Here is a 274,644-nt window from a genome sequence, read left to right as displayed (position 1 = left end):
TATTTTTCAGTCACTTCAGTCATATCTGACTCTTCATGACTCCATTTGGGGTTTTCTTGGCAGGGAGAATGGAATAATTGGTCATTTTCTTCTCCAGCTCATTTTACAGATGAGGAAACTGAGGCAGACAGGGTGAAGTGACTTACTTGGTATCATGCAGCTAGTGTCTGAAGTCAGATTTGAATTTAGAAAGATGTCTTCCCAACTCCAGGCCCAGCACTATGACACCTAGCTGCCTTAGTAGGTGCTCAATAAATGCTTACTTATGCAAATATTATATACAGGTCACTTTAAATTTGAGCCCATTCTCTTCAGGGACTGATGTGTATGTGGAGACATTGCCTCCATATGGGGAGTCATTTATGTACTTTGGGTCTTCCTATATCTTTTCAGTAAGTATCTTTATGTTAATGCTAATTTATGTTAATCGGTCAATTGATATTGAGGTAAAAGCAAATGGTCCAACTGATCCTATCTGGTGTTGGTGATGGATGTGGATATAACAACCACTCTAAGGGCCCAGAGCAGTGATGTCTGAAGAACCCCACGGCCCATTGAGGACACCCCTAGAACCTTGAGAGGAGATAAAACACATTCTATATATGCCATACTATGATTGATGAGAAATAGCCCCAAATTGAGAAAGGATCTTAGAGCAGACAACTTCTCTGGTCTTTCCCTAAGCTTTAGCTTCAAGACCATGATTTCCATGTCAAAGGAACCTTTAAGTTACAGGGAAAAATGACTTTCCAGACGGCATCATATGCTGGATTTCCAGAGCCATCAGCCCTGTCAGCAGATGTACCTGCACTAATGGGCCAAGGAAGGATTTTCAAAATGGTTGTTAGGGATGAGGGATGAGAGCATAGCCAGCTTTGGATTCTCGTTTTAATCAATTGAGAAGAGGTTGAGAAGTATCCGTGAGTGCAGCCCAGTAGGCCTTGGGGTAAAATGCACAAGTCCATTAGGTCTTCCTTAAACCCTTTCTAGCTTTCTCTGTTTTGTCTCTGAATTCAACCGTTCTCTTTAAGTCAACTCTACTGGAGGGGACTCCATTCCTGCTCGGGGTGTTGGATGATTGCTTTGATAGCTCTCATTTAGGAATAAAAGTATTACTAAATATTATCATGATTAGTGAGATATTCTCTTTCCTAGGAAACTCAAATTTATATAGAACTCCTAGCAAAAGGAAAATCTTTGAGACCCAAAGGTTTCAAGTACTGTTCCCTGGGTCTGTGAAATGAAAAGGTTGGATACTAGGTAATCTTTGGAGGGGGCTGGACTGGGTGATCCTGTGCTCCAATCTCTGACATTCTGTATTCTAAGCTATACGCCATCTTAGATTCGAAATGCTGGGTTAAAAGTTCTTTCTGGCTCTGACATTCTGTGCTCTTTGTTCCAAGACCTTCATAAGCTCTGACATTCTATGTTCCCTTTTAGCTGTGTCTAGACTGTGTTCAATATATTTTCTGATCTCTTTTGTCATTGTTTGTCCTTCATTCTGGAAGAGGACCATGACATTAGGGAGGTGATGCTATAACATGCCTGTGAATTGGATTTAAGTGAGAGAGGGCTATGCAAAGTCACCTCTTCATGTGCCTCATGGTATCCCCAGAGCCATCTGGGTCCAGTAACCACTGGAGTTGGCCCCAGATGCAGAGGGAGACTTTGGTCTTTCAAATTTTTTTTAACAAGTTTCAGCTTGACTGAGGCAACACCCATTCAGTGTTTAAGGTTAGGTAAGAACTAAGGCAGAAAATGGTTTCTTTCACTTAGTCAAAAATCAACCAGTCAATCAATCTGGGAATAATGTGAAGTGAACATCTATCTTTTGTGGACTATCATTCAAGATCTCTGTTGCTGAGATGTTGCTTTGAGAAAAAACCATCCAGGATTTGGAGTCAGAACCCTGGGTTTAGTTCACGGCCCTGAACGTACCTTCCAGGACCAGTACTCTAATCACTGCAACCAATAGCTGCCCCTGTTGGGTAGGAGGAAGCTACTAAATTTTAGCTGTGATGTGTTGTAGTCTTTACTTTTTTCTAGTTAGTAATCTGCATGAATGACTAAATCCAGAATCCTTAAAGAAAGGATCCAGAATCCTTTAAGTTCTAGTATCAATGACTTATTCCTGAAGTGCCATCCCAAAGCCACCTATTTTTAGACGCAGCGACCCAGCCATTTGCTTGATTCTATGGGCAGCTAGGTGGCTCAGTGGACAGAGTCCTGGGCCTGGAGTCAGATAGACTCATTTTGTGGGTTCCAATCTGACCTCAGATACTAGCTGTGTGACCTTGAGCAAGTCACTTAACTGACCTTGTTTGCCTCAGTTTCGTCATCTGTAAAATGAACTGGAAAGGGAAATGGCAAGCCACTCAAGGATCTTTGCCAATAAAACCCCAAATGGGGTCATAAAAAGTCAGATATGACTGAACAACAAACACAGTCAGACACGACAACAATTCTGTCAACAAATTGTTGGGTGAGTTGACTTGGATGTTAACCCATGGAGGATTTTTCTGATTTCACTGTTGGATCTTATCTATTTTGTGGGCTCCATAAATAAGCGAACCAATAGTGATTGTATTCCAGAAGTCCAGGGGCATTGTGAAAGCACGTGTCTTAGCTATTTATCATGAGATCTGGAAGCATCCACAAATCTTCCTCCTATTCTTTTTTTGATAAGGAACTCTTGATCATTCTATGACTAGCTTGGGGATGGCGGACCTTTTGTTCCATTAATATTGTGTGGATTTTTATTTGGATTCTATTTAATTCCATTGTCATCCATTTTACAGTTTCAAAACACCATGTTATGACTGGTGTCGCAAAGGTGTTAATTGCTCTGAATGCGTTCTTAGTCTCATCCTTGAAACTGTTCTATGTATTTATAATGAAGAGCTGGGTATGTTCCTTTCCTTCAGGGCACCAGGAAGGCCCTGCCATCCATCCCCCACCGCCCCGGCCTCACCAGCCCTTTGGACACAAGGCGACTCGGCATTTCCTCTGACGGCTGCATGCAGTTAATTTCTACAAACCCTTCTATTCTCTAGTGCGGCAGAGAGTGTCACTGTGACCTCCAGTCGTGTTAAACTAATAGGATTCCAGGCCTGTCCCTTTCATCGCTTAATTAGTTATTATGTCCCCCAGCCAAGGCCAGGTGGTCAAATATGCCAAGTGCTGCAACACAAGTTCTCTTAATGTTAAAAGAGACAAGGGTGCTGCTGCTGAGTCACTCATTGTTCGAAATCAGAGTGCAGCAAATATACGTCTACACCCAATAAAATTTTGTTCGAGCCTCTGGGAGGACCTCAGCACTTTATTTCATCAGGCTCAAGGCTGATCGTGGCTCCGTGAGATGAGAGAAAAGCTACTGATTGCTCTGGGGTCACAGCTACTGCCCCGTTCTCTCGGCTAAGGGATATTTTTTAGCTTGAATTTTCTGTCCACGGGGTAGAAAAAAAGACCTGTTTTAGAGGTAGCTTAGCAAGAGTGCCAGTGTCGAAATTAAAAAAGAGCTCGTCAATCTGGAATTATGCCCAAAAAGTTATCAAACTGTGCATACCCTTTGACCCAGCAGTGCTACTACTTGGCTTATACCCCAAGGAGATACTAAAGAAGGGAAAGGGACCTGTATGTGCCAAAATGTTTGTGGCAGCCTTCTTTGTAGTGGCTAGAAACTGGAAAATGAATGGATGCCCATCAATTGGAGAATGATTGGGTAAATTGTGGTATATGAATGTTATGGAATATTATTGTTCTGTAAGAAATGACCAGCAGGATGAATACAGAGAGGCTTGGAGAGACTTACATGAATTGATGCTGAGTGAAATGAGCAGATCATTATATACTTCAACAACGATACTGTATGAAGATGTATTCTGATGGAAGTAGATTTCTTTGACAAAGAGACCTAACTCAGTTTCAATTGATCAATGATGGACAGAAGCAGCTACACCCAAAGAAAAAACACTGGGAAATGAATGTAAACTATTTGCATTTTTGTTTTTCTTCCTGGGTTATTTTTACCTTCTGAATCCAATTTTCCCTGAGCAACAAGAAAACTGTTTGGTTCTGCACACATATATTGTATCTAGGATATACTGTGACATATTTAACATATATAGGACTGCTTGCCATCTAGGGGAGGGGGTGGAGGGTGGGAGGGAAAAATCAGAACAGAAGTGAGTGCAAGGGATAATGTTGTAAAAAAATTACCCTGGATGGGTTCTGTCAATAAAAAAATTATTATAAATTTTTTAAAAAAGAGCTCATTTGCCTTGTGACCATGGGTGTGTCACTTTATTTTTTTTTTGCTTGAAAACCCTCCAGGTTTCTTGAATCTTCTTGAAATCCCAAAAGCTGAGTAATCTAGACCTTGCCCATCTTCCAGCCTAGCATCATTTGAGATAATATTTATAAGCAGTGAGCACAGTGCCTGATATAGTTTAATAAATGCTTATTTTTTCTCTCCCTTCTCCTTTTTTCTTATGATGAAGATGTGAAAAGACTTGCTCAATATCACATAGCTAGCCTAATTCTGAAACTAGATTTGAAATTAGGTCTATCCATTGGGTTACCCAGATAATAGAGCTTTTCTTTCTGAGGCTATTTACCTTGCTTGTATGGATCTTAAGTAAGTGCCTTGAGGACAGAATTTTGGGGGGATTTTTTTTGCCTTTGTATCTCCAGACCAGAACTGGCCCTTAATAAATATTTATTGATTGATTGACTTCTGGTTTGTATTCCTGGGCACTTTGCATTAATTACAGTAGGATATCCCAATGAAATTATTGGTTGCATCTGGTCTTATCACTCTTGTCTTTGTCCTAAGCTGTCTTAGAGAGTGAGTGCTGGGAGGGTGGGATGGTGTCCTGGTCATCTGTGTGCCAGTCCCCCAGATGCCAAACCCCCAGGTGGACTCCAAAGCTAGGAGAGCCTCACTGGGTGTTCCAAGCTCCAAGGAAGGGCAGAGGACCACTGAGGAGGGCCTGTCAATGGGCATCTTCCTGACAGAAAATTTTGACCCCTTCTTGCCCACTTATCTCATTACTGTCACAGAAGGAAGCAGGATTAAGTGGCTAATTACGGGCAGTGATAGTTGTGGATGCTGTTGAGTCATCAACTTTGAAGCTTAGGAAGAAAGCAGTTGGACAAGTTAGTATTCAGTTAATATTTAGGAATTTTGGCCATATATGGCAGTTGGACCACCAAGTGATTTAGAGCCAGGTACTTTCTCTCTTTAGGTCTGTTTCCTGATGTGAAAGAAGAAGGTTATAATAGATAATTCCCGAGTTCTCTTCCAACTGATGTTCCATGTTCTAAGGGCTCGGTATGTCCTGACATTCCATGATCTAAGACCTTTCCCAGCTCTGACATTCCCTATCCTAAAGCCCCTCCCAGCTCTGACATCCCCTGTTCTAAGGTCCCTCCCACCCTTCTCATCCCTTAGGCTAGGTTCTTCAGGTCCATCCAGTTGTAACTGAGGGTCATGTGGTGACTTTGTCTCAGAGCACCAGTCATCACCAGCCCCGGTCCACTTACTGCCATTTTCTTTCCAGTATGCTTCCCAGATTTTTAGAAGACAGAGTATATCTTGAGGAATTCTTTCCTCAGAATAGCAGTCACCCTGTCCAGGGTCTTGGTTCTAGAATTGGATCTGTTATCTGGGAGAGATACACTTCTACCTCCTGACTCGTTTCCAAATTTTCTCTGAGAATTAGCTAACAATTAATGAATCCATTTATTTAATGAGGTAGAAAGTAGCCAATGATAACAATAATTAGCTCTTAAATAGTGATTTTCTAAACCAACTTGTTTTGCCAGTATATTCATTAAGCCTCTTGTCACTCCGAGACTAAAAGAAAATGATTCTATTATCCCATTTTGTAGAGGGGTAAGCTGATGCAGAAAAAAGTAGCTTGGATTTTACAAGGCAGAGGAAGTGATCATATCAGTATCTCAATTAAGAGTGGAGGTGTGTGGGGGGGAACTATTGGTGTGGAACATTATATATGGAATCCAAATCAATTGGTTTCATTGATTTTATTTAGCTGCTATTTTTTCTCTTTTTTCTCTTTTCCTTTTTTTTTAAAGGGATAGTTTTCTGGGTATGAAACTAGAGAATGATATTTCTGATATGAAAACAAAATCCAACTATAAAAATTAAAAGGGTCTCAATTTAGCCAGTGAAGGAGTCACATTGGAGCAGCAAAGTAGGGATCAATTCTCTGTTGTTTATGCTAATTTTTGCCTAACAATGAACACAAAATCCTATAACTTAATGTTATAGCATTCCTGTTCTAAGCTCCCTCCCAGCTCTGACATCCCCTGTTCTAGGGCCCTTCCCAGTCTTGATACCCAGTGTTGTAAGGCAGTGTTCTTGGTTCATGAATGTGGTTCACAAATCTATAGCTCAGAAGCCAGTTATTCTAACCCTTTAGGTTTAGTCACATAAAATGTGACTCTATTGAGAAGATCAATAAGTTACTTTTCTCTGTTTCAAGTGATACCTCAAATGAGGCTGGAATATGCCTTGATCAATTAATCAATCAATGAAATATTTTAGATAAAGCTGAGATAAGCTATTCATTTGCCCAGAGGGATGATTGTAGAGTGACTGTATTAAGACTGGCTGAAGAAATCTGAACATGCTATCGAGAGCAAGTGACCAGATTAAGTGTTGGAAGGTAGGGGAGACAAGAAATTGCTTGGGATGGGGCCAGGGGAGAGGAAAGGTTTCCACCTTTCTTTCCCCTTGACTGGGAGAAGACCCTGAGAATTATGAAAAGGCAGGGGGATTCTGAACTTCCAATTTCTGTTCTTCATGTTGGTAGCATTGTCCCTGGCTTAGCAGATGCTGGTGGCAGTGCCAGCCTTGGGAGCCAAGGACAAACTGGATGCAGTTTCTAGGAAAAAAACAAAGGAAAAAACACAATGATCCTATACCTAAGGGAAATGTTCTTAGGATTCCAGCAAAAGTACTTCCAGGTCGCTATATGTCCTTTTTAATCTGAAACCCACTTCTGTGATGCTGTAAGATTTTTGAAGAGTTTCCTTTGTCAATAAATTTCAATAAGTGATTATTGGCTTGTCACTCAACTGAAACTGTGCCTTCCTTTCAGAGTCACAAATAATCCCTTTCTAGGACTACTGAAATAGCACCTAATTTTGTCTCCCTGTCTCAAAGCTTTCCCTGCCATCTCCCAAATTACCTCCACACAGAATTTCCTTACTCCAAGTCGAATACTCCATTTGTAGCTCTTTATGATATCGTAATATATATATATACAAGTGCTTTGCAAACCTTCAATATGTTATGTATTACATATATTTATATTTTATAAATACTATATTATATATCAAAATACATTGTATATCACATTATATGTCATAATATCTGTTATTATATATCACATACACATAGCCATTGATATATATCTAGATATGGACTATATATGAACACACTGATGGTAAATTCTTCAATTGGAAAAGGCTGCAAGGCAAAACTAAAGTGGAGGGAGTGTCGTTGCTGGATTTTTTGATTTGCTGATGATTATGCACTCAATGCAGTCTCTGACACTGAGATGCAGCAAATTAGGGATCAATTCTCTGTTGTTTGTGCTAATTTTTGCCTAACAACACAGAAAATTCAGGTATTCTATCAACTGCCACCACAACATCCATATGTGGAACCATATGTGGAACATGTGTATAATGTTAATTATAACATTAAGTTATAGGATTTTGTGTTCATTGTTAGGCAAAAATTAGCATAAACAACAGAGAATTGATCCCTACTTTGCTGCTCCAATGTGACTCCTTCATTGGCTAAATTGAGACCCTTTTAATTTTTATAGTTGGATTTTGTTTTCATATCAGAAATATCATTCGGTTAATTCATGAGTTCTCTAGTTCAGTATAATTGATTTAATCCTACAAAAGGGTGTCAACTTGTAGAACTATACTAAGTATTAAGTACATGTAAACTAGAGAATCATTAGATTAATTCCAATGAATTAACACCTTGTTGTAGGATTAAATCAACCACAGAGTTCCTGCCCTTTACAACTTTGTACATTGTACGTTCCACTTTGCATCACTTCATTTAAATCTGTTCAAGTTTTCCTGAGAGTATCTTGCTCATCACTTCTTATAGCACAATAGTATTCTATCATAATAACACACCACAATTTGTTTAGACATTCCCCAGTTAATGGGCATCCCCATAACCTCCAATTCTTTGCCACCAGAGAAGAGCTGCTACATTTTGGTATGTAGATGTCCTTTTTCTTTTTCTTTTGGTCTCTTTTAGGATACAGACTTAATAGCAATATTTCTAGGTCAAAGGGTATACATCATTTTATAGCCCATTGAATATAGTTCCAAATTGCTCTACACAATAGTTGCATCACTCACCTTGTCTAGATTGTGATAGGCTCCCACTTGATTTCCATGCTTTGGTTTTTCTCCCCTCCAATCTTTCTTTCATACTGTTACCAATGTAATTTTTTTTAACACAGAGATGACTATGTGACTTCACCACTCAATCCAGTGACTTTCAATTGCTTTTTGGGATCAATACGAATTCTTCTGTTTAGTTTTGAAAGTCCTATATCATCAAGCCTCATCTTCCTGAGTTCAAATCTGGCTTCAGATACTTACTATGGGACCTTGGGCAAATCAATTCACCCTGTTTCCCTTAGTCTCCTCATCTGTAAAATGATCTGAGGAAGGAAATGATCAACTGTTTCAGTATCTCTGGCAAGAAAACCCCAAATAGGGTCACATAGAGTTGGATATGACTATAAAATGATTTAACAATACAACCCACCACAATTTACCTTTCCAGGCTCAATGGACAATGCTCCCCCTACTTTGTAATCTAGCTAAATTGTCCTTTTGTTTCTCTTACACAATCAGTCCTCCAGCTTTTGCCTCTCTCTTTGTATTGGCTGTTTTTCATGCCTATTATGTACTACTCTTTTATTTCTGCCTCTCTTTCTTTAAGATGAAGCTCAGGTACTATTAGTTTCCTCCACTCCACTAGAATATGCTGGAACCAATTCATACTGGCTCAAAAGAAATGGTTGTTAAAATTTTAGTATGAGCATTTTTATTTTGGAGATCAGCAAAAACTGTAAACCAAGACTTGATTTATTATTGTTTCATTGATTGTTTAGACTGAAGAAAGTGCTGAAGAAAATATTAAAAATGCAGATTAAATTAAAAAGTGTATTCTGCATACATTGACCATCCCATCCTAGAGCTGGTTGTTAAACTACATATCTTTAACAGATGATTTTCAGATGAAGAAGTTGAAACCATCTCTAGTCATATGAAAAGGTGCTCAAAATCACTATTGATCAGAAAACTGCAAATTAAGATAATTCTGAGGTATGACTACATACCTCTCAAATTGGCTGACAGGAAAAGATAATGATGAATGTTGGAGGGGATGTGGAAAAACTGGGATACATTGTTGGTGGAGTTGTGAACTGATCCAACCATTCTCAAGAGCAATTTGGAACTATGCTCAGAGGGCTATCAAACTGTGCATAAACTTTGATCCATCAGTGTTTCTACTGGGCCTGTATCCCAAAAAAGATAATAAAAAAGGGAAAAGGACCCAAATGTGTAAAAATGTTTGTGGCATCCCTTTTTGTAGTGACAAGGGATTGGAAACTGAGTAGATGTCCATCAGTTGGGGAGTGACTGAATGAATTATGGTATATGAATGTAATGGAATATTATTGTTCTGTAAGAAACGGTCAGCAGGATGATTTCAGAAAAGCCTGGAGAGACTGACAGGAACTGATGCTAAATGAAATGAACAGAACCAAGAGAACATCATACATGGCAACAACAAGATTATACTATGATCAATTCTGATGGACGTGGCTCTTCTCAACAATGAGATGATTGAGGCCAGTTCTAATGATTTTGTGAAGAGAACCATCTCCACCCAGAGACTGTGGGGACTGAGTGTAGATCACAACATGGCATTTTTATTTCTTTTGTTGTTGTTTGCTTGAATTTTATTTCTTCCTTTTTGATCAGATTTTTCTTGTGCAGCAAGATAATTGTATACATATATATGTCTAAATAAACTAACATAGCTCTCTCTCTCTCTCCCAGACACCTTTGTATTAAATATTTCCTATATGCTTGTATCTGTGACTCTGGGCAAAGCATTTAATCTCTTTGTGATCGAGACAGTTTTCTAACACTAAATGTTACAGAGAGTTCTGTACTCAAGAGACCACAGGTCTAGTCTCTCTGTCTCCATATCTTTATCCTCCTTTTCTCTCTTGCTCTGTTTTTTCCCTCTTTGTTTCTGTCTTTTTCCAGTCTAGTGGAAAATGGTCTAAATTCCCAGCTCAGCTCATGTGACACACAGAGCAATAGCTGATCTGGCATCTGGCTCATCCCTTCTCCAAAGGAGATGATGATTTTTCCCTTGTGTAGAATGGGGGAGGATGTTGTCTTTCGAAAAGAGTAAAAAATGGACTTTTGAGTCTGTGAGTAGATGAGATCTGACTGTAGAGTCTCTATTGCTCTAATCACATGACCTCATTTTTCCAGAGAGCTGTCCTTAACCTTCTCCCTTAATTCTCGCGTCAGCTCTCTCCCTGGCACCCAGAGCCCAGGAGAACTCGAGGGGGGATTTTCTTTCTCTCTTGCCTTGTGGCTGCCATTCAGGGGATCTGGAGAAATGGATTCCTGCATATGTACTATGTCGTATCCAGAGCTGAGTTCTCCATTTACAAGCACATAGTTCCCAGTAGCAAGGGGGTGGGGAGAAGTCTAAGAAAAAGAAAGGAAATAAAATAGCAAACTTGTTATGGGCAGCCAGTCTGAAAAATCTGTTGAAACTTTCCTTTAATCTACTCAATCTTTCAGTCTAGCCAATAAAGCAGATAATTGTTGGTACTATGGGCCAGGTTCTGTGCTAGGTACTGGGAGAGGAAAAGATGTATTCCCCCATCTGTTCGCTCTGTCTTGTAGTCTATTTAATCATTAGTATACATGTCACAATTCCCAATGGATTGCTTTATTTTTGTCTCAATGTTCAGTATCTGGCATTCAACAGACACTTAATAAGTGATTGATTAATTAATTAAATTAATTAATGCTGATTAGTTAGCATTATTGCTGCCCTCATTATTATTATATAAAAATGCAATCCCCTTGTTTTGTATGGTCTTTATAGAACCAGCACCACATAGTACAGTCGCCCATAGTAGATTTTTAATGAAGTCTTTTTGAATGGCATGCATTATATGGTGGTTATTATTATTGTTACATTCGAATACAAGTCTCTTGAGGGCAGGGACTGTCTTGTCTTGCTTTTGGTATCTCCTGTCTCTAGGATATCTCTTTATATTTAAAGAAACTAGGAGACACCATGGTGCACAAAGCAAAAGCATTAGGCTAGGAATCATCAGATCTGGCTTCAGAAACTTACTAGGCTGTGTGACCTTGGGCAAGTCACTTAACCCTATTTATCTCTGTTTCTTCATCTGTAAAATGAATTAGAGAAGGAAATGACAAACAATTCCAATATTTCTGCCAAGAAAATTCCAAATGATGTCATAAAGTGGACATGACTGAAAATGGTTGAACCACAACATTTAATAAGTGTAATTGAATGATCAGAGTTATTCTTTATATTCCTTTGCATCTAAGCTTACCATCTCCAGTTCACGTTCCTGTTTTCTAGATTTAACTTCAAGAGCCTTCAGGGTTAACAGAAAATTAAATCCACGCTTAAAGAGACAAGATTCCTTTTAGAATTTCTTCCTAAGGAAATGTCCAAGAACGTCTCATGGGCTTTGAGACGAGTTTCCAAAGAATACAATCTGAGCACTGGCAGACTACTTGTAAGAGTTACAATGAGAAAAGATTTGAACTCAGGTCTTCCTGAATACAAGTGAAAGCTCTAATGGAGATCTCACTAATAAGGTTTTCTAAACTCAGTCATGCGAGAAAATAAACCTCATAACTTGTTTGTTACAACTTATAACATGAATGCTAAATGAATAAATTAAACCAAATTGAAATGATATTAACAAAACCCTGACACTAACCGATAGAAACATTCATCAATTTTGGCAATGATGATGATGATAATGATGATGGTGGTGGTAGTGATGTTGGAGATAATTAATCAAAAAACACTGATTAATCTCTTGCTCTGTCGCAGGCCCTATGTTGACACACGCAGCGGAAATAGAGAGGCAATGGAGTGTAGTATTTAAAGGATCAGTCTTGGGGTAAAAAAAGACTTGGGTTCAAGATTTATTCCCAATCCATCCTAGTTGTATGACTCTGGGCAAGTCCTTTCATTTCTCTGGGTCTTAAATCTGAGGAAAGGATCATGGGAATCCACTGAGGGAATTGCACTAGAAATGAATTCAGAATTAAATATTTTCAGCGTTGGGATGGTTCTCAGTGGCCATTTTGTCTACCGTGTGCCTAAACAAGAATTCCTGTGCATTATACCTAGGCTGGGCTTGTAGGCTTCTGGTCTCCTTAATTTAACTGGAGAGGCCATTGAGTCCATCCACCTCATTTTACAGATAGAGAAGTGAGCCAGCCCCTTTTACTGTTGGACAGCTCCCACTAAAAGTATTCTATTCCTCCAACCCCATCTAATGCTTGAATCTGCCTTTTTGAACCTTCCCATTTCTACTCTCTGGGGCTAAGAAGAATAAAACTAAGCCTTCCTTCATGTGACTCTAAAGTGACATCAAAGAGCTTCTACCTCCAAAATCCTGTGACAGAGATAGTGCAGATGTCTTGTTGTTTGTGGTTGTTCATCTCTCATTCTCAAAGAGAACCAATGACATCAGGAGGATGATGTCTTCATTCTCTCTACAGAATTGGTAAATGCATCTTGGAGAGGCCCAGGGGCTCTTCAAATCACCAGTGACTAAACACAGGCAAGCAAAGCCTTGAATTTGCCAGTTTGTCATTTTGCCCTTGGTGCAATATTCTTCTAACTGGAAAACAGTGAGAACAATTATCTTTAGAAATGGAAAATAAAAATACTGGGACTACTTGGGCTCCTGGATATGATCTCATCCCACTCCCTCATTTCACAGGGGAAGAAACTAAGATCTAGGAAGAGGATGACCTTTATCCATAGGCCCAGAGATAAGTTGTAGGCACAAGACTCCTGGCCCAAAGCCTAGGGCACTTTACATGACCCCACAGAGCCTTTTCCTGTCGGGGCCATTGAAGCAGAACATCCTTCTCAGGCACTCATCCAAAGAGGAACCTAGAAGTGCCAATTATTAATTATCCCTGATTAGTCACAGCTCTGTAAAGCTACCAGCTACCACTTTATCATCCCAAGGTGACACTTAAAAGGACCCCTGATTATCAGGTTTGATTCCAATGACTCCCCAGGAGTCATTTCTATGGTCAATTCTCCCTTTGGTTTTTAGAAAACCCATCACAATTGGGTTCCCTCCTGCCCTTCTGATTTTTCTTTTATCGCACTGATCTCGCATGCTCTGGAATCCAGAGACACTTGCCTTTTGGCTATTCCTCAAATATGACAGCCCTTAAACCTCCAGGCATTTATACTAGGGTTTTCCATGTCTGGAATGTTCTCCCTCATCACCTCTCCTTCCTGACTTCCCTCAAACCTCAACTAGCATCCTACATTCTACAAGAAGTATTGCTTAGTTCTTCTCAGTCTTGTTGCCTTCCCTTCACTCATTGTCTTCAGTTTGTTCAGTCTATAGCTTGCTGCTAAATAGTTGTTTGTATGTCATTGCCTCCATTAGACTGCAAGCCCCTGAAAAATAGGGTCTTCTCTGGGTAGGACTACAGTAGGCTAGCCAGGTTCTCAGAAATCCAGGCAATTGGAACTTAGGCCATTAATATCCCCTTCTTTGATAAGGAAAATTAGAAGGAGCTCCCTCACACTGGTTCCCCAAATTTGATCTAGAAACAACCCAAGTAACCATCTATCTAGTCTAGCTGATGTTAGATAATATACTATCCTTATTGTGTTGTATACAATAACTGTCATCATATCCTATCCCCCAAAAGACTCTTCCAACTTCTGCTCATTGACTTCCATGTGGGGGAGCTCACCATCTCCTAAGGCAGTCTCTTCCCATGTGTAATAGCTTTCAGCATTCTGAAGCCTTTCTTAACATCCTGCTTCAACTGGACTCTTGGTCTGTCTTTTCTGGTTTTGCCAAATTGAACAAGTCTTCTATATGACAAGCCTTCAGATACTTGAACACAGCTGTCACATTGTTTTCTCCCCCAAGTCTTCTCTCTAGTAGGTTAATATGACCCAGTTCCTTCAATGCTTCCTCATATGATTCAGATTTAAGGTCCTCCTGCATCTTAGTCTTTATTTTCTAGATATTTGCCAGTTTATCAGGATCTTTCATAAATACTGTCATCCAGAGCTGAGCACAATACTCCAGATGTCATCTGACTAGAGCGAAGAATAAGGATATTTTCACCCCCTTATTCATATTCCTCTTAATGCAGTCCATCAGCTCCTTTGGTTATTCCATATCATAAAGAGTTTGAAGTTCACGTAGACTCCCAGATCTTTTATAGAGAAATTTCTGTGTAACTATGCCTCCCTTCTCTTGTGCTTGTGAAAATGATTTTTTTCAATTCAAGAATGATTTGTTTTTATAATTCCTGAGTGTTATCTTATTAGATACAGCCTGTTGTGATCTTTTTGGATCCCATCTGGTCATCCATTGGGTTGCCCATCCTTCTCAGATGTATGCCACTATAAATTTGGTAATAATGTTGTTTTTATGCTTTAATATGGTCATTGAGGGACAGCTAGGTGGCTCAGTGGATAGACCCCTGGGATTGATGTTAGAAAGGCTCATCTTCCTGAGTTCAAATCTGACCTCAGATACTTACTAGCTGGGTGACCCTGAGCAGGTCACTTAACCCAGTTTGTCTCAGTTTCCTCATTTGAAAAATGAGTTGGAAAAGGAAATGGCAAACCATTTCAATATCTGCCAAGAAAACCCTAAATGAGATCACAAAGAGTCAGACATGACTGAAATGACTGAACAACATGAGTCATCAAGAAAAATGTTAAAAGATGCAGGGCCAAACCCAGATCTCTGGGGCACACCACTGGAGATCTCCTTCCAATTTGTCGTTGAATCTTTGATAGTATTTGTTGAGACTAGCCTTTTAACCAATACCGGTTAAATTATACCATTATCTAGCCCACATATCAGGGAATACTTTCTCTCAGTACAATAAACAAATTGATCAAAATCAACTCAACAGGTATTTGTTAAATCCTCACAATGTGCCAGAATGATGCAATGATACCTGTTCAAATCCAAGGCAAACCAGCCAACATCACAGTAATATAAGCCTGTGCTCCAAACACTTATGCCAAAGAAAGAAAAATGATCAATTCTATGAAGACTTATAACATCTTCTAGAAATAACATCAAAAAAAAGATATCCCATTGATCATAGAGGATTGGAATGCTAAAGGAGGAAATCAAAAGATAACTAGAATAACAGGCTAGTTGGGCCTTGGAGTACAAAATGAAGCAAGGAAGAGCTAATAGACTTTGTTAAGATAATTCACTAGTTGTAGTAAACACTTTTTTCCAACAACTCCAAAAATGACTCAACCCATGGACTTACCAGATCGATAAAATAGACTGTATGTTGCAGTCAAAATTAGAGAAACTCTTTTCATACAGTTAAAACAAGACATGGAGCTATCTGTGGCTTTCTGATGGCAAAATTCAGACTTAAATTGAAGAAAGAAGGGGAAATCATCAAACCATATAGGTATGACCTAATAATATCCCTTATGAATATGAAGTGAAAGTCAAGAATAGGCTTAAGGGATTAGATCTGGTACATAGAGTGCCTGAAGAAGTATGGACAAGGATTTGTAATAACATGCAGGAGGAAGCAATAAGAAGCATTCCAAAGGAACAAAAAAGCAAAAAAGCAAAATGACTGTCTGATGAGATTTTACAAATATCTACAGAAAGAAGGAAAGTAAAAGGTAAAGGAAAAAGAGAATGATACACCCAGATGAAAGGATAATTTTAGAAAACACCAAGGAGAGATACCGTAAAGATCAATGCAAAATTTTTACTTCTTTTGTTTCTGGTTTCTTACATTTTATTTTCTTTCCCATTTTTTCCTTTATGATCTGATTTTTCTTGTGCAGCAAGATAATTGTACAAATGCGTATGTCTATATTGGATTTACATATATTTTAACCATGTTTAACATATATTGGATTACCTGCCATCTAGGAGAGAGGGTATAGGAGAGGGGGGAAAATTGGAACATAAGGTTTTGCAAGAGTCAGTGGTGAAGAATTATCTTTGCATATGTTTTGAAAATAAAAAGCTTCAATTTAAAAAAAAAGCAAAAAAAGAGCAATGCAAAGAAATGAAGGAAAATAACAGAATGGGAAAGACAAAAGATCTCTTCAAGAAAATTAGAGACATCAAAGGCACGATTCATGTGAAAAATGGGCATGATAAAAGACATCTATAAAGAATTATACAAGCAAGATCTTTAATACTATTGATAGCCACAACCATAATTGTGTGGTTACTCATATAGGGCCTGAGATCCTGGTTAATGAAGTCAAGAGGGCCTCAGGAAGTATTGCTAATGATAAAGCTGGTGGAGATAATGGAATTCCAGCTGAGCTATTTAAATTAGTAAAAGATGATGCTGTTAAAGTGCTGCACTCAATGTACCAGCAAATTTGGACAGCTTGACAGTGGCCACTAGATTGGAAAAGATCAGTTTATGTCCCCATTCAAGAGAAGGGCAATGCCAAAGAAGGTTCAGCTTACTGAACAATTGTTCTCATTTCATACACCAGCAAGGTTATGCTTAATATCCCATAAGCTAGACTTCAACAACATGTGACCTAATAATTACTAGAAGAGTAGGCTGGTTTTTGAGGAGGTAAAGGAACTAAAAATCAAATTACCGATATTTCCTGAATTATAGAAAAAGCAAAGGACTTCCAGAAAAAAAAATCTATTTCTGTTTCACTGATTACATGAAAACCTTGACTATGTAGGTCATAACAAAACTGGCAAATTTTCAAAGAGATGGGAGGATCAGGTCATCTTACTTGTCTCCTGAAGAACCTGTATGTGGGCCAAGAAACAACAGTTGGAATAGAGTATGGAACAATTGATTGGTTCAAGATTGGAAAAAGAGAACAGCAAGACAGTATACTGTAACCTGATTTATTTAACTCAGATGCAGAGTACATCCTGCAAAATGCCAACCCAGATGATTCAAAGGCTAGAATTAAAGTTACCAAGAGAAATATCAAGAATCTCAGCTATGTAGTCAATACTGCTCTGATGGTAGAAAATTAATTATGAAGCCTCCTGATAAGGGTGAAATAAAAGTACAAAAACTGGTTTGAAGGTTAACTTAAAAAACCCTAACATCTTAGCATCTGGTCCAATCACTTACTGGAAAATTACAGGAAAAGAAATGGAAACAATGTCATCTTTTATATTCTTGGGCTCAAAAATCCCTGTTGATGGTAACTGCAGTCATGAAATTAAAAGATACTTGCTTCTTGGAAGAAAAGCTATGGCAAATCTGGACAGCACATTAAAAAGTAAAGACACAAAATTACCACCAAATGTGTATACAGTCAAAGCTATGGTTTTTCAAGTAGCAATGTATGGTCATGAAAGTTGGACTATAAGGAAAGCTGAAAGCTGCCTAACTGAAACATTTGAATTATGGTACTAAAGAAAATTTTTGAGAGTCCCTTGGACAATGAGAAAATAAAATCAATCAATATTTAAAGAAATCAATTCAGACTATTCACTAGAAGATTAAATACTGAAACCTAAATACTTTGGCCTTATAGTGAGAAGTTGGAAATCATTGAAAAAGACCCTGATGTTATGAAAGATTGAAGACAAAAGGAGAAGGGGACAACAGAGGATGAGATAAATAGACAGTGTCATGGGCATAATGATTGTGAACTTGGAGAGGCTTCAAGAGATAGTGCAGGATAGAAGAGCCTGGTGTGCTATGGTCCAAAGGTTCACGAGGAGTTGAACATTGTCAACAACAATGACAACAATAAGTACCAGGCACTGTCCTAGATGCCAAGGAGACAAAAATCCAGACCCATTCCTTCCTCAAAAAGTTTATTCTGCTGAATTATTCTTGCAAATTGGTCTTTAACAGTAAATATAAAAATGAGAGGCACAAACCTGGAAATGAGAATGACAACAAATTAGTATTCCATATCTATCACCCCAAATTCAGAAACTAGGGAGAAGCACACGAGGCAAAGTATCTGCCAGGAATAAAGAAAGTACAGGGCTTTCTGCTTTTGCCTCATAAGGACAAGAAAGGAAGAGAGGAAAATAGAAAAACCTCTTGCTCCCAGATCCACAATGAAGAGAGAAGGAAACTGAGGGGGAAGGAGAGACACACAGAGAAGCAGAGAGATAGAAAGGAAAGGGAAAGAGAGAGCAAAAAAAGGGAGAGATAGAGACAAAGAAGCAGAAAAGGAGAAACAGAAAGATAGAAAAAGACAGAAACACATTTCCACCTTGTATTGATATAGGGTGCTAGGTGTTGGTCAATGCCTACTTTCTGCCATAGTATTTTCCAATTTTTCCATCAATTTTTGTAAAACAGTGAGTTATTATTCCAGAAGCTGGGGTCTTCAAGTTTATTAAATACTAGATTACTATAGTCATTGACTATTGTCTCTTGTGAACCTAATCTATGGCACTGATTACCTACTCTATTTATTACCCAATACCAAATGGCTTTGGTTACCGCTGCTTTATAACATAATTTTAAGTCTGTTATCACTAAGCCACCTTCGTTTGCATTTTCCATTAATTCCATTGAAATTTTTGACCTTTTGATCTTCCAGATGAACTTTGTTATAATTTTTTCTAGCTCTGTAAAGTAGTTTCTTGGCAGTTTGATTGGTATGGCGCTGAATAAATAGGTTAATTTAGGTGGAATTTTCTTTTTTATTATATTAGTTCAGCCTACCCATGAGCATTTGATATTCTTCTAATTGTTTAGATCTGACTTTATTTGTGTAGAATGTGTTTTGTAATTATGTTCATATAGTTCCTGAATGTCTTGGCAGGTAGACTCCCAAATATTTTGTATCAAATGCAATTATTTTAAGTGGAATTTCTCTTTGTATCTCTTGCTGCTGGACTTTAGTGGTGACACATAGAAATACTGATAATTTATGTGGATTTATTTTGTATTCTGTAACTTTGTTAAAGTTGTTAATTGTTTCTAGAAGTTTTTTAGCTGATTCTCTAGGATTCTCTAAATATACCATCATATCATCTGCAAAGAGTGATAATTTCCTCATTACCTACTCTAATTCCTTTAATTTCTTTTTCTTCTCATATTGCTAAAGCTAATATTTTTAATACAATATTTAATAATGGTGAAAATTGGCAACCTTGTTTCACCTCTGATCTTTTTGGGAATAGCTGTAATTTATCCCCATTGCATATGATGCTTACTGATGGTTTTAGATAGATCATTTTAAGGAAAACTCCATTTATTCCTATGTTCTTCAGTTTTTTCAAAAGGAATGGGTGCTGGATTTTGTCGGATGCTTTTTCTGCTTCTATTGAGATAATCATATGATTTCTGTTAATTTGGTTACTGACATAGTCAATTATGCTAATAGTTTTCCTAATATTGAATCAGTTCTGTGTTCCTGGTATAAATCCTATTTGGTCATGGGTGATAATTTGCTGTAATCTCTTTGATAATATTTTATTTAAGATTTTTGCATCAATATTCGTTAGGAAAATTGGTCTACGATTATCTTTCTCTGTTTTGACCTTGGCTGGTTTAGGTATCAGCACCATATTTGTGTCATAAAAGAAATTTGATAGGACTTCTTCTTTCACTATTTTTCCAAGTAGTTCATATAGTATTGGAATTAATTGTTCTTTTAATGTTTGGTAGAATTCACTTGTAAATCCATCTAGGCCAGTGACATTTTTACTCATTGTGTAAAGATTGGTGAGTCTTTAAATCTCTCTCAACCTCATTTTCCTCTTACATAAAATGAGGAAAGGGGAAAACATCTACCTCACAGGACTGTTCTGACAATCCCTGGTGATCACATACATTTGCTTGGCAAACCTTAAGGCAAGTCAAGCATTATTACTACTTTTGGTTGTCAGGTCACATATTAGGATCCATGTGGTCTTAGCTGCACATTGAGGGGTTGAGGGAAAAAGCCCACTCATTTTGGAATTCTTATTTTTTTGTTTGCTGAAGCAATTGGGGTTAAGTGACTTGCCCAGGGTCACCTACCCAGGAAAGGTTAAGTGTCTGAGGCCAGAACTCAGGTCCTCCTGAATTCAAGGTTGGTGCTCTATCCACTACACCAACTAACTACCCTTTGTTCTGAAATTCTTAAACAAGACACTTCTACTTTCTGGCCCTCAGTTTGTCCTGCTATAAAATTAGGATAGGCTTGTGGCCACCAAAATCCTTCCTTTCCTATTTAGATTGAGGTTTAGTCTAGATCTGCTGTAGTCTAGATCTATATTCCTACGTCCTTTGAAGTAAGATCTTATTTTTGACATTCTAAGACTTTCCAGAATCTAAGTCCAACAGAGATACCAACCTCTCATTCCCCTTGTAAGAAACAAGTAAGCTTTGAATCAAGGAGATTACACCCCATTAACAAATGGAGGGATGACTATTCATTCTACTCTATATGGATTGTCAGCCATCAAGAAAGTCAATCACTTTGTCAACAAGCAGTTGTTAGGTCCTTACTATGTTCTAGTCACTGTACTAAGGACTAGGAATACAAAGAAAAGCAAAGATCAGGGTCTCTTTCTTTAAGGAACTCACAGTCTAATGGGGAGGGAACAACATTTCAACTACTCCAGATAAACAAGATAAATTAGGGGTAGTCTCATGAGGAAGGAGGAAAAAAACAAAGATAGAGATGACTGGGAAAGCTTCTTGTAGCAGGTGGGATTTGAGCTGAGACTCGAAGGAAACCAGGGAATCTGTAAGGAAGAGGGGAGGAGGATGAACATTCCAGGCATGAGGGACAGCGAATGCAAATACCTGGAGTCAGGAAATGAAGTATAATATGCCAGCAACTGCAAGATCTGTCAGTGGGTCACTGAAAGCAGTAAGGCATAAAATGTAAGAAAGATTTGTAAAAGCCAAGTAGGATTTTGTAATTAATTTTGGAGAGACAAGGAAGCTGCTGGAGCTTATTGAATAGGGGGTAGGGTGGGGCTGACATGGTCTGTCTTGAGCTTTAGGAAAATCACTCTGGTGGCTGAATGGAAGACGAGCTGGAGTGGAGAGAGACTTGAAGCAGGGAGATCAACCAGCAGCTATTTTGACAGTCCAGGTGGGAGGTGATGAGGGTCTTCACCATGGAGAGAAGGACATGGGTTTGAGACAAGTTATAAGGTTAAATCAGCAGGTCTTGACCAGAGATTAGATGGGAGGGGTGAAAGAGAATGTTGATTCTAGGATGACACCCAGGTCGTGAGCTTGGGTGACTGAGATAATGCTGGTACCTTGAACAACGACAGGGAAGTCAAGAAGAAGGGCAAGAAATGAGTTCAGTTTGGGACAAGCCAAGTCTAACATAGCTACAGCCTATGTTCTAGTTCAAGGTGTCTACTAAGCAATTGGAGACCTAAGACTGGATATCACAATTCTGGGGAGTAGCTGCTATTATTATCTTCATTTTACAGTTGAAGAAACTGAGGCTGACTTGCCCAGATTCACATAGCTGGTAAGTCTGAGGCTGGATTGGGTCTCTGTTCTGTGCGCCATGGCACCCCCTAGCTGTCATAGTCATTACCTTTAATGGGAGTCCTGCCCAGACTGATTGGTCAGTCTCCTGATAGTACAAAACCCTTTGCCAGGCCCATTGAAGGGAAGAGAATAAACTGAAAATCTGGTCTCTGGCCCCTGTCTTATCAGGAACCTGAGACTAGCATACAGGAAACCATTACAGTGCTATACCAGACAGTATATAATTAAGTGCTAAATTGGGTGGTGCTGGATGTAAAGGAACGCAGATGCTGACGGTCCCCATTTCCACAAGCTTTCTTTTGTCCTTGGAACAAATATCCCTTGGGATATTTATAGCATTTCAGTGTCAAAAAGGTCTTTTAGGGAACTAGGGGAGAGGAGAAGACTTAGCCAAGATCACATGGTTCTTTCAAGATGCTGCCTTCTTCCTTTCTCCCAAGAGGACCCAGGAATCAGAAACCATCTTCAAAAAGCTATATGACTATGGCCCCCTCACCGGACCATAGTCTCCTCCTCTTTATGATCAGGAGATTGGACAATCTCCTAAAAGACCTTTTGACACTGAAATGCTATAAATGTCCCAAGGGATATTTGTTCCAAGGACAAAAGAAAGCTCATTTTACTCTGTTTGCCTCAGTTTCCTCTTCTGTAAAATAACCTGGAAAAGGCAATGGCAAATCACCCCAGGATCTCTGCCAAGAAAAACACCAAATAGAGTCATGAAGAATCAGACATGATTAAATGACTGAGCAAGGACAACTTGAAACATGAATCTCTTGAACCAAATCTCTAAAAATTGGTCATCGAACCTTTAAGATTTCCAAGCTGGGTACTCACTACCTCTTGAGGCAGCTTGATCCATTGTCAGACAGATTGTTGGAGCAATGTTGCCTTATACTGAGCTGAAATCAGTCCCTCTAGAACTTCCATCCACTGGTTCTGCCCTCAAGGATCACACAGAATAAGTCAGCTCCTTCTCTCACGTGAAAATCCTCAAGATATTTTCAGACATTAGTGATGTCCCTTATACTCTCTATCTCTAGGATTTCTGGGACTAAGGATCGCTGGTGACTAGCTCCTGGTGCGTCAGACAATCAACAGGCAATTTTTAATTATAGACTATGTGCCAGGCATTGTGCCAAGTGATAGGGATCAAAAGAAAAGTAACAAGATAGTTCCTGCCTTCCAGTCTAAATGGGGGGTTAATGTACCAACAGCTTTCTGGTTTCCTTTAAGGTGTACCTTCTGCAGGAAGCCTTCCCCCTTGTGCTCTCCCTCTGTCAATTATTTTTCTATTTGTCCCGGCTATAGCTGGTTTTGTGTATGTCTGTTTGCGCGTTATCTCTTCTATTGGATTGTAAGCTTCCTGAAGGCAAGAACGATCTCTTGCCTCTTTTTCTATCTCCATGTTTAGCATGATGACTGACACATAATGGGCACTTAATAAATATAGATGAGATATAGACAGGATAAATTAGACATAATTAACAGAGCAAAGGTACTAGCATTGAGGAGGATTTGAAAATCTTCTTGGAGAAAATGAGGATTTAGCTTGGACTTGAAGGAAGCCAAGGAAGCTAGGAGTCCTGCCCAGATGAGGAAAGAGAATATTGCAGACATTGGAAAGAACCAATGAAAATGTGTGGAGTCCAGACAGGAAGTATGCTGTGGATCAACTGAATTATTCAAGACCCTGGCTTAACTAGCTAGTGTATTTCTCTTTTCTTCCAGTTAGTGCCTACCGGGCTGCTCCCCCATTGTGACATGGGTAACATAAGACCGGTTGTGGTTCCATCTCTATGCAGGGCTCCCACTGCCACTGTGTCCTCTTAGGTTGTCTGGGAAAGCAAGGTTTCTGAGAAATCACCAGCCATTCTTCCAGTCCTGGAAACCTGGGGCCTACTTCTCCCTTCTTCCTAATGGTTTTGAAAATTACTCCAGGACATACAAAAATCATTTTGGAGTAATCTGTTCCATTCCATAATGAGTATTTTTTTCAATTAGCTGTCAGTGGCTGAAATAGAGCCTTGCTATGTGCCTTGGATAAATCACCACCTTTGTTTGAAATTGGATTTAAGGGTGGTAGTGGTAGGGGAGAATAAATATTTTATCATTTTCTCCTTCCTCGATGCAGTGCTGGTTAGAGGCCATTTACATTTTCTCTCTTGCCTTCTGGGCAGATTGCAGACTGTAAATTTTAGGGAAAATAGTAAAAGTGATAAATAAACATGTTCCTTTTGTAGCGATGGATATTATTCCCATTCAGATTTACAACTCTCATCTCCCATCCATTTGACTGCTTTTCAGGAAAGGGCCAATGTTGGCCTCCATGTTCCATTGTTTGAATCTCTCTCCATCTTCCCCCATCCCCACCCCGCCTCACTCATTTAAATATCAACATGAACTGGGTGCACAATTTGTCTCCAAAAAGGAATGAGTCCTGACAATTTGTTCTTCTTAGGGGATGGTTATTTATAGCTGCAAAAGCTATGATGCTGAAGCTGTGTGTATATGGAGGTGGGGAAAGGAAGAGGATTCTATCTCTTTTTTTTTTTCTAAACCTTAATATATTTTGTTTTCCCTATGATGATGAAAGATGCCAGACTAGAGACATGAGGTTGTTCATTCTCTTCCTCCCTCCCTCCCTCTCTCCCTACCCTCTGTCTCCCTCCCTTTCTCTTTTTTCTTTCTTTCTCTCTCTTTTTTCTTTCCTTCTCTCTCTCTTTCTTTCTTTCCTTCCTTCCTTCTTTCCTTCTTTCCTTTTTTCCTTCTTTCTTTCCTTCCTTCCTTCTTCCTTCCTTCCTTCCTTCCTTCCTTCCTTCCTTCCTTCCTCCCTTTCTTTCTTTCTTTCTTTCTTTCTTTCTGAATTCAAATTCTGCCTCAAACACTTAGTAGTTCTATCATCCTGGACAAGTCATTAGACCTCTGCCTCAGTTTCCTCAAATGTAAAGTAAGGATCTATTATAATATCACCAATATCAATGCTGACATTGTTGTGAGGATTAAGTGAGGTAACATCTGTAAATTCTTAGCACAATGCCTGACCCATATTAGGCACTTAATAAATGCTTATTTCTTTCCTTCTTTCCCTGGAGGAAATCTTAGTAGGTGGAATATATATGGAGAGACATTGAAGCTTATTGGTCAAAATACAGCATTAAAATGGATTTTTCTGCTAAGAGACACATATCAAAAGTTATTGTATCCTTGTTTTTTAAATTTTCTTTTTTGACTCAAATCCCAAAGCCAGAGAAGATCTTGGGAATGTGGTAGCTACAAGATATCAGCTTGCCTTCCTCAGGGACATCTGTTAAATCACAGACTAAAGAGTCTAAAAGTGATTTGGGGATGTAAGGGTCCCTGAGACTCCCTAAGGGCATCTATGAGGTCAAAACAATTTTTCATAACAATATAAGACATTTTAATTTCTAATAAGCTATAGGTAGATGTAACCCACAGAGACAAAAACTCTTTGGGGAATTCTCAAATTTTAGCTCATAAGGGTATCTTGAGTCAAAATACATTGAGAAACACTGCATGTAGCCCTGCATGTAACACAGTGTGTAAACACTATGTAACTCAGATGGCTATTAGATGGCCCCAAGAGATGAGCAGAAAAGCTGATAACAAGGAGCACTTCCTAGCAGAGACTACAAGCCTAGAAGCACTACTAGATAAGCAGGCACCAGCAAAGCAATATATCCAATTGTGATGCTATAGTCATTGAGAAGAAGGTCCAGAGTGAAAAGCTTTAAAAAATTATTAGAAAACATTGGTCTGTAGAATCAAAAGCTTCAGTTGTCCTTTCATGTGTGTACTCTGATCATGTTTTCTCTGTATGAGAGTTATTGTGTAATTCCTATGGATGCCCAATAGTGTATATATTTATAGGAGAGGATACCCTAAGTTTGTAAGGTGGACAGAGAATGTGTTAGTGTGATTTTAATAACACATTATTTATTAAATGCCTTTGCTTTGAACCAATTGTGTCCTCTGGCTAGAAGAAAAAGTAAACACACCAACAGGACTCATACATGTCCTTAGAGCATGAGCCAGGTGAATCCACATTTGGTTTTGGAATGGATGTGAATCCACAGATTACCTTCAGCTTAGGGTAGCTATTTTTCTAGCTCCACAGATGAGATGAGAGCACAAAGAAGTCAGAATTGGAAAGCAATTTAGTAGTTCACTTTGTAGTTCAATACCTTCATTTCAGAGTAGGAAACTGAGGCACAGAATCATTTGTTCAAGGTGAGGTGGTGTCAAAATCAGGTTCCCACTTTACCATCTACTGTCATAGTAGTTCTTAAGAAGTTATAGCATTATATCTAATAAGTCTTCAGTAGGATTTCTCTCCTCCAAAAAAAGTTTAAACATTATATTTCTGTCCCTAAAACTCTTTGTCCAATAGTATGAGGTTGTTAAACAACCATTTAAGAATAATAGGAGATATTTATAGGTGTGATCTTGTGTGAATCTAGGTATTTGTTTCTTTAGTGCCTGACACCATATCTGATTTAAAAGTTTAATAAAATGTAGTGATTGATTGAGTCTCACAACAATCCTATGAGGAAGGTACTATAGAGTCTTCTTACCTATATTCTCTATATGAAGAAACTGTAGCTTGGGGAGATCTTGTCCCTTGCTCACATAGCTAGCCAGGGCAGTGGATAGTGCACTGGTCTTGGAAGTAGAAAGACTCATCTATATGAATTCAGATCCAGACATTTACTAACTGTGTGATCCTGGACAAGTCATTTGACCGTTTGCCTCCATTTCACTATCTGTAAAATGAATTGGAGAAGGAAATGGAAAACTACTCCAGTTTCTTTGCCAAGATAAACCCAGATGCAGTCACAGAACCAGACATAACTGATATGACTGAACAATAATAGTAAATACCGGAGACAGGAATCAAAAACAGATTCCATCTCTTACTAAGTCCAGTGTTGTCTCCTTCCTTTCTTTTTCTACATTTAAACAAGGAATGGAAACCACTTTTTTAAAAAAGGAACAACCTAATGAAACATTTGTTTAAAGCAAAAACTTACCCTAAATTGATCTGTTTTTACAAATTGTGGCTTTCATTGGTTAGATTTTCTTAATGGTTAAAACCTCTGTGGTTTGTTCTCCTTAAAACACCCTTTAAGGGGATGTCTCTGTGTTTTTATGGGTACAGAGTTGGGTTTTTTCCCCCTTGAATATTCCTCCAAATATGTTGAAAGTTAATAAATTAAATGGAAAAGAAGGGCCCCATCTGTACCAAAATATTCATAGCAGTGCTATTTGTAGTAGTAAAAGGCTGGGAACAGCTCATGCACACAATGACTGAGCAACAGCTGAGCAAATGGTGGGTTATAAAGGTCACGGATGATTATCTTGCTCTAAAGAATGACAAAATGGGGAATTAAGAGAAACGGGGAACACTCATATGAACTGACGCAGAGTGAAGACAGCAGACCCGAAGGACAACACATTCGACAAATACAATAATATACATAAAGGCAGCCGTGGAAGACAATAGAATTGAGACCAAACACAGTGACGCCACATGACCGAGGTTAAAATATGTGTTCTTTCTCTGTTAAGAATTGGTCAAGTAGGGGGCGGCTAGATGGCACAGTGGCTGGAGCTCCAATTCTAAAGTCAGGAGGATCTGAGTTCAAATCTAACCTCAGACACTTCACACTTTCTAGTTGTGTGACCCTGGGCAAGTCACTTAACCCCAATTGTCTCAGAAAAAAAAAGAATTGGTCAAGTATAAGCATGAAAAGTTCCATATGTACTTTGGTTATATTGGAGAATTGAATTTTTTTCTTAAACAAGAAACACTTTTGGGGAAGTGATTGCTCTGAGATAACATGTAAATTACTTCACAAGCTTTCTTTAAATAAATTCTGTAATATAAAAAAAACTATAAATATGAACCATCATTATTATTGGGCAGTTAGGTGGTGCAGTGAATAGAGTGCCAGGTCTGGAATCAGGAAAACCTGAGTTTAAATCTGGCCTCAGACACTTACTAGCAAGTGGACAAGTCCCTTAATCCTTTTTGTCTCAATTTCCTCATCTATAAAATGGGAACATAAGGGAAAAGGAAGTGACAAACCATTTCAGTATCTTTGTCAAGAAAACACCAAATAAAGTCATGAAGAGTCAAACAACTAACAACAACTTATTATGAATAATCATTTGTCCAAAACATCATGTCAATACAATAGTTTGGGAAGGAACCCTCTTTCAGTCTGGACTAATACTTTCTCTGCAACTCATAGTCACCTTCCCAGAGCATTGACAGATTGAATGACTCACCCAAGATCACACAACCAATGTGTGTCAGAACCAAGTCTTCCTGCTTTCAAGGTTGGCTCTCTAGATCTGATAACAGACTGTCTCTATCAATAATAAAGAGAAGAAAAATTAAAGTTGGCTGTCTGCAGAGAAGTTTCCCTTTCAGACAGTTTCAAAAATTGTATTTCATGATATTTGGTAACACTGTATGAGGGAAAGAGCCAAGTCAGAAGAGAACCCTGAATGCTAATTCAACCTCTCTGTCCTTTTGGATAGAATACTGCTGCTCTTTGGATCCCTAGATTAACTTTTAAAATAACAAGTTTGGATTAAATTGTACTGTGCACAGAGTACTGTACACTCTTCCTGAATTCAGTCTGAGGTCTGACTCTGATATGTGTCGACTCCTAGGCAAGTCACTCAATCCTTTTTGTCTCAGTTTCCTTATCCATAAAAAGAACTACAAAAGGAAATGGCAAACCACTTCAGTATCTTTGCTAAAATAATCCCAGATGAGGTCTCAAAGAGTTCGATAAACTGAAACCCAACAACATGAAATTAATCAACTAGCATTGATTAGCCCTAGTCATCGATTCTAAGACTGTTCTTTCAGACTATGAGATACCTTTGCCCTCAGGTTGAAGGAAGGAATCAGAAGTGAATTTGATGCAAATTTATAGTCCTTTCTTCATTCAACAAGCATTTTTTAAGTGCCTACTGTTCTAGGCACTTAAGACTCAAAGAGAAAAGTGATATTTCTATCCTTAAAATTAGGAGTACCTTCTATTGAGGGCTCTTATATAATATCCAAGTTCTTTTTACCATTATAGTCTTTACCATTATTGCAATAATGAACATTTATATGGTGTTTTTAATTTTTAAATCCCTTTAGATGAAATGCCTAGTACAGTTTCCTGCATATGCTTAGATGCTTTCCGATTGATTGATTGATTAATGCATTTAACCCTCACCACAACCTTATGAGGGAAGGAAGAAGAATAATGATAATAATTACTGATGTTTATTTATGTTTATCTGCTTTGTAAAATGCTTTATATAATTACCTCATTTTATTCTAACAATAGGTCTTTCAGGAATTACTCTTTGTATTTTATAGATGAGGAAACTGAGTCATAGAGGTGAAATCATTTGTCCATTGGCCCACAGATAGCAAGGCTCAGAATTCCTAACTATAATTAGGATTGTCATTAATTTCTCTTGTTTCCTGTTATGATGCTATTATAGACAGGGACTGTGTCTGTTTTTTGGAATTTCAGGGAGCCTTGAAGATCCTTCAAATCTGAAATCTCATCCTTATGGCTTCATTTCTTTGACTTAGAACTTTGCAATGGTCAAATTCAAATCTTCTCCAGATTCCCAAGTTGTTTTCATTGGGAGATAAGTTGATCAAATCCTTCTAGAGAGCAGATTTTGGCAGTGAGTGGGAAAGGAGAATTAGAGGGAAGAGTGGTGACGGGAGGAGAAAAGACAAGAGTGGAGTGAATGAGAGAAAAGAAAATAGGGAAGGGATTTGTTTGTGAATCTCTTTTAGAGTTTTCTGTTAGCCCAGTTCCATCACAGATTAACTTGACTGGTTTCAGGGTATTATGTTAAGTTACATCTTACAGAAATCCAGTAAGGTAAGAAGAATAATGTAATATGCACCTGTTTAATTCCCCTATTCCGGGTTTTTATTGAGATCATAAGGTTTTAGAGCTTAGAGACAATGGTGTCCATTGCCTTTATTTAACTGATGAGGAAACAAATGCTCATAGAAGGGAAATGACTTGTCCAGGGACACATAGATCATTAAGTCATGGAGCTAGAAATCTAACTGAGGGCTTCTGACTCAGGCAGAAAGGCAGAAAGGAACCCTGGAGAGAGGAGGCGAAAGGAGAGAGAGGCTTCTTTCCTTGAGCACTCAGGCACCTTGGAGACTGAAGGCAACAATAGCTAAAGAGCTGAGCTCCTAGTAGGAGCAGATTCGGTTGCTAAGGAAACCAGTTCCTTGGTTACCAGCCCAGGTTGCATTTGTCTCACTTATGTCTGGTTCCTGCTGAGCTGTCCTCACTCCCCCAGAAAGAAAATGAGGAGACAGTGGGGGGAAGGGGGAGAGAGAGAGAGAGAGAGAGAGAAGAAGAAGAAGAAGAAGAAGAAGAAGAAGAAGAAGAAGAAGAAGAAGAAGAAGAAGAAGGGAGGGAGGGAGAAGAGGAAAGGTGACAGTGAGGGAGATAGGGAAGAAGGGAGGAAAAGAGAGAGAGAGAGAGAGAGAGAGAAGGAAAAGGAGGAGGAGGAGAAAGGAAGAGAAGAAGGAGAAGAAGAAGAAGAAGAAGAAGAAGAGAGGAAGAGGAGGAGGAGGAGGAGGAGGAGCAAGGGGAGGAAGAGGAGAAGAATGAAGAGGAGGAGAAAGAGGAGGAAGAGGAGGAGGAGGAAAAGAAGAAGAAGAAGAAGAAGAAGAAGAAGAAGAAGAAGAAGAAGAAGAGAGGAAGAGAGGGAGGGAGGGAGGGAAGGAGAAGAGGAAAGGTGACAGGGAGAAAGGAGAAAAGGAGGAAGAGAGAGACATTGAGAGATTAAGAGAGTACTAGTGATAGGGAATTGGAGAGAAAAAGAAATGCTAAAAAGAAGAAAAGTGAGGGAAAGACAGAGTTAGGAAAAAAGACAGGGAAGTGGGGAAAATATGTAAAATGAGAGAAGGAGGCAGAGAGACAGAAACAGAGACAGAGAAACAAACACACAGAGAGACAGAGACAGACAGACACACAGAGAAAGCAAAGATAAGGTGGAAAGAGAAAGACAGAAAAATGGAGAATGAATGAGAAAGGGACCAAAACCTCTTAGACTTAGACATTTAGAAAGAAGCACAGTCCTAGAGGATGAAATCCCCGATAAGGCTATTATAATGTCTTATACTTCATGTTCACTGAGACCAGACACCCATGAGTAATTTTCATCTGTATTGAGCACAAAGTCACGCCACCACCCAGATCCTGGCAGCCTCTCCCCACAGCACACATGGGCTCATTCTACTTCTTTTGGGCTCCAGGCTATGCTCAACACTGAGCCTTGTTTGTTTAATGAAATTAAACTAGTCTTCACCCTTCAACCTGCCCAAATAGATGTAAGGATTGGTGGGGCCGTGACATCTAATATACTTAGAGCTAGAAGCAATTTTACAAGTCATCTAGTCATTTTTAAAAACTTTACAAATGCAAAAAAACTGAGTCTTAAAGAGACTAGTTGACTTGCTCAGTGTTACATAACAAATTAATGTCAAGAGCCATGAATCTAACCTAGGTCAGAAAACAGAATAAAGCGTCCCCTCCACACCCACCAATTCATCGAATTTGACAACACCTTGGATCCTTGAGGGAAGGGACATTCTGGGTCTTTTAATCTGCTTAAGTCAGATAATTAATTAAGCTTTGTTTAAATAATATATGATCAATCCAATACTCCACAGAGAACATTTATTAAGGATCTTCTATATATTAGGCACTGTCTTAAATCCTCTGGATGTGAAGACAGTTTTTAAAATCCCCTGCTTAGCTTACATTCTGTTGAAGCAATACAGTTAGTCCCAGAGAAGAAAAAAAATAATTATATCCTGAAGGCATCGGAAAATGTGTATTGGTTTGGGGAAAAGGAAATTCAATCAATTTTTTATGGTCAAGAGTGATTATTGTATATTTTAGGTAAAAGCACTAGTGTCATCTGTGCCAATGAATCCAGTGATGGTAGGTTTGATGTGCCTGCAGGCGTTTTGGATTTCACAAGATTTCTCTTTCACAGTAGAAATTTTGATTGGCCAAAATTTTCCCTAGACTGTTATGGCCAGAGCTGACGTTGGGAATCTGATATGGGATCAATAAATGGTTCATTTTATCAACAGAAGAGAGGATGTGGATTTATGCAATAAGAAAGAGCATTGGACCAAGAGCTAGAAAGACCTGACTTCAAGTACCAATTTAGCCATTGCTTCCTAGGGCCTCAGTTTCTTTCACTGCAAAATGGGTGCTAGCTCTGGAGCTAAATCTAGTTAGAGCTAGAATCCTGTGGGCAAGTCACTTATTCCTATGAGCCTCAGTTCTTTCATCAATAAAATGGAAAAAAAGGACTGACACCACCTATCGCATAAGGTTCTTAGGAGGATTGATTGAGACAATGTGCATGATTGTGGCTTGTAAACTATAAAATTCTTTATAAATGTCATGTCTTCTTTTTGCTGGCTGGAACTTTTATCTGTTACATATCGACTCCATGATCCACCTTCCCAAGCAAGATTTGGTCCCTACGCATCCTGGAAGGCTTCCGTAATGACAAGCACTGGCTGCCAATAGTCCAAGGATTAAGTTGAGGGCAAGACTTTGTGTGTCTGTGTGCGTGCATGTCTGTGTGTTTGGGTGCATGCGTGTCTGTGAGAGACAGACAGACATAGAAAAGAAGAAGAAGAAGAAGAAGGAAAAGAAGAAGCAGCAGCAGAAGAAGGAGGAAAAGTAAAAGGAAAAGAAGCAGCAGAAGAAAAAGGAAAAGAAGCAGCAGCAGCAGCAGCAGCAGCAGAAGAAGAAGAAGAAGAAGAAGAAGAAGAAGAAGAAGAAGAAGAAGAAGAAGAAGAAGAAGAAGGAAAAGAAGCAGCAGCAGAAGAAGGAAAAGAAGCAGCAGCAGCAGAAGAAGAAGACGATGACAAAGAAGAAGAAGAAAGAAAGAAGGAAAAGAAGAAGAAGAAGAAGAAGAAGAAAGAAGGAGAAGAAGATGAAGAAGAAGAAGAAAAAGAAAAAGAAGAAGAAAGGAGTATAAAAAAGAGAAGAGAGCAGAGAGGAGAGAAAAAGGGAGAGAGGGATTAAAAAGAAGAAAAGAAAGAGGAGAGAAAAGGAGAAGAAAAAGAGAAGAGAGGAGAGAGGGAAGAGGAAATAGAGAAAGAGAGAGAGAGAAGACAGAGACAGCAAGTCAAAGATTCTCCATATTGGTGAGCCAACTAATGAAGTTATTTTCTTAGTTCCTGCCTTTTCTTTTCCTATCTGTTGAGCTGACTTTCTTCTTCTTAGGGAAGGGGGCCTGCTGGCATGTCCATGGGAGAGGTTATCTTTTATTTATAGAATCAGAGTATGTTGAGGATGAAAGGAACCTTTAGGAAGACCTAATTTAACCACCCATTTTATAAATGAGGAAATTGAGGCTGAGAGGAGGAAGTGTCTTGCCCCTGCCTCATCCTGAATTAAACAGGTAATGGAGCATAGTGGGTAGAATACTGGCCTTAGCTCCAGGAAGATTTTTCTGTGAAAATTTCTCACTAAGTAACCTTGATCCAAGCACTTAACCTCTTGGATCTTCAGTCTCCTTTTCTATGAAATCAGGAGATTGAATCAGATGATCTCTAAGGCCATTTTAGTCACTCTAAACCTATGATCCTATGGCATTTCTAATAATGCCTCTGAAATGAAAAATTTACCATGATTCTGAGAGGCATTTAGGTAAGGCAAGTATTGGTGGGGATTTTTCAAGGATTGAGTGTCGAGGGTTAATCAAGGAAGGCTTCCTGGACAGAATGGACTTCTGCTTAGAGGCAGCATGATACAGCAGAAAGAACACTAGCTCATCAGTCTGAGATCTGGGTTCAAACAATCACTTTTCAGTTTATTATCTCTTTTGCCTTGCCCAAGTCCCTTGACCTCATTTGTTTCTGTTTCCAACAAAGGAGTTGGATCAGAGGGCCTCTGAATCTTGAGAGCTATTGTTCTTCCCTGTGTCCCAATGAACGTAGTCTTGCAGGCAGCAGGTTCTTTTCCTTAGCATCCTTCCAACACCAAGGACGATTGTGTGGTCTATAATTCTGCTGATTCCCCATTTCATGAGTTTAATGAAAGTACTTGGAATCAAGTATAAGTTTCACAGGCTTCTAAGGCAAAGACCGGACAGGGACATAAATAGCGATGAAAACCAATGGCTGATTTAGACATTGGACCTTGATGAAAGCAGGCCACCTCATTCCAGGCTCTGCCTATCAACTCCTTCTTTGCATCCAAACTCCCAGCCCACAAATGCCCATTGGCTGCAAGATCCCCTCCAAGAGCTCTGCATATATGGAATAATAATCAAACATTGAAGCTGGTCAGGTCTCTAAAGATCAACAGATCTTTCTTCCTCCTGATTTATAAAAAATGGGAACGGACCAATTTGAATGACCCACTACCATGGCATGATGTTAATATCAGCTGTCTGAGTCAGTCTTCATTCCTGCTTCTCTGTGAAAGTACTGTGAAGTATTTCCATAGAAAACGGGTAATGGAGCACAATGGGTAGAATACTGGCCTTAGCTCCAGGAAGATCTTTCTCTTTGAAGAACTCCTTTTTACCTAATAATGGCCTTGGAAACTCCATGATTAGTTTTATTCCTTTAGCTTAAAGTTTTGATGTCTGTTCTGGGACAGGGAGGACTTTAGTTATCATTGAATCACAGATTCTCACGTGTAGGAAGGCTCAGAGGCTGTTATTCATACATGGATAGAAAACTTCTCTGGAAAATGGTTAGCCAACTCAGTCTTGAAGATGTCTGTCGAGAGGGAGACCAAAGAATCTGAGAATGTTAGTCAGATGGTACTTTGGAGAACTAAAACTCCCTAAAAGGCTATTCTGCTACATTTCTGAAAGGGGTTAGTTAGTCTTTGCTTCAGGACCATCAGTGAGGGAAAGCCATTACCTTCAGAGATCGTCCAGTTTGCCTTCTTGATTTTTTTCCCCTTTCATTAGACCTACATTTAAAAAATATTGTATTCCACTCCCAATACATGTGAAAATAATTTTTAACATTAAAAGATTTTGAGTTCCAAATTCTCTCTCTCCTTACACCCTCCTTCTCTATCCTCCATTTTCTTTTAGATCATAAGCAATAAAATATAGGCTATACATGTACAGTCATGTCAAACATTTCCATGTTAATTATTTTGTACATAAGACTCACTGAACCTACATTTGATTCCTTTTAGAATTTAGCCATTACTCCTGAGCTAGTCTGGGGCTAGTCAGGAAGAGGTGAATTCCTCTTCCATGTGACAGCCTTTTGAATTTTTAAAGAATTCTCTTCCTCACCCAATCATATCCAATCAGTTGCAACTTCTTTATACACTATTTCTCATCTGTATCACCTTACTCAAATAGCTACCCTTTCCAGTTCAGAACCTAATGTAAAGCACATCTCTGAGTCTTGCTTTCATCTGTAAAATGAATTGGAATAGATTAGCTCAACAATCCCTTCCAACTTTAAAAGACCATGTGAGTCTTTCCATGTAACTGGGAGAAAAATAATATATTATTTCAAAGTACTATGAGCCAATATTTGGTCAACTTTCTCATCCCTCTCTTCTCCAATTCCCTGATACTCACTAAATCCCTATGAGTATAGGTCCCATATATCATAGAAACCTGAGTGACCATAAAGTTTAAAGATGGAAAAAAATTTATAGATATCTTAAATCATTTACTCTGCTTATTTTATTACATAAATTAGAAAATTGAAGCCAAGTGGAGGAAAGTGACTTGGCCAGGATCACATCTGCTTATTCTTCAGTGAAACTGTCTCTTCTTTCTAGCACCTCCATATTCCTTCCATTCCCATCCCCACACCCTTTACTTTTTTCTACCAGAAGCAAAGTTCAAGGGAAAGAAATTTCCCCCCTCTTGACCTGTTCTCCCTACAGTCAAGCCCCAAATCAAAAGCACTTGTTGCAGGCTTTCAGAACCATGGCCAGCACTCCCAGAAAATGTCCTTGGGGCATTTATACAGCCAGTACCTGTTTTGTACCAAGCATTGTGCTAAATGCTTTACAATATTATTTCATGTGATTCTCACAACTCTATGAGGTAGGGGCTATTATTATCACCATCTGACAGTTGAAGAAACAGAGGCAAACAGGTCAAGTGACTTGTTTTGGATCACAGTAAGAATCAAAGGCCAAATGTGAACTCTTTTTCCTGATTATAAAGCTGGTACAGTTCTATCTGCACTACCTACTTGCCTCTAGAATGGAGATTTGAAGGATCTAGAAAAGCTTCTCTCATCCAGCCATAAATATATAAATATGTTTCTCTGGTCTACTGATGACCTGATGAGAACTCTGAGTTGCCCAAACTAAACGTTCGATGGCCTAAAGAAACATTGAGCTAGCTTCCCTATCCTTGGGTCCAAAGATCACTCACCATAAAGAGGCAAGCATGTTGAATTGTGTCTCTAACAATGGAGAGCCATCTATATCCTTGATCATTAAAGTGTCAAATCACCTAAAACCCTTGTAAGCCAAGGAAACCTGGTATGGGATGACCTGTTAGGGTTAGGGTTTAGTATGGGGACCAAGGTCGAAGCACAATTTGTAGCAAAGTAAGAGCTCAGAATATAAGTAGAGTCAGGCCTTAATCTAGGATCAGGATCTGGGTGTAGTATGTGTTTACATTTAGATTTATTCTATGGCTGAGGCTAGGAGTTGGTCTCTAGTTGGTATTAGGGGATCAGTAACCAAAAAAAAAGTTAATTTGCTAAACACCAGCCAATTCCAGGTGGGGGGAAGTCCTAGATTTTTCTCTCTCTTTTATAGTATGCACTATTGTATATTTTATACTGTAAAATATAGGGTATCATCTCAATTCTGATGGACATGGCTCTTGTCAACAATGAGATGATTCAGGCCAGTCTTGTGATGGAGAGCCATCTACACTCAGAGAGAGGACTGTGGGAACTAAGTATGGATCACAACATACCATTTTCATTCTTTTTGTTGTTTCATTGCATTTTGTTTTCTTTCTCATTTTTTCCCCTTTTTGATCTGATTTTCCTTATGCAGCAAGATAATTGTGGAAATATGTATAGAAGAATTGCACATTTAACATATATTGGATCACTTCAATCTAGGAAAGTGGGTGGGGCAAGGGAGGGAAAAACTGGTATACATTTTGAAAATAAAAAGCTTTTAGATGACACAGTGGATAGAGCACTAGACCTAGAGCACAGGTCCTCAGGAGGACCTGAGTTCATATGTGGCCTCAGACACTTAATACTAACCGAATGACCCTGGGGAAGTCACTTAACCCCAATTGCTTCAAAAAAGCTTTAATTAAAAAATATAGGATATCATCCTAAGATTATATTTCCTGTTCCCCTACAGCCAACTGCAAACTATATTCTACTTTAGGAGCAGAGGAAGGGCTGGATTCCTCAATCCCAGAGAAAGCTTCAAGACAAGGAAGGTCCTGGATGCTCTCCTGCCTACTCTCTGTCCTTAGTATCACCCTGACCTTAAATAGAAAGATGTGAAGCTTTCATAAGCTTTTGGCTTCCTGACCACCCTGAAAAGAGTGACCCCTTTTACTTGCAAGAGTAAGGAATCCTGTGACCTAATAGAATCATTGGAGATCAGAGCATCTGAGATCAAGTCTTGGCTTGGTCATTTGCTAGATTTGGCTTATTAACTTTCCCATTTGGGACCTTTGTTTCCCCATCTCTAAAATGTATTCGATTACATCACAGCCTCTAAAGATCCTTCCAGTTCAGATATTCTATGGTTTTTCCTCTGAATTCAGCAGCCCGGGGCTGCCTGGCTCGCAGCTCCCTCAGTAATGCCCTCAAAGGGCCTTGTTTTGAAAGCCACCCCCTCTGACCTCCTTCCTAGCATGCTTTCCTCCCTCCTCCTGTACCAGACTCAGGGTGGCTGCAGAAGGACTCCTCCTATGGGCTCTGGCTGAGTTTTCTTCAGAAATGGAACTGCTTTTCAAAGGTCATGGTGAAACACTCTCATCTTTGAAAAGCTGTTTGAGAGCCCGCTATTGTGGGCAGCCACCCATCCACTTGGGAGTCGTCGCCACCGGCTCTGGTAGCCTCCAAACAACCCCTCCCGTCCCCGACTCTATTCTAAATATCAACCCACTGGAAACAGGGCCTCCTTCTCCAAGCCCACACCCATGCACACAGAGGGGAGAGTCACTCGCTCAATCACTTGAAGTGACACAAATACCCAGACACCAAAGGCTAGAATCCATCAGAAACACACACTGTACTGACCTTCATCCATCTCTACTCTTAGATGCACAAATATTAAAGATAATTATATTCAGAATGGAAAATCCCATTGCACTTAGCAGCAAAGAGATCCTGGATTCCAATCTCGCCTCCAACTCTTATGAGCTATGTGACTCTTAGACATTTCACCTCAATTTCACCATTTATATAATGGGTGGAATATTATTCTATTACACAGGGTTCTGGAGGGTTCAGATGAGATCATGTAAGTTATAGTGCTTTGCAAATCATAATATATCTTATTTTTCAACTGTGATTTCCTCAATAAAAGGAACTCCCAGTAGGGATGTCTTCATCTACCAAAGCAACTCAGCAACAATTAAAGTAATTTCATATTATTATTATTACTCGGAAGACTTAGATTTGAGTTCTGATGTGAACTTAGACAGTCACGTGGGATAGTGGTATGTATTTTGGTCATGGAGCCTGGAGATCTGAGTTCGAATCCTAGCTTTGTGATTTTTCTCAGAGCCTCAGTTTAGTCAGTCTCTAAAAGGGGACAATGGCTCTTGAATGACTCACCTTGCAGAGTTGTAAAGAAAACCCTTTAGAAACCTAAAGACTGATAGAAATATGAACTATCGCTCCCCACCACTTCCCCTTTTCTGGGCTCCTCAGAGCATCTGGGGATACTTCATCTGTAAAATGAGGACCATCACTCTTGCACTCCTGGACTCGCTGGGATATGAGCAGGAAAATATCTGCCAATTGTACTAATACTAAGAATAAATATTTTTATTATCCTTGGAAGTCTGCACCCGACTCACACAGCTTCATTTGAGCCTTGTGTCCGTCTTCTGAAGTAGGATCTCTAGATACAATCTTCCCCATTTTAGAGTTAATGAAGTTGGAAGAGACCCCAGAAGCCATCTAATCCAATTTTCTCATTTTACAGATGAAGAAACTGAGGCTCAGACTGAGGAAAGGACTCGCCTAAGGTCTCAGAGGTACAGAATTTGAGCCCAGGTCATCATTCTCTAGAGTTAGTGTCATGATGAAAGAAAAGTTAAGTGAGTTTATCATAGACCCACCTCTAAAAGTCCAGATTTCCAAGTTCCTTGATCCCTTCTCAGAGAGATCTCCCACCCTTCAAAGTGTTTGTTAAAACACTTGTGCATGTGCAATCACACACAAGGCAAACACGCAGAGAACACATCAAGCACGAGGTATCACGCAGGCCACAGCCACATCAGAGAAAATCAGCAAAATGCTCATTTATTGATGGCATTAACCTGAGGAGTGTTCAGACAGAGGTGGGTGGCTGGGCCAAGCTCTTGGGCAAAAGCAGCTCTTGGGCATCCATCTTGTGGGTACGCCGCCCTCCAGAGAGCTTGCATCAAACAGAGTGAGGGCACTCCAACTCCCGCTCCCACCTTGGTTTGCTAAAGAAAGACTAAAAATCAGTCCAGGGAACTGCATACAAAATACATTCAGAGACCCCAAGGCCCCTGGGCTCAGGGGATCCCTTGGTGTACAGATGTCCACACCCAGAGGAGCAGAAGGGATTTGAGGGATTAAGTCAAGTCAAGGAGTGTGGGTGAAGGAGAATCAAGGGATTAAAGACATCCCCTCTTTTTGTGTGATTGAGCAGGTTTCTCATACACCTCTTAAAAAAATAAATTTCTTTGTTGGTCTTCGGCCACCTCGCAGGCAGGCTTCTCTCCTGGGAGTGAGCAGCAGATGGAGGGAGAGGGAACATTCCGGGTGATCGGGGAAGCTGCTGTGGACACCGGATGGCTTTTGTGTCCACATCACAAGAATCTGGAGGAAGGCTGCAGGTGGTGCTGAGGACCTCAGTGGATGAGAAGTTGGGGAGGCTCTGGGCTGGGGGATGGGTTGCACCTTCCCATGCTGAGCCAAAGAAAGCCGTCTCTGTGGATGGATGTTCCAGTGACTCAGGCCCCTGAAATCCTTTGGTTTGGTGCCTCCAGGATGAAAAAAAAAGCAGTTTTTGTCTGGAGATACCTCCCTTCCTCCTCTCCCACCCCCATCTGGTCCTTTAAAAGTCTCTCCAAGAAAAGCAGGCTTGCCTGAGGGCTGGAGGCCAGTCTGTTTCTGTTCATCGGGGAGGTAGATGGCAAGCCAGGTGGGGAGGACTGGGAGATCCCAGGGATCTAGGTGAGGCTTAAGGGTTCCTGTTCTAGCTCGATAGAACACCATGCATCCTAACCCCGTCCCCATATTAAATCTTTCAAGTCTCAGTTTCTTTATCTACAGAGTAAAGATAATAAAACCTCAGCACCCCCCTCAAAAGGGAAAGCATTTTAAATCACCAAAGCGGTGGGGCTTAAGTGTTCTGGACCCAGGATTTCATGGAGCTGGGGAGTTCCCTTCCGTCAATTTGTTGGTATCTTAAAGCCTTAGAATTATCTGTGACGTCCTGGGAGAATCAGGTGACTTCTACAGGGTCATCCTGTTGCTATGTGGCAGAGGCAGGTCTTGACCCCAACACCTGCTCTCTATCTGCCTTCCTAGAAATATGACTGATGGTGGTGATTTCCCCAGTTGTCTCAGCAGTGTACACCCTCTCTGGACCTGGGCCTGGAGAAGGAGACGCCAAAAACAGATTTCTCTGCAGTTGGCTCCCATGAAGATCTTTGTCTGGCCATCCACATGTGCCCTTTCTCTCACCCTCTGGTGGCCATCTAGGTTGTTTCCAGTGTGGTCATCATTTCCCCATTGAAGCCAATGTCTGTGCAGTGCTAAGGCAGGGGGTGAAGAGTTAAATCCCACCACTCATTGGTTCTTGAAGACCACAGAAGCTACCAGCCTCCCCTAGACCCCATCCAGGAAGCCTGGGACCCTAAGAGGAGGAAGGATCTCTCTGGGACTTCCCATCTCACATTTTAAGAACAGAAACCGACAAGTAAAGATAGGATGTTCCTAAAGAACAAGCCCAGATTCACAAAAAGCCACCTAGGGTTGATGACTTTCCTTTTTGGGCTGTCTTTCCACCAAAGGCTTAGAAGCTAAGTGGTTTGGCCAACTAGTAATGGTCAAAAGTGGGATTTGAACCCAGATATTCCTGATGTCAAATCCAGCCCTCTCTCTATATGTTACTCTTTCTATTTTGGCTTAGAGATTTTAATAATAATAGCTGACATTTAGATTTGCTTATTAATGTTTGTACAGCCTCTACATTGGTGGTCTCGTGTGATTTTCATAACAATCCCGTGAAGGTAGGTGCTGCAGGTATTATTCTTCCTATTTTACAGATTTGGAAACTGAGGCTCAGAAAGATTGTGACTTGTCCAGGATCATAGAGCTAATAGGTGTCGGAGGAGAGTTCCAACTTGAGTCTTTCCTGACTCCAAACTCAGTCCTGTCTCTCTTATACCTTCCAATTCTCAGATTGGGCATAAGGGAAGAGCACCAGGTGAACAAGCTGAGGAGTGATGGGGCAGGGTCTGTTTATCACCACCATCCCTTTCCTCCACTTCAGTGGCCAGATAACCACTTCTTTTCCTGTCTCAGTCCCTAAGAGAATAAAGAGCTTTTCACTCCAAGGTAGAAACTGTAGCAGTCAGGGGTTGAAAACAATCACAAAGAGCAAGGAAATGTTCAATAAAAAGGATGTGAATTGTTTCTACTTCCAGTGGTTGTGAAGGAGAAGGGGGAGTGAAAAAGGAAAAAAAAAGGACAAGGAGAAAGAGGGAGAGGGAGAGACAGAGACAGAGACAGAGAGAGAGAGACAGAAAGACAGAGACAGAGACAGAGACAGAGAGAGACAGAGAGATGGAGAGGGAAAGAGACAGAGACAGAGAGAGACAGACAGAGAAACAGAAAGACAGAGAGAGACAAGAAGAGACAGACACACAGAGAGAAACAGGAAAAGACACACATACAGAGACACACAGAAAGACAGAGACAGAAAGAGTGAGAGGGAGAGAGAGAGAAAAAGAGGAAGAAAGAAGAAAGGAGGGAGAATAGAAAGAGTGACAGACAAATAGAGACAGAAAGAAGAGATAGAGAGAAAAAGAGGAGGAAGAAGAACAGGAAAAAGGATGAAGAGGAGGAAGAGAAGAAAGAAAGATAAAAATGTGTGTGTGTGTATTTGTGTCTGAACAACCTATTGGATTGGTAGAAATGGCTAAACAACCTCTTAGGGATGAATTCGTTTCCATGCAGGGAGCTTCCAAAATGGGTCATCCCAAAAGCCAAGACTGGAATTGAGCCTACACGCCTGGCTAGCCCCGAGGGGATGGAGCTGGGAGCCCTGGCCCTCCTCCTTCCCTCCCTTGCTCTCCTGTCTCCCCACATCATCTCGGGTAGTAGTCATCCGGGACTCCCGTGAGGTTTCTCAGCCTGAGGGCTCTGTCCACCATCTTGATGTAAGAGTTGATGGTGTTCTGCATTTCGGGGGTGTAAGGGTCATACTCCAGCTTTCTCAATCCTGAGCGCTTAAAGTTTCCATCCTTCTGGCCCTCCACACACAGGAGCCTGTCTTCGAAGACATCCACGTCCAGGAGGCTGACCATCCTCTCCAGTTGGGTGAATAGGTCCTGCTTGAGGTCCTCAAAGTGCACCACCAACACCTTCTTGCCATACTTCAGCCAGTCCAATGTGTGAGTGGCCCACCACGGTGCGTAATTCTTCACAAACTCTGGCCACTCTGTGAAAGAGAAAAATGAGAGGGAGTAAGCCCTCAGAAGATGTATTGAGTAATACAGTACCGGATTTGGAGTCAGAAGACCTGGATTCAAATCCTGCCTCCAAGGGCATGTGGTTTTGGGTGTCAAATCAATCTTCCTGTGCCTCAGTTTCCTTTTCTGTAAAATGAAAAGGTTGAATTCAATGATCTCTAAATCCATGATCTGACTAATAAATAGCTAACCCAGTTAGCTATTTATGGAACCAGTTTAAGGGGAAAAGGTTATAAAGAAGGTACTCCTACCTGTGGATTTTATGATGAGGAGGAAAAGAGAATATCTGGGTTCAGGTCCCAGATTTGCTTTGTGACCTTGGTCAGGTCCCTTTTGGGGAGGGGGCTTGACTAGATGTCTCCTCCTAGCTTGAACAATCCATGACATGGAACTGTTAGAGGTCTTGCAGAAGACCATAAAGTGGGAACATTATTTGAAATTCTGAGCCCCCAACCACAGATGCTAAATGGCAGAAGAAACATATTTTTTGGTAAAGAGCTTACTTCTTCCCCCTTCAATGCCTTTCTTGTCATTCTACCCCACCTCCATGATCCTCTGGCTGCTTGGGAAGGATTTCTTCCCAAAACAAGAACATTTTTTTAAATCACAGAAACAGATTATTATAATCTATCTGCCTAATTGGGCCCATACTGTTATAATGGGTTAAGACCAGATGTATCTGAATGATTAAAAAAGATCTAGCACTTACATAGCTTTAAAATTTTTCCAAGTACTTTCTTGCTCTTTATTTCTGTGAAGCCTCATAGATTCCATGGGAAGGTTCACAAGACAGGTGTTCCAACAGTTTTGGGGCAGTTTTAAATTTTAAGTTGTTGTTGTGGGTTTTTAAATCACTTAAATCTTTTGGGACACCCATTTTACAGATGGAAAAGCAGAGATTTAGAGAACTGTAGAAATTTGTTCAATGTCACACTCCAGAGATCCAATCTCCACCTCAGAGACTCTCTTTTTTCTGACCTTCTTTAATACTGATGGTGTTGGAGAGAGAAGGCTAGATTTGTAGTTATACATAAATTATTATCGTTAGTAGTTCTTTTAGTCATGGCTGGCTCTTTATGACCTCATTTGGGGTTTTCTCGACAGAAATACTGGAATGCAATAGTCTTGTGATGAAGAGAGCCATCTATACCCAAAGAGAGGATTATGGAGACTGAGTGTGGTTCATAACATAGCATTCTCACTCTTTTTGTTGTTCGTTTGCATTTTGTTTTCTTATTCATTTTCTTTTCTTTTTGATCTGATCTTTCTTGTTCAGCAAGAGAATTGTACGAATATGTTTACATATATTGGATTTAACATATTTTAACATATATAACATATATTGGGTTGCTTGCCATCTGGGGAGGGGATGGTGGGAAGGAGGGGAAAATTTGGAACACAAAGCTATGCAAGGGTCAATGTTGAAAAATTATCCATGCATATGTTTTGAAAATAAAAAGCTTTAATAATAATAATAATAATAATAATAATAAAGGAAATACTGGAATGGTTTGCCACTTCCTTCTCTAACTTATTTTGTGGATAAGGAAACTAAAGCAAGCAGGGTTAGGTGACCTGTTCAGGGTCACATAGATTTTAACTCATATCCCTCTGATTCCAAGGCAAAAGCATTATTCACTGAGCCACCTAGCTGCCTCCACTTTGCATTAAGTATGTACCTAATTAAAGTTTGTTAACTTGAACTTGAAGGGGGTAGAACCAGAATTCAAATCCAGATCTGTTGGCTACTGATATGGCTCTCTTTCCCAGAGGCAGCAGGGTAGAACACTGGATAAGACTCTGAGCCTTAGAGTCCAGAAATTTGAATTTAGACTCAGTTACTTATTATACTGTGTGACTCTAGGCAAGTCACTTCTGTTTTCTCATCTGAAAATGAGGGGCTGGGGTTTGGACTTGATAGCCACTAAGATCCCTCCCTGCTGTATTATGCTATGCTATGACCTTTCTTGGGTACCTCACCCCTTTGAGTTCCTGAGCCATTTGAATGGCAAGTGCTTTGGGCTGGATCGTGTTAGGAGGAGAGAGGAGAAGCCCTTGCAGTTCTCCCTATTTTCTCCATAACGTGTCTTAGCACGTGTGCTCTGCAATAAACATTGCTAACGGGCACCGATTCTGCCCAAAATATGGGCACGTGCCTATGGCTCCCGAGACACACAAGCTCTGGGTCTCTGCTGCTCTGGCTCATTCTCCTGCAGGAACCCATGCCTGATTAATAGCCCAACTGCACTTAATTCCCCAAAGAATCATTAAACACAGTATCTGTTTCATTACACAGATCCAGGACAATTCACCTTGTGTAATCATATCACATAAAACTTTGCTTTGGATCTGCTCCAAGGAGATCATAAAATTAATGTCATGGAACAAAATCCAGATTTTACAGGGGCCTTCAGCCTGGACTGGGGAGATGCACAGCTGGAACTGGGGGTACGGAATGGTGGCGAGAGGCAGAGCTGCGTCTCCAACAGCTGTATGCACCAGCCTGCGCCAAGCCCAGCACTGTCGGACCGTCCCAGATTAGTCCTTTTCCTTCTCGATGAAACTCAGAGAAGGCTGAACCGTGGAAGCAAGAAGCCCAAAGGACCGTTGAATGGAAGGGAGAGGTGGTTATGGACAGAGCTAGTGGGGGAGTCTGGGGACACGAGTTCAAAACTCAATCCCACTGCTTACTGTACATGTGATCTTAGACAAGTCAGGTACAATAGAAAGAGTCTGGGCTCTGAAGTTGGGGTTCAAATTACACGTCTACTTGTATCATTTTGGGCCAGAATTTTTATTTTCCACCTCTGGATCTCAGCTTCTTCATGTATAAAATGAAGGGGGTTAGAAAGGATGGCCACTGGGATCCCTTTGTAGCTCTGTCATAATCCTCTAGCCTCAGTTTTTTCATCTGTAAAACAGGAAGATTGGACTAGGTGATCTGTTGTAGTTTTAAATGCATTAGCTCTCTCTGGCTTCAGCTTCCTTTTCTATCAAATGAGGAAAGCAGATGACCTATACAGAACCACACAGGATCTAAATCGACAATCTCTCTCTGGCTCAGTTTCTTCATCTCTTAAATAAGGAGTATTGGATTTGGTGAACTCTGTGGTCCTTTGTAGCTCTGAATCTACCCACAGGTCACCTAGCATAACCCCTTCAATTAATAGGGGACAACATAGACCTAGAAGATGTAATTCGATCAGGAGAAAAGGAATTGGACACTAGGTCCTTGAATGCCAGACCTAAAGCTCTTTCCTTACCAGACCTCTTTCTTCTACTTTTTTGGGAGAAGGTTAAAAACAATCACAACTTGCCCCTCTGTGTAGGGGAGGAGAACAGGAGAGAAAAATGGAGACAGGACATAGCCATAGGAAGTCAGGTTTGAATGACCTCCAATATCATTTAGTCCTAGGATCGAAAGCTAGAAGAGACTTCATTGAATTGTCAGCTTGGGAATGAAAGGTTCCTTATCTTTTAAGTCCTTCTCTTCCACAGTCTCTGAGCCATCCAAATCCCTAAAATGCTGCAAACAGAAGGAACCTTAGAGGTCATCTCCCACCTCCGTGCATTTGTATAGAGTCATATTCTCTGCTTCTTAAAACTCTTGGTTTCCTTCAAAACTAAAGCCAACTGTCATCTCCTAAATGAGATTTTCCAATCCTACTGGCTGCTAATGGCTCAACCCTTAAACATTTGTTAGTGTTTCTGTTTTTTATAGATTTCATATGGATATGATGTTTCCTCTGAGAGACCATAAGCTCCTTGAGCAAGGACTGCTTTTGTCTTCACACCCCTTGTGCCACTGAGTGACTGGCACATAGTAGGCCCTCAATAAATTCTTGTGATTAATTGATGGATTTTATCTATTCCAATATTTTCATTTTAGGGGGATGAAAGATAAGCAACAAACAGCAAATGTCAGAACCCAGACTTTCTGAGTCAAGTTTTTTCCTCCCATGTTCTGCAGCCCCAAAGTCTGGAGGTATTTAGGGAATTGAGACTTTGGCCCAAGAGTGGTGAGGGAGCACCTCATTGGTAATGATCTGGGGTAGGGGGAGACCATGAGCTTCCAGATGGGTCAGGTGACCTAAGAAAGCTAAAGAAACTTTCTTGGTCTAGGGTGTTTGTAACTTTGAAGTAGGTTCTGTAGGTAGAGATGAGAATAGAAATGTCCTTCTCTCCCCTGTTGGCAAAGACTTCAAAAAGAAGAAGGAACAATGGAGAGAAAGGGGGCATTGATGAACATACCCAGTCCAATGGTACTGGGTAGAGCCCTGGGCTGAAGGGCAGCTCTGTTATTAACTCTTACATCCCTGGCAGATGAGCAGCTAGAAGTTAGACCCAGAAAATGGTCCAACCCAAGATGGGCTGGGAGGAAAACTGGGCCCAACTTGGTTCAGGGAAGTTTAGAGCTTTTCTTTTGGCACGAGGCATCTTTGGACAGTCAAAAGTTATATTGAGGTTTGGGAGGAAGCCTGGCTTGGTCCTTCTTGGGAATGAGCTCCCCAAATAGAGGGGGTGCTTGGTGATGTTAGTTTAACAGTAAATTCTGATTACAAAAATTTAAGTGTGGAACAAAACAAAAAAGTGACTGGGGCAACCCTAAAGTTGTCCATTTCCATGGTCTGTCTGCTCTCTGAGGCATCAGCTGGTTCTTCCATTCTATATCTTGTTTCTTCTAGCTCAATATTTCCATGTTTTATATCTTAACACTCTGTGAATTAAGTATGGTGTAATATGGTTGGTCTGGCCCCAGCTAAAAACATTATGATCTATAGTCCCTTCCATACGCCTTAATGTTCTAAGACCCCTTCTACTTCTGAAATTCCTTGTTTTAAGGCTTCTACTCATCTCTGATATTCTGTGTTCTAATTTCCTCTCAAGTTCTGACATTGTCTGTTCTAAGATCCCTCCCAGCTCTGATAGCCCCTGTTCTAAAGTCCCTCCCAGCCCTGACATTCCCTGTTCTAAGACCCTTTCTAGCTCTGGAGTTCCTTGTTATAAGTTCCCTCTGTGCCCTACCACCCTCTGTTCTAAGACCCCTCCAGCCCTGACATTCTCTTTTCTTTGATTCTGTCCCAGCTTGAACATTTTGATTATTTTCAGGTCTCCCAGTTCTAACTATATATGTTCTATGCTCTCTGGGAGGACTTCTTAAGGCTTCATTATCAGGCTCTTGTTCTGGCTTCAATCACTAAAATTTAAAAGCCTCCCCCCTTCCACCCTCCGCTTGGGAGAAGAAGCGAACCCAATCGCCATCTTCCCTCTCTTTGTGCTCCCCTTCCCTGCTGGGGTGAGAATCGGGCAGGGAGCTGTCTGGGGTTATAGGACTCAGCAAACCGTCCCTTTAAAGACACAAGGAATGGAGGGAGCAGATGTTCAATGAAGCTAGAGATTTTTAACTCTTTCAAATGGCATCAATTTCATGGGAGCAATTTGTAAATTGCTATAATTAACAGCAGCCCGCAATATGCTTTGGAGCAGCCCCGCCGAGAAGGGGGTGACTTCGGAGCAGCTGGGAGCCGCTGGGGGAGGGTCTGCGAAAGGCTCCATCACCCACGGGGGCTCGAGGAGTTCGAGTGTCAGAAGCTGTGATCTGGCTCAGGGGAGAAAATCTGATAGGAAGATTTTCGAGGGAGGCTGTAAAAACGAGATTGCCTCGAAAAGACAGGATACACCCAAAAGGCTGTTAGTGAGTTTTTCATAGAAAGGACACTCTACCCCATTCTCTATTACTCTGTGCACTCCAGGGATATTGCAAGAACTACCCACTATCCCCAGAGTTCCCGCCCCCCCCCATACCCAACCTACTGAGCTAATTTTAGACCTGTGGGAAGGGGGATGGTCTGATCCTGGTAAGGTTGAGGTGCTCATGGTCCTTACCTTTGCCTTTCCAATGGGCCTGTGAGGCAAAACCAATATGGCCCCCGTACTTGCGGTTGAACTCCGCCATGAGAGCCTTGTAGGGATTTCTGATGAGCAAGATGGCCGCATCGAAGGCTTCAATCTCCTTCTGGCCACTCTCGTGCGTTTTGATGCAAATAGTTCTCCCACTCCGCCAGTGGTCCCTCTCACCCCTAAAACCTGTTCCCCCGGAAAAAAACAAAGAGGATCATTAATAGAGGGTCTAGAAAAGACTCCATCACCCACAGGAGGCTTGAGGAGCTTGCGTGTCAGAAGATGAGGTTTGGTTTAGGGGAGAAAATCTAATAGGAAGATTTTTGAGGGAGATTATAAAAATGAGATTGCTTTTAGGAGATAGAATACATCCAAGAGGGTATTATCAATGAGGGAAGTCCCCTTTAATGGATCCCAAGAGTATCCTCAACTGTCTTACATCCTCAGGAAGGAGGGGAATCTCTTCTCAACATTAAAGTTATAAAATGCTTTTCTACTCTTTATCCCACCCTCCTAAAAGGGAAGTCTGCTCATGTGACTCTCTAGTTTAACAATCTTCAATGGCTCCCTGGGATAAAATGTAAATCCCTGATGCCTTCTTTTTCCATTCTTGTCTCATATTATTCTCCTTCTCAGCCAGCCTGGCCTACTGGATGTACTCTTAAAAATATTCCATTGGGGCAGCTAGATGGTGCAATGGATAGAGCACTAGCCCTGAAGTTAGGAGGACCTGAGTTCAAATCTGACATCAAACACTCAACTCTTCCTAGCTATGTGACTCTGGGCAAGTCACTTAACCCCAATTGCCTCAGCAAAAAAAAAAAAATATTCCATCCTCCACTTCTCTGTCTTTATTCAAGCTGTACTTTTTTTCTGGCAAATTCCTTCTCCTCTCCTGTGCTTTTAACCTTCTTTCAGCTCATATTCTACCTTCTAGAGGAAACCAGATCCCCTCAGTTGTTGAGATGCTTTCTTGCTTCCTCAAATTTTCATCTATATAACAAACAATTTGCAGGTTGTTTTCTCTGATAGAATGTAACCTCCCTGAGGACAAGAATAATTTTGATTGTATCTTTGTATCTTTTGTATCTTTGTATCTTTATGCCGTGCATAAAGGAAGCCTTTGAGAAGGACTGGACAGAATTAGAACCATCACTTAATCAAATATTTATAAACAAATACATGGGAGCACTTATTTTATAGATAACTATTTCTAAGAATATTTACGAATGAAACAAATGTTAGTAAAACTCCTTTTCCATCCCAGGCAGATAGTGGAGGATAGAAGGGCCTAGTGATACGTGGGGTTACAAAGAGTTGGACACTGAGTGAACAACAAAAAGTACTAGGCATCATACTGGGCTTCAAGCATACAATGACAAAAGGACAGAGACTTTCTCTGCCCTTAAGGAACTAACATTTTGTTGCCGCATATATTTCCATATGTAAAAATTAAATACAAATTTCAAGATCATTTTTATTTTATTTTTTTGAGAGCAGAGACATTTACTAGCAGCTGGAAAGATTTGGAAAGGTTTCATGTAAGAGATGGTGCTGAAGCTCAGTCTTGAAGGAAAGGAATGATGCTAAGAGGTGGAGGGGAACAGGGAAGGCATTCCAGGCATGGGGGTGGCAGGGGCAAAGGCATGGAGATGGGAAATGGGGTATCCTGTGTGAAGTGGGTAATGGCAAATGGGGTTTTTGAGTTTTATGGTTGAGGTTTCATGACATGTACATGGTCATTGTACATGTACATTGGTGAGGACATAGCAAAGACTTGCACCTTTGGCTCCCTCTGGCTCCAGGAATGAGATAGTTTCCACACTGCCATAGGTGGCCTCGTGGTTCATGAATTTTGGTCTGTCACCGTTCTTAAGCTGGACCCCTTAAGGATGCCAACACTGAAGTCACCAATGTCCCCAGACCCACCGAGCTCCAGCCTGGGCTCACGATGGAGGCATGAAATGGTCTGGCTTAGCTTGGGGGCATGAGGGGAAGACATCATCTTCATCTAGTTTGCTTCTGTGGTGGATTCTATCATTAAAGGCCAGGGAAGTAGCCTGACACAGGGGGAAGGGCCAGACCTGCTGTCACTTTACCTTTGGGTCTCAGTTTCCTAATCTGCAAAATGAGTAAGTTACTTATAATGTTCCTCATTGTTCTGACATCTTTTGTTCTAAGACTCCTCCAGCCTTGCTATCCCCTATTCTAAGCCCCCTTCCAGTTCTGACATCCCCTGTTCTAAAGCCCTTCCCAACTCTGATATTCCTTGTTCCTAAGCCCTCTCCCAGCTCTGACATCCCCTGTTCTAAGTCCCCTCCCACCCTGACATTTCCTGTTCTAAGCCTCCTTCCAGCTCTGACATCCCCTGTTTTAAGGCCCCTCTGCTGATATTCCCTGTACTAAGCCCCTTCCCAGTTCTGACATTCCCTCTTCTAAAGCCCCTCCCAGCTCTGACATTCCTTTTTTTAAGAACCCTCCCAAGCCTGACATCCCCTGTTCTAAAGCCTTTGTCAGCCCTGATATCATCCCCTGTTCTAAGCCCCTTCCCAGCTCTGACATCCCCTGTTCTAAGGCCCCTCCCAGCTCTGACATTTTCAGATTCTGTGTTACATACACAGACAGCTCCATGAATGGACATTTCCTCCCTGTGCTTTGTGTGCCAAGATATACTGCTTATCCTCAGGGTTACATGGTCTGGCAAGCAGGGAGGGAGACAAACAATCGTCCCTGTCCATTTCTCTTCTGGTCCTGCTGGGGTCGGGATTGACATCTCATCACTAACCCCCTTGGGCCGGCAGTGCTGGGAGAAAAAAGAGAGGAGGACAGAATCCCCTGCCTCCCACAGACTGAGCCCCAGTAAAACTGGATGTCGGGGAGCCAGTTCTTTCGCATCAAGCCTGTGGGCTCTGCTCGGTTTCCTTCCTGCATAAAAGGGAAACCAACTAAAGCTTTGTATTTCTGGTTATTAACATGCCTGAGGAGGAAGACAGAGGTGATAACTTTTTTTAAGGCAAGGGGAAAGTGGGACGTGGGAGGGGGCTCTGTATTACCCAGCCTGGGGGTCCTAACTCTGCCCCTTCAAAGCTGGGTGACTTTGGCAAGTTACAGGAGTAAACAGCCAGGAACACCTTAGACACCAGGCAAAACGTCCAGTTCAAAATCCTTCTCTTACATCTTCAATCAATGCCACAGACATTTATTAAACACCTCCTGCATCTAGGGGGTGCCATAGTGCATAGAGCACAGGTCATAGAATAAGAAGACTTTGTCTTTCTGAGTTCAATCCCAGCCTCAGACATGTATTAGCTGGGCAAGTCACTTCACCCTGTCTGCCTTAGTTTCCTCATCTGTAAAATGAACTGAAGAAGGAAATGATAAACCACTCCAGAATCTTTACCAAGAAGACCCCAAATGGGCTCACAAAGAGTCAGACATGACTGAAAATGGCTGAACAACATGACCAGAGAATCCCAGTTTTGGAAGGAAGCTCATCTACCCCGACTCATACATGAATAGAATCCTCTTTAGCCTGGATCTGGATCTGAGAAGGGCTCATTCCATATTCCTTTGCCAGAAGCGTCTTAGGTGATGGGGAGCTCACTACTTCCCAAGGATCTCTATGATAGTTTTTATTTCCCTCTTTGTGAGGACCTCCCCCCATTGCTCCTGGCCTTTCCCTCTGGGGACAAACAGGACAAGCTTTGCCCCTCCTCCAAGTGGCAGCCCCGGATGTACTCAAAGACCCAGCTCTCACATTCTCCCTGCATTTTTTCTTCTCTATATTCTCATCCCTCCATCCCCTCTCACGTGCCATGTGCTTGAGGTGCCCCCCCAGCCATGCTGGCTGTCCTTCCCTCCATAGTTTATCCTTGTTCTTCCTGAAATATGCTGCCTGGAAAGGATTCAGTATCCCAGTTGCCCCATGGGATTAGGGGCATTGCTTTGAGCCAGGGGCCCAGTGCAACAATCCTGACAATGGGGCCAGGCTTGATAAGCAGAAGGCCTTGGATCAGATTTTCTGCCTCTCTGCCTAGGGCTTTGATGCTGTTTGTAATTCTGGCTGCAGCAGTGGGGCTGGCTTTGACATCACTGTTTCCTTGCCACTGCTGTCCCTCCAGGAGTTTTGGAGGCAGAAAAATGGTGTTTGTTCCTAGCATGATATTAATGTAGTAAATTACTCTTGTGTGTCAGTTAGGGTGAAAGAAAGCCAGCTCCCAGGCTCTTCCAGATCATGGCAGGAGGAATTCTGTTATTCACCCAGCAGCCTGCAAGAGGTCCTTCCCATCTCTCCTTGGGAACCTGCCCAGTGGGCATCTTGTTCTGCTGAGACCTTGGTCGTGATAGAACTAATATCTTAGCTTGGGATTCAGTGTCATATTCATAAGTGAGGGAGAAAAAGAGAGAGAGGAAAGAGAAGAAGGGAAGACAGAATGAGAAAGGGGTAGAAAAGAAAGAAGTGAGCGAGGAAATGAAAGAGGGGAAGGAAGAAAGAAGGAATGGTGAAGGGCAGAAGAGGGGAGAAGGTGAGAAGAGAGACAAAGGAAGAGTAAGGTGAGAAAAAGGAAAGAACAAACAAGAAAAATGTCAAGGAAGGGAAGGTAGAGAGATTAGAAAGAGGGAAGATGAAGAGGGGACTGAGGAAAGAGAAAATAGATTGAAAGTGATACAGAGGGAATAGAGCCTCTCTCCCCTCCCCTTCCTTCCTTTTCCCTTTCCCTCCTCTCCTCTCCTCTTTCCTCTTTTTTTCCTTCCCTTCCCCTCTTCTCTTCTCCTCTCTCCTCTTCTTTCCTCTCTCTGGGAAGACCCCCAAAAGACTTCCTTTCCTCCAATATCCTTTCTTTTCCTCTCCACTGCCCTTCTCCCTCTCCCCTTTACCTTCTTTTCTTTCTTATTTCCTTCCCTCTATACTTTCTTCTCTCCTCTGTCTTTCACCTGTCTTCTTTCTAGCTCTTCTCTCTCTGTCTTACTTTTTCTGTTTCTCTTTCTCTCAGAAAGATGGAGAGAATAGAGATAAAGGGGGGGGGAGAGTAGAAGGGGGAGATGGCAAGTACAGACTCTTATCTCCATTAAGTGGATATGTGTATTACTAAACAATAAAAAATTGTGGGACCTGCTTCTACTCTCTGACCTTTCATTAACTTTCTATGTAACTCTTGACCAAGTGATTTCTCCATTCTTGACCATGATTTCTTCATCTTCATAACAAAAGAGTGAAACTAGGTTACTTCCACGAGAATTCTTCCTCTATAACACAATGTCAGCCCCAGCAAATTGGTTCTTTAGGCCTCTTCCTAGCCTATCAATCACCCCCCAAACCAGGCTCCCCTGCTTTCCACCTCTGGCTGAATAATACCCAAATCCATTCCACCATTCCCCAAAGAACATGATTGCCAGGGGTCATATACGACTTCCCTCCTTCTTCCTGTAGTTTCCTAAACCAAAGCACCTTTCCCTGGCCATCATTCCCCTCTCTGGACTGCTTTCCTCAATTAGGACCCAAACTCTTGGCACTCATGGGAACTAGCTCAGTTTTCTTTGTTTATGTTCATAGAGTTTCTGGGTTTGTTTTGGCAGGTATATGCTTAGCTATTTTATACTGTCTAGTTATTTTAAATGGTTTAAAACAATATTGAATGATATTGCTGACACAGGATCGTTTCTCTGCTTTTCACTTTTCATTAAATCTATTTTCACTTTAACTTTGTCTGAGATCATGATTACTATCCCTGCTCTTTTGCATAATAAATTCTGCTCTTACCCTTTATTGTATTTTTAGGTATATCTCTCATTTTTGTAATGTTTCCTGAAAACATAGAGTCGAATTCAAAATTGCAATCTGCTGTCGATGTCTTTTATGGGCAAATTTGTCTCAATTTTCTTTGAATCCCCGATGCTTAAGACAGTACCGAGCACATAGTAAGAACTTAATAGTTTTTTTGTTCATTAACTCATCATTGATTCAGAAGTTCCTTTCAGGTCTAGCCTTCCATACTTACCATTGTAGAAGGCAGAAGGAGGAGGGATAAGCATTTAGTTAACACCACATATCTAGGTGCATGCGTGCATGTGTGTGTGTGTGTGTGTGTGTGTGTGTGTGTGTGTATACACACACAATGTGTATACACATTCAGTATATATATATATATACATGTAAGCATATCTACATGTATGTATGCATATGTACATTCTCTCTTTCTCTCTCTCTCTCTCTCTCTCTCTCTCTCTCTCTCTCTCTCTTTCTTTCTCTCTCTCTCTACCATGCTAAGTACTTTACAAATATTATCTTATTTGATCCTTGAAAAAGATCCCCTAGGAATGGGGTCAACAAGGTTCTGAAGAGAGAAGGATGAGGAGAGAGGGAATATGTCTCATCCATTCCCTGGCACGTCCTGACAAGACCACAGGTTCCAGAATGAAAAGGGAACAATAAACATGACAGTGGAACAAGATGTCCCCAAAGCAAGAGGGGACAGGTGGCGGCCTGAGCTTTCTGGGCATTGGCCCTGCCTCCCAAGTTTGGCACACCCTGTGCAGTACCAGTTGTCTGGTGTCTAGCCCTGGCTCAAGCTAGTTTCCAGCAAGGTTCTGTCTACAGTGAGCTTGCCTTAGCAAAGGTTCAGAGATAGATTTGGAAGGGATCTCCTTCGCCTTATTTTATACATGAGGAAACTGAGGTCCAGACAATTAAAATTGCTTGTCCAAGCTTGTCCAAGCAATAGGCAATGGCGGAATTTGGATCCAAGCATTTTATGGGGAAGAGGGAGTAGGTTTGTTCTGTTTGACCCTAGGAAAGCAGGAAAAATGGAATTTTGACTCTCCATCAGGAGACATTAACAATCAGTGACCCTCTCTACAGCGTGGTTTGCATTATGGAGCAGCAAATTGACTATCACAGGAAGTAACTAGGCAAAAGCAGAATGTCAGAATCTCCTAGAGAGAATTCATACAAAGGCTTAACTTAGCTCCAGAGTTTGAGGATTTGGATTTGAATCCACTTCAGATGCTCCTTCGAACACCCTGCCTGTGATGACCGCGTTAGCATCCAGGATACCTCAGAATCAGCCAGAGTCAGAATAAGCAAAAGTCCTTAGTCTTTATTCTTGGTCTTTAGAGGTAGAAGTGAAGGGGAAAGAAGCAGGATCTCTGCAATCTCCTTCTTCCTCCTCTACCTCCAAAGTGACTCTGGCTAGTCTTACTCTACCCCCTAATCCCTCTTACAATCCTCTATATACACCAATTATCAAGCCAGCACAGGATAGTGGGAAGGGCCATTTTCCAAGCATATGCCCATAGAGTATTGTCCAATCGGTAGTTAGCCTCAAGTGCTCTGCTGTCCTGACCTCAGTGCATCCACTCAAGAGTTTCAGCCCTTTACACCTGCCCCTCACTTTTGCCTCTTGGCTTCCTTCAAGACTCATCTCAAACCCCACCTTCTCCAGGAGACCTATGCCAATGCCTCCAGCAAATACAGCTTCCCTTCTGAGATGATGTCCCATCCCCTCCAGAATAGTCTCGTACAGATGCACATACCTAATCTATATCAGATTGCTTACCATATTAGGGAGCGGGAGGGGAAAAATAGAATTGAAAACTCAAAACTTAAAAAAACCCAACTAATATTAAAAACTATTTTATATTTAATTGGGGGAAATAAAATAATTAAAATTATATAAAGATTAAAAAGAAATAAGACAAAAAATCCTATTTTTGTTCTTAAAAAGTCTTCTACATACAGATGTCTCATGTCACCTCCCCAGTTAGGATATAAGCTCCTTGAAAACAGCTACTAGTTTTTTTAACTTTTCTTTGAATGCCTATATAATTTTTAAGAGATGTTTAGTCTGTTCTCTAAGTCTCAAAATCACAAATCAATTGAGATCATAGACCAGCACTGAAAGGATCCTCAAAGACCATCTCATTCCACCTCCTCATCACTGGCTGAAGGGACGTGGCACTTCAAAATTAACATGACCAAAACAAAACTTATTACCTTCTTCTCCAAACGCACCCTGGACAGCTAGGTGGCACCACAGTGAATAAAGCATTGACTCTTAAGTCAGGTAGACCTGAGTTCAAATTTGACTTGGAAGCACTTACTAGCTGTGTGACCCTGAACAAGTGACTTCACCCTATTTACCTCAGTTTCCTCATCTGTAAAATGAGCTGGAGAAAGAAACAGCAAATCACTCTAGTATCTTTGCCAAGAAAACTCCAAATGGGATCATGAAGAATCAGCCACGACTACAAAAATGACTGAATACAGCAATAAACCCACCCATCTTCTGAAAATCCCTAGTTCTTGAGGGCACCACCATCCTCTCAGTCTCCTGGGCTCCCAACCTCAGTAACATCCTTGAGTTCCTAACTCACACTCACCCTCATTTAGGCAATTTGTTCTTAAACAAGTGACTATTTCTTCCTTTAGAATCTCTATGTCTCCTTCTCACTCACACAACCACTCCCCTAATTTACACACTCTTCCTAAGTTAATGCAGCCTTCCACTGGGCCTCCTTGCCTCAAGCCTCTTTCCACTACCACCCATATTCAGCTGATATGATGGTTTTCCCTCCTTGTCAAAATTCTATACCAGACAGAGGGGCAAAAATTGATTTCTCCTGTCAGTCCGTTCTCTGCCAAACCCGTGTCACAAAGTGCTTGCTGCTGGTAGGGGATTCATGGAATAGAGGGGGTTGACATCTGGGCCCAAGAGCGAATCCTACATCAGAGGCCATAAATCCCGGTTGAGGATATAGGATACTCAGGTCCAGACACTGGAAGGAGGGATGGTTCTACAATCAGGGGCTCCTATTTTCCTTACTGCAAGTAGGGCTCAAGGAGAAAAAGCAAAAACGTCATCGGAGTGATACCCTGACAAACCAATTTTCATTGTCCTCTGTCTACTCAAACTTTGTGTAAACATGTGATTTTGTGAGCGTTATTTTTAGTAATATAAAATCCCTACCCAGGCTTTCTAATTGTACTCATTAGAGACAGCATAGTAGAGTGTGGGCAAATCACTTAACCCGAGTTTTAGTTTCTTTTCTTTCCATATTATTCATGTTGTGAAAAAAGAATCAGAACAAAAAGGAGAAAACATGAGAAAGAGAAGACAAAAAAACAAATTGAAAAAAGTGAAAATAGTATGTTTCAGTCTGTATTCAGAGCTCATAATTCTTTCTCTGGATGTGTGCATTTTCCATCACAAATCCTTTGGGATTGTCTTGGATCTCTGTTTTGCTGAGAATAGCTAAGTTGTTCACAGTTGATCATCACACAATGTAGCTGTTACTGTGTACAGTGTTCTCCTGGTTCTGCTCATTTCACTTTGCATCATTTCATGTAAATCCTCCCCGGTTTTTCTGAAATCCATCAGCTCTTCACTTCTTATAGAACAATAGTATCCCATTACATTCACGTTTTAGTTTCTTCATCTATAAAATGGAGGTGATGATAATAACACTTACCTCACCAGGTTGTTCTAAGGATCCAATGAGATAATATGCAGAACATGTTTTGTAAACATGAAATTTCAACTGGGAACCTTGCCATTCTTGCTCCTTAGCACAAACCAAGCACTGGGTTTACAGTCAACAAAAGAATCACTGGGGACGAGGAAGATGCACCAAGTCTGCCCTCAGAGAACATGGAATCTAAGAGTAATAATGATTTGTCACATCTCCATACACTCTACAGCACTATGTGTTTGAAGGTATTGTTGATGTTATTATCATTATTACATTGACAACTCTTCTCCATTTTCTGCTATTGTGTAGAAAGCCATTTGCTACTCTTAAAGCACCAAAGAAATAAGAATTGGGAATGTTTTTAGAGTTTTTATTGCAATCTGATGAGAATAAAAATAATGATGACTCCACCACTGACCTCCTGGATCCACTAACAATTAATATTGATATGGTTAAAATTTGCAAAGCACTGTTAAATTTATTATTTTATCTGAGCCTCATGGATCCTGTGAGGTAACTAAAGATAGGAAATGGATCTCTAATTTCCTTGTTATAAAGAACTTCCAAGTGAGGAAACTCCCATTACTGAGGCAGATTACAGTCTTCTCAGTGACTTTTTGAGTCTCACAGAGTAGCCTAAAATGCTAAGCCCAATTACCAGACCAAATCTCATGGCCATTATGTGTCAGGGGCAGGACTTGAACGCTGTTCTTCAGGAGAACTTTCTATTCACTGCTGCCTCTCCTAAGGTAGTGACTATGGGTGTGAAGACCGAGTTAGCACTCTGGATGCCTTAGAATCAGCTGGAGTCAGGATAAGCAAAAGTCCTTGATCTTTATTCTTGGTCTTTAGGGGTGGAAGTGAATTGAATGGATGCAGAATCTCCACGACCTCTCTTCGTCTCCTGCCCAAAAGTGATTCTAGCTAGTCTTACTCCAACCCCTAGTCTCTCCTACAATTCTCTGTATACACTAATTATTGAGCCAGCACAGAATAGTGGGAAGGGCCATTTTCCAAGCATATACTAACAGAGTATTGTCCAATCGGTAATTAGCCCTAAGTGCTTGGTGGTCTGACCTCAGTGCATCAACTCAAGAGTTTCAGCCCTTTACATATGGGCATTGTTATCACCAGTTCTAGTTTTCTCCCTCCCCTTTCCTCAACCTGTGATTTTATTGTAGAGAACCCCCAGTGAGGAAATTCCCTCTGCCAACCAATTGCCCTGCAGCTAACTTATAGTCTTGGAGGGTTGTCTGTGGTACCAAGAATAAAGTGATTTTCCCAGAGCCAAACAGCCAGTGTGTGGTTCAATACCATGTTGCTTATTCCCATCAATTTATAGATGAGAAGATCAAAGTTCAGAGAAGTGAGTGGGTATTTCTGTAGTCTCACAGCTCATAAATGGAGTAGAGTTACAGATCCCGCTCCTCCAGCACTCTAGCCACTAAAGGCAGTCTGCTTCTATCTGTGCTGAGAAAATATGATAATAGATGGAAAGTAGATTGTGACTCTAAGAGTAAGCAACTTGAAGAATAGCTAATGGCTTTCCATGTGATATTGGGAGGTGGAAGGGAGGAAGTTGCAGTTGTAATGATGATGATAACATCAACAACAACTGCAAACACATAGTGCTGTAGAGTGTATGGAGATATGAAAAATCATTATTCTTAAGATTTCATGCCCCCTGGGGGCAGACGTGGTGCATCTTCCTCATCCCCAGTGGTTCCTTTGTTGACTGTAAACAGCCAGTGCTTGGTCTGTGCTAAGGACCAAGAGTGGCAAGGTTCCTGTAGAGGGCTGGAACTCTGGAGAAGTGTCCTTGAAACAAGGACACTTACAACAAGGTGTTAACTCAGTGTAATCGATGAGATGATGGTTCTCTAGTTCATATACACTTAGTACTTAGCATGTGATGTCATGGTTCTGTAGTTCACACATACTCAGTATGCTGTAATGATGTAATTGTAATAGGGTATTTAAAGGCTGAGAGAACTAGGTACAGAGTCAGTCAGTCAGACAACAGACTGTGAAGGAGACAATAAAGACTCTAGACTCTATTCCTGACCATTCTCGTGAGGTCTATCCTGCTGAGACCAAGGCCTGTCTGGAAGACCTCCAGAAACCTAGCTCGGACATTACAGGTTTCCAGTTGAAATTTCATGCCTTCCAAGCAATATCTCAAACTTTTCCTTGACCTTATCCCCACCTCCATCAACGTGGTCTTCTTCTTACCTCGACCCTCCTTTTCATATTTTGTCTCCCTTCCCTACTATTCTCAAACTTCCCAAAAGCTTTTCTCAATGGCCACTCTCACCTTTGTTGTAGAGGGAGCCATCAAAATAGTAGCTACCCGTGTAGAAACCAGTGGCAAGTTCAATGAGGTGCCGGGCCCATGTATTGCCTGCACCTGGGAAACTGGCCAGGGCGATGAGCTCTTTGGACTGTCCCGGGAGGAACCGCCTGTCCATGCAGCGATTATCTGCAAACAGAGCAAAGGCAAAGACTTGGGTTAGTGTTGAGGGGGTAGTATACGTGTGGAGGGAGTTGATACTGAAGACCTGGGTGGCGAGATTGGGAGGTTACCGAACACTGGATCTTTGAAAGCAGATGGTCCATTCTTTGGAGAGAAGGGGAGAGGACATTAAATGAGGAGTTAAGAGAGTTGGGTTATTCTAGTCCTGGAATGGCAGCAGATTAAAAATGTCACATTGGACAAGACACTTCACCTCATTGAGATTGTTGCCTAGGCTACCAAAGGAAGAGGTTGGCATAGGTGATCTTTAAGTTCCGTTATGATTCGGAGATACTTCTATGTTCTAAAATTACTCCCAGCTCTGATATTCACTGTTCTATGTCCCTCCCAACCCCAACATCCCCTGTTCTGAGATCCCTTCCAGCTCTGACATCCCCTGTTCTAAAGCTCCTCTCCCTTCTGACATTCTACCTTATAAGGTCTATGAAGATACTTGGGTGGATCCACTATCAGAAAAGGGGAAAGAAAGAAAAAGACTTTGTAAGCGGCCCCAAGGGGACCCATGGGAAGGTTAAGAAAAGGCAGCCAAGAAGAGAAAACAAAGATATGCTTCCTCCTCCACAGCTGTCGGTGACAGGTAAGCCAAACCCTTGCCAAGCCTGGCTGGCTCCTCTGTATAAAAGGAGGGAGGAGAGAGAGCTTCAGGCTGGGACAGGCTGTACAGCATGGCACACCTGGGGTCATGAGGAATAGGAAGGCAAGAGGAAGGCCGTCGGACATCTGGTAAACACAGGCATGGGCTGGCCGTGACCCAGTGTCTTACTGTGTGAGTCTGTGAACCAATAAAAATCTGGTTCTTGTCCGGCTTTTGCCATCAATTAGCTATGAGACCTTGGGCAAATGATTGTAATCTTTCTGTACTTCATCTCCTCATCTGTAAAATGGGTATCATTCATCCCACTCGGCCCACCTTATGCATCCAATGAAAGTAAAAGTCCCCTGGCAAAGATGGGCCTGGAAATATAATCAGGTTACAGGCTAATAAACTTTCATTGGAGGCTTTGTGTCTATGTAATCAGACCGTATACAAGGCTCTGACTAGATGACTTCAGAAATCCCTTCTATGTTCTCTTGGGATAATATTCTTATTGCGATTTCATGGTGTGTGCAATGTCTGATTTGGAAGTAGAGCTCCTTTTCTAACGCAGATGGGAATTTGTGGGGCAGTTTATAGTCTAAGAGAGCTGTTCGCTGAGAGGTTAAATGAATTGTGGGTAAGTGTGAACCGTCCTCTGACCTGCCGCTACATCATCAGCTTCTGGAACTTTTCCAGACTCTCTAAAATTGAGCCCTTTTCAATGTGTCATTTCAATGTGAGCTCCGTGGAAAATAGGGACTCTTCTCCTATTATTGTTGAGCCTTTCTTCATTCATGGCTGACGTTTTATGACCCCATTTGGGTTTTTTTGGCAGAGATACTGGAGTAGTTTGCCTTTTCCTTCTCCAGTTCATTATACAAATAAGGAAATGGAGGCAAGCAGGGTTAGGAGATCTGCCCAGGGAGACATAAGTAGGAAGTGTCTGAGGCTGAATTTGAACTCAGACCTTTCTCACTCCAAGTCTAATACTCAGTGCATCATCCAGCTGGATATAGTGAGAGCTTAATAAATGCTTCTTTATTCATTCATTCTTAGTCGTCTAGCTGGTTTGTCTGGGATAGGATTCCAGGGGAAGGAACTCCAGTGGCTGTCGAGCCACCTCATTTTGATAATGAAGAAACTGAGAACTAGAGAGTTGAAAGACTTGGTGAATTAAGAATCAGATGAATCAGAACCCAGATCCTCTGACCCAGATACAGTGACCTTTCTATTTCCTGTGTGTGTGAAGTAAGCTTTAAGGTGGATCTCTATCCGCTGTACCACACAGTCCCTTTTCATTATTTAATGTTGTTATTGTCATTCTATCCCCAAATATTTGCAGATATCTGGGGCAGAACTGAGATGCAAACAGAGAAACTGAGGCACAGTGACAAGACAAGTTCTCTAGCAATGAGATCTGTCCCAAAGTAGAATGGTTTGCCTTGGGAGGTAGTGAGTTCCCTGTCATAGAATATAATTCAGTTTCACAAGCAAAACTACTGTGTAGCAGGCACCTGAAATAAAGAAACAAAAAAAGGAAACAGTCTCTGCCCTCAAGGAGTTTATATTCTACTGGGAGTGAAGTGTGTGGATAAAGAACGAGGTAAGTGTGGGATAAGTAAATACAAATTATTAGGAAGTATATACAATGTAATTTGGTGCCTGGGAAAGAGACAGAGGGAACAGGCATTATTAAGCTTATACAATTAAATTCGCCAAGCTCTGTGCTAAGTAAGTCCTCTACAAATATGATCTTGGGGCAGTCAGGTGGTGCAGTGGATAGAGCACCAGCCCTGAAGTCAGGAGGACCTGAGTTCAAATCTGATCTCAGACACTTAACACTTCCTAGCTATGTGAACCTGGGCAAATCACTTAACCCCAATTGTCTCAGCAAAAAGTTAAATAAATATAAATATGGTCTCATTTGACCCATGAGGCCAGGGTGATGTGGGCAAGCTTGCTTAGCCCAGGCTCCATGATACTTGTTGCATGCTGGCCTAGGAAGAAAGGAGGGGCCCCGACTTTTGAGAGAGAGAAGCCAGACCTACCTTGTACTTGGGTCTGGTACACGATGAAATAATTGGCCGTCCCACAGCTCTCGTACTCTTCGCCGCCGCATTTCTGGGCACAGAGCTGCTCGTCTTCCTGATCATGAAGGCGGAAGCGAGTATTGGGGAAGCCACAGTGGCAGGCCTTTCCTCCCAGAGCTGCCAGGGGGTACTCCTGGGGGAGGGAAGAGCATCCGTGAAGGCTGGCTTGACTCTTGGACACAGCAGCATAGTCAGTGGTGGTTAGCCTCAGGTCAGCAGGACACGGCGATGGTCAACCTTGGTTCTTCCTGGTCTTCCCATAACCAAGCAGAACCTGGATTCCAAACTTCCCCCCCTCCCCAGATACTTTTGGCTATTTTAACTTTTCTGGATCTCAACTTCCTCATCTATGGAATGGTCACCAGTACTCATAGTAGTCCTCGCCATGAGGCTAGTGTGGGTCTCCATGAGATAATGTACCAGGAGTAGTTTGCAAATCCTAATGTAAATGCCATTATTATTACTGTCATCATTTTTATTTTTATTATTATTACTGTCATCTTGTTTGAGGGAGTATAAGCTGCTCCCTTGTCTAGCTTTAATAGCTTAAAACTGAACTAAAATTTTGAGGACATCACCTAATGTTTTGGGGATTTGGGGAGACATAGAAGGATATAACTTTTCTGTGGCTGAATAAAAGTATTAGAATCTAAGTTCATTTTTATAGGCTCATCCCTTATTATTGTAATTTTACATTATGTATAATTTAATTTAACAGTTATTAAAATAACAAATAGTAGTAGTAATAGGAATTAATAGGAATTGGAATAGTAACAATGAGGCAGCCTCATTTCCTCCCTTCCTTCGTTCTCTTCCTCCCTCCTTGCTTCTTTCTTTTTTTCTCTTTCCTCCCTATCTTCCTCTCTCCCTTCCTTCCTTCTCTTTCTCGTCCCTCCCTTCCTTCTTTCCTTCCTTCCCTTTCTCCCCTCTCTTCCTTCCTTCCCTCCCTTCCTTCCTTCCTTTCCTTTCTTTCCTCCCTTCCTTCCTTCCTTCCTTCCTTCCTTCCTTCCTTCCTTCCTTCCTTCCTTCCTTCCTTCCTTCCTTTCTCCCTTTTTCTTTTCTTCTTCCCTCTCTCCTTTCCCTCTTCATTCTTTCCCACATATTCATATACACATACATACATCTGCTACTCCATTCTTCTTCCCAACAGCAGCCGAATAATGTGTGAATTTGTCACTGGGAGGCGGGTCGCTAAAAGCCTGGGGACTGCATCTTCCGTGACCTCATTTGGTATTTTAAAGCATAGAGTTATGAGGGAACATTCTGGGACTGACAGGCAATTTTGCAGCCAGGCCTCAGTGGTGGCAGGTTAATCAGGGGTCCCACTTTATTTACACCTTGATCAGTCAGCCTCCAGAGGGAGCAGCCACACTACCTGGAATTGGGTGCCCAGTCACGGCTCAGATTTAATTGCTGAGGACAGGCAGGCAGGGTGACATCTCTGGATGCTTGTGGCTGTTCTTTTATGGGGAGAGCCCAGTCTCAGAGGAAGCAGAGCTTAATGGATAGTGACGGACTCAGAGCCGGGAGAATGAACCTGACTTTGACACTTACTAGTTGGGTGAACTTGGGCAAGGAGTTGTACATCTGAACCTCAGTTTCCCCATCTGTAAAGTGGAGATAGTGATGATTTTAGTAGCTATCTCCTGCAGTTATTGTGAGTTCAAACAATCTAATGGGTACAAAGCAACCAGCAAATATTAAAGTATAATATCAGCTTTTTATTTTTTGTTTTTAATTTGGAAAGCATGTTGTAGTGATGAACTTTACAGCAGGGAGACAGGTTCGAATCTCACCTTGGACCTTTGTTAACTGTGTGACTATATATCACTTAACCTCAGAGATAATAATTATCTGTAGATTCAAGAGCAAAGGATCGTCATGAGAGTCAAATGAGATCACATATATAAAGTGTTCTGAAAGCCTTAGAGCACTAGAGAAAGACTTGTCAAGATCAATTCATCTTGAAGCTTCTTTCTAGCTCTAAGGTCTATGATCCTTTGACCCCAATGCTCTAAGGGCTCCATGCATTTTTCCAAGCTTTGCCCTATGCCTGGAATGCCCTCCCTCCCTTTCTGTGTCAATTGAATTCCTACTCATCCTTTAAAGTCCAGCTGAAGAGCAATGACTTTCCCCCTCAGCCCTCGCAGAGCACCATATTTTATAGCTCTCTTCAAAGAACTTCTCATGGAATAATCTATTCTAGCCACATGCAGTGGTGTCTCATTCCTCTACCACATTATAATTTCTAAGGCAGGGATCATGTCTTTTTTCCTAAACTGTCTATCTCCCCTAGGGCCCAGCACAATGTTCTACACATAGTTAGTGCCTAAAAAATGTTCATTATATTTTGCTGCATTTCTTTGCCCAGGCAGGTGGGAATCATTGTCTTGCCTATACTGGCTGCTGCTAATGGGCTGATGGATTCTCAATCTCATGGCCAAAAGGCTGGAGAGAGCTTCATGGGAGTGGGAGGGGAGGGTGGGGAAGAAAGCACTTTAGATTTAGGGGAGGTGGGGGAATCTGAGTTCACTTATTAACCATGCCACAAAGTCACTTTGTGACCATGGGCAAGTCACTTCAGCTCTGAGATAATGGGCATTATAATACTGTGGCCCACCTCATGGGAGAGTTTCGATGAGATGATAACACCTGGGCACCATCTTTTCTCCCCTCATACCTTGAATATTCTACATTTCACCTGCTGAGGTTAGATGGTTGGGACCACTGGGATGGTGTGTGGCCATTAAGGGCTACCTGGTAGACTGGAGAGACTCCTATCCCAAGAGTCAGGAGGCCTAGGTCCAAACATGGTTCTGCTGCTGTTGGAGCCTTAGAAAAGTGATTTCTCTTTTTTGGGACTTACTTTTCTGTATTAAATCTGTATCAAATAAATTCTGTATTAAATCTCTATTAATATGAGTATGGTGGACACATAATGTGGTCCAAATGGAAGGTCATTCACTCTCTGATCTTGGTTCTAAGACTTTCCCATGTCTAATACTTTCTGTTCTAAGATTCCTCCCGGCTCTGCTATCCCCTGTTCTAAAACCTCTCCCAGTTCTGATCTCCCCTGTTCTAGGGCTCCTCCTAGCCCTGACAGCCTTTTGAACTGTGAAATTTTAAATAATAACTTTCTTCTGGCTCTGATGTTGTAAGTCTACATAATATCCAACATGACCCTCCTCTCCCCACCTCTGTCCTTTCTCCTCCAGTATTTCTTTGTTTTCTGGGGAGGAGAAATACACAAAGAATGTACATTTTCTTTATTCTAGGGAAGGTGAGCTTCCAGGCCCAAGGAAATAAATAGCTACTTTGAGGAATTATGGGATGGCTGGCTTTGGGACCTAAAGATCTGGATTTGAATCCTGCCTTTGATACTTCCTGCCTGGGGGATGTTGGGCAAGTGATCACTTCTTGAAGCTTTAAGTCTCCATAATAAAAGGGAACAGGACCATAGTGCTTCTATATTCCCTTCCAACTTCAGATCTATAAGCCGAGGATCCTCATTATATGTCTTTCAGCAAAAGACTTCTTCTCTCTGGACCTTAGTTTTCTTCTCTGTAAAATGTGAGTTGGACAATGAATTCTCATGCTCTCCCGCTCCATGCTTAGACCTTCTGCTAACCTCCACTTATATAGCCTGTCCTGTGATGTCCTGTAATCTCCAATTAGAGACTGGAGAAATTTTGCAAGACCAGATCCTGCCCCCCAGAAGCTCACGGTCTAGTAGGAAAACCAGGGGCATAAATCCCAGATCTTTCTCTGTAACTTCTAGGACTAAATTTCCACTTTGTAGGCACTACTTCCTTACTCCTGTGGCTTCCCCTAAGAGAATTCAAGCTTCCCAAGGGCCGGGACTACCTTTAGTTTTGTTCCAGGATAGTATTTGGAGCTTTAATCACTGAATGGGTGTTGCCTCAGTCACACTGAGACCTGCTAAAAATCTTGGCTCAAAAGATTTCCCTTTGCCTTACGAGTCATATGCAGTCATTTTAATCTATATCTTGCCACTGAACCCAGATGGCAAAGAAAGTGAGATTGGTGACTTTGTACAGTCCTCTCTCACTTAAATCCAATTTACATGCGTTTACATGCGTATCACCTCCCTGATGTCCTGGTCTTCTTTGAGAACAAAGGAAAACAACAGCACATTTGATATACACTAAGTGCTTAATGAATGATTTTTCATTCATTCATTAAATCATTCTACAGTCATCCATCTATTCACGTGCAAGGAGGTCAAATTAGCCAATATTTAAATAAATCATTTCAGTCTATTTCCTGAAAGGTAAAAAACTGAAGCTGAAGCTTAAATACTTAAGCATATAATAAGAAGATGGGATTCATGGGAAAAGACCCTGATGTTGGGAAAGATTGAAGGCAAAAGGAAAAGGGGATGGCACTGGATAAGATGAATAGATAGTGTCATGGAAAACAATGAACATGAACTTGGACAAACTTTGAGAGATAGTGGAGGACAGAAGAGCCTGGCATCCTGTGGGGGAATGACTGATTAACTGAATGACTGAATAATAAAAATACATTGAAGAGTATCCGTTGTTGCACTTGCCCTCTCCCGCCACCACCATGGACAGCTCCCAGAGGAACACCCCCCCCCCCCCCCCCCCCCCCCCCCCCCCCCCCCCATCCTCCTCCCCATTAGTTCCCTCCTGGCTATGACTACCCACTCACTTTCTCTGTGCACAGGTCAACGCATTTGTCCACCGACATGTTCAGCATCGTTGCCGTCACAGGTAAAGCCAAGGAGAGGTTGTCAGGTCTGTGGAAGCAGCCCCGGAATATGGCACTGCCATCTGCAGGACCAGAGAGAGAAGAATTAACCCCCTACGGGTCTGAAAGAAAGGGTGAATTAGTCAAAAAGCTTCTACAAAACTTGGTACAGAGACGATGACCACCTTGCTCAAGATTACATGGCAAATTTTTAGCAAATGTTGAAATGAAACTGTGGTTTCCATCCTGAAGGTCCAGTTCTGTTATTTTACTATAGAAGCATTGAACGCTAGAGCCAGAAGTTGGACTATTCCCGTGCCTTCTCATCCCATCAGCCAATAAACCTTCATTAACCACCTCCTATGTGTCAGGCACAGGTCGGGGAATTGAAGCCCAGAGAAAGATAATAGCTTATTTAAGACGTCAGCAAGTCAGTTGCCGGGGCAAGGACCGAGGTGTCCTGATTCTAATAATAATCTCAGTTGATATTTCCATGATTTTTTAGGCTCACACGTGTATTCCTCTCCATAGCCCTGTGAGAAAGGAAGTACAAACAGCCTTCTCTCCATCTCCCCCCAGAGAGGAGCCAGAGCTTGTCCCAGGTAGAAAGTAGAAGAGTAAGATTGGATCTCTAACTGTTGGGGCTGCAGAGACCAGAGGCCCATTATTAGGGTTGGATTTCAGAGAGGGCAGTGATGCTGTAAGACTTGAGGGGGGGGGAGCTGAGGGGATTTGATGAGCACCTGGCTGTTCTGATTCTTTATGCTCCCCTCAGAAGGAGCCTCCCCCCGCCTCCCCAGCAGCTGCAGCTCCCCATTCATGGAGACAATGCCCACCATTGTCAGTGTCGGGAGCTCAGCTGCCCAGAGGGAAGCACAAGGCACGTGGGTGGAACCCAGGGCCCCTTCTCTCAGGGACTGAGCTCTGGGCTCAGGCTTGCCTGTGCTTGGGGATGGGGGCAGGGAGCAAAACAGAGATCTGGCTCAAGAAAGACATCCAAGCCTAGCTCCTGATTTGTGACTCTGGGCAAGTCATCCTTCTCTGGGAAGGTTTCCTCAAATGTAAACAGGGACTTAGATTGGACAGTTTCTATGGTTTCTCCCAATTCTGACATTCCCTGTTCTAATGCTTTTCTCAGCTCACATTCCCTGTTCTAAGGTCCTTCCTAGTCCTGACATTCCCTATTCTAGGGCCCCTTCCAGCTCTGATATTCCCTTTCTGATGCCCCTCCCAGCCCTGGCATTCCCTGTTCTATGCCCCTCCCAGTTCTTACATTCTCTGTTCTAAATCCCCTATTCCTAACATTCTCTGTTCTAGAGCCCCTCCCACCTTTGAAATTCCCTGTTCTAAGGCCCCCTCCCAGCCCTAAACACCCCTTGTTCTAAGGCCCCTCCCAGCTCTGACATTCCCTGTTCTAGAGCTCCTCCCAGCTCTGACATTCCCTGTTCTAAGGCCCCTCTCAGTTTAGTCTAGAGCAGCCCCTGGCACATAAAACCTATCTATATTCAACCATTTACAGAGTTGTCTCTCAGAAGAGGATTAGACTTGGGCAGACCAAGGAGCAATGGATAGAAATGGCAGAGACAAATAGAGATTTGTTGGGGGTGGGGTAGGATGGGTGGAAACCAGCTACTTAAGACCCCAAGTGGAGCAGGATCCTCTGGAGCAGTAAGTGTTCTGCCCCATGAGGATCATAATCCCATAAATCTCTGGAGGTGCAGGTCTTAGTCTGAGAGGGCCAATAAAATATTGGCTGCAATGGAGCTGTGAAGAGTTGGCTTTCCATTCCAGCTTTGCCATGTACCCATTGGGGAGGTCTTTGGGGCCAGTTCCCTCCTCCCTCTGAACCTCCATTTCTTCATCTATGAAATGTGGGGGTTGGACCTCTAGACTATGATCCTATGAGCCAGCCTTCTAATTTTACAGAAAAGAAAGCCACTCGGTCAATAAACACTATTAAGTGCCTACTAGGCTTAGGGACACCAATGCAAAAAAGGAAACATGGAAGCGAAGTGACTTGCCAGTCAGCCAGGTAAAAAGGGTCAGGTTATAGTTGAAGCCTGGATAAGCGAGATGTCAGGTAGCTTGATTATGCTGCCATGAGAATTCTTTCTCCATTTAGTCAGTGGCCACGGAGGTTCTTTCCTACCCTGTGATTTCTAGGTTCTCTGATTGCCAGCTCCCATGCTGCTTTTTCCCAGAAACCTTCACATTGGCCTCCCAAGATGGGGAGGGTAGGAGCGGGGTGGGGGGAGTGACCGGAGGAGACACAGCCCCAGTGACCTGGATTCCATAAATGTCAACACAGCATTTGTTGCCTGGCTTGGACGGCTCTTGAACATCCTTGGCCCCAGCGATGTGGGAGCTAGAGGGGACCAGAGCCGCTGCTCTTTGATTTAAGGTACCTGCTGGATTGGAGAATGGGAACAGCTGAGATCCACCTGGTGGGACCTGAAAAACCCTATCATGTCATTGTTCTGGGGATTCAAAATGACTGCTCCCATGTCACCGAGCCCCAGCATCGAGGTGAGAAGGGGAAGAGTTCTCTTTAGTAGGAAGACAGCAGCCAGCCCTCTGGGTAATTAGGCTGGGCTCTGCCGTGTTAAAGAATACAGTGGGGAATGAAGCAGGCCATGGAACTGTGGTTTATTAAAGGCTACCTATAATCAGAGACGAATTGAATTAGCCCAACCATCCGGAGATAATGTGAACCCTCTATTTTTAGTGACTAGCAAGGAAACCTTCAGCCTGGTAGAATTTTCAACTGCTTGCAAGGTAGCTAGCTCCAAAATCCTCCCCAGGAACAAGGCAGGGGACTGGAAACTGGGGGATTTCACTGTACAAGAAAGCCAGTCACTCAGTCAGTCAGTTAGTATGTGCCAGATATTGTGCCCAATAGGATATAAAGAAAAGCAAAAAGTGTCTCTGATCTCAAAGCATTCACAGTCTAAGGGGGGAGAGAAGATATAAACAATCATGTACAAGGTGTATACAATGGAAATGGATGGTAATCTTAGAGGGAAAACTCATGGGAAGGGAGAAGAAGGGATTTGGAGGAGAGAAAAGGAGATAAAGGACAGAAAAGGCTTTCTGAAGGGGGATTATCTCAAAGGAAGCCAGAAGGCAGAGGTGAGGCTAGAGGGCATTCCAGGCATGGGGAAGTAGATCTTTGAGTCCATCCATATCAAGCATCATGATAAGAGAACCATGATCATGAAACAATGAAGGGATGGCAGCATGAATAAGAGGAAAGAACATTGCACTTAGTGTCAGGAAAACCTGAGTTTGAAGCTCCACCATCTGTGACCATGGATAAAAATCTTGCACTCTCTTGGTCCTGATTTCTTTCTCTATAAAATGAAGGAGTTAAATTCAATATCCTCCAAAGTCCCTTTCATATTTCATATCATATCATAAAGATAAGATACTTTACTGCTCCGTGCCTCAGTTTTCCAATTTGTAAAAGACCTGAAGTATTTACCTTGTAGGAGATTATGGGAAGTCCATGTGAGATAATGTGGATTATTTTAGAAATGTCAGTAACTACTATTAATAAAATAGAATGGAAGATTGTGGAATAGTTGAGAGGACTCTGAACATGGAGTTCAGATCTGCACACAGACACTATCTTTATGACCCTTCGTAAGTCATTTAAATATTGTCTGCCTCAGTTTCCTCATATGAGAAATAAGGATAATAATAGTATCTATCTTCCAGGCTGGCTGGAGGATCAAATGACATAATATTCATGAAGTGCTTTGCAAATCCACAAATACTATATAAAGTCTCACTGTTTAGTTGACAGAAGGCTAACTTTGGGGTCCACCAGGGAGACAAGTCCTGCTGCTAATACACAGCAGCTGTGGAATCCTCCAGGTCACTTTCTAAGACTCGTAAGAGAAATGTGGCTGAGTTGCACAAAGTTCCACACTGGCAGCTCATTACCTAGCATTCAACACAAGCATTTATTAAGTCACTATAGTGTGTGCCAGACACAGTGCAGTCATTGGAAAACCAGACAAATATAAAACAATCTCTGCCCTCAAGAAGCATATATTCGCTGGAGGAAAAAACAAATTAAATCACAGAGACTGATTTCTGATGAGAGTATAGGTTGGACAAAACTCAAAGATTCCAACAAATAAAGAAAAACAAAAACAAAAACAAAAACAAAAAAATAAATAAAAAACAAAAACAAATAAAAAACCAAAAACTTAAATGATAACTTTTCAAGACTCTAAGTTATAATTGGATGAGTTGCCAACTTCAGTGATGGAGGGAAAGTTCCTCACATCAATAAGTCCCCAGGCCCATATCTCTCTGTCTGACTTGCCCTCTCTTTCTTTCATCTCACTTTTTTTTATCCCTCCGTATGTCCATCCTTCCATCTGCCAGTCTTTCTATCTATCCACCATCTGTCCTTCCATTTGTCTGTCTACTTATTTACACACACAAACACACCCCTAGTGTAATAGAGAGCTAGTCTCAAAGTCATCTCAAGACTCGAAGGGTCTTATTGCTAAGACGTTCAATCTTATGTGACCCTGTTAACTCTCTTAAGACTAACAAAGCATATGGTATTCTCCATTGATCAAGAGAGCTTGGGAATTCCCTCTACCAATGAACTCATGGATCCGGACATCACCCTTTCCCTCCTGGCCAAAAGATTCAATTGAATTGAATTGAAGCAGTCTTTCAGTGAAGAAATCAAAACAATTTATAGTCATATAAAAATGCTTTAAATGATTATGGATTAGTGAAATGCAAATTAAAACAGCCTTGAGATACCATTTTACATCTATCAGATTGACTAAAATGATAGAAGGAGAAAATGACAGATGTTGGAGGGGATGTGGAAAAATTGGGACACACTGCTTCACAGTTGGAATTATGAACCAATGCAACCATAGTGGAGAGCAATAGGAAATATGCCCAAAGAGTTATTAAACTACTTTTACTCTTTGGTAAAAAGGCTTTAGCCCAGCAATACTACTATATCTCCAAAGATGATTAGGCAAATAGGGAAATAATCTATGTTCTAAAATGTTTATAGCAACTCTCTTTGAGGGGGTCAAAGAACTGGAAATTGCAGGGACGCCCAACAATTGGGGAATGGCTGAACAAGTTATGATATGTGATTGGGGTGAAATACATTTCTTGCTATAAGGCAGGTTGATTTTAGAAAAACTTGGAAATATTTGCATAAATAACGAAGAGCAAAATGAACAAAACAAATACAGTTGTAACCAGTGCAGTAGCTGCAAGTTTGTTTGAAAAATAATTGTAAATGACCAAGTTATACTAAATATTAATAAATATCCAAATTAATTATAAGAAGTATATGTGCCTCAGCAGAAAAAAAGAGATATATGAAGAAAGATGCTATCTTACATATATTGAATTTAACATGTACTTTAACATATTTAACATGTATTGGTCTACCTGCCATCTAGGAGAGGGGATGAGGGGAAGGAGGGGAAAAGTTTGAACAGAAGGTTTTGCAAGGGTCAACGCTGAAAAATTACCCATGCATATATCTTATAAATAAGAAGCTAAAATAAAAAAAAAGAAAGATTCTATCTTCATCCCAAGAAAGCACTAATGAATTGAAGTATCTAGAGAATAATTTTACACACACACACACACATGCACACAAAATTTGTGTCTAATGGTAACCCACTCTACAGTGAGATGGGGTGAAGAAAGAAAAAAAAAGAAATGTACATGATAATTGTGTTGTATATTTGGAGGGAATAGGAAGTTGTACATAGTAGATTTGCAGTTTTATGGGCAATCATCTTTTTTTTATTATACTATGTTATAGAAATTCTTGTTTTAGTCCATAAATTAAAAATAAAATTGAAAAAAAATATTCAGTTGAACACAAGATGATTAAGTGAAGTGCCCTCTTTGAGGGAGGCAGCATGAATACACAGTTGGGCTTGGAATCAAGAGCCTCTAGACACTACAACTGCTTCTCTTCATAGACTGGATTTGCCATGTGACTCTAGACAACTCTCTTCACCCTCAGTGCCCCAATAACACTCTAAGGCTCTAAGTTATAAGTTAGAAACCCATTTTCTTTGCTAGAGGGAGCTTCCTTGCTGAGGGTTCCTAGTACCCGTTAAATTATAGATCTGGTCAGAAACAACAAGCCCTCAGATGACTTTGTTGCTTATTATATCTGGGAGTTTTGGGGGGTGGGTAGAGAAGACAGGAAGGGAGAACATCTTTGTGCTCCTCCCAATACTAAATATTAGATTTAGAGAATGCAGGCAGGAGAGCAGCAGAGTAGAAAGGTCATTGTATGGAGTGGAGAAAAGGACACTGGACCAAGCCTTAGGGACACCTAAGATCAGTGGACACAGCTTGGATGAAGATCCAGCCAAAAAAAAACTGGAAAAGGAAGGTCAGATAGTAGCAGAAGAACCAGAAAAGTGTCACAAAAACCTAGAGAGAAGAAAATATCAAGAGGAGGAGGATTATCTCTCCCAATCTACAGTTGGTGAAGGCTTTTTAAAAACCAAGCTGAGCATCTCCTGCAGGAGAGAGGAAATTGGGATATGGTAAAGATGTCTGTCTCCCTGCTGGAACTAGCCCTTCTCCCTTCACAAGGGCTTCCAAGTATCAGGAGTCTTGACAGTGATACACAGGAGCAGAGAAGGTGTCCTTTATACTCTTCCCTCCACTGCAGTGATTTTTCTACTCATTTTAGAAATAGCCAAGTCATTCTTTGAGGAAAAGAAGGCTCTCGAAAATGTTATGATTTTAAGGGATTAGGCAAGAAATTTCATTTGGCTGTCAAACACAGATGAAAAGACTTTTAACATTTCTGCCAAGCTTCCTAGCTACCAAGAGACTGAAGTTCTCACAAAATCAGCTTTCCTCAAAGCAAATGTCTATAGCTACGTACATGTATATGCTTATATAATATTTCTCATACTAAATAGCTACAATTATGTGCATGGATATATATGTGTTTGTGTACAAAGCTGACATTTCTCCTCCGAAATCCCTACAACTGTGCACATGGGTATGTGTTTGTGTACAAATCAACATTTCTCCTTCCAAATCCCTGCAACTGTGCACATGTGGGTCAATGGCTTGAATTCAGCGGTGTGACCTTCAGGGAAGACATTTGAACTTTTTGAGTCTCATTTTCATTTTCTATAAAATGAGAATTGACTGACCTTTAAGGTTCTTTTTATTGCTGAATTCATGACTTTCTACGTGTTTGTGAACCAATCAACGTTTCTCCTCCCAAATCCCTACAACTGTGCACATGGGTAAATATGTGTTTATGTACAAAGTCAACATTTCTCATACTGCACTATGTGCATGAATATGTATGTGTTTGTGTATAAAATCAACATTTCTCCTATCTAATATGTACAACTATTCATGTGTTTATGTGTAACCTATGGCAGCTAAAAGCCACACACTCTGGCTTATGTCAAGGTTTACTGACTAATATCAGTATTAACCAAGGAGTCTGGCTAACAACGTAAACACACAGTCAGCCCCATTTGGCTCATTCATAATGCTGCTATTTCTGCTTTCCATGCAGAACATCCTAGGTTTAAAAGCAATATCCTGGACAGAGTGATTCTCATCCAGATGTTTCCATAGTAAAAGTGTTTAGCTCAGGCATCTCTAACTCTGAATATGTGATAACCTCTGAATTTCAGTCGGAAGGGAGGTGAGAGAACTATAATTCTAATTTCATTGTTTTTATTAAAAGTGAAGCTCAGATACAGGAGGTGACTTGCCCATGATCACACAGCCAGGAAAACTGCCTGCCACCTTATTTCCTCCCCTGGCTGCTTCTAGGATGAGGACAGTTCAGGGTCACGGATTGTTAGCCATGTACTCTCAAGGTTGAGGCTGGACTGTCCAGGAGACTGGCTGCTCCCTCTCTTGATGTGACTGAATCCAAATGGGACAAATCATCCCCTGTTCTCCCTTGGCTACCACAATTCCTATCGGTGGACCTGCTGATGAGACTCTGAGGGATTAAAGACAGAAATTCTCTCTATAGGACCCCTGACAAATGGTTATCTTTTCCTTGCTTGAAGACGTCCAGAGATGGAGCACTTCCTCACCTCTGAGATAGCTCATTCTACTTTTGGCCCTCTCTGATTATTAGGAAGATTTCTCTCCATCAAGTTGAAACCCGTCTTCCTGCATCCTTCCTGCACAATCCTATTTCTATCCTCTGGAGCTCAAGGTCACACAGTGAGGAAGTAGTGGTGCTGAGACTGAAAGCCCAGTTGGACAACTGGTTTCTCCTCATCTGAGCCTCTCTTTTTCTTGTTAAGGGTTCTGTTTTTGGTCCTGGACTTTGAGGTTAAATTCAGTTCACACTTCAGCCTTTTCATCTTTCCTACCCTGGGTGGCTGTTCTTTTTTGAAGGTCTCAGCAAGGACCTCCCAGAAGAATGGGACAAACACTTGCCTGGGTTTGCCTTTTAGTACAAAGGAACAGCTACTATTTTAGGACCAAAGCATCCCTAACTCCTCTGCTGGCGTAAGAGATTATTTTTTTCCCTCTGGCACATTCATAATGTAAATGATATTGTTTAAAAACAACAAACCAACAATCAGAACCATAGAGGTATTGAACTAAGAGGCAATTCTCAAGTGAGAATTCGATGGCATTGTTAGTGTTTGTCTTGGAGTCAACATGTCCCCTGCTGTGTCCTTTCTGCAGAAAAGAGAAAAGTCTTGAAGAACCTCTGGCTCAGGTAACCTTTCTGTCTTCCTTCCCATTGATTGGATGACAGAAAAAGATCTCATTGGTTTACATTCAAGATTTCAAATACAAAACATGTGCAACTATGTACACACTCAAGCTAATTCCAGATATACAAAATAACCTCAGGATTGACCAGGGAACCTGGGTAATGACATATACAGAGTCAAGTTCCATCTAATCAAGTGGATCTTGTCCACAGTGGAGGAGAGGTTGTATCTGCCTTAAATGAAGAAGGCTCCGGGTTCAAATCTTTTGAGATAAGAGGGACAACATGTGAGAGTGGAAGGATTATGATTTTGGGGGTCAGTGGCTTGGGTTCAGCGGTGTGACCTTCAAGGAAGATGTTTGAACTTTTTAAGTCTCGGTTTCATTTTCTGTAAAATGAGAATTGACTGACCTTTAAGGTTTCTTCTATTGCTGAGTTCATGATTTTCTACCACCTTATGACTCATTGGATTCTTTCAGATCAAACAAACACTAAATTTGGAGAGGCCGTCTCATAAGAGGAAGACAAAACTTGGAATCCATTTGGAGTTTTAAAACCTTCCACTGCTTACTAGTTCTGATCTTCAATAGGTGCATTTCTTTGTGTCTTAGTTTCCTCTTTTGCAAGATGAATGGATTTATGGGTCTTAAGATCCTGCCCAAATAAAACATTCTAGTGGTGAAAGCCCATTTTTAAATGCTTCTGGCTTCCCCCACGATGGTGGATCTTTTCACCACCAATGTTAGAAGTCATAGCGTTAGAATACAAGGAGGCCAATTCCTTCATCGTACAAAGGAGGAAACAGAGTCAGAAAAGTTAAAAATGACTTTCTGAAGTCACACAAGTAGAAAGTGGCAGAGCTAGGAATTGAACCTGGGGGGAAATATAGTATAGGACTCTGACTCCAGCTCTATTATACTGCAAAGTCTAGCAGTTAAGAAACAGGGTAACCTCAATGTGTTGTAATGAGGATAAAATAATTTCAAGGAGAGATAAAGGATGCCTAACTGAGTCAGAAATTATAGATCTTTGGGGCATCTTCTCTTCTTACTCCAACTTAATCTTATTCAATTAGCATTTAATGGGTGCCTATTATGCTCAGGTAGCTAGGTGACACAGTGGATAAAGTGCCTGGAAGCAGGAAGACTCGACTTCCTGTGTTCAAATCTGACCTCAGACACTTACTAGCCATGTGATACTGGGCAAGTCATTAAACCCAATCTGCCTCAGTTTCCTCATCTGTAAAATGGATTTGCGAAGGAAATGGCAAACCACTTCACTTTTTGCCAACAAAACTCCAATTAGGTTACAAAGAATCAGACAAGACAGAACATTAACAATATATGCAGGACTTGGTGATAGTCACCAGGGATTCAAAGACAAAGAAGAAAACAGACTTTTCCCTCAAGGAATTTCCATTCTACTGGCGGATACAACATTTTACACAAAGATGACTAGATAAGCATTTGAAAAGCGAGAAAGAATTACCAACAACTAGTAGAATCAGAAGACTTCCTACATGGAAAGAACATATTTCAGCAATAGAAGACATTCTAGATTCAGAGTGGGGGGAAGGGCAGGCTGAGTTTGGGCCCATTTAGTTGGAACATATATTTTGTGAGAAGTAATGAGCCCAGAAAGGGAAACTGAGGCCAGATGTATCAAAGGCTTTACATGTCAAGAACAGTGCCCAATATTTTATCCAGAAGTGATTATCTATGACAGACTTTTGGGAATTTTAGACTTTTGAGTTGGGAAGTGCTATGTCATGTTTTCACTTTACTAATATTATTTTAATTATCTTTTATTTTCAATTGTGTCCAACTCTGTGACCCCACTTGGGGTTTTCTTGGCAAAGACATTAGAATGGTCTGCCATTTCCTTCTCTGACACATTTTACAGATAAAGAAACTGAAGCAAATAAGGTGATGACCTTACACTGATGCTGCCATTGGAGTATATGTGAAGTGGTCCCCAAGCCAGAACTGGATTGTCTGCAAATTGACAGAACAGCCCTATCCAAACACAGAAAAAAACTTGATGCAGAAATTTAAACACTGTAAAATTTTTACAAATTAAAAACTGAGATTTAATCAAAGAATAAGAAGTAAAAGCAAAGACCAAAAAATTGAAATTACTAAAGCAGCATTTTTACTAAGTTCAAAAATCATTCAGAACTTAAGAGTCCTGGAATATCAGATCTGGAAGGGGCCTTAGAATAGAGAATATTAAAGCTGGGAGGGGTCTTGGAACAAAGGATGTCTTTGTTCTGGGAGGGCTCTTAAAGCAGAGAATGTTGGAGTTGATAGATGCTATAAAACAGGAAATCTGAGTGTCAGAGCTAGAAGAGAGTTGAAAACACAGAAAATCAGAATTGGGGGAATATGGAATGTCAGAGTTCAGAGTCGGAAGCAGTCACAATCCAATAAACTTTAGTATATACAAAGTTATGGGACATCAGAACAACAAATTATCTCATTTACAGAGAAGGAAACTGAGGTCTAGAAGAAAGGTGACTTATCTATGATCACACAGCCAGAGTTCATGGACAGTATACTCCAGTGGGTCCCAGTCCACTCCATCCTCTTGGAACTTGCACTGGTCTGAGCTGTCGGGTGTCCATCTGCATGTCCACTAAGCTCTCAGAGGATACCTCTGGCCTTGTGGTACTTCCTCCCTACCCCCAGCAGCTCTGCTCACACAATCAGGGCACGGTGCTGGACAGATAGACTCACGTACATCGCCGGGCAGATTCCTGGGCCAGCTCAAGCCGATAGATGGAAAGTCGGTTGATGCCACCACATATGTTGTTCTTCTCCCCCTTACACTCCATGTTGCATTCATCCTGGCTTGCGTTTGCCCCCTGGATCTTGTGGCCACAGAAGCACTCAGCACCAAACTCTAGCCCGGCATACAGGTAACCCCTAGGGAAGGGAACATGGGCGTACTCAGGTGGATAGACCAATAGCAGGGGCATCCATCACCCCACTGGGGAGACTTTGGATCTTGGTGCCTCATTCAGGAAAGGAATAACAATGGAATTATGAAGTTTGTCATCTCCTCTCTGGGGACTTTTGGGCAATCCCCTGATCCCTTATAGTTATATACCCCTGTCTCCCATGTTAGCCTCTATACTGCCCTTCAAGTCCTTGATTTTTTTGCTGCTAGGATACCTGAATAAATGAAAAAGAACTTATTAAATATCTATAATACACCAGGTCTTGGACCACTGGATGTGGCTCCTACTCGGAAGGAGAAAGGGGAGATGGTGGTGAGTCTGATACCTGGAAAGCACCTGTGATCAGGCTGTGGGTACTAGAGAAGGACATTCATAAGCTGGAGCAGGCCCAATAGGATGGATCAATAAGGTGAAAGGGTTCATGTCAACTGGTGATGGATTAAAGGAGTTGGAAGAGAAAAAGCTTGGAAAAGAGAAGATGGGGGTGACAAGAAAGCTATCTTCAAGGATTTTAAGGACTGACTTATGGAGAGTGGGTTAGTTTTACTCTGCTTGGCTGTCTAAGGGCAGAGAAAACAAAAAATATAATTAAACTCAAAGACAACAAAAGTTGAAGTGAATAAAAATACACTTTTAAAGGTAAAAGGAAATTTAGGTTGGATATGAGCAAAAAACCTCTAATAATTGGAACTAACCCAAAACACAATAGGCTTTCTTGAAACAAGTGTTGGTTTCCCCTTCCTGGGAGGTCTTCAAGCAGAGATAGTCTGACTATTGGTTTGATATGGTGCATAGAGAACTCTTGTTTGGGGATGAGTTGTTCTAGATGGCCACTGAAGTCTCTTCACTCTGTGATTCTCTGGTAGTAGATCCAACACCAGTCCTGAAGTCAGAAGACCTGGGTTCCTACCATTTAATTTCTACCATTTACCACTGGTGTGAATCATTTTTAGGGCAAATCATTATCTCATGTACAAAGTGAAAATATTAAACTAGGTGGCTTTTAATGTCTCTTGTAGATCCAAATCCTCATCCCTATTGAGGGAATTGAGCTGTTTAGTTCAAAGGAGATGTTGAAGGGAGGAGGCAAGGAGGTGAGAATGAGGAGGAGAAAGGGCTTATTCATCAGACTTGGAACACTGAGTCACACTGGGAAGACCAAGTGAGATCAACAAAAACATGAACTGGCCTCAAAGAGATTATATTCTCTTGAACATTCTTCCTTTTATAGAAAGTTTCCCAGCATTCTCTCCTTGAGAAGGCTGCCTAGTGTAAAGGAACCCTAGTCCTGATAATAATAATAGTTATAATTACTATTATTATTCTGTTATTCTTTATGTAGCACTTAAGGCTTTCAAAATGCTCTATAAATATTGCTTTAGAATATAAATAAAATCCAATTTTTAAAAAACTCAGGATACATAAAAAGTAAGTTATTTATCCTTATTAAAAAATTCTGGGAGGGAGATGTCATGATTAGCCCCATTTTACTGAAGAGAGAACTGAGGCACAAAGAGTTTATGTGATTTGCCTAGTTACAGAGCCAAATAAGTTTCTGACGCTCAATTTCAGCTCATTTTCTTGACTCCTTTGTGCAGAACTTAGTGAAAGTATAGATAGAGAGGGCAAACTTAGGAATAAGGCAAAAAAATTCCATTTTAAAGGTGGCAAAAGAGAAGACAAATTGGGTCAGGTAATTCTCCACTTCCCTATAGAAAAACAAAATTTGCTTCAGGGTCTTAGTTAATTTTCCAATTTCAATTTTCTTTGGGTGCTGTATATCTGTCTAGGTCTTCCATGATACCCCAAGGGCTCCAGCGAGGGAGTACAGACCATTTCATTTTAATTGAAGTGTCTTCAGCACCTAGGACAGCACCCGGTGCTAGTAGGTGCTTCCTGACTTCTTATTGGTTGGTTGGACCATTTAGAGCCTGAAGACCTAGCTTCAAATGCTTATTGCTTCTGACTACCTGGGTTATCCTGAGCTAGCCCTTTCTTTCTTACCATGAAGTATTTGATGGCTCAGAGGATAGACAGCATCAAGCCTCGGAGCCGGAAGACCTGATTTCAAATCCCAGCCTCAGACACTAACTGTCATCCTAAACAGGTCACAAAATACCTGATTCACAGGTTGCTACATGCCTGGAACATAGTCAGTGCTTAATAAATGCTTGTTCCCTTTCTCTTCTCTGGAACCTCAATTTCTCTTGGTACAAAGTCAGAAGAAGGATCTATGAGTTAATCTCTTACTTTTCTTTCAACTCTAAGTCCTAAGATCTTATGAATCCATTAATATGGCCCAAAAAAGCAGTTAATAATTCAATCCAACTTTGCTATTTGGATCATAGATTTAGCGCTGACAAGGACTTCAGAGACATTCTGGTCCGGGATTCTTACCCATCTTTGTGGTCTCCCTTTGGCGATCAGACTGATGAAACCTAAGGTCCCCTTCTCAGAAATGTGCTTTTCAATGCATGACATAAATGACAGAGGATTACAAAGGAAACTAATTATATTGAAATTAATTATATATTGATTATATAATTGAAATTAAGCTGTATGGTTTTCCATATGCAGTTGGGTTCATGGGCCATTTGAAATCTGTCCATGGACCTTGATAGTTAGGTTAGGTCCTTGATAGTCTGTCCCTCTCCCTTTTTAAGAGAGGAGGAAACAGCCCCAGAGCAAAGTAAGGACTTATCTGGGGTCACATAGGGAATGAATTAGAGATTCAGGCTCCTCAGACTCTCAAATCCAGTGCCCTTTCCACCACATAATTATCCTCTGGGTAGCATGGCACCAGCTGTTCTTGGTGCCTTATAGAAACCGCTAAGAGAAGAGCTAAATCTCCTTCTCACCCTCCCCCTCTCCACCATCATTCTCTCTCAGGCGGCTGCCCTGGAATGGCATTGGGACTCCTTACTTGCTACAACTTCTCCCCTGGGCTTCCTCTCCAATGCCACCTGGAACCTGGCCCCACAGTGTGAGTCCTGAGCGGGTGATTTACTGGGCCGCAGATGAAGGAAGCATCACTTTACAAGAAAAAGAGCCTCCTAGGTGTGATAGATCATAAGGCAAGAGGCAGCCCCATTACTTAGAGGCAGGAAGGATTGCGCCTTTGTTGGAGGTGAATTAGGAAATGATGGAGATTCTGTGGCTCTCTAGGGAAGAAAGCTGGGAGTTTGGGGACCAGGCAGGGCTGGGGAGTGACTCACTATGGGCAGATGGGGCCATCCTGCCTGACCCCGTGGAGTTTGACCTCACAGAATAGAAGGAGAAAAGCTGCAGAGAGCACAGTATTGATGAGCTGGTGTAAGGAAAGATTTCCCAGAATTGGAAGTGGGATGGACAAAAACTGGTGGAAAGATTGTGAAATATGGACTCAAAGGAACTGGGTTTGAATCCTGCTTTTTCTGTTTACCCTTTGTGTGCCTGCCAGAATCTCTTTTTTCTGTAAAAATGAGGGGGGAGGTGGACTAGCTGGCCTCTGAGGTCCTGTTCAGTTTTAAATCTATGACCCTATGATTCAGCCTCAGGAAGGAGAGGATCCCTCATGGGAGATAAACCCAGACAGAATGACTTCTTGTCAGCAATTGTAGAGAAAGGGTTTTTTATTCAGGTGCAAATTGGACTGGGGAGGAAGGATTGCTAAGTGGGTAGAGCATTGAACTTGGAGTCAGGAACTTGCCTGCTAGCTGTATAACCCTGGATAAGTTATTTAATTTCTCTAGGCCTCAGTTTTTTTCACCTACAGAATGGGGATAATATTAGCTTCTATCTCACTGTATTATCAGGCAACTCAAAGGAAGTGATGGATACCAAATGCTTTGGAAACCTTACATAATATAGTACACCATCTTTGAACTGGTTTCTAAAAGTCTTGGGTTCATATCTTGCCCGTGACCTCATTGATTGTGTGATCCTGGACAAGTGATTAATTTCTGGTGGATCCAAACCTGGATGTCCCTCTGGAAGAAGCTCTTCATCTTTGAACCAGGGGAAGTAATTCTGGAAAAATTTAGGGTGGCATTGGGGGAAGTGGAGATTTTACATAGACCTAATTTCATCCCAGAGGTTTAGATCTGGACTCTCAAAACTAGATCAGTGAAGTATCAAAGCAGAGAAAGCTGTCAAGAGAGGAGTCCTAGAATCCTAGAACAGAGAATGTCAGAATTAGGAACAGGGAATGTTGGAGATGGAAGGGGCCTTAGAACAGAGAATGTTAGTACTGGAAAATGGTTTAGAACAGAGGATGTCAGAGCTGGGAGAGATCTTAAAAGAGGGAAAGTCAGGGCTGGGAGAATCCTTAGAACAAGGAATGTCAGAGGTAAGAAGGACCTTAGAAAAGAGACTATCAGAGCTGGGAGATAACATAACACAGGGGACTTTAGAACGTCAGAACTGGACCAGATTTTCAGGAGGGAAGGATCTTAAATGTGCGAGCTGAGAAGTCTTAGTCCAGAGGTCATAGAATGAGCCAGGGAGTATCTTCATGATTCCATTATTCTATGTTTCTGGCTATTCTAAAATCCAGATTATTCTATTTATTACCTGTATGGCTTTGGGCAAAGCCATTTAACCCCATTTTCTTCATTTGTCCCCTAAGGGGGTAGGGCCTTTATGATCTTAGAACTTAGAGTGTGAGAGAGAAATGAGTACTCACTACAGCCTTCTCAATTGACACATGGGAAAAGGCAGACCAAGAGAGAAATCGGTTTGCCCAAAGTGAGTGAAAGCTAGGAGAACACACATCTGCTAACTTTTGGTTCTGGGTTTGAGTCATTCTCTCCCCTTACCCAGAGGAAAAACCCAGAAGAGTTCTGCCTAAAATGACTGCTTTGAGGGGCTCCCTTTTTTCTCCTCCCCAGGAGCCAGTGGGCCAGCTGCTCTCCAAGCTCCCTCTGGGTTCTGTCTTTTTGATCTAAGAAGTGGCCAGGGCTGCATGTTTAAACTCCTCCTCCAGAGCCTGCATTTAGAATGCTTCCTCTGACCCACCATCTTTTACATGTCCGGGGCTGCTGTCTTGAAAGACAATTCTTTCCCCTCAGTGAACTATTTTTAATCATGAATATCATTTTCATGTTGGATGAGAAAGCTGTGTCTAGCTAAGTGTCTATCTCTCCCTTGAAGGAAAATAAAGCCAGCAGAGAGATCCTTAAGCACCCACACGCAGATACTCACACGTCTCCACCGATGTTCAAGTGTCCCTACTACTTCCGTCCTTGGCACACTAACGCTTGGAAACACATTCGTTTCATCCCTTTTATCTACCGCACAGGGCTGTGGTAAAAACCAAATGAATTAATACTTGGAAAGCCCTTAGCTCAATGCCTGGCACACAGTAGGTGCTTAATAAATGCTCGCTCCCTTCCTTTCTTTTTCATACACACACTCACCTAGGCACAATCATATAGCCCCTAAAAACTTTCTTGGTCACACACATAAGCCCAAATTCACACACACTGTGTTCTTACATCTGTTTGCCCTCATCCACACACACCCTTGCTCATATGCTCCCCTGTACTACATTCACACGCAAGCCTACATGCATATAGTCATATTTTCCCACATACACCCAGTCCTTCTACACCTAAAAACATACGGGTGCCTTCAAACCCTCCCCAAAATACTCAAAAGCACCTGAGCACAGACCTTAACAAACACACTCATTGTAAAGCCTTCTCTAGCCCCTCTGTATTTACTGATTGATTCATTTCATCCAACTTGGAAGGTCCCAATTCTGAAAATCCCCGTTCTAGCATTAAATGTGCCCTTTGTAAATTGCTTTTTTATATGGCTTCAAATTCTCAACCCTGAAGAAAGAAGCTGAGGCTAATAACCAAAGCACAAGGCTGACCTTTGAAGTGTTTTGGAATAAGTCATAAAAATTGAAGGAAAAATTCTCTCTATTTGCTTCCTGCTTAAACTACAGGTTGTGTTCAAACGGTCAATCAATAAACATTTAGTAAGCACCTACTATGTGCCAGGCATTGTCCTCAGTGTTGAGGATACGGAGGCAAAAGACAGTCCCTGACCTTCTGGGGCTTTTAAACTGTAGGAGGAGACCACATGAAAGTAACATATACAAAGTAAGTGATCTGTAGGGTAAATAAGGAATCATAAACTGAGGGAAGGCATTAGAATTAAAAGAGATGGGGTATGGCTTCCTGTAGAAAGTTGGGTTTTAGTTGGGCTTTAGTTGTGGTGGTCAGTGACCTGGATTTGGATTAAGACCTTCTTAGGCACAGAGTAGCTTTTTGATAATAGTCAATTCACTCTTAAGCCTCAGCTGTAAAATAGGGCTAATAGTACCTATTTCTGGGGTTGTTGTGAGGACAGAGACTTGGTTTCTAGAAGGGATATGCGAGGTTAGGTCTAAGTCTTAAGAGATGAAGAAAGTAAAGTTCAATGAATTAATGCATGCAAAGGGCTTTGAAAAATTTTAAACCCTGATTGAAGTATTAACTGGTATTATTGTTGTATATTATCTACCACATAATCCTCCTTTGGCCTCCATCTTATTCTCCCCCCGCCCCTTCAACATCTCAGTCAAATTTAAGTCTCAATGTTTTCCATAAAAGGGTTAGAAATGGGCTCAGCATTGATCCCCAGAGAGATCCCATCCATCCCTAGCTGGGTTCTGGACATCCATGACCCCAAAGAGATAGAGTGATGTTGTGGAGAGAATATTGGACTTGGAATCAACAAGACTTGGGAGGAAATCACATTCAGATGTTGATTAACTGTGTGACCTGAAGAAATCACTTAACTTTTTGTACCTCAGTTTCCTCGCAAAGTAAAAAAGTTGGACTCGATCTCTTAGGTCCCTTCCAAATCCAGATCTTGTCTCCCTACCAAAGAAGAAAGATCCAGAAAAGGCAAAAATTGGGAGACATGAGTTTTTTCCTGTATATGTAATAAATAATGACGATGGCAATGAGAGCTAGGATTTCTATAACATTTTAAGAATTGTAAAGCCCTTTGTGTTTAATATTTTATTTGATTTTCACACAATCCCATGAGGTAGAGGCTGGTATTATTTTCATCACCTTTTAATAGATGAGAAAACTGAGTCTGAGAGAGTTTACGTGACCTGCCCGAAGTCACATAGTTGATAAATATTAAAGCCAGGATTCTAGCCCGGTTTTCTGAATCCAAGACTCTCTGTCTACTGTGCCATGCTATCTCAAATGAGCCTAATTAGGGAGCCAGGGCAAGGCTCGATATAACTAACTCATGCAGGGCTAGAAGTCCTCACTCTTATGTCACTGCTCTGTTCGTGGACCTGCAGCCCAATGATAAGTACTTTCACTGGTGGGCTGAGTAGGGGGCCTGGTGTCAAAAACCCTGCTGAGCTGATAGATTCAGTATCCAAAGGGAATTGTCCATTTTTTTATACATCTTGGCAAAAAGCCAGGAACTGACTAATTATTATCTCAAGGCCTCATCTTCATAAATTTGCTACCATATTTATAACTTTCATGGGCTGGCTCACTTGCATCTGCTGGGGTTGCCAGGGGATCATCTGTTTTGAGTGTTTGCTGCTGGATGGTTCAGCAAGCCCCCTGGAGTCCTCAATTAACTTGCACGTACCCATGAACTTCCTTTAAATCCCACATTTATACCTCCTACACCCCCACACCTGCACAATCCAAGCCCCCCACGGACAGAAGGCAAAGAGCACCAAGTTGGGGGGAAGTGGGCAGGGGGATGGAAGGACATCATTAGGGGCAGCTGGGCTTGCATCCCACCCTACCGCTCAGCACAGCTGTCCTGGCAACGGAAGACTGTCATCTTCTTGTAGTCAAAGAAGGATAATCCTCGGAGAGCCCGTCTGTTGGGGTTGTCCAAGTAGCAGCCGACGTATTTTGCTGGGGGGAGAAAAAACAGACCCAGCTGAAGATGAAGCTTAGTGGGAAAAGAAAAACTGCCAAGAATAATCCTGGCATTTGTATTGAGAGAGCCCAAAGAGAGATGGCTTTAGATGGAATAACTGGACCCAGCTTTGACTCTGATACCTTATACTTGGATAATTTGGGGTATCTTTGGGAAAGACTCTCTTCCTAGGCCTCAGTTTCCTCATTGGTAAAAATGAGGAAGTTGATGAAATGAATTCTAAGATTTTTTTCCACCTTTAAATCTAGGCAAGACAGGACAATGGAAAGAGCATTGGTTTGGTGTCAGAGGAAATCAGAAGATTTGGGTTCACTCCACTACTTTCTATCTGTGTGATTTTATCTGTCCATTGATAAGGTTGAACTATATGGATGCTAAAGACCCCGGAAGATCAAAATCGGAATCTTCATTTTTACCTTGATGACACCTTTTTTGTTTTGTTAAGAAGTCCAAGACACAGAAGTAAGAGGGCAGGACTGGCATCGTGGAGATGCCACGTGGAGGTTGGCAGTAATTGGTAGAATGGAAAGAAGCTTTAGACTTGGAATCAGAATGAATGAAGTCCTGCCTTGATGTACAAGCACAGGCTAGATGAGAACTTGGTAAGTATGTCATTATGGGAAGTCCTTTCAGGTATTTTCCTGAACCATGGGTTTGATCATATCATTCCCCTTCTTAGTAAATCTCAATAGCTTCCAAGTATTTCTAGAATTCACAACCTGACTACAACTTACCTTTCCAGCCTTATTGTACATTGTTCCCCTTTGTTTTCCCTATGGTCAAGTCAAATTATCTCTTCTTACTCTCCCTCAAATATGGAAGTCCATTTCTAGTCCCTCGACCTTTGCCCAGACAGTCCCCAATATGTAGAATTCATTTTCTCTTCATCTCTTATAATTCCTGATCTTTGTTAAGATGCAGCTCAAGTACCATGCTACTGGGAACTATCCTAGATCCCCTCAAATCAGAGGTTCTTGATTAGGCATCCTTGAATTTGTTTTTAAACTTAAAAAAAACATGTATTTTAATAACTTTCAAAATAACTGGTTTCCTTTATATATTGCGTATATATTGTGTTTTATACATTTAGAAACATGATTCTTAGAAGGAGTCTGTGGGCTTCACCAGATTGCCAAAGAGGAGTCCATGGCACAAAGTGACAAATTTTTGTTACCGGTACTAGTATCTCTCTGGACCCTCTTCAATCAATTTCCACTGATTTTGCAGGCACTATATACGTTTAAGATAAGCTCCTTAAGGGTAAAAACTACTTTGGCTTTTGTTTTTGGATTTCCAAAGACTAGCATTTGAAGCTCTTTCTAAGCCACCAGCTTAGTCCACTGGACTCCCTTTCCCCCATTCTTTAATTAATCAAAACTGGCCTATCTGGCTATTCCTTAAGCATAATATTCCCATATATTATAATATTATTATTATATCCCATATATTATAATATTATTATATCCCATACCCGAAATTTTCTCTCTTCTCACTTCCACTCTTAATTTCCCTGGCTTCCTTCAAGACTTGGTTCAAATTCTACCTTCTGCATGAAGTCTACCTCTTTCAGATTATTTTCATTTTCTCTTGGTAACACAGTAGATAGATCTGGTTCAGGAAGATCTGATTCTGTGATTCTGGCTTTGCCACTTACTATCTATGTAAGTTCAGACAGAATCTTTCTTCTTTCTGGACTTTAGTTTATTCATCCACTAAATGGACATCAAAACACTCAAATTACCCATTTCATAGCATTATTGTAAAGAAAACCTTTTATGAACTATGCCACTACAGAAATAAATGTTAACATATTGTTTTTATTATAAAAAATCAATCAACAAAATTGAGTGGATGCCCATCAGTTGGGGAATGGCTGAATAAGTTATGTTCTATATGTTCTTACATGTTCTATAAGAAATGATGAGCAGGCTGATTTTAGAAAAAGCCTTTTATGGACTAATGCTAAATGAAGTGAGCGGAGCCAAGAAAACACTGTATACAGTAACAACAAGATTATATAATAATCAACTGTGATGGATTTGTCTCTTCTCTGAAATGTGGTGATTCAGGGAGATTCTGATAGACTTATGTTAGAAAGGACCATCTGCATCCAGAGAAAGAACTATGGAGACTGAATGTGGACCAAAACATAGTGTTTTCATCTTTTGTTATTGCTGCTGTTTGTTTGCTTGTTTTTCTTTTTATTTATTATGTGGCTTTTTCCCCTTTTTGATCTGATTTTTCTTGCACATCATGACAAATATGGAAATATAATTAGGAGAATTGCTATCTTGGGGAGGGGGAAGGTAAAGAAGGGAGGGAGAAAAATTTGGAATATGAGATTCTGCAAAGGTGAATCTTGGAAAAATAAAATACTATTTCAAGAACTCAACCAATAAGTCCTTAGCAAGCAAATCCTGTGTCCTGGTCACTGTGCTAGGGGGTGGGGATACAAATACAAGGAATGAAACAGTCCCTGCCCTTAATGAGCTTATCTTCTGTGGGGGGAATATTGAGAGGTCTATGCAGGGTAATTACAAGGTAATTGGGAAAGGAGGGGATCAGCAGGCATGATGATCAAAGAAGTGTTCATGTAGAAGGTTATGCTGAGCTACTAGAGGAAGAGGAGGATTCTATGAAGTGGAGGTGAGCAGGGAATGCATTGGGGTTGGCCAACATAAAGGCATAGAGATGAGAAATGAACTACTTTGTTATTCAGTCGTTTCACTTATGTCCAACTCTTCATGACCCCATTTGGGCTTCTAGGCAGAGATACTAGAGTTGTTCAATATTTTATTTTCCAGATAATTTTACAGATGAGGAAACTGAGGCAAACAGAGTTAAGTGACTCACCCAGAGTCACACAACTCGGAAGTATCTGCTGGATTTAAACTCAAGACGCAGCTCTCTGACTTCAGGTTCTGCCCTCTATGCACTATGGTGTCACCTAGGGACCTCACCAAGGGCAGTCCTCCACTGTGCTTGAGGGACAGAAAAAAAACCCCATTATGTTTAGATTGTAGAATGGGATCTATAAGCTATTTCAGGAATGACAATGATAGATCTGATTCCCAACTCAAAAAAAATTTTCCAAAATGCTCGCCCAGGGCCCAGATTTAATTCTATCCACTGCCACTGAAGGAAGAGGTCTCTAGGAAATCTTGCTCATCGATCAATCAGTAAACATTTATTAAACTCCTACTATGTGTCAGGGACTGTGCTAAGAGTGAGGGCTACCTGGAAAGCATTGGCTAGCATACTGGGCTGAGGAGTCAATATTTCTGACACTCAACTGTGTGATGAAGAACAAGTCCCTTCATTTGTCTAAGCCTCAGTTTCTCCTTTTGCAGGAAGGAGCTACTCATATTTACAGTCATTATTATGAGATTTCTGAGAGAGTATGGATTGGAAAATATTTTATAAACTTTAAAGCATCATAATGTGTCATTTTTCCAACAGGGCTATGCTTTGGCTCCCAGAGATGTTTTGTGGACAATGACCAGCACACAACTTGCTATTATTTTTCATGAATCAAGTCCTCTTACTCTAACTTTAAATATTTATGAACAAATAGGACCCATCTCTCATTTCTTTCTGATCTTATATCCCAACTGAGCTCCCTTTCCCCCTTCTCTCTGATCTTCAGGGGAAAGAAGCATCCACATCATCAGTCTTTGCAGGCTACACAGGCAAAACCCTCACATGTGCTGGTTCCTTCCTTTTATCTGCTGCATCATGACCCATTGTCTTTCAGGAATCACTCCAGACAGGAACATCAAACAATACTTGACTGACAGCCCTGTTCCTCCCAGGGGGCTGGAAGCAGACACATTCTGAAGCTATTAACCCGGCAGATCCAAAGAAGTCTGGGTTTGAGAGCTTTTCCTGTCCTCCTGGGCTATCACTGTGCCTCTTCTGTGGCACTCCTATTTGCGACTAACCCTCTGCCATCAATTTCTCACTCTCATCTTTTAAACAGTGGTACAATTTGCAAGGGTTTATTTGATAATGATATTTTAAAGAACCCAGAGAGCATTGGAGTTATAACAGAAGAATGGAGACCATCAGGGCTGGGGAGATCCTTAGAACAGAGAATGTCAGAACTTAGAGGAACCTTAGAACAAGAAATGTCAAACAAGAGCAGTGTTAGAGCTGGGAGGAGCCTTAGAACAAAGAATGTTAGAACTGAGAGGCAACTTGGAACTTAGAAATGTCAGAATTGGAAGGCCCTTAGAACAAAGGATGTCAGAGCTGAAGACCCTAAGAACACTGAATAATAGTATTTGAAGGTACCTTGAAACACAGATTTTTGAAGACTTTTGCTTCAGATATGCATATGAAATGTTATAGAGAAACCTAGCTTTTCCATATGTAATTCAGACTTGATCTTAAGCCAATAGATTGAATAATGGCCAAGAAATCTAACAAGAAACATATAGAAGCTCCCCTTCCAGCCTAGTATATCACAAAAAGACAGCTAGAATCTTTGAGCATGAGATAAAATATCCTGCCAAGAAAACCAGCTGGAGCTCAGGTGAATTGGCTGGAAGCTCATAGTAGCATACATATAGAAGAGCCTGGGAGGAGGAGAGGGAAAGGATGGGAGAGAGTTAGAGAAGCTGAGAAATGCCCAGGTTGGGGAGGATCCAAGGATAATGGAAACTCCAAACAGAACCCTCACTGGCTCATGATACCATCCTTAACAAACCAAGGACAGAGCTCTGACCAGGGACACTTAAGCTAGCACTCTGAACACAGGTGAATCAAGAGAGATGGATTCTAAGGTCAAGAGCCTAGGAAATTGATCTAAGGAATTATTATTCTCTGTAAAAGTGTAGGAAGAGAAATAACATGGTGGAGGTTAGATGTATTCCTAAGCTGAAGAATATACCAAACACTATAAAGAAATATCATAGGTCCAGGGACACTTAAGAGATAAACTCAGAAGAGAGTGAGTCCATAGAAATTTGCCAAATTCCCAGAAGAAAAAAACCGAGTGTGGTCTTAAGAAATGTGGAAGACATGAAGCAAGTGATAAAAAGTAAGATTTTAAATGAAATAAGAGTTCTGGAGGAAAGATTTGGAATGAGAATGAATAGCTTAGGACAGAAAGTAGAAAACTTTGCTGATGTAATAATCCCTGAAAATTAGAAGAGACTTAAGAGGACTCAATAGGTCTATGAGTCAACATGAAACTATAGAGCAAAATATAAAACTTTGCTTGGCAAGACAATCTAGGAGAGCTAATTTAGCAGTCATCAGACTTCCTGAAAATAATGACAAAAGAAAAAGCCTGGATGTTATCTTTCAAATTTTCCCAAAAGGAATTATGTTGATTTGCCAAAACAAGAGGGAAAAATGAAAATAAATAGATTTCATAAGCTACCTCCTGGAGGGAAAAAAATTAATTCTAAAACTCCAGAACATCATAGTCAAAATTCAGAGTTTCCAGGCCAAAGAAAAATATTGTAAGAGTCAGGACCACACAAGACTTGGGAGTATTACCTTATTGGAGAGGAAATCTTTGGATATGATATTCCAAAAGACAAATGATAAAGCTTACATATATCCTATAAGACTGAGTATAATCTTGGGGGTGGGTAGTGATATGGTTTGAAATCAAATAGAAGACTTTCCAGCACTTTTGATGAAAAAATAAAAACTGAGTATTTTGGTAAACATAGGAAACAAGAGCAACTAATTAAACAAGGTAAACATATTTAAGTGGTATGTTTGGGGATGAAATCATTATACATATATATATATATATATATATATATATATATACTTTTTTTTTTAACAAAAGGAGAAAAGACTAGTATCCTTTCAAAGGTATAATATCAAGGACCACAGAGGGTATCAAATGAGACAAATAATGAGACTGGGCTGATTTTCTTCTGTTATGATAATTTTAAGAGAGGAAGGAAAACAGGAAGCATGAGGAAGAGAATAAAACTTCCTATACCTCCTCATTTGTAGAAGTGAAAAAATGAATATATAAATGTGAACCTCAGTCTTATATAAAGCAGATAAAGAAGGTCCACTTGTTATCTCTCATGCACCCAAAATTTGGTGTAGTAATTTGTTAAATTCAATAGGGAAAAAGGCAAGGATGGGGAAAGGTAAGATAAAAGTTTAAAAGAAAGAGTAGAATTGGAGACAGAATAGTCATAAGCAAAAAAAAAAAAAAAAGAAAAAAACTTCATCTTCAGAGGAAGGATAGTGAAGGGAGATTAAAAGAAAAGACAGAAAGTGTAAGAATCTGTGATCAAAGTCTTGATGAGGGAAGGAAGAGCTGCAGTGAAGCAGAAACAGATCTTTTCAATTGGAGATTACTAGTGCTATTCATATTCTTCCTCTTTCACCAAATTCTTTTTTTCTGTAAAGAGGAAATGTATAAAAGGAAATTATGGAAGTAAACCCACAATTAACAATCAAAACCAGGAACATGAATGAAATGAACAAAAAAAAGTGGAAGATGATGACAAAATGGATTAGAAAACATAATCCAATCAGATAATGTTTATAAGAAGCACATCGAAAGAAAAAGATTCACACAGAGTTAAGATGAGCTGGAACAAAATTTTTTGTGCTTCAGATGAACTAAGAAATAAAAGGGGCTAACAAACATGATCTCAAATAATTGAACAGTAAAAATAAAAGTGGTTAAAAGAGATAAAGAGAAAAATTACATTATAATAAAAGAAATTATAAACTATAGAAATAACACCAATGTTTTAATTAAGTAAGGTTGATCTGGTAACCATCTCTTTGGGGGGGGGGGGGAAAGTATATATGACACAACTTTAAAATATAATCTACATTATAAATATTTTCTCTATCACTTTTCAAAGCCTAGACAATTAACAAGTTAATAAATCAAGCTCAGATTTGCAGCACTTGTTGATTTCTGAAATATAAAAGCTCATACTGAAAATTAATCATTTCTTTCAAGATAGTTCAAAATGGTTCCAACAAATCCCTGAAAATAAGTAAAGAATGGCACCATATCTAATTATTTAATCACGTTAATCAAATGACAGGGAGGAATACTCCAAAATCTGGAACAGTTGGGGGTTCCATGCACCCCCCTCAGACAGACAAATCTAACAAAAAAAAAAAAGATAAACAAGAAAGATGATAAAATCTTGATAAAACTTTAGAAAAGCTAGTTATGAGAGATACCTGGCAACAGCTGAATGGAAATCAAAAGTAATATACATATTTCTCCACTAATAGGGTATGTTGAAAAATTGGCCAGGTACTAGGGCACGAAGACCTCATTAGCAAATCCAGAAAAGCAGAGATATTAAACTCACCATTATTGGCCAGGTAACAATGAAATGTAATTATTGGCAAAGGGCCTTTGAAAAAAATGATTCAAACTTAGATGAAGACTAATTACATAATCCTAAAGAATTGATATGTCAACAAACAAATCGTGGAAATAATAGCTAACTTCACCAAAAAAAGAAAAAAAAAGACAACAATGAAACAATATCAAATTTTGGAATCCAGCCAAATCGGTTCTCAGGGAAAAATCTATATTGCTACATGCTTTGATCACAAAAAAGAACAATAAATAGGGCACACAATCAAAAAATAAAAACTAGAAAAGCCACAAGCCCCCCCAAAAACTGCAAAATTTTGAAATTTAAAAAATTTGAGACCAATGAATCTAAAATAAACCAAAAAATGAAGTATTAAAAATAGGAACTGTTTTGAAAAACTTACAAAATAGATAAACCATTAGCTAATCTGCTTTTTTAAAAAAAGGAACATCAAAATTTTAAAAGAAGAATTCGCAACAAATGAAGAGGAAATAAAGGAAATTATTAAAAACACTTTTGCCCAATTAAATGCTAACATCAACAACTTTAACAAAATGGCTGAATATTTATAAAAATATAAAGTATCTATAGAGAGCAAGAAATGGAGAGTCAAAACAACAGAATCTTAGAAAAAGAAATAAAACAAGTTATTAAGTAGTTATTAAATTTTCCCCAAAGGGGAAAAGCCAGGAATTGATGGATTACAAGTAAATTCTAATAAACATTCAAAGGACAGACAATTCCAATATTACAAACTTGTTTACACAAATAGACAAAGAAACATTCAACCAAATTCTGATCTTGATAGCTAAGCCAGAGAAAATCAAAGAGAAAGAAAAAAACATACCAACTAGCCAGCAGAAACCCAAGAGACCACAAAAGTACCGATGCAAAAACATTAAATAAAATATTAGCAAAGAACCCACAGAAGCATATTCAAAAGATTATACATTATAATCAGGCTGAATTTATACATAGAATGTAGATTTGGTTCAACATTAGGAAAACTATAAACATGAGACAATATTAATAACAGAGCAAATAAAAATCACATGTAGAAAAAGTTTTTGAAAAAATATAATGCTCATTTCTATTAAAAAACATCAAAGAGCGTTGAAATAAAAAGTTGTATCTAACTAGAAACAAAAATTAGCATTATTCAAAACAGAAAAACATTAAAGAGCTTTCCAATGAGATATGGAGAAAAGTATGTATATTCATTATTACTGCTATTATTTGATGTAGTCCAGAAATACTGTAGCAATGAGACAAGGGAAAAAAAAAAACCGGAGATACTAAATATAGATGAATAAGAAATAAAATGATTACCTTTTGCATATTATATGGAACGTGTTGAATACCATAGAAATAAAACTAAAAATTAATTGAAACTGTAACTTCATCAAAATAACAGCTACAAAATAAGCCCACACAAATCATTGTTTTTTTTCATGTTCAAAAAAACAAACCTCCTCAGGAAAATATAGAGAAATATCATTCTACATAACTATACTACACATAAAGTATTTGGTAGTCTACTCATCAATATACATTTTAAAATTACATGAATACAATTGCAAAACATTCTCTATAGAAATAAAGGCAAATATAAATTACTGGATAAATATTAGCTGCTCATGGTTGGGTAAACCATGGTTGGGTATAAAAATGACAATCCCCACCTAAAATAATTTCCTTATTTGGTACCACAACAACCAATCTACCAATGGGTTAATTCTTAGAGAAAAGAGAAAAATAACAAAATTCATATGGAGTAATTAAAGATACAGAATTTTAAGAGAAGAGAATAGAAAGGAAGGGCAAAACTTTGAAGTATTAAATCTCAAACTATACTATAAAGCAGTAATCATTAAAAGGGGTCAGATTAATTACACCAAGTCCAGAAATGAAAGAACACAATAGTGTAATGTTTGATACATCAAAAGACCCCAACAACTAGAATTAGGACTCCATTTGACAAAACTACTGGGCAAAATGAAAAGCATTCTACTGGAAATTAGTTTAGACTAGAATCTCATGTCATATACCTCAATAAACTCCAAAGAAATATATATAATTAGATATAAAAGATCACAGCAAAAACAAATTAGAGAAATAAGGTAGTCAATTGGAGGAACAAGGGATGTCTTAGAAATTGGGGAAAGACTGAACAAATTAGAGCATATGAATATATTATAATATTATTATACCAAAAGGAATAATGAACATGAAGGATTCAAAGAAACCTGGAAAGACTTATAAGAGATAATACATAGTGAATTGAGTAGAACAAGAAAACAATTATATAATGACTATAAGATTATAAATGTTCTGAGATACTATATCCCAACACTCAAATATATTGACAAGTCAAATCATCAAAACAGGTCATAGGCAATGGGTGTCAGTGGATAGAGTACTGGATCTAGATAAGGGAAACCTGAGTTCAAATATAGTCTCACACATTTATGAGCTGTGTGATCCTAGCAATCATTTAACATTTATCTCAGTTTCCTCTAGTATAAATTGGGGATAATAATAGCATCTACCTTGAAGATTGCTGTAAGGTTAAAAATGAGATAATATTAGCTAAAAGTGCTTAGCACAATGCCTATCACATAGTAGGTACTATATAAATTCTTATTCCTTTCCTAAAACATATCATGTCCACTTAGAAATTTCAAGGTATCTCTGTGGGAACATATTTTCTGGTGCTTTAGTTCAAGAGCCCCCACCAATATTTTTCCCATTATAATTAGCAGTTGAGAATCATTTGGTCAACTAAACTTAAATAGCTTTTAAAGGACATTTACTAAAATGACATAATTGATATTTTCTTAAAAGTGTGTACAGTAGATATACACACAAGTCCAAACAGAGTCAGGGGAAAAGATAGCTCCTGGCTCTTGGTTGCTCAAAGTACTCTTCTCCCTTTTGTGAAGTATTTAAGACATTCTTCTTGTGTGTGTTGTATGCAACTTCACTGTTGAGCTCTTTCTAGAGTTATGAATCTATGTCTGGTCTAACCATCAGTCATTTCAGGGATGCTGCGAAGATACCCTTGGGAAGATGAATCCTTCAGTCCTCTGAAACTTGAACCATTTTTCTCTGGCAAAAACAGAAGGTGGAGTGGGAAGAAAATCAGGGACAAAGTCCAGCTGATTAATCCTTCTTCTCCCCCAACCCCCTACCCGACCAAAGTCATTCCTTGAGGAGAGAGTAATGAAAGTGCATTCTCTTATTTAACTGCTTGCTAGAATATAGATCTCAGCCAGATGCTCAAATCATTTGGGTTTTAAACCGGTCTTCTATTTTATATATAACCTACAGGGCATGGTGTTTTCTCAAACAATTGAAAAACTCTGTTAATGCCACTCTTAGTCATACAAGGACATTTATAACTTGCTTATTGATTAGTATTTAATTGATTAATTGATAAGTATCAGGATACATTCTTGGTTTTTTTTAAGTTTGAGATGAAGGTAATCGTTTAGAGTCACTCAGACACTTTTTCCCTTACATAGAACAAAATAATAATTGAAAGTCTTAAGAAGAGTTCCTTCCATGGGTGGAGTCAAGATGGTGAGCAAAAGAAAGAAAGCTGCTCATGCTTTCCCAGGTTCCCTTAAGAACCACATGAAACCAAAACTCTGAACAGAGTCTGATGGAATGAAACCATTCTCTAGCTTAAAATAGACTGGAAGAAAGGTCAGTATTACTGGGGTGAAAAGGATGTTCAGCCCAGCTCAGAAGGAGTCCAGGAAAGCCAGTGAGAAGTTCTTAATCAGAGCAGATTAGTAACTCAGTAGTGGAGCAGACCAGTGGGGCAGCCTCCAGTTGCATCTCAAAAGGTAAATTCTGGGAAACCAGGTTGTTCCGGGAATGAGTAGGTACCCCTTATTGTGAGCAAGACACCCAACACAAAAGGCCCCTGTGCTCATAGCCAAGGCTCAGAATTGCACAGGAAGCTTAGGACAATGCTCCCTTTAGCACAGGAGCAGAATTCAGCCATAAAAGGTACAAAAAAGGAAATTTTTGAAAGAGAAGAAAAGAAAATGAGCAAGAAATAGAAAAGAATCTCAACCACAGAAAGCTACTATGGTGACAGGGAAGACCAAAACACCAACTCAGATGAGGACAAAATGTTCATAAAGGAAATCTTAAAGGGTTCTATGAATTGGTCTCAAGTCCATAGAGGCTTCTTGGAAGTGTTCATAAAATATCGTAAAAGGCAAACAAGAGAGGTAGAAGAAAAAATGAGAAAAAAAAGATGAGAGGTATGCAAGAGAAAGTCAACAACTTGGAAAAAGGAAAGACAAAAACTGATTGAAGAAATTAATTTCTTAAAAACACAATAGGCCAAATGCAAAAAAAAAATCCACTGAAGAAAACTTTGAAAAGTAGAATTACTTAAAAGAGATACATAAGCTTCCTGGGGAAAAAAATCATACATTAAAAACTAGAACAGGGAAAATGAAAGCTAATTACTCCATGAGAAATCAAGCATCAGTCAAACAAAATAAAAAGAATGAAAAAATGGAAGAAAAAATCATTGAAGAAACAGCCAACCTGAAAAATAGATCCAGGCTAGACTATTTTAAAATTATTGGTCTACCTGAAGGCCATGATCAAAAAAAGAGTCTGGATAGGATTCTGTGAGAGATCATCAGAGAAAACTGCCCTGATATACCAGAAGCATAAGGGGAGCTAATCATGAAAAGAATCCATCAATCACCTCTGGAAAGACAATCCACAAGGAAAGACTTAAGAACTGATGGATGCCAGGACCAACCTCAACTCTTGAGATCTGATGATGAAGCATTGTCTCACTTTTTAGAGGGGTATGAATGAGACATACATTTTAATTTATGTCAGTGTATGATTTTACCTCATTTGGATAGGCTAGTGTTTTAAGGGAAGTGGAGAAGACATAAAAGGAGGGTGGGCAGAGAGAGGCAGTTTGAAATGGTAAGACCAAAAAAAGGAAGGAAGAAAAGTGTCAATGAAGCATTTTGTTAAATGTACAGAAGTGATCAGAAGGAGATTCAGAAGATAGTTGGGTGAGATGGCTTTGGAACAAAATGCTGAATTGAGCATATTCTTTAAAAAAAACAAGCAGTAGTTGTGGTTTCATATTCAATTCTCTTTTTCTGTTCTTCTTTTAAATATAGAAACATTTAAGTTTGGTGCTGTTTATCAAGCCCTAAATAAAAAGGTTTTTTTAAGTTGTAAAAAGAGAAACTCCCTACTCTACCTCCAAAAAATAAACTAAAATAATATCAGAACTGGGATTTTAGAGTTTAGAATGTCAGATCTGGAAAGAATCTCAGAGAGATTGTGAGAGCTTGGAGGGACCTGAGGACAAATGACAGAATATAGGGACGTAGAAAGTTGGAGTTGGAAAGACCTTTGAGGATAGAATGTGGACATTCATAGGGTCCTTAGAAAGCAACCAATAGTATATTAGGCTTGAAAGGAAACTCAGAACGTGGAATGGCAGAGTTGAAAGGAACCTTAGTCAATAATGATGATTTTTAAAGTAGGGAGGACCTAGAGAATAGACACTATCAAAACTGGAAGAGCCCTTCCAACTCAAGCACAGCAGATCTGGATAGCCCTAGAATATGAATGACACAAAATATTAAAACATGCAAAGTGCTAGAAGGACTCTCCCAGAATGTTCGGATGCAAAGAGATAGAGATAATGACTAAACCTGTGATTCACTGATGTGGCTACTCCAGAGGAAGAAATCCTATTTACTAACATTGATAGCTTAGAAAATACCTAATGTAGTGAGGAGCCAAGTATCCTGCCCTGGGGAATATCCTCAGTTTGGATCAGAGGAGGAAACCAAAGGGCTTTTAGAAAACAGGACACAGATTGTTAAAAGGAGAGAGAGAGAGAGAGAGAGAGAGAGAGAGAGAGAGAGAGAGAGAGAGAGAAACACAGAGACAGAGAGATAGGCACACACAGAGAAACAAACAGAGAGATAGAGGAGGAGGAGGAGAAGGAGAAGAGGAGGAGGAGAAGGAGAAGAGGAGGAGGAGGAGGAAAAGAAGAAGAAGAGGAGGAGGAGGAAGAGGAAGAAGAAGACAAACAAGAAGAACAAAAACAAGAATGAGATGAAAAAGAAGAAGAACAATAAGAAGAGCAAGAAGGAGGAGGAGAAGGAGAGGGAAATGGAGGAGAGAGAGAGAGAAACAGAGAAAGGAGAGGGGAGAAGAAGGAGACAGAGTTTAGAACATAAAACACAGAATCTTAGAGCTGAAAGGGACCTAAAACATAGAGTATTTAAAAAATGAAAGGTGAGAATCCTAGAGAATCAATCAACTAAAAAAAAATTACAAGAAACAATTCACAACTTTAGCAAAGTTGCCAGATACAAAATAAATCCACATAAATCATCAGTATTTCTACATGTTACCAACAAAGTCTAGCAGCAAGAGGTACAAAGAAATTCCATTGAAAATAACTGTAGATAATACAAAATATTTGGGAGTTTATCTGCCAAGACAAAGTCAGGAACTATATGAATATGGTTATAAAACACTTTCTACATAAAGTCAGATCTAAACAATTGGAAGAATATCAAGTGCTCATGGGTAGGCTGAGCTAATATAAAAAAAATGACTCTGCTAACTAAATTAATCTACTTTTTTTTAGTGCCATATCAATCAAACTACTTTACAGAGCTAGAAAAAATAATAACAGAGTTCATCTGGAAGAACAAAAGGTCAAAATTTCAATGACTTTAATGAAAAAAAATACAAATTTAGATGGCCTAGTTCTACCAGACCTCACACTGTATTATAAAGCAGCAATCATCAAAAATATTTGGTAATGGTTAAGAAATAGAGTAGTTGATCAATGGAATAGGTTAGGTGTCCAAGACACAATAGTCAATGACTATAATAATCTAGTGTCTGATAAACCCAAAGTTCCCAGTTTCTGGGTTGTCAAATTCACTATTTGACAAAAATTGCTGGGGAAAATGGAAATTAGTAGGGCAGAAACTAGGCATTGATGAACACCTAACACCCTATATCAAGATAAGATCAAAATGGGTTCAGAATGATACAAAAAAAGAATGATACTATGTGCATCCAGAAAAAGAACTAAGGAGACTGAATATAAATCAACACCTGCTATGTTCAATTTTTTCCCTGTGATTTTATCTTTTCCAAGGTTTTTTCCCTTTTGCTCTGATTTTTCTCTCCCAACATGATTCATAAAGCAATGTGTTTAAGAAAGGAAGGAAGAAAGGAAGGAAGGAAGGAAGGAAGGAAGGAAGGAAGGAAGGAAGGAAGGAAGAAAAAGAAAGAAAGAAAAAGAGAAAAAAGAGAGATAGAGGGAGGGAGGGAGGGAGGGAGAGAGGAAGGAAGGGAGAGAGAGAGAGAAAGGGAGGGAGGGAGGGAGAAAGGAAGAAAGGAAGGAAGGAAGGAAAAAATTAGAAGAACAAAAGTTAGTCTACCTCTCAGATCTGTGGAAAAAGACAAAATTTATGGCCCAAGAAGAACTAGAGTACAGCACGAAATGAAAAATGGATAATTTTAATTATATTAAGTTAAAAAATGTTGTACCAGCAAAACCAAGGTAGACAAGATTAGAAGGGAAGCAAAAAACTGGGGGGAAATTTTTACTTTCAAGGATTCTGATAAAGACTTCATTTCTGAAATATAGAGAGAATTGACTCAAATTTGTGAAAAATACAAGCCATTCTCCAATCAATAAATGGTCAAAGTATATGAACAATTTTCATATGAAGAAATTAAAACCATTTCTAGCCATATGGAAAAATGCTCTAAATCACTATTGATCAGAGAAATGCAAATTAAGACAACTCTGAGATACCACTATATACCTCTCAGATTGGCTAAGATGACAGGAAAGGATAATGATAAATAGTGAAGGGGATGTAGGAAAACTGGGACACTAATACATTGTTGGTGGAATTGTGAACTGATCCAAACATTCTGGAGAGCAATTTGGAACTATACCTATAGGCTACAGGCTATCAAACTGTGCATAGCCTTTGATCCAGCAGTATCTCCTTTGGGCCTATAGATCCCAAAGTGGTCATAAAAAAGATCATAAAAAAGAGCTACAAATATTTTTGCATATGAGGGTCCTTTTCCCCAAAAAAAGGAAAAGGACCCACATATGCAAAAATATTTGTAGCAGCTCTTTTGTGGGGGGAAGGAACTGGAAAACTGAGTGGATGCCCATCAATTGGAGAATGAATAAGTTATGGTATGTGAATATTATAGAATATTATTGTCCTATAAGAAACAATCAACAAGATGATTTCAGAAAGGCCTGGAGAGACTTACCTGAACTTATGCTAAACGAAATTAGTAGAACCAAGAGAACATTGTACACAGCAACAAGAAGATCATGTGATGAGCAACTCTAATGGATGTGGCTCTTTTCAACAGAGAGGTGATTCAGGCCAATTACAGTGGACTTGTGATGGAGAAAGCCATCTGCGCTCAGAGAGAGGACTATGGGTACTGAATGTGAATCACAACATAATATTTTTCACTTTTGTTGTTTGCTTGCTTTTTTTCTAATTTTTCCCTTCTTGATCTGATTTTTCTTGTGCAGCATGATAAATGTGGAAATATATCTAGAAGAATTGTACATGTTTAACATATATTGGATTACTTGCTTTGTAGGGAAGGGGATGGGAAGGAGAAAGGGAGAAAAATTTGGAACACAAGATTTTGCAAGGGTGAATGCTGCAAACTATGTTTCCATATATATTGAAAATAAAAAGCTATTATTAAAAAAAAAAGAACAGGAGAATAGGGCCAAGCAAGTTTAGACAGCTTGCTGCTAGTATCAGCACCGAGCTCTTGACCAATGATTAGCGAGGAACTGCCAAAAATTTAGCTAAAACGCTTGCGGAGCCACCACCCAAATCTTTCATAAACCAGAATTTCTTAAGAATAAGGAGAATACTGACCTAAAAATGGACAAAAGGAGGATATTGTGTATTGAGACTTCAGGGACATAGCAGTTGTGAATTTCACAGTCTGTTAGCTCAGCCACAGGGCAAATCAAGTAAGCTGCTTAAAATCCTGAAATATCCAAAGAAACTGGGTTGTGGATTCATTTACTAGGCCAGAAGCCAGAAATTGGGTTCTGATCTGGACTCAGTCACGCTGTGTCACCCTGGACCTCAGTTAACTCATCTGGAAGATGGGCTACAATAAGCTGTAGGGTACTTCATATCTATGACTTCCTCTGGAATAAGGTCTCTTCAAGCTTGGACCTTTTCAGTCCCTTCCCTTAATGCTCTATGTTATAAAGATCTTCCCAGCTCTGCCATTAGTGGCAGCAAAAATACAATATTTGTAAAATGATTTGAGATTTACAAAGTCTCATTTATCTTCCCAATAATCCTGGAAGGCAGGGGCTATTATTATCCCCATTTTGCAGATGAGGAAACTAAGATAGACAGAGATATGGCCAGAGGTTTCACAGTAAGAATCTGAGGCAAGATCTGGGCATTCTTGGTTCTATCATCCTTTTCAGCTCTAAAGTTGTCTGGCTTAAGGGACTCCCCAGCTTTGTTCCTTCCCAGGTATCTGTTCGATACTATTTCAGTTCTAAAGCTCCTCTGAATTCTGACCTTCCCTCCTGTCCCAGCTTTAACCTCCCATGGTTGCACTGAGTTGGAAGGAAGTTATGTAAGAAAAAGTCATGGAAGTCAGACATCCTAGTTAAAAAGGAAAGGGAATGCTTATTAAGCACCAACTATATGCAGGCACTGTTCTGAACATTTTATAGATGTCAACTGAAGGATAACAAAAGCCACCTTATCCATGCCAAAGCCACAAGGAAGGCCTTGGAACAGGGGATGTCAGAGCTGGGAGGGCCTTAGAAGAGGGGATGTCAGGGCTGGGAGGAGTTTAGAACAGGGGATATCAGAGTTGGGAGGAACATTAGAAAAGGGACTATCAAGGTTGGAGAGAGTCTCAGAATAAGGAATGTCAGAACTGCGAGGGGCCTTAGAATATGGGATGTCAGGGCTGGGAGGGAGCTTAGAACAGGGGATGTCAGAGTTGGGAGGGGCTTTAGAACAGGGGATGTCAGAGCTGGGAGGGAGCTTAGAACAGGGGATGTCAGGGGTGGGAGGGGCTTAGAACAGGGGATGTCAGGGCTGGGAGGGAGCTTAGAACAGGGGATGTCAGGGCTGGGAGGGACTTAGAACAGGGGATGTCAGGACTGGGAGAGGCTTAGAACAGGGGATGTCAGGACTGGGAGGAATCTTAGAACAGGGGATGTCAGAACTGGGAGGGGTTTTAAGGATCATCAAGTTCAACTCATTAACTTACAGAAGGGGACATTGAGACCCAAGTCACATATGGAGTCAGTGACAAAAGGCAGCACCAGAACCCTAAAGTCCTGAGTCCTTGCCCAGTGTCCTTTTCTTCCTCTATTCTGTCCCCTCACATCTAAACTCACACCCATCCAAAAGGAGGTGTCCTTCTTCCCAAAGATTATCAATTAGGAGAGCTGGGTTAGGAATCAGGCAACTATTTTGAAAACTAACCCTCTGCTTGTGTCACTTTAGCCAAGCGACAGCCTTTGAATCTCAATTTCTTTCTTTGTAAAATGGGAAAGTTGAATGGGACAACATCTGTGAGCTCTTCCAATTCCTGATCCTGTGGAATCCATCTGCCTTTTTCTCTCTGGCCTTATCCACCGGAGCTGGGCAAAGACCAGCCGTCTGTACCAGCTTTGTGCCTCTTTCTAATGAAGACTTCCTCTTTCTGGAGGGTCGAGAAGGAAAGGGGAATGATTGAGAGAAATGTCAGGCCAGTCCCTCTACCCACTCCATAGTCATAGCTCATTGCTTCCAATTATTTTCAGCATAACTTGGCATTTCCACTGTGCTGAGCAGGTTTCAGGTCAGCTCATCTTATCCGTGATAAATCTAAGTGATATGGGACCTCTTTTGTAATTTTCCCAGGGCCAGTGACTGCTGTGTGTTCTCCCTAGAATGAAACGCTCAATGCATGTAGGCTACAACACATCTGGATGGCATCTGGAACAGTATGAGAAAAAGGAGGAAATCCAGTGAGAATGGGGGGGAGACCTACCAGACATTGACAGTCTAGAACACTGGACCCAAGATTCCAAGATTCAAATGGAATGGATGACCTGCCTCAGCGTATATTCTGGGCGCCATATTGTAAGAAGTATATCAATCAATTGGAGAGAGTCCGGGATTGGGAAGATCTGAGCATGTCATGACTTAGAGAAGAAAAGGCAGGACAAGGACTCTCCGTGATCAAGAGCGGTCCAAGGTCAGGAAGCTATAGGTCAGCATGGTGAAGAAGAATAAGCAGGTCTCTGAGGTAAAGATAAACCAGGTTCACAAGTGGCTCAAAAAGAGAGCCTATGAATCATTAGGTTTGGGTTTGAATTCTGCCTTTGGGTGATCTTGTGAGGGATGCTAATAATATCTGCCCTGCTCTTTTGGGTGGCTGAGAAGAATCACTGATGTCACTCTTTTGCTCATGAAGCTTCTGTGGCTCTTTATTGCCTCATTTTGGTACTTAATGCCCTTCAACAGGCATTAATTAACTTAATTGATTAATTAAATTGCCCTTCAATTAATTTTGAAATTAATTTCACATTTCTCCTTTTTGTGCACTTTACATCTCAACCAATTGTCCTTGTGTTCTTTGCACACATCATTTCTCCCTCCCCTTTCCCTGGGACAGGTAGTCCTTCATTTATACCAAGATGCTCTCCATTTCCTTGACATCACCTGTAGTAATCCAGACTTCCCTTTAAGGCTCAGCCCAAGAGACTTGAATCCCCATGTTTTCAATGCTCTTCCCCTAACCCCTTCAAAATTTTATATCTAAATTGAACATACCATTCCCTTCTTCTACTTCCCAATGGAAGGTGAGCTTCAATTCAGTTTTTAATTTTTGCATTTCCAGAATTTAATGTTATTTCTGGCACACAACAGGTGCCTAATAAGTGCTTCTTAATATAATGCAATTGGCTCAATTTTGAAATCTCTGTGCCTCATTACTTCTCTGTCAAACTTATTCTAGTTGCATGGCTCTCCTTGCAGGTGATGTTGAGATTTCTTGCTCTCTGATAGAAAAAGCAATCCTGCCAAAGACTGTCTGGCCTTCATTCTGTGACTCATAGTGGACATGAAAAGCTCCATTTTGCTCTTCTTTATCTAAGCCTTCCGTTTTGGCCATCCTAGAATGGCGTACCTAAGGGTTATGACCTCTACAGAGGGCCTGGGTTCTTTCCGTGGTGCCATTTTCCCGACTGTTCTCGCCAACTTGGCTTCCTCCGTAAGAACGGCTTGGCTCTCCACTGGGAGCCCATGCTGGTTAATTGCTGGGTTGATGAAGAGCATGATTAAGGAATTTCTCCAGGCTGAGATGGTTTATGGAGCGGGTGGCAGCTTAGCAGTCCCTCTTCATCTTGTCTCCCTGTGGTGGCCAGCGCAACCCCGGGCGTCTTTCCTGCAGAGGACCCCGGCCTCCCCAGCACCCCAGGATCCAAAGTTCTCCCCACTTAAAGGCTGCTGAAGGCTGTTAAGCTGTTAAGTAGAGCCTGACTCCCTCCGGGCACAGGGGTAGTAGGGAAAACCAAGTGCATGCTGCATTGGGTCAGGAATTCGTCTCATTATGACTCACATTAATCGAATATGTTGGTTTCGGTTGCTGAGCTCTGAATAAGTTAATCAAGGACAGACTGGATGGATGACTCCTGATTCTACAGGCAGCCCCGTTGGGTGTGGGGATAGGGGCTGGGTTTCCCATTTCTTTTTCTTTCTTGTCCTTTTTTTGCTCTTGAAACAGTGTAGCCTAGGGGATAGAGTGCTGGACCTGAGGTCAAGAGACCTCATGGGATTTGAGAGTTTGTAGGGACAAATCTCCAAAAGAAATCTCCACTCTAACCTCCAACTTCCAAGAGTGATCCTGCCTCTTGTTTGAAGACCTGAAGTGATGGAGAGCTCACCACCTGTTCCCAAGGTTAGAAGGTTTTTTCCTGATATTAAGTCTATATTTGATTCTTGTTTCTTCCATACATAAAAATCATCACATCTAACCTTGCCTTCGGGGTCAAGGAGAACAAATCTGAAGTCTCTTCTACAGGATAGTCCTCAAATACCTGAAGAAAGCCAGATTAAAAAGGGCCAGTTCCTAAGAGAACACAAACTTAAGGCACTCCTTCAGGCTACCTTCTTCTAGAAACTCTGGTTTATCTCTGTTCTGCTTAAACCATGGTGGCCCACTAGAGATGAGGTCTAAGGAGGTCCAGACCCAAGGAGATTATTAGCTCTCAATTCTTGAGGATTCTTCTTCATTAAGTGTAGAAGATCCAGACTCAGATGTGTGTTCTCTGATATTTACTAGCTGAATGATCACGAGCAATTCCCTGGATATCCCTTAGCCTCAATTTCCTTGTCTCTAAAATGGGTTGAATAGGGAGGTGCTAGGTGGTGCAGCAGATAGAACACCAGTCTTGGAGTCAGGAGGTCTTGAGTTCAAATGTGATCTCAGACACTTTATACTTCCTAGGTGTGTGAATCTGGATAAGTCACTTATTCCCAACTGCCACACAACAAATTAATTAATTAAAAATGGGGTGAGTAATTGCCCCTACCTCATAGGATTGTTCTGAGGCTCCAATAAGATCATTTATGTGAAGAAATTGCAAGTTAGAAAGCACCACACAAATTTCAACTATTGTTTTTCCTTCCTTCCTTCTTTCTGTCCCTTACTTTTTTCCCTTCTTTCCTCCCTCCATTCCCTTCTTCCTTTCCTTCTTCCCTCCTTCTTTTCTTGATTTTCCTCTTCCTTCTTTCCTTCCTCCCTTCCTTCTGTTCTTCCTTTCCCCCTCCTTTCTTTGTTTTTCTTTTTTCCTTCTTCCCTCCCTCTCTTCCTCCTTCTCTTCTTTTCTTCTCTTTCTTCCTTCCTTCCTTCCTTCCTTCCTTCCTTCCTTCCTTCCTTCCTTCCTTCCTTCCTTCCTTCCTTTTTCTTTTCTTTCTCTTTCTGTTCTTCCCTTCTTTCCCTCCTTTTTCCTTCTAAATGGAGAAAAAAACAAACCTAAATACTCATGAATGGTTTTTGTAAAGTGCTTTGTAGGTATCCATTAGTGCTAGGCATTGTCTAAGTACTTCACAAATATTTCCTTATAGGGTGAAAGTAATAGAATTTCTAATGATCAGAATAATGGGATCTTAGAAGTGGAAGAGAATTTGGAAGCCATCTGGACCCATCCAACCCCCACCCTCTGCCCAGCTCCCCCAGTTTGCAGAAGCCCCTGAGGAGGAAGGAAATCTGTCAGAAACTATTGAGTGAGAAAGTACTTGGAGGAGTTGGGCTTCCAAGCCTTCAGTCCTTGGCTCTTGGCTCTTGGCTCTTGGATCTCTCCACTCTACCTCTTCCAATGAGTGAGCACCCACACTTTATCCTCCATGTTCCCCTCCCTGCTGCCCAGGCTGGAGTCAGAAAGACAGCTTCCCTTCTGAATGGCTTGGTCTTCCTGTCTCACATGGCTGGGGATTTTTCAGAAGGGGCCAGCCAGAGCCAGCCACAGCCTGTACAGCTCAGGGCTACCCAGACTGTGGGGGAGAATGTGGGACGTGACCTTGACCTGAAGTTTCTCATCTTTCCCCACAATAAAGCCCTCCCTGCTCATCCATCCAGACTCACTCACTGAGAGTTAGAAGCCATTTTTCCAGAGGTTAATAGCAATGGACGTGATACATATGGCTGGAAATGAGAACTCGGGAGGTTTTTCTGCGATGACTGACAGTTTATTCGCACTAACCATCTGGTTGAGATTTGGGAAATGTCAATTCTAATTAATCTAATGAATTGCAGTCATTAATACTGTTCTCCAGTGGGTGCTCTGGGCAGAGCTGGGTGGGACAAGATGGGGCAGGGCTGGGTCCTGTGGTGGGAAAAGGGGCTGGAAGCTGGGGATTAGTCTCAGCACCAGTCACTGGGGTCAGGAGGAGGCTGGCACCTTCTCATTAAGTTCCAGGTATAGCAACTGATGAGCCCAAGGGGCACATTCATGGATGTGACCCCGGATAGCCCGATAACTTTGACCCTGTTCCAGAGTTAAACGCTAGATGCTTTATACTGGCTGGCTGTGGCTGCCTGTGAAAAGGGGGACCAGGAGAAAGAGTGAGGAGGATTCAGGGTAACCCATCTCAACATTGGCAAGAGTCGAACAAAGAGCCTCAAAGTAAATTACTTATTGGCACTGAGTCACCTCATGGATGAAAGAAGCGTGGCCCATTGACTCAATATCAACAAGTATCGATGGGAAACTGACAGCAATGGAATATTCCTGGCTGGGCAGAGCTTTCAAAGCCATTGAGAAAAGGCACTCCAACAGGTCTGCTGAAACCAGATGTCCATGTCAGAGTTCCCTTTAATCAACTTGGACCAGTGGGCTCCTTCGTCCCATACCTAACATAGTATTATGTGCAATGAGATTTTCATCATAATTGCTCTCTTGTGCTCGGGATATTATGGTTTGTTAAATAATTTTCACATCTCTCATCCCACTTAATTTTCAAAACAGGATAGGGATCAGAGCTTTGGCAGCTGGAGGGGGCCATAGAAACCACTTTTCCAACCTCCATATTTTAACGAGTGCTTTAAGGCGAAGAGAAAGATATTAGGATCATTTATTTTTGTTTTTGTATCTCTAGTGTGGTGCCTAGCACAAGGTGGTAATAATACTAATACCAGTACCAATATTACTACCACTGGTGAAATCTTAACTGCTGCTCTGGCCCCAATAATCCTGTCAGATTCTCTCTCTTCACCACCCCCCCTTCTTTTCCCCTCTCTCTGTCTCTGTCTCTCTCTGTGTCTCTCTCTGTCTCTGACTGTCTTTCCTCTCTCTCTTCTTTCTCTCTCTTCTCTCTCTTTGTCTTTCTCTCTCTCCCTCTCTCTCCTCTCTTCTCTCTCTCTATTTTTCTCTTTCTGTTTCTCTCCCTCTCTCTTTCTTTCTCTTTTCTATTTTCTCTCCCTCTATTTTTCTTCTTTTCTCTCATTTTTTCTTCTTCCTCTCTTCCTACTCTCCCTCCCTTTCTCTATTTCTTCTCTCCCTCCCTCCCTCTCCTTTCTCCTTGACTCTTCTCTTTCCCTCTCTCCTCTTTCCTCTCAATCTTTCTTTCTCCCTCTATTTCTTCTCCTCCTCTTCCTCTCCCTTATTCTCCTACTTCCCCTTCTCCTTTTTCTCCTCCTTCTTTTTCTCTCTCTGACTTCCTTAGAACAAAAGGGTCTTTTACCTTTTTCCCATCACAAGGATTTTTCCTATGCACACTTTACATGAGATTTTCCAGACCTATGCAAAATTTTCTGAGATTATCCATTGTTTTTGCTCTACCCAATTGTTCTGGGTTTTTTTTCTTTTACTTTTCCTTCTCTATATAATTTCTTGCCTTACTCTGCCAGCTGGTTCCTCTCCCTTAAGGAAGAGGCTTGCAACTTGACCACTGATTGGGTTTGAGGGAGAAGAGGGAGGAACTTAGGATGATACTTAAGTTATGAATCTGGGTGATGGGAGGATAGTGATACCATCCACAGTATTATAAAATTTTGAAATAGGTGTTGGGGAAAAGAAAATGAATGAATTCAGTTTTAGATGCGATCAAACTCAGCATATCTACCGGATATCAAGTTCAAGATATCCAATAGGGAGTTTTAGACTGGAGGTCAGGAGAGTCATTAGGGCCAAAGACAAGTAAAACTGAGAATCATCTGCAGAGATAACAATTTAAATCATGGGAGTTGAGTGAGAGAGAAGACAAAATTTAGTAGGATCACTTGGGGTGAAGGAATCACAGAAGTTGTGGGATAACAACCACTTATGATAAAATAAGAGAATTACAGAGTCCATGAACATGGAAGTGGTATATTTGTAAATAACGGGAAAATCAAAGCTATGACCATTTCCATGTGTGGTGGAGGTAGGATGGAGAGTAGGTCATGGGAAATGAGGAACTGGGAGATTAGCTGTTTGAGGGAGAGCCAATCTGTATAGTGAAGTTCCCTAGTATGAAGATAGGAATTTAGGAGAACAAACTGTGAGCCAAGCTCTATGTATATGGAGGAAGGAAAGGGAACATCCTGGAGGGCTGTGCACAACAGATACAAGGATTTTTATGAGTAGATATGGATTGAGTGATCTTTGAGTAACAAAATGTTATTAAGTGATGGGGTTAGAGGATGAACCTGGAAATGGCTGGAGAGCAAATAGAGTTCCAACTATTACTGTGATCTGTGAATTGTGGCAACAAATGAAAGTGAGGTCAGTGCCAGAATGGATAGCCAAGGAAGCTATGTCATCGGGAGGGAGCCAGGACTCAGTGAGTTCAAGAAAAGAAAAGATTTAAGGAGACAGACAACAATCAACTGAAGGAAATAAGGACATTTTATCTGGCTGTGAAAAGACCGAAGCAATAGGTGAAAGTGCTCTCCAGGTATCTCATTAGACAATTGAAGGTAAAGTCTTTAGACATCATTTAATCCCAACTGTTTCCTTTTACAGATGGAGAAACTGAGGCCTGAAGAGTTGAGGCGATTTGTCCAAAGTCACTAAAAGGACTGATAATTTAGCTCTTTTGTTGTTGTTCAAGTCACGTCCCAACCCTTCATGATGACCTTAAATCTAACCAGTCAACAAGCATTCGTTAGCCTTTACTTTGTGCCAGGGACAGTGCTGAAAACTGGATTTATAAAGCAGACAGCAACAATTCCTTGCCCTCAGAGAGCTCACATTCTAATGGAGAAGATGGTACATCAACAACTATGAACAACTGAGATAAATCTAGGATTGATGAAGGGTAGCCCAATGATCACTCTATAAACCCATCCTGCCCCTCTCCAAAGGGATGCTTCAAACAACCATCAGTCCCTGGTACTTCTCCCCAGTCCATTTCCCTCTTCATAGAATAAATAAATGCCTACAACATCTATATAACTATGCCTATCTCAGGTCACAGACTTAGAATAAGAGGCTTTTTAAGATCAAATCTCATTTATATAAATAAGGAAACTGAGACCCAGAGAAGCTAAGGACACACTGTTAATAATCAGCAGAGGGAGGATCTGGACCTTGATCTTCTGATATTACAGTGTGGCCACTGTCTTTTGGGCCCACCCACCTCCTTCTTCCATTCTCCTTCCCCTTCATCAAACCATCATCTTACCTCTTTCTTCCTCTTTCTCCCTGAGGATTCTCCCCTTGAGGGCCCGGCTCCAGGTCCCACCATAGTCTCCCAGCCTTCCCCTCTCGGGTGAATCCTTCGATGAGGTGCTCTTGAGCCAAGGACCATATCTTCGGACAGCATTCGGAGACTCGGGGGTCTCCCGGAAGCCCCTCTCCAGGTGCAGGAGGTCCTGGTATGGCAGTTCGGCTCCCTCGGGGACACTGGCAGCTGGATTGGGCTCATTCTCAGCCACAGCGGGCTGGCCCACAAAGCCCGAGTGCAGGAAAACAAGGCTGCCAGCCGTCAGGTAGAGAGCCACCAAGGTAAAGAAACGGACTGGTTTCCTGCGAAAATACCGCTGGAACTTGACCCAGAGTTTGGCCATAGCAGGTTCATTCCGGACTCACCTCTTGGGGTCTAGTAGTGGGGCTCAAAGAGGGAAGGAGTCATGTGGTGGGAGATGGAGAGGAGAGAATTCTTACTCAAAGCAAGCAGCTCTAGACTGAAGATGGGCCTAAATGGGGAGACTGAGTGATATGGCTTGAACAGAACAAGGAGTAGCCTGTAGGCGCTACAAGTCTGGGATAACACAGGCAAGGGAAAGACCTCTTTCCAAGGGAGATTTTCAGGTTGAAATGATAAGAATAGTATAGCAGGGCTGATGGCTCATGTCCAGCACTGACTGAGTCTTCGAGGAAGGAGAAACTAGAAAGGGTGGGTGGGAGAAGAACTTCTACTGGCTTCTACTGGATGTTTTCAGCTCAGAAAAGAAGGATTCTATCTTCAGAATATACCCAAGTCATTCTCTTTTGGCTACATTTGATTCTTCTCCTCCAAAAGTTCTAGAGAACGAGGGATCTTATTAAGAAATATAAGTGTGGAAAGGCAGCTTGAAAGTCAGTTGGTTTGTTCAAGTTTCTTCTTCCAGTTTCTCATCCCAAGATTGCAGGGACATTTATCCAAAGTCTGGGTACTTTGGGCCCTCTCCAGAGGGCAAAAGCTCAGCGAACACACCAGCTTTGAAAAGCTTTGAGCTCACAGACCTCCATGCATCCACGTCCCAGGACCAGTTGCCTGCAAATTGAACAAAAACACTTATCAGAGGCTGAATCATATACCCCAAGACTGTGTTGGGTTCAAATATTGCCTCTGTGACCTTGGGCTTAAGCTCTGAAGGTTCCATTTCCTTCTCTGCTGGGTTAAAATGAACCAATCAATCAATAAACATGTATTAAGTGCCTACTGTATACCAAACACTGGGTTTGGCACTGTGGGATCCAAAGAAAATAAGGTTAATTTTCTTTTCACTCAATCATGACTTACAGAATATCAGAACTGAAAGGGACCTTCAAGATGACCCGATTCTATTGCTCATTCTATAGAGGAGGAAACTGAGCCCCAGAGAAAATAAATGTATACCCAAGGTCACATACAGATTCATGGCAGAACAAGAACTATTTGGGAGCCAGGGTTATAGAACTGTCTAGTCTTTACAACCCACTGTCTGATTCCTTTCAGGGAAATGGAGGCTGATGATTGGAAAGGCAGTATCTGAGTATCTAGCATCCTATTCCCAGCCCCCTGAGCACCAAAATACAGCTTATTTTTAGCTCTACCAAAGAGCATTGGAGCACAAACCCCATTAAAGAGCCCTAGCCAAATAGATCCCTTCTACCAAAAACATAAGCAACATTCTGGGGCAGTCACTCCCTCTCCTAAGCAGGCAATTTGAGGAATTACTCACTGTGGCTTTTGATTGTCTAAATGGGGTCCAAGTGGTAGGAATTGGATACACCACTAGAATTCACCTCATTTTATGTGTCACTCAAATGCTGCTTTCCTTGGAAAATTGGACTTCCTAGGGTCCCTAGATTGACTTGAGAGGGCAGAGGGTCCCTCCTTCAGAAGGTCTAGTGAGCTCCCTATATGCTCTGTGGGAGCAAGGAACAAAAGACTAAAAGGTAGAAGGGGAGAAAGCATGATTCTCAGAATTTAATCTCACAGAACTCTGTTTTATAATTTCTCCTCAGTATACACACACACACACACACACACACACACACATTCATGTACTTGTCTGGCTGTTTGATCATAACCTATGACTTCATTGATTTGGGAGAGCTCCCAGTGAGAAAATTCTCTGCACTTATTCTGATCAGAAACTCACTTATAACTTAAGCTTTTAGATACTGGGCTCTTGAGTCTTGCATTTGTTTAAATTTTCTTTTCTTTCTGTAATACATAGTTTAATTTTTCCTTTAATAGTATTTTAGTTTTTTTCTAATTACATACAAAGATAGTTTGCAACATTCACTTTTATAAGATTTTGAGTTTTCTCCTTCCCTCCCTTCTCCCCTCATTCAGATGGTAAGCAATCTGTTATAGAGTATCTATGTATAATCATATTAAACATATTTTTACATTAGTCATGCTGTGAAAGAAGGGAAAAACCACAAGAAAGAAAAAAAAACAAAAAGTATAAATACTATGCTTTGATCTGCATTCAGATCCATCCTTTTTTCTTCGATATGGATAGCTATTTGCATTCATGAAACTTTTGTAACTGTCTTAGATCATTATATTGCTAAGGAGAACTAAATCTATCAAAAGTTGATCATTGCAATGTTGCTGTTACGTGTGCAATGTTCCCCTGGTTTTGCTCACTTCACTTTGCATCAGTTCATGTAAATCTTTCTAGGTTTTTCTGAAATCCAACTATTTATCATTTCTTACAGCACAATAGTATTCCATTACATTCATATCTACAATTTGTTCAGCCATTCCCCTATTGATGGGCAACCCCTCAATTTCCAAATCTTGCTACTACAAAAAGAATCGCAATAAAGATTTTTTATCAGTCAGTCCCTTCCCTTTTTTATAATCTCTTTGCCATATAAATCTAAGAGTAATATCACTGGATCATAGAGTATGCACGGTTTTATAGCCCTTTGGGCATAGTTTCAAATTCTTCTCCAGAATGGTAGGATCAGTTCACAAGTCCACCAACAATGCCTTAGTGTTCCAATTTCCCCATATCTTCTTCAACATTTTCATTTTCTTTATCTGTCTTACATTCTTTATTTATTAACTGGGGAATGATTTGTATTCTTATGACATTGACTCAGTTCTTTATATATTTTAGAAATGAGGCCTTTATCAGAAACACTGATTGTAAAAATTGTTCTCCAGCTTTTTGCTTTTTTTCTAATCTTGGTTGTACCAGCTTTGTGCAAGTTTTTTAATTTAATATAATAAAAATTATCTATTTTGCATTTCATAATATTTCTAGCTCCTGTTTAATCATAAATTCTTTTTTTCCATAAATCTGACAAACAAACAATTCCTTGCTCTCCTAATTTGCTTATAGTATCATCTGTTATGTTTAAATCATGTATCTATTTTGACCTTATCCTGGTATGTGTGTAAGACGTTGAACTATGTCTAATTTCTGCCATACTATTTTCTCATTTTCCTAGCAGTTGTTGTCAAATAGTGAATTCTAAATAAGGTAGACTCTTTGGATTTATCAAACAGTAGATTTTTTTATAGTCATTGACCAATGTGTCTTGTGAACTTAAACTATTCCACTAATCCATCACTCTTATTTTTTACCAAATAGTTTTTGATGATTTCTGCTTTGTAATATGTAATGGGCTAAAGCTCGAGTTGCTGCACTGAGGTCCCAAGCACATGAGGCTAAATAGTAATTGGACGATACTCTATTAATATATATGCTTGGAGAAAGAATGGCCCCCACCCACTCTTTGGGCAAGTCCTGATGTATTGTATAAGAAATGACATAGGGATGATTTTGGTGGGTGGAGGCAGGCGGGGGGTGGGGGGAAGAGGGGGAGCAGTGAAGAAGAGAGACGGGGAGAGACTGCTGGCTGGGTTTGTGTCCACAACTGCTCACATTGCTATCGCCATCCCCCTTCACCTCCACAAAAAAATAAAGATTGAAGATTTTCCTTTAACCTGAATTCCTGACTCCAGCTGATTTTAAAATACACAGTCATTATAGTAATATAGTTTGGGATCTGCTACAGTTAGGCCACCTTCCTTTTTAATTTTTGTAATTAATCCCCTTAATATTCTCCACCTTTTGTTTTTCCGGATGAACTTTGTTATTATTTTTTTCTAGTTTCATGAAATAATTTTTGGCAGTTCGATTGATGTGGCATGGAATAAATTAATTTAGTTAGAATTGTCATTTTTATTATATTAGTTCTGCCTATCCTTGGATATATTTTTACTTATTTGATGTGCAAAATATTTTGCAATTGCATTCATATCGTTTCTGGATTTATCTTGGCAACTCCCAAATGCTTTATATTGTCTACAGATAACTTAAATGGAATTTATCTTTTTATCTCTTTTTGCTAGAAAAGTCAAATTTTCTATTAAGCTGTCTTCTTTTCATCAGAATGCTTGAATGTTCACCAGTTTATTGAATATGCATTTTCTCCCTAGAAGGATTAGTTCATTTTTGCTGGGTAGGTGCCTCTTGATTGTAACCCTAACTCTTTCACCTTCCAGATTATCATCTTTCAAGCCTTCCAATTCTTTTTTTTTAATTAAAGTTTTTTTTATTTATAAAACATATGCATGGGTAAATTTTCAACACTGACCCTTGCAAAGCCTTCTGTTCCAAATTATCCCTTCCTTCTCCCCTACTCCCTCCCCTAGAAGGAACCTCCAATTCTTTAATGTAGAAACTGCTAAATCTTGTATTATCCTAACTATGGTTCCATATTTCAATTGTTTCTTTTTGACTGCTTGCAATATTTTCTCCTTGACCTGGAAGCTCTGGAATTTGTTTACTACATTCCTGGGAGTTTTCATTTTGGTATTTTTTTCTGGAAGTGATTGATAGATTCCTTCAATTTCTATTTTATCCTCTGGCTCTAGAATATCAGGACAGTTTTCTTTGATAATTTCTTTTTTAATGGTAATTTATTTTCCCAAATACATGTAAAGATAGTTTTCAACATTCATTTTTGTAGGACTTTGTATCTTGATAATTTTTTGAAAGATGATATCCAGGCTCTTTTTGGTAATCATAGTTTTGATGTTGTCCAATAATTCTTAAATGATCTCTCTTGGATCTACTTTCTGAGTCAGTTGTATTTCTAATGAGTTACTTCACATTTTCTCCTATTTTTTATTCTTTTGATTTTGTTTTATTGTCTCTTGGTATCTCATAAAGTCATTAATTTCCACTTGCTCAAAAATTTAGTGAGCTTTTGTATTTTGTCTCCCATTTGACCAATTCTATTTTTAAGACATTCTTTTTTTTCAGTGAATTTTTGTATACCTTTTGCCCTTTGGCCAATTCTGCTTTTCAAGGCATTTTCTCTTTATTGGATTTTTGTGCCTCTATTCTATTTTTCAAGATGTCATTTTCTTCAGTATTTTTGGTACTTCCTTTACTGAGCTGTTCACTCCTTTTTCCTTATTTTCTTGTATCACTCTTATTTCTCTTCCCATTTTTTCCTTTACCTAAGTCTCTTACTTGATTCTTAAAATCTTTTTTTTTTAAATTCTTCCATGGCCTGAAACCAATTCATATTTTTCTTTGAGGCTTTGGATGTAGCAGTTTTGACTTTGTTGTCTTCTGAGTTTTTGTTTCGATCTTTCCTGTCACCATGTAACTTTCTATAGCCAAAAGAAATAGAGTAACTTATCAGTGGAATAGGTTAGGTTCACAAGTCATAATAGTTAGTGACTATAGTAATCTAGTGTTTGATAAACCCAAAGACCCCAGCTTGTGGGGTAAGAACCCACTATTTGACAAAAATTGCTGGGAAAATTGGAAATTAGTATGGCAGAAATGAGGCATTGACCCACACCTAACACTCTAAACCAAGATAAGGTCAAAATGGGGTCATGATTTAGACATAAAGAGTGATATTATAATCAAATTAGAACAAAGGGTAGTCTACCTCTCAGATTTGTGGAGCAGGAATGTGTGAGCAAAGAAGAACTAAAGTACATGGTGGAATGCAAAATAGATAATTTTGATTATATTAAATTAAAAACATTTTGCACAAATAAAACCAATTTAGATAAGATTAGAAGGGAAGTGGTAAACTGGGGAAAAAATTTTGACATCCAAGGGTTCTGATAAAGGCCTCATTTCTAAAATATATAGAGAATTGATTCAAATTTAGAACAATACAAGCCATTCTCCAATTGATAAATGGCCAAAGGATATGAACAGACAATTTTCAGACAAAGAAATTAAAACCATTTCTAGTCATATGAAAAAATCCTTTAAATCACTGTTGATGCAAATTAAGACAACTATGAGGTACCATTACATACCTCTCAGATTGGCTAAGACGACATGAAAAGGTAATAATAAAGGGTGGAAGGGATATGGGAAAACTGGGCAACTAATACATTGTTGGTAGCGTTGTGAACTGATCCAACCATTCTGGAGAGCAATATGGAACTATTCCCAAAGGGCTATCAACTTGTGCAGATCCTTTCATCCAGCAGTTTTACTACTGTACACTGGAGGTATAAAGACAACAATATCAAAATCTCTGCTCTCCAGGAGCACTGGAGGGAGACAACACATTTCCAGTCTATATATTATTTGTACATAATCTTCTTTATGTTCTCTCTCCCATTAGATTATGAGCTCTTTGGGGGCAGGGACAGCTTTTACCTTTTTGTAGGCCAGCAGTGCTAGGCACAAGGCCTGGCAAAGAGTAAACACTTAATAATTGCTTATTGAATAAATTGAATAGAATAAAGATTCTAGATGAATCTAGGTCTGAATTCTAGCTCTTTAACTTAATCATCCATGTGACCTTGGAAAAGTCATTTAATAGCCTCTTTTTGGTCTCCTATTTATAATGATTAGATTGGGGTAGATGGCCTTAAATCTCTTCTCACCTTTTATCTATGATCCTATAAAATTTCATCTTCTTGAGATTTCTGTTTCCTTATCTATAATTTGAAGGAGTTGGATTAGATAATCTTTAGGGTCTAAATTTCTGACCTTCTGTCCTAATTCCTTAATATAAATCCTTCTCCTTGAAGTTTATTAGAAAGAAACTTGGATTTGGGGTCAGAAGTTGTTGCTCAGTCATGCCTGAGTCTTTGTATTCCCTTTTGGGATTTTCTTGGCAAAAACACTGGAGTGATTTGCTCTTTCCTCCTCTGCCTCATTTTACAAATGAGGAAACTGAGGCAAACGGGGTGAAGTAACTTGTTCAAGGTCATACAACTACTAGCTGTCTGAGGCTGGATTTGAACTGGGGTTTTCCTGACTTCAGACATAATGCTCATCCATTTTGCTAGCTTCTAGCTTCCATCAGAATCAGAAGATCCGAGATTCAAATCCTAGATTGGCCATCTACTAGATCTGAGACAGGTCAAGTCATTCAAACTCTAAACTTCAGTTTCCTTTTTCAGGCCATATACTCTAATCCAATCATTATAAGCAGAAGAAGGCTATTAAATGACTTGTCCAAGGTCACATGAGTAATTTAGTTATAAAGCTAGAATTCAAACTCAGACCCTCTGATGCCAATTTAGCTTACCTAGAATCCTCTCCCCAGAATTATTCAATAATAGGATGAGTAAGTTGGATGCTAGAGCCAGAAGCTAGTTAGTCCAGCCAGTTAGTCCAACCCCCTTAGTTAGCAAAGGAGGAATCTGAGATTAAGTAATTCCCCTGAGATCACTTAGGTAGGAAACTTCACGAGGGCATTTTAATCTGCGTTTTTGGCTTAAACAGTTAGTTGGGACTATCTTAGAAAATGGACATTCCAACTCTGAATCCATACTAAAACTTTCTCCTCTAGGTAGAGTGCAAACATTTTTAAGTTGAAATCAATAGAATTGCGTTCAAATCCTTCTACTTTTGTGACTTTGATCAAGTCCCATATCTTTTCATTCATTTTCTTTCCTTTTCTTTTGGTATTTCCTATTTTTTACTTTTATGCTCAAGCTCTGCTCCTGGGGTAAAGGGGATGCTGTTCCAAGTTTCCTGTGCAGCTCTGAATCTTGGCTTTGAGCACAGGTGCCCCTTGTGTTTCCAGGGGGTAACTTTTTACCTGCTCTTTTCTGGAAACAGCCTAGTTTCCCAGAGTTTGCCTTTGAGCTGAGACTGAAGGCTGCCTCAGTGGGTCTGCTTCTCTACTGAGCCAGGACCCCCGGTCTCAGAGGCTTAATCACCACAGTGATTAAGACCCTCTCATCAGCTTTCTCAGAGTCTGTCTGAGCTGGGCTGAATACCCTTTTCACCCCTGTGAGACTGACCTTTTTGGAAGTTTCTCCAGTCTATCTTGAGCTGGAGAGTGGTTTTATTCCATCAGTCTCTGTTCAGAGTCTTGGTGTCATGTGGTTTTCAAGGGAAAATGGGAAAGCTCGAGCAGCTTCCTGGCTTTACTCCACTATTTTGGCCCCCCAGAAGTTCCCATACCCTCTCAAAAAACTTCCTCACCTCCTCCGCAAAATAAAGAGATTGAAATCTATGGTTTTTGTGGCCCTCTTTCAGCTCTCAATTCAGTGATTCGTATCTTTCTGTTTTTATTGGAAAACTTCTATAAAGACCCTTTATGAATCAGAAAATATAAAATTATCCCTCAACCTTCTCCTCACTAGCTTATGGTTTCCAATATCTTAAACCTAAATCCCTTTTTATCCTATTGTAGGCTTTCAGGGGGTGAGGATTTCAGAGAGGGCCACATGAACTGGCCTTTGGTCTCTCCTATTAGCTTCCTTCCTCTTTCCCTTAGCACAGAGTCCTTGCCCTAGGGACTTGTTTAAGTAAAGGACATAATGAAATGCTGTAGGGAAACTGCAGTAAAAGCTGATTTGGTGATGTTTTCTAGGTGTCCTTTAGAAGTTCAGAATTTTATCAGACAACCCAGTTTCAAGGTCTTTGGTCCATTCAGAGAAATTCATAGCCTTTCTGCCCTTTATTGACAACCAGCTACCATAGAGAGGTGGCAATCATTAGCCTGAGGTAATGTCATTCCATGGGGACTGAAATGAGATGTCAGCGGGACACATGCAGGTCTGGCCCAGGCTTAGTAAGTCAGGTCACTAGACAGAGCCCAGGGGCTTCTGCCATTGCTGATCAACAACTTCCAACCTCCCTTTTCAGCCTCTAAGTAACTGGCTTTTTTATTTATATCCCTGGTACTTAGCAAAGTACCCTGGCACATTGTAAGGGCTTAATAAACAGAATCATGACAGGTTTGGATGGGGAGATTCTTGGAGACTGTCCAGCGCCAATCCCTACAGTTTATACATGAGACTGAAGCCCTCATAAGGGAAAAATCTTGCTCAAGGTCACAACAAAATCAATGGCAAAATCAGAACTAGGTTCCAAATTTCCTAATGATTACTCCATCAATTTCACCACTATGACACAAAGTCAGTTCTCAGAAGCAATTTTAAAATGTGGTCATCTCTCAATTATTTGTACATTGTTGTTCTACTTTGCCAAAACAACAAGTTTTGAGTTCTAGGGTTGACTTTCCTCCAGCTTTCCAACCCAGCTCTGTGCCTTCTCTCCCTGAGATTAGAACAGTCAATCCTTTCATTGTTTCAGTCATTTTTCAGTTTTGTCTGATTCTTTGGGACCTCCATTTGGCATTTTCTTGGCAAAGATACCAGATTAGTTTGTCATTTCTTTCTCTAGCTCATTTTACAGATGAGGAAGCTGAGGCAAACAGGATTAAAGGATTTGGTTAGAGTCATACAACTAGTAAGTGTCTGAGGCCAGATTTGAACTCATGGTTTCCAACCAGTACTCTATCCACTGCGCTACCTAGCTGCTCTGGGCCTCAAATCCCCCACTGATGTAGATCTAGAAGAGGTCTAAAGGGTAATCAATTCATAAATCCCCCTCATTATATAGGAGGCTAAAGTCCAGAGATGCTGTTATGCGCTCAGATCACACAGTGGGTCAACAAGTGTCTGAGGCAGAATTGCAACCTAGGTTTTCTTGAACCCAAGTCTAGTATTCTGTCCACTACTCCATGCTGAGCATCTTTCAAGTCAATTCCAACTCTATAAGTATTATTATAATAACTATTATTAATATTAACTATCATCATCAACAACAACAGCTACTAGTTTTTAGGGGTTTGTGGCTCCTTGAAGAGACTGGGTCAGGCACTAATTCTTTGCAAATGAGGTGGTCAGGCAATGGCATTGACTGGTTAGAAATTGTACCGATTTCACCCATTTGGAAATGATGGGGAGGAACCCCAAAAGATCAAAATGAGATAATATTTGTAAAAATGCTTGGCACATAGTAGGTGCTAAACAAATGTTTGTTGCATTTTTTTTTCTTAGAAGAAGGGAACTTAAAAGTCTGGTATATATCAAATTCATATAGACTTAGCAAAGCACAAATTAACATTATCTGTATTGTATTACATTTTTAATTTATTTTGCTAAACACTTTTTAATTATATTTTAATCTGGTTCCCTGACACAGAAGAGTTTTGTTGGCCAGGGGCTAATCTAGTCCAACTCATTTATTTGGAAACTGAAGTCTAAGTTAAATGACTTGTCTAAGATCACAGAGAGAAAAAGTAGAACCAGGATTAAAACTCTGGATCTTCCTCATGGATTTCTGGATTTTCCACCAGGAGACCAGCATTACTGAGCAATTTGGGAGCCAAAAATCCCACTCCATTTCAGACTCTTTATAGAGACTGGGGGTTGGGGGTGGGGAAGGGAGTGAAGGAGGGAGGCTTGTTGTGATGTTTCCTTGCACTGGGGACCAAGTCAGAGGTCCTGAGGATCAGGGGTCTCTAGTTCTCCTGGGCTGGTCCTCCCAGAGTTCACTTCCTTTAGAAAACTTGTGGCCCCAACCCTTTAGATTTCCATTGCAGACATCATGGTCCTTACAGAGTTACTAGGATCTAGGAACTCAGACTCAGACAATGTCCCTGAGCCACAGCCCAGAGAAGTGTGTACCGAGGAGCCTCAGACTTGAGCCAAAAGGGGTCTTACAAGTTATCTAATCCAGCCCCATTGCACAAAAGGGGAAACTGAGGACTTAGGGAAATTAGGTGACTTTCCAAGGAAGCTCAAAGCAGAGTTGGAATTCTGACCCTAGTTCTTTAACTTTTTCCATTAGATCATTGAATACCTGGTACATACTGGTAAATATTGATTGCTTGATTAATCCAGTTCCACTGTCTTGGTAAGGAAATTGAGGCAGAGAAGGGGGATGTGACTTGTCCAAAATCACACTGAGAAGTAGGGAGTCAGAAGCAAGAGTCTGTAGCTTTCTTGGTTATCCCCTATAGAGGGGATCCCCTATAGAGCCCTCTATAGGGGGGCTTCTGGCAATGGCCCCAACGAATGGCTTGTATAGAGGCAACTTCAGTCCAGAAGTGAATGCCTAAGGGGCCAGGCAGGCTTTCACATCCATGAAAGGCTTCGGCCAACTCAGACCTCACTGTGGTGAAAATTGGTCCCTGGGCCGGAGAGGGAATGGTGAAAAGAAGGAGCCAGCAGTCTCATTTGATGCTCAGAGCTGGTCTAGAAAGTCCTGGGATTCTTCATCATTTCAGTTCATATTTAATTATCTCCTGATGAACACCAGACATATACTAAAGATAGCTCTGGTCCCTAAGGACCTTCTTCCTGGAAGGCAAAGCACATAGACCGCTCTGACACTCCCTCTTCCAAAGCTCTTCTCAGTTCTGACATCTCCTGTTCTGAGGCCCCTCCCAGCTCTCACACCCCCTGTTCTAAGCCCCCTCCCAACTCTGACATCCCCTGTTCTAAGGTCCCTCCAGCCCTGACATTCTATTTCCTAAGGTCCAAGAAGGAGTTTGGGACAATGAACTGGAGAACCTCCTTCATCTGAAGCTCCTTCCTGAGCATGATTAGGATGAGGCTGAGCTGAGGTGGAGCCAAAGGAAAACACCTGGAGGCCTCTGGCTTCCTCGGCAGCTCAATATGGTCACAGACACAACCTCCGAGGAGCCCATGAAAAGCAGCAGCTTGAAACTCTGGCGCTCCCGGACTCTTTTCCCCTTTCTGACAGGGAGTGGGGAGGGCCATTTTCTCAGCTGGGGATGGAGCAGAGCCTATATCTTGCTTTTGAGTTCATGGGAAGAGGTGAAGAGTCTGAAAGAGGGTCTTAAATCACTATCATTAAGCCATCTGGAGCTCATCCCTCTCTACCCAGAACTGCTGGGTCTCAGGTCAATTAGTGCACATTTGCATATATTTCATTAATACTTCTGCTAATTGTCTAGAGGAGATAATGGACTTGTCTTATTGTTTCCAGTCAGGGAATGTTTACCAACATCAACAGCTAAATGGCACCCCAGGCCTCTGCTCCCTCTCAGCAGAGCTGCCTCTGGGAAAAGGCCAAGAGCCTTTGGGGAAGTGTAGGATGGTCTCTTAGAACAGGGGATGTCAGAGCTGGGAGGGATCTTAGAACAGGGGATGTCAGAGCTGGGAGGGGGCTTAGAACAGGGGATGTTATGAATGAAGAACCTTAGAACCTGTTATGTCAGAAGTGGAAGGAACCTAGAACAGAGGTCACACCCAGGACCTTACAACTTAGGCTGTCAAAGCTGTGAAGGCTCTTAGACCACAGAATGTTCGAGCTGAGAGGGGGCTTAGAACACAGAATTCCTTTTTTGGAAAAGACCAGAGAGGTAATCTAGGCTGCTCTTTATACCTGAACCATATCCCTAAATAGGATTATCTAATTTCCATTTGGATACCTTCAGCCCCTATTTATATATTCTGTTCAACCTTTGGACAGCAATGACCACTTCCTATACAAAAGTCCCTTCCTATACAAAACAGAAATTTATTCCCTTATAACTACTTATGTTGTAACATCCTCAGTTTCCTCAACTGGTTCTGAGCTGAATAAATTGCAAGCTCTCAATATCCTGGTTACCTTCCTCTGGATGCTTCCTGATAACCTCTTTAATTCTTAGGAACCCGAGCTAACAGACCTTTTCCTAATGGTTCTAGCTTGTCGATTTTTTTTTGCATGCAGTCAGAAAAAGGTACCAACTCCAGATTTCCCCCAAATGGCACCATCCCAATTGTCTGGCCTCCCCCGTGGCCTCCAGCCATAGCATCCCTAGCATCCGACAAGTGGGACTGGCCATAACATTTGCACTCTGGAGCAAGAAGTATCAGAATCATTACCCAAGGAAACAAAATTAAAATATTTATTTATAACGTGTGCCATATGCTCTGTCAATATTTCCTTTTTTTATTTAATTAAGTCATGACAGATGGCAAGGGCGTTCGAGGCCATTAAGCTAATGGCACTTAGTATCCCCATTTATTTCCTTCAGTTTTTAGCAGAATAAATGGAAATGGATGAAGGCAACGAACTGTGAATTTGGGAAGACAGTCAGGTGATAGTGCTGCCCTGGGAGCTGAGGAAAAGGGCAGCCTGGGCTTAGCCCGGTGCTAACAATCTGCACAAAGCAGAAGGCAGCAGAGATGGGAGGCACTGCTCACACAGGTAGAACCTGCTTGGACCCTAGGATGGAAGCACAAGGAACCAAAAACTCAAATGTCACCGCTGGAAAGAACTTAGAATATAGAAGAGCACTTTGGAGGGTGGGCCAGGCTGCTAAAACAGAGATTATCAGAACTAGGAGAGGTCTTAGAACAGGGGATGTCAGAGTGGGAGGGGCTTTAGAACAATTATCGCAGTTGGGAGGGTCCTTAAGAACATGGAACATCAAAACTGGGGAAAGAACGAATTCATCTCCTTTAGAGAAAGAAAAATCACCATTGAATTATGATCCTGTTCCAATCTTTTCAATATACATTGGGGGTATCCAAGACCCAGACAGAAGTGACTTTGCTGAGGTCACACAGCTGGTAACTAGCCACGCTAGTAGAACCCAATCCTAATCAAATCTTGTGGAGCAACAAGGGCAATGAGGATGGGGAAAAGATCTGAGCCCACATCCTCCAAGAATAGGGTAAAGAAGTATGGCAGTGCATAGAGAGCTAGTCCTGAAGTCAGAGAAGACTCATCTTCTCAGACCTCAGACACTTACTAGCTGGATGACTCTGGATTAACCTTGTATGCCTCAGTTTCCTCATCTGTAAAATGAGCTGGAGAAAAAAATGACAAACCACTCCTTTGCCAAGAAAACCTGAAATGGAGTCACAGACAGTCAGACACACTCCAACAACATCAATGAATATTTATTGACCATTGACAATGATTCTTTCAGACATTTCTTTCTCAGTCACAACTTAACCAGCTCCTGGTTCCAAAAAAAGTATGCTGGGAATTCCAGACTGGCTCCAACCTCCGCCTCTTACTCAATCTGTTCCCCTGCTTCTGAGAGAGCTTCTTCATTTTATGAAAATTCTTTGGGTGTGACTCAGTCTCTCATACACTGTTTTTTTTTTTTAAATTAAAGCTTTTTATTTTTCAAAACAGTGGACAATTCTTCAACATTAGCCCTTGTAAAACCTCATCCACTAGTTTTGATCCTTCAAAAGGACATGCTGACCCTTGTTTGATTCAATCAAAAATATTTTAATGACTTTTAAGGGGATGGGATCATCCACGGAACCCCATTTTTACACATGAAAAAGGCAAAATCGTGGTCCCCACCCTGTGAGAGCTCACATGTTAATTCAAGAGACAACTTGCAAAAAACTATGTACATGCAAGATATTTACAGTGTGATGTCAGTGGGAAGGAACTACCTTGGGGAGGATTAGGAAAGGCGCTGAGCTGAAGGTGGCATTTGAACTGAGTCTTAAAGGAAGCCCTATCTGTGTTCCTTTTCGTTCTAGGTAGTTTGTAAAAGAGCTCATTTAGACTCTATGTCAGAAAAGCTGTCTCACTAATGAGAGCCCCTTCCCCCCAACAAAAAGGAAATTGATTAAAAATGGGGTAGGGGTCTCCCTCAGTGAAGATCTTCAAACTGAGACTGGATGGTCCACTTGTTAGATGCAGGCTATGGGGGATTCTTTTTGACCAGTTAAACTGGATGGGTACTGAGGATCCTTGCAAATCTCTATTCTTTTATTCCGGGGTTATTTCTAATATGCCGATACACATGCACATTTATTTAATAAAAGGTTAAAGCATCCAGGATCTCTACAGACTGGTTTGTTGATCTGCAATTCTGACAGATTCTCCTGGTCTAAATGTACCATAACCAAAATGAAATGTCTTGTCTACTCAACCACCAAGTCAAACCATCCAGAGGTAAAAACACACTCTATGCATGAGGAAATATTTAATTAACAATTCACTTAGATCACATACTAAGAATCACAAAACTTCTGCATTGGAAAGGACTCTAGGGGCCTCCAGGCCAATCCAAACATGAACAAGAAATCCCTCTAAATCACTCCTGAGAAATGGCTATGATTTTTAGACCTGTCATTAAGATTATATAATGAATAGGGAAAAAAATTATTAAGCACTTACAATGTGACAGCCGCTGTCCTAAGTGATCAGAGAATATAAATACAGAAATAAAAAATTCAAATTGCAATGGAATTCTGGGATGGGGGAAACTCTAGTTTAGTTGACACAAAGACATACTCTCAAACAGGGCTTCTTTTTTACCCAAGAAATTTTTATGTGACTCTGGGTATATATAGGTATATGAAATAGGTGTACAAATCAAACATTTACAGAGAATAAATCATAATCGAACAACATCCCACATTTAGTTACGAGACCCCATATGGAGATTGCAACCCACAGTTTAAGAATCTTCGCTCTAGAATATGGTGCTTTGGGGTAAGCTGTGAGGGAAAGTAGTAGGGAGAAGGGAGAAGGATTGGAGATCTCAGGGGCAGATTACAAAAGTCTTGAGATGGGTGATGGCAAGGCCTGTGTGAGTGACCTTTTGTAGATCAGTTTGGTGGGACCAGAGAGTACACAAAGCAGAGTAATATACGACAAACAGTTTGGAACCAGGTGGAAAGGGGATTTAAATGCCAAACAGAGGAGCTTGTAGCTGAGCCTCAAATCAAGCAGAAGCTAAAAGCATTTCTAAGCAGGGGAAGGGATAAATTCATCTTTGCACTTTGGGAATATCCCATTGGCCTTTAGATGGAGAATAGAGGGCAGAGATGGGGAACAAGGGGAGCAATAAACCAGGCAAGAGGTCCTGAGGGATTAGAATGAGGATGGCTGGGCCAATGAAGTGAAGGGGATGGGTTTAAGTGATGTCGGAGGAGGCAGAATTGACAAGACTCCCATGTCCTTCTCATTCGCTCACAAAGTGTCAGTGGATAGAGAACTGGATTCAGAATCAGCAAGGCCAGGGCTTTAATCTTGCTCCTCAGATACATTCTAGCTATAACCCTGGGCAGGTCACTTACTCTCTTAGTGTCATAGGCAGCTAAGTCTGAAAGCTTCAGAGCAGATGCCGAGATATTGGTAAAGGAAGCTTCTAGCCCATTACTCCCAAACCAATGAAATTATAGGTCCAGTTTTAAAAAGGAGAAAAAGAAGAAGGAATAATGCAGTAGAGAGTTCAAGACCAAGTTTCTAACACTGCAGAAATTCTTTGAGTAATTTCAAATTTGCAAAAGCTTTTTACAAACTGTATGTATTTTCTTTGAGCCTTGCCATACACTTAGAAAGTAGGAATTATTGGTTTTATTATTGACTCCATTTTACAGTCAAGGAAACAGAGGCCCAGAAAAATTAAATGATTAGCCTGGGATCACATAGCAAATAAATGTCACAGGCAAGATTCAAGTCCATTTAATGTGGCACCAATATTCATATGGTAGCATTGCTGTTGAGTCGTGTCTGATTCTTCATGACCCCATTTGGGGTTTTCTTTGCAAAGATACTGAAGTGGTTTGTCATTTCTTTCTCTAGATCATTTTACAGAAGGAGTCACTGAGGCAAATAGGATTAAATGACTTGTCCTAGGTCACAGAGGTATTGAACATTTGACAGTAGATTTGAACTCTGATTTTCCTGGTACTAGACTCAGCACTATATTGACTTCCATACCTACCTGTCTTATGGATGCATGTATATATGTATATGTATTTATATACACTTATATACATACCATACCATATTATACTATTCTATACATAGTATACTATAATATATATACATATATTATTTTATTATTATTTTATATATTATTTTAAATAATATATATTTATTTTAAATATAATATATTTAATTATAATTAATTATATATTATATAATATATTTAATTTATAATAATAAATAATAATGTTTAATTAATATAAATATATAATAATTAAATATAATATATTAAAAATAAAATATATATTATTTTATATCGCATTACATTACAGTATATTGTTAAGGACCATACCTAAGTGTGAAGGGGCAAGTCGATTCTCCAAAAGCCCCCACAGCTGTGAAGCATAACACACTTGAAGGAACTGCAAATCGGCCTTTACTGATGTTGCTTATGAATTGAGAATGAAATAAAGAGGAGCAAGAGGGAAGAGGAGAGAGGTCAGAGAATGCAATTGCCTCTCAGTCTCCTTGTATTGTTATCATCTTCTCACATGAAGGGATCTATCTATTCTATTGGTCAGAATTAGATCTCCAGCAGCCACTAACAGCTCCTGTAACAGTATATTACTTTATATTATATTGTATCATATTATATCATGTCATATTATGATGAAAAAATAGATAGCAAAATACCATGTTATGTTTTTATCTATTTTTTCATCATTTCCTGCTGTATTCTTCCTTCCACTTTCTCCCAAAGAACCATCTATAATGATATTAATTATAATTATTATTATAACTAGAGATAATACGGCAGCTTCAGTTTTCAGGTTACTCTACTTGCTAAGTTTGACAACTGTGATTTTTGAAATATATTATTTGGTGTTATAAATAATAGGGCTCAGGATAAGAGGGTCTAATGCTCATAAAATATACAAGCAATGATAGATGATCATATTTGTCATACTCTTCTGGTCTATTCTAACCCAGAGTTAAGCAGTTAATGACCACAGGTTTTGATTGGCTAGGATCCCAGGCTAATTACAGTGCCTTGTGAACCACACCTCTCCCCCATATTTCAGATTATCAACTCAAACTATTGCCCAATTTCTGATCCAGATAAGAAAACTCATCTCACTCAAGTCTGGCACTGATAAGTGACCCCAGCAATTTCCCCATCAGGAATCCTTCCTCCTACATCTGGCATTGATAACCTGCCCTCTACCAAGTCTATTTTTAAGGTATAAAATTTCCCTTCTCAGACTCCCTATTCTGAGTACACATTCTCCTGACATCTTTGCCACCATGCAGATCTCCCTCTCCTTCACACCAGCTGAATTACTTTACATGCATGGGGCCAAACCTTTGTCTGTACTGCCTTATAGCATTTTTCCCTTGTGAATCCCCAAACCTGACTCTTTGTTCTAGCCTGAACCATGAATAATGTCTACTAAAGAATAAGAGGAAGAAAAAAAACTTTCAGAAAATTATCAAAGAAATCTGAGGAGCTTATATGTAGTATTCCACACCAGGATTTCCCATTTCTGCAGAGAAGAGGAAGAAGGTATCTTTTGATATCTCTTCTTTGAGATTACTTCCAGTCATGATTATTTCATAATATCCTGCTTTATTGTTTTGTGGAACCTAAGTTTTTGGTTTTGTTTTTGCTTCAGGTCCAACACAGTACATTACAGAGTGGAACTCTTTACTACATGAATGTTAAAAAGACAGGGCAGGAGATGGCAAATCCGGTGTAGGGAAAAGAACCGTAAACCAAAGTCGGGAATCCTAGACTGTAGTTTTTCCATCTCAACAATATGGAGCAAATCCTGCATTTGGAATCATGGAATTTGAGAACACATTCTGACTTCATTTCTATCTTCTGTACATGGGTTTCTTTCTTTCTTTTTGTAAAATACGATGATGTCTAAGGTCTTTGTCAGCTCTACACCTTTGATTTTCTTTTTTGTGTTTTCATTTCTTGTTTGTTGTTTGGTCATTTCAGTCTTTTTGCAATGCAATCTTCTTGGCAACAATACTGGAGGGATTTGCCATTTTCTTCTCCAGAGAACTGGAGAAGGAAACTGAGGTAAATAGGGTAAAGTGACTTGTCCAGGGCCACATAGCTAGTAAGTGTTTGAGACTAGATTTGAACTCATGAAAATAAATCTTCCCAATTCCAAGCCCAATGCTGTTTCTGTAGTACCACCTACCTGTACTGAAATACAACACTGGGCAGCTTCCAGGACCATGACTAGTATGAGACAAATGAAACTTTGCTTCCCTCTGATAATTCCCAGGTATGTGATCTTGGGCAAGTTACTTATTGAGCCTCATTTTCTTCATCTGTAAAATGGGGAAGGGGATAGGACTAGATATACTTTCTGGCTCTAGGATTAGCATCCTGTAATTCTACAATTTGCTCGGAGACCCCATGAGCAGGTAAGTTCTGGCCGGTAGCCACTGGAACATCTGCTTTCCATCTCCTGTGTGGAAGGCCCTGCTCTAAGCTCCTAGAGTCCACTCCTGTCTCCAGGAAGCAGTGATTGCCAGTGTTCTACTTGGGGCTGATGCCATTTCTCTTCCAAGATTCCTTCTCTGCAGGCAGTCACCACCCCATGCTGTGTTTACACGAAAACACATTTGAAGAGAGCTTTGTTTTATACTTGCTGCAGCACAGATTCTATTAAACTTGGGGAGATGAGATTATCTGGATGGCAGCTGGTGGGAGCTGGGAAAAAAGCATCACTCGGAATGGGACAATATAGTCCTACATTACCTAGGGAAAGACTTTCAGACACTAAAATGGTCTGTGCCCATATGGGGCTGAGATTGTTTCTTAATAATGAGAAAATCATGGAATACCAGCCATAAGAGACTTCAGAACTTACCTTAATTCAGGTCCATACACAGAACTCAAATAAGAGGTATGCTATTTGTCAACCGTGTGATCTTAGACAAAGAATTTCTCTTGATGTTTCTCCCCCTCTGGAAAAGGAGATGGTGACCTAAGTGACCCAAGATTCCTCTCACTTTCAATCTAGGATCTTATCACTGATCCCAATGAATACTTGGGTTTTGTTCTCCCAAAGTATGGAGACCTGTGTCAGACTTGGCATATATGACAAAGAATATGAGACTAAGTTACAACTAGTAAAAATAAAATTGATCAAACCCAAGAAATAATGCATGAAGGGGATGCAGTGGCCATTTTTCTTCCTTTGGAATAAGTCAGTCAAGTACCTACTCTGTGCCAGGTGCTGTGCCAAACAGCAGAAATCCAGAGAAAGGCAAAAAGACAATTTCTGCCCTGAAGGAGTTCATTATCTAATGATGGCAAATGTATAACTAGGAACAAACAAGATATTTGTTGTTGTTCACTTTTTTCTGATCATATCCAACTCTGTGATCCCTTCCTTCTCCAGCTCAATTTGTAGATGTGGAAATAAAGACAAACAGGGTGAAGTCCCTTGCCTAGGATCACACAGCTAAAAAGGGACTGAAGTCAGATTTGAACTCGGGAAGATGAGTCTTCCTGATTCCAGATCTGATACCACCACATTACTCCCAAACAAGATATAGACAGGATAATTGGAGGTAGTCCCAGAGGGTAAGCATGGATATTGAGGGAGATCTGGAAAGGCTTTTTTGACTTGAAAGAAGCTAGGGAAGCCAGGAGATGGAGATAAGTAGGGAGAGCGTGTCCCTATTGAACATGCTTCTTAACAGGAGATGAGAGTCTGTGTATAGAATAATAGCAAAGAAGCCAGTGTCAGTCATAGAACCCTTAGGGGGTGAGGTGGGGAATAAGGTGTAAGAAGCCTAGAAAAGTAGGAAGAGGTCAGATTGCAAGTGACTTTCAATGACCAAAAAGGGTTTTCTATTTGATCCTAGAGGTGAAGGAAGTGACTAAAGCTTATTGGGAGGGAAGGAAGGGGACATGGTCAGATTTGCACCTTAGTAAAAGCTGAATGGAGGATAGATTGGAGTGCGGAGAAAAAAGACAAGCAGAGTCCCCGGAAGGCTGTTTGTTCTAGTCGTCCGGTGGGAAGTGGTGGATCTGCACCAGGAGTTTATACATATAAGCAGAGAACATGGGCTTGGGAAGAAATACATGACTCATGATGGGAGAGAATTGCTGGGGAATTGCGATTATTGTGAGAGGAGAGGGAAGTGAGTTTCTGACAGAGTTCAAGGCTCAAGAAGGACTCCCAGCTAAGTCTGCCTGCTTTGCTTCCTATAGCCACCTGGTGGTGATACTTAAACACCCTCAAGAAGATTTTCTACTTTCTCCACTTCTCCCATCTTTTGTCCTCATTCTGTCTGTTGAGATAATTTCCTCATTGGTAGAATAGTTTTCAAGCCCTTGAATTTAAATGAATAAACATTTAAATCCATGTTTAAAAACTGTTCATGTTTGCCTTCTATTTTTTTTTTTTTGAGGAATATGGAAGGAACAAAGAGACCAGCCAGTATAAAATATAAAGTAATGCAAAATAAGTTCAATGGGTAGAAAACAGTCATGTTTCCCTCAGTCTTCTCTCCTCCAGAGTAAACTTTTCCAGGTTCCCCCAAGCCTTTCTAGACTTAGGACCAGAGGAAACTCATTGTTAAGTAAATGAAAGCCTTCTGGCCATCAAAATGAAGATGTTCAGCATGACTACAGTTGAGCCCAAAGGCAATTCATGTCCTAAGAATGACTGTTCAGAAACGGGATGGCCTGCCTAGGGAGATGATGAGTTTCCATCACTGGAAATCAGATGACCTCTATTGATGGTGGCGTAGAGGGCATTCAAAGGTTTGGTATGCATTAAGTCATCAGGTCTTCTGGCTGAATGATATTTCAGAGTGGGAACAGACCTCCGAATCTGAGCCATACTTCCAAAACATACCCGATGAGTGGGCATTCAATCTTTGTTCAAAGACTTCAAGTGAAGGGATCCCCCCAATTTTCCAAGGTATTCATTCTACTTTTTTAGTAGATCTAGTTGTTAAAAACAAAAACAATCGCTTCCGACATTAAAAATATTATACTCTATTTTTCAGATGAGAAAACTGTGATTCAAGAAATCAGTGGAAAAATCAGGATTTGAAACCCGGTTTTCTAGCCCTAAATCCAAAGCTCTTTTCACCCGATCACCCTGAGGTCCCTTCTAGCTGAGATTCCCTGATGTTACGACATCAGCAAAGTGCCATGAAGAGCATGGCAGGATGGGAATGGAATCCTGGATGTCCACTCGTAAGCCCCTGTTTATAGCAAATAGTACTTCCCTTGTAGCCCAGTACCTCATCTTTGAGATAAAATAAAGGCCCATTGTGAGTTCCAGCCTATAGGAGCCTGCTGAATTGTTGTCCAGTGGATGAAACAACAATTCTCTTTCATGCTGAGACTAGGCTGGCAGCATGTAGAGCTGGCTGAATATGCAAAAAAAAAAAAAAATCTTTGAAATCTCACCAGAACAGGCTCTGATGAGGATTTCAATGCTAAAAACTCTGTTTCCATGACATAAAAATAAACCAGTAGGGGGCAGCTAGATGGTTCAGTGGATAGAGAAACTGGCCCTGAAATCAGGAGGACCTGAGTTCAAATCTAACCTCATATACTAAATAGTTCCTAGCTGTGTGACCAATCATCACAGCAAAAAACAAAACAAACAAACAAAAACACATGAATGAAGTGAACTGTGAAGCTGTCTCACAAGATAGAGACGGTGTTCTAAAGACTGAGTGAAGGTCGGTTGTGCCCCAGAGCCAGGCTTCTTTCTCCAGAAATCATGTGGTTTACAAGGAGGGGGACCTTTTCTTTGGGAGACTAAGTTGGGGCCCTCTTGGCCTTGAAACTCCCATAGAAGATAATTTAGTTCTCCTAAGGATGTAGTTGGGTTGAAACTTTTTTCTCATTTATGATTTAGAATGTTGTCATTGGTCCTGGCTGATCAGGGCAAAGATCCAGCCTATAAGGAGTGTTAGCCCAGACTTCTATATAATTCTGGTCTGTAAACTGGGCTGAGCCTCTCCTTCTTTGACTGCTTGTGGGGAGGGAGACGCTTTTTCTCGCGAGATCATAATAAAATTCCTTTCTGCTTTTGCCTTGAGAAATCTCCTTAATTTATTTGATTTATTTGAGCCCATGCTGTTAGAACCCACACACAAACAAGCCAGGAAACTACGAAAAATTGGGGTAGGATGGAAATAACTCAGTGATTTGGAATCAAAGGACCTGTGTTAAAATCCTGCCCCTCTGTAAACTACTCTCTGCTTGTGGCCATTCTTATTGGGGCTTAGTTTCCTGATATGTAAAATGGGGTCCTTTCAGGTGTTAAATTTCTGATACTATATCAGTAACTACTGACCACGGGCTTACTTTCTCATCTCTATAAAATCATTATGATTATAAACTTATTATGTGAATTGTCTATGCAAATATCAAAGGTATCCTTGATGAAAACATGGGAAAGGAAGTGGTGACCTTCCAGAGATGATTTTCTACAGCAGACCACATTCCCAGAGTTACACGGTTGTTGTTGAGAATCCCACAGCTTTCTGCCTTTGTTGTTTGTTTGGTTTTCCTGGTGTGATCTATGCTGTGGAGTTGGTCACGTGAAGAATTCCCAATGGCCATTCTCTTTGGCAAAAGGTAGACTTATTTAGGGGAATAGGTTACCAGCAAAATGAAGGGATACAATAGACACTGGGAATGGTAAATATGAAATTGAGTTGGGAGAACTTTTTGTGAAAGACCAATTCCTCAGTGGAACTCACAATTACCCAGTAGAAAGGGAGCATCCCAAGAGATTAGGGCATATTTGTAGCTGGCAGGCTAAATCCTGAAAGAGTCACCTGAAAGAAGTGAGGTTGGAAAGCGTAGTGGAGTTAGGGGAGATACCATGTAGTATAGGGAAGGGGAAGGGAGATGACACCACAAGATGAGTGCTATGGCGGACTCACCCAAAAGAAGGCAGCAACAAAGTCATGGGCCATAAATTATTTTAGAGGGTTTAGAGGGAAATTTTAGCCTCAAGGTCTTGCCATCACTTGGATTTCTGACTGGATTATATGTAGAAGGTGGAACCAAAGAACTAAATTGATCTCCATAATCAGAGCCTTCTTTCTGCTTGTGTAAGGGATTAATTTTTGTCAATTCCTCTGCTAATCACACCTAACATTGAAGACCTCATCCTCAAGGCTTTTGTTTTAAAGAAGCAAAGTCCCTCTTTGGTGGGGGGATTGATTTCTCCAAGAAGATGCTTATTTTCCTGTACAATATAAAGATCATACAAGACTCCTTGACAGATGAAAGCCCATGGAAAACTGTTTTTAAACAATCCATCCATGATCAATATCAGGTAAAACACAAAACAGGGAGATCTGGGTACTCCCCATTGTTGTGCAGATTGTATTATCCAAAGATTGAATAGAAGAGAACTTCCTATAGATGGCAAAGTTTTAGACCTTTGAGAAGCAACATAGCATTAGGGGATAGAATGTTGCACTTGTAGTCAGGAAGGTCTGGGTTCCAATCCTGTCACCGGCATATATTTATTAGCTTTGAGACCTCTCTAACCTCAGTTATCTCCTCAGCTAAATGGAAATGGGGCAGAGTAGATGATCACTTGTTCTTGATGGAATGGACAGAGCATTGGTGTTGGAGTCAGAAACATCCAAGTTCAAATCCTATTTCAGGTACTTCTTGGCTGCATAATTCTGGGCAAGTCACTTAAAATATCTGAGCCTCATTGTTGTCATCTGTATAATGGGTATAGTAAAACCAGGAGTGCCAGGCTCTGGATTGTTCTGGATCAGCTCATTTGAATGAGCTGATCACTATTAAGTGCTTTGCAAACCTGAAAGATTCCTAGAAATATGAACTGCTAATAAGATTATTTTTATAAAGATTCCTGTTTGTGAATAGCAAGTTGCTCCTCAGAAATAATTAGTGAGTAGACTGCCAGGAATGGAGTAGGAAGACCTATGCTTAAATCCTACCTTAGATAGGTATAAACGGTGTTACCCTAAGCAAGTCACTTTATTTTTGTCAAATTTCTCCTATTCAAAAATCGGTTGAAATACCCTAAAATCGACTACACAAGGGGAAAACCCCATCACCACCTATTATTGTACAGTCCATGAGCTAAGAAGGATGCCTACATTTTAAACAGGTGGTACAGTGGACTAGAAGACTTCTGGCTCTTGGCAGATAAAGTACTAGAATCAGAATCAAGAATACCTATAAATCCCACCTACTACCTTTTAAGCTATGAGACTCTGGGCAAGTGATTTAATATATCTTAGACTCAGTTTCCTCATCTGTAAAGTGGGGATAATAATAGCACTTACATCACAGAGCTGTTATGAGAATCAAATAAGTTAATGTATAAAAAGAAATTGCAAACCTTAAAGGGATATAGAAATGCCAGTTATTGTTATTTTTGGTTTTAGCTAATTGGATTTCTATAGCATCAGGGTTAGCTGAAGGAGATGACTAAGATTTTGCTGGGAAGGAGATGTTTGTCCTAGCTGTCATTCTCAGCAACAAGAAAAGCACCTGTGCTAGAACTGGCAAGAGAATGGAAACGAAGGAGGCAAGAAACAAGGTTTAGCCAATAGTCCTTGAGACTGTTTTTTCCATTCAAATACACCCATGCTTAATTCTGAGTCATTGAAGAGCACTCTCTTTCTTAATCCCTCTTTTCAAATCACTTTCAGTGATCATGTGCATTCAACTGACATTTAAGTAACTGTCACTGTTTAGAAAGGCCAGCCCAGTGAGAATACTACTGTTTAGGGCAGCCTGGGAGATGTTTTATAGAACTCCTTGCTATTACTCAACAAACATTTATTAAGCACCTACTATATCCCAGATGGGTGGCTAGGAGGTGCAGTGGATAGAGTACCAGGCTTAGATAGAAAGACTCATTAAGTGTCTGGCCTCAGACACTCTGTGTCACCCTGGGTAAGTCACTTCATCCTCTTTGCCTCAGATTCCTCATATATAAAATGAACTGGAGAAATAAATGGCAAACCACTCCAATATCTCTGCCAAGAAGACTCCAAATAAGGTCATAGAGAATCATATACAATAGCAGCAAAAGCAACAATTTGACATCCCAGGCACTGTCCTAAGTGCTGAAATACTCACTCCTGAAATAGTTAAATGGATCTGTGATCTCATCAATTCCAGAGTTTCCTCTAACATTGCATATTGCTACCCATCCATGTGACTTAACTGAATCCCCCCAAAAGTTTGCCACAACTCCGCCCAATATCCTAAAAATCTTTCCTTTCTTTCTTTTTTTTTTGGGGGGGGGAGAAAGGCAAGACAATTAGGATTAAGTGATTTGACCATAGCTGGTAAATATCAAAGTGTCTAAAGTCACATTTGAACTCGGGTCCCCTCAACTCTAGAGCTAGTGCTCTATCCACTGTGCCACCTAGCTGCTCCTTCTTTCCTTTCTTTCAATAATGAGGACATGAGTAGAATACTCGTACCATTCAGCCATCATCCTCACTTTCACAATCGATCAACTCATCTCTTCTCCCTGTCCTATTTCCTCTTGGCATCCTTTACACCTGTTCTTCACCAGAGCTCTTCATTGATTATGTCATATCCTGCTCACACCTGCCAAACACCCTTCCGTTCTTCCATCTTTAGTTCATCGCAAGAGGTAATATTCTAACTCTCCCTGTCCTATGATAACACCATATTAAAAATATGGACTTTGGCTGTAATGGGAAATGACTTCCAAAGGGCTTTGCAATTTCCCCAAAACAATACAGCCCACGTTCTTCCTCCTTTTCAACTCTGGATCGTGCTCACTATCCACCTGTACTGTCTATGTCAAATATGGTTTGGGACCATTCAGATGCATGCTGAAATACAGGCAATAGAAATCTTTTTCTGCATGTGGTCTTTCCTGAGAAAAGCAAAAAGTCTCTTCCCTCAAGGAGCTTACAGGTAGAGGAATTTGGGACTTTCTTTCCAATCTATTTTATCAGAATGGTTTGCGCCTCAGCTGGTTGATGGGAAGAGACTATATCTTACTAGATAGCTCTTTGGGAGTAAGTTAGACATATTTAATGCTAACTAATTTCAGGTTGACCACTGTTCATACAATTTTGGCCCTGAAATAACCTGTAGAGGCCAAATAGGATCAAGGTGAGATAGCCTGTTTGAGGAGTGGAAGGACATTGAATTTAAAGTCAGAAAATGAAGGCTCAGTGAAGGAACCAATGAAGGTTCGCACTCCTATCATTGCAAAATGGCAAAATACATACTATTTTGTATGTATTTAGTATTATTAATTTCTCTTAATAGAGAATTTAGGTTTCTTGAGCTAAGGGAATATCGTTTGGCCTTTTTTTTGTATCCCCAGTACTTAGCACGAGCTTGACTTATAGTAGTAGTAGTTTTAATAGTTTTAATAATATTAATAAAAAATTAATAGTATTTAATAATAATTTAATAAAATGCAATAATTTAATCAATAATTAAATAATAAAAATTATTTAATGGTATTAAATAATAAAATATTATTTAATAATTAATAATTTGTTAAATAAACATTTATTACAACTATTTATTATTATTAAAAGTACTATATTGATCAATTGATTGATTGATTCTCAATATGGTGAAGTGCCATGAGCATGTTGGATAACATCATCAAGGAGAGCCAAAGACAAAATCAGAATCATCCTTGTCCTCAGGGAGCTTATATGCTATTACAAGAGATACATAAGTATACAATACACCACATAATTTTTTGAGGGAAGGGCACAAGCAAAGAGGGGGGTTATTATTACAACAGTAATAATGCATAAAGTATAATAATAATAAATAATATTCAACAACATTTCAATGCTCAGCTATTGGGGATCTGCTAGGGACAGGAAGTAAAAAAACAAATCGTTCCTCCCCTCAGATAGTTTACATTCCTACGGGAGTGGGGGCGAGGACAGAACAGGACATTCACAGAACTCCTTTAAGGTTTTAAAACTGTTTTTCAGTATCACATTTAATCCTCACAAAACTTCATCAATCATAGGAGCATAAATTTAAAGCTGTGAAGGACCTTAGAAATCACTGAGTCCAATCTCCTTATTTTATAGATGAGAAAGTAGAGACTTACAAATTTAAGAGACTTGCCCAGGATTACCCAGAAAGTAAGTGTCTGAGGCAGGATTTCACCATGTCTTCCCCATTCCAAGTGAAATGCTGTAATCACCTCTGATTAAGGTCATAGAGACCTAGCTCCCTCTGCTCCCATGAGATTAATACTGTAATCATCCTCACCCCCATTTTACAGATGTGGCAACTGAGTCTTGAAGAAGTGCTTTTGCCCGTGATCTCGGGGTTAGCAAAGCGTTAGAGGTAGAATTTGGCCACAGCTCTCTCCTGAATTGGTATCTAACATTCTTACAGCCTGATGTTAAAAGGTTATTCTAGAAGTGGGGACATGAGCCCCAGTCCTTAACACAAACCTGCTAAAGGGATTCCAAGGGACCATCCAACACTGAGAGGAGAGAGGAGAAGGCTGAGTTGAAAGAAATGTTACACACACATACACACAAACACACACACTCACAATCACACATACAGACACACACTCACGCTCACAGAGGCCCACACCCCAAATCCAAACCTACAGGGTTTTCTTTGGCAGTCAGTCCTACCATGGCCAGAAACAGACAAGGCTATTTTGAGAATACCTTGAGTGAAAAAAAGAAGAGAGTCACAGGGTTTCCAGAGTTTATTCCCCGCCTCCAGCTCCCCACCTAACAAGAGGGCCCATTGATCAGAGACCTCACCCCTCTCCACCCCTAGAGCCAGTTAGATCACAGAGCAGGCTTGGAGGTGCTAGACCTCTCAGGGCTGCTGACTGATGAAAGGGTCTGCTGAAACCTTAGCAGGGCACAGACAGAGAGGGCCTTGTTAGCTCCTTCACCCGGTGGCCATCCTGGTTTAGGAGTTGGCACGGGGCAGGCCCTCAGGAATCAGGGGGGCCCCTCCTCACTCCCAGGGAGGCCTGCCTGCAGGATGCCTGGGATGCCTGCTTCCCACCCTGACTTTCCGCCGCCTCTCCGGAGCCCTGCCAAACCCAACTCTCCTCAAAATGTTCTCTCTTTCCCGACACCAGCTAAATCTGCCTTCTGGGGACCTGATAACTGGAGGCAGAGAACACGGCTCACCGGGGTGGATTGTGAAGGACTTTCTTTTTCTGGGTTTTGAGAACAGTGAGACTTTGAAGAGTACTTGTCCAAGCCCTGCAAGTGGCAGATGGGAAAAATGAAGGCCAGGGGAAAGTGACCGAGTCACACAGGCAGGAGAGAGCAGAGCCATGGTACAAAACTAGGTTCATTGAGTCCAAAGGTGATCTTTTCACTGACACGTAGGCCCATAAAGGAAGAGACTCTCAGAGCTGGAAGGGATCTAAGTACTATGGGATATTCAAGCTGGAAGGGGTCTTAGAACTTGGAATGGCAGAGCTGGGAGGGAGCTTAGAACAGGGGATGTCAGGGCTGAGAGGGGTCTTAGAATAGAAATGTCAGAGCTGAAAGTGAACCAGACTTATATAGATTAACTGAAGGAATTAGGGATGTTCAGCCTTGAGAAGAGAAGGCGTTAGGGGATCATGTTAACTGTAAAGCTGTCTTTGGATTTCTGAGAGGTGCAGTTACTTGCTAGTGAGAGTACCTGGCTCAGTACCTCCAGCTTCTGAGTGACTTGGGGATCAGTAACAGCTGTATCTATCAAGTTTCCAGTCTGGTGTACAATGTCTTTGTTACAGCCCTAGACACCAAGACAAATACCACCATCCCAAACAAAGGGATCAGTTTTATATTGGATCAGGAGAAACTACAGCAATAGCCTCTGGTGGGTCTATCTGTCTCAAGTCTCTCCCCATGCTGATCCAATCTGGATTCAGCTGGATTTTCCCAAAGCACAAGTCTGACCAGATTGGCCGTCCCTTACTCTTCACCCCTCACTCAATAAACTCCAATGGCTCCCTATTAACTCCAAAATCAAATCGAAAATCCTCAGCTGGTCATTCAAAGCCTTGCACATACTGGTTCTCCCCTATCCTTCCAGTAATCTTATCTTTGCTACCCTCCACACACTCTCTGTTCCAGCTGCCCTGCTCTATTGCTGTTCTTCACACAGAACTCTTATTGACCATCTACCCCCTTGCCTTCACTCACTATTCCCCTGCCTACAGGGTCTTTTCCCATCATTTCCTCCTCTGCTTCTTAATTTTCCTGCATTTTCCTAAAAACTCAGCTCTACCATTACCTTCAGCAGGAAGCTTTTCCAGAGCTGTGAGTGCAGAGCTGTTTAAGATCACCTTGAGTTTGCTTTATTTATTTTTTCTGTTGCATGCTCATATAGATGCAGATGTTGTCTTCTCTCGGAAAGGCAAGCAAGCTTAGGGTAAGGACTTTTACCCTTTTACCTCTATAACCTCTGTGCTTGGCACATAAAGGTGTTTAATAAATACTTGTTGACTAATTGATTAGCATCCTGAGTTCTCCCAGCTCTGACCTTCCCAGTTCTAAGGCCCCTCTTAGCCCTGATCTTCCCTGTTCTAAGTCCCTTCTCTACTCTGACCTTCTCAAATGTTCTAAGGCCCCTCTTAGCCCTGACCTTCCCAGTTCTAAGGCCCCTCCCTGCTCTGACATCTATTCTAAGGCCCCTCTTGGCCCTGACCTTCCCTTTCTAAGACCCTCCCAGCTCTGACCTTCCCTTTTCTAAGACCCTCCCAGATCTGACATCCTTTGTTATAAGCCTCCTCCAGCTCTGAAATCCCCTCTTCTAAGGCCCCTCCCAGCTCTGACACTCTGATCCTTTGCCTTAGACATGATGCTATTTCTTGTCCTAAGCCGTCCAAAGCCCTCCCCCACTTGTTCTCTAAATGGCAGTGTACTATCAGAGACTTCTCAGATTCCAATTACATGATCCCTGAAGGGAAGAGAGGAGGGAAAATTACCTGAGTCAGTAACAGAAGCTGATCTGCCTGAGCCCTAATAGTGATCCTGTGACTCAGAGTATGGGAGGCAGGGTCTCCATCCCACATGCATTCAAGAATTTTTTTTGCTGATGAGCAAATTCTGTGATCTCCTCATTTTCCAATCAATAAGCCTTTTTTTAACCACTTACAATGCCAACTATCAGGCCAGAATTAGGGAAAGAGACAAAAATAAAGCAAGTCTTTCCCTCAAGGAACTTCTATTCCATTAGTTTTAATTCAGAGACGAAGAGTCCTGAAGAAAGAAGGGTCCTTGAAGGTCCTCTAATTGAGTCTTGTTGTTTGTTCAATCTAGTCTACTTATTTGGTAAATAGGGAAACTGAGGCCCAGAGCTGGCCAGGGACTTGGTGTTTGTGAGAATCAAATAAGATAATATGTTATATAAACCTAAAAGTGCCATGTAAGCCATTATTATTCTTCATACTCTCCCCATCCTCAAATTACATGTCACATGTTCCAGTAGAAGGTAAGTGCTTTCAGGGGCTGGATCCATTTTTCTAATCCATTTTGTTTGGTGTCCTTTAATAGTTAACACGACCCATTGCACACTCGTGGATTTAGAATTGAAAAAGACTTTAAATCTCATCTCCTTTCTCCATCTCCATTTTACAGAAGGAACAACTGAAGCTTAGAGAGGCTGACAAAGTCATAGGTAGTAAATGAAATCTGAGATTCAAACCCACATCCTCTTATTCTAAACCCAAAGGTCTGGGCAGTTCTGGTTAGATTAGAAAGACCAGGGGTTTGTGCCTAGTTATGTGCCATCCAAGGACCAGGCTAGCTCAGAATGGGAAGTCTCAGCATTGAAATGGTTGCCACCGGGGAATGAATTTTTTGTCATGAAACCATTTGCTAGGGCTTAGAAAAGATTTAGGGATGATTCTACCCAGAATCTCATTTTGTTAGAGCAAGTTAGAAATTGCCTAAAATTTCACAAGTAGCAATGAGAAGAAGAATTAGAACCCAGGATCACTCATAGAAGGAGAAGGAATCTCAGAGAGCATTTCCTCCACCATTTCATTTTGCAGAATGGGGAAGTGAGTCCTAGAGGGGCTAAATGCTCAATGTCACTCAAGTAGCCATAATTAGAGGTGGGATTACAATCCAGATCCTCTGCTTCTTCCATTACTCTCTTTCCCAATTGTATCCCAGTGGATACAATATCTACACCAAACAAATGGTGGCCCTCTAAGTGCCAAAGGAGATCAGGTCAAATCCTCAGCCCACTTTGGGATTTGCAGAGATAACAGATGATTCCTGTGCTAAGGACTGGACAGGGCTAGCGGGTCCTGGCTCACATTCTCCTTGTCAAGATCTGTGATTCTCCCAAGGAAATAAAATCCCTGTCTGGAAGTACTTCTTTTTTCCCAATTGTTCAGTGAATTTTTATTAAATTAAGCACCGAATTATATGTCAGACACTGTGCTCAGTAATGAAAATAAACAGAAATATAAAATATAGTCTCTCCCCTCAAGGAGTTCACAATTTAATGGGGGAGAAAACGTGCAAATAATGATGTACAAACAAACGATATACAGAATAAGTAGGAAATAATTAACAGAGAGAAGGCACTAGACTGAAGAGACCAGAAAAGGTTTGCTGTAGAAGGTGAGTTTCAGCTAAGACTTGAAGAGAACCTGGAGGCAGAGAATGAAAAGGGATGGGATATATCCCATCGGGCTGGGATACAGCCCGAAAAAATGCTCAATGTCTGGAGACATCCATGTTCAGGGACTAAGAAGGAGCCCAATGACACTGGATGAAAGAGCACAAGGTGGAATGTAAGGTGTAAGAAGACTGAAGGGGGGCAGCTAGATGGAGAAGCAGATAAGGAATCTACCCTGGAGTCAAGAAGACCTGAGTGCAAATTCAGACTCAGACATTTAACTCTTACTAGCTACATGACCTTGGGAAAGTCACTTAATCCCAAATGCCTTGCCAAAAAAAAAAAAAAAAAAAAAAAAAAAAAAAAAAAAAAAAAAAAAAAAAAAAAAAAAAAAAAAAAAAAAAGGACTGGAAAGGGAGGAGGGGAATAGATTATAAAGTCTAGAGGACTTTATATTTGATCCTGGAAGAAATAGGGGGGGGGGCAGTGAAATTGATTGCATACGAGAACGACATAATCAGATCTGCATTTTGGAAGGTTACCTTGGTCTCCCAAATGGAAGAATAGAATGGACTCCAATGGGGAGAGACTACCCACCATCAGGGAGCTTCCAAAAGAAGTAAAGCTTCCTCTTTTGCCTTTGAGGATCAGTGCAAGCTTGCATGTTTGACCAGTTTAATTTGATTATCCAATGATAATATCCAAAGGATCTGCTTTGTATGTTTTCTTCTTCCCAGAAGGCAACCTTGCCCTTCAGAATGTCTCCTCTCGGAGAAAAGGCCTGCAAGGCAAGGACACCAAACTTTTAAAGCAGTGATCCCTGGGGAAAAAGTGAGCAATTCCCAGTGCTTCTGTGGTCATTGATACTATCAGATATTGTCTCCAGTCATACAGATCACGGGCCATCCAAGCCTTCCAGTCTTGTGCAATTCTCATCCATGCCTTCCTATAAATTCATAATAGTCCACCCGATGTTCTGGGAATCATTTTTTTTTTGCCTTGACATTGTGAGGGAGCATATAAGCTAGCCATAGGTTATACAATGCTGTCAACTCCGTTCTGCCACCACTCCATTCCTCATATATCCAACCCTATATTTCTCTCCATTTTTGTCCATTGTAGTACACCATACTGGAGAAACAGTTTACAAAACCCAACATAAATAATAGTTAAAGTATCTGGCAATAGACATTGTTTCTCCTGCTAATATCTATAATAATCTGCAATAATCCTACTAACCCCATATTGCAGATCATTATTTTAAATTTCTCCATTTTTCCTCTCATTTGCTTCGGAGTATGTTCCTCCAGTTAAAATTTTAGTCGCTTTAAATCCCATGGAAAAACTCTGAACAGCAAAGTAAAGGAAATCGCATTCAAGTAAGCTTAAGACTATATTTAAATATCAATATAAGTATGTTGAGATAGAAAGTAAACATATTACTTTTTATTATCATGGTAAACAGGAAGAATAGGGATAAGTGAATCAATAGGTTATTGGGAAACTTTGTTTTAACTTGACTCAAGAAATAGCTTCCCCTCTCCCTTCTTATGATTACTATTTTATTGATTAGTAAAATGTTTGAAAGGCAGGCCAGGAGGAAATAAAAGAAATAAGAAGGCCTGAATACTAGCAATCAAGAGCTGGACAAAAATAAAACTCCACTGATTGTTTTCCTTCATCCACCTATTTGATTTGGCTCTAAAGGTCACCTGTCTCTTCATTTTAAAAAGCACTAGCAAATACTTATTAATTCTAGCCCAAGAAAACTTGTACAAATCAAAATGTCTTTAGAAATGTGTTTGGTGTTTAGAGGCCTTAGTGGAAATGTTTAGGAAATCGGAATGATGCATTCTGATCGGATGGAGTAATTTCTTGTTTCTCTCTTTCAAAGGTGGTCTGGACAATGTGGAATAGTTGATATTAAGCTGAATGAATGGAAGATGGAAGGGCATAACAGTGAAATGGGCAGCAGTTGGCGCCATGGTTGACGTCTTGGCCGGTTTCCAGGGTGTGGGTCATTTAGGACATGTCCTTGACTATAATACTAAAACAGACAAGTGGGTCACCGACTCCAAAGTCCACGCTTTTCCCAGGAAGGAGCTGTTTAATTTGTGTTGTTGATACATCAAGTGCTCTAGTTTCTTCATATGGGAATTGGGGATAAAATTAACACCTCACAGGATTGCTGAGAAAAATAGACTGATTCTCTGTTCTTTAGTTTAAGCTAGGCTTTTTGTAGATTCATCAGACATGGTGAGACAGAATCATGAGCCAGAGCTGGAAAAGACTCATTAAATCCAGTTCCCTCATTTTAGGGGGACTAACTTTCCCAGGGTCACCTAGCGATTGGCAAAATTTGGGGTCCTTTTGATGCCAAAAGTAACCCTCTCCATTGTCCCGCAAGACTAACCTTCTTAGTAAATGCAGCAGATTCAGCATTAGCCTATTTGTAAACCCTTATTCTTGCTGTGGTGGGGTCAAGCACCATCATACAATCCCATTTCCTTACTCAAATTGTTCCAAAAAATGAGTTTTGCCTCCACCATGGAAGTCAAAGATTAGCAGTCAGGGTTAACTAGAGAGAGATGCCAGGATGTCTGCTTTTGCCGAGAGTCCTGACTTTAGTAACTGTGACCAAAATTCTGAGCTTTTCATTTAAACTAAACTCCCTAAATCTCCAGAACAGGGAACCTGACCTTCCCAGGCTTCTTTTTCCTTTCTGTAAAAGGATGGGATTTGAATTTCACATCTTCAGAAGTTCCCTGCTATTGGTTCCTAGGACCCCCCGGGCCTCAGTTTACTCCTCTACACAACGGGCAGTGGAGAAGGTTGAGGAGTGGTCTGTACAGGGGGGTAAAAGAAGACCCTTGAGGTAGCTGATTCTTTAGGCAACATCTGGCCCAAGAACAACGTCATCGCCTTTGCATCCTGGTGGTAATCTCGCAGCCATGCACTGAGGCTTCCCACAATAACCTCATTTGTTTCTTATTTCATCTCCAGCCCACACACAGGGCCTCCCCAGTGGCTCCCAGAAAGGAAATGCCAGTAGCTCTCGATCTTGCTCTGTAAATAAAACCAGTCACAACTAACTTTAGCCCCAAATAGAAGCAATGTGTTCTGGTCACAGAGAGTGCTGGGGTCCGAAGGAGCTGAATTTGAATCCTGCCTCTGTCATTTGCCAGCTTTGTGCCAGTGGGCAAGCTACTTCCTTTCTGGGTCCATTTCCTCATCTGTAAAATAGGAATACTAATAAACACGGTGCCTGTCTTACAGGCAGCGGTCAGCTTCAAATGGGCTCATGTCTGTAAAGAATCTTGCAAATCTAAGAGCATTGTACAAATGTCAATTCTTATTATTAACAATCAATTTGTTTCATCTCTATAAGAGGTTGATTGACTGAGCTCGGTGCCTCCAAGGTCAAATGACCAGATTTTGCAAAGTTTTATAACATTTGACCATATTTGATGGCCGTAGGCTTAAAGCTGGGAAGCTCTAGAAAAGAAACAATCAATTTGCGTGGATTGAATGATCTTTTAATCGGTTTATCAGATACATAAAGCTTAGGGAGGCTGGTGTGTTAAAAGTTGTGTATGACTCTCTGAACACAGCACTATTTTGCTGTGACCAGAGCCACCCATGCGATTGCTGGCTGGTGTAGGGGGCAGGTGTCCGACACACAAGACAGGTTTAGCATCACAGATTTTACAAGTACACCTGTTGCCCTACCCCTGGAAAGGAGCTGGATGCTGTGGATGGCTAGGAGAGAAGTGTTTTACTTGAGTCTGCATTTTTTTTAGTTTAAGAAATTGATTTTTTAAATCTCTCGTTATCAGTAAAGCAATTTTTATTGCATTTTATGATCCACAAGTGCCTCTTTGCATTCTAACCCCTAATTACTAGAATGGCCTAGGTTGGAATACTCTCTCTCTGTTTCTCTGCACCAGCTGTTGCCCTGTCTGGTATGTTCTCCCTTCCTCACCTCTGTCTTTTAGGATACCCCCTTTCTTTCAAAGCTCAGTTAATGGGCCATCTTGTAGGTGAGACGTTCCAGAAATTCCAAGCTGCTAGTGCCTCCCCCAAATCAGCTGGTATTTATTTTTTATGTGTATGTATCATATTCACATATACCACACATACACACACAAATACATATTTTTAGATAACATATATTTTTCTACAGAAAGACCATATTGCATAATGGATAGTAAGTTGGCTTCAGAGCTAAAATCTGGGTTCAGATCCTTCCCATGACACATTTTCCCTATGTGACTCTGAGTCAATTACTTCCTGCAAACTCTGCAAGGGTCTGCACTGCAAAAAAAGGTATAGATCTGTACTGAAAAGTTTTTTCACATGCAAACTCCATACACAAATGAAATCACAGGTCCAGCCCTTCTTCCCATTGCTATACATTTGCAAACATTTTGTCTTCCTGATTAGAATATAAGCTTCTTAAGGGAAGGAATCAAGCCACATTTATCTTTGCATCTCCAGAACGCAGCATAGAGTTTCGGATGTTTAATAAATGTTTATGGAAATCTTCTTTCTCAAGAACTCCAGTGAGTCAGAATCTATTAATTCCCAAATCTCTCTGAGTCCCAATCTCCTTTTCTGCAAAATATGGATAATAACCCCTACAGCTTCTACCTATCGAGATGGCCATGCTGATGATCATAGGAGCTCATGGATAAAAAGCACCTTGTAAAAATAACTTTAAAATGTGATATAAATACCTGCTATATGCTTGCCACCTGGGGGAGGGGGTGGAAAGATGGAGGGGAAAAATCGGAACAGAAGTGAATGCAAGGGATAATGTTGTAAAAAATTAACCTGGCATGGGTTCTGTCAATAAAAAGTTATTTAAAAAAATAAATAAATACCTGCTATAATCAAACTAATCTATATTAAATATAGAAGCAATAATGTATAAAAATATAAATATAATAAGAATATTTGTTTTCTACTCATGATTTTATAGAGAGCTCCTAGTGAAAGATCTCTCTCTCCATGATGGTTAGCACTTATTAAAGACCTAGAACTGACTGGAACATAGAGAGGTTAAAAGACTTAATCGAGGTCACAGAATCAGTATATTCTAGAAGTAGAACGTCAATCCAGGTTTTATGATTATCCACTATTCCATGTGACAGTTTACAAAAACATTTTCCTCATCAAAAACAAACAAACAAAAAGTAAACCCAAACCCTGTAAGTTAAGGAGTTGAGATACTCTTATTCTCATTTTTATAAATGAGGAAACTGAGACTCAGTGAAATACAGGGGTTCACCATGTCAGAGACTAGATTTGATTCTAGATCTTTTCTAGTACACTGATATTTCTGGGACTGCGCCTTTCAGCTCTATAAGAGGTTGATTGACTGAGCTCAGTGACTCCAAGGTCAAATGAGCAGGTTTTGAAAGATTTTATAATATTTGACCATATTTGATGCCCATCTATTTAAAGCTGTGAAGATCTAGAAAAGAAATATTTTTACTAATGAGGAAAATGGAACGGATAGAAGTAAGTGACTTACCTAAGGTCCCATAACCAATACATGTTTTAAGGCAGACTTGAATCCATGTCTTCCTCTACATGAAAGCACTTATCTAGTCTGCTCTACTGGGTACCATCATCATTGCTATTGCCAATCCTGTCACGATGATCACAAGCCACATCAACCTTCAGAACAGGAATCCTTGGACTCTGATTGGATCGGCCTCAGCCATCTTGGCTGGGATAGAAAGTCATTTCCCCACATCCCCTCTTCCGTGGCTCTACCCTGCCTCCCTCCTTCCAACACCCACTGCCATTTTTCTCAGGCCCAGAACACGGTAATCAGATTGCCTTCAGCCTACAGGTTGAGCCTGTGGGAATTGGTCCTTTCTCCATTCATTGGCAAGAAGAACAGTGGGAAGCCTTGTTAAGCCTGCCTGGCTGTGCAGAAGACAAAAGCCCTGTCCAGCCCCATATTATATGTGCTGTACCTCTTACCCTACTCCCCCTGCCTGAGGAAATATAATCATTACAGAGAAAACAGACCTTCCAGTTTGTCTTCTCTGGGGCGCTGTCTCGGAGCAGGGCCACTGAGGGGGAAGGAAAATGAGTTGGAAAGAAGCAATCAGCAAACCCCCTGAAATCAGAGATGAGGAGATGTCTTGTGTTAAGCAATCTGTCTCCTCCAATCAATGAAAGTGTGGGTTTTGTTTTTTTATTATGTGTGCATGTTTGTGTTTTCCACCTCCAACTTTCTATCCTTCTGGAAGTTTTGTATGGAAAATCTCAGGGGACCAGGTTCTGTTAAATGTCTCCATTGAAAACGGCCTCAGATCAACCAAGGCGCCAATGGAAAAGGATTGATGACAGCCTTATCTGGGGGTTGCTCTCATTGTCTGGGCCAGTGTGATTGGAGGGGCAGAGGCAAAGAGACTCCAGGGAGTGGTTGGAAGGAATGACTTTGACCTTGGGAAGGGGAAAATGCTTTCTACAACCAAAGAGAGGAGATGTGATCTGGCCGATGGGAGCAATCAATAGGTCATTATTATCCTACGGAGCTGGATTCCTGCTCCCAAGCCCCCAGAATTCTAGTGGGAAGGCAGAAAAACTTCTAAGACTACAAGTTATAATTGGGATGTCCTCAAACTCTGAAGCATTCTAAGGAAGTTAGTCCATCTAGACCTTATTAAGCTTTTACTCTATGCCAGGTACTCTGTTAGGCATTGTGAATTCCAAAACAAACAAACAAATTCTGCAACAACTCATGTTTTTATAGCTCCTTAAATGCTGCAAATGACTTGCTTAATGCAGACTTGGCCATCTCCTTTTGACAGATGAGGAAAGAGATAAAGAGTCTTGCTCAAAGTCAACAACAGCCCCTTGGTTCTGCTCCCACCTCTCAGACCGTTCCTTCTCTGTCTGCTTTTCTAGATCTTCCTCCAGATCATGCCCTTTAACTACAGGTGTCCTCTGGGGTTCTTTCCTGGACTCTCTTCTCTTCTCTTTTTATTCTCTTGACAACTCATTGGCTCCCATGGATTTAATGACCATCTCTATGTTGATTCTCGAATCTACCTCTCCTTTCCCAATCCCTCTGCTGACAAACTGGGTGAGAGATCTATGTTTTTCTTTTTTCACGACTTGATTTTTATGGAAATGTTTTGCATAAATTCACAGATGGTTTCTTAATTGTGGATGGGGATAAGGGAGAGAATGTAGAACTCAAAAACCTCAGAAACAAATGTAAAATTTTTTTGTTTTGAATGTAATTGAAGGAAAATATTAAATAAATAAATAAAACTGGATATTCAGGAGACACTTTAAATTCAATATAGCCTTAATTGTGGATGGGGATAAGGGAAAGAATGTAGAACTCAAAAATTTTAGAAACAAATGTAAATTTTTTTTGTTTTGAAAGTAATTGGAGAAAAATATTAAATTAATTAATTAATTAAAGCTGGATATCCAGGAGACACTTTAAATTCAATATCGCCAAAGAAAAACTCATTATCTTGCTCCTTAACCTTCCCCATCCCAAACTTCTCTAGGACCATTTAGAGTACCATCCTTCCAGTTTTTTAGGCTCCCAACCTAGGAGTTATCCTGGACTCCTCACTATCTCTCACACTCCCAAATCCAAGATGGTACCAGGATTTGTCAATTTCAGCTTTTTCATCATCTCTTAAATATACCCCCTTTTCTCCTCTGACATTGCTCCCATCCTAGTGCAGGACTCACCACCTCACAATTGCATTATTGTCATAGTTTATGGGGAAGTTTATGCTCTGGGTCTCTCCCCACTGCAGTCCCTCCTCCATTCATCCACTAAAGAGATTTTCCTAAAATGTGAGTCTGATCATATCACCCCTTCCCCTGCCACACTCAATAAATTCCAGGGACTTCCTATCCCTCCAGGATCAAATAAAAATCCTCTATTTGATATTCAAAGCCCTTCATAATCTAGACCCTCATACTTTTCCAATTTTCTCACAACTCACTCACCAGCAAATCCTCTTCCATCCAGCGATAGCGGCCTCCTGGCTCTCCCATAAACAAGATTCCCCATCTCTCTGCTCTGGGCTTTCTCTCTGGCTGTCCCCCATTCCTAGAACCCTCTCTCTCCTTTCTGACTACTGACCTCCCTGACTTTCTTTAAGTCCCAACTAAAATCTCACCTTCTACAGAAAGTTTTTCCCAGCCCAACTTAATTCTAGTGCCTTCTTTCTGTTAATTATTTTCTATAAATCTATAGTTTACTATGTGTGTATGTATGTATATATACATATTTTGTGTATGTGTATAGATACATACATACATATATACACTTGTATATATATATATATATATACATATATATATATACACACACACATATATATATCTGCTGGGTGTCTCTCCCATTAGAATGTTAGGTTCTTAATGTGTTGATTGACTGATTAACACAGGGCAGAAGCAGATTTTCAACCTGCTTTTTCTGATTCTGATTTCTGATTCCAAGGTGACAAACCTTGGTACCATCTTGGATTTGGGAGGGTGAGAGATAGTGAGGAGTCCAACTCCTAGATTGGGAGCCTAAAAAACTGGAAGGATGATACCCTGAATGGTCCTAGAGAAGTTTGGGATGGGGAAGGTTAAGGAGAAAGATAATGAGTTTTCCTTTGGTGATATTGAATTTAAAGTGTCTCCTGGATATCCAGCTTTAATTAATTAATTAATTAATTGTTTTTCTCCAACACTCTCTCCTCTACCCCCATGACAGAGTCACCTTCACAAGGTGGGTGAGGCAGGGGGAAACTTAGAAGGAACTGAATTAGCTTCCGAGACTTCAGCTCAGGTGTTCAATTAAGCTTAGGGGAGCTGTGTTTTCTTTTGAGGGGAGAAATTCTCTTCGCCATAAGGTTCCCTATTGTTTATCTAGCATGCAGACAGCTAGCTCTCCACTGATTCTCACAAAACTAATCCACAGGCCTGATAATTCTCCCCAAATCCCACTGGTCTCATCCCACTTCTTAGCAAGAAATTTAAAGTAAAAAAGGCCACAGGGCAGATTCCGATTCCTGGGTCTCTATTAATTTTCCATGCTGTAGGAGAGAGATGCACCTGCTCAGCAACACTGCCCTAAATAATTAAAGTCCAGAGAGATGTGTCCCGGTATATTAACACAGTGCCTCGGGTGGGGGCTTTTCTTGGAGCCTTTTTATCGTTCCTCTGCTGGCATCCAAGAGGAAGCTGGAATTGACTCCAGTGGGTGGTCCCCTCTTTCCCCTCCTTACCAGGGCCAGGGAGAGGCTGGATCTAAGGTGGATAATAATCTCACCACCTGCCTGCATCCCATACACTAGTCGTCTAGTCTTGTCGACTCTCCGATTCTCTCCCCTCTTCACTCACGAGGCCAACACGCCCCGTCCGAGCCCTCGGCTGCTCCCGCCCAGCCCAGTCTCTCCGATGCCGGTTTCCCCCGTTCTCTGCCCATGGGTACCCAAAATAATCTCCCTCTCTCCTTCCCCTGCTCACGAATGTTCACCAGCTCCCTGGTGGGTGATGGGGCTAGATCTGGGATTTCAACAGTGTAATAAATTCCTGATGAAGAAACATTTTCTACCAAAACAACTTGGAACTTTAAGTGCAATATCTAGTCTTAAGAAGTTGCTTGGGGCACAGAGTGGTTAGGAAGCTTGCAGAGGGTCATGCAGCTAGGACATGTCAAAGGTAAAACTTGAACCCAGGTTTTCTTAACCCCAAGGCTTGCTTTCCATCCACTATATGCTATTACTGTTTATAAAACACATAATAATATATAATAATATATGATATATCATTTGTTGTTCTATTGTTTTTTAAGTCCTGTCTGACTCTCCATGACTCCATTTGGGGGTTTCTTAGCAGAAATACTGACGCTGCTTGCCATTTCCTTCTCTAGCTCATTTTACAAATGAGGAATCTGAGGCAAACAGAGTAAAGTGGCTTTCCTGGGGTCAAATAGCTACTAAATATCTAAGGCTGGAGTTGAATTTAAGATGTATTTTCCTAACTCCAAGCCCAGTGCTCTGTGCCCTGTGGCACCCCTAGCATCCAGTAGAACATATCATTGAAGTCTTTGACCTGGCGCTCTAGAACCTCTAGAACTTGACCCCTATCTAACTTTCACATTGTTATTATTTTTGTTTCCCTTCACAAACTCTGTTTTCACAGCCACACTCAATAGTTTCTATCCCATAGATGTCAGACTCCATCTCCCATCTGTGTGCCTTTGCCCAAGCCATTGCCTAGAATGCCCTCCCTCTTCATTTCCTCAAGTCAGAATCCTTGCCTTCCTTCCGGGATTAGCTCAATACTTTCTCCTCTGCAAGCTTGCCCTCTTTGACCCATCATGAACAGGCCCTCCCTCCTCAGATTACTTCCTTTGTGCTTATCTGAATAATGCTATATCCCTCCAATAGTAAGGTAGCCCCCAAAGCCAGGAACAAGGTCTGCCCTTAGTTTTTCACCCCTTCCTTGCACCCAGCACAGTGCCCGGCCCTGCAGAAGCACCAGCAGTGAATCAAATATGCCCAAAGACGCCTTGAAGACCTGGATAAGCAACAAGGATGAATTTCAGGAAATGTCTCTGTTCTTTTGCCCGGCAACTCTTAGGGCATCCATATTGGAAGATGGGCTGGGGTAGAGTTTGGGGGAGGCAGTTTGTGGCTCTAGAGATAAACAAAGCTAATCAATGTGGACAGGGATTGAACAGATGACCTTGGCTTAGCAGGTTACCGACTGTTCAAAATAACAGAGAGTTTCCTCTCCAAGGAAATTGTCAAGGAGAATTCTCAAAGAAATCAGGATTCCAGAGCTGGGAGGGGCCTTAGAACAGGAGATGTCAGAGCTGAGAGGGACCTTGGAATAGGGAATGTCAGGGCCGGGAAGGGGCCTTAGAGCTGGGGATGTCAGGGCTGGGAGGATCCTTAGAATAGAGGATGTCATAGGCAGGAGGAGCCTGAGAACAGGGATATCAGGGCTGGGAGGGTCCTTAGAACAGGGGATGTCAGGGCTGGGAGGGAGCTTAGAACAGGGAAGGTCAGGGCCGGGAGAGTCCTTAGAACAGGGGATATCAGAGCTGAGAGGGACTGTGGAATAGAGAATGTCAGGGCCAGGAGGGGCCTTAGAGCTGGGGATGTCATAGGCAGGAGGAGCCTGAAAACAGGGATATCAGGGCTGGGAGGGTCCTTAGAACAGGGGATGTCAGTGCTGGGGGGGTCCTTAGAACAGGGAAGGTCAGAACTGGAAAGACACTCAGAAAATAAATAGAAAATCCTATTAGAAGTGCCTCACAATACAAAAGAAGGAAGATCTGAGCTGCCCTGGGGTTCCAGGCCTGGCCTGTGTGACCTCGGATGGAATGCTTACCCTCGCTGTGCCTGTTTCCTCAGCCCTATAGCCAGGGATGGCTCATATAACCTCTACAATTCCTTCTACTCTAACTCCTCTGAAAGCTTCAGAAGGGTCTTGAAGACATAGAGGCTTGCCAGGACCTTAGAAGTCACCCAGACGCATCTTCTTACCTGACCGATGGGGAAACGAGGCCCAGAAAAGGCACCAGCAGGTACTTTACCTGTCTCTTGTACCCCTGCTCCTTCCATTCATCCTGGCTGCCTTCCAAAGCCAGTCTCTCCAGTTCCTCACTCATAGGAACCAAAGGTTTCCAGCCAAGCTGCCACGTCCCCATCAGCACGCCTCCAGTCTTCGGGGGAGGCAGGAACCGGGGCCGTTCAGGGGAGGCTTCGGCACAATCGACCCAAAGAAATCCTGCCCTCGACAAGATGGAATCCCGCCACCGTGACCCGTAACCCAATTGCCATTCCCTTACCCTTCGGCGCTATCGTCTCAGGCTTCATTTAAACCAATCCAGAGCCAAACACAAGGATCCCTGTTACCTGACCCTGTCCATCTGCGCCATCTTATCTTCCGGTCTTAGGGTTTCCTTTAATGGGGCACTTGAAAGGGCTTTCTGGGTGAATCAACTGTAATCCTTCTCCTGCCAGGAAAGGGGCTAATTGTATCCTCCCAGCAACTGCCTTTTGTGTTAGGAGAACAAAGCCCGAGCCCAGGGAGTCCTCCCGTATGTAAATGAGCTTCTGGGAGGGAATGGCCTGTTCTAGCTGGAGAACTGCTTTCCTTGGAAAATAACATCATAGAAAAGAACGCCATAGATGGGAAAAGAACACCCCATCACAGAGCCGGGAGGGACCGCAAAACTCTGGAAGCAAACCAAGAACCTCCAAGTTGAAGAGGCTTCAGCTCTGTCTGATCCAATGTCTATATTTTTACAGGATAGGCAACGGGGACCCCAAAAGAAAAGGGGCTTAGAATGATGAAAACACAGAAGATTCGGTTTAGAAGGCGATGAGAATTCCACATAAGGAACAAGAAGGGACTTTTGAACAGAGAATGTTAAGAGATGTTATCTTGTCTCACTCCAGTGCTGCTATAGAGTTGATCACTTAACCTATGTTTGCCTCAATTTTCTCATCTGTAAAATGGGGATAACAGCAGCATCTACCTACCTCACAATGTTGTTCTGAGGCTCACTGGGTGTAAAGGTCTTAGCACAGTACCTGGCACGTAGTAGGTAGAGTTGTAACCAGTCACTTAGTCTCTGTTTGCCTCGATTTCCTCATCTGAAATGGGGATAACAGCACCATCTACCTACCTCACAACATCGTTCTGAGGCTCTCTATGTGTAAATGTCTTAACACAGTGCTTGACGTATAGTGGGCCCTTGATGAAAACTCGTGACCTTCCTTCTATCTAGTCGAGCTTCTCTTTTTCAGAAGAGAAGGCAGAGGCTCAATGTGCTGGCCATACAGGGAAGGGAGGCCTGCAGAATTTTGGCCCTAGTCCTCTGCCCCCAAGCCCTGCTTTGGGTTTATCTTGTCACTCAGCCCTGGCCCACACGGTGTGGCGTTAGCCAGGTGCCGGGGCCTTGCCGGGCTGCTCTGAGGTTCCCCACGTGAAGGGGCCCATTCCCGGAGGATTTCTGCCTTTCTCCTGAGCTGGCTCAGCGTGGGCCGCCTCAGACAGAGCTTGTTTGCCGAGCGCCGCTAACACCTTGCAAAGAAAAGGCAGAATGGAAATAGAGCATTTAATTATTATCTAAATCAGTCCAGATGCCATAAGGAGAGAATCAAAGTGTTCGGTGTAGTTTCCCTGGCGCTGCTTTTAATTTTATCTTATCAAAACAGAATTCATTTTTTTAAAAACAGGAGAAAAAAAAAAACCCCTTCCTGTAATTAACCAACTCCAAAATCCTCTAATAAATGTTAAAAATAACCCGCAGGCCATCAAACTACAATGCAAAGAGATGGGGGGGCTTTTAAACAACTAAGAGTGGATTAAATAACTAATGTGTTGATTTTTTTCCCAGGGACTCCCCCTCCCGCAGAAAGGCCTGTGCATTAACAGCTGGGCTTCCCTGCTTCTAAAGCTGGTCCTTGTGGGCCACAGATCTCCTGCTGGTTCAGATGGGCATCTGGCTTCGGGCTGGAGGGACTCTTGCCGAGTACTTCTTCCTCTCATCCTTCGGCAAAAGCATTGAATGCCAAAATAAATAGCATTCTGCTTTATTATCCCATCAGCTTGTTGGTTAATGAAATTCAAGGCAAAAAGTTCTTTTCAGCTTGAAATCAAATCATTGAATCTGCAGAAGCCATTCAGGAGCCATTCAGCTCCATCTATGGCAGAGTAGAATGAACCAAAAGAGTCTTTGATTTTAGTCAGAGGACATGAATTCAAATCCTGTCCCTCATATTTATTATGTGTATGACCTTGGATGTTAATGAGAGCTAATACTTCTATTCCACCTACCATGTGCCAGGCATGCAAAACACTTGACAAATATTGCTTCATTTGATCCTCACAACCACCCTGGTTGGTGGGTGCTGTTATTATTCCCATTTACAATTGGGGAAACTGAGGCAGACAGCAGGAATGTGACTTGTCTAAGGTCACACAGCTAGGACATCTCTGAGGCTGAATTTTAACTTACATCTTCCTGACGCTAGTGCTTGTGCCCTATCCACTGCCCTACCTAATGACTCCTAAATCTTTCAATGTCCCTGAGACTCAGTTTCCTTCTTTGGAAAATGAAGGGATTGAACAACATGAGGACTGAGGGCTCTTCAAGTCCAGAATCATCTTTTTATGACCTATCAGAGCATCCCTGGGTTTCCCTTCAGAGGCAGAGCCCCGAGTCAAAAGTGTCCAATATTCTCTCTTCCAGCCTTGTACTTCATCATCTTGGCAAAGAAACATGGCGTTCCTTGCACAAGCTCCAGGAGTGCCGTGACTATTTCTTTACTTTGTCTTTGCTTTGCCTTAGGATACACAGTCTGCTTGGCAGAACCAATGGACTCTTGGACTTGGAGCCAGGAAGCCCTGAGTTCAAATCCTGCCTCCTATTCTTATTATCTGTAGGATCCTAAAGTCACAGATGGGTGATAATCTAAACTGATGGAGGTGGGCTCCTACAAGGAGGGAATTCCGGTCTTATTGAGGAGCCTCAGCACCTTACACAGGGCCTTGAAAATAGTAGGTGTTTAATAAATGCTCATTGAATTATGTTGAAGATTTGTTGTTCTTGGATAAATAGGAGAGATACCAAAGAATCGGACTTTGATGGGAGCCAGGCTTCAGGAAAGCAAGGCTTCGGGGCATGTTATCAAAGGGATTCAAGGCTGAGAAGGACATCACGTATCGGCCCGCCTCGTTTTCCTGCCAATTTTCCTCTCCCGGGCTCCACTTGAAGGTTGGGGAGATTTAGGTCAAGGGGATGGAATTACCTGCCTTGGAGATCAGCAATGAGCACTCATCCAATGTTGAGAGTCTTCAACCAGAACACCAAGGCCTTCTTTGACCACAGTTGGGACTTATCCAAGGATACGATTTTAAATTTTTTGTTTTAATTAATTTTTAAATTATCAAGCATTTATTTTTCTATTCCTCCACTGAAAATAAAAGGGTTTATCACTAAATACACTAAGTCTTGGGTTCACATCCTGCTGTATATCTGGAACGAATCATCTCTGAGGGCTTCAATTTTCATACTCCATCGGTAAATCAACAATCAACAAACAGTCATTGAATTCTCTCAGAATATCATTAATGTCATAAAATGAAAGGTTGAGCTAGAAGATATTTAAGGTTCTTTCTAATTCTAAATACTCTGATTTCCCTTCCTTCATAGGATTCTCCCAGCTAGACATCTGATATCTGTCCAGAGATATGGAGAGGGGAAGAGCTTTTATTTTGAGTAGAGGGAGCAAGGTGAGCCTCTGGAAATGGCCCAACTGCCCAGCCTACTTGGAGTAATGGATTGGGTTAGAATGAATAGTAACTGAGCCCAAAAGGAAAGCTCTGGTCCAAGGTCACACAGATAATATATCGACAAGGATTGGATTTGAAAACAGATCTTCTGACTTTTAATTTAATGCACTTTCTATTTTAAAACTGCCACTGAGCAAGAGAAAGTATTGACTGAAAGCTTTGTCTTACTTTGGGGAGGGAAGAAAGGACAGTCAGAGGAAGGGGAAATGAGAAATATGACATATTTCAAACATAGAATGTTGGGATTGTCAGAGGCTTCAGAGGCAGGCCAGACAGTGTCCTAGGATTTAGAGCTGAAAGGCCAGTGGGTGTAATAACATTGACAGAACATGGAACACTGGTGCTGAAAGTGACTTTAAAATTTAGAACAGGAAATGTCACATATGGGTGGGAACTTTGGGCAAAAAATGTCAGAGTTAGAAGAGATCTTAGATAATAGAATGTCAGACCTGGGAGGGGCCTTAGAACAGGGAATGGCAAAGCTGGGAAGAATCTTAGAACCTAGAACAGAGAATGACAGAATTAGGAGAGGCCTTAGAACCTAGAACAGAGAATATCAGATTTGGACACCTTGTATATGTTACTGCACACATTTCCTTCCCCTCCCCCCAGACATTTCCCATAGAACTGCCTGGTCAATTTGAACGAGACTGTCCAATCCTCAGAACCTCACCTGCCCAGTTTTCCATCAAGCAGAGTATGAAATGTCTTCCAATACTGCTGGAAGGATATTGGGGGGGGGCTCGTCTGGGAGTGGGACTTCTCATTGCCATCTCATAACTATCAATATATTTTATATGATTATTCTTGTCTCCTAGGAATGAAGGTCATTTATTCCTATGCTGCAAGTGCTCTTGCTTCCCCCTGTATCTCAGTGCTTTGAGACAGGGCTTCAGCTGCCTCACCTTAGTTTTGGATCTTCGCCAACCTGGCAACATATACATGTGGAGGAAGAATAGCAAAGAAGACCAAAGAAGCTGAATCTTAAGATTATGTGGAGGGAAGTAGAAGTGTCAGGAGAAGACTATTGGGGGTGTCATAGTACATAGAGCACTGAATCTGAAATCAGGAAGATTCATCTTCATCTGTTCAAATCCAGCCTCTGGATTTATGATCCTGGATAAGTCACTTAATACTATTTCACTCAGTTTTTTCAACTGTCAAATAAGCCAAAAAGGGAAATGGGAAACTGCTTCAGTACCTTTGTCAAGAAGACCTCAAATAAGGTCACAAAAATGTCACTTAATCCCATTTGCCTCCATTTCCTCATCTGTGAAATAAGCTGGAGAAGAAAATGGCAAATCACTCAAGTGTCTTTGTCAGGAAAGCCCCAAATGGGATCATAAAGAGTCTGACATGACTAAAATGACTGAACAACAACCACTACAAAGGTGTCAGAAGCTGAAAATGTAGGAAGAGGTCAGGCTGGGAAGTTGGTCTTTAAGTGTCCAGCAGTAGTTTGATTTTATCTGAGAGGTAACAGGAGCCCGTTGTAGTTTGTTGAGGGAAGGTGGCTGTCATGGTGGGTTTTGCACTAAGGGAGGGTCTAGAGGAAAAATTACAGTGGGCAGGGAAAGCAAGCACCTTTATGATCATGTACATTCTAAAGAGAATCCCCCTACAGAATGTGTCCCTTCCCTCCATTTTGGGCTCCTAAACCCGAATCCCTCCTTAAGAGTTTCTCTCCATCCCTGCCAGACAGTAAGTCCCTGGCTTAAAGCTCCCCAGAATGTGGCATCCAGAACAATCCCAGCCCACAGAGGGAATGGCTGCAGGCCAGGAACTGGGGAATGACTAAGAGACTAATACAAATTAATTCCTGTCTCACAGGTATGTTGTGAGTCTTATTTTATTAATATGGGCAGAGGAAGCAGAAAATGAAAGGCATTGTGTGAGAGTAAAGGGGTATTATCATAATACACAGGACACTTTTCTTCTTCAAAAGGCACTTTGCAAATAGTCACAAATTAATCCTCCTAGTATTCCAGGGAAGGAGGTGCAAGGATTGTGATCCTCTGTCTGAATGAGAAAAGAGAGACAGACAGACAGAAACAGAGAGATAGAAACAGAAATGAGAGAGAGAGAGAGAGAGAGAGAGAGAGAGAGAGAGAGAGATATGAAGAAACAGAGACACAGAGGGAATATAATAGAGGGAGAGACAAAAAATGCACAAAGAAAGAGAAGAGAAGGTAAAATAGGAGAGGAGAGGAGAGAAATAAGGAAGATCAAGAAGATGGCATCTCCCAGCAAAAGACTACTTGCAAGATCCAGCTCTAGAGAGTTAGAATCTCATGATTTCATCATGTTCCCACCTCTAGAGCTGGGAAGTATGAGTATGAGAATAAAATACTAAAAGTTGAGAGACTAGAGTCCTCATTTTGACTCTGCTGTGTGATACCAGGGATGGGTTTTCCTTCTCTGAATCTGTTTCCTTGTCTGTAAAAATGAGAAAGTCAGACTGCACATGTTCCAAGTGCTGAGGGCTTAGGATCATTTGGATGTCTGACATTTGATGTGAGGGGAGGAGAAGAACGTTGACATCTCAGAAAGATTTGCCTAGTAGGCAAAAGAAAGGTTAGACAAAAAAGGCAGCCTGGGTCACTGGCCAAAGTCCTGAACTATAGCAAACCAGATTTAGAGCTTAAAGGGAACTTGAAGGTCAACTTGTTCTTCCAACCTGTTCGTTTTGCCCATGAGGAAACTGACAACCAAAGACTTTGCCCAAGGTCACACAGATAGCAAACAGCAGAAATGGGATTTAAACCCAGGTCCACTCGCCTTTAATCAAACACTCTTTCCACTCTCCCACACTGGGTTCAGGTGTCCCAGCTCTGCCATGAAGTCCTGCCTCAGTGTGATTTTGGATACATCTCTCTCCATCTCTGAACATCAGCCCCTTCATCAAAGAGGACTGAGAATATCATCTCCCAAGTCCTTTCTAGCTTCCAAAGAAGAGCTAATATTAAAACAAGAGTGACCTTTAGTTGGCTTCCTCAGTGAGTTGGTGGAGCAGGGCAGAGCCTGTGAGGGTCTAGCAGCTCTATTAAGTCAGCTCTATTCACCAAGCCCATTCTGTTATGCACACACGTGCGCTTATAGTCATCTGTAGGCGGAAACCAAATGCTCCTATTTAATTAGCTAAATACCAAAGAAAATGTTTCCAAGACATGATGTGAATCGGGAAGTCAGGGTTTCAGCACTTGTCTGAGTGGAGAGAATGTTAGTGTGTGGGAAAAGCAGGATGGGATGAAAGACAATTTTCTAGAACAAAAGGATGAGGTGAAGCTTGGGCTGGGTGGGAAATGGAGGATAAAGAGATAAAATCTTGTGTCACCGTAAAATATTGGAGTTGATGGCAGGGTCCTTAGAATAGAAAATGTCTTAATGAGTGTGCCCACAAAATGAAGGACTGGGAAGAGCCTTATGGACTACTGAATATAGCTCCTTCATTTTACAGGTAGGCAAACCAAGTTCTTGGCGAAGGAAATGACTTGTTCAAGATGGCTGAGCTGAGCCATAGACCAGGATTGTTAAATTGATTGGGTATACTCCACTTTAAGGCAGTTCCAGCAGAAGGCTGTTTTCTCTATTGTTTGCCACTGTAACTCAAGGAGTCCAGGGTCTTTCCTTTAGAAACTAACTACAAACCTTTAGCCCTTCAAACCATCACAAACACATACTCAAAAGCCTTGGAAGGGCCAAAAACAATTTCTTGGGATCATAGAATCTCAGTTTGCAAGATCTCCTCAGCAGTTGTCTCATTCACCCTCTAGTCCTACACAAAAGGCATCCCCAGCACCATTTCCATGACATGGGGATGTCTAGCCTCTGCCTGAAGAACTTCAAGGAGAAAGAGCCCCGACCCCTCAATACAGCACATTCTGCCGCTAGACAGCTCCAATTGTCAGGAAGTTTTCTGTGACTGAAATTGGATTTGCCTCTGAAACTTTCCCACTGGGACTAAACAGAACAAAATCAGTCTTAAAAAACCTGAATATTTGGCTATCACCCCACCTCCTCTCAGTCATTCCTGCTCAAACCAGACATGTCCCTTTTCTTCAACAGATAGTCATTTGGCATGGACTAAAAGTCCTTCACTGACTTATTATCCTCCTCTAAACAGCCCAACTTATCAATGCTATTCTTAAACTGTGGCACTTAAAACACAATACAATTGTCAAGTCAACAAGCTCCAGGTGAGGTCTGATGAGAACAAAATATAGTGGGACTATCAGAACCACTTTCTTGGAAGTTATGCCTTTCTCTTTTTTTAATTTTTAATTGTTAAGCTTTTTATTTTCATGGATAATTTTTTCAACATTGACCCTTACTTCGCCTTGTGTTTCAGATTTTCCCTTCCTTCCCCCTACCTCTCCCAAGATGGCAAGCACTCCAATATCCAATTTGTTATACATGTTAAAATATATTTTACATCTAACATGTATAAAGTTATGCCTTTCTCAATGCAACTCAAAGTCACATTAGCTTTTTGGGTTTTCCTGTTACACTGCTGACTCATCTTGAGATCTCCACTTACTAAAAAGCCACAGATTTTTTTCAGACCAATTCACATCTGACTGTACCTTCCTCACCTTGTATTTCTGCGGTTAATTTTTTTTTGTGCCCAAGATTTGACATTTAATTACATGAAATTTAATCTTATTAGACCCAAACCAACACTCTAATCTGCCACTGTGTTGGCTGTCCTTCCCAGTTTGGAGTCATCTGCAAATCTGATCACCTCCCCTCATCAGAATAAAATATTGATTAGAACAGGACCAAGGACAGATCCCTGAGATATTCCACTGCAGGGGTCCTCAAACTACAGCCCGCGGGCCAGATGTGGCAGCTGAGGACGATTATCCCCCTCACCCAGGGCTATGAAGTTTCTTTATTTAAAGGCCCACAAAACAAAAATTTTGTTTTGACTATAGTCTGTCCCTCCGACAGTCTGAGGGACAGTGAACTGCCCCCCTATTTAAAAAGTTTGAGGACCCCTGCACTAGACCCTGAAATATTAACAACTACTTGTTGGATGTGTCCATACGACCAATTCTGAAATCATTCCGTTGTATTTTTGTCTACTCCATAGCATTCTATCTTCTCTTGTCCAGAATAATTTTGTTAAACTACTTTGCTAAAGCTTTGCTAAAATCTAGATAAATAAGCATAACTTTCCCCTCCACAATCATTTTCAAAATTCCATCCAAAGAAGAAAAGAGGTTAATCTGGCATTGCTAATAATTGATGAAACCAGGCTTGATTCCCTATAATCACCAACCCCTTTTTAAATGTTCGCCAACTATCTCTTTAATGATCTGTTTTATACTTTTCCCAGAAATGGAAGTCAAGATTGTGGGCCAATAGTTTTCAGACTCATTTCTTTTTCCTTTTTAAAAAATTATGCCAACATCTGCCCTCCTTTAATCTTGAGCTTCCTCTTATTTCTTATCATCTTTCAAATATCACCAAACAGTGGTTAAGCCATCACATCTATCAATTTTTTCAGGGCCAGAGGCATTTGCACCAGACAACTTAAATTCATCAAGGGCAGGTGAGTGCTCTCTTTCTATTTCATTGCTTATCTTGGTTATCAACCTCCTGTTAGTCATTTTGGTGCCGAAGTTTCTGGCATAAACATAATTTTCTTGGGCAGAAAAAAAAGACAAAATCAGCTCTGTCTACAATTTGTTGTTAGTTATCATTGACTCATCCACTCCAAGCAAAGAGCCTCGCCTCCTTTTAAGCCTCCTTTCCCTCTCTATATAGCTTTGAAAGTCCCCTTTGTTGTCCATAACTTCCATTACCAGCCTCAGATCATTCTGAGCTTTAGCATTCCTAAATGGTGTTGCCCAGATGTGAACATAATACTCTAGATGTTTTCTGACTTCAGAAAGATTATCATTCACTCATTCACACACACACACACACACACACCTCCTTATGAGTACTATGAATCTTAATCAGTCGATCAATAAAAAATATTAAGCACCTATTATGTGCCAAGCATTGTACTAGACACTGAAAACACAAAGCAATCTCTGATTTCAAGGAACTTAGGTTTTTATCAAGGGAAATAGTACAGACACATATATGCAAATACAAAATAAATTCAAGATAAATATCAATTAATTTGGGGATGATACATAAAGTGAGGAGCAGACAAGGCTTCACAAAGGAAGTAGCATTTGAGCTGAGTTTTGAGGAGGTGGAGGTGTGAAAGTAAGCAGTTTAAGGCATGGGGGACAGTCTCTGTTAAAGATATACAGATATATTACCTTTTATATCTTCCTTGTTAATGGCAGGTTGTTTGTGTCGACACTGTAGATAGAACACTGGGCCTGGGATCAGTAGGACCTGAATTTGAATCTGACCTCAGACATTTACCAGCTTTGGGATCCTGAACAAATCAATTCATCTCTGTCTGCCTCAGTTTCCCCCACTAAAAAGGTGAGAATAATAATAGCACCTATGCTATATGGTTATTATGAGGATCAAATGAGATATATGTGTAAAAAGCACTTATCACAGTACCTGGCAGATAGGATATTCCTTTGACACTCTGTTAACTCATAGTCTTCCTTTCCTCACCAAGCTTATGGTCTACTAGAACCTCTAGATCTTTCTCATATAAATGTTTGTCTATTCTAGCATATTGAATCTGTGTATTTGATTTTTTTTTGGACTCTAAAGGCAATACTTCAGATTTATGCCTATTTATATTTCACTTTATGAAATAAAATCTGATCTGCCAATTAGAAAGCATTGATCAAGTTCTTCTGGCATGTAAAGTTTTATGTTAGGTACAGTGAGAACAAAGAATTAAATAATTTCAATATGTACAAAATATAAATATAAATTAATTAAATTATAAATAAATTATAAAATATAAATATAAAAATATAAATTATGTGGTGGTAGATGGAAGGGAAGAAGGCACCATCAGAACATGGAAGAATCGCCCAAAGAATGAACCATCTAGCCTGGGTGTGAAACACAAAAGCTGCCACACTGTACACCTTCACAGAGGCTGTCACCGTGACTTAAATTCCTTTCTCATCTCCACTTCGTCAAAGCTCAGCTCAAATGCTACCATCTTTGTGAAACCTCCTCTGTTCCCCACTTCAAATATTATCCCCAAATTAATTAAATTAAAAGCAGTGTGGTGTAGTAGATAGAGTTGTTAGCCAGAAGTCAGCAAGACCCGAGTTTGAATGTTGCTTCAGAGACTCCCTATCTGTATGAGTTTGCACAAGTCATTTAACCTCTGTCTATTCAGTTTTCTCAAATATAATATGGGGTAAATAATGAATAACAATGCACCAATCATCCTGGTAGGCAAACTTTGGTAGATAAAGAAGGAGGGCAATAGGTCTGAATTGATTAACTCTTAGAAATAACTGGGATCCACAAGTACAAAAATGTTTGTGGCAACCCTTTTTGTAGTAGCAAGAAATTGGAAACTGAGTGGACGCCCATCAGTTGGGGAATGGCTGAATGAGTTATGGTGTATGAATGTTATGAAATATTATTGTTCTGTAAGAAATGATCAGCAGAGTAATTCCATTCTCTGATTCCAGAGAGCTAAGTGAAATGAGTAGAACCAAGAGAACATTGTATACAGCAACAAGATTGTGTGATCAAGTCTGATGGACGTAGCTCTTTTCAACAATGAAATGATCAGGATAATTCCAATAAGAGTGTGTGGAGAGATCCATCTGCATCCAGAAATAGAATTGTGGGGACTGAATATGGATCATACATACATACATAGTATTTTTACCTTGTGTGTTGTTGTTGTTTGCTTTTTTCTTTCTTTCTCATTTTTTTTCCTTTTTGATCTGATTTTTTTTTGGTGCAGCATGATAATTGTGAAAATATGTGTGGAAAACTGCACATATTTACCATGTATTGGATTATTTGATGTCTAGGGAAGGAGGTGGAGGGAAAGGAGGGAGAAAAATTTGGAACATAAGTTTTTACAAGGGTGAAAGTTGAAAACTATCTTTGCATATAATTTGAAAATAAAAAGCTATTATTAGAAATAACTGGGATCACCCACATAATTTAGAGTGCTCTCAAAATCATCTTCCTAAAAACTCAGGTCTGATCATCATTCCCTTGCTCAAACAGCTTCAATGGCACACTATTGTATTGCCCTCGGGATAAAATACAAACCACTTTGCTTGGTAGGTGAGATCTTAAACTCTCTCACCACAGCCACAATCCACCTGTTTTCTAATTACTTCTCTTTGAAAACTATTGACCTTGACACCTTGATGCTTTTTTTTCTTGAGACAATTGGGGTTAAGTGATTTGCCCAGGGTGACACAGCTAGTAAATGTTAACTGAAATCAAATTTGAACTCAGGTTCTCCTGACTTCAAGACTGGTTCTCTATCATTGTACCATCTAGCTGCTCCAATGATTTTTTTTAATCTTAACTTTTCATTTCTGGTCAATGAATCTTTACATGAACAATCCTAGATATCAAGAATGCTCTCCTTCTTCAATTCCATCTCTTATAAATCTTTGATTTTTTTTTATGACTCCCTCCTCAAAGAAGCAACAAGGCAACACAACACTGTGGAATTCATGTGAGATTTGAAATCAGAAGGTCTGAGTTAGAATTAAATCTTTTTCACTTGTAATCTAATGGATTTGGGGTAATTCACTTTCCTTCTCTGTTTCTCAGTTTTCTCTTCTGAAAAATGAAAGTGTTTTACCTTGTTAATTTTAAATCACTTCTCTCCAGTGGGCCTCAGTTTTCCCATGTGTAAAAATGTGGAAGCTAGACATGATGTGATGATCTCTACGGTTCTTCCCCTCACTGCTATTCCGATAAAAATTTAACAACCAGATCTCGTGGGAGAAGGGGAGCATATGTGAAATACTTTTAATTTTAATCAACATTATTAACACTTTTTCCATCCCTTTCTCAAATCTAAGAAAATCAACCAACAATAAGTCAAGCTCTGATCTGTAATATTGTCGATTTCATGCTGAAAATTTAACAACCAGTTCTTGATCTAGCTCGAGCTGATTTATCCTTGCATCCCATAATCCCATGATTTACACAAAGAAAGAAGAAAATGAACAGAGGATGAAAAGATGGAGAAGGATGGTCATCTAGATCTGAGGATATAATTCCACTTCCATATAATCCAAGAACAATAGGTTTAAGTAGGATTTAAAGCTTTGGAAGAGAATCTTGAGGCATGCTACCATTATTATGCAGGAATAATCCAGGACTGAACTGGTTAACCTGGCTGCTGTTGAACCTCTGCCCCCAAGAGAACATAGGTGAGAATCTGGGCCCATCATATTTGCCTTCAGAATTCATGTTCCCCTTCCTTGGCCAACACTCACCAACCCATTCTACAAGTGGAGATACTTGGTTTGTTTTGGCTACGTGGGAGGCAGCTAAAGGGAAAGTCACACTATTAAAAGCAAAAGGAATACCTGTCAAGACTCAGGTTTAGGGACCAGAAATCTGAGGTGATGTAGACAGACAAGTCCCTTTGCCCTCCTCATTATTTTTTGTTTGTCTTAAAGATCCAAAATAGAAATGAGACCTGGAACGACTCCTCCCAATTCTGAAATTTTCTGTTCTAAGGCCCTTCCCAGCCCTCCCACTCCTCCTAATCCTGACATCCCCTGTTTTAAGACCCCTGCTAGCATGACATCCCCTGTCCCAAGGCCCTTCCAGCTCTCACATTCCATGTTCTAAAATCTTTCCCAGCTTGGATATTTTATAGTTCTAAGCCTTTAGCCTAGAACCCCTGAGCCCATGACGTGGTTCAGAAGAACAATCAGCCCGAGGGTTCTCCGGAGCTCCTGGAGAAGGTTCACGGGATTCTCTTCTCACACTGGGCCCAAGCTATGATGAGTCAGAAGATTCAGTGAGGAGTGAGCCTCCAGGACAGGGCCCATCAATCATCCCGCCATGCTGACAACCGCCACTTAATGAGACTGCTGGGCTCTGCCCAGCTCTAATTGTCTACAATTCTCTTTTATGAAAGAACATGCAGGTTTGCCTTTCATTAGCAGCCAGCTCGGAGATCGGGGGGAGGGGGCAGAGGGGAGGGGGGAGGGAAAGTGCCGAGTTGGCAAGCCCGGGGGCTGGCTCTGGGGGAAGGCGCCGCTGAGCAGAGTGGCTCCCCGGGGCTCCATCCCTCCGCGCTCAGACAGCGTGGGGGTGGGCATGAAGGAGCTATTTTAAGGCTCTTAGAATGAATTCACTTGGGTGGCTATGGGTGCCTACACTGACACAGAGTGGGAGGTGTCTAAAGCTGCAGCTCAGTAGTACGGCTGGAGATGGGGGAGACAGCAGGCCTGGGGAGAAGGGTGTGTGTGTGTGTGTGTGTGTGTGTTTGTTGGGGGGGAGGTTGTGTGTGTGTGTGTGTGTGTGTGTGTGTGGCTTTCATTTCTCATAATTATCTAGATGTAAAGACCATGAAAAGTAGAAGAGACATGGAAAGAGGGCATGTGAGAATAAGGAAGGGCCTTAGAACAGGGGATGTCAGATCTGGGTGGGGAGGCTTAGAACAGGGGATGTCAGGGCTGGGAGGGCCTTAGAATAGGGGATATCAGATCTGAGAGGGATTTTAGAATAGGAGATGTCAGATTTGAGAGGGATCTTAGAATAAATGTCAGATGTGGGAGGGGGTTTCAAACAGGGGATATCAGAGCTGATTGGGGTCTTAGAACTGGGAATGTCAAAGCTGGGAAGGGTCTTAGAGCTGAGTTCTGTCACTGTACAGAAAAGGAAACGGTGACCCAGAGAGGTGATTTTTTTTTTTTTTTTTTTTAGGGTTTAACAGCTGGTCAAGGACAGAGCTAGGTCTAGAACTTTGGTCTCCCGACGTGTCCCAGATCTCTTTCCCTTTCCCAAATTTCCTGACAAGTTCTTTAAGAAGGAAGCCATGTTTAGAAATGGAAGGTAAAGTTGGAATCCGCACAATGGAGCCCCTCTACAATCACTATCAGGTGTTTAAAATGAGAACTTTGCTCCTGAGTCCTCTCCTCCTGTCAGGCTGGTCTTCTCACTGCTTTGTGTTCCCACAATGCCCAGTCCTACCTCCATGTCTTTACTCAGGCTGTTCCCCCCACCTATCATGCTCTCCTCATTTCTTTCCATCTGTCTAAATGTTCCCTGTCAATCAAATTCCAGCTCAAGATTCCCCTCCTCCATGAAGCTTTCCCAGGCCACATTAGAATGAATGAAGCATTTATTAAGTGCTTATTGTATACAAAGCATTGTATGAAACACTGGAGGTATAAATAGAAAAGGAGCTTTGCTGCCCCTTTACTCTATACTGTCGAGTGATTACTGTTCAGCCCAGTGTCGGATGCACGCTTAAGAAATTTTTGTGCATTGATTGATTAGATTTCAATAGCTAGAATGTTACCACTGGAGTCAGCAGTCCTACAATCAAATCCTTTGATACTCATAAGCTGTGCCTGAGCAAGTGACTTCATCTCCCTAAAACTCTATATCCTTAGCTGTAAAAGGGGAAAGTAGCTCCAGGTGGGATCTAAGGTCTCTTTTAGCTTTAAATATAGCAATCTGGGGACATACACCCTAAAACTCCATTTCCTCCCCCTCTAAAATGGGCCATTGTAACACCTACCCTGGATAGTTACAACCCATATAAAAGAACCCTCTTTAGAGAGATCCTCAATAATTTGTATATATGAAAATTCCTAATATCTGCAGTATATAGCAATAACCCACATAAATCCCCCTTTGGGGGGGTCCTCCACAATTGTTAAGAATATATACATATAGATCTGCAGCGAATGATATGACTATTCCCATCAATACAATGATCCACGACAATTCTGAAGGATTCAGGATGAAAAATGTCATTCATTCATTCCCAGAAAAAGAATTGATCATGTCTGAATGCAGACTGAAATATATTTTCTTTTTAACTTTCTTTTCTTGAAGATTGGGTTTGTCCCCTTTAATCTGGTTTTTTTGTTTTTGTATTTTACAATATGACTATTATGGAAATGTTTTGCATGATTACCTATGTATAATGTATATTGAATTGCTTGCATTCTCAATGAGAGTGAGATGGGGAGAGAGAAAGGAAAAGAATTTGGAACTCTTTGCTTTCACATGTATCTGAAGAAAAATAAAATATTAACTAGGAAGAAAAGAAGTATAGATATAGATATATATACATATATAAATATATAATTAAAATACTTGCAGTATATATTTCTAACCCAGATAAATTCCCTCTTGGAGGGTCTTCAATAATTTTTAAGAGTATATATATATGTATATGTGTATACATAAATTATAATATCTGGAATATATCCAGTTATAGCCCATAAAAATCCCCTCCTTGGGGTATTCTTTAAGTATTTTTAAGAGAGTAAAAGGGTTCTTGAGACAAAAAAAAATTTGAGAACCTATAGGTGAGAGATTGGATTTGTGTCCCATTTACTTCCAGAACTCCAGGATGAGTAAACACTTTCTACCAAGAAGACAGATGGATACTGGATGTACATTTTATAGGTTAAGAAAGTTGTCTGGAGAGCGACTTGTTCAGGTTCACACAGCTAATAAATTTTTGAGGCTAGGTTTAGGTCTTCTTGACTCCAGGACTTCTTGACTCTGCACTGTGCCATCTAAGTGGAAGACTGACGGTTTAGAGGGAGGATGGCGGCTGGCATGGGGGTACTGCAGTAGGAGTAGCAAGTGTGCATTTCAGGACTAGCCTGAGAGATTCAATATGAATGAGTGTGGAGTCTAAGACCAGAGTCCCCAACCCTACATTTGGGAAAAGAGTAATGGATGGAAGTGAGTGGAAATGAATGCAGAAGTAAATGAGCCCTAGGTGTCTCCTTTGAATTCATATAAGAGGTAGGATGCCAAGACTGCAGAGAGACAAATTTTGGCTTAATAGAGGGAGAAATATTATAACAATTTTAGTTAGCTAGAAGAAAAATGGGCTTCTTTGGGAAATGCTGGGTTCCCGCTCATTAGAATGAATGAAGCATTTAGTAAGCGCTTATTGTGTACAAAGCATTGTATTAAACACTGGAGGTACAAATAGAAAAGTAAGACACATTCTAATGGAGGATATACCCCAAATGGAAGGTCTGAGCAGGAAGTCAGATGCAAAGGCACCAGGTCTTTAGGGTACAGCAGCAAAGTAGATTTTGGTCCCTCTTCTTTGATGTCATTTCCATTTACAAAATCACCTTAGATTGTGATGTTGAAACATTTGACAGTGCCAAGGATGTGGTGCTGAAAACTGCAGGCATCTAGGTGGCACAGTGGATAGAGCACTAGATCTGGAGGTGGGAAGACCTGTGTTCAAAACCTACCACAGATTAGGATAGCCCTAAAAAAGTCATTTAAAGTTTTTTTTGCTTCAGTTTCTTCTTCTATCTTCTATCTTCTTCTATCACCATAAAATGGTGATAATAATAGCACTTACACCCCCACCCCCAGAATTGTTGGGAGGATCAAATGAGATAGTAATTATAAAGTGCTTAGCATAGGGCTTAGCATATAGTAGATGCTATATAAATGCTTAATGCCCTTTCCCTTTTTTCTGGGTCTTAAGTAGTTGTGGCTGTAGCACCAATAGGAGCAGTTGCCAAGCAGCATCTCCTCTGGGGTTCCTTCCCAAGAGTATTAGGCTCACAGTGTTGCCTTTCCCAAGGTTCTTGGATTCTTGTCCTAGACAATAATTATCAGGTCTGAAAGGAGGTGGTAGTCAAAGTGATGGTGGTGATGATTTTTTCTTTCCTTCTTTCCTTTCTTCCTCCCTCCCTCCTTCCTTCTCTTCTTTCCTTTCCTTTTTCCTTCCTTCTTTTCTTCCCTCCTTCTGCCCTCCCTCCCTTCCCTTCCTTCTTTCCCTCCCTCTTTCCCTCCTTTTTTCCTTCCTTCCTCCCCACCTTCCTTCCTTCCCTCCTTCCTTCTTTCTTTCTTTCCTTCCTTCCTTTCTATCTTCCTTCCTCCCCCTCTTTCTCATTCCCTCTCCCTCCCACTCTCCTTTCCTCAACCACTCTCTGTGTGCATATCTGTATATCTCCTCCTCTCTCCTTTCTTTGCTGCTTCAACTAGGTTGGCTTGTCCATCTTATGAGTTCCAATGGGTGGGAATGGCTGGCCCTTTCCTTCTCTCCAGGAATTGCTTCCCCAGGTGATGGCTATAATGGCTAGAAGCAGGACTAGTGGTCGGTGGGATGGTACTACTCCAGGGTTCCCATCTAACCACTGGCAGAAGTTGCAACTGTTGCAGTCTGGGATGAGGAAAGCGGTTCCCTTCTCTATGATGATTTCTTCCCTCAAGAGTAGATGTGAAACCCCGTGGGTTCAGGGGCATTGCTATACCCCAAGCTGTCTCCATCAGGGTTGGAGAAGCTACATAACTCATAGGATCATTATGCGAGATTCATGTCATGGCTGAATACTAGAAAGGGGCCGGCTGACCCAGAGGGCATGACTAGGATTGTAAGTCTCCATCACCAGATTTACAAACAAAGAGGGAGAGACCTCAGCAAGGGGAGTCATGGATGCTCATTAGGCAGTATTGAAGGCATAGGGTATAAAGGAAAGAGCATGGGATGCAATTCCTGGCCTGACCTCCCACTACCCATATCACAATGAGCAAGTTACTTGGCATTTCTGTGCCTCCATTTACCCCTCTGTAAAATGAGGGGGGTTAGATTAGATGGTCTTTAAAGTCCTTTTTAGCTCTTAGAAGGATGAAAGAGTCATCTCTGAAAAATACACATGTGAAATGTGGCAACATCGCACTTAGCTCCTGGTGCCTGGAGCATTTTGACCCAGGGCACTTTGCCTATAACTCTCCCTTGTCCCTAGAGCATACTACCTTGGAGTATAGAAATGACTGTATATGCTATATTCCTCCCTATCCGTAGCAAAGGGCTTGACTTGGATTCAGGAAAAGCTGAATTCAAATCCAGCCTCACATGCTAGCTGTATGACCCTGGCTAAGCATTGTAATCTCTGTTTAGCTCAGTTTCTTTCTCTGAAAAATGAGGATCATAATAATATTTACCTTCCAGAATTCTGTGAAGGTTAAATGAGATAATGTATATAAACATTCCTGGTATTTAATAAGCACTATATAAGTGTTACTTATTATATATGTAATACATATTATATTATATAATATGTTATATATGTAATTACTATATATAATTATACATATAATAAATTACATATTATATATAATAAAGAATGTAAAAATAATAATTACATATATAATAATGTAAAATAATAAAAATCCTCTGAAGTCAGGGATTGTGTCATTTTTCATCTTTGTATGTTTCCCAGCTCCAGAATCCTAGGATTTCACAATTGAAAAGGATCTTGAGACCACAGATCTTGAGCTGGGTATGACCTCAGAGATTATAGTCCTGTGATTCCAGATTTCCTGGGCTTTTTGTCAATCTTGGGAAGCTATAAGATTCCTCAGGTTATTGGTTTGACTACGTAAAATAAAATACATAGGATACAAAGAAAACCAATTATTCTGAAATATAGTTATCAAAATAATTTTTTTTAAAAAGGTCATGGACCCCAGTCTGAGATAAAATTTATAAGGAGCTTTGCAAAACTCTAAAGTACTATATAAATGCTAGTCATCATTATCGCCTGCCTACACGCAAAAGGACTCTCCACTATGACAAATCAACCAATGGATATCCAGTCTTTGCTTGGAGACCGCAGAGAGTTTGGCAAATATCAATGAATGTCCCTTGTACATATATCTTATCATTGAGATAAGACTCATGATTCCATGACTTCAGGGAATTTCCAGTGTGGGCACTAAAAATCAACAACACAGACGTTAAACTGAATTGAGATGAAAGACGGCTTTAATTCAGTAAGACAAGGGGTAGCTAAGAGTCACAGTGAAAAGAACACTGGGTCTTGAATCAAGAATACTTGAATCCAAATCCAGCCTCAGACACTAGTTATGTGACCTTGACCAAGTTACTTTACCCTATTTGCCTCAGTTTCTCATTCCTAAAATGAGCTGGAGAAGGACATGGTAAACCACTCCCGTATCTTTGCCAAAATGGGATCTTAGAGAGCCAGACATGACTGAAACAACAACAGCTTATGACATATCATTGAAATCATCATTTTTAGTTTCTTCCACTGGTTTTAGCACCAACGCACTGTGTGATCTTGGTCAAAGCACTTTACCTCTCTTGGTCTTAGTTTCCCTATCTGTCAAAAGATGAGGTCAGTTCATACATCCTCTAAGTTCCCTTCCTTCTTTGATATTATACTTTCGATGATTCAAAGGTTCATTTGAATGCTAACATTCTATGTTGTGTTCTTCTATTCTGGCATTTCATGTTCTAAGGCACTTCCAAGTTCTGACATTCTATGATCTATGAACCTTCCCAACTCCGTACATTTTCTGTTCTAAGGTTCCCCCCACCTCTGATGTTCCATGTTCTAAGGATCCTTCCAACTCTGACAATCCATGTTCTAAGGGCCCTTCTAACTCTGACAATCCATGTTCTAAGGGTCTTCCTAACTCTGACATTCCATGTTCTAAGGATTCTCCTAATTCTGACAGTCTTTGTTTCAGCATCCTTTTTGTAGCTCTAAAATTTTATGATTCTTAGTATTTCTCAGATTAGCTGTCATTTTCAGAAACAGTATCTAATCAGCTCTTTAAAAACTCTTGAAATGATAACATGCTTTAATGCTTTAATGAGCGCTAAATAAAAACCTTACTTAGGATCCTCCCTCCTTAACAGGACCTCTCCATTCCCTTTCTCCAGACCCCCCACATCAGTCTAGGAAACTGAGAGCTACCAATAAGAGACAATTGTCTTCTTTTCCCCTTGATTTATTTATTTAAGGAAAACAAGTTTCTTCTAATTAGAAACACTAATGTCAAGATGTTTTACTGACTCCCAGGCTGCCTATTTTCAGATGTTCTGCCTAAAATTATACCTGAGCTTTTCACATCTGTAGGTTTATTCAGCAACTCCCAGCAAATGGAGGCTTCTGTTGAGAGGTCTGTGTGATTGGGGAGGAAGGGAAGGGGAAAGGAGGGAGGAAAGGAGTCGTGCCCTCTTTTAACAAAGCCAGGAAAAGGGGAAGAGAAGAAAGCTCTGACATACACAAGACACTGTAGGTTTGCAAGTCTGTAGCTCTTTGGGAAAAATCAACTGGCTGAAAGGGGAAAAAAGGATGGAAAAATATACCCAACCCACCTTTCTAGAGCAGTCATCAATAACCATCCAGCTCCAGGCAACCCTTCAGACAATGAGCCGAGAGAGACCGACAGAGATAGAGACAGACAGACAAACAGAGAAATAGAGAGAAAGAGACACAGAGAGATAGAGATAAAGAGAGACAGAGACAGAGAAAGACTGAGACAGAAAGAGAAAGACAGAGACAGAGATAGGCAGAGAGACAAAGATAGAAACAAAGACAGAGACAGAGAGAGACAGATTCAGAGACAGAGAGACAGAGAGAGACAAAGAAAAACAGAGAGAGATAGAGAGAGATAGAGATTGTCTACTTGGGAGATCAGAGAGTGGATTCATAGGAAGAGTATAGAGCTCTGCCCTTCTTGGTCTCTCGCACACATAGGCAAAGGCACACAGACACACATATTCACCCTGAATCCTGTAGAAGAAAAAATATTATATTCTCTGCATTTTGTTTAGGCTAGACTAATAGATTGAGAGATGGAAAACATCTTGGGGGTCATGGAGTCCAACCTAAACATGAGGAAACTGAGTCACACAACTATTGGGGTTAAAGGCAGGATCTGAACCTGCTTCCTGATTCCAGGTTCTGTTCTCTATCCACTGCATGGTTCTTTATCTTAAAGAACTCTATCAGGAACACATTTATTAATCAAATTAATAAAATAGCCTTTATTAGATTGGTTATCATAGCAGGAATGGTAGAGGGGGAAATAGAGAAGGATAGAATTAAAAACTTTTAAAAAATCACAAATGTTAAAAATTATTATTACATGTAATCAAGGGGAAATAATATATTATTTAAAAAACAAAATAAAATTTTGAATACACAAACATTGCTGCTTGAGGAGACTTGAAATGGGCCTAGGTGGCTTCTTTAATCGAAATTCTCTCCCCCCAAACAAGATGGATAGAACACTGAGCCTAAGGACACGAAGGTCTGAGTTCAAATTTTGCCTAAGATACATCCTAGCTGTATGATGGACCCTGAACAAATGACTTAATCTCTCTCAGTCTATTTTCTCTTTCATAAAATAAAACAACAATAGCAGCTACTTCCATTTGTAAAGCACTTTGCAGATCTTAAAGTTAGCTATTGTTCTGTCTATAATTTTTGCAAATGCTAGCTCTTGTTAATTCATAATATTTAGCCACAAACATGAATTTCCAAGGTTGAGATTTAATACGAGTGCCTGGAAGACACTAGGAGCTATATAAATGTTTATTTCACACTCCCTAAGAGAAAAGGTGAGTCCTTAATATACATCCATAGCCCTGCCTTCTAAGCAGAGGGTCCAAAGCATCTCTTAACCCAGACCCTAATCAAATAGCATTTTCCCTCTTGAAATTACATTGGATTACTTTGTTCCTATCTGTGTAACAATGGGTCTTTGAAGGATCCTCTCATCTCTGACATTCTCTGTTTAAAGGTCTTATTAAGCTCTGAGATTTAATGTTTCCTGTTCTTTCCATTAGAATATAACCTCTTTGAGGTCAGGAAGACTCCTGTTCATGAGTTCAAAGCTGACCTCGGGCACGTACTAACTGTGTGATCTTAAATAAGTCACTTTATTTGCTTCAGCTTCCCCATTTGTAAAACGAGCTGAAAATGACAAACCACTCTAGCATCTTTGCCAAGAAAACTCGAAATGGGGTTACGAAAAGTTGAACATGACTAAAACAACTGAACAACAACTGATTTGAATCCCACTCTATTGCTATTTAGTGGTTTCCAACTCTTCATGACCCTTTGGGGTTTTCTTGGTAAAGATATTGGAATGGTTCGCCATTTCCTTCTCCAGCTCATTTTACAGATGAGGAAACTGAGGCAAACAGGGAGAAGTGACTTGCACAGGATAACACAGGTAATAAGTGTTTGAAGCCAGATTTGAAAGTAAGTTTTTCTGCTTCCAGTCCCAGCATTCTATCCGCTGCACCACCTAGCTGCCCCAAATCCCATTCTACCAAGAAAGAAAATCATCTTTCCAGGATGGGAAAGGTAAATTCCAGGCTTTCTTATCTCTATAACATTTCTCCTCTCTTTCCTAGTGGTTCCAAGTCAATCAAAATGGGCCAGCTTTCCTCTCAGAGTCCTTGTTGCTATCTTTGACACCCTTAATTTGGGGAAAGTCCCCACATCCTCAGCCCTTCAGAATCCCAGTTCTCCCTTCCTCTAGCTCTGCTGCTGAAGCTGTATTCACACAGAGCCCTGGGAGATAAGAAGTACACATGGTATTATTCCCATTTGTAGACAAGGAGAGGAAAGCATCCTGGCTGAATACAGAGAGCTTGCCCCCAAGTCGGGATGCCTAGGTTCATAGCACTGTGGGAAGAACTCTGAAGAGATTTAGTTCCAACTCTCACATTTACAGTTGAAGAAACAGACCCAGAGAGGCCGCCTTGCCCAAGATCACACATTCAGACTCAGTTAACCTTACCCTCTCTTGTTTTGCCCCTTACCAAACGGACCCAGGAGCTCCCGTCATCCACCCTCCACCCCTAGGTTGCTGTTGGTTCTTTCTCTTTCCTCCAGCCTGGAAACAACAAGCTTCGTCTACTAGCATTAGGCACAAGAGTCAGGGGAAGTCTGTGTCCAAACGAGCGGTAGGAATGGCTTACGAGCCCAAGCCACGGAGTCTTTCCACTTGCTTCCCAGGCCCCCCAAGCCGAAGCCATTGGAGACAGCCTACCTCCACCTCACGTTGTCATGGCGACCCAGCAGCTGGCTGGGTGGCTCCAGTTCTTCCACTCTCTCACAGCTGGCTTCCCTCACTGCCCACTGGGGCTCCCTACTTGGGGATTTATAGGGAGCTGGGGTGGGTGGGGCCTTAAGGAATAAGCCCATCAGGCACCGGATGAGGCAGGATTGCCAGATGACCTCACCTGGGACATGGGTAGGGGTTGGCTCAGCTTGGCAAAAGCCTAGCAGGACGGCAGGTACTGTGGCACAAACATAAAAAAAAGCCCACGTAGAAACCTGACTCAACTGTGACTGCTGAATGGAATCACAGAGTGTCGGAGAACCTTAGAACTGAGAATACGAGAAATGGGAAGAATCTTAGAAAACAAGATATAAGAGTCGAGTGGGCCCTTAAAACACCAGATTTTAGATCCGAGAGGGCCCTCGGGACACAGAACGTCAGAGCTGAGTGGTTCTGGGAACTGAGAATATCAGAGCTCCGAGTGGCTCTGTCCCTGGGAAGGGACTTTAGAAAACAGAGGACTGAATGTTAGAGATGCCTTAGAAGTCAGAGGTGAGAGAGACCTTGGAATAGTGAGTGTTACAAGAGAGCCTTAGACAGATCCTGATTGTCCTCATCTGTCAGATGAGGAAACTGAGGCACAGAGCCGATGAATGATTTGAAGGTCCGGCCGGGTCGTGGCAGAGCCCAGGCCAGAGCATCTCTCACCTCCCTGGCCAGTGCTGATCCAGCCTGACCGTAGCCTCTGGGCTTGGTGTCAGTCTGTGACACCTGGCTTCAGCAGTCCACTAGAAATAACTCTGAGGTTGGCCCTAACTAGGGGGGCCCTGTCAGTTCCAGGGCAGTAGTAACCCACCCCACCCCTGACTTTGGAGAAACGCCTCCAAGTTCTGTCTGGAAGCCAGAGTGGGCTGCTTTTCCTGGTGTCTGCCTTTCAGGCAAACCACAGGACACAATCACCCCTCTTCATTCAGGGCCAGCATGGGATTGGGGGGAGGTCCAGTTAACCTTTCCAGTGACTTGACAGAAAGCCAGCCCCACGTAGTTCCGAGCCTCTCCCTGTGTTGTCACTGCCTAACCCAGAGGAGGATAAAAGACTAAAGTCTGCTTGACTTGGAACTCCAGGAATGAGAGTGGGCGCTTCGGTGGGCAGCGTGGGGCACAGAGGATGTTTCCCCACAGGTGGTCCCCTTAGGGCATCAATCATGCTAGGTTCCAGCACTTGGCCAGTCTAACACATTGACCGTTGAGCCCCCGTGGCTCCCAGCCAGAGCGCGACAAGAAGTGGGGGTGAGCCAGTGTAGACTGGGCCAGGAAGGTGCCATGTGGCCCTCAGAGGTTTGATTCCTGGTTGTCCCATTTCCTAGCTCTGTGACCCTGGACAAGTCATTATAACTCCTCCACTTTTAATTTCCTCATCTGTAAAATGTCAGAGATGAACTAGACTGCTTTTAAAGCCCTTTTAGTGCTCAATTTATGATCCTTACATCTTTAAAATTGGGGATTGAATTAAGTGACCTCCAAGGTCCCTTCTTACACTGAATCTATGGCTTTTGTGGTCATCACTCTGGGTCTCAGTTTCCCCATATGTCAAACCAACGGATTAGACTCATTGACCTCTGGGGTCTCTTCCTCTTCCACCAGATCTAGGATGCTCTGTCATAGGGCTGTCAAGATGAAAGTGCCATGTGTTGGCTGGCGGCCCGCCCACCTTCAAACAATCCCTTCACTCCCAGAAAAGTTTGGCCACCTTGGGTTCTGACCTCCCCCCCAAAAAAAGCCAATGAGGCTCCTTGGGCCTCCATTTCCTTTTTTGTCAAACGGGAGGATTGAATCAGATGCTTGGAAAGATGCTCTTACAGCTCTAAAAATCTCTAAGAAGGTAAAGGCTGGGAATCTACCTTGAGCCCTTCTATGGAACCTTCTCCTTGCTGGCAAACTTCCACCCTTTCTGCTCCATCAGTATCTATGCTGTGCACACGCAGGGAGCCAGCAGGGTCTTTGGAGACCCAAATGTTTGGGCTCGGAACAAACAATGAGTGGGTTTCACGAAAAATGAGGACGAAAGGGTTGGTTGTTTTTCATACCTTGATCTATAGCACCCCCTCCCCCCCAACACACACACACACACACACACACACACACACACACACACACTCACACACACTCACATGACCGTGTCAGCAGTCCACAATTTAATCTAATCTTGCAATCCCTTCCATTTGATTTTCTATACCAGGAGAACACAGGGACCATGACTAACCTCTTTTCCAATCTCCCCCAAATCCTGCCAGGCTCATAATGGTGGAGGGGCCGGTCTCCAGAAATCTCCAGGACATCCCATTATCAGCCACAAACTTGAGAAAAAATTGGTAGTTTCTCCCCTCCCCTGAGCCTCCCAGACGAGCCCTATCATTTCCCTTTCTGGGGCTGTTAACAAGTGAAACTGAAAGGACCCATTTATCCTTTAGGACACGGTTCCTTTTTGGAAAATAAGGTCTCCCAAACTGTCCTGCCGGCCCTCCCATAAAGAGCTGGATTTCTCCCACGCAGTCCACGGCCACTCTACCTGCGTGGCCACGCCAGAGCTCTGCTCGGCTCCAAATGCCACTTCCTTTTCCCCTGGGGGAGCCAAAGTTTCTCCCTGAACCTGTTCAGGTCTGTCTGTCACCTTCCCCGAGCCATCCCTGACTCCCGGGGAGCCAATGGCTCCGTTCCCCCACCCCCATGGTGGGGGGAGGGTGTCGCCTGGAGATGCGATTCCAGTTCCTTGGGAGGAAACGGTCAGTTCTTCGGCTCTTACTTTGGTGTCTGTAGCTCCTGCCCGCCCTCACCTCCGGCTCTGGGTTTTCCACACATAGACCCCCCCTCCCCCTTGCCCCGTTACCTGTGGGGTCGCCGGGAGCTTCCCAACTCTGCCAATAGCTGTGGTCGGGAGCTTGACCAATGTCTCCCCCCAGCGCCGGAGCCCAAGCGGGCTCGCCGTGCTGCCCCAGGCTCCTGCCAGGTCTAAGATTGCTGCAATTGCGCGGAGGAGATCCGTGTGTGTGTGTGTGTGTGTGTGTGTGTGTGTGTGTACGCGCGCGTGTGTGTGTGCAATTATGGTTGTTAGAAAAAAAAGAGAGAGACAGAAGCCAGCTCTCCCCCAGCTGAGCTCCCTCTTATTTTCCCTGCCCGGGCGAGGAGCCGCAGGGGGAGGAAAAGTAAGTGTGGGGAGCCGCGGCTGGGGGGCTGCGCCCCCCGATGCAGCAGCGGCAGCGGCGGCGGCAGCGGCGGCGGCAGCCCCGGAGCCCCCGGAGCCCGGCTGGCTAGAGCGCTGACCGCGGCAGCCTCCCCCTCACGCAGCCGAGGCTGGGCAGGGGGCAGAGCCCGTGGCCATCCCGGGCGGCCGCCGATCGGGGGGGAGGAGGGGGGGCCGGGCCACGGCGCGGGGCGCGGAGCCCGGCTACCGGCGCTGGCGCGGGCGGCTCGCGGGCTCTCCCTCACTTAACATCTCTATCGCGGAGCCCGAGCCAGCTCTGCTCTCTGCTCCCTCCTCGCTGCCGCTGCGGCGGCGGCTCCCTCCGCTGCCGCTCTGTTCGGCAGGCCTACAGCACTGCCTACCGCTTAACTCCTTAAAGGCTGGCTTTCCGGCCGCTGGCAGGGAGGGGGCGTCCTGGACAGCTCCCGGTGCTGAACGCCAGGTGGGGGGGGGGGCCGGAGCGGGTACCCCGCGGCCAGTACCCGGGCGGGCGGGCCTCTGGGGGGGAACCCCCCACCCCCACTCATGCCCCTCTCGGGGTAACCCCCCACCCCCGCTCACGCCCCTCTCGGGGTAACCCCCCACCCCCGCTCACACCCCTCTGGGGGGAACCCCCCACCCCCACTCACGCCCCTCTGGGGGAACCCCCCACCCCCACTCACGCTTCTCTGGGGCTCCCCCGTCTGCATCAAGCTTCTCTAATGGCACCCCTTCAAGAGATTCTCTTTGATTTCCCTCCCCTCAGCTCCCCCCCAACTCGGGATGATGCTACATGTATCTGTATGTAATATGTGTGGACACATGCACACATATGTACACATATACACCTGTCTCCACATGCATGTAGTGTGTAGATACACCGCATCTAGGTATATAAACATGTATATGCTCATACATACATACACATGTATATACACCCATCTGTATACTTTCACACACACATGTTTTAGGCATATATTCATGTTGCTACTTAGAATTGGCTCAGAATAATTTTCTCTGCTTAGTAAGCACCCATGACAATTAGTGGGGGGAGGTTAAGGGCTTCTTCTTGAGAGCAGGGGCTATTTCCCCCCTTCACTATAGTCCCAATGCCTCACATACAGTAGGCACTTAATAAATGCTTTTAACTGACTCAAGCAACTGATGCAGGCCCACTATTATTCCAGAGACAGAAGCAGTACAATAGAAAGCGTGTTAGCCCCAGGGTGGATCTGGATTCAGATTCTGTTTCTGCTGGTTGTTACCAGTGTGATCTTGGACCATGATTCCTTGCTGCAGAGCAGGAGGAAGCCTTCGCCTTCCTGTGTGTCCTGCTTCCCTTTGGCAGTCTGTTACTATCTATGGATCCCTTCTCGGCATAGTGGTTTTAAATGCAAACAAAAAAAAATTATATGAAAATGGTTATTAGCATGTAAAACAAACAACCAAGTGATGGATTCCAAGTCTGTTCTAGATCCGGCAAATTGGGTGGAGACGGTGTGTAAAGCGTTCTAGACTTGCAGGCAGGAGAATAGGTTTCAAGTCTCGGCTGTGCGATCCTGGACAAGTCACTTCACTGTCTTATGCCTTAAGGAGATAAGGGAGAGTCAGTGAGGTATAATGAGTGTAGAGTTGGTTCTGGAATGAGGAACACCTGAGTACAAGCCATGCTTTTGACACATACTGGCTGTGTGATCCTGGACAAGTCACTTTAATATCCCAATGTTCTAAGTAGCTAATTGCAGAGAAGCTATCTGCACTGATGGAGGGCATTTCTTCATCTGGGAATTCTCTACACAAAAGAAATCACAGGTCTAGTTCCTATCCCTATACGTAGATCGTAGGATTTTGTTGAGGACAATTTATAAGCATTAAGATGTTAAGATGGGGATACAGACCAGATCAGATCTATGATTTCAATGTCTGGACTCCCGGTGGTATAGAGAAAAGTACCCTGGTTCTAGAATGAAAAGACCTGAATTCAAATCCACCTTCTGAGCCTGAGAATGTGTATGATTTTGAGAAAGTCACGTGATTTTGAGAGTCACATGATCTTGAGAAAGTCTCGTAATCTTTCTGGATCTCAGTTTGCTCATCTGTAAAATGAGGCAATTGGGCCTATATGGCTTCTTCCAGAGTTGCTTTCAACTCTCGATCTCTAATCCTATAAACTTTTTTTTTACCCATGCAACTCAGCATTTCCTCTGAAACTTTTCATCTGTGGGGAACTGTCCCCAGGATCCTCCCCGTCATCATGTGTCAGATAAAGACTTCCCAGGTCATCCTGACTCCCGAACCAGCTTTTCATCCATTCTGCCATAAGCTCATAGCACTAGCAGTTATCCTTAATCTCCCTAAAGTCCCCAGCCAGCTCTAAATCCTAGGAGATCTCATCTGCACTTATCACATTCGATTTTTAAAATAACGGCTGATGTTTCTATAGCATTTTAAAGTTTGCAGAGCTCTCTACATTACCTCATTTGATCCCAGCAATGGCTCAGGCAAAAGGATACTTTTAGTATCCCCATTTTGCAGATGAGGAAACTGAGGCTTACTGATACTAATCCAATGAGCCTAGCAAGTGAGATTTAAACCCAGTTCTCTCCTGACTCAGTTTAATTGATTTTTAAACCACACCATGTTGACTTTGATTGGGTTCCTACTTCTTTTTCTCAACAAGATCACAGACTACATATGGTAGAGACTGTCTCCAACTTAGAGACAGTCACATGTCTAGAACTGTGTTCTGAGATTGATAGCACTGACGACAATTTTGGTGAATTATTTTTCAGAGCAACCAAAATGTAGCCCAGAGTAGGAAGAGGAGAAGAATAGAGAGAATCTCAGTCCATGGAGGATGATCTTCCATTGGGTCATCCCTGAGCACTCCTAAATACATATGCTCATTGTCTTGTCTCTCATCCTCAGCACAATCAGAATTCCCTTTGCCTCTACACAGTGGTCAACCCATGCCGTCAGGGAGGCTCTCACATCCAAAAGATTCATAGAATATGGGAGTCAGAATCATAAAGCATAGGAAATGAATGAAACAAGGGCTTCTTCCTAGGACAGAGGATGTCAGAACTAGGAGACATCTTAGAAGAAAGAACATTGAACAGGGAATGTCAGCGGGAGGGCTCTTAGAACAGGGAATGTCAAGGTTGAGAAGGAACTTAAAATGTGGAATGTCTGAATTGGGAGGGATATAGAATAAAATGCTCTAGGTAATTATTAAGCTTTACTCTGTAATAAAAAGAAGTCTGTCCCCAAGCTAATAGCCCTGGGTTCTTATCCTTAACTTGTGTGACTTTGATAAGTCACCTCTCTTCCTCAGATCTATCCTCTGTCAAATGAGGCATCTGGATTGAACATCCCTAAAGTCCTTGTCTCTTCTGTAGTCTATAATTCGCTACTATCTATCACTCCACTCCATGTTCCTTTTTATATTTTCCCCTTTCATATTTCTCTGCTACTCTAAGGTGCATCAAACACATTCTTTGCAACAGCTCTGAGTGCTGTTATTATCCTCTTTTTCCTGAGGGAGAAACTGAGGCCCTTACAAGTCAAGTAATTTGACCATGGACACACATTGACTAAAATGCTGGATCATTTATATATATATATATATATATATATATATATATATATATATATATACATCCTAAGGTGTTGGCTCCAAGTCCAAGGTTGTTTCCCCCTTCACTACTCTCTATATAACACAATTTCTCTTGATATTCTTTCTTCTTCTGTCTTCCCTCATCTCCCCCTTTCTCCTCTCTCTCTCTCTCCATCTTCTCTCCTTTCTTTTCCTACTCTCTCTTTTTTCTGTTTCTCTATGTCTATCTTTATCTCTGTCTCTCTGTCTTTGTCTCTGTCTCTGTATATGTCTCTCTCTGTCTCTCCCTCTCTCTGTGTCTTCCTGTCTCTGTCTCTCTCTGCCTTTGTCTCTCCATCTCTTTCTTTCTCCTCCTTCCCATGCTCCTTTTGCCTGTCTCTGGTTCTACTCCTAACTCTTAGAATTCTTTGTTCTTCATTGACCTTGAATTACCTCAACAAGTTGTGCTCCATGTTTGTGACATAATACTCCTGTGGTATAAGAGGTGAAGAATATGCTAAATAGGGAGGAGCATGGAAAGACTTATATGAACTGATGCAAAGTGAAGTAAGGGGAGCAACATATATCCAATGACCACAACACTGTAAATGGGAAGGACAACAATAAAAACAAAACAATTGAGCCAGAATATCATGAAATTATCAAGAGCACGTTTGGCCCCAAAGAGGAGACAAGACCAGTCCCCAGCTCCCTTACAGAAGTGAGGGTCTCTGGGTGTCAAATACTGCAAGTAATGTCAAACTTTTGGACATGATTGTTTTGCTGAGATTTCTTTTTCTTCCTCTTCCTTTTCTTCGTTTTTATAAGGGTTGGCTCTCCAGGATGGGGCAGGGTGAAGGAAACAGTGAAAAGTGCAGGTGATGTGAAAATACCCAGGATCGATAAAAATCTATTTTTAAAAATTGGGAAATAAGAATCCCTTGTTTCCTTCAAAATCCTGATTAAGCACCATCTTCTACATGAAATTTTTTAAGATATGCTGCTAACGAGTGTTCTGCTCAAAAAGTCTCCTTGTATTTCTTCTGTATATACCTTCTATACTTTTTAAAGTGCAATTGTCTCCCTCAAAAGAACACGAGCATCCTGAGAGCAGGGATTTGTATTCTCACCCCATGGCACAGCCTATGACATTCTAGGAACTTAATAAGTGTTTATTGATTGACTGATGGATTGTCTCCATTTTCCACTCTTTGTCATTGATTCTCTTGCCCATCTTTCCCTCTTCTTCTCCTCCTTCTTCTCCTCCATTCCCTCAAACTATCAAAATTGAATAAAATCCTATCTAGTACAGATTTTTCCTCTCCCCATTTTTGCTGGTCTCAGTCCCCTCCCCATATCTCAAGATTATTCAAGATACTCACAGGGCAATATTTAGCCATACTGGTGGTCCTCAAGGCTAATTAGGTTGTTAGCCCCTGATACAAACAGCTGATGAAACATAAATATAGAACAGAGCCAAAGTCTAATTTTTATAAGAAACAGTTGTTCAAGCGATACCAACAGAGGAAGGGACCCATCTCATCTCCCTTCTCTCCAAACCCTGCCCCAACTTTGCCAAACACAGCTAAATAAAAATTACACAAAATATTTATAAAAACAAAACTTTCTCCACTCATCCCTGCTATGGACAATCCATCCCCAGTGTTCAAGGCTGAGGCTCATTTCACAGATGGGACACCTTTCTAGGTCAGAATTTTATTGCTTTGGGCCCAAGACAAGACTTAGAAAGCAGAAAGAAGAAGGACTGTAGGCTGAAAAGTTGAGTCATAAATAGATAAAGATGTGTGTTTGAGGGAGTTTCAAAGGGAAGTATTCGGGAGCTCTTTAGAGCTGATTTAAGGAGGGAAGACATTTGACTAAAACATGACGTGATTCCTCTGAAGTTCTTTGGGTCCAATAATGGAAGCCTTCTAAAAGTTATATCAGTGCCCATGTTGGATAGTAGTTTAGCTACTAGCTCCTTGATATTATTCTAGAGTTCAGAATTTCTTCACCAAGTCTTTTTTTGTTTTTTATTAAAGCTTTTTATTTACAAAGCATATGAGTGAGTAAATTTTCAACACTGACCCTTGCAAAGCCTCCTTCTCCTTACCCCCTCCCCTAGATGGCAGGTAGTCCAATACATGTTAAATGTACTAAAATATATGTTAAACCCAATATATGTATACATATTTATACAGTTATCTTGCTGCACAAGAAAAATCAGATCGATAAGGAAAAAAAACTGGGAAAGAAAACAAAATGCAAGCAAACAACAACAGAAAGAGTGAGAATGGCATGTTGTCTTTCACCAAGTCTTGCTGCATCTTGTCTACATCCTAGAGTGTAAGATCTTTCAGAGTAGGGGCTTATTCTTTTTATCCTTGTATCCTCAGTGCCTAGTGGGATGTTTGGAGCATAGGAGATGTAAGAAATGATTGATAAAATAAAAAATAAAATAAAAACAAATGAGAAAGCCAGATGGAAGATGGAGACTTGGAAAAATGATTGATTTGGTGAAAGGAACTCCCAAGAAGGAACTTCCTCTACAAATACAGGTAGAGGAACCTTCCAGTCAAAATATGGTATTCTCCATATTTAACATGTATTTGGTCTATCTGTCATCTGGGGAAAGGGGTGGGCTGAAGGAGGGGAAATGTCGGAACAAAAGATTTTGCAATTGTCAATGCTGAAAAATTACCCATGCATATATCTTGTAAATGAAAAGCTATAATAGGAAAAAAAATATGGCATTCTCTTCCCCTCCCCCAAATCATGTCAGTGATTTTGGAGAGATGCCAAGAATATATATGTTAATAAGAACAGAACTTCTCTCTCAAAAATACAGCATTAAGAATTCCCTAGGGCACTGAGTCCAAAGTGCCCAGAGTCAACTGGATATTAGGTGTCAGAGGAGGAACAAGTACACTTTTTCCTGGTTCCCAGGCCAGCTCCCTATCTATTATTCCATGAAATCTAGAAAAATGTAAAACCTTGGAGGAAAGAAATGTTTCATATTTGTCCTTATATCCTCAGCCCCTAACATAGTGCTTAGAAAATGCCTTTTCATTCAGTGATTAATTGTCCATTTTACAGAGGAGAAAACTGAGTCTCAGATTGATAAATTGATAAAGGAAAGGATGCAAAGACTTCTAGATTTGAAATCCAAATCCTGCTTCTGAGACTTTTTAGCTTTGTGACCTTGAGCGCCACCCTCTGAGCCCTCATTGCTCCTCTGGTAAAGAAGGATAATAATGGTGACAAGCTTTTGCTCACAAGGTTGTTGAGAGACTCCAACGAGATTTGAGCAGGAAAAGTGCTTCCAAAGCTTTGGTGAGCAATATCAATGTAAGTCATGATTATCATTTCCCAACATCCCACAGCAAATTCGTGATAGAACAGGGACTAGAACATTCAGTGATAGATCACAATAGAAGGAAAAATGGAAGTTCCACAAGGTGCCACAGACCCAGAGGCACTGAGTCATCGACTCTACAAGATGACAAGAGTGAGGAGGGCCACGGGAGGTGTCAGGGCTGGGAGAGGTCTTAGAATAGGGAATGTCAGGGCAGGAAGGGGCCTTAGCTTAGAACAAGAAATGTCAGGGCTGGAAGGTTCCTAGATCACAGAATGTCAGGACTGGGAGAGGCTTTAGAACAGAAGGGCTTTAGGCCACAGAACTTTAGAAACAGAAAGAACCTTGAAGCTCTTTTCTTCTAAGCCTTTGGTTTTACAGAGAGGGAAATAGACTCACTCATTGTCACACAGTGACTTAATGCTGGATTCTGAATTTGAACTCCAGTTCATTCTCTCCCCACTGAACCTGAGCAGCCGGGATTGGGGTCGGCTGCCCACGTACTTGGGTCCCTCTCATTTAAGATGCTTAAATATAATCCCTCTCCTCATCAGGAACAAGATACACAAAAACACCATTCCTCCTGATTCCGTAATTATTGTTAGATTGCAAAAGAAGCAAACGCAGGTGGGAAAACAGAAGCGCCTTTGACATTGGTTCATCTCCAAACTTGTGGGAAGCCTGGGTGAGACAACTTTGTCTGGCTTCCCCCCTGATCCCCCGATCTGTGTTTCTGCTTTATTGGCAAATTCTGCCGAGGGTTGTCATCGACAATGATAATTCGGTGTCAGGTGATGCTCCGGAAATCTCAGCTATTTCGGGACGGCGGATGTAAGGATACGCAGTCAAGGACACGGAATGTTAGCACCAGAAGGCACCTTCAGAATTACCTCGTCCGACCCACTCTGTGTCCAACTTAGAGAAGGAAACAGAAGCCAGACAGTCAGAGGGACTTATCCAAGGTCACGCAACGAGTGAGAACCAGAGCCAGAGGCAGAAGCCGGCGTTCACTCAATCTGTCAACAAATATTTCTTGAGCACTCACCAGGTTCAAGGTAACGTACTAGATGGTCCCCATTCTGTGCCCTTTTCACTATTCTTGGTTTATACAAACATCAGTTATTTATCAGGTGCTCTGGAACAAAGTCAGGAAACAGTGGCAGCTCCACAGAAATAGAGACTGGGCAGGCACCAAGGGCAGAAGGTGCCCACCTCCCAGTGGTCCAGGGATCTTTCTAAGAGAATACACTCCAAAACACCACTTTATATGCATCTGTAGAGTGAGTTTCTTCACTGAGAATAAAATCACAGATCTGAACCAAAAAAAAAAAAAATCCTACAGTAGACTCACAATAAGCCTGCAAAATACCTATAACTGGCCTTGTTGTGCCCATTTTGAAGATGTGGAATACCAATCCTCATTTCCCCAAAGTCACATAGTTAGTGAGAGTCAGAGAAAGATTTGAACCAGATCTTCTTGAACACAGAGTCAGCCCTTCATATATTATACCATGATACCTAAAAAACAAGCAACAGAGTTGACATTTCCTTGCATTATCACTTTTTGTCTTTGTGAACTTGAGTAAATCATTTGACTTTCCCATATTTCAATTCCATCCCCCTATGTTTGAGAGCACAGATATGACAATAGCCTTTCAAACATTTTTTCCCCAATTCCTACCACTCAAGCCTTCTGTTCTCCAGGATCCACATCCCTCCTTTTTCATGAAATCTTAATAATGTAGTTTCAAGATCCTTTACCATTTTACTTATCTCTGTCTGGGGATTTACCATTTTCTCGATGTCTTTCCCTAAAATGTGGTAGCCAGAAGTCTATACAATGCTCCATGTGTAATCTGATCAGGAAACCAGGATACCAGGAATCTATCATTCTGAACGTTGAATCCTTTATTTATAATCCCTAATGCAACAAGACTCAGATCTCTAATGGGGAAGGCATAGGTCTCAGAAAGAATAAGGTATAGTCAAAATCCACACTGTCTATGAATCTCCCACCACTTACCCTATTCTCTCTGAGTTTGGCTTGCTTCGCCCAATCTGCTCTTAATTAGTAGGCTCAACTCTCATAGACAGACCATTATCCCATATTATATTCTCTGAGTTCTAGGCTATTCACTATTCTTCAAGCCCCCATCCCATGTTTTTTTTTTTTTCCTATTCACACACTCAATCAGCAAACATTTATTAAGTGTCTACTTTGTGCCAGATACTGTGAAATAACAAACTCATACAATGCATGATATTCTCCAAAGAATATCATTTATAATATTGAGAATTTATAATAATTTACTTATAATAATGACATTTAGATCTCAAAAATAACCATTAATTTAATTTAATATTTTATGTGACAATATTTTATAGCAAATACATAAATTATAAAATAAATCACAAATACATTAAATGCAGATCATACTCTCCCACCAATTCACTTAATAACTATAATGAATAGTGGGCACATACTTATAGGAACTTTGAAAGGTATGAATATGAAAGAATAAAATGCAAAGTGACTCATAACTTGACTACAGGCTTCAATGCTATTGGTCCATTTGGAAACATGTGACTCACAAAATTGCTTCTCTGCTCACTGCTTGACCGTTGGTCATCAGTACTTTTCAGCTGGAAAAATTCTCTTTTCAAAGTCATTTTTAACCCATATCTTTGAAATAGAGATTTGAAAGCATTAGCACAATATTATAAAGATAATCAACTTTGATAATCAACTTTTTGAAAGACTTAGGAACTCTGAAATAGAATGACCAGCCACAATTCCAAAGGACTATCATGAAATATGCTGTCTACCTCTTTACAGATCGAAGTATCTTTTCTTTGTTTCTTTTCATTTTCCTTTTTTCCTTCCTTCCTTCCTTTCTTTCTTTTTCTTTTTTCTTTCTTTCTTTCTTTCTTTCTTTCTTTCTTTCTTTCTTTCTTTCTTTCTTTCTTTCCTTCCTTCCTTCCTTCCTTCCTTCCTTTCTTTCTTTCGTTCTTTCCTTCCTTCTCTCTCTCTCTCTCTCTCTCCCTTTCTTTCTTTGTCTTGTGCTCTCTCTGTCTGTCTCTGTTTCTGTCTCTCTCTCTGTCTCTGTAACTGTCTCTGTCTTTCATGGATAATGTGGGAATTTATTTCCCATGACAATGTACAATATTTGTAATGTGTTTAATTTTTGTTGCTTTCTCACTGAGTAGAGGAAAAGAAGAATAAAGAGAAAAATTTGAAACTGAAAATAAAAAACTTTAAAATAATTGGCTAAACATTAAAAAAAAAACATTATTAGCTCTTAATGTAGTAGCAGTTCTCTTTAAACCAGAGAAATGTAAGCTCATCAAACTTGCTGCCTCTGGGTTGTGCAGCCAGTCATTGACATGGATGCTGTGCTGTCCAATCAGAATCGAACTCACAACTAAACAATTCTGTGCTGATGTATGCTTTTAAGCCAGCTCACTGGGACACCAGAGCAGCTGCAACAACCCCTCTACTTTTCCTTTTTAAGTCAAGAGCAAAGGCAAACAACAGGTCCTCATGAAAAGCCTCATCCCTTTTCAATGATGGGCAACACTGAAAAGTAATAGCTATCACTGAAGCTCTTGGCCAATGAAGCCAAATCTCTCTCTGACTGATGAGGAATCACACCCTGAAGCCCATTATATTCAGACTGCTTTTGAATCTTCTGGCCCCCCACAGAGCATCTCTCCAGTCCCCTTCCTGTATGTTCTCAGTTTACCTGAAAATCAACCTCCTGTCTCTTGGTGACTCATCTTTCACTCTCCCCTCCTGAAGCCATAGTTTTAGTTTATTATAGCTTGTAGTACAAAATATTGATCCAAACCTAATTTCTGCTAAACTTCTTTCTAATTTTCCCAGAAATTATTGTTAAGTGGGATTAATTCCCCAGGTAATTTGTATTTCTAAGTTAGTAAAATACTGGTTTTGAGGTTATTTTGCCCCTGCTAATTCTTTAACTAGTCTATATTACAGATCTATTTCTTTTTTATACTTATTAGTATTTTATTTTTTCCAATTACATGTAGATAGTGTCCAACATTCATCTATGTAGGACTTTGAGCTCCAATTTCTTCTCCTTCCCTCACCCTTCTCTAAGACACCAAGATGTCTAATATATCAACTTTAAATGTCATAAATCCCCAAATTTTCCCCTATCAAATTGGTAGTCCTTTAAAAATCATGGCTGTCTGTAGTGTGTATATGATTTCTTATTTTAAAAAGCCTACCTTTTGAACTGGAAACTGAGTGGATGCTGGGGAATGACTAAATAAGTCATGATATATGAATTTATGGAATATTATTGTTCTATAAGAAATGGTCAGCAGGATGATTTAAGAAAAGCCCAGAAAGACTTAGATGAACTGATGAAAAGATAAGTGAGTAGTATCAAGAAAACATTGTACATGTTTTCATTTTCCTTCCTTCCTTCCTTCCTTCCTTCCTTCCTTCTTTTCTTCCTTCCTTCCTTCCTTCCTTCTTTTCTTCCTTCCTTCCTTCCTTCCTTCCTTCTTTTCTTCCTTCCTTCCTTCCCTTCTTCCCTCCTTCCTTCTTTTCTTCTTTTTTCCTTCCTTCTTCCTTCCTTCCTTCCTTCCTTCCTTCTTTTCTTCCTTCTTCCTTCCTTCTTTTCTTCCTTCCTTCCTTCCTTCCTTCCTTCCTTCCTTCCTTCCTTCCTTCCTTCCCAACAAGATTATATTATGATCAACTCTGATGGACATGGCTCTTTTCAACAATGAGGTGATTCAGGCTAATTCCAATAGACTTGTGATGGAGAGAGCCTCCTGCATCCAGAAAGAGGACAATGAGGACTGAGGGTAGATCATGATATAGTATTTTCACCTTTTTGGTGTTGTTTGCTTGTTTTTTCTTTCTCATTTTCCCCCTTTTGATCTGATTTTTCTTGTGTAGCATGATAAATGTGAAAATATTTTAGAAGAATTGCACATGTTTAACCTATATTGGATTTCTTATTGTCTAAGGAGTGGAGAGAGAAGGGAAAGAGAGGGAGAAAAAAATTGGAAGAGAAGGTTTTGGGAGAGTGAATGTTGAATACTATCTTTGTATGTGTCTTGAAAAATAAAAAGCTATTAGTATAAAAAACCCTCCTTTTTAAATCATAAAACAATGTTTGAAAATTATCCCAAGTGTCATGCTTTGCAGTTGCAGTATTTAATAAGGTTCTCCATCTCATTGATGCCCTTGAAACTGTGTTTCTTACTCTCATATTTCTCTAGTTTTTAACAAGTAGTTCTTTCTCTGCCTGTTTATGAAATTAAACTTGCTCCACATAAGTGAATCACCACTCCACATCATTGATGAAGGAATATCCAAAGGTCATTGTTTAAATCCCTTCTAAAAGTTGTGTGGGTGGGTGTTAGTGGTGTTTATTAAAAGTTATTTTTTTCTATTTTTAGTAGTTATTCACACATTCATCTATAATAGCAGCAGTATCTTACATCACTTAATAGCTTTTATGCATCCTTTTCCTTTACAAAAATCCATATTTTCTGTCTCATCACTAACTTGCTCCAATTTTCTTAAAAGGTTAGTATACACTAAGATTTTGTTTTGGCTGCCTGTCACTCTTGTCACACACTCTTCTAACAAGACCACACCCTATACAAACCCTCAAGTACATCTCTCTCTTCCAGTTATTTTTCAAAGACTAAGATTTTCATAAGGGACCAGGCAGAGACATCACCAAGGTATTGATTAATTTTGTTTGATTGTATTTATGAGGTAGGTTGACTGTATTTGATTGGGGTGGAGAGGGGGTGGAATTAGTTTATGGGAAGCAAAAGAAAGGCAAAAAGAAAGAAAAGAATATCAATAAAACATTTGAAAATACATTGAAGAAAACATAATGATTCTCAGAAGGGAACTATACACAAAGAACAATGCCGTCAAATTTTGCAAAAACTATAAAAGCAGAAACCCACTGCTTCATAATCATTGCTTTTTTGTTCTTTGTATTTTGAAATGCTTTTGTCTAGTACTGATTGTTTAATTTACCATAAAAATAATTTTTAAAAAATATTTTTTTAAAAAAGGAAATTCTACAAGGCATAAAACACCTAGTCTTTATTATAGTATGTCTCAAACAATGGAAGACTTAAGGCCTGATGAGAGACCAGTAAAGGTATGGAGGAACAGAGACAAGGGAAGGAGGGATTCGGGGCAAAGACCATTACTGGATCTAGTTACTTAAAGGGGAAGGATAGAACTGAGTCTCTTACTCACTAGACGGAGTTGGGAGACCTTGGACTTTTTATGCTATAGTCCTTAACGGTTTGACTGAGGCAATACCCATTCGGTGATTAAGGCTAGATAAGAAAGCAATGAGGCAAAGAATGGTCTTTTTTTTTAACCTAGTCAAAAAAATAGACTCAATCTGGGAGGGAAAGTCTCTCAAGATTTCTGTCCAAAATAGGGACATTTGCTATTTGCATTCACTCAGAGGCACTCAGAGGCCAAAATAAAAATCAAGTAGTCTTTGTCTGGGAGCTTTTGGTGGGCAATCAATGAAAGCTAGAGTGATTTGGGTTCAAGGCATGCCTCCCTAAAAAAAATCTAGTCTATGAACCCCAAGATATCCAGGGAGGAAGATGTGTTGGTTGGTTCCCAACAAAGTAGTTTCTAATACAGTGATTCTTTGTCCTTTTTTTTTTTTCTGAGGCAATTGGGGTTAAGTGACCTGCCCAGAGTTACACAATTAGTAAGTGCCTCAGGTCGAATTTGAACTCAGGTCTTCTTGACCACAGGCCCAGTGTTCTATCCAAATAAGACTGTTTCTTTATGAAAGGAGAACTCTCCCAATTCTTATCAGCTCTAGTAATGGGCTTAAAGGATACCACCTCCATTGAACTTCAGTGAAGACTCCTGTGAAGCTTTCTGTGAAAACCTATTTAAAAACACATTTCGACTAATTAATAGCATCCAACCATAGCTGGAATTAAAAAAAAAAAAAAGGCAACAAGCCATCAATTTAAATTGCAGATGATGACCTTTATGTTGGAGACCTTTTCAAACATCCTGGTTACAGCTCTGGGGGTCCACCACTCGATAATCCTTCCAGTGATTTTCTGCAGTCGGTTTTATGATTGCCATTATGTGTTGAAATCCCCAATTTTTATGCTTCACCCCAGTTGGTATCTCCTGAGAGCCTGGATAATTAAAAAATGCCTGGAGCAAGACGAGTTCTCCACCTCCTCGCCCCCTATTGCTACATTCTTATAGCCCTTATCTTTGGGAAAGCCACCAAAATGAACTGCCCATAAACTGGGTCATATGAAGAAACGGAGACCTAAAGAAACAGAGGCACAGAACTAGTCAACCAGCAGGGTAAGATTAAAGTTCTGGGGTCAGGGAGGGTGTTTTGGAGCAAGATACCAATTGCTGAGAGTCCTCAGACTAGTAATCCTTTGTGAATTGAGCAAAGCAAGATATTTAAAATAGGAGAAAGGAAGAAGTTGGAGAGCAAAAGGTGGGCAGAGAAGGAATAGGGGATAAGGAACACATCAAAAATATTCTTGGAAACCATTTTTTTATTGGGAAGCCAATAGCCAGTCAATTAGCATTTATTAAGTGCCTACTGTATTCAGAGCACTGTACCAAGTTCTGGTGATAGAAAGAAAGGCAAGAAAAACTGGGAGCTCATACACTAATGGGTGAGTCAACATACAAACAATCTATAAAAAGGATAACATAGTCATTTAATCCTGTATGACTCTTTGTGAGCCCGTTTAGAGTTTTCTTAGTAAAGATACTGGAGGAGTTTGCCATTTTCTTCTCCAGCTCATTTTTACAGATAAGGAGACTGAGGCAAATAGGGTTAAGTGACTTGCCCAGGATCACATAGCTAATGTGAGCTTGTATTTGAATGCAAGTCTTCCTGACTTCAGGCCCAATATTCTATTTCTTGTGTCATATAGATGTCCTAGAAAGGGTGAATAGGAAATAATCAAAAGGAGGAAGGCAATAGTATTAAAAAGAAAGTGAGATTTTGGTTAGACCTTGATGGAAAGCCAGGAGAAAGGAGGCAGGAAATCCAGGCATGGGGGACATCCAGTGAACATACCTAAGGTTAGTAGATGGAGTATTCTCTGGAATCAGTAGCCTGGAGGCCAGTGTCACTGAACTGCAAAGAATGGGGATGGAGGAAGAGAATTCGAAATAACATATAGAAAGACTGCAAAGGTAGGAGGGCTCGTATCTTTGATTGCATGAAATTATATTTCTTGGGAAAGACTTCCATATTTTCTTGAGAGCAACCAGGGTGTAATGGATGGAAAAATTGTTGGGAAACAGGATCTGAGTCCGATTCTCATCTTTGTCACTGTGTGATATTGAAAAAGAGACTTAAAGCTTTCTGGGCCTTTGTTTCCTCTTCTGTAAAATGAAGAGACTGGACTAATTGATCTTTAAGGGCTCTTCTAGATCCTATGATCCTATATACCCTAAATGGTAGTCATCCCACTTCTGCTTGAATACCTCCAGTGATGGGGAGCTCAACACTGCAGCTCATTCCAGTATTGGACAACTAAATTGAGTTCAGAGGTGATGGATTAGAGCATATTTTTGGACATGGTCAATATGATTATTTGTTTTGCTCGACGATGCACATTTTTGTTACATATTTCTTTTATTTCTCTTTATTTTCGATGAGAAAAGGATGAAAGGGAGAAAAATATTAATTAAAAATAAAACAAATTTAATAAAAGATGAGGAAGTTGAACTTTGTAGCTTTTAATATCCCTACCAGTTCTAAATATATAATTCTTTGATCTCTTGGGACCTCAGTTCCCCTCTCTGTAAAGTAGAGAAATTAGATTAGATGTTCTCTAAGGTTCCTTCCAGTTGTAAATCTATGATCCTATGAAGCCACTTTCTGTCCCTCAGTCTCAGGCTCTCTATCTCTAGAAATAAAAAAGGTTGCAGGCCATGAGCCTAAATCATGCCTAAATCCTGTGATTTTTCTTCAGTAAACACTTTTGGGCTCCTGGGCTTAGAGGGGAACATGGGTCTTGAAGAATCAAGTCACAATTCTAAAATATTTTGGGGTTTGCAAAACACGTCACACACATTAGCTCCTTCTAACCTCAGGAGGACCCTGGTACAATAGAAATTATTATTCCCATTTTACAGATGAGAAAGTTGGGCCATAGACAGATTCAATAACTAGTTCCAGGGTCTCCCAGGGCCAAACTGAAGTGGACAAATGCTCAGTTTTTCCTCAACACATCTTGCTGTTGTCTAAACCCAGAGGTTCCTGTATGGGTCAGAGAAATTGAGGGAGACAGGGAAGGATTTCTGGGAATGGGGCCCATTGTTAGTGCCAGTGCTATCTGCAGCATCTCCATCATGCTCAGAGCCAGTTCTGGCAAGAGCCGCCGAGAGGAGCTGCATTGAACCACCACCAGCTCGCTCCACATTCCCCCCTTGGCAGAAGTGGTTCTGCAGTCTGAGCTGCAGAAGCAAAAGGATTGCAGAACTGGTACTTGTCAGGGCAGCCAAAGGCCCTCTTCCTTTCTAAATCCTACTATTGCTCTGACAACTAAAAGTCCCTTCCTGAGCTTCCCTGCTGCCAGGCACAATGCCACCTCATGTTTGTACTGGGCTTTCTACTTTTCAAAGCCTTCTCATGGGCATTTCCTCACTTGATCGCTACAAAAAGGCCTTATGAGGCAGGTAGGGACTATTATCCCCATTTTGCAGATCAGAAACAAAGCTATCGAGAGGTTAAATGACTTTTCCAAAGTCACACAATTCATAGATGGCAGAAATTGGACTACAATCCACTTCTCCTGCCACAGTCCCCTGACCTTGCCCTGTATCATGCTGTCTGTCTCTCCCACTAGGCTGATCCCCTGGTGATGGTTTGATGGGCATTCAGAATTCAATTTCCCCACTCATCTAATCTCCTCCCTGCTCCTAACTCCACAACAGCTGGTATTCATCTGCAAGTTCTTCTGCCAGTTCCAGACACTGAATTATTTGTTTTGAACCCTTCTTGCCAATCACCATAGATCTTTCTCTGTCACAATACATATGCCTGACACGGGAACACAGTCAGTCAAATAAGATTGGCCGAACTCCTACTATGTGCAAGGCACATTCTGCAGGTCAGAGAGTTGGCGAGTGTGCTGTAGTGGGAAGAGAGCTGGCCTGTGAATTAGAGAACTGAGATTCAAGCCAGGCAAGCTATTCTTCCACCCTGGAATCATCTCCAGGCTTCTTTCTCCATCATGCTCCTCTGCTAGTAACTTCTCTCCTCACTTCCACTCCCCAATTTTAAACTCCCTTTTGTGTGTTATCTTCCCTGATTAGAATGTCAGCCCCCGAGGGCAGGCTCTGTTTTTCTATTTGCTTGATTTTGTAGAACAGTGCCTGGTAAATGTAAGTGCCAGGTGGTACAGTGGATAAAAACCCAGGGCCAGGAGTCTGAAGAAATTCAAATCCCATCTTAGCTTACTGTGTGTCCTGGACAAGTCACTTGACCCTTTTTGCCTGAGTTTCCTCATCTGTAAAATGAACAGGAGAACAAAATGGCAAACCACTCCAGTATCTTTGGCAAGAAAACCCCAAATGGGGTCACAGAGTCAGACGTGACTAAAGCAACCCAACAAGAAAAAACGCTTAATAAATGCTTACTTGTAGAGAGCCAGAACTCTGGAGAAGTATACCTGGAACAAGGTGTTAACTCAGAGGAATTGATGAGACAATGGTTATCTAGTTCATATGTATACTTAGTACTCAGCATGCTGATGTAATGGTTCTCTAAGTTCACACATTATCAGGATGCTGTAATGATGTAATTACAAAGAGATATATAAGAGCCAACAAGGATTGGAAGAGAAACATTGCATCTCCCACCATCCTGGTGGCTTTCCTGCGTCCTACATTTCTCCACTAAGAAGCCCAAGGCCCATCTGAAGGTCCCCCACAAAGCTAGCTCAGCCCCAAATGGAGGAGAAAGATTGTGAAGGAGATAATAAAGACTTTGGATTTTATTCCTGACTATTCTTGTGATTATTCTGCTGAAACCAAGGCCGATTCAGAGGACCACCAGAGAACTAGCTAGAACGTTACACTTATTGACTTAATTTACCTTGATTTATCTTAGGAGCAATAGAGAGCTCTAGAACTAAGCAAGGAAGTCAACTGCTAAGAATTGTGCCTTAGGAACATCAATTTGGTAACTACTGAAAGGTTGATCAGAGAATCAGTCAGCCAACAAACGTGTATTAAGCATTTAGTATACAACAAGCATTGGGTTGTGTCAAGGACACAAAGAAAGATAAATATATGGTCTCTATTTGCCCTCAAGGATCTTTCATTCTAATGAGATAGAGAATGGGCCAGTGAAACCTGGCAGTTGGGAGAAAGGCAAGAGGAAACCAGGAAATGACTCTGGCTGAAGGTGACTTGAGCCTTGAAAGAGCCATGATAGAGCCACTCAGAGCTGGCACTCTTTCTCTGATCCCCTGAATATTTCCTGCATTGTAGTCATTTCCTCCACCTGTTCTTTTGTTATATCCATTGTTCTGTGTATCTGAGCAAGCCGTCTCCTTTTACATTCACATAAATTCTTCCTAATGTCCTTTAAACCATCCCTCAATGGCCAGTGATAAATATTTATGTGTTACCGTCTCCATATCCCCATCTGGCATCCTTTCATTGCCCTTAATATTCCCTGACATTAATTTGCATCCTCGGGAGTTAGTGTTATTCCATGGTTTGCAGACATGTAACCCCACTGGGAATATATAGTCATTTAAATAATATGTTCTCATCACATATTGGGACCATTAAAAGCACAAAATTTCCTCAAGGCAATCTAGTTCAATTTCTTTTTCCAATTTCAATTCTGGGCCCAGTAGGTAACACTTCCAGGGCACCTGTTCAAAATACATACAATGATGAACTAATCCTATGAGTTGCCAGTAAACTATATGTCCTAATCTGGGTCTCGTGCATTCTTCATCCACTTGGCTTTTCCCATGTGGATGACTGGAATTGATCTAGAATTGTTTCTCTCATTAAAGAAGTAAGGTGGTGAGCCAGGACCAGATTTAGTCAAAGGCAATGTGTTGTGATGGAGAAAAGTGTCAGGTGGCTCTGACACTCACTAGCTATATGAATAAGGTCACTTTCTTAAAATTTTCTTCCCCTAAAATAAGGCAGTTGGACTAAATTGAGGTCTCTTCCAACTCTAAGGCTCAGGTCCTACCACTTGTCATTACCAATTATTTGGACCGAGTCCCAGATCTAATCTACATCTCACATCTGACCACTTAGCTATATTCCCTTGGTGACCACCATTCACTCAAATAACAAGAGTAAACTCCTAAAAGCCTGTCCTCTTGGACCCTTAGTATCTCTTGAATAGAATCCAGACTTCTTTGCTTGGCCATGAAGCCCTATCATAACCTGGTGTCATTTTGTCTTTGTATCCTTATCTCATATTTTGTCCCCTCAATAAACTCGACACTTTAGACAACCAGGTAATACTATTCATCTCAAACATACCCTGAGATGTCCTGCCTTCCTTTGCTCAGGTTATCCCATATGCTTGAAATGTCCTCTCTACCTACCTTCACTTCTTGAACTGTCCCCCATCTTTTCAAAGCCCAAATCAAATGTTTCCTCCTCTCGCTAGCCTTCCTTCTCCCACCCTCCCAGACTCCCTGTGTGTTTTGTTAGCACTTATTTTATGCACTTATCATCAGTGTTGCAATGAGAAGTTCTGTACCGTAGCAAATGCAGACAGAGATGGGCATTGCAATATGAAGTTCAGTCTAACAATGGGTGCAGCTGTGCCAGGAGAGGAGACTGCCTCTCCCCCAGAGTTAACCTTTCACCCCTATAATTGTTGGGCAGAGAGAATATGAGACCAAGGAAAGGGGTTTATTGATGGCTTTGACTATGAAGATGATGGTACTATGTAACAATGTGAGCAAATTTTGGGGATAGCCATTATAGTAGAGAAAGAGTGTATCCCTTCGGTTTTCAGCACCCTGAGACAAAGCCCTAGTTACCTTTTACTAGTTACAACTGTTTCATTATATTATTTTCTATTTCTTACTTGGTATCTTATCTACCACTTAGACGAGCTCTAAGAAGTCGGTCATCAAGGCATTTAAACTTTGTATCATCCATTTCCACCATGGTCTCTGTCATCAAGCAAGGGAGTAATTAATCGACAAGCATTTATTAAACACCAACTCTATGCCTGGTATCATACCAGGTATTCAGGACACAAAGACAAATATTAACTAACTCCTGCCATTAAGGAGCTTATGTTTTAATAGTATCCAGATTGTAGATATATAGATATAAATGTAGATATATCATGGCTAGTTGAGGAAACACTTTCCAACCTTACTCAGAGGGAGGTAATTGTGTCTTCTCTCTAGGAGTTCCCAGGGCCACCTTCCCTATGGTTCTCTCTGATTCATTTACCTTATTCCATAGGTGTTCCTACTTAGCATTTGCTATTGTATGAAAATTTCTTACTATAGGTCTCTGTGGGAAAATATGATTTTTGTGCCATGGTCCAAATCTGAAAACAAGTTCCCCTGGGATCTGGGCTTCTTTTGTCCTAATTTTTCTTAATTAAACCATTAGACTGCCTGATAGCTTGGTATTGCTCTCTTGAGGCAAGACTCGGTTACACAGCCCTTCAGGAAGATGGTTTTTGAGAGCTACTCTCTCCAAAAAGCTAAATAGCCCCTGCTTACCTCTTCCAAGGCACTGACACTCAGGGTTAAATGATTTTTTCCCCTCAGAGAAATCTTTTAAAAGTTATTTTTTTAATGGAGTGTTACAGTCCAACCATTTTAGAGAATGGTTTGGAACTCTGCCCAAAGGGCTATAAAACGATATATACCCTTTGACCCAGCAATACCACTACTGGATCTGCATCCAAAAGAGATAAAAAGAAAAATGAAAAAGACCTGTGTGTACAAAAATATTTATAGTAGCTCTTTTGATGGGGGCAAAAGATTAGAAACTGAGAAAATGGCCATCAACTGGGGAATGGCTGAACAAGTTATGGTATATGATTGTGATGGGACACTATTGTACCATAAGAAATGAGGAGGAGGATGGTTTCAGAAAAACCTGCAAAGACTTAGATGAACTGATACAAAGTGAAGTGAAGCAGGAGATCATTGTACACATAACAGTAATTTTATCACAAAGATACATTGTAAAGAGACTTAGCTGCTCTGATTAATACAATGACCTCATATTATTTGCCGTCTCAAAGGATGAGGAAAAGGAAGAATTTGAAACTCAATTTTTTTAAATGTTAGAAAAAGTTTGTGGCAGGCCTTTTTGTAGTGGCAAGAAACTGAAAATTGAGTGCCTGCCCATCAGTTGGAGAATGGCTGAATAATTTATGGTATATGAATGTTATAGAATATTATTTTTCTATAAGAAATGATCAGCAGGAGGCAGCTAGGTAGCACAGTGGATAGAGTACCAGCCCTGAAGTCAGGAGGACCTGAGTTTAAATTTGGCCTCAGACATTTAACATTTCCTAGGTGTGTGACCCTGGGCAAGTCATTTAACCCTAACTGCCTCAACAAAAGAAAGAAAGAAAGAAAGAAAGAAAGAAAGAAAGAAAGAAAGAAAGAAAGAAAGAAAGAAAGAAAGAAAGAAAGAAAGAAAGAAAGAAAGAAAGAAAGAAAGAAAATCATCAGTGGGATGATTTCAGAGAGGCCTGGAGAGATTTATATGAACTGATGCTAAGTGAAATGACATCCCACAAGAAAGAATGCCAGATTTGGGATAGATGATACACTTAAGGTCCAGTAAGAAATGGGTGAATGGCTGAACCTAAGAATAGCCATAATGTATAGTTAGGCTCTAGACTTCCCCTTACCAACTAACACATGCAATAACTTTCTGAGCCTCAAAACTCAATGGCATATATTTCTTCCTCAGGATTCTAAGTATTGCCTTGAGAAATCTGGGTGATTTTCTAATATTATCACACACAAACCCTGTGGGGAGACATATGAACTGACAGCCGCCTTCATAGTCATTGGAACAGATTGTTCTTATCCACCTATTCTGCCGGGGATATTTAGGGTAGATGTTCCCTCACTCTTTGATGGGTTTGAGATCTGTTGGTTACCCTCAACTTGGTTTAGCCAGCCTGCCTGGATACCCCCAGTCTTTGTCAGGATGTGGCTATTGTACATGTTTCTTGGAGCCACAGGTGAGTGTCAGGTGACCAGCTGAACACCAAATATGGATGAGTACCTCTGAAAAGGACTCAGTAAGCCCTCAAATCATAATGCTAATCCTCCCCTAAACATCCCATAAACCGGGCTAGAATATATCCTCTAGTTGACCACCTGCCAGAAGGAAGCATCTAAAAAAGAACTTGAAGTTTAATAAATTACCCAGAATGCACTGCTCCATGTGGTTGTCCTAACAGCCATGTAAAATAAGTGGCAATGTTATCACTATTTTACAAAGGAGTAAACTCAGGCTCAGCACAAATAAGTGCTTTGCTCAGGATCACACAGTTTTCACGTACCCAGGTCTTGCTAGCTCCTGGTCTCACATTATCCCTAGTATCCCATGCTATCATTGTTTCTGATCATAGCTTCTTGACTCTCCTCCTCCTAATTAGCCATTTCTAATCTGCTGAGTAGACAATAAAGAGCTGCCCTCAGTCAAGAAAACCAGGGAATAGGCCTCTCTTCTGACATCTATGGGCTGTGTGAACCTAGGCAAGTCATTAATCTCACAATGCTCCCCAAACAACTCTTTAAGACTGGGATATGGAAAAAGTTCTGACCACTGTTGGTAGAGGGAGCCACCTCATCTAGGAGTCCCTATATCAATCCCTAAATCGATTGAGTAGACTGAGAAACCAGGTAATTAGGTTTGTTAGAAATGTTAGTCAAGTAAGATTAATCAGACTTTATGTGAGGACTGCTGGGCTCCCCTTCAAGCGAAATACTTGAGTTTTGTAGCTCTCATGCTTTAAAAAGGTTTGACTTCTTTTTGATGCTTAGGCCCATTGCAGGTGAGGACATCCTGCCACAGAACTGAATCCCAGAAGAGCCAGTGTTCCTTCTTTGGAATTATCACCAACTCTAAGTTAGTGGGATGTACAGGGGGGGAGGAGGAGCACGCAGGGGAGGGGGGAGCATGATGTCTGTGTCTGTTTCTGTGCCTCTGTGTGTATCTATGTTGTGATTGTGTGTATCTCTGTATGTCATTGTGTCTCTGTGTCTGTCTGTGTCTGTGTCTATCCATGTTGTGTCTCTGTATGTCATTATGTCTCTGTGTCTGTCTGTATGTCTGTGTGTATCCATGTTGTGTCTCTGTATGTCATTGTGTCTCTGTGTCTGTCTGTGCCTGTGCCTCTGTATGTATCCGTGTTGTAACTGTATGTCTCTGTGTGTCATTGTGCCTCTCTGTGTGTCTGTGCCTCTGTGTGTATTTATGTTGTGTCTGTGTGTCTCTATGAGTCATTATGTCTCTCTGTGTGTCCATGTGTTTGTGCTTATGTGACTGTGTTTGTGTGTGTAACTCTGTGTGTTTATGTCCCTATGCATCCCTGTGTGTCTGGGCTTGTGACTCTGTGTCTGTGTGTCTCTGTATGTGACTTAGTCTCTCTTTGTATGAGTGTGTGACTGTGTGTAACTCCATGTGTCCATGTCCTTGTGTGTCCCTGTGTGCTCTGCGTGTCCGTGTGTCTCTGTGTGTGACCGTATGTGTGCCTGAGTGTGGCTTGGCTGCAGGCACCCATACTCTCTCTATAACTTCAGCGGGTGCTCGCTCTCTGCACCCCTGCCCTGTTGGTGCAGAATGAAGGGCTGCAATGAGAGAGTTTGCAAAATGAGTGCCAAAGGCCAAAGGCCAAAGGGGAGAGAGAACATTTAGATAAGATGTAGCCACTGACCTCTTATGGATTTTACAGTCTAATAGGTGATAATGAAGTTTAACTGGATGAAGGTTGTCCCTCAGCTGTTGAAAACTATTCTCTTGGGGAAAGAAGGTGATGGGGCAGGAATAGGGATTTCACTGGTATAAGAAACTCCTGGTGTGGAAACTCTTTCCACTATGCAGATTTCTTACTGTTCTACCAATTATCTCCTTAAAGAATTGTTTGGGACACTGAATAGTTGAATGGCTTGTCCAGAACCATGTCCCCTAAATACTAAGTGAAATGTTCTTGAGACAAAAAGGCAGCTTGTCAGGGATGTCAGGACAAAGGCAAATGGAGCTAGGGATGGAAAACCAAGTCAGGATGGGGGTTGGTCACGGCTAGCCATTCTGGTCTGGCTTTGACTTAGGCAACTTGGAAGTATAGTAGACAGACCATTGGGCTTGGAGTTGGGAAGACAAGTTCAAATCTGGCCAAAGATACTTTCCAGTTGCAGTGTTGGGAGCTGCCCTCCCCTTCCTTGCCATTGAGACTGGAAATTGAATCTTACATACTATTGTGACAATGAAGGACAAAAAAGAAAAGCAATGACCCAGGTGCCCGCCACTCTGACTCCTTCCTTGTCCAAATCTACCCTGGAGTACAATTATGTTATCTCGCTTCCTGCCTATGTCCTCCTTTTAGAAGTCCCTATCTATCCAACAATGGTCCTACTCCCTTCTCTGACAGGAAGTGAGCCAAGATCCAAGGCCATAAATACTAGGTTAACTCCTCTCTTCTGGCTCTCTCTCTCTGAAGTAAAGACAACAGCTGTAAAATGTTCAACTATTTATCTTATTGGGCTTCTAGATCCTAGTTGCAAACCCTTTAAAAGTTCCTTGCCTCAGTTCCTCGGGACCAAATGCTTTTTGAATACGAGTTCTGTTCAGTCATTTAGCCTAAAACTCTCCACATTAAAAAGATTAAAAACCAATCTCTGTCTTGCCTCAGTTTCTCTGGCATTACATTATGATTTTAGGCAAGTCATGGAACTCTCAGTTTCCTCTACAGTGAAATGGGGATAACAATTAGCCACCATCTCTCAGGATGCTGTGATGATGAAAGAACATATTTTTTAAATGCTCAGCACAGTGTCTGGCTCATAGTAAGAATCGTAGAAATGCTAGCCTGCTTAAAGAGGCGCAGCGTTCTTAGGGGCCTACATCACACTCCCTCATTGACCTTCTTGTTCTGCCAAGCCTGCTTGAAAATGCCATTTCCTTAAACCCAGGACCATAAATTTATAAAGAAAGCAGATTAAAAATATGTACTTAATCATAGTAAGGTATGACCCCTCACGGCCTCAGACCACAGAGAACTCGGCTTCTCTTGGTGGAGGAGTAGGGGACCATGGGGGCAGAATATTGAATAGACATCAGATACTGGCATTTGGACCAATGGATTTTGCTCTTTTGTTTTTCCTTGTTGTGATGGGGAATTCAGTGGGGGTGCCATGGGGGAGATGAGAGACAGAACGGAATGAGAAATAACTTTGTGGGGGGGGGGGAATCAAAAGACATCAATAAAGTAAGCCAAAATAAAAGCTGCTTCCCCAACATGTGATTTGGAGATGACCCCAGCCAGGCCCAAAGAATGCTCTGGACAGTGCAGGCTGTGTCTGACCGGGCCTGGCTTTTAGCCTCCTTCCTAAGGGAGTGATCAGATGTAGCCCACACCCCTCCCACCAGCTCCAGAGTTTGGGGATAATCTTTCTACCATGTAGTGAAAAACAAAGTGTTGTAAGTCCAGCTTCCAATCCATCAGACATCCCTTAAAACCAATTCTGCTTTCTGCTGGGTTTTGTCCCAAGAGCTCCAGCCCTCAGCACACAAACAGGCACTCACTACAAGCAGAAAGTTGAGGGTTTCACTTTACCAGGCTCAAGACTACCCAGGCTGTGATGGGGCTCTTCCTTCCCTGGGCCCCACAGCCTCAATCACCTCTGCAGCAAAGCCACAAACACCAGCATACAAAAATAAACACATTCCAGATTCCTAAACCAAGAGGTGTTTCTGTAGACAGGACTGGCTTTGTTCCACCCAGAATGTTCCACTTTCTAACGTCCCATCCAGCTCTGACGTCTTCTGTACCACAGCCCATCCAGGCCTAGTATTTTGTATCCTAAAATTCCTCCCAGTTCTGACGTTCCATATTCTAGCACCCCTCTCAGCTCTGATACTCTCTTCTAAGGCCCTCCCAATCTGACAGTCTATATCAGGGGTCCTCAAACTTTTTAAATAGGGGGCCAGTTCACTGTCCCTCAGACTGTTGGAGGCCGGACTATAGTAAAAACAAAACCTTTGTTTTGTGGGCCTTTAAATAAAGAAACTTCATAGCCCTGGGTGAGGGGGATAAACATCCTCAGCTGTTGCATCTGGCCCACAGGCCGTAGTTTGAGGACCCTTGGTCTATATTGTAGCATCCTTTCCACTTCTGACATTACAAGTTCTGAGGTCTCTTCTAGCTTTGACAATCTATTTACTATGAAGTCCCTCCTCGCTCTGACATTTCCTATTCTAAGATGCCTTCTAGCTCTGATATTTCATGTTCTAAGGCCCCTCCCACTTCTAACATTCCCATGTTCTAAGGTTTCTTGCAGCTTTAACATTCTATTTACTATGATGTCCCTCCCAACAATGACAATCCATGTTCTAAAGTCCCTTCCAGAACTGACATTCTATGTTCTATGTTCCATACTACCTTCCAGATCACATTTTCTTGAGGATCAAGATCAGTGGTGTTCACTGTTGAATTGCTAGATGAATAAATGAATGAATGAATAAATAAGTGAAGGTCCATTTCTATCACTAACTCAGAGTTTGCCCTTGATAAGACATTTTAGTAAATTGTAACATTTACATAGTGTTAGAAGATTTTCAGAGTGTATTATATATATATTGCCATCAGTCTTTTCCAGCAGATCTTCCCCATCATCAATTCTATGACAGTTCTAAACAGTTTCTGTTTATCTTTACCTGTTCCTCATCTACTTGTTCCTACCCTATAAACAATTTTCAAGTTCTTCCAGGTCCTTAGAAAACAAAGTCTTACTGAATTCCACCATTCCTAGGAGCTATTGCTGGATAGCTCTTTTCCTTTTATAAAGCAAATACCTTGAAAAACCATCTACTCTTAATGTAGTCACTTCTCTCCCCTCATTCTTTCCTTAACCCTCTGCCATCTGACTTTTCACCTCATCATTCAACAGAAAAATCTATTTCCAAAGATACCAATGATTTCTTAATTTTTTTATTTATTGACCTCTTCTAAGCCCTAATCCCCCATCCCTCTGCATCCATTGTAACCTAATCACTATTTGCTCCTGGCTATTCTTTCCTCTCAGATTTTCATAATGGTGCACTGTCTTGATTCTCCTATGTCTGACTGCTCCTTCTCAAGTTTCTCCTACATCTTCATCTATGTCACAACCATTGACTGAAGGTATATTCCAAGACTCTGACCTGACCCCCTCCCAATCTTCTATTTCTTTCATTTGATAAACTCATCCATACACTTGTGTCCCCAAACAGAACTCATTATTTTTCCCTCCAAACTTTCCATTCTTCTGAACTTTACTGCTATTATTAAGGGCTTCACCATCCTCCCGATCTCTCAGATTGGAAACTTTAGTGTCATCTTCAACTTCCCCTCTTTTCCACATCCAATCAGATATGAAATCTTGTCATTTCTATCTCCACAATATCCCTTATACATATTCCTTCTTCACTATTCACACAACCATCAACCTAGTCCAGACTCTCTCTGCCTCCCATCTAGAATATTGCAGTGATCTCCTGATATCTCTCTGCCTAAGTCTCTGCTCACTTGAATCCATTATTCAATGAACTGCCAAAGTGATATTCCTCAAACACAAGTCTGACTGAATCACTCCCCAGCTCAAGTAGCTTCAAGAGCTCCCTATTACCTTTAAATTCACATCATCTGTTTGTTATGTAAAAGTCTTTATAACTTTTCTTTATCATCCTTTCTATCTTACATTATGCATTCTATCATCCAGCCTTACTGTCCTCCTCATGTTCTTCATAAATGATACTCCATCTACCATGTCAGAGCTTTATATTAGTCCCCTCCCCCCCATGCCTAGAATTATGTCCTTTCTCACCTCCACTTTCGGGTATTCATGACTTCCTTTAAGACTCATCTCAAGAACAACCTTCTGGAGGATGCCTTATCTTTTAGCTGCTAATGTTACACCCTCTAAGGTTTTTTTTATTGTTATTATTCAGTTGTGTCCACCTTTTCATGACTCATTTGGGGTTTTCTTTGCAGATACTGGAGTGGTTCGTTATTTTCTTCTTCAGCTCATTTTTACAGATGAAGAAACTGAGGTGAAGTGACTTGCCCAGAATCACATAACTAGTACGTGTCTAAGGCTAGATTTGAATTCAGTCCCTTCTGACTCCAGACCCAACATTGTCCACTATGCCACCAAACACACACACACTTTAGCTTATACTTATTTTATATGTACTCCATGCTGTCTCCTCTGTTGGAGTGGAAGGCCCTTGAGGGCAGAATCTGTTTCAGTTTCCCTTTGTAAACCAAGCATTTATCCTACTTCCTGCTTCATAGCAGGCTCTTAAATGTTTACTAGTTTTCCCTTGTGAGGTAGCCTTGTTTTGCTAATGAAGCTATTGTTATTCGTTATTATTAGCTCTACTTAACACATGATGAAAATTTGATCAGAGAGGTCGTGATTATCCTAAGTTCCCACAGGTATGCAGAGTTCCTATTGATGTAGGGGATTGCCTCTGAGAAGGATACTTTAAGGATTCTCTTCATTTTGTTGGCATAAAAACTGAGACTGGGAGCAAATTATCCATGATCATATAACTAGTAAGCATCAAGGGAAGGATTCAACCCGAGTCTCTCCTGATTCCAGGTTCACAACCCCTTCCACTATATCACACTGCCTCAGCGGCCTGAAATGTACCTCACTTCTTATAGGATCTGAGAACTATATCCAGAAGAAATCTGAAAGGCAACTAACCTGAAGCCCTTATATTACAGGACAGGAAATGGAGGTACAGAGAGGTCATGAAATCATAGATCCAGATCTGGAAAAAATTTCAAAGGTCTCCTAATCCAAGCCCTCATCTTCCAGCTGAATAAGCATTTGTTTCAGATTTTATATATGAACTGTTTTAGAGATAATGGTGTTTATTATATGTGTATATATGTATATTTGAGAGCTATTTATGTTATAAAATGATGTTTAGAGCTACTTATGTGTTATATGTGTGTCCTTTAGGGGTATTTATAGGTTATACATTTATGTATGCATGTTCTAGGGTTATTTGTATGTATATGCATGTGCTTTAGAGTTATTTATGTTACATGTGCATATATGTATATTTTAGAAATGTTTATGTTGTATATGATTTTTAGAGCTGTTTATAATATACACATATAGTTATTTATTATGTGTTTTAGAGCTATTTATATGTTATGCAATATATATTTTAGAGATGTTTATATGTTATATATGTATGTTTCAGAGCTGTTTACATGTTTTTATGATATATGTATAGTTTTGAGATATTTATTTGTTATATATGTATGTTTCAGAGCCGTTTATATGTTATGATATTTATTATGTGTTTCAGAGCTATTTATGTTATACAGTATATATGTATGTTTTTGAGATATTTACAAGTTATATATGTATGTTTTATAACTATTTCTATGAGTAGATATATTATGAAGCTATTTATATATGACAAAGCATGTTTTAGAGCTATGTGTTACATATGCATATGTGTATGTTTTAGAGATATTTATATGTGCCATATACCTATACATCTATGTATTGTGTGTTATATATGTATATATACATATATATACATAACGTGTGTGTGTGTGTGTGTGTGTGTGTGTGTGTGTGTGTGTTTAGATAGAGGCTGGCCTTGAAGTCAGGAAGCCTGGAAGGGCTGTGTGCCCCTGTGTGAGTCACCTTATTTTTGTGTATACCCAAGCAACTCCCTGTGTATACCCAAGCAACTCTGAGATTCTAAGTTTTGCACAAGGTACTAATTTGTGCTGGTGGAGAGAATGCCTCTCCTGGAAGGGCCTTATCCTAATGATCACAGACCCTGAATCGAATCAGAATGGGCTTGCAATGAGAAGACCAGCTCTGAGCTCTCTCTCTCTGGGCTTGACATTTCACTTCTGTGAGTTTCAGTCTCCTTGTGCATAAAAATCCGGTCCTAATCTCACAAAGCTGTTGTGAATGGGGCATGAGGTACATTTTAATGTGCAACAGAACTATTAACTTTCACAAGTATTATTAATGGGATATATGGGTTTAATTAGAATGAGAGAGTGGGAAAAGATGGGCAGAAAGGTCTCTGAGAGCAAGGACTGGTTTGATTTTTTTCTTTGTTTTTCCAGGGAAGAGGACAATACTGGACACCCAGTTGGTTTATTAATAAGCATTTATTGATCTCCTTGGAACTGAATCTCCTCTAGATTTGGGACTGGGCAAAATTTGGTTCAACTCCCTCATTTTAAAGAGGAGGAAATTAAGGCCCAGAGAGAAGTGGCTTGTCCAAGTTGTCACAGCTACCTTGAAGGCAAGCTACGATTTGAGCTTATATCCTGTGATGTCAATCTCCATTCATGTTCTACTGAGCCATATTGTCTCCCAAGTTGACAGTTGAAAAATAACATCCCATCTCATGTACGTTTTGTTAATTACAGAGTCTCTCCATCTGGAAGCTCCCTGTGCCTTGATGCCATCCAGGCTCTGTTGGGTTAATGAGGACCAACTGCCCCTAAAATGAATGGCCAGCTGGGCTATGGCATCTGGCCATTAAAAATGTCACTAAAGGGGAAATGAATGGAAACGTTGGACTGTTGGTAATGGGGATTTCAGTGGCCATTGGACAGGCTGCTTCTTTTTGGTTATTGCCTCTGAAATGGGAAATAAACATGGGAAAGGGGAAGGAAAAGGGGAAAGAAGGGACAGGGAGAAAGAAGGGCTTGGGGAGAAAGCACCGGCCACTTTCCTGCCTCAGAGGTAAATGGACTAAGAGATTAGCCTTTCAGCAGGCCACACATGTGTATACACTAGCTGAGGGACAAAATCACAGAGCTACGGGCTAGGTGGGAAGAAGGATGCCTGGTTTTAGGGTTTAGCAGTCTGCCATCCACACACTTTACTGGATAGACAGGGTTGGGGAAGGGAGACACATTTTCTCTTACTTGACTCAAAAGTCTGTTTCTCAGACTGGGGGAAAATGGGAATGATGGTGGTATGGCTTCCCAGTCTCTGAGGAAGGAGAGAAAGCTCCATGCTAGCATGACTAAGGCCATGAAGTCTAGTAATGCTCTTGACAACAGACATTTATAGAGCACCTGATGCTGACAAAACTTTTATCTCATCTCATCTCAGTTCAGATGAGATCACAACTACCTTGTGAAATGAACTACCCAAAGCGAAACTACTTTGGCTCTCTACTATAGCTGTGTGATCCTGGGCAACCTAATCCTAACGCTGGGCAATTCTTTCATCTGGACCTCAACCCCATCAATCAACAAACTTTTAAAATTTAAAATTTAAATTTAAGTGCCGGGATGACTGACTAGATGGATAGATCAAGAGTCAGGAAGACCTAAGTTCAAATTTGATTTCAGAGACTTAATATATATGTGACCCCGGGCAAATCACTTCACCCTATTTGCCTCAGTTTCCTTATCTATAAAAATGAGCTGGAGAAGGAAATGGGAAGACACTCCAATATGTTTTTTTTTTGCCAAGAAAATACCAAAGGGGACCTTGACGAGTTGGAAGGAATTGAACAATAAAAGGTACTGTACTAGGCACTAGGAAGTCAAAGATAACACTAGAGCAGTGCCTGCCCTCAAGAATCTTATGTTCTATTAGGAGAGACAATATATACACATAGATAAATATGTACAGATTGTGCACAAAATAATGATAGTGATAGGGACAGGAAGTCATGGGGAGAAATTATAAAAAGAGAGAAGATGGGCTTTGAGCTGAGTTTTATCTTGCAAATAATAAATTTATATATTTTATGCAAATAATTACATACATATACATATGTATGTGTGGCTACTTATCTCCTCCAAAGAGATGTAAGCCCTTTGAAAGCAGGAATTGCTTCATTATTATCTTTATAATCCCATTCCCAGCATAATGTGTAGCACAGAAAAGGTGCTGAATTGATTGATCAGTATGTATTAAGCACAGCCAATAAATATTTGTAAGCTGATTAATTGATGAGTGATGGTTTCTTCATCAGAAGAGTCTCAATGGGTTATTATTTCTCCTCTTTTTGTAATCTAAAGATCATTCTGTGCAAGGCTCAGTGACTCCCCTCTCCCTGCTTTGTGACAGTTATAAGCTATACATACAATGACTCTAAACCTGGTATATAAGAAAGTAGCTAGGTACACATTGACTCCATTAGTTCAGATGTTCACTGACCATGTGAACTCTGGTGGGTCTCTTTACCCCCATGAGGCCTCAGTTTTTTCATCTGTAAAATGAGAGATTTTGACCAGATAAATTCTGAGGTCCCTTCAAGCTCTGGATAAATGCTCCAACAGTTCATTAAGCACCTACTGTGTTCAGTCTTCTTATGTTTTAGTCCCCTTCTTGAATGCTGCAATCTTTCAATCTTGCTGCAATCTATCTTCCTGTTGTTCTCCATTTCATGCGAGCTGTCTGCTATGTCACACCATCTTCCCCCCATCTCCTATCTACCATGGCTTCATTCAAGTCAGCTAAAATCTCACCTTCTGCAAGGGATCTTTCCTAGTCCACAACATGGATAGCACCTTTTCTTTGAGATGGTTTTCCTTCTACAAAGATCTTGTCTATATACAGTTGCTTACATGACTGTGAGCTTCTTGAGAGCAGAAATTCATTTTATGCTTATTTGGCACTTAGCACATAGTAGGTGTTTAATAAAATGTTTGTTAACTGTGCAATTTCTTTGGATTTCAATTTCTTTATCTCTAGAATCATGGGGAGATATGGCATAAAAAAAGACTGCTGACTCTAGTCAGGGGACCTGGGTTCAAATTTCATATTGTCATTATTATGAAAGGACTTACTACGTGCCAGGGACTGTGGTTATAAAAAAAAAAGGAAACAAAACCATTCTTGCCCTCAAAGACTTCATGGTATGATGGAGTAGACAAGATATAGATAATTATATGCATATCAGACACATAAACATATCTAGATAGAAACAGATGATAGAGAGATAGATGGACAGACAGACAGACAGACAGGTAGATAGATTGATTGATAGATTGATAGATAGATAGATATGATGTAAGGGAGATAGCAGTGACTCTGAAGCCCTTTTGATCTAAGAGTGCTCTTCTAAAATCCTCTGGCCTAGGAATGTAATATTTCTTTCCTTAGATGATCCTGAAGCTCTTTGACCGAAGAAGTGTTTTTGTCTGTCAATGATTGTAAAAGTCTTCTGGCCTTAGAATAATCCTACAAATATAACTGACTGTCAAATATAATCTGTGTGTCAGTAATGACCAAGTTCCTGAGACCATCCCTCAAACCTACCTGTAAGCCATAAAATTAGCAAATAAGTGGCATGAAGCTCTGATCCAATTTTGTATAAATCTATCCCCATTCCCTCAATTCCTTGCTAAACTCCCTTATGGAATCTAGCCCATTGTTGTTAACAATAAACTCTTTGCCCGCTTGGAGACTGGGTCTGTGAATTCTTTCACTATACCTGCGACTCCAACCTGGGGACCCCCAAATGTTGTTGGGATGCCTTTTCCCTCAGATGATAGCTAGATAGATAGATGTCCATAGGATTTATAGGAAGTAATCAGAAAATCAGAAGGTAATCAGAGGGGAAAGCAGAACTGGGGCCTCACTTCTAATTTATAATCTGAGTGGCCATGAAAAAAATAACTTAATTTTTCTGGGCCTCAGTTTCCTCAGCTGCAAAAAAGAGGTTAAATTCATTGACCTCTGGGGTCTTTTAACTTCATAATTCTAAGGTCCCTTCAAATTCTTAAGTCTCTGATTCCTAATTATGTACAAGTTTCTTGGTTTCATCTACAGAGATAATTTTCACTCTGAGAAATCCACACACAAATGAACTTACAGGCTCAGATTCCCTCCCATCCCCCTCCAAATAAAACTATACCATGGCTGCCTTGCATGCTAACCCACAGAACAACCAAGCTCAGCCTCCAAAATATTCCCTTAAAAAATACCAAAGGAATACCTCTGATTATATACCAACCTCTGGAAATGGCTCCGAAGGCCTCTCTGAGCAGGTTATACATAACTACAAAGTATTATGATAATCATCATCTCCAATGGGCCCTTTCCCTTTGAATGGCCATTTGCCAGTTTCTTCTCCATGCCCAGGCTCTGAGTAAATCACCCAGCCCACAGTGCCTGCCGTTTCCATCCCACTTGCCAATAAATTCTTTCCCCGCAAATTCTGCAGCTCCTCCATTTGGCAAACGGTCCGGCTTATATTTATAATGTGGCCTAAAACTGACATGGCTCTTTCATTTTTTTCACCTTTTCCAGTAACTTGGGAAATGTGATCCTGTTTAGGGGCTTGGGTGGGAGCCAAGGGCCTTAGAAAGATGGAGATGTCTGATGGATTTGTCATCTGGTTGTAGCACCTGGAATGTAGTAGGTATGTCCTAAGTGCTTGCTGATGAGAGGGAGAGATGGATTGATGGGGCCCCCAGCAGAATTGACATAGAAGACATTACAAGGACATCAGCTGAAGGACTTTGATGGGTTTAGCTGGGAAAGGGAAGATCCAGTGGGAACACGGAAACCCTCTTCAAGTCTTTGGAGGTCTGTCATGTGGAAGAAGCATAAACTTTGTTCAGCTTGGACCCAGGAGACAGAACTAAGAAAGTAGGAGTTGGAGAAGAATTACAAAGAAGCTCCTTTAGACTAGGAGTCACAAAAACTTCCTCATGATGAGAGTTTGAGAGTTGTCCCAAAGTTGAATGGATTACTTTAGAGAGTGGTAGGATTCTGAACGTTGGAAGTTTTCAAGCAAAGGCTGGTCCCACACTTATCAGGGATGTTGTAGAGGGGAAGATCATATTGATGCTAATTAGGAGAAGAGAAGGAGGAAAAGAAGAAGACAAAGAAGTAGAAAAGGAGAATGAAAAAGAAGAAGAAAAGGAGAAGAAGGAAGAAGGAGAAAAGGAGAATGAGGAAGGAGGGGAGGAGGACAAGGACGAAGAGGACAAAGGAGAAGAATTTATCTAACTCTTTACAGATATTATCTCATTCTGAAGAGACTGAAACTCCTTAATTAGTTGGTCAATAGTATTTATTAACCCATTAATTAGGGAATGGCTGAATAAATTGTGGTATATGAAGGTAATGGAATATTATTATAACAAATGATTAACAAATTGATTTTAGAAAGACCTGGAAATATTTACACAAACTGATGCAGAGTAGAGAGGCAGAACCAGAATACATTATACAAAGTATTAGCAAGAATATGTGATAATCAACTGTGAAAGAATTGGTTCTTTTCAATGGTCCAGTGGTCCAAGGCAATCCAAATAAACTTTGGATAGAAAATGCCATTTGCATCCAGAAAAAGAAATATGGAGATTGAATGTAAATTAAAAAAATGCTCTGTTCACTTCTTTTTTCTGTTTTTTTTTTACCCTCCTTTGATTTTCCCCTTTTTTTCTGATTTTTCTCTCCAACATGATTCATAAAACAATGTGTATTTTTTAAATTCAATTTAAAAATCAGTATTTAAGTGCTTACAGTTTCCCACTATAGCTAGGGCCATCTCCAGTCATCCTGATCTATATCTGGTCACTGCACCCAGATGGTTCTGGGGGAGAAAATAAGGCAAGTAGGTTTGCGCAGCCCTCCCTCATGTAAATATCATTCACTTGTATATCATGGCTTCACTTCCCTGATGTCATAGTCATCTTCCAGAATGAAGGACAAACAGCAACAAAAGCAACAAAAATATGTGTCAGACTCTAGGGAGGAAAAGGCAAAGAATGAAATATTTCCTACTTTCAGGAAGCTTACTTCTAGAGAGCACTTCTAAGTACTGAGTCAGTAATTGAGGGGGAGGATAGGAAAGGAAATGGCCACTTATCTTGTTTATCTTCTGTTTGCTTGAGTTTTCTGGCCCCTTCCTACATTCTAGTTTATTTACACATAACTCCCCATCTCCATGACTTTAAAGCTAGCCTCAGACACTTAACTAGCTATGTGACTCTGGACAAATCATTTTACCCTTTCTGCCTCAGTTTCCTCATCTTTAAAATGAGCTGGAGAAGGAAATGACAAACCACTCCAGCATCTCTGCCAAGAAAATCCAAAATGGGATCATAAAGAGTTGGACATGACTGAAACAGCTAAGCAACAAACTCCCATTATACTCTTCAATCCAGTGACACTGGACTTTCTTTTCTTCAGACAAGAAATTTTCATTTTCACTGACATTTTCACTGGCTTAGAATACTTTCTCTTTAGCTCTATATGTTGGATTCATTGATTTCACTGAAAGACTCACTTTCTCCAGGAAGCTTCCCCTATAGTCTTTCTGCTCATGCCTTTCCTGGATTGACTGTCCCCAATTGATCCTGTCTATAGTTTGGTTATCATAGTTGTTGGCATTTTGTCTTGCTCGTTAGATTGTAAGCTCCTTCCTTCCTTCTTTCCTTTCTCCCTCCTTCCCTCCCTCCCTTTCTTCTCTCCTTCCTTTCTTCCTTTCCTCCTTCCTTCCATAACACTAGAGAAATTGAGGCAAGAAGACATTGTTTTTAATCTGTAATGTGGAGACTTTAAGCTAGCTGACTGAAATGGGAATATAATTCCAAAGCATTTGGGTGAGCAACTGAGGCACATTGTTTATATGAGGTTTTTTAGCAAGCAAAATACAGAACCAGGAATGCAATTAGCCTTTCAACTGTTGGTATCTTTACTTCAGAGAGGGCAGGAAGAGAGGAGTTAACTTGCTATTTACAGCTTGGAGATTATAGCTCAGGCCCTGTCAGACAAGGGAGTAGGACCGTTCTTGGATAGATAGGGGCTATAACCAGGGCATAACTGCAGGACACGAGATTGTCCTTGACAATAATTCTGTTCCCAGGGTAGTTTTGGGACAGGGATGAAATCAGAGAGGCGAGCACCCGGAGCCTGGTTTTTTTTTTCTATCTTTCATTATGTTGCAATGGTTTGGGAAGGGAGTCGGAGCCTCAAAGTTTAAAGTTTTCTTTTAAAACTCAATTTTCCCAAATCTAATTGCACAAATGAAAAGGGGAGAGGGTATATGACCTGGGCCTAACATTTCCTTCCTTCTTTCCATCTTCCATCATTCCTTCCCTCCTCTCTTCCTTCTTTCCTCCTTCTCTCCATTTTGGTCTTCCCTCCTTTCTTTCCCTAGCACACAAGCACAGTTCCTGGCACATAATAGGTGCTTAACAAATACTTATAGAATAAGTGATTGATTGAAGTACATGAAATAAGTGCATGTAAAATAGCTACAGAATTATCTGGTAATTTTGGAGGGGAGACATTGGCAGCTGAGGAGAAGAGGAGAATTTGTGAAGGGGCTGGTGTTTAAACTGAGCTCTGAAGGAAATTAGTGATTCTAAAAGGAAGAGGTGGGGAAGGAGGGTTTTTTAGGCTTGGGCAACAACCTATGCAAAGTACAGAGACAGAAAATAGAAGGTTGTATGCAAAGAATAACAATAACTGGGCTGGAGAGCTTGAAGGAAAGCAGTGTATAATAAAACCAAAACAATTCAGCTGGAGCCAGTTTGTGAATACCTTTGAATGCCACACCAAGTTAGGATCTGATCCTAGAGACAAAAGGAGTCATGGGAATTCACAGAGGAGAAAACCACAGCCACTTATATATTCTGTATGGAGGAATGATTACAGAGGAGAGTGACACGAGGCAGGGAAATTGATCAGGAAGTCATTATAATGGGGATGAGAGACTGACCTGGGATGGTAACTGTGGGAATGAAGAGAAGGGGATGGATGCAAGAACCAAGGAGAATATTTGGAGTTCTTTATTTTGTTTTGTTTTGTTTTTATAGGTGATACATGTACAATCAATTTTTAACATATTTCCATATGAGCCGTGATGGGCAAGAAAAATCAAAACAAAAGGGAAAAAGCACAAGAAAAAAATAAAAAACAAAAGGTGAAAATAATATACTTGACCTACATACTGTCTCCATAGTTCTCTTTCTGGATATGGATAGCATTTTCCATCCCAAGTCTATTGGAACTGTCTTTGATTACTGTATTGCTGAGAGGAGCTTTCTGTCATAATTGATCATCATGTAATCTTGCTCTTACTGTGTACAATGTTCTCTTGGTTCTGCCCACTTCACTCAACAACCGTTCATGTAAATCTTTTCAGGTTTTTCTGAAATCAGCCTTTTCATCATTTCTTATGGAACAATAGTATCAAGGAAATCTTTGAATCATGATTATGAAATCTAGAAACAAATTTTAGAACTTAGGGCTCTGAGTCAGAATGGCCTCCATGAGTACAGACATCTCATTTTACATGGAAGAAAAAATAGCCCCAAGGGGAGAACTTGCCCAGATGCCCACAGCAGGTCAGTAGCTGAATATCTCAAAGGACTGTATTCCATTTCTCAGTACAATGCTTTTTTCCCTACCTGTTATTATTATTATTCATGGCTCTCAGAGCTCCTGTTGCCTGATTCACAATGTTACTCCAGGTGGTCTTTATTTGTCTCTCTTCTTTATTTTTTCGAGGGGAGATTTAAAATATTATTTTATTTTCCCCCAGTTCCATGTCCAAAATTTTTTTAACATTCATTTTTACAGGATTTTGAATCCCAAATTTTTCTCCTTTCTTCCCTTCCTCCCCTCCCCTCTTCTGAAGATAGTAGACAATTTGATATAGTTTATATATGGGCTATCGTGTAAAACATATTTCCATATTAGTCGCAGTTGTAAAAGAAGAAACACATCAAAAGGAAGCCATGAGAAAGAATGAAATCAGTGAAAAAAATGTTGCAATCTACATTCCAAGTCCATCATTCTTTATCTGGTTATGGATACCATTTTCCTTTGTGAGTCCTTCGTACTTGTCTTGGGTCATTGTGTTGCTGAGCAGAGCTGAGTCAATCAGAGTTGATCATCACACAAGGTTACTGATTGTCTCTCTTCTTTAAATCTTACTGCACATGGAACCTAGGTAACTAGGTGCTACAATAAACAGACAGTGGGGCCTGGAATCAGAAAGACCTGATTTCAAACCTAGCCTCAGACACTGACTAGCTATGTAATTGTAGGCAAGTCACTTAAATGCTACTGACTTCAGTTTTCTCAGCTATATAATGGGAATAATAATAGTACCTATTTCCCAGTGTTGTTGTGAGGAACAAATGAGATAATATTTGTAAAGCACTTAACACCTGGCATGTAGCAAATGCTATATAAATGTGCAGCTTAATTATTCTTTTAGCATAGATTTGTTCAGGGATGTGCTGGATGCAGAGTTAATTATAAAATTTTCAGAAATTAGCAAATACTGCACATCTGGACTTGACTTATTATTTTGTTGATTGTTTAGATTTAAGAAAGTGATGGAGAAAGGGAGACTCCCTCTTTCCTCATCCTTGCATCTGTCACTTCAATTTGAAGTCAGATCTTCCTCATAGGATCTGTCGGAGGCTGGTGTATCATATATCATAGACTCATAGATTTAGAGCTAGAAGGGAGCTCATTAGTTCAAATCCCTCATTTTACAGGTGAGAAAACTGAGGTCCAAAAAAGTCAATTGACTTTTCCTGATTCTAAGTTCTGGGGGAGGATTTGAACTTTCACTCCAGCTCCAGTGCTCTCTACTATACCATGCCTGGGGCCAGCATCAGCATTTACTTTATGGAAAGAATCAATTCAGTTCAACCTTATTCTACTTCAAAACATAACCATGACTCAGAAAGAGGTTGGATGATGGTAGGTTTATAGCAGACAGCCCTCTAGAGATTTGTCTTGGGGGAGGAAGGATTCTTCTTCTCTTTCTATTCTCCCATTGGATGTTTTCTGCATGTTCACCAGTCTGGAAGGTATTTCTTCCTGAACTCCATGTTATAGATTCCATGACTGCCTTTAAGGCATGTATCATCTTCTATGTCAGTGGTTCTCGAAGGGAGGTCCGGAGAATCCTAGAGAATCTCTTTCAGAGACTCTTCAAATTCAAAAGTAGTTTTTATTTCTAATATGGTAAATACCTATAAGTATAACCTACATAAACAAAAACTCTTTGGATAGATCCTCAATGATTTATAATAGTATAAGGGAATACTGAGAACAAAAGCTTGAGAACTGCTGTTCTATGTGAAGCCTTTTTCTGATTTTCTCCAGTGCTCATGCCCCTCCCTCTTAATCACCTTATATTTCATTGTTTTCTTCATATTATTCTCTGTTGGTTCATTGTCTCTTCTTGTAAACTTGTGGAAAGTAGAGATTTTTGCTTCATTGTCTATAGAGCACAATGTCTGGGATGCAGTAGGCAGTTAATAAATGCTTACTGGTAGTGGATTGATTAATGAGAGTAGTGTACTCTTCATTCCAAGAGGAGCACTGGTGACTTCATGAAACAAGAAGCATAGAATTGGACTGATTTTTTTAAAAAGTAAAATAAAACAAATTTCTCTTTGCTTGTGGAATAACAAGGAATCAGTAACCCCTCCCCAATGCCCACGGGAAAAACACTTGTAGATAGTTTTGCTTGCATTATGCAATTTTCCAAAGAAATATTGGAAAGCAAGGGCCAGCCCCATCTTCGTTAGGATGGTTCCCATGAAGAAACATGTGAGCAAAGCAAGAACAGATGCTGTCATTTGGTTCAGAAGGTCCAGAAGTGAGCTGGGCAGCAGCTGTCCAGTGTCCTCCCCATCATGATACTGGAGAGACATCTGGTCATGGATATTGTTATCCCTGATTATCAAAAAGAGGGAAAAAGGGAGGGAGGATAGAATAAAACAAAATATGGATTAAAGCATGAAAGCAAGAGGATTGGGAAAGATTAAAGAGATGGGCGGAGGGCTGATCTCTGGGAAAGATTTTCCTTTCCAGAATTCCGATTCTCCCTTCCACCATCCATACACACATATATGCATGCACACATATACACACACACAAACACAAACACACAAAGATACACACAAACACACAATCTAATTCTCTCTAATATATGTATAAATTTTGCTATTTTGTTTATTCATTTCCCTCCCTCCACCCCCAATTCTTGTCCCACCTTCAGGGCAAATCCAAGAAATCTAGAATCTCAAACTTCACCAGGTCCCAGGAGAATGAAGAAGATTCAGGTGGGGAGGAAGATCTTTTTGTTTCTCTTGTAGTTTTATCATCTTTATAGTATTTGTTCTTTAGTTAAACTAGATGGTCCTTTCCACTTCTATGCCCTGACCCTTACCTTGTATCTAGGTACCAACTCAGTGGTAAGTTCCCTCAGTGACTTCCTGCTATATGACAAAATGGATTCTCAGAATCAAAGCTTGAGTTCAGATATATTCCCTCAAAAAGCAGTATGGATCAAAAGTGATATAAACCAAGAGAAGTATCTCAGAGCAGCCAAGAAGTAGCTTGAAAGGTAGCTCTAGTGAGGGGGCTGCAGGATCAGACCACTCTGCTGACCATCATAAACTTTCTCCAAGACCTTGGGTTTCTACCCAAGTCAAGGCACTTACCAGCCTCCCTATTTCCCCACCCCAGGTGATCCTCACTTTTAATGTTCAGAGATGATTTAGGTTACTACCCATGTATTTAGCCAGGATTGCAAAGGCAGGGAGCTATTTCTTGTCAGTGTCTGGATTCAGGTCATTCCTGGCTTGAAGGGACCAATAAAATGTAAAGTCTTTGAAGACAGGCAGTATAGTATTTTTTTTATCTTCTTATTCCTGGGATTTAGTACATAATAGTTACTTAATATGTGGATTGGGTTTTTTCTTTTTTTTTTTTTAACGTTGAATTCTATCATATCTAATGAATTGATCTAAATTGAGTATCTAAATTGAATAAATCAATCAAATTTACCCCACCCCAATTAAATAAGTGTCAAAATATCATGTCCATATACCTCATGGAGATGAGAACTATTGAAGCAATGACTCTTAGGCTTTAGACTGTGTGTGTGTGTGTGTGTGTGTGTGTGTGTGTGTGTGTGGTGTGTGTGGTGTGTGTGTGTGGTGTGTGTGTGTGTGTGTGTTCTGAAGAGAGGGGTTCTTGATCAGCTGGAATGATGTTGCATAGGAAATGTTCAGGTTATGTGAGGAAATTTGCTGACATCCTATGCGTAGTCTACAAAAAAAAAAAAAAAAAAAGAAAAAGAAAAAGCAAGTTGCACCCAGGAGATTCAAGCAAGTAGAGAAAGCGTTCCCTCTACATCCCTCAGAAAGAATGGATTGGTAAGGCTAGAGAAGAATGATGGGCCTCAGTCTTGGATTTGGTTGCAGTTAACCCCCACCCCACCACCAACTTCCCATGTTAGCTGGGAGAAGGGGGCAGATCCAGGACCTTGCAAGCTTTGAAGGGCCTGAAGGATTTGGATTTCCCATCTTCTCAACAGAGATCTCATAGCATTTCTAGATTAGCTTACAGTAGTGTCTGTCTTTGGGGCTAAGGACAGATTGGATGCAGAATCAGGGCCCCCAAGGATCCTAGCACAAAAGCCATGTCAGACCCAGGAGGACGGTCTCAGGGACTCCATTCAAAGAATTTCCATGAGGTCCGAGTTACCCTTTTGCCATGTGGGCTTAAGCATAGCCTGACTTTCCCCTGGACTACAAGTACTGGTGGGAGAGGGCATCCCTGGTTTGGGGAGGGGAGCAGTGTGGGAGAGATGTTTGGTGCACATTATTACACTTTCTAAAAGCGAATTGAGTCTTCTACACTGACCAGTAATCATATGTAAGCACCTGCTATTGAGGCCTGATTCAGTGAGAGTTGGGAGAATTACCTTAAGAGTATATTGTGTTGTTCAGTAAAGAAGAGAATCAGCTACACCCAGAGAGAGAACTATGGGAAATGAGTGTGGACCACAACATAGCATTTCCACTCTTTCTGTTATTCTTTGCTTGCATTTTTATTTTCCTTCTCAGGTTTTTTTTCTTTCTTTCTAGATCTGATTTTTGTTGTGCAGCAAGATAACTGTATATATATATATATATATATATATATGTGATTTAACATATTTAACATGTATGGGACTACCTGCCATCTAGGGGAGGGGATGGGGAGGAGGGGAAAAATTGGAACAGAAGATTTTGCAAAGGTCAGTGTTAAAAAATTGCCCAGGTATGTTTTGTAAATAAAAAGCTATAATAAAAAAGAGTATATTGTGTTCCACATGGGCCATAGAATGTCAGAGATGGGAGGGACCTTAGAACAGAGATTTTCAGAAGTAGGAGGGACCTTAGAACACGGAATGCTAGAGCTGGGAGGGACCTTAGAACAGAGGATGTCAGGGCTGGGAAGGGCCTTAAAACAGTCAGAACTGGGAAGGAGCTTATAATTGACTCTATAGTGGGGGGGGGGGGGAAGTATAGATACATTATACCTTCATTCAGGTTCAGAAGTGAAAGAGCCTTGAAGCCACCAAGTCCAACATTGATCTGGACATATGGCTCTCTCCATGACTTTCCCCAAGTCACCAAAACAAGCCTAGTCCCTCGGTTTTCATTCTGGTGCCCAGAGCCAGGGAGTGACCTGCTCAGGACCATCCAGATTCAGTTAGAGAGTTGAGGCAGCCCCTGGGGCTTCTGACTTCAGTTTCTATCCATCCTGTCTTTTAAATCTCTTGTCAAGGTATGCTTTATTGGACCATCCCATGCTAGAGGTCCTGGATATTTAGGGAAAGTTCTAGATCCTTTAAAAAAATTCTCCTACAATTTAAACTCTGGTCCTTGATAAAGGGCATCAGTCAAAATGCAAGTTACAAATAGTGTGGTCCAGTGGTTGGTGCTAGGGTCAGAGCACCCAAGCTCAAATCCTTCCTCTGATGCTCATTACCTAAAGGACTGGCCAAGTCCTTTCCTGATTCTGTTCCCTCCTCTGTTTAATGAGGAATTTGGAATTCATGGCTTCTAGGCCCTTTCCAGGCTGGGATCTGCAATTTACAATTTAGCAAAGGAATCCTTTGCAACCCACAAACCAGAGGGTGAACAGAATTTGCTCTCCTTTGAACCCCTAGGAGTTCAAGGACCTCCATGGAGGTGCCTGGATCTTTCCAGAAAAAGGAAAATCTGATTAGATTTTGCTAATAGGGAAAATGCTGTCCTGAGAGGCCAGCCTAATTCAAATGCTGTTTTTGCCTTCTCATTCTGTCTATAAAACACTCCTATAAAGGGCTGAAACAGCATCCCAGGCTTTTATAGGGGGCAGAGTAGGCAGCCTACTGACACGGGATTGGATGAGGGTGTGAGGGGTATGAGGCTTCATGGGGAGCTTACCATGGGAAGCTGATCAAACAAAGGCAAGAGAGAAACTGAAAACAGTTTGCGGGAAGAGAAATTTAATCTTCGGGCCTCTTAATTCAATTCATCAAACATTATTTGGGCTCTTACTGTGTGCTGAGCACTAGGGTCATTGAATTGTTTTTAGTCCTCACTTTCCGATCATGTTTGGGATCTTCTTGGGATATTCAAGTGATTTATTTTGTTCTATAGCTCATTTTACAAATGAGGAAACTGAGGCAAACAGGATTAAATTACTTGCAGTTACTAAGCATCTGAGGTCATATTTGAATTCAGAAAAGTCTTCCAATTTCAGCCCCCACCCACCCCTTGCACTATGGCACCACTTAGCTGGCCAGGTACTGGGACTATAAAGACAAAAATGAAAACCCTTCAAAGAACTTATATTCTACCAAGAAGAAAGAAGAACTACTCAGCTAATTAAATGTAAATTTTTACCAAAATTTGATGCAAGGGTGGGCACTAATCCCTGTGGAGAATCAAGAAAACTTTTGGTAAGAGATGCTGCTTGAGCTGAGCCTTGAAAGGATTCTAAGAGACAGAGGTGATAGTAAAGTGCATTCTAGGCAGGGGACACAAGCCAGTAAGTACATCAGCATAGGGAGGCAAGATGGATGGTCTCCTCTAGGGATCTTCAAGTAGACCAGTGGTCTTGAAGTCTATTATATGGTGTAGGACAGAGAACACAGAGGATTTGAATTTGAATCCATGCACCTCTCTGATACGCAATTCTTTTCCCTTATAACTGTAATCCATGGTAGGAACATCATGTTACAGTGAACAGGGAATTGAATTTGAAATGAAAGGAAAGATCTGGATTCAAGTCCCAGTTCTAGTGCTCACAATCTGGGAGATCCTTTCTCTTTTCTGGTGGGCTAAAGTCTCCTCCAGTTACCAATTCCATGAGTTCCCATTATCTAAGATATAATAATAATAAACAACATTTAGATATTGCTTTAAGGTTCACAAAATGCTTTACATAGTATGTGTTTGATACTCACAACAATCCTGGGAGATAGATGCTGTTATTATTCCCACTTTACAGACGAGCAAACTGAGACAGGTAGCAGACAAATGCTTTCCAGAGATCACGTAGTAAGTGTCTGCTGTAGGATTGTAACTTACAACTAACTAACTCCAGATCCCACTCCCATCTAGTTAAAAAATTAATTAGGACATATAACTTATCTACATATTATCTATCTAATGCTTTTATATAAATTATGACATAATTAATTTTTAAAATTATCCCCTTTTGAAAAGAAATTTGACCTAAATGGTTCAATAAAAGGAGTGGACCTAACTGAGACAATGGGATGCAAGATGGAGGAAAAAATGTGGAGGCATTTCTTCACGTTATAATTGCACAACGAATGTTTGTGGCAGCCCTTTTTGTAGTGGCTAAAAACTGGAAACTGAATGGATGTCCATCAGTTGGAGAATGGCTGAATAAATTGTGGTATATGAAAATTATGGAATATTACTGTTCTGTAAGAAATGACCAACAGGATAATTTCAGAAAGGCCTGGAGAGACTTACACGAACTGATGCTGAGTGAAATGAGCAGGACCAGGAGATCATTATATACTTCAACAACAATACTATATGATGACCAGTTCTGATGGATCAGGCCATCCTCAGCAACGAGATCAACCAAATCATTTCTAATGGAGCAGTAATGAACTGAACTAGCTATGCCCAGAAAAAGAACTCTGGGAGATGACTAAAAACCATTACATTGAATTCCCAATCCCTATATTTATGCCCACCTGCATTTTTGATTTCCTTCACAAGCTAATTGTACAATATTTCAGAGTCTGATTCTTTTTCTACAGCAAAATAACGTTTTGGTCATGTATACTTATTGTGTATCTAATTTATATTTTAATATATTTAACATCTACTGGTCATCCTGCCATCTGGGGTGGGGGGTAAGAGGTGAAAAATTGGAACAAGAGGTTTGGCAATTGTTAATGCTGTAAAGTTACCCATGTATATATCCTGTAAATAAAAGGCTATTAAATAAAAAAAAAAAACGTTATAATTGCACAGCCTATTTCATATACTTATTTATTAGGAAATTGCTTTACAAACCTCAAAAAATTCTGCAGATGTGAGCTAGTTTTGCTCTCATCATGATTAATGTTATTGTTATTTGTTTGTGGGTGGTGTTCAAGTTCTGTAGCTAGCTCCAAGGGTCAGCAGTGCTTACAGCATCCAGCCAAAGGGCAAGCAAGATGGCAGAGAGTGGTGAGATGATGCCAGGAAAAAAATTAGTTGAGGAAACTGGAAATTCTTAGACTGGAGAAGATTGGAATAGGGGTAAGGGGAAACATGAGAGGTGGGAGGGATGGCCAACAGGAAGAGTGATTGACCCAGTTTGATCCTCAGTGGACAGAACCAGAATTAACACAGAGAAATTGTAGAGAAGCAGATTCCAGCTTGATCCAAGGGAAAGCTTCCTTATATTGAGATTTGTCCCAAAGTAGAAGGGACATCCTGGAGATGGGAGTGGGCTCTCTATCACTGGAGGGCCTCAAGGGAAGGTCACTTGACCCCTTGTAAGCTATTCTGTAGAAGGGATTCCTTTTCAGGTACAGGCTGATGACCTAGCTCCTGGATCTCCTTTGACTTCCATATTCTGTTAACTTATTCATGGTTATTTAATTTCCATTCTTCATTCTTTTCCTTTCCCCTTCCCTCTTCTCATTCATTTCTGCTTTCCTTATTCCTCCCTTCTCCTCATTATTCTCCTTTCTTCCTCTCTCCCCTTTTCTCCTTCTCTTTCTTCTCTACTTTCCTCCTATTCCTTCTTCTCCCATCTCTTACCTCCCCTACTCTCCTCTTCCCTCCTCTTTTCCTCTCCACTTTCTTCCGTCCTTTTCCTTCCTTTCCCCTTTTTTCCCCTTTTCCCTCTTTCTTTCTCCTCTTTTCCCCTCCTTCCCCTTCTCTCCCTTCCCTTCCTATCCTCTCTACTTCCCTTTTCCTTCCTTTCTTCCCCTTTCCTCCCTTTCCTTTTCCCTTTCCCTTCCTTTTCTTCTCCTCTTTTTTCTTCCTTCCCCTTCTCTTCCTGTCCTCTCCACTCCCTTTTCCCTCCTTTCTTTCCCTTCCCTCTCCTTTTCTCCCTCTCCTCCCTGACTTTCTTGTTCTGTTCTTTTATTCTTTTTAATGCAGCACTCACTCTCTGCATCAAACAAAACAGATACTAGTGGCTGGGTCCCCACTTAGGTCTTTATCCTTCTTAAGAACTCCAGTTTTCAGCAGCTCCCTTTCCCAGCTCCAGTATTCACAATATCGTTATTGAATTATGATAATATATGACCCAAGACTGCAAAGCCACCCCACCCCCGCCAATTACATTTATCCCAGGCAATCCTCCAGAGAACCCATTTTGCTGTTGTCGGCAAAGTCTTGGGTGACCTCTTCATGTCCCTCCACTCAAAAGAAAAACTTGGGGGCCTGTCCCAGTCACTCATTGCAATAGTTGCTTGGAAAAGGTCTCTGTGCCCTGTCATTGGAACCCAAACAGAGAGACAGAATGGGAACTTGCATGTCACAAGTTTAGCAACAAAGGTTAAAGGGAAAAGGAATTCTTGGGAAAGGAATAGAAGAAAGGACTGGCCTCATATCAGAAGGAAGCCATCAGGCAGACTGCCTTGGACTTGATAACTTTCTGGCTTTGGCTCCTTGGACACATACACACACACACACACACACACACACACACACACACACTATAAAGAGACTAAGCCTTTCCTTATTCCTGTAGTATGCAGTAAACAACATAGACCTTCCTTCTTCCAGGGCTCAGTGACAGGCAGAGGGACCTGTGGGGGAAAAAAAAACATACGTCAAACCTTTGCTCCTCAAAGAAAGGGCATGACCATCATCTCAGCCCTGGGAGTCACGCGGGGCTCCCAGAATAAATCACAGAGTCATAGCTGAAGACCCTGGAGCATCTCACATATCAGCAGTCTGGTCATGTCTCTGCTCTGCCTTAGACAATGATCTAGGATGCAAGGAAACTAAGGAGAGGTGGAAGGAGCCCTGTGTCACCAGATTGAGCTCCACTGCCAAAGACTTGGACATCATCTCACCAACTTGATCATTTGACAGATGAAAAAACTGAGACCCAGAGAAATGGGAAGTGACTCATTAGTCCCTAAACAAGTTAGACTAAAGAGAATAGGATTGGAGATCTAAAACCCTAAGAGATCTTAGAGATTATTGAATACTGGTTCTTAACATTTTCCGTGTCATGAACTCCCCTACCCCCTCCTTTGGCAGATTGATGAATCCTATGCTTGCCTTTTCAGAATCATGTTTGTATATTCATTTTTTTTTATTTAATAGCCTTTTATTTACAGGATATATGCATGGGTAACTTTACAGCATTAACAATTGCCAAACCTCTTGTTCCAATTTTTTACCTCTTACCCCCCCACCCCCTCCCCTAGATGGCAGGATGACCAGTAGATGTTAAATATATTAAAATATAAATTAGATACACAATAAGTATACATGACCAAAACGTTATTTTGCTGTAGAAAAAGAATCAGACTCTGAAATATTGTACAATTAGCTTGTGAAGGAAATCAAAAATGCAGGTGGGCATAAATATAGGGATTGGGAATTCAATGTAATGGTTTTTAGTCATCTCCCAGAGTTCTTTTTCTGGGCATAGCTGGTTCAGTTCATTACTGCTCCATTGGAAATGATTTGGTTGATCTCGTTGCTGAGGATGGCCTGATCCATCAGAACTGGTCATCATATAGTATTGTTGTTGAAGTATATAATGATCTCCTGGTCCTGCTCATTTCACTCAGCATCAGTTCGTGTAAGTCTCTCCAGGACTTTCTGAAATCAGCCTGTTGGTCATTTCTTACAGAACAGTAATATTCCATAATATTCATATTGTATATTCATTAAATAAAATACACAGAACTACAAAAGAATCAATCACATTGAAATACAGTAATCAAAAATAATTTTCTCTATTTTTATATTATTTATAGTTATTTTATTCTTTTATTGAAACTTTTTATTTTCAAAACATATGCAAGGATAGTTTTTCAACATTGACCCTTGCAAAACCTTGTGTTCCAATTTCCCCTCCTTCCTCCCACCCCCTCCCCTGGATAGCAAGTAATCCAATATATGATAAACATGGTGAATATATATATATATATATATGTAAATCCAATATCGGCATACATATTTATACAATTTTCTTGCTGCACAAGAAAAATCAGATCAAAAAGGAAAAAATGAGAAAGAAAATAAAATTCAAGAAAACAACAACAAAAGAAGTGAAAATGCTATATTGTGATCCACCCTCAGTCCCCACAGTTCTCTTTCTGGGTGTAGATGGTTTTCATCATCACAAGATCATTGGAACTGTCATGAATTATCTCATTATTGAGAAGAGCCATGTCCATCAGAATTGATCAACATATAATCTTGCTGTTGCCGTGTAAAATGATCTCTTGATTCTGCTCATTTAACTTAGCATTAGTTCATATAAGTCTCTCCAGGTCTCTCTGAATCATCCTGCTGGTCCTTTCTTATAGAACAATAATATTCCATAACATTCATATACCATAACTTATTCAGCCACTCTCCAACTGATCAGCATCCATTCAGTTTCCAATTTCTTGCTACTATATAAAGGGCTGCCGCAAACATTTTTGCACATGTGAGTCCTTTTCCCTCCTTTAAGATCTCTTTGGGATATAAGCTCAGTAAAGACACTGATGGATCAAAGGATATGCACAGTTTGATAATTCTTTGAGCATAGTTTCAAATTGCTCTCCAGAATGGTTGGATTTGTTCACAATTCCACCAACAGTGTATCAGTGTCCCCATTTTTCCACATCCCCTCCAACATTTGTCATTATCTTTTCCTATCATCTTAGCCAATCTGAGAGGTGTGTAGTGATAGCTCAGAGTTGTCTTAATTTGCATTTCTCTGATCAATAGTAATTTAGAGCACCTTTTCATATGACTAGAAATGGTTTAAATTTCTTCAATTCCTTTGACCATTTATCAATTGGAGAATGGCTTGAATTCTTACAAATTTGAGTCAATTCTCCATATATTTTAGAAATAAAGCCCTTATCAGAACCTTTGAATGTAAAAATGTTTTCCCAATTTATTGCTTCCCTTCTAATCTTGTCTGCATTAGTTTTGTTTGTACAAAAACTTTTTAACTTAATATAATCAAAATTATCTATTATGTGTTCAATAATGAGCTCCAGTTCTTCTTTGGTCACAAATTCCTTCCTTCTCCACATATCTGAGAGGTAAACTATCCTATATTCTTCTAATTTGCTTATAATATCACTCTTCATGTCTAAATCATGAACCCATTTCAATCTTATCTTGATATATGGTGTTAAGTGCGGGTCATTGTCTAGTTCCTACCATACTAGTTTCCAATTTTCCAATCAGTGATGAGTTCTTATCCCAAAAGCTGGGGTTTTTGAATTTGTCAAACACTAGATTACTATAGTCATTGACTATTTTGTCCTGTGAACCTACCCTATTCCACTGATTGACTACTCTATTTCTTAGCCAGTACCAAATGCTTTTGATGACTACTGCTTTATAATTTAGTTTTAGGTCTGGAACAGCTAGGCCACCTTTATTGGCAATTTTTTCATTAAGTCCCTTGAAATTCTTGACCTTTTGTTCTTCCAGATGAACTTTGTTATTATTTTTTCTAGCTCTGTAAAATAATTTCTTGGGAGTTTGATTGGCATGGCACTAAATAAGTAGATTGATTTAGGTAGTATTGTCATTTTTATTATATTCGCTCAGCACTTGATATTTTTCCATTTGATTACATCTGACTTTATTTATGTGGAAAGTGTTTTGTAGTTGTGTTCATATAGTTCCTGACTTTGCCTTGACAGACTCCCAAATATTTTATACTATTGACAGTTATTTTAAATGGAATTTCTCTTTGTATCTCCTGTTGCTGGACTTTGTTGGTAATATATAAAATTGCTAATGATTTATGTGGATTTATTTTGTATTCTGCAACTTTGCTAAAGTTGTGAATTGTTTCTAGTAGTTTTTTAGTTGTTTCTCTAGGGTTCTTTAAGTATACCATTATATCATCTGCAAAGAGTGATAATTTGGTTTCCTCATTACCTCCTCTAATTCCTTTCATCTCTTTCTTCTCTTATTGCTAAAGCTAACATTTCTAACACAATATTGAATAGTAATCTGATAGTGATCAGATAACTGATCTTATCTGAATAAGGTCAGTTTATCCCCATTATGTATGATGCTTGCTGATGGTTTTAAGTAAATTTTACTGATCATTTTAAGGAAAACTCCATTTATTCCTATACTCTCTAGTGTTTTTAATAGGAATGGGTGTTAGATTTTATCAAATGCTCTTTTCTGCATCTTGAGATAGTCATATGATTTTTGTTAGTTTGGTTATTGATATAGTCAATTATGCTAATAGTTTTCCTAATATTGAACTAGCCCTGCATTCCTGGTATAAATCCTACTTGGTCGTGATGTATTATCCTGGGGATGACTTTCTGTAATCTTTTTGCTAATAGTTTATTTAAGATTTTTACATCAATATTCATTAGGGAAATTGGTCTATAATTTTCTGTTTTCACCCTATCTCATTTAGGTATCAGCACCATATCTGTGTCATAAAAGGAATTTGGTAGGACCCCTTCTTTCCCTATTTTTTCAAATAGTTTGTATAGTATTGGAATTAGTTGTTTTTTAAATGTTTGATAGAATTCACATGTATATCCATCTGGCCCTGGAGATTTTTTCTTAGGGAGTTGCTTAATAGTTTGTTCTATTTCTTTTTCTAAAACAGGACTAAGTACTTTATTTATCAAAAAATAATTTTTAAAACAAGTTCATGAACTCCAGGTTATTAGAACCTCACAATCTAGTCCAACCCTGCTTATTTTATAGAGGATGAATCTGAAGTCCAGAGAAGTAATCTGCCAGGGATCAAACAGGTAACATGTGGCAGAGTTGGGATTCAATTCCTTAAATAAAATGATATATTCATTTAAAATGTTCTTGGTTTGCTTTTCTTGGGGTCTTTGGGCAGTCTTCGTTTCAGTAGAGTAACCACCACAAGAGTAGAGTAGCCGGGGTTAAAGTCCAAATCCTTTATTATCTCTTTCAAAGTCTTGTCTCCTTTCCTGAGGCTTCAGCTAGCTTTCTTAGAGGCCTTCTGGAATCTTGGTTTCAGTGGAGAAGCTAAGAAGAATAGCTCTTCCACCAAGGTGGTATGAGATGGGATGAATGAATCTGAGTCCAAGGGCTTGTAATTTAGCCTCCAGTCTGCTTTTCTCTCAGTCCCCCAGAAAAGCTACCAGGAGCCTGACTGAAGGTGGAAAGTGAATCTCTCTCCTTGGCTCTGAGAGCTTGGCTTATATGCTCTATACTGAATGTAAACCAGTCATTATATCACTAGGAAACCATTATTTGTTGTAAGATTAAATCAATCATACTGAATTTAGAGAACTATTAATTACCATACTAAACTAAATAACCATTGCCTCATCAATTCCGTTTAGTACCTTGTAAGAATCCTTGTTTCAAGTTCAGAGTTCTGGCCTATAACATTCATTCATTCATTCATTCATTTGCTCCTTAAGCTTTCATTAAAGGCTCAATAGTGATACCACATGATATAGCAGAGTTTGGGACTTGACATCAGGAAAACCAGAGTTCAACTCTCCCACTCTGATACTTGTTAGTGCTATATGACCATGGACAATTCTTAACCTCTCTGACTCTCTGTTTTTTCATCTGTAAAGAAAAGAGATTGAACTGCATGAATTATAAGGTGCCTTCCAGCTCTTAAAGTTTATGATTCTCTGGTGAGAGCTATGATAAAAACAAAAACTAGGGTTTTCATGAAATCGCAGAAGAAAAATTATTAGGAACAAGGTTTAATGACTTGTCATTCAAAAGAATCACAAAGCTAGCAAGGAACAAAGAGCTGAGTTTCAGACTCAGTTTGTGAAATTTGAAGGGTTTGAATAGAACCTCAAGATTAATCCATATCCCCAAAAAAGTATTCCCCATATAACACTGCTGACAACTGAAACACAAAACTGAAGAGTACATGCGAAAGTTCATATGAACTATTTGTATCTGACCTGTGGCTGAGCATTCTGAGCTCATATTGGTCTAATCAGCCAGTCAGAGACTGTAACTCAATTCTAACATAATTATGTTATTTTGGTCTTCTTCAAAAATGAAGAACAGCAACATCATCAGAAGTCTTTGCTCAAAGACCTTGCCAGCCAGATAGCACCATAGTGTACAGAGGTCTGAACCTAGAGTCAGGAAGCCAGGAATTCAAATCCAACACTTACCAGCTCTGTGATCTTGGGCAGGTCACTTAACCCATCTGCCTTGGTTTTCTTAACCATAAAATGGGAAGAATAACAGCATGTATCTCACAGAATTATTTTGAGAAATTTATGAGATAATACTTGTACTTAGCATAGTGCCTAGCACACAGTAGGTGCTATATAAGTATTATTTCTCTTCCAGAAGAAGGAATCCACCACTTCCTCAGAAAGCCCACCCAACTTTGGAACATCTCTCATTGTTAGGGAATTTCTTGTTGCATCAGACCTTTACTTTAGGATTTGAATATGTGTCCTCTGAATCTAAATCCAATGACTTATTTTATTTTTTAATAAGCAAGCATCTATCTCTTCCACAAATACTTAAATATGTCCAGTTTGAATCCCCAAACTTTTCTTCTCAGGGGAATTAATTCTTTCAACCAATATCCATATGATGTTTTGCTCACAGTCCATCCTCATTCTGCTGACCTTCTTCTAGACATGTCTACTTCACCAATGTCATTCCAGTGATGTTCAAAACTGAACATGAAAATCCAGAACTGATCTGACTGAGACTGGCTGTTGGCCAAAGACTATTGCTTCCTTGTCCCTGGAAATTTTTCTCCTAAGGATGTAGTCCTAGGTGTTTGAGCTGCTACACCACAACCACAACCTCTTTATAAAGAGCTGACAGTCAACATAGATTGCCCCCCTCAGGTCCTTTTCTAACAAACTGCTAAGTCTATTTTCTACTTGTACTTGCATTGTATTTTTAAATCCAAGTGTGAGGCTTTACCTTTACCCCAATTAAATTTCTTCTGACTATATCTAGTGTAGAAGGCTACAGATAGTGGGGGAATTCTGGGTGAGGTATAAGACCCTCCAGCCCAGCCAGGGAACTTGTTGACAGTATCTGGTTTGGCTATCCATCACCCCTGGGGGCATCTTGACCTTTCTGAGAAGTCAGGGGGTGTGACAACCTGTCTTGCAATTAAAGCAGAGTTATATTAAGTGGCAAAGAGACATCTACACACAATAGCAAGTTGTTTATATGGTCCCACATGTGCAGTATATAGTTAGCACATATGTAATGTATTATAGTTGTGTAAGGGTATTAGAGTATATAAGGCTGAGGGAATTTGGAATAAACGAACTCCATGTTTGACCATCCATGTAACCATTCTGCTTCTTCACTTCTCTCCTACGATCAAGGACTTTAGCCGGTACCAAGATTTTACAATGAGCTAGTCTTGACATTACAATGTAGCCCAACTTTCTATTCTGCCAATAATGTTTTAGATCCCGATTCTGTTATCCAGAGTCTTAGGTTTGTATCATCCCCAAATTCAATGAGCATGCCATCCAAATTACAGTTAAGGAGGTATCCAGTTGGCCTGACAGATAGAACCTTGATTTAGAGTCAAGAAGATCTGCCTTAGACACTTGCTACTTATGTTAACTTGGGCAAATTGCTTATAATTTCTCTACCTCAATTTACTTGACTGAAAAATGGGGATTATACTAGTATCTAACTCATGGAATTGTTGTAATGATAAAATTAAAATGCATAAAGTGCTTTGCAAAACATAAAATGCTAGCAACTATTATTGTTGAGGCTAGATAAATAGTACAGTGGATGGAGCATTGAACTTGGAATCAGGAAAATATCTTGCCTCAAACACTAGCTATGTGACCTTGGGCATGTCATTTAACTCTGTTTGCCTCAGTTTCCTTATCTGTAAAATGAGCTGGAGAAGAAAATGAAATGACTCAATAACAACAAATTATCATTGTTACATAGCAGCACAGAGCCAGACACAGACTTATGCAGCATGACTCCATATGTCTCCTTCCAAACTGACACCAAAGCATTCATGACTATTCTTTGGGATATGGCTATTGGACACTTTCCCAAACTATCACCCAAACTTCTCCATCATTTGTATAAGACTTTTAACAGACCTTATCAAAAGCATGCTAAATCCTAAGCAAACTATTTCCACCATTTACATGACAGACCAATTTAAGAATCCTGTTGAAAAAAGAAATGAAATTTAGTTCTTCATGATTTGTTCTTGGTAAAGACATACCATCTCATTGAGAAACTAATTTTCTTTTCTAGATGTTCATGAACCATTTTAAAAAGATCCTTTCTAGGATTTTGCCAGAATCGATTAGTTGGGAAATCTATTTTTTCCCCTTTTTTTGAAAGCTAGGACAATATTTATCCTTCTCTGGTCCTTCATCATGTCTCCTATTCCCTGCAATCATTCAAATATTATATACAAAGGCTTAGAAAACAATCTACCAATTCTTTCAGTATCTGGGGATATAGTTGTCTGGCCTTGGCAAATCGAATACCCCAAGGGCAGCTATGTGGTTTCTTCCTATCTCATGTATGAATTCTCTCTTAGCTTCTATAGTTCTGCTCTCTCAGGCCAAAGGTCATTCTCCTTGGCATAATAAATGGAAGCAAAATAAAAATTAAGCAGAACTCCTGCCTGCTCTCTTTTGTCAAGTTTCCATCTTCCCATCCATCTTGAGCAGCAATTCTTGTCCCTCATCAGATCTTTTTTTTTCTTTATTCTAATGTAGCTTTCAAAAAAGAAATCATCTTAAAATTCTAATTCAATCCATTTTCTAGATTAAGAAACTGAGGCCAAGAGAAATTGCCCAAGGTCACACACAAAGTATCAGAGATAGAATTTGAACTCAGAACCTCTATCTCTAAGACTTATTTACCTTTCTACCCAAATAGATCTGCATTGGTTTCCTTAGGATATTTCTTACAATTATATTCCTCCATCCTTCTTTGTTGGCAATAATCAAGAGATAAGTTTTAGCTGAAACCTTGAGTGAAATCAGTAGCAATAGAGTCAGTTCCCACCTGCTACCTAATTTGTCCCAGGCATGTAAACATTTCACTTCTGCTCATCATTGTGGTATCCTTGGGGCTACAAGAATTATGCCTCCCCATGCCAAGACATGGTGTAAACTGGGTGCCCATGTTATGCTCGTCTCAGTGTTGACTTTGATGAGTAAATGGAAAGATTACACGGTTTATGTAAACGAAAGTCATGGCATTCCCTGGTAACATCTTCCCCAGAAGATTAGTAAATTGAACACACAGGCACAGATTGACTGAAATGTTCCCATCTGAATACACAATATAAATGCTTTCTTTCTCACGACCTGGCATGTGTTAAGAATAAAAATAAAGTCTCCCACAAAATTCCTGCAATTTTTTAGTTTTCAAAGACTTCATACTTATAGAATTTTTTATTGTTGAGTAATTTCATTCACGTTCAATTCTTCTTAACTCCATTTGGGGTTTTCTTAGAAAAGATACTGGAGTGGTTTACTACTTCCTTCTCTAGCTCATTTACACATATGAGGAAGCTGAGGCAAACAGAGCGAAGTGACTTGCCCAGGAACACACAGCTGGCAAGTGGAATAGTGATGTTTAAAACCAAAAAAAATTTAATTGTGACAGCCTTTTGGAAGGAAGAAGGAAAAAGACCAAGTTCTATTCCCTGTAGGTGGGGAAAGTAGCCTAGAGTCTCATAGATTTGGGGAATTAAGACTTTTTCCTCTGTTGTAATTTCAGAGTATTTGGATTAGGGGAGTAGGATTTGGGAGACACAAAAAGAAGTTTTGAAAACAGAGATAATCCCTTGAGAACTGGGACTTTGATTTTTCTTTGTCCTTATATCTATCTCTCAAGTGTCAATCTCTCAAGTCTGGCATTCAGTAGGCAGTTGATTAATGATTAACATCATATTTCTTTATCTGAATGTATATTATACCCCCTCATACAAATGTGAGCTCATTGAGAATTGTTTCATTTTTGTCCTTGTATGTCCAGTGCCCAGCACAATGCCTGGCACAAAACTGGTATTTTATAAATACTTAACTATTGATGGATTGATGAATGTACTCTTGAGGGTAGGGGCTATTTCAGTTTTTGTCTTTGTATCCTAAATGAGTGTCATACATAGGTGCTTAATTTCTGACACATATCGATTGATTGATTGATTTACTGATGACTTGAATCAAACTTAAAAGAACACATTTAGGTCATCCATAAAACCAGGACAAGTCCATCGACCTGGAAGGTCAGTCCTTGAAACATTGTCAGCAGAATGAGTCAGGTTTTGGATTTTGGTGATGTGGTTTTTAAGCATCTACATTAGGATGCAAACAAATCCCTTCCTCCAGGCTCCCTGCTTTCTCCATTTCCCCACCAATCCAGAGCTCAAATAAAACCCATCCTAATCTCTGATGTACCATATTTCAAAACAGGCAAGGATCTCCTGTCTGCATTTTCTGATGATACCTCGAACAGAGGAGGCTTATCAGCCATCCAACAAGCAATATTTTTCTCTTCTTTTCAACCGAAGTTGGAGAAATGAGGTCCTACGTGTTAGCAGGCCCGGGATGTGTTCAAATGAAGATTTGGCCTTTAAGAAATATATTTTATTCATGTCCCTAGTACATGGCGTCTCAGCATTCCCATCTTCCCCTAGTACATAGCACTTAGATCCATCTGAGGAGAGACTGCATGATAAATATTTTACTCTCAGAGAGCATTCCTGTAACACTTGGATGGTGTGGAGTTATTTGAAAGCTGGTTCTCACCCCATGATTGGGAGACAGAAGAAAAATGTTATATTGACCCCAGAGAAGCTCTGCAAAGTTTATATGGAACAAAGTTTGCATCCAATTCAAAATGAATTCCTGGCACTGTTTGGAATATTCTGGCAGTGGTCAGAGCTGTAACAGGTCTGGACACTGGGGCTCTTCCCTAGGGCAATGACATTTAGAGATTGCACAAATTTAACACATGAAGTCCTTTAGAAGCAGAGAAGCCATTTTAGTTAACTAACTCTTGCTCTATTCCACTTAGCTGAGTTTCTCTTAAATAATTCTTGTATTATTTTCACATCATGAGTTACAAAATTGATGATGATGTATTTATGGTCATGCTGCTTAGGGGAGGAGAGGGTTGAGGGAAGAATAATTACCCAGGTAATAGAATTGATAAAAATAACTCTAGAATTATTACTATAAGAACTATAAGGAGGTTTACCTTGTAAATCTTAAGGTACCATTTCATATGTAACCTAGATCATTCTAGATTGGAAACAATGGTGGACTGGGAAGCAGAGGATCTGGCTCATAGGAGGCACTTAATAAATGTTTATAGCTTGATTGACTTAGTGATAAATTAAATTCAACTGAGTTTCCTTCATCTCAGTTTCCTTCTCTGTAATCTGAGGGGAATGAACTAGCTCAGAGGTATAATGGGTAAGTGTTTGATGAATAAATAAAAATACAATAAAACATAAATAATGTTAATTTACAATTTTCTAAGTCAATATGCATCTCACAGTGATCCTACTTCTATTTGACTTTGATACTGTGGAACAAGATAACTTCTACAATCTCTTTCAGCTTTAGATCTCTATCTATCACTTGGGTTAGAAGTTCTACTAAGCAAGTGACCTTAGTCAAGTGACTCCATCCAGTAGTGCCTCAATTCCCTCATTTGTTATATGTAGGCAATAAAAGCTTTAGCATCTTTTACCCAAGCTGTTGAAAGGATCCAAGAAAATCATGGGTGTAAAAAGCTTTGTAAACCATTAAATACCATATAAATGCCAGCTTCCATTATCAGCAGACATCCAAATAATATATTACAGCCTTTAGAGCTGGGTCTTGGTTTGTACCACTCCCAATTCTTGGAATAAATTTCCTCAGCCAAAAATCATAGGATCTGAATCTGGGAACAATCTCAAAGTTCATTTTACCTTACCCCTTTATTTCAAAAGGATTAAAAGAGAACTCGGAGATATACATGAACTTTGGTCCTTGGTTGAAAACAATAGAGACTAGACCATCAATTCTTTGAGGTAGGGAACTCCCATAAAAGGAAGTTTCTTCCACTAATACAGGTCAGCACTTTCTTTGCGATTTCTTAGAGCGTTTCCTAGGGATACCGAGAGATTAAAAGACTTGGTCAATAATTATGCTTCTGAGGTGGAATTCTGACCCAAGTCTTCTTGGGATAAAGGATAATTCCAGACTCATCATCCTAAGAGGAAACTTGATAAACTAGATAGTTTCCAGATGAAGGCAATGAGACCAGTAAAGGGCCCCAAGATCATGTCATTTGATGATCTATTAAAGGAGACTGGGAAAATAAAAGGTATGAAGGGAAATACAAACTATGAAATCTGTCTTCAGGGAGGCAGGTAGGTGGTTCAGTGTATAGAACATGAAACTTAGGATCAGGAAGACCTGAGTTCCAATCCTACCTTTTAGACACTTACTAGTTGGGTGACTTTGAGCAAGTTGCTTAACCTTGGTCAGTTTCAGGGTCCAGTCTCTTAAATTGAGCTAATTATAGCATCAACTTCACAGGGCTTCCGGGACAATCAAATGAGGTAATATACATTCAAGTGTGCTATACAAACTTCAGCTGAAGCTATAGATACTGGAAGGTCAAAAAGGGATTGAAATTGTTTGACTCCAGAGGGGAAAATATGGAGCTAAGGCAATTAAAGGAATCAGGACAGTGAGTAGTGAATTGTGGGAAGTGAGTGATTCAGATTGACTCCATCTTGTGACTCAATTCTGAGTTAACTCAGTTACTTTTCTATTCAATTATGGATCTAGTCCAATTTCTGTCCTTTGGGAAAAAACTTTATTGAATTGTGGAACTGAAAAGAAAAACTTTGTTGCATTATATGAACCTAGTCCTGTGTGGCAGGGAAGCTGGACCGCCTCTACTTGCTGTTAACTAAAATCATATAACTCTGCTTGCCTCAGTTTCCTCATCTGCAAAATGAGCTGCAGACAGAAACTGCGAGCCACTCCAGTATCTTGGCCAAGAAAAACCCAAATGGGGTCATGAAGAGACAGACAAAGGGACCTAGTTTATGCTGACTAGAAATCTAGTCAGATCCAAAGATGGATGCAAGGCATTTTCTCTCAACTGTACATCTTAAGCAACACATATATCTTACATGAAAACTGATCTATTCTGATCAGTCAGTTATTGTCCATGTTCCTTTGATTGGTTATGATACTTGGGAGGAGGGACACCTCCTTTTCTGATTTCAGAGAATTGCACCTATTAACTCTCTTTCTCCCAACTTGGAAAATCCCTAATTTTTTTTGTCTAATTTGAGATCATTTTACCTAATTATTATTTCCTTTTAATTAATTTCTCTTATTTGATTAATTATTTTTAATATATAAAAATGTCTCCCCCTGTATTTGGGGTCTAGGCCTAAGCTGAGGAAGGATCCTGGTCCCAATTTGTTGAGCAATTGACATGTATCACTTAATATTCTTGGGAAGTTGAATTTCAATCATTTCATCTCTCACCCGCTAGAGAGTTCCTAAGAATTCACAAAGACAAGAAAGGCTTGTTTGGGGGGAGAACTGGGCCAGAGTCAAAAGGACTGCGCCTGGAGGTGGTGGATTCCTGTTCACTGAAGCATCTTCCAGAAGAGACTAAATGGCTAACCTCCAGGACCTTGGAGAGTGCATTCCTATTCATTTATGGTTGAACTAGGTGACTTCAGAATTCCTTCCAGCTGTGTCATTCTATAATCTAATTTCCCCCTTCCCTATTTTACAGAGAATGAAATCAAATCCCCCACATCCAAACCTCCATGTGGAGATGGGACAATATGACCTCTAAGGTACTTATAGCTCCAAATATACAATCCTAAAATCCTGTCACATTAACCTTTGGGACTTTACTTTCTCTTAAAAAGAAATTAGTGGGTTAGACTCTAGGGTATCTAAAATGCCTTCCTGCCCTAAATTTATGATCCATTTTGTTGTCTTCTACATTTGCATGAAGAGAAGCCACTCAAGATCCCAAAACAGATCATAGATGGGATAGAGAAGAGCATTTGAGATTTCTGATTCAAATCTCCCCCTCAGCCACATTGGTCTCAACCAGACTCTGTTCCGGTTTTTTATATGCTCTGTGTCATATATGAGGTTGTTTACGGCGTCTTTGAACTACTAGACATTTCATAGCCAGATGTTTCCAGTTGTGATGGTCTATGGAAATATAAAACTGTCACACTTACAACTTTAGCCTCTTTCAAGATAACGATACAGTCTGTTCACAGCAAGAGGGCCCTCAGTTTAGTGACAAGCACTAGACTCACCTTCCCCCAAATATGGGGCTGGAGAGAGATTATGCAAATGCCCTCCAACAGCTGTGGAAAACATGTTCCCTTGTATCTCCTTGTATTCTAATGAGGAAGCAGCCCCCATGCTGGGCTGTGAGGCAGCAGCTGCATAGCAAGACAGGAAATAACACAAATAAGATGACCTCATTATCCCTTTCTGGCCTGATCTCCCAACAAGCCCTCCTTGCCCTTTCCCACCTCTGTGCCTTTGGGAGAATTATTCTTTATGCCAGCAGAGTGAATAAAAGTGGATCCCCATTAGTGCGAATAATGAATCAACCTGAATTGTTTGCATTATTCAGATTTGCCTTTCACATTTCCATTGTGCTGAAACTAATGATGATACTTTACATATTTATAACTTCAAATTGTGAGAATTAGAATACAAATGATGCTTTGACCATTTTAGGAGAAATTCATTACTTGAAATAAAGGAGACATAGCTGTATATAATCCATCTAATCTGACCTTACTCTTCCAGACTGACTATAAATGCATACATACATACATACATACACCTATACATGCATATGTACATATATACATTTATAAATATAGATAGATTACCTCCTGGGGTTCTAGGGATACTCCTCAGGGTTTGGGAGTCTCTTGTCAATTGATGAATATGCTTCCATCTACCTTTAACCCCCAATTTAGTCCCTTGGTGGCAGCTGACCAGAACACACTCCAAGAACTTACTTTGGTCAAACGTATGTGGATAGCATGATGGGAGGGGGAATAGAGATCTGACTAAGACTGAACCCCAAATTAGGTTTTTCTCTTCTCTCTTCACCTCCTCACTCCCAGGCAATTCCTTCTCAGAACTGTTCTGAAAAGTAAAACAACTTCTGGAAAGCCATTTTTCTGAACTCACTTGCTAATTTATAGATGGTCTCTAGGTGGTGATCAGGTTTTCCTGACCTATAGGAATAGGATGCTTATGCAGAATAAGGCTCTTCGGTGAATGATTGAAACTTCTCAACTAGTTAAGATATCAAAGGCAACCTTATCCTTGCACTTGGAATGCCTTTCTCTCTAAAAGGAACAAAGAAATATAAGACTTAGAATGGAAGTCACTGAGAATTTAAGTTCCAGGTAAAACCTGGAATAAAGAGAGTACTTACAATCTTTGTGATCTTGGGGAAGTCTCTTTCTCTGTGTCTCAGTTTCTGTCAAATGATAAGGGTTGGACTTGATAAATCTCTAAGGTCATTCACTTCCAGCTCTTAATTTATGGTCCTATGAGCTAATAACTTGACTTTATAGGAGAATTAAAGGATGCTCATAGAATCTAACTGACCCCGATCAACATCACCCAACTAGTAAGGGGCAGTCAGGATTTGAACCCAGGTCCTCTGGTTCCAAATCCAGAACTCAAGTAACCATAGCAATTCCATTACTCCACAGAACAGTGGGAACATGGAATAACTGGCTAATTTTCACCAATACATGTTGTCTATTTAGAATCTGCTTACCAGTCTCCAATAAAGAGGAAGCTATGACTATCAAAGGCAGCTTACAATCCTATTTTAGCTTTCACCCGAGAGTTCCCTAATATCAAACCTAATCGTCCTCTTTGCTATTTCCACCCAATGGTCCTGGTTTACCCTGCTGGGGCCAAATAGAACAAATCCAATCACACTCTGCAAGACCCATCTTGAGACAGCTAACAATCCCACTGAAATTGTCTCCAGACTAAACCTTCCCAGTTCCTTCTTCATATAGCAAGGGCTGGAGACACTTCACCCTCCAGGCTGCCCACATCTAGGTGCTTTCAATTTTGCCAGGGTTCTTATTAAACGGAGGTCCCAGAACTGAATTCCAGATGTGGTATGACAACATTAGAGGACTATGGGATTATTTAAAATAGCTATTTAAAGCATCTGATCTAATAGTTCCATCTAGTTCTGACATCCCCTGTTCTAAGTTCCCCATCCCAGCTCTGACATTCCACGTTCTAAGGCCCCTCCTAGCTCTGACATTTTATAAACTTCAGTTATTTCTACATGAATTTGTCTCCCTACGTGGATTATAAAATCTTGGTGGACAGGAATTATCTTCCCTATTTTCATCACCATTTTTTTCTATTTCTGACACAAGCTATTTGGCAGCAGGTATCCAGGAGAGAGCCCCAGGGATCTGCCTGGCTCTTGGTTGTTGAACATTTTGATCAATGACATATAAAGACATAAATGGCTTTCCCAAGAAATTTACAGATGACACAAATCTGGGAGAAATAATAAACACACAGGGAGGCAGTCAGGATCCAGGAAGAATTTCACAGGCTAGAAGATTATTATTGTTATTGAGTTAAATCTAGAAGGGACCCCAGACTCCATCTCATCTGTTGACAAATATAAAGTCCAACCTCCCCATTATTTAGAGAAGAAAACTGAGACCCAGAGTGTTTAATTTGGCCAAGATCTCATGGGTAATAAGTAGCAGGACCAAGAGACTTTCTACTGTACCATGCTGTCTCCTACTTTTATTGGTCCAAATCAAATAAAAATTGAAGCAGAGATTCATGTAAATTCTTGCACTTCAAACCAACCTCCCCAATATACAGAGAGAGGTAGTGAATCCTCCAAAATGCAAGTCTCCAAGACTGTTACTTTATGTTCTCAAGACAATGGCTTTGCAGACAGAAAGTGGGACTCAATGACTTGGATAGTTCACTGAACCTTCCTCAGCCTCAGTTTCCTCATATGTAAAATGAGTTGGTTGGATTCTGAAGTCCCTTGCACTTTTAAATCCAGATTCTATGAGCTGATGATCCCACAGACCTCCTAATGGTGAAATTCTATTTTGTGAAATATCTCAATCTTTAAATCTTGTTGGCAAAACTGGTCTAGCAACCAACAAAATTTTAAGCTATTAGATAGAAGAAAGAGCTTTTCATGCTTCCTTTCTCACATCTTCACATCCTCTCTCCCATGGACTCCCACCTCAATTCAGTCTCTCCAACCTAGCCCAGGGTTGCAAGCACAGGATAGGTTAGATACTTGATTAACTGTCATAGTCACAGAAAAGGGGGCTTTCTAGATCTTTGTTAATTGAGGAGGCTCAAGAGGAATTCCTTCTAACAATGCTTCTGGAAAAGGGAGTCTTTGAACTTTTGAGAATTAAGATCAATCTTATTTTTTTTTCTGGTATCCTGCATGGTTGCATTAATTAAAACAATAACAAAGGCAGGAAATGATTTTTGAATCATCTGAGTTTGCAAAAGAGAATGAAACATGTCTGGTCTTATTTTGACAGCCACAGTTGTGTTTAGAGGTTAACTATTTTTCATCAATAAAACAAGGTCAGAGGTGGGAGAGACCTCAGAAGAGAGGATGTCAGGATGGGGAGGGGTCTTAGAGAATGTCAGGATGGGGAGGGGGCTTAGAGAATGTCAGGATGGGGAGGGGGCTTAGAACAGGAAATGTCAGGCCTGGGAGGGGAGCTTAGAACAGGGAATGTAAGGGACGGGAGGAATCTTAACCATGAAATAATCTATCCTTTTTATTTTATGGCACACAGACTCACATCATCTACATACTCACATGCATATACACATAAAGACAGTCCCCACACAGACATCAAACATACACTCAAACACATAGACACACACACAAACACAGATTCACTTCCTCACACAGATACACTCATACACACACAGGCACGTACTCACAGTCACGTACACACATCACAAATACACTCAGACATATCTAGTCACATACACTCATACTTGTGTGTGTGTACTCACACTTATATTCATACACAGACAAACATACACTATACACACACTCACATAGACACACATGGACTCATTCATACTTATACTCACATATGTTCATATACACAGCTATTCAGACAAACTTGCAGTCCTCCCCACATACAAAGACATATCACACACAGATTCAGACACACACACACACAGATACTTTTAGCATTTGCTGGCTGTATCTGCTTGCCATCTTCACAGTGAATTATACAGAATCTGAAATGACCCTTGTAAAGTCATCTTGCCCAGCCATGTGCTCTAAATGACCTCTGCGGGGTTTTACATCCCTTAATATGCTCTCCTGTGCAACTGCCTCATTCCAATTGGTACAGCTGGAGCAAAGCTGGGAAGAGGGCCACAGCAGAGGGAGGGAGGATGGGAGGTCATCCCCAGCCTAAGGCAGGGGTAAAGTGGGCCCTGCCTAGGGATGGAGTCAGCACTGCCCCATGCAGGCAGAAGTAGAAGAGGGAATACAAGGTCATCGAGCAAGAGGAGGCACTGGACTATTTGATTTATTTTCCTAAAGCCTGCTTTAAAGTAACACCTTTGAATTTATTGCTTGTTTAATGGATTTTAACAAACCTAACTTTTAATAAAGAGGCATAGGAGTGATATTAAATGGTGTGGGAAATTCACAGACTCGAGTCAAATGGCTTTCTCAAAATTATCTAATCTAACTTTCATAGATTCAAAACACTGGGTCTGGGGATTCAAGGACAAAAACAAGACAATCCTTTCCCTCAAGGATCTTACTTTTTATTGGGAGAAAGTGCAGCTTTTTTATGGCCCCATAAACAGAGAAGAGATACTTGGAGACCTGAATTCAAATCTAGTCTTGGACGCTTCCTGTTTGTGTGACATAGATAAGTCATTTAAATTGTTTGTTCCTCCTTCCCAGGCTTGTTGGAAAAACTGAAAGTGCTCTAGAAATACTATGTTTTATCGTTATTATGGAAGCAGCAAGAACCAAATAAATAAGTACAACACAGTAATAATGCAGCTAGATGGCCCAGTGGCTATGGTGACAGATCTAAATCAGGAAGATCTGAGTTCAAATTCAGTCTTTACTAATTGTCTTATCCTAAACAATCACTTTCACCCTTTTGGCCTCAGGAAAACAACTAGGGAAGAAAATGGCAAATCCATACTCCAATATTTTTGCCAAGAAACCCCTATGAACAATATGGCCCATGGGATCACAGAGAGCTGGACATGACAAAATAATAATAATTAGCATTTATATCACTCTTTAAAGTTGTGAAGCTATATGTATGTCCTGTCATTTAGTCCTTACAACAATTACAAAGTAATTTCTCAAGGGAGATGCTAGCAATTGAAGAATGCTAGCACTAAGAATGGGGCTCCATTGATTATCTTACCTAAAAGTAATTACCTTTTTTGTTTGGTAAATACTCCTTTTGACTGAATCAATTAATCAGAGCGCTGTGTGAACGAGGCCCTACACCTCTTAGAATCAATCAAAGCCATTGTGTAAGGGATTCAGTCAGTACTAAGGAATTAGTATAAAAGGATGGAAGAAAGGGAGGAGGAGAAAGAAAAGGGAAATGAGAGAGAGATGAGGAGGAGGAGGGTCTGAAAACAGAGAGTTGGAGCACATATGTCATTTTAGCATTACCTCTAAAAAGCAAAGGTAGGACTGATCTGTGGTAGATAAAAGACATATCAAATAGTGTTACTGGTTTTACAGAAGATCTGGACTGAGGAAAGTCTTAAGAAAAGATTGGCTCTTGTCCAATTTTCCATCCTGGTACCTGTCTATCCACAAACCCTATAATATAATTTATTATTTCATTAACTTATTTCCTATAAAATGAATTTTTCCATGAAGAAACCAGGAATTAAAGATAGATATAATTGTAAGTTTAAAAGAGAGCCCACCCTCTGTCTAAATATTAGTAATATTCATAACTGGGGGCTTGGAGCCACTGTGACTAACTCATAATTGTTTGTCTGAAGTAAACTCCCCAACACCAGAAAGGAAGGATACATGTACACCATGTGGACCATAATTTTACAGTTGTTATAATTATTACAACTAATTATTGTAACAGGGTGTTATAATAATCCAATATTAGAGATTGCAGGCATTCTGTACTTTAAAAGACAAATTCAGGATTCTTGGTTATTGGAAGTATTTTTAAAAATTCTATAGGGGTGATGATCCTTAAAGTCATTTCATTTCTTATATGGTTATCTTTGTATGTTTTTGTGCATGTTTTTTCCCTTCATTGTGTCTTTCTAGGGTCCTAACTGGATGTGTTGTTTGTTAACTGGCCTGATCTCTTTTAAAATATATATATGGTCAAAGAGGAAGCATAACACTGTATCTGAACTTATACTACCCTACCCTCATTGCCCTCTGGTAAAGGTAAAGGGGTTTTCTTCGTGGTATTCCAAAAGCTGGAGTCCTTTTCTCTTTGTTTTGCTTCAGAAATCCTTTATTTTTGTTTAGCTGCTCATTCTTTCCCTTTCTTGATCAAATTAAAGAGTTTGGACCTCGTCTATTACTTCCTGAGATCACAAAGCACAAACTATCTGGTTCTCTTATTTATGAGAACCATTCAGAAGTGGAATGATCTGCTTCATTAGGTAGTGAGGTCCTCAAATGGAAGTATTCAATTAGAGGCTGGATGGAGCCTTAGGGGTGTTATAGAAGGGATGCTTGTTCAATGATGAGTTGGACTACTTGGTCTCTGAGGTACCTTAAAACTCTGATAATCTATGATATGCCAAGGAACTACTAGTATCAATATTATAGTATATAAAAGGAGACACCTTCCTCCTTACTATGTGATCTTTATTTGTCAAATAAGAGATTTGGACTACAGAACTTCTAAAGCCCCTTCCAGCTATAAATCTTACAACAGGATTTTTGATAGCATGAGAACATGTTATTGCTTCCACTGGAGAAGGAAATGGCAAATCACTCCACTATATTTACCAAGAAACCCTGTGAACAGTATGGCCCATGGGATCATAGAGAGCTAGCCATGACAAAATAATAATAATTAGCATTTACATTGCTCTCTAAAGTTGTAAAGCTATATGTATGTTCCTACATTTAGTCCCTACAACAATTACAAAGTAATTTCTCAAGGGAGATGCTAGCGGTTGAAGAATGCTAGCACTAAGAATGGGGCTCCATTGATTATCTTACTTATTTAAAAGTAATTACCTTTTTTTGTTTGGTAAATACTCTTTTTGACTGAATCAATTATTGTCATGGAATTGTCTGTTTCTGACACCCAATTTTAAGCATCTGAACAAAATTAGATACCGTTTTCTTTAAAATGGGATTTTGTAATATTTCCTGCTTTCCTGACTGAGAGCCTTCATTAAATATCAGGACTAGCTTTTCCTCCCACCTGCTTAAAATAAAACCTCCAGGTGTATAATGGAAACTGCATAAGTCAGGGAATCGGGAGCCCTAGCTCTGTCACAGAAAATGTTTTCAGAGGATCTCAGAACTGGAAAAATCCTCCGAATTCAGCTAATTCCAACTGGCACCTGAATATGAACAGTCCACAAGCTCTAATAGAGTGTGAATCCTGGAGAGTAAGAACTGTTTTTTTCTTTTCATTGCATCCCCAGCAATTAGCACAGTCTCTGGCACATGGAAGGTGATGAAAAATTGAATTCTTTACAATTCCTACTCACCCAGTCCTGGTTGATAGACCTCTCACAGAGGAAAGAGAGTAGATTACCTTTTACTAGGTCTTGTTTTCATTCTTTAGAAAATGAGATGATCTTTATATCCCATTCTAACCCTGACTGTATTATGTTCTTTGTTCTAAGGTTCCTTTCAGCCCTGACATCCTGCTAATCCTGATATCCTCTCTTCAAAGACCTCTCCAAGCTCTAACATCTTTTGTTCTAATGCCATCCCAGCTCAGATATAATGTATTCTAGGGTTCCTACCCACTCAGACATTCTCTTTTCTGAGTATCCTTCTATTTTTTTTTTCCTGTGAGTCTAGCTCGAACATAAAAAAAAACAACATTAATTAATAGAAATTTCCCTAGAAACAAGCTTTCCACTCCATAAAATTGAAGCATAATATTCCATAAAAGTGAGATGCAATTTTGTGGTTAATCTATTAAAAATATCCAACCACCCTGAAGCATAAATTGTGACATAGACAAAATGTGATGGATTTTTTTTTGTGTCCCCCTGTGACAAATGGATGGTATTTTGGTTTGCACATTTATGAAAATCAAATTGGAGAAATGAAACTTAAATTAGAAAAATGAAACCCACAATGACATCAAAGAATAATCAAGGATAGAGGTGCTCTTACCCCAAAAGAATGTAAGCTCTTTGAGGGCAGGGACTGACTTTTGTAATCAGGGACAATGGACTGAGATTTGAAAAGAATCTTTTGTTCTTTGCCCTTAGCCCTCCTCTGTTAGCTTCCCTCTTCTAGAAGAAAAGCTCTTTGGGAGCAGGGATTAAAAAATGAGATGTGGAGATTCATGTCATGTAACTTCTGTAACATGCAATTAAAGAGGAATCAGGGGAAGGACATGTGCTTCAGGATAGGAAATAAAATGCTGCCTTTGGAGTAAGAATAGAAAATAAATCTTTCCTGCATTCATCAGTGAGTCAGTGGAGTGCTTGGTAAGATATTTTGTTTCTTACAGTAGTGAAGAGCAACAATAGTCAATGTTGAGAAGATATAAGAAGGTAGGCACATCTAGGGGAGGGAGTTGGGAGAAGGAGGAGAAAATTTGGAACACAAGGCTATACAAGGATCAATGTTGAAAAATTATCCGTGGGGCAGCTAGGTAGCGCAGTGGATAGAGCGCCAGCCCTGAAGTCAGGAAGACCTGAGTTCAAATATGACCTTAGACACTTAAAACTTCTTGGCTGTGTGAGTCTGAACAAGTCACTTAACCCCAATTGCCTCAGAAAAAAAAAAAGAAAGAAAATAAAAATTGTCCATGCATATGTTTTGAAAATAAAAAATTTGATAATAAAAAAAAAAGGTAGGCACTCTTAGTAGTTCTGTGAATTGGTCCAGCCAATTCTTAAAAGAAAGTTAGAATTAAGTTTTTTAAATGATGAACTTTAATGTAATAAAATGACGATTCCTACCTTTAAATTAATCTACTTATTCAGTGTCATGCCAAGCAAATTGCCAAGAAATCCCTTTACAGAGCTAGAAAAAAATAATAACAAAATTCTTCTGGAAGAACAAAAGGACAAAAATGTCAAGGGAATTAATGAGAAAAAATGCAAATGAAGATAGCCTAGCTGGACCAGACTTAAAACTATACTGTAAAGCAGCAGTCATCAAAACCATTTGGTAATGGCTACATAATAGAGTCATTGATCAGTGGAATAGTTTAGGTCCACAAGACACAATAATCAATGACTATAGCAATCTATTGTTTGATGAACCGCAAAACTACAGTTTCTGGGATAAGAACTCATTATTGACAAAGAGTGCTGGGAAAGTTGGGAAATAGTACGGCAGAAACTAGGCATTGACCAATACCTAATACCATATACCAAGATAAGGTCAAAATGGGTTCATAATTTAGACATAAAGGGTGATATAAACAAATTAAGAGAACAAAAGATAGTCTACCTCTCAGATCTGCAGAGAAGGAAGGAATATACGGCCAAAAGAGAACTAGAGAACATTATGAAGTGTAAAATGAATAATTTTGACTATATTAAATGGAAAAGGTTTTGTGCAAATAAAACCAAATGCAGCCAAGATTAGAAGGGAAGCAGAAAATTGGGGGGGGGGGGCGCGGGGAATTTACATCCAATGGTTCTGATAAAGACTTCATTTCAAAAATAGATAGAGAATCCACTCAAATTTATAAGAATGCAAGCCATTCTCCAACTGATAAATGGTCAAAGAATATGACCAGAAAATTTTCAGATGAAGAAATTAATACCATTTCTAATCATATGAAAAAATGTTCTAAATCATTATTGATTAGAGAAATGCAAATTAAGACAACTCTGAGGTACCATTGCATACCTCTCAGATTGGCTACAGAAGACAGGAAAAGATAATGACAAATGTTAGAGGGGATGTGGGAAAATTTGGACACTAATATATTGTTAGTGGAGTTATGACCTGATCCAACCATTCTGGAGAACAATTTGGAACTATGCCCAAAGGGCTAACAAATTGTACATACCCTTTGATCTAGCAGTGTCTCTAGTGGGTCAGTATCCCAAAGGAATTATAGAAAAGGAAAATGCAAAAATGTTTTAGCACTCTTTTTTGTAATGTCAAAGAATTGAAAACTTAGTAGATGCCCATAAACTGGATAATTACTGACTAAGTTATGGTTTACAAATGTTGTGGAATATTATTGTTCCATAAGAAATGATCAGCAGGATTATTTCAGAAAGGCCTGGAGAGAATTACATGAACTGATTCTAAGTAAAGTGAGTAGAACCAAGAGAAGACTATACACAGCAACAAGATTATGTGATGATCAACTGTGATGAATGTGGCTCTTTTCTACAATGAGGTGATTCAGGCCAATTCCAGTAGACTTGTGATGGAGTCATCTGCATTCAGAGAAAGGACTGTGGGAACTCTGTGTGCATCACAACATAGTAATTTCACCTTTTTTTTTTTACTGTTGTTTGCTTGCTTTTTTTTTCTTTCTCATTTTCTTCTTTTTGACTTGATTTTTCTTGTGCACTATGTTAAATGTGGAAATACGTATAGAAGAATTGCACATGTTTAACATATATTAGATTGCTTGCTTTGTAGAGGAGGGAGTAAAGGGGAGAGAGAAAAAATTGTAACACAAGGTTTTGCAAGGGTGAATATTAAAAACTATCTTTGCATGTATTTTGAAAATAAAAAGCTATTATTAAAAGAAAAAAGTGACTAGCTTTGATTTAGGGGTATCATGCTGGAATATATCTGTAGGCAGGTCAGGCTCAAAACAAAGGTCCCAATTCAATGAAATATTCATAATTTTTTTCATGCTAACAAAAGAAATGTAAATAACTCAAGGTGTGCATCAGTTGGTTGGTTGTTGTCCTTCATTCTCAAAGAGAACCAAAATGATATCACTATGTTAGAATCAAACTGCAGTGTGTCCAACTGTGGCTGATCAGACCAATATGAGCTCAGAATGCTCTGCCATGAGTTGACACAAATAGTCCATATGAACATTTGGTATAGCTTCTTTAATTTTGCGCATCTCGTGTTTCTTTTGGGCTAATTCAATTATGCTTTGTTCATAAAGCACAGGACCTTCTAGATTAGAGTGTTTCTCTGAGAGGGAACAGTTTGCTGCCAACTTGGAGGGTAAGTTGAGTCAACACATAGTTGACAGCCATGGAGCAGAAAAGGAGTCAGCAACTTTCAGAGATGTGGTGTACAGCACTGCATGTGCTCATCTGGATCATAACACTTACAAACATCAACTGGTTTGATGAAAATGAAGGGGAAATTCAGAAGTTGCTAACTAAAAAATGAGAACTCCACAGGGTGTGCCAGCAGGATAATTCATCCATCAATTCATTCCATCAAAGGTAACAATTAATTCCATCAAAAGTAAAGTCCGTTAGTTAGGGAGCATCTAGGCAAATTATAATTTGAGAATGTAATGTAATATTCCTATGTTGGAAGAAAGATTATAGATTATGGAGGATTCAGAGAGACATGGAAAAAGCCAGGAAAACAACATATATGATAACTCCAACAATATAAACACTAAGAAAAATAACCACAAAACTCACCCTGAAATTTCTCTTTATGCTAATTATAGTGACTAAGCTTAGCCCTAGAGAAGAGTTATAAAAATCAACCTCTTCCCCCTTCATTGTAGAGGTGAAAGAGTATAGATGTGGAATATTGTATACTGTCAGATGAAATTCCTATTAATAAGTTTTGTTGAATTTGTTTTTATTTTTATTTTCCTTACCTTTTTAAACAAAGGTTAGCTTCTGGGTAGAGATATGACATATATTTGAAAATGAAGGTGATGTAAAAAAATTCATATTTATTTATATATATATATAATATATATAGTATGAATTTATACATATACATACAGATGATTGTATTGTAATACCAGAGAAACTGAGGCAAGATAGAAATTAGAGAGTTTTTAATATTTTATTTGGGTTTCTGAGAGGGAGAGATTTTCTGGAGAGCAGATCAGAATCCATTTTCCCCCCCAAGGCTGAATTGGACTTTTGTCTCAAAGAATCCAGCATGGAATGTGAGATTCCAATGATTTATATATGGCTTTAAGTGATCAGAGGAAACAAAGGCAAGGGGTGGAGTCTGAACACTGGTGAGTGTGGAAATTTCCAGGAAGGGATCATCAATTCAGTTCTGACAAATTAGAGGGTAGGGCCATAAATTCTGATAACTTAGGAGGATTTAGGAGCCAGGATGTCTGAACTCCCCCTTATCTGAGATTAAACATTTGCAGTTTATGAGCCTAAAGTAGCCAACCCAAAGTTATATCAATCCTAATAGTCGGGGGGGGGGGGGGGGGGGGGGGTTGTAACCAGGGGGATTGAGGCAGAACAACTCAAGGAACTGAGGCAGAACAATTTAGGGAAACTGAGGCAGAACAGTTTAGGGAATCTGAGGCAGGACAGTTTAGGGAAACTGAGGTAAAACAATTTAGGGAAACTGAAGCAGAACAATAAAAGGAAACTGGCACAACAGTGTACAAAAGAATATGAATTCTTTGAAACCGGGTTCTGTTTCTAATTATTTCAATGCTGAGGCAACCAGGTGGAGCAGCAAATAGAGAGACCTAAATTCTAATCCTGGTTCAACTACTTATTGTGTGACTCTGAGCAAGTCAATTACCTTTTTGGCCCCTCTTTTCTCAGTTGTAAAAAGGGAATAATAATAATAGCATGTGCCTACTTTCCAGGATTGTTATGAAGAACAAATGAGATCATATTTGTAAAGTAGTTTAAATAGAGTATTTGACTCTTATGTTTCCTTCCTTCTTTCTATAGCCCCATGTAAAGAATAGTGACCCTTACCCAAATTAAAATCAGAGCCTCTCAAGGTGACAAAGTAAAAAAAAATGATTTATTACAACCTCCAAGAAAGGGCAACTCCTAACAGACAAGGTATCAGTAAAGGAATGCAAAGCACAAGCTGTAAACACAGGATTATATAGACCCTAATACAGGAGCCCCTACCCCATCTTCTGGCCTTTTCTCCCATTGGCTGGGGAATTATAATTTACCCAGAAATTAAATATGTACCCCCAAAACAAAGAATACTAGTTAATAACAACTCTTTACTGTTTTAGGTACTCAACACTAATGAAAAGGTGTGTGTGTGAGGGGGAGTAACAGGAGGGAAATTTATGTTTATCTAAAATAATCAAACACTTGTGGCCTTAGCTATAGCTCAGCTTGTTGTTGCAAAGTCTCAAGTAACAATTAGGGCATAGGTCAAGGCCACATAATTATGAGAGATCTCCAGTTTCTGGCTGATTAATATACATCCCTTATAGGGGGTATGTATTTGATAAATGGCCTTTTGATTAGATCGGATTGAATCAATTTGCATGTAATGAATGCAATAAATAGCTACTGAAGGCCAATTTTGTCTGAGGGAGGGTTGTAGGGTCAGTGGAGAGCCCAGCATTCAGACCCAAGGACACTGTAGCTTCTTCAGTGTGGACTCCGACCCAACTAACTAGAAAAACAGAAAGAGCATGAGGGAAGGCATAAAGGTTTCTGGGAGGAGCAGCCAAGACTCTTTCCACACCAACCACGGCCCCTCGGGTTCCTTAGGTACAATGGAACAATAGAACAATGGGGTCTCAGAAGCTCAACCTTCTGGCTGGGCTTTAAAAGCCCAGACAAGCAGGAAAGCTCTGCAGATGAGGATTAATTTTCCCCCAGCCCTTCCCCAAACACCAGCTCCTGCGGCTGGAAATTTGCATTCAAAGTTTCAAAACCAGAGTGAATTTTGACAATTGAATCCCAAATCCCCAGGAAATCGCCTCTTGTACCAGCCAGCTCTGACAAAGCTTTAATTAGGCCAGCCTGAGGAGTCTGGGAGCCCAGGGACAGAGGAAGCTGAGTGCTCAGGTGGTCGCTGGGTGAATGTCCCAGCTCTCAGAGAAAAGAACCCCGGAAATAGGTATTCAGAAAGGCTCTGAGACAGCTGGGAAATGGCTTCTTTTCAAGGTCTTAGTGGGTGTGTTTTGCATTCAGTGATTTGTGTTTTGTTTGTTTTCATTCCAGTTATAAAAAAGGACCAAAGGCATTCTGGGACCTTATAGTTCTGTCTGAGTGAAGAGGAAATGAAAATTTGGGATCAGAAGGCAGAGAAAGTGCTTGAAGATGGACACCTGAAAAATGAAGTCGGCTTCCCATTTAACCTTTGTTAATTGCTAAGGCACCATGACCTTGGCTGTCTACACATTCGCCAGCCTGAAAATGTCTCAGCAGCTGTCATTCCTTCTCTCTTGAAATATCTCAGTTTCCCTGAATTGTAATGCCTCTTCCCTGCCTCAGTTTCCCTGATTTGTTTTGCCTCAGTTTCCCTGGAGACGACCCCGTCTTCCTTCCCCCATTGGGACTGAGAGAACAGGAGCCTTGAAGCTCTGGCCACTCTCACATTCCAAAGAATCATAAAACTCCAGATGGCTCATCTCAAATGCTTGGGTATCTCCTGGCCTCAGACTTCCTGTCTCCTCCTCGACCATCTTCTTGACCCCCACCTGTCAGAATTAAAAAGTTATGGTTCTTCCTGGAATTTCCACTCACCCAGTGCTCTGCCCTGCTCCCTCCTTGCCTTTGTTTCCCTGATAGCTGGAGCCCTATAAAAGTCTCTGGAATTACTTGCTGGTTGCTGGATGCTTTGAGATAAGAGTCCCAATGGAGTCCACATCTATTGAGAGCTAGGCATGGGTCCTGTTCAGCTGCTAATCCAAATTCTCCACTATTAAAAGATTAAAAACCCTAATCTCTGTCTTGCCTCAGTTTCTCTGGCATTACACTCTAGGCCTCAGTTTCTCAGACTGTATTACAAAGGACTTGACCTTAGGGCCCAGTGGGAAAAAACCTAAGAAATAGAGTCAGGAATCAAATTCTGCCTCATCAGCAAACTTAGACAAGTCATTGGCCATCCTTGAGCATCAGGTTCTTCTGTAATGCCAGAGAAACTGAGGCAAGACAGAGATTGATTTATAATCTTTTAATGTGGAGAGTGTTTTTAGGCTAGTCAGCCGAATGGAATTCATGTTCAAAATTCATTCAGCACTAAGGAATTGAGGCAGAGAACTTATATACATAAGGAGGGTTTTCATACAGGATACATAACCTGAATATACAATCTTTATCGGGGAAACAAAGGCTTATCTTTGTTTCCTTATCTAAGGGGGAGGACATCACTGAGTGGGCGTACAAGCCATAATTCCAAGAAAGAATCATAACTTAATCCTGACAGGATAAGAGTCAAGATAAGAAGGTCATGGGCAGGAGACAGTGAGGCGAGGGGCAATACTTAAAAAGAGGGGGAATTATCCTAGCAAGGATCGAGATAATGCACTGGAATTTTTATGATACAATGGTATATCAAGTGGCCAGAGCTTCAAGGTTTTTCCTGACTCAATTCTCCCAGTCCTAAAGATAAGGAAGAAGAGGGTGGGGCTATAATAATTTTATATATGGCATAGCAATTCAGGGCATAACACTTCATCTGTAAAATAAAAGGTCTGGATTCTAGGTCCTGTAAATCCCCTCCTGGCCCTGACATTCCATGTTCTAAGGCTCCTCCCAGCTCTGAGATTCCCTATTTTAAGTCCCACTCCCTAGCTCTGATATTCCAAGTTCTTGATCCCCAAACTTCCAAATCCATATTGTAAAACTCCATGTTCAGAAAAATAAATCAGACTCCAATTTATTTCTCTTTAGCAAATATTCATAAATTGTGCAAACCAATGCAGACTTTAGATAAAATCTGGATTTCTCTTTCTTCCAAAGGGGAAGATACATGGAGAATGTAAAAGCCAATTCTCCAGATACAAATCCTCTTTTTCCCTAAAAAGAAGTAAATAAGAGGAAGATGATGACTGCAAAACTGAAGATTTTTGTTAAGCAAGGAAACATGCACATGGAAGTATCCAGTCTAATGCTGAGCAACTCACCTAAGTAATAGATATGGAGGGAATATATACTTTTTAAACAAAGGAAGGCAGGGAATTGAGAAAAGGGAGGAGAGAAGTGGGCAACAACTGGGGGGAAATGAGTCAGAGAGCTCCATTTCTAAGGGGGGGAGTAGACTCAGGAACAGGAGGAAGTGAAGAATTCCAGGTGTCAGAGCTGTGGCCTTTTGATACACAAATCAGAAGGTATGCTTGGTGATAAACAGTCCTGGCTGTTCAAGGCTTGAACATAAAATAATAAGATAAAGGGGTCACTCCCAAAACCATAACAAAGGATGTGTCCTAGACCCCCAAAACCAATAGTTAAGGGAGTCTCTGAAAATAAAGAGGTCTTTTGAAAGTCCATAAGCCACCAAATGACTGAGGGTTGGTTTCAAGGCTGGCGTGAGCTCAATCAGCTTCAGAGTTGTTGATCTTCTGCATGTCCAGCTAGGTTTATTCTTGGTCATCTCAAAAAATTGGTACATCAAGCCACTCTGCATCTTGGTTAAAATAGCCAATCCTCATACAGTTACCTGGAAAATTGGGGAGACCAAGCAAGTATATTTATTAGAAATAAGTTGCTGTCCTAGGTACTGAGGAACAAAGATTTTAAAAGATTGGGAAACAGCATCTACCCTTGAAGGGCTTACTTATATTTAAAATGGGAGAGGAGAGCCTGCACCAAGTGCACATAAAAGAAATTCAAAATAATTTTCAGAGGCAGAAAGAATTAAGAAGGAAAGGAAGGTAGCAGCTCTGAGCTGAACCTTAACAGAAGGAAGGAATATAGTTCAGGCTCATACAAAAGCAGAGGTAGATACAGAAACAGTCATGTTAAGACCAAGAACAGAGATAAAGGGAATAATACAGAACAGGTCTGGAAAAAAAGGTGGAAGCCAGATTGTAGAGGCTTTATATGTCAGACCAGGGAGGTTTATTTCATCCTAGACTCAATAGGGAGCCACTGAATATTTTTGAGTATGTACATTGGGAGCTCAGGGTAGGAAGAACACATGATTAGATCTCTATCTGTGGAATATTATTTGATAAAGTTAATATTGATTTGGTAGTCTGTGCAGACAGGAACGTCTGGAAGCAGACAGATCAGTTAGGAGGCTATTGCAAATGTCCAAAGAAAAAAAAATAATAAACCTAAAATATGGGAACAGCTAGGTTTTGAAGTGGATAGAGTGCTAGATCTTGATTCAGGGAAACTCGTCCTGTATTCAAATCTGTCTTCAGACACTTACTAAGTGTGTCTCTGGACACTCTGGACAAATCACTTCACTCTGTTTTGTATCAGTTTCCTCGTTTGTCAAATGAGCTGGAAAAGGAAATGGCAAATCATTCCAGTATCTTTGCCAAGAAAACTCCAAAGGGGGTCACAAAGACTTGGACACAATTGAAAAATGAATAAAACCAACAATTAAATAAAGTAGGGGCTGTATAAATGAGGGAGGGAAAGACTTGAAAGATAAAACAAAGAATGTGAGAATTGGGAGGGACCTTAGAACAGGGAATGTCAGGGCTAGGAGGCGCCTTAGAATAAAGGATGTCAGAGTTGGGAGGGGCCTTAGAATAAGGAATGTCAGAGCTGGGTGCTAGAGGCAGGTAGATGGATCTGGAATCAGAAAGACAAAGTTCCCATCCCATCTCAGACACTAGCTGTGCAACCCTGACAAGTCACTTAATCTCTGTCTGTCTTAGTTTCCTCAATTATAAAATGGGGATAATAATAGTACCTACTTCCCAGGGCTGTTATAAGGATCAAATGAGAGAATATTTTTAAATCCCTTCACACAGTGCCTACCAAACTGTAGATAATAAAGGCATGTTTCCTTTCTTTTGTATTGTATTGTATTCTTTAGAATACAAAATGTCAGAGCAGAGAGAGAATTTAAACTTTAGAATGTTGTTCTTGCAAGAGCTCTTAGAGATCATCCAGTTTGCTCCTCCCCTGTTTTACAAAGAAGATAATTGAGGTCCAAGGTAAATATGACTTGCCTAAGAGCTTAGTCTCACACGTTGGCTGAGCTGTATCCAGCACCCAGATCTCTTTCTATTGTATTTCATGCTGTCTTTCCCAAATATTTTTGATTTATATAATAATCGACTTTTCAAATAAGCTCTTAATTAAAAGTATGGGATCATTTCAGGCTTGAGTAAAGATTGTAGGGGAAGTGTTTTGGTTCAGGGGATGTCTCCACTTGTACCAGGTAGCCAAGTGATCAGTCCACTACTGATGGGGAGGGAGCTGCTCATGGATGCATGATGTCTATGTTTTGTTTTCTCTCTCTTATGTTCATTCCTTCCTGCTATTAGGTGAATGAGTATCAGATCTAGATAGACCAGGTTACAACCTCCTGGGTACCTAAAGGACAGAAAAGCCACCAGAATTAGTCCATGAAAGAGGTTTTTGGTAGCTGCAATAACCCTGAAGAGTCAGGTCTCAAGAGCGACCCACTTGACCCGTCCCAAATAGGGACTAGATCCAACAGCCAAGAAAATATATCTTGCAGGCAAGGGGGAAACTTATCAACCTAAACATCTTTTGCAGCTGATATTAAGAAGCCAAGTGAAGGAATGGTGGTGGTCATGAGTTCAAATCTGATTCCAGTGCTGAGATAGCCAAAGTGGGTAGTCTTTTCATTGGGAGGCTTATGTATTTCATTCATTTCCTATTATCTTCTCAGTAAATGTTTCTTTATAAAAGCTGACATTTTAATTGGTTAATTAATATTGCAGAGATATCAGACAGCTGTCAGTTATGTTGAAGAGATCAAAATGACAGAGAAATCACAGTAATCACTAGTTAAATGATATTGAGGAGATAACTTGTCCATTGATTTTGAGGATTTGAGAGGGATCATATTGGAGAAAAATCCCTAATCCCTTAGGGTTAACCTAGAACCTTGGTTAGGTGCAGAGAAGTAGCTAACTATGTTCTATGGGCCCAACTTACTACTGGGAGTAAGGGTTGAGAAAGTAAGTCTAGAACCCATTGTTACACTAGTAACAAGCTTCTTTATCTTATGACCTTTGTCATTTAATCACATGCAAATCCAACAGTTAAATTAAGATATCAATGACTGCTGCTGTCTTAGAAGAATGTGATGGGTAACTCTAAAAAGTCTTTAAGAAGACGAGGATGGCCAGAGAGACTGGGTGATTTACAGGCTATGACATAGATAGTAAGAAATAGAGACAGATTTTAAACCAAATCCACCAACTCTGGGATTCTTAGTATGTACCATGCTGCCCCTCCAGGAAGTTTTTGAAATAAAAAAGGGGGGAACAGGGATTATTGGTTTTGGAACTCTAAGGGCCTCCCCTTATGCCTCCTCTCTCTAATTAATATTAGAACAAAACTGTATTAATTCTCACAAGCCTGCAACCCTGAATACTTGGGAGCTCCTCACATCCCTGGCTGAGGGGTCCCCACAGGTGCTGTTATCTTCCACTCAGCTGTGCAAATTATCACCCTTGCCTAGAGCCTCTCTGAAGGCACCAGGCAGACAAGCCTGAGCTGGTCTTCCCTTCATTCCAGCTGGGTTAGAGTATAGGGAGGAGGAGTGGAGCAGAAAATAAGTAATGCTGAGTCTTATTCAGGGAGATGGAAAAGGGGGAGCTGAGGGAGGGAGTCAGGAGCTGAGAAAATCAAAGAAGGGAGAAGATGATGCCCAGAAGGGTACTGAAAGGAGAGGAGAAAAGTAGGGGAAAGAGGGATGTCATAGTTTGAAGATGGGGGTTGTTTGGGGGGCTTTGGAGCTCCAAGTGTCTCGGTGGCTTTAATTCCCAATAAGTGTTTTTTTGACTGGATGTGTGATTTCATTGGCATTGGGAACTTCCAGGCAAGATTGTCTCAAGAGAGAGCCCCTCAGAGATCAGCACCAGTAACTCTTTGCTCCTTCACATCTGCATTTGGCAACCTTCGATTTCTCTTTCCTTTCTCTTTTCTCTTCCTCCTTCCTTTTCCTATTCTTCCTTCCATCTCTCCCTTCCCTTTTCTTTCCTTTCCTTTTCCCTCCCTTCCCCCTTCTTTTTTTCTCCCCTCCCCTTTCTCCTTTCCCTTCATCCTGATCTTTCCTTTCTTTCCCCTTTCCCCTCCTTCTATCTTTGTACCTTTCCCCTTTAACTTTCCCCTTTCTTAGAGAGAGGAGAGGCAGAGGGATGGGGTCCTCTGTGTGTGTATGCTTCTATGTGTGCAAATGCATGTACCCATGCAATTTCTGCACCTGTATGTAGTAATGAGGTGAGTTGATTTGTCAATCAAGTACCTTCTCTCATCTCCTCTATCAACTAGGAATCTTATTAGACACCCTGGGTGGGAGCAGCCTAGATAAGTGCGACTATAGAATCCATATGCTAATGGCACCTTCACCCGCTCTGGCCTGCAGTTGCTGCTACCCAACTCATGCATCTGCCACACGGTCACGGGTTCTGTCCTCTGGCAAGGTGAGAAAAGTCAGGATCTTCAGTCTTTCCTGTGTCTCTCCAGGGAAGGAAAAAGATTCTAATTAAAGGCAGGGAGATCCTCGGAACAAGAGTGCTGAGAGCTGTGGCTGATGGATGTAATTCAATTTGGAGTGTGAAGAGCAGGAGAGAATGTGGACACTGGTCTCTTGTTATTATCAAGCCATTTGGAGGGCCAGAATGATCAAATGCAATTTAATAAATGCATAATAGCCCAAGGAACAGGAAAGGTATTACCAGAGGAGCCTCCACGACTGGCTAACCTCTCCAGACTGGAATGGAGGCATTTTAAAAAGAGAAATTTAGAGCAGGAAAGGATCTTAAATTTATCCAGTCCTCTCCCCTTGTTTTATATAGAAGAAGAAACTGAGGTCTACAGAAGAGCTGTGACTTGCTCAATGTCAGTCAAGTGGTAAGTATGAGAAACAAAATCTGAACCCAAGGCCTTGCCTCCATTCTACCATATCGGCACTGTCCAAAAGACGGAGTCGGGAAGCAGTTAGGGTTAGACCCTGGTGAATTGTGTTCTCTGCTATGGAAAAGGATGGGGAGATTTTCTTACTGAGCAACTGTTGGTGATAACTATAATATCAAAACAGGAAAGCAGATAGACAATTTCAAGAAAGGGAAAAGAATATTTGCAGACTGTAGACCCATATCTTTGATCTTTGATTTTGATCCCTCTTGAAATGCCTGAAAATCCTCTTGAAATAATATTAAAGGGAGGGTAAGTGCACCTTGAGAGAAGGAAGCAGTGATCACCAAGAGCCAGCCTGGCTGCATCAAGAACAGATTATATAAAACTAAGCTTGTTTTCTTTGGTGAAGAAGTTGCTAAATTCACGCATGGGGGAATGGCTTGGGTGAGAGTTTATTCTGATTTTGGCAAAATGGTTTGATAAACTGTCTTAAACTATTCTAGTAAAATATAATGGAAATTATATTCTAGTATACTAGAAAATGATTCTGGTAGAGAGATGTGGACTAAGATAATTAGATAGATTCAGAAATGGTCAAATGAATGGCCAGGCAGGCAGGCAGTCAATTAGCATTTATTAAATGCTATTATATGCAAAGCACTGTGCTAAGCATTAGTGATACAGAGATCACTAAATATGTCTTTGCTCCCACATTCTTTTTTTTTTCTCCTGAGGCAATTGGGGTTAAGTGACTTGTCCAGGGTCACACAGCTAAGAAGTTTTAAGTGTCTGAGGTCAGATTTGAACTCAGATCTTCCCGATTTCAGGGCTGGTGCTCTATCCACTGAGTCACCTAGCTGCCCCCAACTGTTACCACATTCTAATGAGGAAAACAACATACATACAAACAACTATGAACAAACAAGTTATATACCAGGTAAATTGGATAATAAATCAAGGAAGGGAAAACAAAGAATAAACCTGATAGTTCTGGGTCTTTTTGGAAGATTTCCAATGGAGTGCTCCTGGGATTTGTGCTTGGGTCTGTGTTATTTAATATATTTAATAGTGACTTGGATAAGGAGTAGTCATTCAAACAACTATCAGAGCTCCTCAAACTTTTTAAATAGGGGGCCAGTTCACTGTCCCTCAGACTGTTGCAGGGCCGGACTATAGTAAAAACAAAAACTTAGTTTTGTGGGCCTTTAAATAAAGAAACTTCATAGCCCTGGGGGAGGGGGATAAATGTCCTCAGCTACTACATCTGGCCCGCAGGCTATAGTTTGAGGACCCCTGTATTAGATGCTTATTTATTATGTGTCATGCATTGTAGTAAATCATGGAGATACTAAGAAAGCCCCTCCCCTTTAAAGATCAGCTAAAAAAGATTGCATGCTTAAGCTATCTGCAGATGACCCAAAGCTAAAAGGGATGGTTAATCCTCTTGATATCAGTATCAAAATTCAGCAATATATCAACAGGCTAGATACTTAGATCAAAAAATAATAAGATGAAATTTAATAAGAATAAATGTAAAGTCTTAACACTTGGCTTAAAAAATTAAATGTTTCAAGTGCAAGATGGAAGATAAGTGGCTACACAATAGTTTCATGAAGAAAATCTAGGGGTCTAAGTGGACTGAAAGCATAATATGAATCAGTTTTCTTATCTGTATAATAAAGGTATATTATGATCTCTAAAATCCTCTCCAACTCTAAATCTATTATTCTGTGATCTAGACCAATACTCCATCCTCACCCCCATCATCTGTCTAAAGGGGATTGAGGCTTAAAGAAAATAATTGATGCCCCCCCCAATAAGGTATAGAAATAGCAACTAGGAGAAGAAGGATTCGAACCCAGACCATCAACTCAAGTTCAATAGTTAGCCAATTAACAAGTATCTATCAAGTACCTACTCGATTCCTGTTGAAGTGATATAAAGAAAGGCAAAAAATAGATGCCTTCCCTTGAGAGGCTCACAACCTAAAAGGGGAGACATAATGTAAAAAACTACGTAAAAACAAGCTGCCTAGTTATAATTGGAGATAACTTTAGAGGGTCTCGGCACTCTACTATACAACCTTTCCTCTTCCCCTCCCAGATCCCAAACCTAAACAACACATCAACATAGACCAGATGGCCCCTCCAAGACTAAATTAATTTGTTTCTTCCATTGGAGCTGAGAGTGATCCCCTACCAGGCTCCCCTCTCCCCACCAGGCCTTGCCTGTCCTGATGCTAAGACAGTCAATACAGAATTTGTCAATAGCACCCAGAATAACCTCCAGCTTCAATCAGATACTGTTTAATAAAGACAATTGTTAACGGTAGCTTGACCAACATTTTTTATTGGACTGGGGCCCTCATATTTCAATGTCCATTTCTGCCCGCTAGATAATCAAGGTAGATTTTTTACATTGAAGCTTTTATGTCCTTAAGCCTGGTGCCTGGATCTATCAGGGAACAGCCGGTCAGCTCTGAACAGCCCAAGAATAACAGAACCAAGGCTTGGAAAGGACCTCCCTCCTTCCATCCATTCAAGCAATCAAATATTCATAGGACCAGAGACTCTGAACCTGAAAGTGACCTTTTTTGGTTACCTTGTGATCCAACACCCTCATGTTACCCTGAAGGAAACAGGTTCAAAAAAGAGTGACTTGTCCAGAGTCACACAGGCAGGAAGCCTCAGAAATGGGATCATGACATCATAGATTCAGAGCTGGAAATGACCTGAAGTTCATTAATCAGCAAACATTGATTTTCCTCCTTTATTTCTTTTATTTTTAATTTTTCCAATTACCAAGTATTTTTGGTCACTCAGTTTGTCCTCTTTTTTGTGTGTTAGTCCCCAATACCATCTCTCAAAGAATTACCCATCCATCCATGCCCGTTGCTCTTCTGGTCCCACTTCTGTCTCTCTTTTCACTTCATCTCCTGCCTTCTAACTCCCTTTTATGGATTGTATTCTTGACTCACAATGTTAGTTTCTTGGGAATAGAGGCCATCTTTTTTTTTTTTTTGCTTGCATTTGTATTTCCAGTTCTTAGCACAGTGACAGGCACATAATAAGTGCTGATGATAATGGCTTAATAATTTATCTATAATCTAGCTGCCTGTCATTTACCTGCCTACTTATCTACCTACTACTTATCCATCTTCTAGCTATAAATCTACCCATTCATCCATCTTTATCTCATCATCTATCTGCCCTCCCCCCCAATCTCTTTATCTATCTGGAGTACAGAAAATGTTCAGCCTTTTATATGAAGGCTTGTGGAACGTTTTTCAGGGATCCTTACACACTTTTGGTGTTTGCCTGGCACTCCACTCTCACCTGTGGCTGCAAGAAACTGTAGTGTACGCAGCAGCCATATCCCAGTACAGTAGTATTTCTACAGATGAGCTGAACCAGATTAAGGATCACTGATGGACCTCAAACCCATCAGTGAATAAGGGAGTGTCTACACCAAGCATGTGAACACTACCTAGCAGAATGGGCTGATGAGAATGGCCAAGAAGGCAGCTAAAGGAGGTGCTGTGGATGCTTAAAGTTTGGTCAGACATTGAAGATTCATTGCATGTCCAGACTTTTATCTTGCCATGGACTTTGAGGACCCTGGAAGATGGGGACTGAGCCTAATACTTAAATCCAGTTCACGCTTGAATCAAGATATCACCCTTATAATGTTATTGGTCCTCTTCAAAAATGAAGGCCAAACAGCACTTTTCTATTTCTTTATCTCTCTATCTAACCAGCTATCTATCTGTCTATCTTTCTGTCTAGCTATTTATCCATCAATCCATCTATCTATCATCTATCTAGCAACAAGCATTCATTGATTCCTATATGCCAGACACCATGCTAATTATTGTGGACACTAAGAACATGATCCTTGACCTTAAGAAGCTCAGATTCTAATGGGGAAGACAAACTGCAAACAATTATGTAAATATAAGATTTGTCCAATGTAAAAATAATGAGTATAAATAATACTTATATTATTAATAATTAATATTTAATTATAATTGATAATAATAAATAAAAATCAGAAAGAGAAGACCCTAGCATTGGGGTTGAAAGAAAAGGGAGGGGGGCAGTTAGGTGGCACAGTAGATAGAGCACCAGCTCTGAAGTCAGGAGGACCTGAGTTCAAATCTGGCCTCAGAAACTTAATGCTTCCTAGTTGTGTGACCCTGGGCAAGTCACTTAAGCCCAATTGCCTCAGCAAAAATAAATAAATAAATAAAATTTTAAAAAAAGAAAAGAAAAAGAAAGCAAAGAGAGGATTCAGAAAGGCCTCTTACAGATAACACATTTGAGCTAAGTATTGAAGGAAGAGATAAAGCTATGGTCCCAGACACCAAACCTAAACCTGCCTGGCCAGAGTGTTCACTCTCCATGGTGCTTCTTCATCACGCCATACACGTATTCATCCTATTCTGAAACAGCTCTGAGAAGGAGATACCGCAGTCTAAGTCACCAGTCTCTCACCTTCTCAGATAAAATAATGTTTCCTCACCCCTGCTGCCTGCCCTAGGTCTTTTCAGTGGAGGAATATTTGACAAGTATTCTCATTTCATAAGAAAAAGGGCTCCATGAGAAGTAGTAGACATCCCTCCCACCTCTGCTCAGTCTCTGGCCAGTTGGAGCTGAAATCAGTGCTATGCTGCAGAAAACCAATATCTAGTTTCTTTTGGAGAGTTGTTTCTATTGCTGTTGTTCTCAGTAGTGATGGTAGTGGGGTGTGTATGTGTGTGTGTGTGTGTGTGTGTGGTGGTGATTTTCATTAACAATTTTGGGGGAAAGACCAAGCTAAAAATTTTTTTTCCAATCGCAAACTAGTCTTTGCAAATTAAAACTATTAAAATATTTTTGTTTTCTTTGCAACTGGGAGTAGGGGTCCCACAGGGTCCCACAGTTAATAAATTTTTGTCTGAGGCCAGATTTGAATGCATATCCTCCTGACTCCAGAGCCGGTGCTCTGTCTACTGTCTGCTAGCTGCCCTGTTAAAATCTTCAAAATGAACACTTTACCTTCTCCATTCCATATTCCTAGTTTTTTCTCATGATGTTATACTAATAAGCATTAGGCTACCTAGGTCTTTCCCCAGGAAGATCCACCTATCTTCTTCTTCTTTTCCTGAAATAGGAGCCTAGGGTAAGCAAAGTGCTCATTCAGAGTATTTTTATTAAACAAAATCTGATCAGCCAGTGTCGCATTGTCGTGAGAATGCAGCAAACACCCCAGACTTCAAGCTCAAGATGACCCTTGTTAGCCAGTCAGGGAAGGGAGTTTCCTCACAAAAGGCTCTGTCTCAGATTTTGAACTCACATGGAGCCCAATTTTAATCCCAGTGTGGTGTTCATTGTTGTACACTCATTTTGTTGTGCCACAGTTCCCTTTTAATGTCCTGACCCAGTTTCCCTAATTGTCCTATTCAGTTACTCGGCCTCAGGTTATAACCAACCATTCCTTCTTAATGTTAGGATAAAGGTCTTATATCTTAGACCTTAGGCTATAATCATTCCCTCTTAATGTTTGATGGGATAAAGGTCTTTATCCATTTTAGATATCATTAGAATATCAGGAACCTCTCCAGTACCTCCCATTATGTCATCTTAGGTGCCTCCCCCCATTAGGTCATCCCCATCCAGGTACCTCCCCCATTAGGTCATTGTTCTTGTTACCCTATAAAAGAATCTTGTATCTGACATTCACTGCTGGACTCTTTGAGACGATAGTCTCATTCAGCCCTGGGACCAAACCATGGATCCATTTGGTCCCAGTAAATCTCTCTCATTTAATAAATTATTAAATACTCTTTAATCTCTATCTTGCTCAGTTTCTCCGGCATTACAATTTCAGTCATTTCCAACTCTTTGTGACTCCGTTTGGAGTTTTCTTGACAAAGATACTAAAGTGGTTTGCCATTTCCTTCTTTAATTCATTTTACAGATAAGGAAACTGAGGCAAACAGGGGGAAGTAACTTGCGCAAGATCACACAGCTAGTAAGCATCTGAGGCTATATCTGAACTTGTCTTTCTGACTCCAGATTGGGTGTTCTATTCACTGTATCACCTAGCAATCCTGGGGTAGCTTAATAACAAAAAGAGAAGCTGAATTTTCCTGCATTTTCTGATTCATTCTGCTGCCATCTTGAAATAGATTTCTGTGGGGAAATTTCTGCAAAAAGCTAAGGTACAGTTCATACCAGGGGTTCTCCAAAAGAGTATCCCTTCTAGAAAAAAAGTTTGATGTATGAAACAAGTATCACGACAAGGCAGCTTTTAATGTATTTTACATCTAGGACAGGCTTAAAACAAAGGACTCATAGTATCCATAAACAAGATTTTAAGCATAGAAAAATAATCTGCTACATTTATAATATTCCACAAGTCCCAGAGTGCTTAGGACCTCATTACCCATCTGTAGTTTTCTTTTACCTGGCAGACTGTCCTAGACTATGCTTTGGGAGGGACAGGTATCAAATTTCATATCTCTAAGGCCACTCTGAAAATGTGTAAAATTCTGGAAAAAATTAATCAATTTTCCTCATTTGTGAAATGAAGACGCTGAACTAGATTTCTTTGGATATTACTTCAGATCTAGATTTATGATTCCTATTATCTTATGAATACCACAAAGAAAGAGAATGTTGAGAGAAGAGACATCAGAATAAAGCCTTGGGGAACACTCATCCATAGTGGGTAAGACATGGCTTATGATCCTAAAGAGGAGATTGAAGAGGAGAAATCACAGATAGAATGAGAAGCAGGAGATATAGTCATGACAAAAATTATAGAAATGTCAAGGAGGCTGAGGCCATTTGACAAAAGAAATAATATTTGTAAAACAGCACAATGCCTGGCACATAGTAAGGGCTTAATAAAGCCTTATTTCCTATTCAGAAATTGTCAAAGACCTTGGAGAGGGAAGCTTTAGTCGAGTAATAGGGTTGGAAGTCAAATCATAAGGAAGTGAGATGAGATCAGGAGGTAGGAAATGGAGCTTGATGAGTGTCAAAAGCTTTTTCTAGGAGTTTTGGTTGAAAAAGAGACAATATCGTGATGGGATTATTGGGTCAAGTGAATATAGAGGTTTGATTTTTTGGTTGTTGTTTAAAGCAAGGAGAGGTCAGCAAAATGTCAGGAAGGTGATAGTAGGAGGAGATTGAACATGGGGCAAAATGTGGGACAGTCATTTTCTTTCTCTGGAGTTCATAGAGCTCGAATAGGAGTCAACTAAATGGACCCCTTCCTTTTACAAATGAGCAAACAAAGAATCAAAGACATTAAATAATTTGTCCAAGGTCAAACAACCATTGGGGCAACTATAGTGCATAAAGCAAGGCATGGATTCAGTTCTACTCATCTCCTGGAGTGAGACACTAGCTGTGTGACTC

General features: G+C 40.5%; 1 protein-coding gene across 6 annotated transcripts; it reads right to left on the bottom strand.

Annotated features, from left to right (window-relative positions):
* Window positions 1-42,152: 42,152 nt before the first annotated feature.
* WSCD2 (WSC domain containing 2) lies at window positions 42,153-184,772 on the bottom strand. 6 transcript variants are annotated; one of them, XM_003761087.3, is made up of 9 exons: window positions 184,076-184,772; window positions 113,288-114,361; window positions 87,590-87,704; window positions 79,614-79,798; window positions 68,096-68,217; window positions 63,359-63,533; window positions 60,515-60,679; window positions 48,718-48,918; window positions 42,156-42,800 (listed from the first exon to the last, which is right to left on the bottom strand). In XM_003761087.3, exons 2-9 carry the CDS (start codon window positions 113,670-113,672, stop codon window positions 42,448-42,450), a joined length of 1,701 nt encoding a protein of 566 aa, XP_003761135.1. In that variant the 5' UTR covers window positions 113,673-114,361; window positions 184,076-184,772; the 3' UTR covers window positions 42,156-42,447. The 6 variants fall into 6 exon arrangements, with proteins under 6 accessions (XP_031804603.1, XP_003761135.1, XP_031804598.1 ...); XM_031948738.1 differs by lacking the exon at window positions 184,076-184,772 and adding an exon at window positions 157,481-159,767; XM_031948739.1 differs by lacking the exon at window positions 184,076-184,772 and adding an exon at window positions 157,736-159,767.
* Between the last annotated feature and the right edge of the window lie 89,872 nt (window positions 184,773-274,644).

The sequence above is a fragment of the Sarcophilus harrisii genome, chromosome 1 (genome assembly GCF_902635505.1).
Source record: "Sarcophilus harrisii chromosome 1, mSarHar1.11, whole genome shotgun sequence".
Lineage (NCBI taxonomy): Eukaryota > Metazoa > Chordata > Mammalia > Dasyuromorphia > Dasyuridae > Sarcophilus > Sarcophilus harrisii.
The sequence above is the reverse complement of the archived record's forward strand: the minus strand, read 5'-3'. Positions and strand labels throughout refer to the sequence as shown.

Coding starts and splice junctions, on each gene's coding strand:
- WSCD2 (XM_003761087.3), bottom strand. CDS start 113,672: ATGGCCAAACTCTGGGTCAAGTTCCAGCGGTATTTTCGCAGGAAACCA. Junction 87,705..113,287: donor GGAGAAAGAGGAAGAAAGAG/GTAAGATGATGG, acceptor TTCTCCCCCCAG/CAAAATACGTCGGCTGCTAC. Junction 79,799..87,589: donor CAGGACAGCTGTGCTGAGCG/GTAGGGTGGGAT, acceptor TCCCTTCCCTAG/GGGTTACCTGTATGCCGGGC.